Source organism: Felis catus, chromosome C1 (genome assembly GCF_018350175.1).
Source record: "Felis catus isolate Fca126 chromosome C1, F.catus_Fca126_mat1.0, whole genome shotgun sequence".
Taxonomy (NCBI): Eukaryota; Metazoa; Chordata; class Mammalia; order Carnivora; family Felidae; genus Felis; species Felis catus.
In genome coordinates, this window is record NC_058375.1 from 74,761,661 (window position 1) to 74,994,641 (window position 232,981).

The 232,981-nt window shown below is 38.4% G+C and overlaps 3 long non-coding RNA genes across 5 annotated transcripts; 2 read left to right on the forward strand and 1 right to left on the reverse strand.

The window, feature by feature from the left end:
- Window positions 1-40,025: 40,025 nt before the first annotated feature.
- LOC109502441 lies at window positions 40,026-157,952 on the reverse strand. Of its 3 annotated transcripts, XR_006584472.1 has the most exons (5): window positions 157,708-157,952; window positions 157,272-157,556; window positions 97,003-97,053; window positions 52,742-52,791; window positions 40,026-41,737 (listed from the first exon to the last, which is right to left on the reverse strand). It is a non-coding gene; the product is annotated as an uncharacterized LOC109502441 (long non-coding RNA). The 3 variants fall into 3 exon arrangements; XR_002161036.3 differs by lacking the exons at window positions 157,272-157,556; window positions 157,708-157,952 and adding an exon at window positions 102,589-102,693; XR_006584473.1 differs by lacking the exons at window positions 157,272-157,556; window positions 157,708-157,952 and adding an exon at window positions 102,272-102,503.
- On the forward strand, window positions 41,736-70,090 carry LOC123379681. The gene is made up of 3 exons (XR_006584474.1): window positions 41,736-41,914; window positions 57,064-57,206; window positions 69,850-70,090. It is a non-coding gene; the product is annotated as an uncharacterized LOC123379681 (long non-coding RNA).
- A 19,946-nt stretch (window positions 157,953-177,898) lies between the features above and the next one.
- On the forward strand, window positions 177,899-191,366 carry LOC109503108. Its single transcript, XR_002162009.3, has 4 exons — window positions 177,899-178,032; window positions 180,751-180,861; window positions 187,377-187,539; window positions 191,009-191,366. It is a non-coding gene; the product is annotated as an uncharacterized LOC109503108 (long non-coding RNA).
- Window positions 191,367-232,981: the final 41,615 nt, after the last annotated feature.

Consider the following 232,981-nt stretch of genomic DNA (forward strand, 5'->3'; position numbering starts at 1 on the left):
GATAATGCAGTTATTCCAATAAAGTGATATGTCAGTGAAAATGATCCAATAACCTCATCTTATCGATCTTCAGTTCCCATAAAAATGACTTTTAAAAAAATCCACCATATGTAATTACAGAGTACAGCACACCAAAGGAAAGAAGAGGAACTGGGTAGGCCACAGTGAAAACTCTTATATTTCTGCCAGAAGCTCATGTGCACACATTTGTGAACTCATGGTCAAGACAGGATGAGAATGGGGTAGAAATATTTGATTCGATTTTATTTTTTTTTCAACGTTTATTTATTTTTGGGACAGAGAGAGACAGAGCATGAACGGGGGAGGGGCAGAGAGAGAGGGAGACACAGCTGATTCGATTTTAAATGAAAACTCAGATGGCCACTTGATTTTGCATAAGAGCTTCAATGGCAAGGTTTACAAACTTGGTGGTCAGTTACTAATTTAATAGTACATAATAGGTGCATGTGTAAGATTAGAGATTAGAGACCTCCAGGCCATTTTAAATAAAATGTAACATATTTGTACATATTATAGGAAAAGTGATAATAGTGAGTGACCTGTGATTTGAGGAATGCATTGAAAAATACAAGGTCAACTAAATATTGAATATAGATCCTTTAAACAGTGTTAAGAACAAGTTCAAATATAATATATCTTATACTTGGGGTACAGTGAGAAAAAATAGAAGAAAAGATTTTATGACTAGTTACTTCTAGACAACAAAAATGTATAAATATGTTCTGCAATTCCATTTTATTTCTGCACCAAGATATAATATGGGAATTTAATAATAAACTGCATTTGAGATCAACAAAAAAGTTCAGCTGATAACTATACACTAGACATTAACAAATGTAATTAATATGAGTGTCACAGCACAAGTATTTTAAATATGATAATGTATCATATATTCTCACAAAGATCACTCTCAAAATAACTCTTGGGGCACCTGAGTGGCTCAATCGGTTAAGCATCTGCCTTCAGATCGGGTCAAAATCTCATGGTTTGTGGGTTTGAACCCCGCGTCAGGCTCTGTGCTGACAGCTCAGAGCCTGGAGCCTGCTTCAGATTCCGTGTCTTCCTCCCTCTCTGCCCATCCCCCATTCTCACTCTCTCTCTCTCTCTCTCTCTCTCTCTCTCTGCCCATCTCCCCCATCTCTCTCAAAAATAAGTAAACATTAAAAACAAAAACAGACTCTCAATGATCCTTGCAACAGAATTTCCTCACTCTGCTTCCAGTATGAGTAGGTAGGAAATCCAAAGGCCTTTTTTATTTTTAATTTTTGAAGTTTATTCATTTATTTTGAGAGAGACAGAGAGTGCAAGCTGGGGAAGGCAGAGAGAGAGAGGGAGAGAGAGAATCCCAAGCAGGCTCCATGCTGTCCGTGCAGAGCCCAACACAAGGTTTAATCTCACAATCATGAGATCATGACCTGAGCCAAAATCAAGCCTGGGTGGCTTAACCGACTGAGCCACTCAGGTGACCTTAAAGGCCTTTTTTAATTTGAATTTCCTCCATTCCTTTTAGATCCAGTTGGCAGTGCTTCCATTAGTACAATTCTCTTAAAACTTCTGTGGGTCTTCTACAAATCTTATTAAGGTTCACTCTGCTAGACAAAAGCCACACCCACAGACCTTGTTTCAATATGTCCTTGTCTACTGCAAGTTTCCTACAATTCTGCAGCAGAAAACCACCCTAAATATTCTTAGAGGCTCTGTTGTTCAGTGGAAAGGTTTTGTGAGAATGCTTTTCAAATATGTACAGGAATTTTTTTTTTTCTGTTATAGGCACTACCTTAAATCTTTCTGGGTTTTCTCACAGAGAATTTTATAGTCAAACACATTGGTTTCACCATGTTTTCCTGACAGTGCCTGGATTTGATATTTGCCCAGAAGTCTTTTCTTATTTTTAGCATTGTTTGCTCTCTGGAGAGCCTAGGCATGAGAAACAATTTTTTGTTTTAACTCAGCTTCTTCGTATTTAACCGAACTTCTTTGAACTTATCTTGTTCCTCTTGCATTTTACTCTAAACAAAAGAAAAGACCAGGTAGCAAAGTCAACACTCGGCCTGGAAATATCTTCACCAAGATCATCCAGCTTATTAAGTACGTTTTCCACTTTCTGTGTTATCACAAGTGACAGCGCTGAAACTTCCATAAAGATGTAACAATGATCCCCTTTTCTCCAGCTTACAATAGCATGTTTCTCACTTTCTTTCCAGAATAGCCTCCTGAAGGGCTCCACTAACAGTCTCTTCAAGTCTCTTCCAACTTCCACTCACCACCCAGTCCCAAAGAAACTTCCACATTTTGGGGGGTTTTGTTTTAGCAACACCCCACTTCTGGTACTAAAATCTGTATCGGTTATTATGGTTCTGTGACAAATTTCCACAAACACAGTGACTTACCACCATAATAATCATTTATTACCTCTTGCGATTTCTTTGGATCATGAATTCAGAAAGGTGTCAGCTGGGAAGTTATCATTTGGGGTGTCTGATGTGATTTCAGTCAGATGTCTGCTGTAGATTCAGTCAATGGGAGTCCATTTTTTATTGAAAAGGAAGGAGAATTCAGAGGGTAGAACCAAGAGCCCAGAGGCCAAAGGGAATCATTTCCAGGCTTTAGAACCGAACTTTAATCCAGGGACTGGCAATGTGTGCCTGACCGGGCTTCAGAATCCTTTGGAGCAGTGACTTGTGTACCTCTCATTTTTCCCAGTCTGAAACAGGAGAATTGATAGAGGCAATCCTTGGCTGAAACATCATTGTATTTGGTTGGATGGAGAATCACATAACATATTGCTTTAGTTCAAAGACCTTCAAATAAACAACCATACTCAATGAGTGTTAGTTAAGTAGCCTTATTCACATCTGGGCCCAAGTTAGATGATGAGAACCTGGTCCTAGAGCTTGCACTGAGGCTGTAACAGCTGGGACTTTTTGGAGGCCTGAGAGGGAGAGGTTTATTCTGCATTTGAGCTTGATGTGAATTATTATGGAGGGGACTGTGGTTACTGGCCCCCAAGAGCCTTATCTCCTCATGTTAATTCCCACATCCCACATTGAATTAAGGCTGGCCTATATGATAAATAGAATATGACAGAAGTGATGGTATTTGACTTCCAAGTTTAGGTCATAAAAGGTATTTCAGTTTTTGCCTTAGCCTCAGGATCTCTCACTCTTGAGGCAGTCAGTCGCCATCTCATGAGGACACCCCAGCAGCCCTGAGGGGAGCCCCATATGCAGAAAACTAACACTCATGACCAATTGTCAGCAGTGGTGAGGGAACCACCCTGAAAGTGGATCCCCTACCTCTAGTCAAGCCTTCAGATGACTGCACCCCTGGCCAACATTTCACTGCAAATGCATGAAAGACCCCAAGAGATGCCCACCTGAGGTCTTTCCAAAGATTGAGCACACAGAAAACATGAGAGGTGACAAATTATTGTTGTTATTTGAGCAACTAAGTTTTGAAATAATTTGTTACACAGCATAGTAGCTTATACAGAAATACCAGATGAATAAATATTCAAAAGCAAAAATACAGTAAAGAAAACATAAATTATGTTTTGTAGCAGAGAAGGTACATTGAGAAAAAAAAGAAAATGTAACAGGAGTAAAGATATTTTGACTCAAGAGAAGAAATTTTATGTGTGTTTTGCAGTGCATTTTATTTCAGTAGTAAGATCTAATGTGGGACATCAGTAAGACACTATATAAGAGATCAACCAAAAACCACATGTGATAATTATATACTAGACATTAGCAGGTGCAATTAACCTGGAATTTCATTGTACAAGCATTATAAATATGTTAATGTCATACATATTAACAAAGTGCACTGAATAACTTTTAAAAAAAACTGTAAGGGTCTAAACTTCATACTTCACAAATGGAGACCATGTTGTATACTTTCAGAATGTACGCAAAGTTAATCTTTTTATTTTTATCATTTAAAAAATATATTGTCAAAATTTCTTTTAAATGAATTTCTTTAAATAAACATGGAACCAAAAGTTTGTTTACTCTGATTTGCCTGCAATAGGCAATATGTATTAACCTATCAACTTTACATATAAACTAATTGTAATTATTACAATCCATATAATTTAGCAGGTTTTTTTTTCAAAAATTACACCCAAGCAACACCTTTCCATATGGCCAATTAGTAGAGTTGTAAAATGCAGCAAATATATGATGCTGTATTGAACATCTGTGTTGGTTATCCTATGGGAATTTTTAATAAAGGACCAAGCAGCATATTGATGTTAATTCTACGTTACCGGGACTTTAAATAAAAAACTAAAATAAATAGCATCCATTAAACTGATCATACTGTTGTAACTCAAATTGTGTTTATTATGCTAATGGAACATGAAATTAAGAAAAAGACCTTTATGCCAGTGGAATTAATTAATGAGCTTTATGAAGGCATTGGGATGTAATTTATTTCTAGATAAGTAAGTCTAATTTGCAGTTCCACGGGTCTCTGCAATGCTGATTGTAATAGTTATTCCTGCAGATGTGCTGCTCACAGCATGTCTTTCCATTAGAACTGAACACCTCATTATATAAACTGTACCTAATTAAACATAATACAGTGGCGACTTGTTAAACTGGCCTTTTTAAGTCAGCAGCTGCCTAAGCTAATAATACTGTACACAAGATTTATATCATCTTCCCTATAACACTGATATTAAAATAGACTGCCCAAGGGATTGATAACTAATTTACCAGTATGTAACAGGTACATTTCTGATTCTGTGATAAGAGATTAAAGACCAGCAGCCCATAAAAATAAAATGAATTCAAGTCCATTTGGAACTCAAGAGTACTTGGGGAACTTTATTAAAACTACATACCTTTTTAAAAAATCAGTGAAATAGTCATGAAAAGAAAGTGAACACTAAAAGTAAAAAATATAAATAAATAAATGTGAAAGATTGAGAGGTCCTTCAGGTCTTTTTCAAGTGCATACAAATTTTTTTCAGAGTCAACATGCTGCAGTTACAATCGTCACTTAAAGTCACATCTAGATATGAAATATGGCACCTTTCCACTAGAGATAAGGAAAGTACTTAGAATGCCAGACCTTGCTCTGCTTAAATTGGGTTTTGAACTGATATCCTTAACAGAAACTATAATCATCTTCCTTTTTTTGACTGTTAGCCAGTAAGGTGAAAATAATAGTTGTGAAGCTTGAACTCCATAACACAAAGTATAGCATACACAGAGATATCTATGCAAATTCATGTTCTCCTCCAACCCCACACTCACCTGGTTATACCATTCATCCTTCAACACTCAGCTCAGGCCTGAAATGCTCTGAAAAGCTATTCTTGACTCACCCAATCTATCTTAGCTATTTCTTGTTGTATTTCCTAAATATCAGTGCTTCTATGTAATTATTGCAGGTATAACGCTGTGCTAAAGATGTCCAGGATGTCTCTCCTCCCCACCAATGAATTATAGGACAATGGCTAGCTAACATCTATCACCGCAACCTAACTCCTAACTCGATCACAGTGCTGCTTAATAAATATCAGTTTATTGGATGATTCAAACAATCCTCGGCATGTGATTTTTCTGTTAATTCTTTCTGCATTCAACTCCAATAACTTTACAGGGATATAGCGGGTCACTGGGTAAATATTTGCCACTTTAATCCATTGATAGACACTGTTAAAACCAAAGTCCGTTTAACTTGTGTACTAAATACTAATTTCACATCAGACTTAGGGATGCCACACTTCACCCAACTTTGTATTTCTAAGTCATCTCTTTCTGGTCTCCAATAGCTACTTCCCCTTCCACTTATTCACAGGGAATACATTCTAAGACCCCCTAGGGGATGCCTGAAACCATAGATAATAGCAAATCCTAAATATACTATGTTTTTTCCTGTACATACACACTTATGATAAAGTTTAATTTATAAATTAGGCACAGTAAGAGATTAACTATAACAATATACTGTAATAAAAAGTACATGAATACGGTCTCTTTTAAAATGCCTTATTATACTATATTGACCCTTCTCGTGATGATGCAAGATGATTAAATACCTATGTGATGAGATGCAGTGAGGTAAAGGACACAGGCATTTTGACATAGTATTAGGCTGCTATGGACCTTCTGACCATACGTCAGAAAAAGCATCTTCTGCTTCTGGGCTGCATTGACCATAGGTAACTAAAATAGGAAAGCGAAACCCCAGACAAGGGGGCGAGTTCTGTATATATTATTTGAGTCATGAAAGACTCTTCTCTCAACAGTTCCAAATATCACCTATTAGAAATATTATGAAGTTTCCATATGACCACTTTGAAACATTTAAACATAAGGCATAGTAGGTTCTGATACTTACAAATTGGTATTTATTTGTGGCAAATAGTAGAGCCAGTATAATCCCTGCTGTCAGCTCCTCCTAAAATGTTTATAAACCCTGTTATTCTCATTCTAGGTTAGCAAATGGCATCAACCCCAGGTTAAAAAAAAAATCCATAGACTAGCCAAGAACCAATGGCCAACATGGGCTGAAAAAATAAACTAGGCAAATCAGATTTCATTTTGGAGAAGATTAGAAAAAAAAAAACATGATTAGTTAGAAATAAAGCTGCATGTGAATGAGCTGCATTCATGAGACCGGTAAGATCCATGGCAGGCCAAAGCCATATAGAAGCTAATGACGTGAAAGCACAGAAGAGACACAGTTATCAGGTGAGAAGGGTTGGTCAGAAAAGAGCAGCACGATTGCTCCGTTGGAAGTAGAGATGCTACCAGAGAAACAACTAGAGCTTTCCTGTTGTGATTCCATTCCACATAGGGAAAAGTCTTTTTCTTCAGTCAGCCTAAGTACGTATCTGGTTTTTTATAGCCAAAAGAACCAAAATCAAATGCATCATTAAAAGGGAGGCATATAAATTGGTATAATGCTGGTTGCTATAATAAATAAACCCCAAAACTTCAGTAGCTGTTCTGTTAAAAGTAGGCTGACGCATGCATTCAAAGGCCAAAGAAACCACTGCTTCCAAACCATTTGCAATGATTACACCAGAAGTGTGGGTTTGAAGATCTAATGAAGATACCAAGTCTACCAAGGAGAACTAATAACTCCAACAAAGACGAGAGAGGGAGAGAGAGTTTTAATTCTATTTGTTTCTCTTTTTTTAAGTTTATTTATTTTGAGACAGAGACAGTGTAAATGGGGGAGGGGCAGAGAGAGAGGGAGAGAGAGAATCCCAAGCAGGCTCCATACTGCCCGCTCAGAGCCCAGCACAGGGCTCAAACTCACAAAACCGTGAGCTCATGACCTGAGCTGAAATCAAGAGTTGGACACTTAACCAACTGAGCCACATAGGTGCCCCTCTATTTATTTCTTAATACAATTCTTTCAAAGCATGGAGAATATCAGAACCATATCTGAAAGGGTCATTTTCTGCACTCTTCTATCACTGTCGATCTACCTTAAAGAGGAAGCAACAGGGAATAATGGAAGGAGTCAGAGACCTGATGGAATCCTGTCTTTATAGTTGTGTAACTTTTAGCAAGACTTTTTACTATTTCTGACCTTCGGTTACCACATCTGAAAATGACATAACACCTACTTTGCAGCTGTTGTGTAAACTAAAAGGACAATATGTAAAAGTTCCTATTTTCTGCTACAGCTTTGAAAAGTACCCTGAGTGTGGTACTATTCTTTTGATAACATGATACATCTAGATTCCTTAGAGGATCAGAATTTCTCTTTTCTGCTTTCCCAAACGACTGAGTTCTCAAACTGTGGATATACAACAACCTCTGAATTTCAGAACACAACTCCTCAAATATCCAGGTGATCTTAGCTGTATGTTAGGCATCTAACTAGCAGTGCAAATTATTCTCCAAATCTGCACCAGCCATGATCCATTCAGTAGAATCTTAGACCCTTTGTTCTGAATGAGAAGAGACAGGATGTAACAATTGTAATTTAAAGTGTCCCCCAACCCTCTCCAAACTGCTGATAACAATGAGGTTACCCAAACCCAAATTTCACTGTCACCTCCAATCAGAGACCTCCAATCAGTCTTCTCAAGCTATCTCAGGGAGTTCTAGGGGCTGTCCCACACATTCCTACAAATACCACATCTTGTACTGACAGTGTGCCTCAACCCTCCACCCCCTGCCTCTAGGTTTCTCCTGCTTGGGAAGTCACTTGAGGGAAATTTTCACCAACATTGCTACCAGTGCCATCATTAAAAACAAAGATTCTCTGCATGGGATGCTGTCTCCTATTCATAATTTTTTTTAAGTTTATTTATTTATCACAAGAGAGAAAGAAAGCATGAGCAAGGGAGGGACAGAGAGAGAGAGAAAGAGAGAGAATCCCAAGCAGGTTCTGCACTGACAGCACAGATGTGGAGTTCGAACTCATGAACTGAAATCAAGGGTTGACGCTTAACCAACTGAGCCACCCAGGCACCCCAATGCTGTCTCCTATTTAAATTCATATATACAAAACTCCAAAGGCCACAGGGCTAAAGCAAGACTATGTTATCTCCAAACCTCACTACACTGAAGCTTCCCTAGGCTTTCACAGAAATGGACAGGATGCACACCTTTATCATTCTATCATCTGGGCCTCAAACAAAACTATTTCTGTCTTCAAGGTTTAGGGTCTTTGCAGAAAGCTAATCTACTCCTTTCCTCTAAGAACTGCATGCCCTCCTCCCCTGTTCCCTCACTCCTCTTACCCCAGTCCACTTCTAACAGAAGTAGCTTGTAAATCTCTGTCCTTCATGCAAATCAACACTAAGGGCCATAGGCTCTACCAATGTTTCACTCAAGCCCAGGCATGGGAGAAAGCCAATGAGGGTACAACCAGAGCCTTGGATATAATAAAATATATAGAAATTCACATATGAGGAAAAACCCAATCAAAATACCTCTAGACTAGAAAAAACTGTCTTGTCCTGTAAGTTCCACGTGCTCAATTATAAATAACACCAGACCCAAACTACACCAGCTCACAACTAAGCTGGTAATTGGTCTCTTTAAAGATTTGTCATACAGAGGTTGCATCACTGGTTGACCAAAGAAAACCAAAACTACTAGATGTAGAAGTGTAGCAATCAACGTACAGAGCCAAACCTTCCTAAGTCCCTTAACATCAGAAGCCAAGCTGTGCTTCCTGTAACCGCTGTAAGTGAAATATACCCAGAGTTTGAAATCCATGTTTTTTGAGTTTATTTATTTTTGAGAGAGAGAGAGAGAGAGAGAGAGTGCAAGCAGGGGAGGGGCAGAGAAAGAGGGGGACAGAGGATCCTGAAGCAGGTTTTGCACACACAGCAAAGAGCCCAATGTGGGGCTTAAACTCACTGTGAGATCATGACCTGAGCTGAAGGCACGTAACCAACTGAGCCACCCAGGCGCCCCTGAAATCCATGTTCTTACCTACATCCTGAAGTGTCTGAAATAATTCCTTTGGAGAAGATTCTATTTGATTCTTGTAGAATTAGCCTTTAGAGTCTCTAAAATGGGAATACTTTATACGTGCCCTTAGAAACAAGAGCAGAAAAGTGAATGTTGTAACATCAAAACAAAAACACCATTAATTGAAGATAATGAGATCACATTTCAGTGCTTGAAGGTGGATTATTGCTATCTTGAATCTATCCATTTAGCTCCAATTTCACAACCTCCATTTTTGTCTAAGGCACCCTCATTTCCCATCTGAACTACCACAACAGCTTCCCACTTGCTCTCTTGCAACCTCACCTGTATTCCTGTTTTCTCTTCACCCAGCAGATTCCCATGCATTCTTCAAGATGCAGTGTAAATGTCAATTCCTCAAAAAAAAAAAAAAAAAAAAAAAAAAAGAAGTATAAAAGAAATTCCCTGACCATTCTTGTCACAGAGAGATTAAGATCATGTGATAGGCAGAATACTGTCCCCTTCCCAGTGATGTCCTAATTTCCGGAAAATGGGAATATGTTACATTACATGACAAAGGGAGAAAGAAGAGTTTAGGTGGAATTAATATTGCTAATAAGCTTAACTAAGATAGGGAGATTGTCCTGGATTTTCCAGGCGGCTTCAATGCAATCACAAGGGTCCTGAAATGTGGAAGGAGAGGAGGAGATCAGAGGAAACATGAAAAGAACTTAACCTGGGCACCATGGTGACTCAGGCGGTTTAGCATCCAACTCTTGATTTTGGCTCAGGTCATGATCTCACAGGTCATGAGTTCGAGCCCCATGTCATGCTCCACGCTGACAGTACAAAGCCTGCTTGGGATTCTCTCCCACTCTCTGCCCCTCCCTGACTCATGTGCACACACGTTCTCTGTTTCTCTCAAAAATAAATTAAAAAAAAAAAGACTCAACCTGCATAGCTTTGAAGATGGAGAAAGGAAAGGTAGCCACATGCCAAGGAATGCAGGTGGCCTCTTGAAGCTAGAATGAGCAGGAAAACAGATTCCAGCCTAGAGAATCTAGACACCTTGATAATAGCCCAGTGAGATCCATTCTAGACTTCTGACTTCCAGAATTGTAAGATCATATATCTGTATCAACCCAGAATCAGTGAACACCACTAGAGCCCAGACTCTAGCCTCAACATACCATTTCCCTTTAAATGAAACTAAGACTGTTTAGAAAAATGGCTAACTTGGGCTCAAGGATGGTAAATGTACAAAGTTGTCTTGGAACACGTATATACCATGTCACGAGAAAATTATCAGACTAGCAGGTGATATGTATCTATATAACTCAAGAGACAACTTGAGGGGAGAAGCCAATGATCCAAAGATAGGAAAAAATGAGCTTCATTTAAGGAGGATAAGATTACAATGGGTTGAAATCTATAAACTATGCTTAAATCCATGAATTCAGAAAAATTTTATTAACAGAAAAACTGAATCATCTTTGGCAAGTGACAAGAAATCAATTCATCGTCTTGAATACCAAACAAATAAAAGGAAAATACCAAGAATTAATCCTGGCTTTTCTATGTGATCTGTATCAATAGATTGTAGACAATGGATAAGGAAAAGTATCTCGTTATAAAATTATTATAAACTCATAAATAAAAACAACTTGATAGAATATCACCATTTTACAAACCTCATTGAATTAATGAAGTCAGGTGTTGAGTTGTCAATGGCAGTTAAAAACAACAAAAAAGCAAAAACCAGGTAACATGTGCGTCCTGATGAAAAGAAATATAAGCACACCTGTAATATTGCCAAATGATTAAAAGTGAATCCTCCAGCCTCTGGATCCAGCTGCCAATATTCAGGAAAAGAAGAGAACAGGGGAACGTGTACAAGTGCTCCATCAGTATACAATCAGAAAAATACAGACTGTGGGAGCCTTAGCAAAAGCCCAGTTTCTTTAATAGATAAATTGTAAATCAAAGAAAAGTAAATTGTCAAATTTTGATTGTGTATTAAAAGAGACTCAAAAGACATCAATTTTTTTTAATATGCAAGACTAACCTATAGTGTCTGGGGAAGTCAGCAAACCATGAAGAAAGTTCAAATAAGTGATGATTATAGAAGTCAGAAGTACTACTTTCGAAAGGAGAGGCTGTAAAGAGGCCCTGGGGTGACCAGAAAGTTCTATTTTTATCTCAGATGGTGGTCACAATGGTTTTCACTTTATAACAATTTACTAGCTACATATTTTGGTGTTTTGGTGTTTGGCGATTCTTGTCCTTGCATTTTATTTTATAATAAAATGTTTTAAAAAATATGAATGCAGTTTCTAAGAACATAGACCACAGAGAAACAAAGAAGCAACTTCTTACCCCCTGATTTGGTTGTAGATACAGATAGAAATGAATGCTGAGGAGATTCAGAGTAATACAGTTATCAGTGGTATTAATTTCTTACAGATTTTTTTTTTAATTCTTAGGAAAATGTACTTAAAGAATGAAAGTAAAGTCAGATTCACCTAAATTGTAGAACCCTTGAGAGCCTAATCATCTTTTCCCCCATAACTTTTTGCATGATTATTGTGGTTGGGAGAGGAGATAATCATTTGTGACTGACAAAATTACAAACAGCTACAAATCTTCCAATAACATTTTCGTCTACACCATGGGAAATTTAAGAATTGGGCCTTTCTTTTCTCCTTAATATTGTCATCCCCTAGGTTTAGCTGAGACTAGAGGTAAAAATAACAAATCAACTGCTTGAACTGAACCCCAACCTATTTAATTAAACAACACAGTTGACCCTTTTCAGCATAATTATTAATACTTTTAGATGTTTGCTTGAAATTTTTTTTACTTTCATAAACATCAGAATTCCACTCAAAACTAAATTTCCAAAACATAATGGGATCAATATAATCGATAATGAACCACAGAATATAATGTTTAGACCCAATTTCTATGAAGTGAAATAAAATTGGATATTTCCCTGAAAATATATTAAAGTTAGTAGAGACAGAAAGTGGATTAGTGGTTACCCGGATCCGGGAGAAGGAGGGAATGGACAGTGACCTCTAATGGTTATATGATAAAAATGCCCTAAAATTAGTGTGATTCTTGCACAACTGTGAGTAGACTAAAAGCCATTGCATTGTGCACTTTTAAAGGGTGAATTTTATGGTATGTGAATTATATCTTAATAAAGCCATTTTACACACACACACACACTCATTAATGAGCACCCTGGTGCTTTCTCTCTCCCTCGCTCACTCTTGCTCTTACCCAGTCTTTTCCTACTTTCCCTTGTCCCTTGACCTGAAAGGTAAACAAATTAATTCTTTAAAAAGTCTGTTATGTGTGCTTTCTCTAAATATCAGGGCACGCATACAGTTATAAGAAGTTTGCATCCTTTTATTTTACTTACTTCAAATTAGAGCTTTGGGAATTAGTCATGCAAATTTATGCAGAATAGGAATAGGAGTGTGGTCCTAATTCAATTCAGAGACGGGAGCACTATCCCTTTAAAAACCAGAACAAACCCTACCTCACTGTTATTGTGATCTTTCTGATTTCAAGAAATAGCAACTCTTTCTGATTAAAGTGCCTCCTCACTATTATATGTATTTCTAATAGACATTAATAGCACATTACACATATTACATCCATTAAGTGAAACACATATCAGCAAATTTGTGTGCTGCATGCATCGAATGGAGCAGAAATGATAGCATACTTGATTAAAATACTGGGTAAAAGTGTTTCTATCCAGAAGTCTCTAGGAGACATATAATTTAGTTTATGTATGTATAAATTATATTAACTGCCTTGGATTCTAAGTGTTTAAGTGTGATGCTACAGTGATTTTCAGCAACATATACCTCTCCTACATTTCTCATGCCACTACAGATTAGATATGTCTTCAAAATATAACTGCAACACCAGAATTTTATCTTATCTTTTCATGACTTCTATCTATAAACCAAATACTTCAATAACGTTTTCTAAGTTCAAACAAGACTTGTATGGTTTTTGCATCCGCAATGTTAAAGACGTAACTGGGTTTTAATTGAATTCCATCTCCACATTGTCCCTGATTATTTGAAAGGCATAGCAAATTGTACTTATAGCAAATGCTTAAAGCTTAAACATTTTATTTGCGTTTGTTTCAAGGCCAGAGATTTATTGAAACAATATCAAAAAAAACATTTTTTAAACTTTAGTAAATACAGTGTCTCATTTTATAAAGCAAAATACTCAAAATTTGTGCCAGTTTTCCTGTGGTTTGTAAAATCTGGTGTACAGTATGTTTGCTGAGTGAAGCCAAATCATCGGGATAGAAAATACGGTCCCAAGTTAATACATCACTTTACCATCTAGCATTTATCAAACATGTAGAGGAAAGTAGGAAAACAGGGCTAAACATGTTTTACATTTTAAGGTAGCAAAGACATTGGAACATTTCCTTCAAATTAGATCTCTTTCCCTAAAACAAACTAGTTCTCACTCTGAAGACACATTTTTTTAAAGGATTTTTTTTTTTTTTTTGAAAATAACAAAACAAATTAAAAGACAGGTCTTTCTGTCCATGATGATTTCTTTTTTCCTTGTTAGGGAAAATAGAACACATTCACAGTGTCATTGTCCCTTTTATGTCCCTATGTGATTTTAGTCACAGAGATATTTAAAAAGTAGAATTGGAGGGGCGCCTGGGTGGCTCAGTCGGTTAAGCGGCCGACTTCGGCTCAGGTCATGATCTCGTGGTCCATGAGTTCAAGCCCCGCATCGGGCTCTGTGCTGACAGCTCAGAGCCTGGAGCCTGTTTCAGATTCTATGTCTCCCTCCTTCTCTGCCCCTCCCCTGTTCATGCTCTCTCTCTCTCTGTCTCAAAAATAAATAAATGTTAAAAAAATTTTTTTTTAAATAAAAAAATAAAAAATAAAAAGTAGAATTGGAAACACTTAGTTAAGCCAGACAACATTAGACTAAAACCACGGCATTCTTATACCCTGATTTCTTCTCATGCTGGAGTCCTATTTATGATAAATGGTTTGACCCAGTTACAGGCAGTTCTGATCGGTAGCACTAGGAGGTTGTAAAGTTCATGAATCCCTTCTCTCTTTTTCTCTAAGACACTTTCTGTTTATTTCCTTTTCATGCCCCAAAATTGCCTTTTTGCCAAAGCCTAAAATTTCCCATCGATTCTGTATATTTTTAACTAAAATTGCACACCTAATGCACCAAATAACTTGTAACACTGAAAAGCATGTTATAAAGCCACTAAACATGTATGAAACCTGTTTCTAGTATGACTTGTCATTTCCTGACAACCTTATATTAAACTCAAGGCATAATCTAATTTATCACACTAGTTTTTATACATTTGTATAACTCAGACTTGACAATGAATCTCTCTGCTTAGCAAAACAATGATTAAATTAAAAATGATATCGTACGTGATAAGGGATATGCCAAAGTATTAAATATTTGCTGTTTTATATTACTAGGAATGATTCTTCAGCAAAATGAGCATGGTAGAATGTACTCCTTCTGCGAGCAGAACCTTTGTTTCATTCACCATTTAATCCCCAGAACCTAAAACAGAATCTGGCACATATCATAGGTTCACCACAAACACACTAACTAAACAGAAGTCTTAGTAGTAAATTAATAATAAAATGAAATTCAGGATGATTGATAACTATCTAAAATGCTTCATGTAGATACCTGAAATTTGAATGTGCAGAGGGAGCATAAAACAATTGTGAATTTAATATATAATTTTTTTTCATATCCAGTGTTAGTAAAAATGTAGAAAAATAAAAAAGGAATCATCTACTGCTGATACAAATGTAAATCGGTACATTTTTGGATGATAACTTACAATATACATTATAAGCCTGAATCCAAAAACTCTATTTCTACCAATTGATTCTATGAAGATAATCAGAGATGGGCACAAATGTTTATTGACAAAGATAATAGAGTTGTTTATAATACTAAAAAATTGAAATGCTTTATGTATCCAAAAGTAATAGAGTGATTAATTAAATTATGGAACAATCATAAAATGAAACACTATGCAGCTATTAAAAATTGTCAAAAATGTATTCAATAACATGAAAAAGCAGTTCTGAAAATACTGTCAATTAAAAAGAAAATCACAAAACAGCATGATCCCTTTAAAAAAAGTGTATTATGCATATTCACAAGAAAGAATGGAAAATACTTCAAAATACAAATGGCAGTCTTGGGTGCCTGGATGGCTCCGTCAGTTAAGTGTCCTACTTCAGCTCAGGTCATGATCTCATAGTTCGTGGGCTCAAGCCCCGCGTTGGGCTCTGTGCCCACCACCCAGAGCCTGGAGTGTGCTTCAGATTCTGTGTCTCCCCTGCTCGCGCTCTGTCTCTCACTCTCAATGATAAACATACATTAAAATTGTTTTCAATACTAATGGCGGTCATTTCTTGCTGGTGGGACTGCAAGTGATATGTATTTTCAATATTTTGTTATTGCCATTTTTCAATATTTTTCCAAATCTTCTACAATAAAAAGACATTGCTCTTGAGGTCAGGTGATTTTAATGATATTCATTTAAAAGCTAAATACAAAAAAATATATATTGAAACCAGACTAAGCAGGGTTTGAAACTAAGTTCAAACACAATTTTCTTATCCTGTCTCTTTATGTATATAAGACCATCGGCATTGCAGGGTTCGGCATAGGGCCTTGCACATAGTAGATGTTCAATAAATGATACCTAATTATGATGCCTAACTACATCCAGTTAATGCTACACACAGGTATCTACAGATGAAAGTTAAGAAACATATTTTTGGAAATTTTTCCATTTTAGCATCTTTATCCCCATCTAAAACATATTTCATTGCCTATTACACAGGTCAGATAAAAAAATAATAATTGCATATGGAAGGACCATGGAAATTACAGCCAAAGCAATTGCTACTGGAGTTCACCAATGTATTTTTGAGCATATTGCTCAAACGCTTAAAATGTAACTTAAAAAAAAAATCTATCTAAAACATTTTATAACTGGCCAGCTTCTATGACAATTTAAATTTTTCCATATGGCCAACAGCTGACAGTATTATGCCAGCTTTAGAGTTCCTCTCTTTTTTTATATAAATACGCACTTTCAAAAACAGATCTCAATTATTGAGAAGAGAACGATGAATTTTTATAGAGTTCATGTTGATATAGGGCTTTGTAATACTTAACTAAACCTTTGTAGTATATCTTCTATATCGTTTTTCTCCATAGCACTCATGGAGTTTTAACTTCATGAAAATCTGGAAGAGGTGGGTTTAAGGCCCCGTTGACACTATTGATTCCATCATACCAATTTTGCACTAATAGCTTAGCTCAGTCTGAGATTTGGCTACTGAAGGAGATCCAGACTTAGATTTCAAAGATCTACAGTTGAGTCCTAGCCCCCTCACTTCTAACTTAGGTTCCTTGCTTCTAACATGGAGATAAAAAAAATGTTTGTATCACATGGATAGTAAGAATCAAGTAAATTTAGATATAAGCAAAACTTTGTCAAAGCTAAAACCACTGTATGAGTCTCCCAAATAATGTTTCCATAAATTGGCCCCAGCTCTGCATAAAAATGGGGTTCTGAGCTTGCATGAGTTTGGGAAACCTTTTCCATGTTGGAGAATCACTGGCACATTAATGCACTAACACTGTGATTTTCAAGATTGAAGAGGAGACTGGTGGAGAGGGGTAGAAACATTTCAAAATCACCTGGAGAGAATTATCAAAATGAACATACAATCCCACACCTCCACCCCCACATACCCAGCAACCAGATCCAGACTCATCCTGGAGAAGAGCACATACTTGTTGAGGTGAAGACAATAAATCTGTTTTTTAGAAGTATCGAAGGGTTTCTGATGTATGGTTATGTCAGAGGATTTAAAACTACTCTATTAAAGGTGATAATTTCTACATTAACATATGGGTTTAACTTTTAATCCCATTATTTCACATGTTGTTTTGAGTAATATCAATTAATAACCCACACAACTAGCATTCTTCGGAACACATCTTAGAAAACACTCTGCAATGTAAGTTAGCATTATTGCAATTACCATTCACCACAATGGCTTGAGAAAACCACATGGGTAGATAGACTGAGGTCACTCACAGACCCAGCCCCTGCATGGGACTCTTAAGGTTCTCTATGAAGTCTTGGAAAGTTGCTAGGTAAGGTTTACTCTGAAACCAGGCAGGTACGCAATCAAAATACTCAACTAAGGGAAAATATAGAAGAAAACGTCTATTACCTGAGGACAGGAAAGGTTTGTTTTGTTTTTTTTTTAGAAATTCACGTACATACTTAAACATAAGGCACAAGATAAATGAGTACTCCTACACAACAGGCAAGTCTAGTTTTCACAATTGTATTGTCCAAAAAAAAGTAAATCCTTACGTCTAAGTGTGCCACTTATTCTTGCCTTTGTTTATTCATTCACAAAATATTTATTGCATATCTACTATGTAACAGCTTTAGTAGTGATTTTTTTCAGAGGCTTGTGTACCAGTTACCATTTTTTTCGCAGAGAATTTCCTGCAGTGATCATATTCTGTAGCAAGACTTTTTAGTCACGACAGCTGGGCAAAATTTGAAATGGTGACCTCTCTCAATTCTGTTCTTTATACCCACTTTCTCCTTCACAACATGAGACTTCTAGTACAAAACACCACCAGTATTCACTTCCTGACCTAGCAAAACAGATTTCCCCAAAAACAACAGACTGAACATTCAGGCGAGAGCAATCGTAATGCCTTGCACATAATAGGAGCTATACAATAATTTAATTTGATGTTTTTTTTAAGGTAGATCCTTTTGTTTAAAAAGTCATTTAAAAACATTTGTGTACATGTGATCAACACAGATTACGTACTATTTAACAACTGGAGAGTAGGGGATAACACAATTCAGAAATTTGCCTGTGAAGCATTTAGTATTTCCGGTGTATGAAGTCTCTGAAGGATATTGTACATGTGCTCATGTGCTTCTGCAAGCTTATGAGCACTGAAGCAATCTGCTCATTGAGGTTGCCTCCTCTGATGTGTCTTGGTGTGTATTTCTTTGGATTTATACTGTTTGAGATTAACTCAGCTTCTTAAATCTGTAGGTTTCCTTTGCCACACTTAAAATTTTTTCCACCATTATATCTTTGAATACGTACTGAGCCCCACGAGTTTCCTCTGTTCCTTCTGGGACCCAGCTGATAGAATTGTCAGATCTTTTGTTATAGTTCCATAGATTCCTGAGGCTCTGTTAATTATTTTTCAATCTATTTTCTCTCTTTTGTTCAGACTGAGTTATTTCTAGTGTTCTATTTTCAAGTTTGTTGATTCTTTCTTCTGTCCTCTTCCTTCCAATGTTGAGCCTATCCAATAAGATTTAGTTTTGGTTATGGTATTTTTCAGTTCTTGCACTCCCATTTGGTTCTTCCTCATATCTCCCATTTCTTTGCTGACACTTTCCATTTCTTCCTTTGTTTCAAGTGTACTCATGGAACTACATGCTCATGGAAGCATTTTATGATGGCTGCTTTCAAATCTTTGTCAGATAATTCCAACACTTATGTCATCCTTGTGTTAGCCTCTGTTGTCTTTTCTTGTTCAAGGTAATATTTTCCTGGTTATCGATATGACACATGATTTTGTTGTTGTTGTATTCTGCACACTGTGTGTATTATGAGACTTTGGATCTTAGTTAAGTCTTCTGTTTTGGCAGATCTCCTCTGATGTAGCAGTGGCTGGGGGAGGGGAGCTGCCTCATTTCTGCTGGCTGGGAGTCCAAGTTCAGGCTCCCTACTAGGCTTCCACTGACATCACCCTGGCTGGGAGAGAGAGAGGTGCTCCATCACTGCCCCACACATGGCCTCCACTGACACCACTGTTGAAGGGACTCACAAACTCTGGGAGTAGGTGCATGTCCCAGATTCCCCCATTCAGCCTCTCTGACACAACCTCAGTGAGGAGTGAGAGAGATGTCTCATTACTTCCAGGTGAGGGTACATGTCCGGGTTCCACATTCAGCCTTTGTTGACAAGAGAGGGAATCAGGCCACCATTTTTTTTTCCCACTGTCTTTGGCTGGAGTACGGAGTGGGTATCTTCTAAAAGTTTTTTGTCTTGTAAGGCTGACCCTCCATGCTCCTTTGGCTGGAGATCAAATCATTCATTTACTGGGGCTTTCTATGTGTTTGTTTGCAATTTTAGCATATCCAGGTTTCTGGCTTCTCCAGCACCCAGTCTGGGGTGTAAGTGGCAAAAATAAAACCCAGGGAACTCATTGCCATGTTGTTCCTCAGATCCCAAGGCCCCTAACTAATCCGCCTTCTTCTGTCCATCTTTCAGAATTTTCTCATGTTTGTTTTATACGTAATATCCAGAGTTTTTAACAGTATTTAGCAAGAAGAAGGGGAAGAAGTGTGTGTGTCCTGTCTTTTCCAGAATCAGAAGTCAACATATTTGATTTTAACATTCTCTATGTTATATGTATGTTATTTCTCCTAAGATTTTTGTGGCCTGACACTCTAGTGACTTCATTCATTTGGAGGCTTGCTTAGAAATGTTTTTCATGACTACTATATCTTTGCATATTTCTCTGAAAGATTTTCATTTCACCGTTAAAATTTTCTTAATCTGCAACATGCACCCAATTGCGTTTTTGCTGCAAACCCACATTTCTTGGAAGGTATCACATCCAGAGCCACAAAACCCAATTTCAATGAAAGTACAAAGGTAGTATACGATTATTCCACATGGGCGAAGGATGAGATGCTACTCATCATATCTTTCATAGACTTTTTCCAAATGCACACGACCAGAGTCTGATTATTCTCTTAATTTCAGCCTCACCTGAACAGATGTTCCTAGTTGATTTTCTTCTACTTGTGCACTGATAGTCTCATTTATTCTGATTATCATTTTGTGTTTTTATTGAGCATGATCTTCTATTTGCTCATTTTCATTCCCCATTCCTGTTTGAGCACCTCCATCATCTTTCACACAGTTTGCTTTTGATGTCTGAAAGAGCCAATAATACCCACAAATCTGCTGTGGCTCAGATGCTCACTACAAAAGTCTTTTCCTATTCAGTCCATCTCCTGAAGATATTTTCCTGGCAGGCAATAAAACAACTTTGGAGAAATAATGTCTCATTTACTTCTCTCCACTTAATTTGCTTTTTTAATTTTTTCTCATCTTGGGAATTTGCATGAGGGAAAAACTCCATTGTTTTTTGAGCCCGTTTCATGGACTCAACATAACCTTTGACAATATTTCAGTGATACGATGCTCATTTGAAAATTTTACTAAAAATGTAAAACCTGTTTGGTGTAGCATGCCATGCTAACTATTGTTATTTCCACATCTGCACTATTTTGAAACAAAGGATTGTAAAAATCCAAGTCATCTTGTCCCAGACCATTCTGTTGCTTAACAAAGGGGTTTCACGAAACTCAATAGGTGGGTAACAAATTCGCACAAGTAACACTAATTTGTAAGCTGATTTGAAGTCTCTGTACCATCTACTCTCTTATTTTCTTTCCAATCACCCAATACAGGGTAGGAAAAAAGTAAAGAAAACAGGATTAAAAAATTATAGAAACATTGAGCCCACTGCTTTGTTTTTTCCCTCTTTGTGGCATGAATAGAATTGCTACTGAAATCCTCTTGGCTCTTATGATGTCATTAGAGAAATGCCCTCTCGCAAATCCTTTCCATTTGTCTCCTTCACTGCCTGCTCTGTAGTTGAAACAATTCTTTTCAAAATAATTTATAAGTTGTTTTGTATGACACCAGTGACATTTGTTACAGACATCAAGTTCAGCAAAAGATGCCAAATTATTTCTATTTAATTCATTATCAAATGCTAAAGGCTATGGCAAGAATTTAGAGGGCATGTCACTTAGTATCTTACAGTGAGGAGGATGGTTTTGTTCCCCGTAGGATGAGCTAACTGGGAAAGCATTGGTCAACAGGAAATCTTTTATTTTTTTTTTTAATTTTTTTTTTCAACGTTTATTTATTTTTGGGACAGAGAGAGACAGAGCATGAACGGGGGAGAGCCAGAGAGAGAGGGAGACACAGAATCGGAAACAGGCTCCAGGCTCTGAGCCATCAGACCAGAGCCTGACACGGGGCTCGAACTCACGGACCGCAAGATCGTGACCTGGCTGAAGTCGGACGCTTAACCGACTGCGCCACCCAGGCGCCCCATGGAAATCTTTTAGAGAAGAAGCAACGGTGGCATTGAACAGAGAGGCTTGAGACAGAGGCCAAGATTTAACCACTACAAACAGCTGACTTGATTTGCTGTCATTCTTTTCTTTTATAAAGTGGCTATTTTCTACTATTTCTTTAAAACTGTTTTACTTGTTTTTTCAAATTGTCATATCACATGAGTAAAAGTGATTCTTTAGATAAATCTGACTCTTTAACCTTAATTATTATCGAATTTTATACCAGCCCTATACGCACAATGGGATTCTATTTGAAACATAGGTAGAAACCATGTTCAATTTCCCTCCCTGTACTGTGCGCTCTGTAGTTTTCATGCAATGCAAATATTTCCCCAAACTCTTTCTCTCCATTGAAATTTTACTTGAAGAATTTATCATCACAGCATGGGGTTTATAGGACTCTGCATCTGTCTTTTGGACAAGAGAATGCCTTTTCATCCATCTCTGCCCCTAGTCTTTTGACAGTGTGTTCAAAACCACAGGGATCAGTGTCTGCTTTGGCTTCATTGACTCCACCCAACGTTAGAAAATAAGAATTGTCGGATAAAACTATTGCACCACTCTCTTATTAACTTCTATTCTTTCTATGTTTATAACTCTAGCTGTACAGCTGTCCACGATGGTGTTTAACATGTAGTGATGCTCAACCCCAAAGAAGAAAATATTCCTAGATTTATACTGAATGACGTCTTCACTTGAACTATTTTTTTAAACAGAACCATTTTAACACATGTTTCACTGTTGGTTATTAATGTATTGTGGGTATTATGAGTTCACACACACAAAAACATCTGGGTGGGAATGAAGCTCTTCACTAGTCCTTACAAATGAGAAAAGATTCTGCAACTGATAAGCAGAAAACTTCTCGATGTTGAGGCATGTGCGAGATGCCACTTAGAATTGTAATAAAGACCACTAAGGAGTAAAGATTCTTACCAAAGTCAGCTGAACAGCCTTGTTCAAATGGATCCCCAACATACCTAACGAGAGGACAGCAATCACACCATTGAGTTGTCATGTAAATTGGCCTTTGACTATTACTAGGAATCCCCTGCTGTTCTAGCCTCACACTGGCACCTGCGCCCTAGAACCTTCCCTTCTTGTAGGATGGGAAAGGAGGGATCATTCATTCCGGGATGTTTAATGCATCCATGTTAAATTCTTGATATACTATTCAAACATTTGCATGTTGATAGCACCTTGAGGTCTTTGAAGTTTATTTTTGCGCATTTTCTTATCTCTTGGCCCACATATTCCCTTTCCTTCATCCATCTGCCTTTATTTCTCCCACCATATCTATCTATATCTTGCAAAGAAATGAGACTCTAACATTTTCCCTTGCAGTACTTCTTCCCTAGAGTCCATGCCAACAAATTGCAACCATTGATGGGCCCTGGTGTGCTAGTACGCTTCTGTGCATCGCCACTAGAAACGGTAAGAGACAATAGCAAGCGCAGATCGAGCATCTAGTGTGGATATACAGCTAACATCCACCACTTGGCAAGCCGTGTTCAGGGAGGCTTACTTAGCTCTCATTCCGGGATTATTATAAAAATAAATCTTTTAACATTTGTTTGGGATTAAAAGTGAGGGAATCTAGACTCACATTTTAAAATGCACATCCTGATGAATAATAAATACACTTAGTAAATATACATTAAGAGAGAATTATATTTTCTGCAGCTTGTTGTGTTCACTGAAGGCATTCTGCACATAACAATGAATTAACAGAACCCAAATACCAAATCGAGATTGGAGGAGTTGAGTGTATAATTTGTACCATCTCCTAGAGATGAAAGAGGCTGAAAGAGAATGAAAGGGTTCTGTGTGAGTGTAAAGAGAAGCACCCTGCAGGACAACCCAGGGCAGTAAAAGGGAGGCTACCAGGGGGGTGCTGGAGAGAGGCCTGGCCTCAGAGCCAACAACGTGGGTTCTACTCTTCCCTTGGCCAGCAATCCTCTGCTTCTTGGGTTCCTCGGCTGCACTGGAAACTCAAATGCCTTTGAGGATCACGGGATCTCATGGCCGCAGCACTACATGCAAGCCATGTAGCTGACAAACATGAAAGAAGGGCAGAAGTCCTGCATTTTCAGGATCTAAGAGACAGCTAAGAAAAATGATTCCGTCAAATGGGCCACAAGCAAATCTGTGAAATGGACTTTCTGCCTCCTTAGCTCCTCCTCTTTTTCCATGTTCATTTCCACAAGTCCTTCCCTTCCAAGCCCCCAGCAGTGATCAGGAGCTCATGACATCTACCTTCCCTCTAATTAGTGTTCGCTTTTTATGCGCACTCCCTCATCTGCTGGACAACACCCTCCCGGGCCCACCACGTCAAAGTTTAACCCCATACTCTGTTTTTTCTGGACGTCATTCTCTGTTGACACCAAGTCAGAAGAAACTCGGGCTCAGCAATCAGATGGTCTAGGTAAAAACCTAGCTCCTCTGCTTGCCGACTCTAAGACTTGTCAAATAACTTAACCCTCATGTGTCTTTGTCTCCTCATCTGCAACCTGAAGAGAGTAATAGTACCAGCTTCCTAGCATTCTTGTGAGGGTAAATAGTAAGGACAAAATCTCTGGCATAGTGCCTGGCTCGTAAATAAGCACTCAGTAAATGTAAGTATTATTTGATCTAAAATGTTAATGATGTCAGTCTAATGTCACTCCTCTAAAGCAACTCCTGATTTCACCAGCCGCCTTAACATAAAGGAGAATAGAAGTGTGTGATTTTTAAACACCATGACAAGGTGCTGAGGGAGATACTTTAGGGCAGGGGGCGGAGGGACCCTTGGGACAGGCTATTCCAACCTTTACTATAGGATATTCCAACACACCGGACCAGCCCTACTTGCTGGGATTCTAAGAGCATGTTCATCCACACATCCCCTCGTTCATTGGTGTAACAACAGAAAATGCAGAGGCCTGAACCGGAAGACAGGAGGGAATATCCATCTATCTGGACATTGTTTACTCTGGGGCCATGTCACATGATCTGCTTTTTATCCAGAACTGGGTAAACAGAAATACTTTTGCAGAAACAAGTAAACACTGTACTGTGCAGTGATTTCACAAACAACTATTTAATAGCCCATTACCTGCTTTTCCACACAAACGATCACCAAACCTCCTTTTTTTGTGGAATGGGTGTTCATCTCTTTGTTGATGGCTTGAGGGACGGTGGGGAGGCAGAAGGGACAGGGAGGTGACACTAAAATTACTTGTCCCTCTTTGAAGCCTTCCAGGTAAGCTGTGCCCAGATTCAAGGACAATGTGTTAAGACTGACTCCTGTGTCGCCCCTGAACAGCCCTGGGAATTTTAATTGAAATTACTTTTCAGCACTGGCATGCTGCCTTATTTGCAATTTGTATCATGAAGGACGATTTTAAATAAGAAGGGCAACTTTTTCTGAAATACAGGCGCCAAAATTGTGTGTCGGCAACCCTCCCCTCCCCACCTAAGAAATACACACAAGATTTTTTTTTTTCATTAAAGGACAGTAAACATCTTTGGATATCGATATTCAAAAGCCAACTAAAACAAGCACACAAGCTGTAGTGGGAGAAGGTCCCCGAAGTAGAAAGCTATTCATGGAAATGGAAACAAGCAGAAGAACAAACAGAAAAATCTCCATGTTTTCAGCCTACATTTCAAAGCTGCACTGAAGTCACCCAGTTCCCCCGCCCCTTGCCAGGCATTTCCTAAAAATTCATGAAACTCCATAAAACAGACTTTTCTTTTCCTTTTTCAGTATTATTTTCCCTTCTCCATTCTGCTTTAGCTTACTTACTAATGTAACAGAATATTTCTAAGGAAAAAACTAAAAACTGGTAACTCTCCATAAATGCCCTTCCTGCAAAGGCCCCCACCCCCAGCTCTCACTTTTATAGTGTTCTGAGCTGCTGGCACACTGCTTTCCTGTGACTTAAGAACACTTTTCCCCAGGAGGAAATACCACAGTAAGCACGATTTACTTTTTCCAAAATGCGACCAAGTTGCAGAAAATGATGCTCAGCTAATTCTGAGATATGATGGCATCTTGGAGAGGGAGGGGGAATCAAATCCTGTTCCTGAAAGGAGGCAATCTCAAAAAACCTGCAAGTTCTTAAAATGTAAGAACACGAAGAGCCTTTTCTCGGGGCCCAGATATGTGCCAGAGATAATGCTCCAAGAGAATAATTATTTCCCCGTGACAGGCTACTATGATTATCTAGCCCATTATGAGTCGAGCCTTTGAAAATCCAAAGGTAAGCAGCAGTTAAACAGCTATAAACAGTGGTTAATGAGAATTTTGAGGGAGGATGATGAGGTGACAACACTGTGAAACCCACCACAGAAATGAATCCTGAGTATGAAAAGAATACGTTTCCCAAACGGCAGACTCCATACACTGCCCCCGTTTTTCTTCGATGATCCTCTCCTTTGTCCCCCCATCTCTCCCTTTCCTTCTTTCTCCTGTCCTGTGTTCATTTTCTCCAGTTTATTTTTCTCTCTCGACTTCCTCTGCCTCTCCCCCACACCCCTGCTTTGTCTCTTCCGTCGCCCTTTTTCTCTCATTTCCACACATATCCTATGACGTCCCTCCTCCAGTGCTGTGTCACAATATTGCATGGAAGTTTACTGTAAGCATATTTGGGTTCCCTGTTGTTATTTTTTTAATCAAAGTTAACTCTTTTATATCACTCTTTCTGGGTACGAAAGGAAGTCAAGTTACAATGCTTTTTATCTTCATGTGATGTGCCTGTTTATTTGAAAGCCATTTGCCAAAGATAGGGAGCAAGGAGGTAAGGAATAAAATACGTGATCCTTACCCTCAAAAAAATGCCAAAGCTCTAAGAACCTCTTCCAACTAGACTCCTTTTATTCCATCTGCCTTGTTCCCTAAATCTTTTATTTTTTTTTTAATATTTATTCATCATAAATTTACTGAGTGCTTAATGTTTGCCAGGAAGTGAAAACATACAAACAATTGGTTGCCAGAAGGAGGGATTGTAAGCAACGTTTTTCTACTTTTTACTCTCCAATTTATTCCTTATTTTTCTTTGGGAGGATGCTAGTGCAGAAAGAAACAAAAGAGCAGGGATAACCCCCTACACACACACACACACACACACACACACACACACACACACACCACAGAGTGGCCTAAAGTATTGGAACGTCTGCTTTCCTCCTGTCCCCAGTCCTTGCCTCTATGTAGACGTCACCTGAGACTTGGCCTTTCTTCTAGGCACACTGAAGAAAAAGAACTAGGCAATGGGGGTGGGGAGGGGAGACGGTATCCAGAGGCCGAATTCTTCCCCTCCCAGGTCTAAAGATCTAAAAAAACACCAGGAAAGGAGTGCAGCCGTACCCTGATGCCTACAGGTGAGCACCTGCCCTGCAAGCTGGATATTCTCAATCCCAATGGCTGAGTTTCAGAGAGGCGAAATCGCTGGCTCAGCAGGTACATAGCAGATTCTAACCCGGTCACCTGGTACCAAGACCCCTGCGCTTCCTGCTCTACTCCATGGTTGCCCTCCACGCCTTGACAAGCTCCAACAGACTCCTTAGCACTCTGGTTAAGTTTCCTTCCTACTTAAGTGATCCTTCAACCTCTTTCCTCAGAGCCCTGTCTCTGTCTCCATTATAACATTTATTACATTGATGACAATTATTTGCTTCTCCATTACCTCAACCCCTCACATATGAACGGCTTAAGGACAGAGTAAGCATCCCACTCACCTTTGTAACTCCTGAGATGTTTCATATAATGCCTCATACAGAGGGGTTCAACAAATGGTTGCACTGAAGTAAGATGAACACCAAAATATGGTAAATTAGAAAATCTATCTTGTTCTAAAAGAATAAATGGCAAAGCAGCTAGGTTATCACAGGAAGAAAAGAGACACTAAATCCAAAAAAATTACTTATGCTGCTTCAGATTGAGGTCAAGAGAAACAAGTTTTCAAGAGGGACCTATGAGAGACACAAGGACAAAAGAACCCAGTGGGTTGATCTGGAATTGTAAAGTTGATAAATGAGGCAGAAAATGTGTATTGGCCAACCCTGACAAGGCAACAGCTAAATTCCTCAGGAGAAAGGTAGAGAAGAAACAACATCTATCAGTTGGGGTTCTAACATTATAAACAATTAACTGGCCATCTAAAAAGCCTATAATCTTGCACTCAGACATGCCTTAGACAGACGTAGAACTTTTCGTGACCAGTATTTTTTTCAGCTTTATATAATTGTACAATTGTGCAATTTGTATAATTGACACATAATATTGTAAGATATTTAGAGTGTACATCAAAGTGAGTTAATATACACATACACTGTGAAAGGATTCCCCATTATCTAATTAATTAACACATCCAATCATCTTATTTACTTATTGGGTGCATTTAAGTTATAGTCAGCAAATTTGAATTATACAATAATGTTATTAACTATAGTCACCATGTTTTACACTAGCTCCTCAGACTTTATTTGATAACTGAAAGTTTGTATCCTTATACCAGCCTCTCCCCATTTCCCCCCACCCCCAGGTAACCACTTTGCCACTCTCTGTTTTTATGAGTTTGACTTTTTTTTTTTTTTTTAAGATTCTACAGTAAGTGATCCCATATAGTATTGTCTTTCTCTGGTTTATCTTGCTTGGCATAATGTCCTCAAGGTCCATCCATGTTGTTGCAAAGGGCAGGATTTCCTTCCTTCTTTTTTTTTTAATTTATTCTCATTATTCATTTTTGAGAGAGAGAGAGAGAGAGAGAGAGAGACAGAGTGTGAGTGGGGGAAGGTCAGAGAAAGAGGGAGACACAGAATCTGAAGCAGGCTCCAGGTCCTGAGCTGTCATCACAGAGCCCAACACGGGACTCAAACTCACAGACTGCGAGATCATGACCTGAGCAGAAGTCGGACACTTAACTGACTGAGCCACCCACGTGCCCCAGGATTTCCTTCTCTTTTAAAGCTGAATAATAGTCCTTTCTCAATAGAGATAGAAATAGAGATAGAGATAGAGATAGAGATAGAGATAGAGATAGAGATAGAGATAGAGATAGATATAAACATCTGATAGAGATATAAACATCTTTTTATCCATTCATCCTTTAATGGACACTTAGTTCATTTCCATAACTTGACGATCGTGAATGATTTTAGCCAGTATTTTAATTAAGCTTAAGTTGAGAGGTATACAACAAAATCCCCACCCTTTCCACACTAAACTGAAGTTTGAGCAGATCTTCAAATAAAGCTCTCTTTGAACTGAATCAACTGTAGATGAAAAATGCAACCTTCACTATAGGGTAACATCACTTCTCTTTACAGCTTTTGTTCAGATTTCTACTGCTTTAAAATTATTTTTCAAAAATTTTTTCAACACATAGTGATAAACTCTTATTGAAATTACATAATTCTGCTGGAGGATTTTTTTCTTTTAATTTGGAAGAAAATGTTATTGATTTTATCTGAAATGCTTTTGTATATGATATGCTTATATTTATGTTACTTTTCTCACATAGAGTATTGAAAACCCAATTTTATAGATCTGCAAATAAAATGGATTTAGTAAGGTAATTTATTTAGAATGGTGGAAAAATATGGTATTCTGGTTAACTCAATGTTTTCATTAATTGAACTACCCCCTACTCACCATAAGTTGGAAACTGAGCCTCAGAAACTTGGTACAATACTCTAATGAGACTTAATAAGATTTTATCTGTTTTAATTTTATTGGGTGTTGACTTCTTAGAAAATCATCACTCCAGACATTACAACTCATCATTGCAAATTCTCATTATACAGTTTACCAAGAGAGAAGTAAAATTCTAGCCATCGTCTATGAAATAGAAGATGCACAGGTGATTTTTAAAGGCCCAAGGACTGATGTTGACCTGGGTCCTGGGCAAAGATGTGAATACACAGTTCATTTTAAGTGCCTCCTTCCACCTGCCCCCCCATCAATGTCTCCATTTCTTTCTTCTTTCTTCCACCCATTTCCTGTCCCCTTTCCATCCTCCAAATTCCTCTAATCTGCTTTTTGTTACAGCTCATCACTGTTGAAGTAATAGCTAAGACATTATTAGTTCATAAGAGACACAGATGAGATTACCGCAGTTCCAGGAATATTTGTACTCCCGCAGAAGCTGCACAAACAGTTGCCTTCCAGACTAAAGGAAGAAATGATTTGTCCTCAATACAAAAAGCACTTACTAGCCTTAACCCTGGCTTTGTAGTTCAATCTCCCAGCATGTCCTCACACAAGCCTATAGCTTTCATTCCATCCCATACCTCCCTTCCATGCCACCTGCTTTTCCTTCTACCTGGTAGACTCCCACCCTTGCCCCCACCCCTCCAACCCATACCACCAAAACCTCTCCACCTTGGTGACTTGCCCTTGGATGTAGGGCCCAAGAGAACACTGCATGGAAAAGCCTTCCCAGGCCTCCCATTCTGCATTAGATGTGCCCCAGTGCTCCGTGCACGTTAGAACACTTACTATTTCATACAATAATTATTGGCTCCTTTATGTTTTCCCCACTAGCTAAACTGTAACTTCCTACAGGCTTATCATTCTTCTATTTTCAACATCTAGCAAATTGCCCGGTACTCACAGCTCATTAAGGTTGAACAAATGAAACATTGCAATGAAATGAAGGAGGTCTGAGATAGCACCACTTCATGGGGGATGGAATAAGTAAATGGTGGAAATACTAATTGAAAATGTTGTCACCCCCACTGTCGAATATAGGACTTAATGTGCGCGGAGCCCAGGGTACTATAAAGCTTCCTGTTTTTTTGTTTTAAAAAATCCCTGATACTACCTTATTAACTTTTCATTTGTTCCCTTCCCACTAAAGTACAGCACAAAGCAATCCCGTTATTTAGGCTTCCCAATTGTCTAAGTTCCAGATAAATAGGCTTACCGAGTTTGTGTGTGCTTTTATGCACTTTAATCAATATATTTCCCAGTTTGAACAAGACAATAAATTAATTCCTGTCTTTTTTAAACTAGTTTCCACTTACTCAAAGATGTCACTACACAACTTGGAAGCAGACTTGAATAGTGAAAAAAAGAGTTTCTTTGGCCCCAAAGTTAGTTAAACCTGCAAGTTTCAGTCCTGGCTCTGCCTCTGGCCTTGACTCTGTGGCCTTGGGAAATTTACATAACATTTATGCGCCTCAGTTTCCTCATCTATAAAACATAGGAGTTGGACCAGGTGATTTTTAAGCACCCTGTTGGTTTAAAATTCTATTATTATATAAATCTTTAATTTGAACGTAGAGCAGGTGGACCCTGAAAAGTACTGGAAATGACGTACTGCACTGTCACACAAAGAAGATAATCTCCATCACGGGCAATTCAATTTAAAATTCACGGCAAAGTCAAATTTGCACGCACCATGTCTGAGTGGCCAAGAGTAATAAAACGCGCACATGGAAGGAGCAGGAAGCAGAGGGGAGGGGACCCACACACTCTGTGAAACAGTACACAGCCTAAATGTATTTTCTCACACTGATGTATTTTAAATTTGTGACTATGAATATACCACAGTGAACAGCTTGAAGTTCTTTGGAACAAACATCGTCTCTTCTAAGGTCACTCCTGAAGGAACTGCAATAATAACATTTGGCATATGTAGATAGAGTGCTTTGCAGACTGGAGCATGGAGAATTATGCTCTGCATGTTCCAGAAAAGATGATCCATGATTCAGATGGAAAAAAATGTCAGGTACATTTTTGACAGTGGCAGCAAACCCAAACAGTAGAACCATGCAATCAATATGGACGCCCTCATTAAAATCCCCAAGTAGCTGTGAGTTTGATTTTCAGCAGGGTCTGGACAGGAATAATGGATTTGGTGGCCTGAAGGAACATTAGAGGTTTTAATAAAAGGAACTTAAAATTACCAGTGTTGGCCCTGGTTCCTAGGAAGCCTGGCTCCGAGTCCGCAGCAACACAGGATGAACCTAATTCCTTGCTTCTCCGATCCGTGCTATTCAGTTTAAAATGACATTTTATATACAGCCTGATAATTCCTCCTCAAAATAAACTCATAAAAATTGCTTTAAAATTCCTGATCAATGTTTCCAGTTCACATAGATACTAAACCGAATTTCCTAAAGCCTGAAAAGCTAATTATGCATTCAATTAGAGTTTCTTAATAAAGATTAAAACTCTGAAGTCTATTACAAGCCCATATTTAATTCAACTGCCATTTTATCCATGCCATGGAAGTGTAAGTGGTAACAATGAATATAAATTATAATACATGCCATAGAAAGAATGCTATTTGTCCAAGTACGTTACTATAAAGAATTAAATTTTGCTATCAGTTCCATGATCTAGTTAAAATTGGTATTCTTTATTTGGTCTTTCAATGTAGTCCAATTTCCTACTTTGAAAAACAAATTCTAGGGAATAAAGAAAAGAGATTAATTTATCATTAAGACTCTGCTTAATTGAAGTCAATTCCGAACAAACTTGAATTCAATTTCTGCTCATTAAATTGAATGTGCTCCGCGTTCCTCTCTGCATTGCTTTGAGCAAGCAGCTGAGAACAAGGGACTAACATCAAAATTATTAAATTGAGGAGATTTTATTTGGTCTTCACATGCCAGAGCCGCTTTGATGAGGAGCTGTTTTGGCACTGAAAGGAAAGAAGAGCAGCTGGAGGAAAAATCAAATGAAACTAAGCCTTGGAAAATTGAAGAAAACGCAAGCTTAATAATATTTAATAATTAAATTTCCACAAACAATAGCGGCAAATGAAGTAATCTGCAAAGTCTGTGAACTCATTTGCATAATTGATGCCGGTCCCCTGTAAATGAATAATGAAGATAATAAAAGATGTTGCTAAAAATGGGCACAATAACAGCAAATTTCATCAAGCCGCGCTCTCTGATTAATCTGCTCTTGCAAATCAGCAGCGAGAGGGGAGCGCGTGATTAACCGCGCCGAGGACGGCAGCAGGCGGCGGCGCTGCCCTTTCTCTGCGTGTCTCTGGGCGCGTCCCGCCCGCTCCCCGCGCCGCCCGCGCTCCTCTCGCCGCAGCTGCCGCTGGGGCTGCCGCGGGCGCCGCTCAGCCGGAGCGCGCCTCCGCCCGGCCCGCCCGCACCCCGCAGCCGCGTGCGCTGCTCCGCCACCTCGCCGCTGCCTTTTGTCGCGGCTGCCCGGCCCCCGGGTCTGCCCTTCCCCCACCCCCAACCCCCTCTCCTTCCGATCGCCAGCCCTGGGGGCTTCCCGCCTGGCCTCCGCGAGGGCGCCCCGGCCCACCGCCTAGACGCGGAATAAATGAATAAAACGTTCGCAATCCGCGTGGGGAAGGGAGTGGGTGACTCCAGTGCCAGTCGGCCGCGTGCCCCCCCCCACCGCCGGCGCTGGGATGGGGATTCCGGGCAGTTGGGAATTTATGTTTGGGAACGAAGGTGAGAGGTGTCGGGTCCGCCCACGAGGGCAACAGCCTCTCTCTGGGAACCCTGGAATGGCTGAGTAAACGTGCAGGCGCTCAGCTTCCTCTCTCCCCGTCGTCACGCACAAAAAGAATGGGCCTTGAAAAGGATGAGTTTATTATGCCACTTTTAAATGACTATTCAGAAAAGATCAGGAGGCACAATAAAAAAATGCTTCCCACCCTGCCAATTCCCTTCCCTTAGAGAAGGAAAAAGGAAAAAAAGAGAGAAAGAGAAAGCAACCCACAAAGGTAGGCTGGACATTTCAGGTTTTTTTTTTTTTAATCAAAATAGCATTTTCCAGTTTGCGACTTACATTTTCGAGTGTATTCTTCTCAGGGCCAACCCAAGGGGCTAATAAAACCTCTGAGAGCTGTTATGCCCAAATACATTGCGTGCGGGAGTTTGTGAAAGCAACTTTGCAGAGTGCAAACCTTAGAAGATGAAAATACTCTGAAAATCACACAATCCTCTTCCAACCGAGGCGCCGCACTTTTCCAGCCCTCTAGGATAAAGTTGTCTCAGGAAAATAAAACTGTTGATAAACCATGGTTCCAGACTGTTACTTATTTTACAACCCTGGGTTTGCAATCGATCATAGCTTGGGCCTAACAGGACTGACTGGGGCTTTTCATTTGTTTATAGTGTGTGCAGTGTTTTATCCCTCAAATGTACCATGTCAGCTACGTAAAATAATGTATTATTTCTGTCCACATCCTGGATCCACCTCCACAGTGGTTTTTGTTTAAAATAAAGGCCTTGGTTATTTTCCATTATTACAGAGTGGAAACTACAATACTAGACATCTGAGAACACATCTTTAAAATCCAGTACTGAGTTGGGAAAAACAGAGAGGAGCTCTTGTTTACTTCATTTGCAGAGCGCAATTGACTCTATCTTACTTGACCAGTTTTAACCCAGTTTGACAAACCATGAGCTTGCTTTTCCTTCAGAAAAGCCAATATGCCACCCTGAGTCCCAAACTCCATCTTTCCCAGTGTCATGTCACCAAATAAACCTGTGAACTCCCTTTTTTTGCTAAGCAAGTGGTTCATACATTGCAATTAATTTTTCTGGTGCAAAGACTACACTGTAATTTTCCCTGACTCCTCTCTAAAAGTACAAAGAAATGCTAGCATCAAACAATGTTGAGCCAGAGGAAACTTCCTTGATTCACATGAGAGGAAACGGAGCCCGAGAGAAGTGAAGTGACTGCCCACTCTCACACAGGCCCTACGGCGAGCTCCAGGTCTCTGTGCTCCAGGACCATTGGTCTCTCACCACCTCCAGCCTCTCATGGAAGGAAGGAAACTGAAAAGGGACTCAAGAGCAATATTTCAAGAAACACAGGGAAACCAAGGGAAGGCGGTAAAGAATTAATGGGATGTGGGAAAGGTTAGGAATGATAAATCCAGGTGATAAAATGAGTGTCAAAGAATCAGGAGCCAGATGGTGGTAGAGGAACCAGGGAAGGGCAGAGATGGTGTAAAAACTAATCTGGCAAAATAAGGACCGTGGAGAGGAAGTAAGTGGTTTTTAAGATGTCTCAAACATGGGGTCGAAGCTAGGTCAAGAGAAGAACAGAAAAGTCCACAGGAATGTTTGTAGACTGGCAGGAGGAGAGGATAAGTGCACTGGTGTCCAAAAGATTCTTTCTGTGCAGTGCTTCTGAGGAAGAAACGGTGACAAACTGCCTCATGAGAATGAACTAGTAGAGGATCGGAGACACACAAGGAATGGCTGCAGTCAAGGTGAATTGTAGGCAGTTGTTTGAGTTTCATCCCAAGAGCATGATGAGAATGTCAGGGCCTGACCCACAGCAAGGGTGCTTCATCTGCTCAGAGACAGAGTATCCTAAAACCATCAGCCCTCGGATGAAAAGCAGGCTGTCCTCGGATGAAAAGCAGGTGTCACCTAGCAGCCCAATGCCAGGCAGAGAGAATTTAGGCTTCCGGATCCCCATCTGTGCCTGCCGGTGGAGGACACCACTCTCCCGGTTAAGACCTGGAATTGTGCCTTCGGGAAGGGCCCTGAACAGAGGCCCTCAGGGTTCTTTGTGGTTTCCTGTTCCAAATCACCCTAGTGTATAAAATAAGAATGTGTTCTACGGTGTTCCTCGGCTTATCAGTTCTCGTGTAAGAAATGAACAATCCTCATGGTCACTCGAAGACATCCACACTTTGGAAACGCCTAGGCTACCAGAACGTGACAATAAAATTCATTTCAATCTGCCAGTCTTAAAAGTTAATCGGACAGGTATGCTTTAGTCTATTCCTGGCTAACATTGAAGCTATGAAAAATTAGGTAATGTTTTTAACCAACTCCTTGGGTTTTTTCTCTCAGACTTCTCTTTTTCTTTCTTTTTTTTCTCTTTTTATTTATTTATTTATTTATTAGTTACTTATTTTTTTTTAAAGACTGACGAGTTTGGGCAAGGGCCTAACACTCTAAGCAAATGAACTTGGCAGCAGTGTTTCTGAAACCCTGGGTTCTGGAATACTTTATGGCTCTTCATCACCTTCGAGAGCTGTCCTTATGAGGCCAGGAATCTAGCTGAGTTCCATGTGGGTAGAAAATGTAATGCTCTGGTTGCCTAGATACTCTGGTTAACCGATGGTGACCACATGCATTAGAAACCAGCGTCTGATTCGTAGAAACTTTGAAGGAGATGCCAGCTCTCCTGATATGCAGCAATAGGCAGAAATTGTTGGTAATCTGGCAAATTAAAATATTCATACTGTGTGATGTTTACTGTCTGTTTATATCCCAAAATTTGCACACAGTCCAGAGTTATTATTTCCTCCAAATAATTTATCTCTAGTGAATAATGATGTTTTTTGTTGTGAGCCCCTGGTCCAAATAGCAAGTCTTTCCAGTCACGATTATCCACAACTATTAAATGTTTTCCCATTCAATTAAACTTTTCTTACAGAAAGTTTTATTAAAATTGTCAGAAATTATTTAAAAATTAGCATATAAACTAAAGAAAGCAATATTTAAGTAGGATGCCCATAAGCCATTTAAAGCATAATTTATGGATATATAGACATTTTAAACAATTAGGGATTTTTCCCCACTGGTTATTAATTCTTTTTGATGATAGTTTTTCTGTCTACCCTCCTCCCGAGCTAAAAAGCACAAGTTATTTATAATTCCTGGTTTGTGAAGAATTTTTGAGGCTTTATTTACAACCCCCTGAAAACAAGTGTCAAAGGCTGTGCATCTGCCCTATTTCTATTTACTCTAACCTCTGTCAAAAGCTCTGCATCTGCCCTATTTCTATTTACTCTACCCTTCTCTCTAGCAGGAAAGCCAAGAGAAAAGAGAAATAAAGGAGAAGGCTGCAATTCTAAATTCCTTAACTCCTACTCTTTTCCTATCTCACCATATTGGATTTAATCAGCTTGTGCTGAGCATGTGACAGACACTGGGGTGAATAAATAGAACCCCCGTCCTCCAGGAGCTTAAAGACACCTGGGGAATACCTACACGGACACAGATTATAATGTTTACATAATGCAGCAAGTGCAGAAGCTCTTAGTCCAGCCCCGAAACTCTGGCATGTGTTCATAAAATGAAAAAAAATGGGGGAAATGGTATGACCATGATCTCCTTGCCAACTTTTTGATGGTCTTTTTACAACCATAGACATCATCTTGCAATTCCCCATCTCCACCAGGTATTAAAAAGGATCACTTATTTATAGTTCTAGTACGCTATTGGCAAGCACAGCTCTGATTCTAAATGTTCCCATAGAATGCACCTTTCCAAAAAACTTAGGTTAAAAAAAAAAATATGCCAAGCATACCTTGTTCAATATTGACCTGTATGGCATCGATTTCTTAGAGTGTTGTAAATATGAGATTCATTTTAAATACGTGTATGAGTATACCTGAATATATACATGTTTCCTTCTGGATATGAAACTTCAACTCTTATGGTGATTTGAGATGCCGTTAAGAGATTGGTCTAAAAAACCAAATATAAAAATTATCAGGCAATTAGGAATTGGTGGAAGTTCTTAAACTTTATGCATAGTATTACAAACATTGTAGCCTGACAGCGTTGACCAACAAGTCTGACTACTGGTTGAAAGAAACCATGGCTGGAGTACGTCATGATATACTTCGGGAAATGTGAAGAAAACATAGGAGTGACGGCCTAAGTAGAGTACTAGGAGCCTATATTCTCAGAAACCATACTCTAACAAACGTGTTGTATCTCGCTCTATCGTTCACCTGTCTGTAACAGGAACTCTACTTCACTGGCTTCACCAAATAGGAATTTTTCATTTAGGGGGAGGCAGGTGGGGGCTAGTTCAATGGCCCTGAATTTCATCAGAGACTCAATTTCCCCTGTCTTTCCTATCATCCTCAGCGTGTATGTTTTCCCCTTATGGTCACAAGATGGTCCCTTTACCTCCAGGCATTGTGTCTGCATCCCAAGTGAAAAGAAGGAATGGCAAAAGGTATGTAGCAGCTGAGTTTGTCCCTTTTAATAGGAAAACAATTGGTTGCCAAGAGCCTCCACTGGTAGAGTTTGCTCACGTATCATTGAACAGAACTAGTCACATGACCTTAGCTGTAAAAGAATCTGGGGAGGTGGGAAATTTTAACTGGCACATAGCCCAGTCTCAAACCAATCCAAGTTATCTTGATAAGGAAAAAAGAAGACACAGATATTGTAGAGAACTGGTGCCAATGCATTCAGCCTTTCCAATTCTATAAGGTGTAGCTCTACAGCCCAATGCAATGCAACTTCCCTATATTTATATAAAATGTAGCCCTGTCATAAAATAAACGTATCAAATAATTTCCATGTCTCCTTTTCTCAGTACATTTTCCTTGGGTAAACAGGAAGTATTTTCTAAATGTGTCAAGTGGCCTGACCATTTTTAAAGACACCCAATATTTCTATAACTAAAGATATATACTCCATTCTGGATCTTAACCTCACACGATGCTATATTTTTAAAGGCTTTGTGTCCTTACTGCTGGAAGTTTATTTGCTGGCTTATAATAAATGCATGCATAACATTAAGTAATGCTTTAATACACAAGGCAGGTACGAAGGTTTCTGAGCAACCCCAGGAATTGTGATCTAGGTCAGTGATAAAAGAAGAGACAGGATGATATATTTTTATCATCATATATCACTCTCATTAAAAAGCATTTGTTAAACACCCACATGCATGTATCATAGTTGTCAAAATAAAACAAAGAGATGTTTTACTCTAACCAACTCTTGATTTTATTAATCCTGTTACCTATTTTCTGTAAACCCTTTCTCCACTCAGCAGTACCTCAACAAGAACAGAGTGGGGAAGGGGGCAGAATGATAAAACTCAAACCAGTCAACATAATTTTGTTATTAGCTATAGTGAAAGGTTTGCTGAGGGAGAGATTGACGCCATTTGTAACATGAGATTTGTTTGTCTGTGGATTTCAATTATCCATGCTATTTCCCTATTTCCAGGGTTAATCAAGAGTTGGATAAATCTGAAACTATTGCTTTGGAGCAAGATTTGGTTGCTATCTGTCAGAAATCATAATTAAGATCAAAAAGCATTTATTCCACCCTACTTTTGTGCAAGGCATTGTACTAGCTGGTAGCAGTTAGGGACATTTGGAAAAAGGAATGTTATAGCAGCCCTCTCACCACATGCACATTTTCTTAGAAAAAGCAAGTAATGAGTACATAAGTGTATAACCTTCAACATGACGGGAGGAAAGAGTACAAGTAGTTTTTTCCTCAATAATTAGATTCAGATTCTTAGGAGTCTGGCTGAAGGCATCAGCCGACATGTATCATCTCATCCAGTTATCCCAAAAGGGAAGTTTGAATGTTCAATTTACACAAATGTGTTGACTTAGGTTTTGCAAATTAAAGACTTTTTTTTTTTTAATGTTTCACGCTATGTCCCACATCAGACCCTGTCTCAATCTTCCTTTGACTGAAGTACAAAGAGACGGCTCTGCCGATTTCGATGTGACCTTAGGAAAATCACTCACTTAACCTTTCTGGGCTTCCTTTCCTTCATCTTTAAAATGGGGGCAACACTGTCTACTATGTGAAGCCACTGTAAAGTGTAATGTGTTACAGTAATATAAGGTATTGTTTCATTAATCCAAATATACTGTTGAGGAATCTTTCTTTAATATACCCAAAGCTTTATAAAAATACAATCAAACAATAAATACTGTTTGTAACAACTTTCCAAACATCAGCAAATGGAGATCTATGTCATAATAAGCTATCTTATTGTACCATATCTTTGAACATGGTATTCGAACCATATTCAATTTCATGAGTGGACTCCCCTAGATTGATGTTTCCTCTACAGATTCTTACCAGTTCATAAGTGGCATTTTCTATCTTTTTCTTTTTTTCTAATTATATAGGTTTCAGGTGTACAGCTTTATAATTCAACATCTGTATACACTACAAACTCATTGCCACCCCAAGTCTAGTTAATACCACTATACAGTTAACCCCTTCATCTATTTGGCCCACCTCCAAACCCATTCCTCTCTGGTAACCACTAGTCTGTTCTCTGTATCGATGAGTTTGCTTTTGTCTTATTTTATTCACTCGTTTGTTTTCATAGGGTTTTTTTAGATCCCACCTATGAGTGAAGGCATACAGTATTTGTCTCTCTCCATCTGGCTTATTTTGTTTACCATAATACCCTCAAGGTCCATCCAGGCTGTCACAAATGGCAAGACTTCACTCTTTCTATGGCTGAGTAATAGTCCATTGTGTATATATACCACATATTCTTTATCCATTCATCTCATCTACTGATGGACACTTGGGCTGCTTCCATAACTTGGCTATTGTAAGTAATGCTGCAATGAACATAGGGGTGCATATATCTTTTCAAATCAGTGTTTTCATATTCTTCAGATAAATACCCAGAAGTCAAACAGCTGGACCATATGGTGTTTCTACTCTTAATTTTTTTTTTTTTTTTGAGGAATCTCCATACTGTTTTCCATAGTAGCTACATCAATCACAATCCCACCCACAGTGTTCACAGGTTCCCTTTGCTTCCACATCTTCTCCAACACTTGTTATTTCCTACCTTTTTGATAATAGTCATTCTGGCAGATGTGAACAATATCTTATTGTGGTTTCGATCTGCATTTTCCTAATAATTAGTGATGTTAAGAATCTTTATCTAATGTTGGAGTCATTGAGCATTTGAGTGACTTTGAGCTTTGAATAATTTTGCTGAAGTATCACATGGTCTCAAAGACCAGACAGCATTAACAAGCTAATTGGGGATTCTCTGGTTTTTTAAGTGAGTGCCAAGGTAGTATACAATGGACTTCTGCTTCAGAAATTTTGTTTAGGGTAATCCTACTGTGGAAATGGAAACTACTTTCCAAGTTTGCTGAGATAAATGGTCCTTAGCCTTCAGAAAGGACAGGTGGGCAAGTAGATATGGCCATCACTTATTTATTTAGTGTCGAGTACTATTAATACCTATGAAATGTATCCAAAGAAACCTTCACATTTGTATGTGCATTTTCTCCTTTAAGGAATGCACTAACTAAAATTAAGAAGACATTGCTGAAATGGGTGTGTTAGTCCTCACAAATTGCTACCATCAAAAATCTGGTTATTGTTTTCTCCTTTGTAACCTAAGTTCCAGCTTTGCCCAACACAAAGGACACTCAACAATGAAAATACCATGTAATTCTCACTTAATATTCTGCATTAAATTACCTATGGTTGTTCAACTCTTTAGTCCTTGATATCATTATAAATCTTTTTTTGGGAGACTAATTTGTATAGGAAAACATGTGTGTGTGTGTGTGTGTGTGTGTGTGTGTACACATATTTCAAAAACATTTGATGGAAGAGTTTTTTTATTATTATTTCTTTCTAAACTTCTGCTCATTTCTTCTGGTGATTTGTAATGATAGGTTCATGCAAAATAACATCAGGTATTGCACTATACTATTTATAAGGCATGCTTCCAAATATTTGTGGGTAATTTCTGAAATGGGTTCTGAGCAGAGGATCTTAGAGAGGAAAAAGTATCATTAGTATCCCTCCTCGGCTAATTTAGCCAAGTACATTCCAGAACTCTCCCAATCAGTATATTAAGCAGATGTGGTCTTTGTCCACCTAGTATGTTGTGTTAGACCTTTCAACACTCTGCAGTCTTTTTATCACTCAGCTGCCAAGTTCCCTAGGGTAATCATAGACAGCTTGTCAATTTAATTGCAAAGAAACAGGCTTTCTTGTGACCATTCCAATTTTAGCTGCTACTTTAAATTGTACATGATAGTTCTTCCATGCTGTCTGCCCTTTAAACAGTGTGGATCTCTGCAAGCCTCTTAATGGTGATGGAAAGAAGAGGCAGGGATGAAAATTTGGCTTGCTGATAGAGCCTACAACATGCACTTTATTAAGTTGCTGCTTTAGGAAAGGAAGCTTTTCCTTGAGCCCTGTATGTCGCCATTACATTGCCAACACTAAATTATTTTTTTTCTTTTCAGTGTTCCACTTTCATGCATATTTTCCTCCTTTCTGGGTGATAGAGGATTCATAGGCCATCTGGATTCTGAAACATCTGGACACTGAATTTCTGCAGAGGAGAATCAGAGGAAAGAGACGATCAGTGGTACTGGGTGTCTCCGGAGAGATTTAAATCAACGATGATATTTTGGTTGCTCCCTTTGGAACATTAACACAAAAAGTGAAAGGAAAAAACAACACATCACAGGAACCCAGTGTTCTAAGAACACCAAGAGTGTATAAGAAGGTAGGACTTTTAATATGAATTTAAGTCAATAACTGGATACATCTCTATATGTGATGTCATTTCTAAAACTTCCCCCTATTTTTTCCATTGTTATGCATTTTGGATTTAATGTAGTTAGATATACTTTTAACACTGCTGGGTGTAGATGGCGCATCCTTTGAACCCATTTTACCTTAAGCCATGTATAATTCAATTCAATAAACCCTTATTTATCAAGTTTTATATGTAAAGTCACAAAACTACCATACTAAAAATGCTGAGATGTTCAGCTTGGTAGAAAGACTAGTCGTGAGCACCTCTTGGGTAAATCAAGAAGAGTTACATTTCTAAGATACACAGAAGAAGATTAGAACAAAGAGATAAACAATGTTTCCTAGGATGGTGGGAGCTGTAAACTTCTGGAGCCAAAAATCAAGAACCAAGGTGATAATATATGAATGAGATAGGGTCTCAGACCTTTAGAACGTTCAAATGGTCTCTTACAAGCTCAGCTTTAGGTATGCATGTGTATACGTGTGTGTGTAAGGATCTGCAACAGGCTTAGAGGCTGCTCTGGAAATGCTCAGGGGACCACCTATTCTAGGCCATCAATCTTGGTGTTATACCATACATAACATGAGTGCACGGTTTCCATACAGTCTAGCCAACCCCAAGCAAGTGCTTACCTATCACCCTCAGGCTTTCCCCACTAATGTAGCCGGGGCCACTGCCTTCCCTGAACTTGAGCTTCAGAACCAGAACAAGGGCCAGTTGCTCAGACTGCTCAGCGAATCTCAGGAAGCGCCCTTAGACCAGTAGTAAAGCTTCTCCTTTGTGCAAAGGCACTAGATTCAGCTGTCAGGAAGTATGCGGAGATGTATAGATCCTGTGATTTATTCCCCACACTGTTAAAAAATTTTTTTCTTCTACTATATTTTCTCTGGTAAATATGTGGGTTCTTAACTGATAGATTTTCTTTGCTGAAAAAACTGAAATTGCTACAAAGCACTCTTAAAAGGACATGAGTTTGAAGCAACTAATCTTCCACAACTTCAGGCAGATTTCCTGAACTATGTGATGCTTTGCCATACTTAAAAAAAAAAAAAAAAAACCTGTTTTAAGACATGCCAGTTTAAGTTGATTTCTAGGAATCCAGAACAGTTCAAAAGAAAAAGAATTCAGGGTGGGAGGGAGGAGAGGGTGGGTGATGGGTATTGAGGAGGGCATCTTTTGGGATGAGCACTGGGTGTTGTATGGAAACCAATTTGTCAATAAATTTCATATAAAAAAATGCCAGCAAAAAAAAAAAGGAAAGAAAAAGAATTCAACAGCAAAATTTTAGTAACTATTTTTTTAATTAGGCATATCTACATTTAAATATAATAACTCTCTGAAATAAGGGACTACAGACATATTCTCTGTTCTCTGCAAGTCCATTGTGCCCTCAATTTCCTCTAACTACATCTTTGGTGAGCCCCACAATGAAGTACAATATTAGATGTTCACTTGTATGATATCAACCTTGTATGAAGAGAATGAATAAAAAATGAAGTTCTTAGCTGTGATCTATTTCAGATTAGCCATTTTCATTTATAAAACTGTTTATTTTACTTTGTCAGCTTGAAGGTCAATCCAACTTCAAATTGCACCTTGTAGAATTTCAACAAAGATATGAGGCCCATCTCTGCTTCCTTTAAGACTAAAGGGGAAAAGCTGAGTCTTAACACGGGTATTAGGCAGAGCTTTATGAAATGGACCAGATCAACACTGATAGAAAACTCGCAAAGACACTCTACTTTGAAGTCGAAACATCAGGGCCTGGACAAGGTGGCAGATGGCATCAGGATTAACAAGCATTAATTGTGGACATTAACCCACAGCAAGCTGTAAGCACAAGTGCAAAGGAACACTTGTCACGCACTAAGGGAGGAATAAACCACAAAAAATTATAACAGCTATCATTATACGTACAGTGTATCAGGGACTATTCTGTGCATTTAAAATTTTTTTTAGTGTTTACTTTTGAGAGAGAGAGAGAGAGAGAGAGAATCCAATGCAGAGAATCCACGCTGTCAGTGCAGAGCCTACATGGGGCTTGAACCCACAAACCCTGAGATCATGACCGAGCCAAAATCAAGAGTCAGACACTCAATGAACTGAGCCACCCAGGTGCCCCTATTCTGTGCATTTTTAAAATTTTTTTAACGTTTTTATTTTTGAGAGAGACACACACAGAGTATGAGGGGGGTGGGCAGAGAGAGAGAGAGAGAGAGAGACGCAGAATGTGAAGCAGACTCCAGGCTCTGAGCTGTCAGCACAGAGCCGGATGCCGGGCTTGAACCCACGAGCCGAGCCGTGAGATCATTAACTGAGCCGAAGCTAGACGCTTAACTGACTGAGTCACCCAAGCACCCCATTCTGTGCATTTTAGAACGATCATCTCACATCTCCACACTAACTCTTTCAGGTAGGTACTGCTGTTATCCCATTGTACAGATGACGAAGCTGAGGGACATGGAGGTTAAGAACCTTGACCAAGATCACACAAGCCACGTACATGAAGAAACAAGGACTCAAAAACCCAGGCAGAAAGACTCCGATACTCGTATTCTGAATGAGAATGGTATGTGTATATGCAGTGTGAAGAACACTATGAATGACACAACCCAGTATGCTCAGATACTGATGTACATGAAAGCAGGCCCAGTCCCTCCTACATAGTACCATAAACTCTTACATCATCACACTTTACTATAATGATGCATTTCACGCCTGCCCCACATGATTGTAAGCTTCACTTAGAGACCATGTCCGTTTTCTTCACATTATAAGGTCAGTGCCTAGCATATCACCTTGTCACACTGTAGCCGTTTGATTAATATTTGTAGACTAAATATTCAATAATTAGATCTATTGAATATTTATTGAAATGTGATTTCTTGTGAGTCACTGTCCATTCCTTAAAGAGGCTATAAATAAGGCCACAGAAGGGTGCCTGTGTTGCTCAATAGTTTAAGCATCTGACTTCAGCTCAGGTCATGATCTCACAGTCCAAGGGTTCGAGCCCCGCATCGGACTCTGTGCTGACAGCTCAGAGCCTGGAGCCTGCTTCGGATTCTGTGTCTCCCTCTCTCTCTCTGCCCCTCCCCCTCCCAAAAGTAAATAAACATTAAAAAAATTTTAATAAGGCCACAGAGTCCAGTAAAAAGAACATGAAATTCAGACACAAATAACTTAGGTTCTGATCTGAACACCACAACATCCGCAGTGCTGTGGTCTTGGACAAACCACTAAACCTCTGAAATCTCAATTTTATCATCTGACCAGGAAGCACAGTAAAAATACGTTTCTTAAGCAAGTTTGGGGTGTCCTACAAACTATCATTATGATAACGACAGGTTCTTCTATTTGGTGATGAAATATCTAAAAAGCCAAATATTTTTTATGGATTCTGGAAACAGGAACACAGAACAGGAAGTCATAAATACCAAATGCTCACTTCACTGAAAAGACCCTGTATCCTCAAACTTAACCTGAATAGGCCTGGCTGCTTCTCTTGTAATATATCCCATCTTGGAACTTGTGCTATAGGAAACAGCAGCCTGGGTATGCCTCTGGGATTAAAGCATTTCTTAAGTGATTCAGATCATCAGAACTTCTGCCCCTTAAAATGGGCTGGCTTTTTTAAAAAAAGTTTTAAGTACCTTGAATTCTTTATCCAGAGCTTAACTCCCCAGAGGCATGTTAGGGCTTTTACTCAAGTAGATCTTCTCAATATTCCAACCATTCTTCCTGAAGATACTGCTTCCTCTTAGGTTGGCTTTTTTTGGGAAGCAGTCTTTTGTCTTCAGTAAGGAAAATAGTTTTGCTTTTTGCTTACATATTTTCCTTTTCCGAAAGGACCAAGCTCAGAAACTACTGTGAGATAAAATCATAGATGCACTATTTCATATGGCCTGAACCCAGATTTATTTTTTTCTTTGATGGGAATTTTAGCAATGCCCATAAAATATATGGCTTTCCTAAATCAGTCAGTCACAAAAAGGAAGTATGCCTGTATTTGGCAAGTGAATTTAAAAGTGGATCCTCATGTTGTAATAATCCCTTTAAATTTTTTTTAATGTTTATTTATTTTGGAGAGAGAGAGACAGAGTGTGAGTGGGGGAGGGCAGAGAGGGAGGAAGACACAGAATCTGAAGCAGGCTCCAGGCTCTGAGCTGTCAGCACAGAGCCCAACACGGGGCTTGAACTCACAAACTGCTAGATCATGACCTGAGCCAAAGCCGAACACTTAACCGACTGAGCCACCCAGGTGCCCCTGTAAAATCTCTTTATAAATGGAGTTAGTTATTAAAGTAATTTTACTACTTTAACCTTACTTACACCGGTTTTAGCCCCAGCTGAAAACCACAACTTTTAAAATATTCTTTAAAACCAAATTCCACTATAACAAAAACTATGAATAAGTCTGTTATTAAGTATAATAAAAGCTGACATATTTTTTATGATTATAAGCATTACTAATATAAAAACAGATTTTAAAATTGCAAACACATCTCAAAAAGTGACCTATCCAGGGGTTCTTGACTGTGGTCCATTCATAAAAGTAAGAAAGTCTTTGAATTTGGATAAAAACAAAAATTTCACTTTTATTTCCAGGTCTGATTAAAATGTTACATTTCCTTTCATTACAGATGTTAGGAACCAACCACAATAGTATTAGTAGTACCTGTGATTTTGTCACCAATAAAAAACACAAACATTTTCCAATTATATTATAGTTACTGCAAATATTTCAAAATATCATTTTTATCCATTACTAGAGCATGTTAACTAATTGTTAATAAAAAAGAACCATATTTCTAGATCACAGCATTTTAATATTTTCTAACTGCATTTCCGTATAATTAGATTCCTTTGTAACCCTATATAATTTACTTCATGCATTTAAACACTTTGTTCTGAGAGGGAGTCCATACACAGGCTTTACCAAACTGCCAAAGGGCTCTTTGGCACCAAAAGAAGTTATGAACCCCAATTTTAAAAGCCCCATATTTAAATAATTTAGTGTATACTATGGACTGAATTGTGTCCCCCCAAAATTCACATGCTGAAACCCTAACCTCCAATGTGACTGTATTTGGAGATGGGGCCTTTACGGAAGTAATTGAGGTTAAATGAGGTCATAAGAGTAGAGCCTTGGTTCAATAACATTAATATCCTTATAACAAGAGATACCAGGGCTCACTCCTTCTCCCTGCTAGTGAGGACACAGCAAGATGGTAGCCATCTGCAAACCAGAAAGAGAGCTCTTACCAGAACGTCTCATGCTGGCAGCCTAACCTTGGACTTCCAGCCTAGAGAACTGTGAGAAAACAAATTTCTGTCAAGCCACCCAATCTGTAATATTTTGTCATGGCAGCCTGAGCTGACTGATACAGAGTAACATTAGCTATATCCTTTTTGAAGGCTTCCTTACCACTTTCTGTGGTTGCAAACTTGGGTGTTACTGGGGAATTCACCGTACTCCATCAAGACGCAAGCCTCAGAGCCATTTTTAAGGGAAAAGTCCTAGAAGTTATTTAAATAGATATCCTAAAAAGGAGCCAATCTATTAGACAATAATACATAACATTTTTAGATACAGCCCTGATTTGTCTCAGAAGTAAATGGCAATTGCTACAACCGCTATCAGATTCCAGATTCTACTTCCATTGGCAACATTATTTTCCCAAGTCCCCTGTGCTCCAACTCCCTTCTGAGACACTCCACTGCTCCTTGGCAGGCCCCCACCTGCCCCACAGGAAACCCCACAATTCACCCAATTAGGCAGCTGGATGTCCCGACTGCAGGTGGCTAATTGTGAAAAGGATTTTTGTTAAGGACCCGTCTTCCTACATCAGCACTACAACCAACTTCAGAAAACACACCATACCATTTCTGGTTAACCTTAAAACAATCACGTGAAAATAAAGAGGACTGTCAGTAGAGCAATTTTATAAATAGCTAAAATTAAACAGAGCAAGACTGGCAGTGCTAATGCATAAGCAAAGAACTGACTTCCTGCATTTCATTGAGAATTCCTGATAGCAAACTGCAGTATGTTTATTGTACATTAATTCAACACAGCATTCAAAATGAATTTATGCCCTGGCTGAAGGGTGCGATATTGAAACTAAATATTATTTATTATCTTAATATTAGTAACCATACTAAAAAAAAATGTGTTAACAATTCAGAGTGTTTAAAAAGCTAAGGATACCATAGCTCTACTTACCAACCAACAGCTCTTGCCTTAATTTATGCAAGTGTAGCCCTATAGCTAAAAGCTTTGTATATTTGTTTCCCCATGGTATTAGTGCTCAAAAATAGGACACTCTTTCAAGGGCACCTTATAAACACAGAACTATAATTTATTTGGCAAATTAAAGCTCATATAAAATGTGCACACAGAGGTACAGATTAACATATTTAATTTCAATATTACCTGCAAACCTATTTTTTCCCATACACTGTTCTAATTAGTCATATAAAATCGAGTCTGTGTATTATAAGCAATTATTTTAGTGGAAATAGAACTGGATCTGAATTAAATATACTGTAAAAAGATAACACTTTTATGGAAATTAATATATCCATTTGTATCTAGAAAAATGTGTTCTAGTTAAATGGCAAGACAATGTTGAGCATTCCAAACCTGATTGCGATAAAAGTTGAGTTTTTTTATGATTTAATAATACAGAATAATATGCAATCTTGGCATTATACCAATATTTATATTTTGATGATACTTCCAAGTTTCCAAATCCCCAGTAACCATTAGATTCATTTTTGTAGTGGAATTTTTCCTATTAGCAATATTAACTCCCCCTACAGTTGAACATGCAAATTGTTTGCGAACATTTTATTTAGTAATCGAGTCTTTTCCTATTTAAGCCTGTCCTGGGAACTACAGTGTTGTAGGTACCAAGCTTCCATTGCATTAACATAGTTGAAAATAGATGTTAATAAAGAATTATGCCCGTAGGTAAATGGAAGCTATAACTTTAGTGGCAGAGGCGTTAAGCTTTCTAAAAGTTGTCATAAACGGACATAAAGGCTTCACCACATAAGGAGATTTTTGAAAAGGACAAATTAAATTGAAGACACCTTGACCTAACACCGGGCATGTGAGTGGAGATGATCTAATGTTCCAGACTATCAGCGGCTCAGATAACCTCCCCAGAGAAAACTTCCCTAAACACCTGATCTCAGAGGGCTCTCCTGCCCTAGCCACACCCATTACTTACCTCCCCATCTGGTGTGTTACTTTCATAGGACAAATCAAAGTTGTTCATTTCCTTGTTTACTATTTGTTTTCCCCATTAAAAGAGACTCTGTAAGGATAAAGGCCAATCAAGCATTTAGTGCTTCTCCTGGCACAAAGAGGAGCTTGATTACCATTTTTTGAATGAATGAATAAGTGAATGAATGAATGAACAAATGAGTGAGCTAATGAGATATTTCTTTAAAATATTTCTGTAAGATTATCTAGTATTTGACTGTCAAGTAATCTCATAGTTCTTAAAAGGTCTTTAAGCTATTCCCTTTGATTCAGGATTAGCTGCCCATTGTATTCACAAAAACAGGGGCTAGAATTGTGTCCTTCCCCCTTTGAGTACCTTCCCAAGCAGATGAGAATCTGCCTTGCAAATTTGCAAATTACAATGCATCTTGTGTGAGGAGAACCCACAGAACTCCCTGAATGATACATGATTGTTTTTCAGCTACCCATCCTGGCCTCAAGTAACTCTTCCTGCAAAACACCAAGTCCCTCTCCTGTCTCTCTATGCTAGCTAAGTCTCATCACTCTCACCTTGTGAATGGTTTCCTGGTTAGGGGCAGTTAAAACTAAGAAGTCCAACTAGCAAAGCACCCTAAGATTCACCATAGTTAACTAATTTTGAACATTGTCACCCTTTGGTCTGCCCAGCTTCTAAAGACTTTCAGAAAAGGCAAGCCCACAACATTTATTATCATGTGTTGTCAAAACATTCTTCCTCCGATATCCCTCAATCCTTAGTAGAGGCTTTTCTTTTTCTTTTTGGATTTTCATTGTAGACGGACTATAGCTTGTCACCACTCGTTAGCCATGCCCTGTTCTAACATTACAGCAAAGGACAAACAGGTCTGGCCACCTGGTCTCTTCTGTAGCATTCATTATTTTACATGCCCAGTTCCATTCTTCTTTCCAACTTAAAAAAAAGGCTTCTGCAACTCTCAGTCTGGGTATGACACCGCCAGCCATACCATACCTGGTTTCTATTATTCCTCTCTAGCTTTTATGAGGTTTTTATCTTTTTTTTAAATAAAATGACTGAAAAATTAAATATTACTCACAATCCCACCTTATTTTGGTCTCAGTCATTGTACCTCAAGAGCCTGTTTTGCAATTCTGCCATTCATTCATCCTGCTTTCTCCCCTGTATTTAATACACATTTTAAGCAGAAACTTCCATTACCCTGTCCTTGAAGCCCTTCATTATTCACTTCTTTCCAGCTAAAAGATTTTAATTCATTGTTTTATAGTATTTTTCTTCTTAGCATTTTGAATGGCTTCCCACTGCTCATGAGTTCAAAATCCTCACGAGGCCCCTTACGCAATCTGGCTCCTACCTTCCCTTCAACTGCATTTCACATCACCCTCCCATGGCACACCATGTTCTTGCCCCACTTGCCCGTGCTCTGTTCAGTGTGCACCCGCTCCTGGCCGCCCCAGGTTGCCTGCTCAGACAATTGCTCTGTCTTAGTTGGCTGACTCCTTCCTACTTCTCCTTCAGGTCTCCTTGAAAGCACCACTTTCTGGGGCATCTGGGTGGCTAGTCGGTTGAGTGTTCGACTCGGGTCACGATCCCAGGGTGGTGGGATCAAGCTCTCACTTTGGGCTTGACACTGAGCCCCTGCTTAGGATTCTCTCTCTCTCTCTCTCTCTCTCCCTCTGCCCCCCTCCCCCACTGGTACTTGTGCTCTCTGAATGAATGAATAAATGAATGAATGAATGAATGAATGAATGAATTAGTGCCACTTTCTGTGGGAGGCTCACCCTGAGCTGACCGTCTTCCACCAGAGCCCCATGAGGTTTTCCTTCATAGAACTTTCTCATTATTGCAATTACATCTTTAGCTCATTAAGTATGTGTTTAATGCCTGAAGCATGAAGACAGCCTGGTCCCTGGTCCTCTTGTCTCTCTCCAGCCTCACAACTTTGGCAGTCTCATCCACCTCAGGGTTTTAAACACCATCACCATACTGACAATTCCCAAAACCAGATGCAGGCATACATCCACTCCAGAGTCCTTTCCCAAACTCCGGACTCTCGAATCTAATTTCCTACTTGGCAGCTGGCCTACATATACTTAAAGACAGTATCAAACTTCACACATCTACCTCTGAATTCCAGCCTTCCGCCGAAAACCTGTTCTACCTGCAGCCTTCCCCCATACCCATTGATGGCAACTCCACCCTTCCAGGCGCTCAGGTCAGAGAACCTTGGAGTCCTTCTTCACATGCCCTTCTCTTTTACCTTCATCCAATCGCGGGAAATCCTGTCAGCTATTCCTTCAAAATATGTTCAAATTGTATCCATTTCTCACTACTTCCCCTGGACCTTCCTGGGTCTGAGCCACCTCACCACTCTCCTGAATTAGTGTGTGAGCCTCCTGGCTGGTCTGCCTGAGAACCTTGTCATCCACACTCTGTTTCAACACAACAGCTGCGTGGAACTTTTTTTTTTTTATTTTTTTTTTTATTTTTTTTTCAACGTTTATTTATTTTTGGGACAGAGAGAGACAGAGCATGAACGGGGGAGGGGCAGAGAGAGAGGGAGACACAGAATCGGAAACAGGCTCCAGGCTCTGAGCCATCAGCCCAGAGCCTGACGCGGGGCTCGAACTCCCGGACCGCGAGATCGTGACCTGGCTGAAGTCGGACGCTTAACCGACTGCGCCACCCAGGCGCCCCCAGCTGCGTGGAACTTCTAAAATTCACGTGAGATTGTGTCACTCTGTTGCTCAAACTCTTGCAATAGCTCCCTATTTCCCTTTAAGGAAGAACCAAAGACATTACAGTGGTCTGTATTGTCTGTCTGACTTTATTTCTTCATTACTCTGCTTCAACCACACGAGCCATTTTGCATTTCCTCAGAGGGACAGGCACATTCCTCCTAAGGATCTCACACTGACTGGGCTCTCATCTGGGAATGCCCTTCACCCAGATATACCCATGGATAAGCCCTCACCTCCTTCCAAATTTATTTTTCTTCTTCTATACTAATTATCACCCTCTAACATCCTATTTAATCTACTTGTTTTTTTACATCTGTTATTTTTTATCAACAAGAGTATCAAACAAGGGTTTTGGTTCTGAAGTCACGGGCTTTGTTGACTGATACATCGCAAGCAGCTGAAACACAGTAGGTTCTCAACTGTTTGTGAGATGAATAGAGAGGAACTTCCTATACAAACTGGACTTACACGTGTTTCAAGGATAAGAGAAACAGTGTGTGAGAGAGTGCTTTGTGGGCCCAGTCCTCTTCGATGAAGACCTCAATCTTTGTTCCTTCTACAGAAGTCCGCACCATTGTCAATGGTATATTTTTTCCTACATAATCTATTTACATATACCTGTAACAAATACCCTATTGTTTCATGTGAGTTTTTAAATAATGAACAGCATCATACAACTGAAAAACAAAAACCCTTTGCAACAAGTAAGGTTCTAAGTGTGTGTGAGATTATTGTTACTTGGGGGTGGGGAATAAGGGACTCTCAAAACAAGTGATGAAATACAGATTTTTGCAGTAACCCTGTACCTTAACTCCAGCATGACCCTTGAATATTCCTCTTCTGAAAATGGAGTGCCCTATGAAAATAGAAATAAATGCAATTTCCTTAAGGTTAAGGCAAAGATTGAGGAAAATAAAATTCACTTTTCTAAGAGATGGTCTATTTGGTTTGTTATTCTCTGTGTGTTCTAAAGGATTCTGGTGGGATTTATATTCAATTTCTGAAAAAAAGTGCCGAGAGTTCTGGACTTAAACACATCACAAAGGATATTTTCTCAGTCTTCTAAACATTTGATGCTTAAGTCTACTTCTAATTCCTGACCTCAAAGTTGATGTAACTTATAATTTACATAATATAAATTATATACAATATATATAATTATAATCTAGCATTTACTTGTTTCCGGAACATTTGACTATTTTTAGACTAACTTACTGCATTATTCATCTTTATTATCCACATATAATAATCAGATAACACTACCTTCAATGGTCTCTTGAATGAAAACCATTAATTGGTTCCTTTGAACTGCTTTTCCCCTACTGAAAGCTACTTATTTACCTTAAAAGTAGATTATGCCACTTTCTCTTTTAAAGACCTTCTCCCATTATTAGTTTTTGTAACTTTGCCAATTTTTGTATAATTTTTGCGGTCTCCGTCAATATTTTTAAATTAATTATGATTTCTAAACAAGTTAAAATAGGCCTAGAATAGGTTCATTGTCGTTTAACCCAATAAATCTAGCAAGTAAAATTGAAAGCCGGAGTCAATGAAGCCACGTCGGGGTATCATTGCCAATTTAGCTATCAAAAGTAATCCATGATGATAGAGTTTATTACAAAGTACATTTAACACATTAATTATTAATCTACAGTGCAAAGCTTTTAACAAAAGTCTGTCCTTGATTGCTTTGTTTTCCCAAGTAGTTAGAGTCTACAGTTTTGTAATCTAAGACTAGTATTTGGCGCCTTGATCAAATTCCCAAAGTTCTGTAATGTCTCTTTTTATTGCCAGTAAATCCAGATGGAAGTGGCTTTTAGTGTTGTGATTGAGTGTGCGTTTATTAATGTTATCTATTAAGCACACACTGCACATTGCCCATGTAAGAACTTTCGGAATCATACTTGATAAATGTATTAAGCAAGTCCAAAAGGTTTCAGAACAAAATGAAGACTTTAGTATGTAAATTAAAACACTTTGTTGGCACTTAAAAAGCATCTTGGACATAAAGTTCTGACTCATTAATTATATATTAGAGCAAAGCCTCTCATCAATAAAGTTTTTTAAACTATAGGCACAAGTTCCCAAAATGGACTTTAGCTGAAATTCAAGGAGAAGGAGAGAAAGGAAGCCAATCAGAAAAATAGTAGCTCCTCACAGGGGAGGAAGATTGGGAGGTCAGGGGACAGATGTAAACTGAGCTGTGGGCATCATCTACTATTTTGGAACATTTCTGCGTGAAACGACTAACAGAGAATTGATAGCGTCAACTCCCACAGAGCTGTCAAAAAAATAACTTTTACAGAGGCAGGTATATATTCTCCAACTGTTGATCCTCCCATTAAAGACCCAGAAAAAGTCTCCCTGTTCCCACTTCCAAAACTTAACACAGATTTTTTAAAAAAAGGAAATCATCAGTAGATGGAGTATTTAAAATGTTTTACATCCTCCAACCTTTCCTAATATTCTTTCCTTGAATAATTTTCCTTTAAAAATCAAGTTGTTGGGGCACCTGGGTGGCTCAGTCAGGTAAGCATCTGACGCTTGATTTTGGCTCAGGTCATGATCTCACAGTCGTGAGATCGAGCCCCACATCAAGCTTCATGCTGGGCGTGGAGCCTGCTTAAGATTCTCTCTCTCCCTCTCTCTCTTTCTGCCTCTCTTTCTCCCAAAAATAAAAATAAAATTAAAATCGAGTTGTTCACTTAAAAAAACTAAAAAAAGATACAGGCCATTATTGTTGCTGAGGTCCCAGAACAGAGGCCCGAGATGTGCATTTGTTGCAAAATCAAACCCATCTGGGGCTCTGTCTGATAGGCAGTGGGACTGGAGATCACCTTCCTCACCCCTTCATCCCCCAGCGTGTAGATGAGCTCAGAGGAGAACAGGACAGTGTAGATGGAAGGTCAAGGAGGCACAGGGGTCAAGCTAAGTTCCAGCCTTAGGGCAGGGGCTAGAAAAGAGTGTGGCTTTAGAACAACACAGTGAAGAGCAACAGGATGGTCCTCAACCTGCACCCCATCCTTTCCCCTTGGGTCAAAGCCAAAATCACAGATAGAAGAATCTTGTATGTGAAAAGCAATATAGAACAAAGCCCTGTATTACTCAGGTCTCTGTAAGCATACAGCACACATAACCGAATGTGCTTGGTGGCCTAACACCGGGGCTGACACAGGTGAGAAGAAGGTATGCCTCCACGCTGACAGGGGCCAAGGATCCCCAGCTAGGAGCAGTAAGAGATCATGTCGTAACATTGGAGTGCAGGAGATGCTCTTTCTTTACCTCTACCCCCGCCCAAAGACTTCCTGCAGTAATCAGAAAGGATTTGGGTCAGGAGGTAGAGATTAAACCAAAATTTACTTTTTGACTCCTCTTGGGACCCTATCACACAGACTTGACTGTGACACCATCTCTCCTTCCCCTCTGGAACCTGTCACGGCCTTGAACACCACCTAAGTGAGCGTTCAAATCGAAATGTGGAGTCCAAACAGAATCCCCATAGCCAAACCAACTAGCTCCCTCCAGAAATTCCGTGCTCAGACAGTGAGAAAAACACAGGTGAATGCACTTCTTACCTGCCTCTGTGAAGCACTGCTGAGCTTGGCACCTACAGCAAGTCATTTGCTTACAGTACACTTATAGTAAAAGGTTGGGGTGACCAGTTGTTACATCTCTCCCCATCCTCTGCCGCTCAGTGTTTGAGTCTTTGCTACTAATTGACAGTTTCTAGGTGAGGGATCATTCATGTAAAAGAGTAAAGATTTGTTACTTTACTTGCACTTTGTCAGCAGGACTCACTGCCAAAGTTTTAGGTCAGAAGAGCTCTGGGCAGCTGGAGGTGACCGCTCCAGCCATCCCAGGAGTACAACTGGGGCCTCTTTTTTTTTTTATTATTATTGTAAAAGAGCACAGGATATGACAGTTGAACCAGTGCGTCACCACAAAGTGCAAGTGGAGTGACAGACAGAGTGACAGACAAATTAAAGAGTAAGTTCTGTCTAGCAATTTTGGGTGACAGCACTTAAAATTTTTAGCTCTAGGATTGTTTAGGAATGACAGTATGCAGCTGAGAAAGGCAGCCTACCCACTATAAAAAGGAATTTGTGTGCGAACTTAGAAAACGCAGCCCTCCAAACTGAAGAAAAAAAAAGTCTTTACGTATGTTTTTAAATAGTAACCCATTAACCTTTTACACAGTCTTCAAATCATCTAAGGCCACATGTCCTCATTAGCCCAATGTTTGGATCAAGGCTTTCAGACAGATTTTGTTTCACCACCCCTGTAGAAACCCCTAGAAAACGGATTTCGCATACATGCGTTGTTGTCATTGTTCTGACCAATGAACGGACTGTGCTATCACAAACATCAGCTTCTGACCAGAAAAAGGCATCATGGTAAAATGTCTTCTTGGTAAGGCGTTCACTGCACGAGATGACAAATCACACCAAAATTTGCAATGATCTCCTTGGGAGTAGCACTAAATAGGGATAAGTACTCGTCACTCACTGAGTACTTACCATCCACGGGAAAACTGTGCTAAGTACTTTGTACTCATCCATCTCTGACATATCTAATGGACACTTAAGAAGTGTATATTGGCGAGGGGCGCCTGGGTGGCTCAGTTGGCTGAGCATCTGATTTCGGCTCAGGTCATGATCTCACTGTTTGTGGGTTCCAGCCCCACATCAGGCTCTTTGCTGACAGCTCGGAGCCTGGAAGCCTGCTTCAGATTCTGTGTCTCCCTCTCTCTCTGCCCCTCCCCCACTCACACTCTGTCTCTTTCTCTCTCAAAGATAAATAAACATTAAAAAAAAATTTAAGAAGTGTGTGTTGGCAGGAACGAGGAAAGGAAGAGAGTTTTGGTGTAATTTAAAACTTTTACTGAGCATTTACTCTTTTGTCAGTCATTTTAAGAACCCGAAAAGCAAGCTGTTAAGCAGACAGCATTATTCCTTTTTTCCACTGGAATTTATTGAAGCAGGTCCCACACCCAGCCAGAAACATGCCTAAATTGCCTTTTGAATATTTGCACTTGTGGCCTTCAATCACAGGTAACCCGGCTGCCGACAACTAAGACTAATAGCTCAGAAGTTAAAGGAAATGACCCCGACTTTTCCTCACTTCACAGAAACTCTGAAACGGCTCCAGATACCATGAGCTCCTTACTTCTCCTTTGCTTTTTTCACTCTGAGGATTTGAAGGCAAGCAGCACCCACCCCACCCCCCAGGTGTGAACAACAGGAGATTACTCATAGATGGTATAAACAGAAGGTGAGTGCAAAGGTCCAGGCCGGGCCTCAGTTGTCATCTAAACAGACACATCAGCTACAAAGCTTGTCCAAACATTCATCACAAACAGGTTTCAGAATGCTTTATATGGATCGGAGCCAGGTTTTTACCTTGTCGGTATCCCAGAAAGATGACCTATCTCAGTGCAATGAACTTTCAAATAATAAAAATTATTTGATTAGAAGAAAGAACGGGGCGGGAGGGTGAGCCTCCTGTGACTCACACAGAGCCTGAGGAAGGCGGGAAGAGCTGGCCCCCTACAGAATCCATACCACACTGCAGATTGAATTCAACAAGCTATTCAGGATGATTTTGTGACTAAGCATGAAATTGAAATTACACCATCTCCTGGGTCAGAGTGTTGTAAACACTTTTTCCTTCATTATTTCAGAATTTTTTTTAAATACTGGTGCTTTGTTAGAGCTCACAAAATAACTAGTTTGTAAACTACAAGAAGAAATGTATGTCTTCTTATTTCCATTGTGTTGGAAGGACTTGGTAAGGAATGTTATTGTTAACTATCACTTACCATGTTGTCACTATTATTATTAATTATTATTAGCAACCTAAAGCTCGTCCTCCACAACCACACACTTTGCACCTGCAAAACAATATAGACAAACAGCCATTCAAATATAATTTGTGTTTCTTCCTTTGTTGCCAACCCAGTCTGATTCCAAATGGTTTCTTTTTTTTTTTAATATGAAATTTATTGTCAAATTGGTTTCCATATAGCACCCAGTGATCATCCCAACAGGTGCCCTCCTCAATGCCCATCACCCACTTTCCCCTCCCTCTCCCCGCCCATCAACCCTCAGTTTATTCTCAGTTTTTAAGAGTCTCTTATGGTTTGCCTCCCTCCCTCTCTAACTTTTTTCCCCTTCCCCTCCCCCATGGTCTTCTGTTAAGTTTCTCAGGATCCACATAAGAGTGAAAACATATGGTGTCTGTCTTTCTCTGTATGACTTATTTCACTTAGCATAACACTCTCCAGTTCCATCCACGTTGCTACAAAAGGCCAGATTTCATTCTTTCTCATTGCCAAGTAGTATTCCACTGTATATATAAACCACAACTTCTTTATCCATTAATCAGTTGATGGACATTTAGGCTCTTTCCATAATTTGGCTATTGTTGAAAGTGCTGCTATAAACACTAGGGTACAAGTGCCCCTATGCATCAGCACTCCTGTAGCCCTTGGGTAAATTCCAACTGGTTTCTATTCACCTCCTGACTCATAGCCCAGACTTTCATTTGCTGCTGATTCCTATCCTTTCAGGCTTGATATTAAAGGGGGGGTGGAGGGTGAAACATAATTCTCTTAAAAAATGCATTTAAAAAGTATTTAATACTTATTCAAAGGTTAATTTTAAAACCCTGTGAAAATTATGGCTAGAAATAAACTTTCTTAACCTGAGTAATGACATCATTGTAAAGCTAGAGCAATCCTAATATTTAATGATAAAATTATAGAATAACTCCCATTTAAATCACAAACAAAACAAGATGCCCACCATCCTATTATCACTGCTTCTATACAATATTATCATGGGTGTTTTACAATAATAAGGTAAGAAGGTAAAATAAAATGTATAAAAATTAGGAAAGATAAAACTGCTGTTTCCATCCAACATGACTATCTATAGAGTATATTCAAAATTATCTACAAACTTTTTAAACCAGTAACAGAGTTCAGCAAAGTGATCAGACAGATAAAAGTAATTTAACCAGCTAACACATATTATATTCTTATTGTGGGCCAAACACAGTTCTAGGTACTTTCCATATATTATTAACTAACCCATTAGCTAATCTAATACAACAGCCCTCTGACAATAATATAATTACTATTTCCAAAGAAAACTGATGTACAGAAAGATTAAGTAACTTACTGTTAGAGGTTGAATTGTGTTCCCCAGAAGACACGGTGAAGCCCTAACCCCTGGTACTTGTGAATATGACCCTATTGAAAATCAGATCTTTGCAGATGTAATCGATTTAAGATGATACCGTTAGGGTGGGTTCTAATCCAACATGATTGATGCCCTTTTAAGAATAGGGAATTGGGGCACAGACACGCACAGGGAGATCATTATGTGACAACAAAGTCAGAGAGCGGAGGCATGCAGTTGCAAACCAAGGAATGCCAAAGATGATTCACAACCATCAGAAGCTAGGAAGAGGAAAGGAAGGAGTCCGCTGCAGTTTTCAGGGGGAACGTGACCCTGCCAACAGTTTGATTTCAGACTTTTAGCCTCCAGAACTGTGAGATAATAAATTTCTGTTGTTCTGAGCCACACAGATTGTGGTACTTTGTTAGGGCTGCTCTACCAACCTAATAAACTTGCCAAGAATCACACAACTAGTAAAATGACAAAGCTGGGACATAAGATCAGCATACCAAAATCAATACACTCAACACCAGTAAAAACAAGTTAGAAAATGTAATGTAAAAACAGATACTATTTACAATTACATAAAATACAAGGTGCCTTAAAATAAATATAATAAAAAATGTTTAGGCTACAGTCGATTCTCATTATTCGTGGTAATTATGTTCTATAAAGTTGCCACATACACTAAAGTAGCAAATACTGAACCATTGCTCCTAGGGGAAATACAGGGAAGGGTTCCTGCAAGTTTCTGGTCACATTTTCACTGACTGATCAATATATAACTTTGTTTCATGTGTGTTTCTGTTTTAAAAGACCTTGGTTACTATATATTGTTGATTCATTAACACTAAACTCACAGCCAACAGCACTATAACTCATCCCTGAACAAAGCTTACATAACACATGTATTTTCTCTGAAAGGCACATCCCAGCCTTCTTGCCCTTAGGAGCACTAGATAACACTTCAGCACTATGCTTGAGGGGGATTTTAAACAGTTAAATCACCGGAAAAGGGCAGAATAATATGAAAAATATGGCACTAAATAAACTGCAGAAAGGACACTCATGTTTACAATATGAGAACTAAAACAAGAAAACAAAACATTGCTTTGCTGGAACTCAGCTGGGAACATGGGTGTATGTGAGTCAACTCAAATTTTTTGCTACTCCGCACGTGTTTGCCAATGACCGTGAATGCACGGTGAGTATTGATGTGGAAGGTCACAAATAAATTTTAGGAAGTAGACAAATTCACAAATATGAAATCCACAAATAATGAGGACCAACTGTATTTATGGATAAAATTATAAAACCTTATAAGGGGACCAAAGGAAAAAAAAAAGACCTAAGTAAATGGAGATAGAATATGGTCATGAATAGGGAGACTCAGAATTATAAAGATATTAATTTTACTACAAATTAATTCCATCAAAATCCCAAGGAGTATTTTTAAAGAACATGACAAGCTGATCCTAAAATTCAAAGAGAAAAGGAAAGAACCAAGAATCACTAACATAATTTTGAAAACTAAGGTGTAGAGACTTATTCTATAATATATTAGAATAGTTATATTAATCAAGATATACAGGTCTAGACAGATAGAACAGGAGAGCAGAAAAAAGAGACCAGAACCAACAAACACTTACTTAGAAATGTTGTTTGTGTCTGAGATGGTATTACAAATCAATGAAGAAGGATTAATTATTCAGAAAACATGATCAAGACCAATAAGTTATCCAAGTAGGAAAAAAGATAGCTTCCTACCTCACATCATATCAAAAATGAATTGGAAAAAAAAATGAAAGATCCAAATGTAAAAAGTAAATAGTCAAAACATTTGGAGGGGCACCTGGGTGACTCAGTCAGTTAAGTGTCAACTCTTGATTTCAGTTCAGGTCATGATCTCACGGTAGTAAGTTGAGCCCACAGCAGGCCCCTTGCTAGGTATGGAGCCTGCTTAAGATTCTCTCTCTCCCTCTGCCCCTCTCCCACTCACAGGCATTCTCATTCTCTCCCTCCCTCTCTCTCACTTTCTCTCTGTCTCTCTCAATAAATAAATAATGAATAAATAAATAATCAATCATTGGGGAAAAAATAGAGAAGATAATTAATGATTTCCAGGAAGGAACAGATCCATTTAGTAGGACAGAAAAGAAGCATAAACCATAAAGGAAAAGATAAATAAATTTGACATTAAATTTTTAAAACTTCTATTCAAAAAAAGACACCAAAGTTAAAATGCAATCTATGAAGCTGAGAGAAAGTATTTGCAATGCACATAATGAATAAAAAGTTAATATGCAAGATTTGTATACAAATCCTATAAATGAATAGGAAAAGGACAAAAATCGATTAGAGAAATAGACAAAGAACATGAATGTACAAAAAATACTCAACAGCATTAGTAATCAAAGAAATGCAGAACTTATTTTTTTTTATTTTTTTAATGTTTATTTTTGAGAGAGAGCATGAGCGGGGAAGGGGCAGAGAGAGGGAGACACAGAATCCAAAGCAGGCTCCAGGCTCCGAGCTGTCAGCACAGAGCCTGATGAGGGGCTCGAACTCACGGATCATGAGATCATGACCTGAGCCAAAATCAAGAGTCGGACTCTAAACTGACTGAGCTACCAAAGTGCCCCAAAATGCAAAACTTTTAAAATTGCATTTCATACTCATTCGATTGGCAAAAATTATCATACTTCCTAGTCTGATAATCCCACACTTTGGTAAGAATTTGAAGGAACAAGAACTTCCAACAATTCTGATGGAAACTGAATTGTAAGAAACACATTAAAAAAAAAAAACAATTTGTCAATACCTACTAAAGTCAAAGTTGTGTGCATCCTTATACTCTGCAATTCATCCTCCAGGTAGAACCTTGGAGACACTTCTTCACGTGTGCATAAGATGACATGTACAAGAACGTGCAGTAGAGCATGATCTGTAACAGCAAAAATCTGATTCTACCTACATGTTCGTCAACAGCAGATTTGATTAAGTATGGTTACAGTCACATAATAAAGTATATAGGCACTAAAATGGATATATCAAAAAACTAAGACGCAGAAGGATGTATAAGAATTTCATTTGTAACAGTTTAAAACAGGGGCACGTGGGTGGCTCAGTCAGTTAGGTGTGTGACTCTTGATTTCAGCTCAGGTCAGGATCTCACGGTTCATGGGATGTAACCCCATATCAGCCTCCATGCTGTTGGTGTAGAGCCTGCCTGGGATTCTGTTTCTCTCCTCTCTCGGCTCCTTCTCCCGGTCTCACTGTCTCGCTCTCTCAAACTAAATAAATACACATTTTTTTAAGTTTAAAACAAAGCAATATTATATATTATTTATTGATATATACATATATCATAATTGTATGAAACATTCATGGGAAAGATTTAGAACAGTAATTTTTTCTGGGGGAGGGAACAGTATCACAGAGGTCTAGTCAATGGTATCTACAATTCATTATTATCTTTTTAATCTATAGAAGGTTAAAAGTTGATACAAGACAGACTAGGTGAGTGTTTGTTGTCATGTCTTATATAATTTTTTGGGTGCTGGCAATATTTAATTTAAACAGAAAATGTTAAAGCCTGTTGAGGTTGGAAGAACTTGGTGTCAGGTTAAGTCCTAAATTCAGCACTTGCTGTTGAAATTTAGAGCCTGCCATCAAGTTCTATAAATAAGATAATAGAATGTAGGAATTACACTTAATCCTCTAATTACTCTCAGCTTTAATCAAGCCTTTATTAACATAATGTGTCTAGCTCGGGGTCTTAAAACCTGAGAGGGGATTTAGGGAAGAGTAATCAAAACAATGAAAAATAAGTAGGTGATATAAGGAAAGGCAAAGAGAACTGGGATGATTTAGACCAGTGAAAGAAAGCAAAGGGGGAAATATACTGAGGAAGATGCACAGTTTGCTCCTTTTACACTGTCTGTGCCTCAATTAAGGCTGAATAAAATTAGCTGTTTTGGTTATCTACTGCTATGTAGCAAATCACTCTAAAACATAGTGTTTTAAGCAATGATAATTCATTATTTTGCTCCCGAATCTCTAATTTGACCAGGACTTCAGTGAAGATGGTTCTTTGTGGCTCAGTGTGGCATCAGCTGTAACAGCTCACCCCAGGTGATCCATTTGCACAATGCTCCACTCGCATGCTGGCAAGTTGGTGCCGGCTATTGGCTGGAGCTACACTGGGACCACTGGCAATGATCTTCAGTTCTTCTCCTTTGTGGACCTCTCTATGGGTTTCTTGGATTTCCTCACACCATGATGTCTGGATTCCAAGAGCGAGATTCCTATGGGGGCAGGGCACGGCGTTTTTCTATCCTGTCCTAAGAAGTCACATAGTCACTTTCACCAAACTCTATTAGTCCAAAAAGTCATAGAGACTCACCTAGTTTCAAAGGTTAGGGGTGGGGAACTAGCGAAGAGGAATGTGCACTCCACCTCTCGATGGGGGCATGGCATGATTATAGAAGAAGTCTGGGTGGGAAGATATTGTTGTTTCCATGTTTGTAAAATACAATGGGCCACGCTGACGTACTTGCTCAAATCTCTCTCTGGCTCAGTCTCTTATTCTCACTGCTCCCGTTGAGATCTTATCGTGCCATTCTCTTGTTCAGCAATAAGGGACATTGTTCTCCACTCTTCACACACCAGATTTGTTCTGTGGAGCTGCAAGGCTTCATGGAGTCTTGCAACGTGTAATATTTTATGTAATAATTCACATGATATGTATGGAATAATTTATGGAGGGACCGTGAAACATTCACTTCTGTGACCAAAACTTAGGAAAGGCTGACCAAAAATATTGATGCTTCAGATGCTTTTCTACTTGAGGTTAGCTAAGATAACATGACAGGACATTCATATTTCATGTAACCTGGTGTCAAGCCCATGTGCAGACGTATCAGCAACCCCGGTGAATTTGGAGGAATTTGCACAGCAGTATTTCTGCCACACTCAAGACATTCAAGCAGAATGTAACTCATCAATCAAATCAGATTTTAAAATATTTTTTAGCCTAAAGAAAGACAAGATAGGCCTTGGAAAGTTTTTCTTTAAAGTACTCTAAGGTGTTTGACCTGGGTTTTTTCAGCACAACAGTCAAAAGCGGTATTTGTCAATTCAAAGATCTGATAGTTGGTCACACCATTAGGCTTCCATTTTCACTCATCCACCAAATGAATACATTGTTTTCTTGTTTTTTTGCTAAACTCAGAAAATTACCTACCACTTTACACCAGAAGTCCTACCACTCCTTTCTTATGAAACTGTTAAATATGCTCCCTGAATGGATATCAGCTAGACCTGGCTGACATGTGAAACTAGTTTGCCCTAGGGACAGATAGGACTGAGAGGGTTCTTGGACTCTGCCTCTATTAGGTTGGACATAATAAGTTGCTGAGAATCAACCAGTTTTGTCCAACAAAAAAAAATGGGAATTTCAAATGGCTGTATATATGTGCATTGTTCAGAGTGAAAAATTTCGTTGCAAAACCCAAGTCAGGGATTTGATTCAAGGCCAGTCTAGAATGAGCCCTAACTAAAGATTCAAATGGTTTTTCCATGTACATAATGTTTTTATGTAAAATCACAGGAAAGTAGTATCACTAACTGTTAAGTGAGTCAACCACTTCAGTTCTTCAGCAAACAACTAAGAAACGCTGTTGATCTGGGCTGTCTTTTAGCTGCTATGCAAATTAGTCAATAACATTTAAATAGGACAGTCTTTAAGAAGACATGTGATATAACTGGATAAAGCTGTTGTGGATTTTTTAATGGACCAAATTTCACTGGAACGGTTGAAGATTTTTGTTTTCTAAACTGTGAAGTGGACAAACTAATCTCAATTTACCCCAGAAGTTAGAAGTAATGAGAAGAATCCTTAAGCAGTACTTAATAAGTACTTAGTACTATAATTATGATCCATAAAATAGATATCCACAAAAACATGACCAAAACGATTGGGAATTACGATCAGCATAACATAATAATAATAAGGCTGTGGCAGAGTTTACAAGGTAACCACCTATTTGAATTGTCACCAAAAACCCCCACCATATGCTAAGAAAGTTAAAATCAAAGAGACATATAATTTAAAAGCACATTAACTTCATTTGAAAATCTTTGGGAATAAACATAGGCTTGGGAGACCTTTGTAAGTGTTTCTGGGGAGTACGAAGCATACTGCAATGGTTAAATATTTCTGATTGCTTTTGAATTTCTCCTGTCTTTATAAAGCCTCAACTGTACTAGGTGTGCTCCAAGTTGTGGGTTTAACAATGAAAGGATAAAATTGTGCATTGCACTACCCTGAGCTTCTCTTCTGAGTATAGTCAGTAGCTGACCGCATGCAGTCTGGATATGTGAAAAAGACGAGCCATTTTCTACACCCAGCCATGCAGTTCCATCCCAAAATTCTTCTCTCCAAGCACAACCCTTGGTCCGGAGACAGAAATATGAGGACAAATTCAAAACTTCATATTTTTTTCACATGTAGTGACAAGAACCCCACGATCACTGTCCCACCACATTTGAATCTGTACTGTTCATATTTCTTTGAATTCCTCAAAACTTAGATAAAGGATGCCTTACATGATCTTTAAGTAACACATTTAGCAGCATTTCTGAAAATATGTTCCATAGAGGTCTAGCTCTACATGTTAATAAAATGATTATGACATAAAAGAGTTTCATGTCAATGCTGGGTTAAGCAAATTTATTTATTTATGGTAATTCCTATCAGAATTTTTTATATGCCAACATATATTATAAATCTTCCAGGGTATATATAGCATGTTGTATATAGCATTCCAAACTTGTTTCAGTCATGGAGACCATTTTGCAAAAATATCTCAACAACCAAAACAATATCTTGTGAAACTTGGATCTAAGCCATTTCTTACAATATTTTTTTGATACCAATGTTAACTATAGGTTCCTTACTGATAAAATTCCTTTCCAGGCTTCTTATTTATCTCCTTCTGAATCTACTAACGTCTAAATATTTGTTTGGGAGTTTATTTATTCAATGAATACGTATTAAATGCCTACTATATTCAAACCACTATTATGGGCTTTGGAGACACAGAAATGAGAAATTTTTTGAGAGTACAAGTGGGGGACAGGCAGAGAGAGGGGGACAGAGGATCTGAAGTGGACTCTGAGTAGACAGGCTGACAGCAGCAAGCCCAATGTGGGGTTCAAACTCACGAACTGCAAGATCATGACCTGAGCCTAAGTTGGATGCTCAACGAACTTAGCCACCCAAGTGTCCCAGAAATGAGCAATTTGTAAAATTTCCCTTTCCTTATAGAACTTAAATTCTAAAGGAGATGTCAATTTACACATAAATAAAATTTCAAGATTGCAGATATGGATAACTGCTAATGAAAAAAAATAAAAACAAGATAATGAACTAGAGAGTTTCTTGGTAGTAACTAGAGTGTTTGTGGCATTTCATAAAAGCAATCAGCATGATTTCTTTGAGAAGGTAGCATTAGAACTAAAGGAATATAAAATGAGCCTTTCCCTTTACTAATCTTTCATCCTCTGTATTACTTTTAATCAAAATAATACTTGTACATGGTAAAAAAAAATAAAAATATAATGAACAGTTTATAATAAGAAACAACTGCTGCTCTGACACTCTGCATCTTAGCTCTAATTCCAGAAACATCCCCTTTTAATAGTTTATTATGTGAGATTTTCTCGCGATCACCATTACATGGAACCCATAGGTGGAGTTTGACAGAGCAACAAGATGGAAAGATCATGGGTTTCTCAATAATCTTGAGACTATTGTATCAGCCCTAAAGTTCCTTCTTCCATGCAAGAGAGAAATAAATCTATCTTCCTTAAACCTCTGATATTTATCTATTACTTGTAACCAAACCCCATATGATACAGGATCCAGTATTATCCCAGGCAACTCAAGGGAAAACATTCATAACACGCAAGTCAAATGCATTACATTCTTCTATTTCTACAGAGATAGAATCATGCTACATTTTAGTGTGCTTCCTATTTGGGTTGTGACTTTCCTGGTTTTTGTTTGTTGGTTGGTTGGTTTCCCCTTTTCTAATTCTCTTTTCTGTTTTCTTAAAAGAGAAGAGATGTGCCTCCTTCACCTGGTCATTCATGACATCAGCTCTTAACCCATTCTAATCTTTAAAATGTGTCTCTTCTACTTGAGTCATGCTTCCAGGGCAATTCAGAAGCTTCCAGCCAAACTGTCATGCTGCAATGTCTTTTCCTTAGACTCTTGGTTTAATGCCACAGTTTCTTTTATGACCATTTTCTCTTTCATGGATATTTACTCTCATTTTTCTAGAGTACACCATAATTTTCTAAGCAAGAAGAGTGCCTGGAAGTAAATGTTCCAGGCCCCTAGATGTTTGAAGAAGTCTGTTTTCTCTTCATACTTTGATTGGTTCTAATTTTTTTTCTCAGAACATTGCAGGCTTTGTATTGCTCTATTGTCTTCAAGACCCCATACATTTGGGATTGCCACCTGTCAGCCTTATCCCTCTTCCTTTGTTTTTGACCTATATTTTCTTTCTGGAAGCTTCTCAGACATACTGGTTATTTCTGATATCTGAAGTGTCATGATGCTATGTTTAGACAGGTAGTTCTTTTTGCAATCATCTCAACATTGGGTGGGATTTTTCTTTTCTTTTTTTTTTTTTAGGGCAGAGAGAGAAAGAGAAAATTCCAATCAGTCTCCACGCTGTCAGCATAGAGCCTGAGGTGGGGCTAAAACTCAAGAACCACGAGATCATGACCTGAGCTGAGATCAAGGGCCAGACGCTTAGCCACTGAGCCACCCAGGTGCCCCTGGGTGGGATTCTTCAAGACCAAATATTCAGCTCTGGATATTTTTCTTCTAATGTTTGGTTAATTTCCTTCCCTCTGTTCTGTCTTTCAAAAACACCCATTAGTTAAGGTTAAATAACTAGACAGATGCACTGTATTTGCTAACTCTGAACTGAAGTTCCTTTAGAGTTTTTCCTGGCAAGTCAGTTCTTTCCATTGTCACAGTCCCTGCTTAAATGTCCTGGGTTGGTATTTTCTCAATTAAAAAAAGAAAAAGGGGTACCTGGATGGCTCAACCAGTTAAGCCAACTCCTGATTTCTGCTCAGGTCATATTGCCAGAGTTGTGGGATTGAGCCCTGTGTCGGGCTCTGCACTGGGCATGGCGCCTGCTTAAGATTCTCTCTCTCCCTCTCTCCCTCTCTCTCTGCTCCTCTCTCTCTCAAAAAGAAAAAAGGAAAAGAAAAAAAAAGCCATCAACAGCCTTCTATTCTCCTTTCATCTTTTAGCAATTTGTTGAAATAACTCATCTACAGATGGCATCCCTCCTTTTCTTTTGGTTTATTCTTTTGTGTTTACTATATTTTATTTTCAGACCTGTGTGTTCAGTCTGCCATCTTGCTAGAAAACTTGAAGTTTACCTTGGGTAACACAGTTGAAATTAAACTGCTGCACCATACTCTCAGCAGTACTATTTTTAAATATAAGAATATGTTGTACAACGTAAGTAACACCAAAGCACAAGTTTAAGTATTCAAGTATTTTATCACTATAAAACAGGATACAAAGGGCAAAATACACCCAGGTTTTCTTTTCTTTGAAAAAAAACTGAACAGAGTGCTATTCTTCTTCTTCTGTTGTTATTTTTCATTTTCATGTAGAATGCAGCTCTTGATATATAGCTTTAAAAACATTTTTTTTTCATTTAGGTGATATCATAAAAGCTTCTCTGTACAAAAACTTAAATGATTTTCAGTAGCAATTTTCCCTGTGTCCTTGGACCAATTTCTGATTCTTTTAAGACATGTTACCCACTGCGATATTAACGTATTACTATAAGAGTTGCAACAGCAGGAGACAGCTTTTTTCTTCCTCAGGAGACATAGAAGGGATGTGTGCCTACACTTTGTATGAGAATTTTCTTGACATCTAACTTATACTTTTGGCAGCATAAGTGCTCTATAGTAACACTTCTCCACTTTAGCAAGCTTCTTCTGATGAACTCAAGGATATGTAGGCAAAACATATTTCTCTATAACTCTCATAACTAGTTGTTTATAGATAACTGAAATATATTTATTCAATAAATATTAGAGCTGAACACCACATTTTGTCCAGGGATACCACAGTAAGTAAGACATCATGCCCTTCAGGAACTATTGTGTTTAATGAAGAAATACAATTAAGTAAACAGTAAATTAAAAAAAAAAAAGTCACCATTGCTATTGTAGAGTAACCATAAGATGCCATTAAAGCATATAAATGGAACAGTGAACCCCATGGAGGCGGAGGGGGAATCTAGGTGATAGATAGCTTCCTGAGGAGGTGACTCCTGAACTGAGTGATCCTCAAAGGACCAGCACAAATTAGCAAAGGGAAGCAAGTTGAGATAGATGGGATAAAAGGAACATTCCAGGTGTTCAGAACAATGCGTGTGAAGGCCAGGAGGCAGAAGCAGTCATGAGCAACAAGCAAAGATGGTAAGAAATGGAACTGGAGAAGGAAGCAAAGACTAGATTCAAAACTATTTCCAGTATTCCATATCTAAGAATGTGGACTTCCTTCTGAAACAAGCATTAAAAAAAAACTATGCTCAGTATAGAAGCAAATCTTTCATACTCGCTTTGAGCAAGTTCTGATTTTTTTTTCATAGGTGAAATAATAATGTCACAAACTTCCATTACAGGTTCACTGCGTGCAAGATACTGTACTTGGCCGGTAGGAGGTAATAGCATTCAGCCTCAGGAATCAGTGTGAAAACAGAGCAGAATATTTGGAACTGCTGTGTATCCTGGTAAGAAGGGAACCTGGGTAGCAGGAGTGCTGGGTGGCAGAAGATAAAACTGAAAAGTTACAGGGGCACCTCTGAGGCTCAGTAGGGTAAGTGTCTGACTCTTGATTTCAGCTCGGGTCACGATCTCACTGTTCGTGGGATGGAGCCCTGGCATTGGGCTCTGTGCTGACAGCATCAAGACTGCTTGGGATTCACTCTCTCCCTCTGTCTCTGCCCTTACCCTGCTCATGTGCTTGCTCTCTCTCTCAAATAAATAAAATTAAAAAAAAACTGAAAAGTTATGTTACAGCTTATATCATAGTAAGGACTTGGACTTTAAATAATAAATATGCTATCCAAGTTTTCTGAACAAGAAAATGGACTCTGTGTGCGTTTTACCCAAAATGTGTATTCCTCCTCTTTATTACAGTGCACAAGTCGGGAAATATATCACTTGGCTTGAAGCAATTTAAACTCTACTTCTCTTTTAGTTAATTAAGGACCTAGGCTACCTAAACGAGCCACAATGGCTTGTTTTAAATATTGATGCTGGACACCACTCCTCCAAATACAAATGGAACATTCATTTCAACTTGCCCTCAAGGAGCTCGTAGTCCAAAGTTACGACCCAAAGCAGTTTTCATAAGCCCCCATGATATTTTTCTCTACTGTTCAATGACAGTGAAATGGAATAGCCATCAAATTTCATGGTAATCCCATGGCTGTACATCTCTCCATCCTTTCCTCTGGGCTTCTTATTTAATGAACAAGTTAAGTTAAAGACAGTGGGTTAAGTTGACCCGCATTCCTTCTCCCAGGGAAACTACTGAGACATCACGATCTTCTAAAAACCAGAAACTCTTTCTACCTCCTTCTTACAAACAGGAGCTGATTCAGTTTGTTTGGACGTGAACTTCATTCATTTGGGAGGGGAAAGGGACTCTTTAAGAAAATAGAATACAAAATTATATACAGATTCCTAGCTTTCCTCCTTGTAAGAAGTTGGAAGGGATCCTCACAAATAAAGGGCCAAGCTTTATTAGCTTCGTGGCAAATTCTCCTCTCAGGAAGGACAAATATATAAACATGCAATGTACTTTAAGAGTTATTAACCAAATGTGCGCCTACATTGGGTGTAAGAAATCTATCAGAAGCATGAAAACTCCATTAAAATCCCCTGCTTTCTGCTATCATCATCCACATTTGCCAAAACCTTGACTTATCACAGGGAGCAGTTTTCACCTGAATATTGAATCAACAGGGAAATTTTTGTGCACAGCCTGTCCTTTCTCTCTCTCTCTCTCCCCCCACCTCGTATTTTAACAATTTTACTGATTCTAGATTCCACACCTTGACACTTTAGCAATGAACGTTTGCCTCATATATGCCCTTTCAATAAGTTCCATCCAGAGAGCTAGGCCATTTTCAAATGCTGGCACCCATATAGCTAGGATAATAAGGTAGACGAGATGTGTTTTATCAGGTAGAAAAAAACAACAGGGGGAAAAAAAGCTGCTTTGGGGCAGTGTCCTTAAAAGTCAGGTTCTGAAGCCAATGTTGGCTGCTACATTTAGCTGCTTAGTTCCGTGGAAACCAGTTGTATGACTCTGCAGATAAAAGGCTGTAGACCTCTGGAATACAGGCAAGTAGCACCTCATTATACAAATAGAAGCAACTCAACTATGCATGCCCTCAAACTGAGCTCAGTGTTCTGCTGCATTTCAAAAATATCCATCTGTTCCAAGAGAAGAAACAGGAAGTTTTGTTAATTATCTCTCACAACCCACTAGTTAGTTTCCAGAAAAATCACTAAAGCCATCTTTCCTGAATAAATTTAACAAGTAAGTTACAAGATGCAGCACAGTAGATAAACCTTCCATTACTCCTTTTAAATGAACCAAATCTATCAGTTGGCCAATTGCACACTCACTGCCTCTAAATCCCTTCCCGTGTCCTCGGCGCTCAACAGCCATAATTATTTCCTGGACATAACTTTTTTTCATGTGGCAATGTTGATTAATAAAGCAATATCACACTAGATATATGCAAAACACTAGATATAACACAAGCATTCAAGAGATATTTTCTGACTGATTTGCTTTAAGCACAGTTCAGGGTCAGGATTCCATTAAAATATCTCACAAATTTTCACACTATTAGACAAAATAAACTCATGGGCAATATCTTCTTCTTGGTTATTAGCTAATTTAAATAGGTGTCTCTAAAACTTCGTCCCCAGTCCAGTTACGTCGTGTTGAATAAGATCCATGCCAGAGTGCTATAATGGTATTAAGGATACACATGCCCATTTGGACTCCTGCCATCATTCTATAAATCATTGCCAATTATGCCAATAAAGCAGCCTGGGCAATGATTGATTTCTTAGTTATGCAGTCAGCTGCTCTTCAACACTTTGTTTTCCTTCAAATGTCTCAACCATGGCCTTGTTTCCTGAAATCATGATGGCTTACGTACCCCCAAAAAAGAGACAACTGTACACATCTGTTGGTGAGAAAAAGTTTAGAAAGTCAGTGAAGCCTCAATAATTCCATCTAAGCGTTGGGAAAGATAATGCAAATTTGGGAAAACTCTGGACTGTGAAAGATTTCTTTAAAAACAAAGTACTTGTTTTTCCTACTATTATATATCTACAACAATTCAAATTAGCCTAACAAAGAATCACTTTTTGAAGTGCTCCAAGTCAGTGAAATATCTGGTAAGTCTATAAAAATATAACAAATATTTAGCATTAGCATGACAGTTGACTGTTAACTGGGGTCACTTATTCACTGGCAAAGAGAAGCACAATATTATGGAATCTTTGAAGCAATCCGCTTTTATTTTTAGTAGAATCAATTATTTGCCAAAACTTAAATGTGTTTTTAATCAAATATCTTGCATCAAGCCTGGATATTTGCTATTTATTCAGATATTAAACACTAGGCCCAGCTGGAAAACAACGTGCTAGAGTGGGAAGTGGATAGACCCTGAAGCCAAACAGATTTGGATTCAAATCCAGCTTCATCCTTCACTAGGTCTACAGGATTTATCTGTTAATTCAGCCAACAAATATGTATCATACAGCTACCCTGGGCTGCAGATACGGTGGTGGCAATGAGACCAAAGTCCCTATTTTGTGAAGGCTAACTTCTCTAGGTTAAATTCCCTCTAGTGGAGAGAAGAAAATAACCAAATAAAGGAAGAAAATAATTTCAAATAACCTTAAGTCCACAGAGAGTGAGTGGAGGGAGGCTGGAGTGGGAAATATGTTTAGGTGGTTAGTGAAGACCTCAAAGGGCAGACGATGCCCCAGGTGAGACCTGAATGACACGGAGGGCCAGGCATGTAAAGGCTGGGAGGGAGCAGATTATTCAAAGCAAAGAGAACAGCACAGTGGTCCTCAGTTGAAACCAGTTTGGTGTGTTTAAAGAAAATAAATAAAGCCGCGGCGTTTTTCTCTGAGTGACAACTGTCTTCAGATGTGAGATGAAAATAGCAATAATGCCAATTTTGCAGAATTATCATTGGGGATTTCATTTGCAAATGCCCTCAGGAGTCCCTAACACATCTTAAGACACTCAAAAACAAAAGTAAATGTTATTGTCATTACCATTAATGTTTGGGGGCACTGAAATCTTGTAACTACTTCAATATCTATAAAACCAAAAGAGGTTCATCCACTCAGAGTTATGGATAATTTCCAAATAATGCTAGTGAGCTGTGTTTATCTAAACCACCAGAACTGAGCTTTGCTTTATCTCCTCATAGAAACAGACATTCATGTTTAATTTTAAATGCTCATGAATATATCTTTTCATCTTAAATATCCTTGAATATATGTCTGCCATGTGCAAAACATTTTATTAAAAACCAGCATTGCAGGGTGTTCCACAAATCTTGTGCATGTGTGAAAACCGATATTGATAAAGTGGCAATGAGTCCACCTGGGTCACTTATAAATATGCATATCTTCTGCATTATCAATACACAAATGTTCAAGCACATGGACTGTGTCAGAACTGTAGCACTACTGTGACTAGAATTACGTGTTCATAATACACTTTCTAAAGTAGCTGCTGAAACCAGTTAATTGTACTAAGCATAATCAAATTCATAAGCATCCCTCTTAACATTTAACTTTAAGTCACCCCTGGGTGATAACTGACTCAATCATACTACTTCATAATTATTACCCTAATATTTACTAAAGCCTAAGCTACTTAATTCTTCCAAACAATAAAAATGTCTGCACACCAAGAAAGCTACTTTCAAATACAATTCAAATCAAACAGGCCAAACCTTGGAGCTATACAGAGAAAATACAAATAGTTCCTAATTCAGTAAGAAATATTATCAATTAAAGGAAGCTATCTTCTTTATTTAAAAATGCTGGTTGTCTAGGGAGCCTGGGTGGCTTGGTTGGTTGAACATCCAACTCTTGATTTTGGCTCAGGTCATGATCCCAGGGTCTAGCGATCTAGCCCTGTGTTGGGCTCTGCACTGAACATGGAGCCTGCTTAAGGTTCCCTCTCTCTCTCCCTTTGCTCTCCCCTGCTGCTCACATGCTCTCTCTAAAAAAAAACAAAAACAAAAACAAAAACTCACCAATATGCATTACTTCCTTCTCTATCTTTATCTAAGTTCTTTGAGACCCATAAGTCACACAGAAAACAAATCATCTTGGTTCCACTTAAATATCTTTGTCTTAAAATCAAAAAAGAAAATGAATTTGGGCAACAAAATAAATGACGTAACACTAGATTATAATCCAAAATGTAAAACAGATATCCATGGGTCTGTATTGATATAAATAAATGATTAAATAAATGAGAGAGAAGAGACAAATCTCCTATGCAGAAACTTCCCAAACAAATTGTGTAGATATCCTGTCCACAAGGAGATGAAGCCTAACTCTGCACATCTTAAGTTGTGGGGTATACATAGTAACTTCCTTCCAAAGAGTACAGTTTGGAAAGTGGGCAAAAAAAGAATAACATGACAGTGGAAAAAGCTGACAAACACTCCCTCAGCTAGGTGATCAAGGTCAATATCAATAGTGATGAGTCATATGGATAGTATACATCTTTGAGATGATGCTCTGAGAGATGATGTGTTGAGAATGGTACTTTACCTTGATAATCTTCTCTCCCAAAACCTGTAACCCCAATCGATTTATAAGACAAACATGAGACAAATCTCAATTGACGGCTGGTCTACAAAAGGCTTGAGTACTCCAAACTCAAAGTCATCCAAAACAAGATAAGTCTGAGAAACTGTCACAGCCAAGAAGAGCCTAAGGAGACATAATGACTAAATGTAATATGATATCCTGGATGGGATCCTAGAACACAAAAAAGACACAGGCTATAAACTAAGGAAGTCTGATTAAAATATGGATTTCAGCTTAAAGAAAGAAAACAATGTACATTCACAAGTCTCTGGAATCCTTTGAAATGAGCCTAAGTGAATCAGGAGTAAAATACACTATTTTCATTTATTGATTTTCCTTTTTCTAGCACAGGTTACTGGTTAACTCAACATAAAAACACCATCAATAACTAAGAGGTAGCATTTTAGGAAAATATCAAAGTTATCAACCCCCATCCTCAAAAGGTGTTATAAAAGTTTACTGATTTAAATAACAATGGTAACATTTGTAAGTGATTTGGAAAAGCAAGGAAAAAAGCTCAAGAGTCTCAGCTACCTCCTAGAAATTGCTCTCCTGTGGAACTCTTCCCAGTGTGAACACTTATAGAAAAATAACGGCCTAATTATTGGCAGACTTTTCCTTATCACTTACTATGTATGAAGAACCTCTATAAGCCTTTTATATTGTCATATAAGTCTCATATCATCGTCATTATTATCCATCGTGCTAATAAGGAAATTGAGACACTGAGAGGTTAAGAAACTTGCCCATTAACCAGACTAGTAAGTCACAGAGCCAGTTTTTGTTTTGTTTTGTTTTGTTTTTAATGTTTATTTATTTTTTGAGAGAGAGAGCAAGGGAGGGACAGAGACAGTGGGGGACAGAGAATCAGAAGTAGACTCTGCCCTGATAGCAGAGAGCCTGATGCAGGGCTCAATCTCACGAACTGTGAGATACTGAACTGAGCTAAAGTTGAGCTTAATTGACTGAGTCACCCAACTCAGTTTTTTAACCAAGGTAGTGTGGTTCCAGGGCATGTACATTTTCTGAATGGGCTACATATCATCCCCACTTCTCTTTCTCCTGAGGGCTCTTCCAGAGCTGCTCCAAGTCTGCCCTGAGTGCCTCCTTTGCCCCACTGCTAAGTGTCCCCTTTGTCAGCCACCACCACCACCATCAGAAAAACTCCAGGATTTCCGGTGGGGCAAATCAGTTTCTTGTCCACAGTAGTTTAGTTGTCCCAGAAGCACATTCTGAGATAGAGTTTAGCATGCAGGATGTTGACTACAGAGTTCCCCATGGTACCAATACCTGTAGAAGTGAGATGGCAAGTATAAACAGGCAGGGAGAAGGCAAGCTGTCACGCAGGCCCAACCAACCTCGGCAGACTCACAGAGAGTCTGGGTCTAAAATAGACCCCAAAGCCATCTCCAGGTGGGCCAAGACAGCCAGGCTTCCATTAATTGCATGATAAATTACATAATCACCCTGCCTAAAACCTGCCATAATCAGCACAGAAAAAACAAACTCTTCAGTCCCCTCTGTGGTCATGCCCATTCCAAAGCATATGCTGGGTTCCCTGTGGGTAGCTTTGCCCAAGCAGGGCCCATTTGGAGTAGGTAGTAATCAAAGTGATCTAATCTGACAGGTATCTCCCTTTCTAGCGAAGTGTCAGGTATGAAGTTTGAAAATCCGCCATTAGAAATTCATTCTTTTTTCTACTTTGAAGTTTTTTGTCATGAAAACACTTTCACCAAATTGCAAAAAAAGTCCTCCAATACAAACCATTTTCAGCTAATCCTGGTGGAACTTAATTGATTGTAGCTGTAAGCAAAGAAGAGAACACTTTGAAAGAGAAATGGGGCACTAAAAGAAGAAGTAAGAGGATGCCAAAATTAAATACTACCTTAATTCACAGGTTTACTGACAGTCAACTCTGCACCCTAGTACAAAGAAGTTACTCCCTTCTCTTTACCTTCATGTCATTTCAGTGCCCTCAGGACTCTAGAAAATAATAAAGACATTTCATGGGACATCATATGTTTCATAATTGCATTATAGTGCATAAAATAGAGTCTGATTATTTCTCCGAAACTGATCTCTTCCCAAATGGACAATGTTTACTGCTACTTGGACCTTCTTGATTTCTGTTGCATAATACCGGGAGAAATATGCCTAGAGATACCCTTAACACAAACTATAGTCCTAGCAGATCATGTGTAAGTTCCCACAAATACAACCAAGGATTTAATATGTGCCCTTATATTTATGGATGTCAATGCAAGATGAAGAAGATGTGAAAATTACTAGAAACCAATTTACAGCAGCTGAAGCAAATTAGGGCTTTAGGGCTCATTGAAAAAAAAAAAAAAGAAAGAAAGAAAGAAAAGTAATGAAACAACCAGCTCTAGGCAAACCATATGTCCCATCCAAATTCTTTATTAATGGAAGTATAGCTACATGTTAAAGAGGATTTAGTTCCTACAGCAAAGATGCCAATAGTGATATGAATAGATTGTAATTTTTTATTCTCAAGGTGAGGGACCAAAAAATTGTGCAGTTATTTAGAGGCAGTTTCTACAGTGACCTTACACTCACATGTGTGAAAGACCTCTACATTATTCTCAACAGTGCCCAAAACTCAGTGTACTCTTTGAAATTTGGGGAAATGATACATCTTGATTTTGCCAAGATTAGAAAACTTCATTCTCTACCAAGAATCTTCAAAGTAGTTGGCCTATATCTCTTGACTACAGCTGAGATTTTTAACAATTACCACAAAGTTACCAAAGCTTGAAACATTGGTAGTAGGTCAAAAGCTACCTTCTAATAGTAGTAATAATCTATATGGGGTCACAATTTCCATATATGTTAAAAAAAAAGTGGACAGAGAATGTGGCATCTCTGAGCAAAAATTAACATCCAAAGGAATTTTCTGCTCAGATGACATCAAAAATCACCCTTCAAATGAGCAAATCATCTACCAGCTTTTATCAGCATATAACAGAGACAAAAAAGTTTATATACAGGACATGCCACAAAAATCGACTTGATCTCACTAAGTTGTAGTGAACCTTTCTCTGAAAGGCTCTCCATCCCCAAATACTTACATTTTGCAAAATTGGTTCAGTGTAAAATCAAAAACTTGGAAACATCATTGTGAACAAGAATTGGGTCAAAAGTCAATGTGTCTTAGGCTCATTAGTACAATTTTCTTCTGATTCTCAACCCACACACATGTTTAATTTCCTCTGGTTGAACTTTTTAGCTCTCCAAATTGCCAAGTGTCTCTTAAACTTACCTAACCATTGATTAATCTTACATTTCAAAAACTTTATTATCAATTATAGTACACTATCATCTTGAATTAAAAAATCATTAAAATATATACAATGGAATACTATTTGGCAATGAGAAAGAATGAAATCATGCCATTTGCAGCAACATGGATAGAACTGAAAGGTACTATGCTGAGTGAAATAAGTCAGTCATAGAAGGACAGATATCATATGTTTTCATTCATACGTGGATCTTGAGAAACTTAACACAAGACCATGGGGGAAGAGAAGGGGGAAAAAATAGGTACAAAGAGAGAGGGAGGGAGGCAGACCATAATAGACTCTTAAATACAGAGAACAAACTGAGGGTGGATGGGGGGGTGGGGGAGAGGAGGAAATGGGTGATGGGCATTGAGGAGAGTATTTGTTGGGATAAGCACTGGGTGTTGTATGTAAGTGATGAATCACGGGAATCTACCCCAAAAACCAAGAGCACACTTAACACACTGTATGTTAGCTAATTTGGCAATACATTATATTTAAAAAAAGAATAAATTAAGAATAAAAAAAAACATTGAAAAAGATCCAATTACCCAATTATCCCCATTTTTTATAAACTACCATTATGAGTAATAATTACATTATAATTCCTAATGCCCTAATATTATTAGTATTATTAGTACTAGTCTGTGTTTTTACCTACAATATTTGAAGTGTGCTTGTTGATATTCCTTATCATTACCTATGATTTAGAGTGAAATATTATCAGAGTTTGACCGTATAATTTGTTTTCTTAAGAGGAATCAGCTACTCTTTGATTCCTCTAACTGCTAGTGATCAAGGTTGCTCTTTAATATTTGAAAATACCGGAACAAAATCCACCAATCACTAATCATCCATATACATGCCTCTCTGGAACACTCCATTACCAGAGCAATAAAAAATGATGGCGCTTTTGAGTACAGCATCAGTATTTATATACTGTAGATAGTTTTACAGTTGAACATGTTATTATGTTTATGCCTAGCAGTTATAGCCATGTTCCCTGTTTAGTGATGACATACTATGAAAGTACTCATAGTAAACTAACTAGAAATAATTTATACACTATCATCATGAGATGGACAGCCTGACACTAAAAGTCCTATTAACTATAACATTAAATGATCCTTTGAATATTACTTTCTCCAGGATGAAGATACTTTGAGGTCAGCTAATTCAAATATTAGACTGCCTCACAATTATGCTAGCCCCTTTTTTCTATTTAATATGTTGAATTTCAAAGTGTGGTTTTAATTATTTTGCATTCTTAAATGCTTAACGTGTACTCTGTGTAAATTATGAAGCCACAGAAGTTTTGATCCATGAGGTATATTGATCACATAATTGCATGGTCATGTAATTCCCTTAGTAGGTCTCTCAGAAAGTTCACTCAATTTTTTCATTTCTTTCAATGTGTGTGATACCAGAATTCTTTCAACACATGGTATGCACCTATCAGAAGTTTCACTACCCTGTTTTATTAAAAGCATGGAGGGTGTGATTTCCAATCCTTTATAATTTCTGGATTTACTAATTAAATTGCTTCAATCGTGTCAAAGGCACTTTTTATCACTTAGAATATTAAAATCAGCCCTTTTTGGAGAACAAAGTCAATCAGAAAAACTCTAAAAGCATGAAAAAGTGTTTCCTGTGTTCAAATGACTTAAAAGGAGCTCAAAGGAAATTCACCAAATTTAAATAAAAATTCATTATCCTAAAGAAAATAAGCCTGCAAATTAAAGCCACAGCAGCCAGCACCCTGAAAACAAGGCTAGGTAAAAGGCAGCCCCACCTACAAAGGACACACTCTCCTACTATTCTTATTATGATCTTTCATCCATGCCTCTAATCTGTTTAGATGTATAGCAAATTCTTCATCTGATGTGGTCAGTAAACGAGGTGTTTTGATTAATGTGTTGGTCAAGGGAGACAGGAATTAAACATTTTCAAACACCTATATGTGGCAACTACACTCCATTGTATTCCATATCATAGTTCTCATGATGTCCTGCAAGGTAGGTATCGTTAGGCCCATTTTTCAGATGCAAAGACCGAGGGTGAGTGATGTTACAGAACTCTTGTGAACTCACCGGGCTAGCAAATGAAGAGGCATGATATAAATCAAATTGTTCGATTCCAAAGCCCCTACCCCTACTTTTGCATTTACCATGTTGAATATGTATACCATGCCATATACAAATGACTACTTTCCGGGGAACTCGAATATGATAAAAATAAATTTGGGCCATGAGAAATATAATTTATTCTCTTTGAAGATTCAAAAAGCATTTAAGAATTTTGTCATGCCTCAGGGTCATCATTAGAAACATCAGTCATGCTTTCATTATCAATATATCAGAAGTGCCTATTAACAGAGATTTATGGTTAATGGAATGACAAGGAATATATCTGTACATGTGTCTGCTTTCTACATGAACATGACAAATTTCAGACTTCCAAGACTATCTAAGTAACCATTTCATGATTATACATGAAAATATGATTTCTCATTAAGCATGATTGTACAGGCTGTTTGCACACTGCCCTCACATGAAGCCTTTTGAAATTACTCAGTGCACAGAGCATGATATGCCCATCATCATACTTGCCCTTTAAACTCCGTGGCACATTAAGTCCAGGCTTAACATCCAAATCCCCAGAGACCTACTGCTTTTAATCCCTAATTAGGAAATGACCTCAAGTAGCCCCTAACATCATCCAAAGGCAAGGACTGTTTCATTTGTTTTTCCAATTTGTCAGACTAATGATAACCCCAAATAAAGTCACTTTCATCACATTACCACCATGGGGCCAAATACTGCTCAGCTCCTCTGAGCATATTCTGGATTTTTAAAGAAATTTTTAATGATTGAAAGTTTTCCTGACCCAAAACATAAATTCTCCACCAACAGCCTTTCTAACCCTGGCTTGTGGGTTGAGGAGAGATCTGGAAAACAAAGGCCTCCCCTGGCCTCCTTAGCTCTTCATAGCCTTTGGATGCTGCCTACTCTACCACATTGACCTTGATTCCCCCCACCCCAAACTTGAATCTTAGCAGACACCAGATCCCATGCCAAATACAAAGTTTTAGTCATCTGTTTCAGTATCTTTGTATTTCTTCATTGCCATGGAATGCTAGAATGGGCAAGCCTGTAAGACAGAAAAATAATAATGTGCAACCTATGCATGTGCACAGTCTAAATGAATCTAATCTATTAGTGTTCTCTCCACAAGTTCCATTTTATTTATTTTAAAATGTATTTATTTATTTTGAGAAGGAGAGAGAGCAGGAGCAGAAGAGGGGCAGAGAGAGAGGGAGAGAGAGAATCTCAAGCAGCCTCTGAGCTATCAGTGCAGAGCACAACGCAGGCTCGATCCCACAAAACAGATCATTACCTGAACTGAAATCAACAGTCAGATGCTTAACCAACTGAGCCACTCAAGGGCCCCTCCCCAAGTTCCATTTTAAATTATACAGCTACATGTCATAGATTTAAAATTTTCCTCTTCAGATGGCTTAACTAAAACTATGATAAACAAATCCTTTCTGATTTACAGGAACTTCCTAAAAGATCTCCTATTTGATATGTTATAAAAACTAGGAAATATGCAACTGTTAATATCAGAGAAGGAGGTAGTCTGGGAAAAAAATCATAGGGTCAGATTTATTAATGGTCTAGAAGATGCAAGAAAAGCAAACAAACTTGAAAATTTGCATAAATGTGAAGCTTAGAATATATTTCAAACTTTCAAGGGCTAGTGATATTTGGAAAGGAAGAGTAAAAATTTAGAAAATGTATTAGTTTGCTAAGGTTACTATAAACACAGATTTGGTGCCTTAAACGACAGAAATGTATTTTCCCACAGACCTAGAGGCTGGAAGTCTGAGATCAAGATGTTGCAGAGTTGGTTTCTTCTGAGGCCTGTCTCCTTAGCTTGGAGATGGCCATCTTCAACCTGTGTCTCCAACATGGCTTTCATCTGCGCATATCTCTGTCTGAATGTCCTCTTCTTATAAGGATACTAGTCATATTGGATTAGGGCCCACCCTAATGACTTCATTTTAATACCTCTTTAACAACCCCTGTCTCCAAAACAGGATTTGTACATATAGATTTGGTGGGAACACAACTCAGCCCATAACAAAAAGGACATGAAAAATATAATCCCATTCCAAGACTGCCTGTGTCCTCAGATGATTTCTGTTATGAATGATGCAGAGCAAAGTGACCCATTGTGGAATGAGAGATCAGGACCTGAAGTATAGATACCAAAGATGTTGCTATGGTTACATGAACAAAGGCAATATTAAAAGCAGCCTGAGTAGATGGGGCAATAATTTAATCATAAAAACTTGTAATAAAAATTGTGAGGTTTGATATAAATTTTATAGATTTTTAAAGAAAAAAAAAGCACATATGATCTTCTATTCAAAATTTGGTTCTTATGTTCAAATATACATTACAGATACTTTCATTCATTCATTTTATTCTGTCCATGTTTATTACTGGCAGCCTACTATGTGCTGTGTTATATAACCAAAGCCCAAATAATAGACAGTGTTTTGTTTTCTGGTGAACAATACCAACTTAAAAGTGAGCCTTTTGGCAAGTCAGTGTTAAATCAGCTTGCCTTTCATTTTAATTGTTTATTTCTTTTAGTTTTTATCAAGAGTAGGCAACATAAATTTTAGCTAGTTGTCAAATGAAACATATGTAGAAAATAATTACAGGGGCGCCTGGGTGGCGCAGTCGGTTAAGCGTCCGACTTCAGCCAGGTCACGATCTCGCGGTCCGGGAGTTCGAGCCCCACGTCAGGCTCTGGGCTGATGGCTCAGAGCCTGGAGCCTGTTTCCGATTCTGTGTCTCCCTCTCTCTCTGCCCCTCCCCTGTTCATGCTCTGTCTCTCTCTGTCCCAAAAATAAATTAACGTTGAAAAAAAAAATTAAAAAAAAAAAAAGAAAATAATTACAGATACATATGTATGCCATTGTTGTTTGTATTCAAACACACCATGGCTAAAGCAAAGGTTTTCCTGGTACTTCCATGTGTTTAGAATAGTAATTATTAATGGGTGCTCTTTCTTCAGTGGCAATATTTGAATTAAGAACAGTCACTATCAAGATCTGGAGCCCTCACTGGTGCCATGAAATTTGCACTCAGATTGTGCCACTTAATGACTCTGAAGATTCATATCTGACTTCCCTTAGCTCTAGATTTGAATAGCACTTCTAAGGAAATAACAAAAAGGATGTCTGTAAATCAAGAGATCCTCATGAAGAAGCTTATCTTTATCCTAAAAAGAGTGATAAACAGATAGTCATGACTAAATAAGACCCTTCCAGGATACCAAATGGCTGCTGGCAATTCCATGTCACAGGTTTTCAGGTAGTTAAATACAATTTTCAAAATGTCACCTTCAAACACCAAAGCTTGGTAGGAAAATTGCAAAACCCACAAAGGGAGAAATCACTATAATACAGGATGTCTCTGTTCATTCTTAATGGACTCCTATTACTCGAACAGACCATGTGACTTTAGAAAGTCTTTGTCTGCATTAAATTGCAGAATGGTTTGAACATACTACAGATGCCATGGAAAGCAAAGATGGACAATTTGTTTTCAAGCTGAAAACATGTAATGGTTGCCTAGTACAGAGATAAAAAATTGGCAGATGAAGTAACCCAAATTGACTTGTAAAACACTTGAAAACAAACAACTTTTCATTACACATCTCATTTCTCATCTTTAAGCTTTGGCAGTGAGCATTCTTTGGAGAGCTGGTCTGATGAAGAAAGCTTTTACAGCTCCATTTCATGAAAACCATTGTTTGTGTTTCTGAGTTCAATCGAAGTCAAAATTAGCAAGAGAGCAGGAAGAGTTAAAATGCCAGTTCCAAAGATCCTCTAGAGATTATTAATCAGCATTGCCTGTTCTCCATGGAATCTTTTTCTTATAAGTGAAGCAAGTCTGGCATTGCCAGCAAATGTCAATGCCATGCAGAGAGAATAGATAAATTTAGAACAAATGATTTCCCAGTTAAATAGGGACCAACAGTGAGTTTATAATAAAACAATTTGCACACAGTTTGCAATATGACAATGGTAATTGTTCTTACGTTGAAAACAAATCTCTACTGATGTGTGCCTGTGGCAGAGCAGAGCATGTCCTGATATAGCCCTTCCCACATCTACATACAGTACCAGGAAGGCCATTCAGTATTTGTTAATACTTGCCCAGCTTAGACAAGATCGTAACACATTGGGAGGCATAACTACACACAAGAGTTTTCAAATCCTTATTTTGAGCTAGAAATACAATATTCAATAGCAGATATTTGAAAGCAGAGAAAGAATAGAATGCCCTTTCATCTTCAGCTGGTGGTTCATATTCCTGTGATAGGGAACTTCTGAAAATGTTTTAATCCTGCCAGAGCACTGACTCTCAACCTGGATGTACAATGAAACCAACTGAGGAGCTTTAATAAACTGATGTCTGGAATCCACCCCAGAGACTCTGATTTAAGTGATTTGGGGTGTGGCCAGGCAGTGGAATTTTTAAAAGCTCCCCAGGTGATTCGGAAGAGCAGACATGGTTCAGGAAGACTGTTGGGGGAAAAAAATGAAATAATCAGATGACATTTTGCCATTTAAAGCTATAAAAGTTAGACCTACATAAAGAGTTCATATCCCATTTTTACTACCATCACATCAATCATCCAAATCATCATAGAAGATATGAATAATACAATGTTTGAACTAGAAGGAACCCAAAAGATCATTTAGTCCATAGATTTTCCAACCAGGGGTTCTTGGGTTTCTGGAAGTCCTTCAGGTAGTGTGTCAACCTCTCAAAATTGCAGCTATGTATATTTTTTTTTTTTTTGAGAAGAGTGCCCATAGATTCCATCAGCTTCTAAAAGGAGGAGTTGGCCCCCAAAAGTTAAGAACCATTTATGTAGTCTAAATCCCTCAATTTGCAGACAATGAAACTGAAGACCAACATGAAAACAGCAAAGAATATATTCCTCACCAGTCCCTCTAAGACATCTCAGAACTAAGCCATGATGGCCCATATGTTTTTACACAAACTGATTAAAATCCCAAACAAACCAAAAAAAGGAGCCCCAAACAGCCCACATTCTGACTGAGTGAAGATTTCAACCAGATAATTGAAGTATCCAGAACTGCAGAAATGGTAATATTTTTGAAGACTTTCTTAGACTTCACAGAGTAGAGTTCCACCAAATGGGGCCCCTGGCTAGGACCATTCCCCTCAAGGATTTCTCTGATTAAATATGAAATCAGGAAGTGAGCAAATGTTAGCCAAGCCCAGGCAGAGATCATGTAGTGCTCCCAATGTAGTGTTGTAACCTCAGTTCAATTTCTCCACAGTTTGTATCATGTTTGACTTATACCACCATTCCATAACCTTAGTAAAGTGCGGTTCCTATATATACTCATCAACGATGGCCTCATTGTGAGTCCACAGCCATTCATGAGAAAAAGATTCTCTAAGAGAGGTTACTGGTATGTCTACATATCACTCACATAACACATTACAACTCTACGTGGCAAAAACTAGAGGCTTTTTCTGCAACCAAGACCCAACTCTAGACAGAGTCACCATAGAAGGTAGAACTTTATAAGACATGTTTTGTCTTTAAGTTGTTGCTGAGACTATTGGGAATTATTCTAATATCTAATTTTCTTCAACTTTCTAATTCTGGCATATGCTAGCAGAATATTTTTGGAGTTCCCTCTGGGAAGATACACATAATATTAAAACTATTCTTCATTCAGTGTCAATATACAGAGAAATCTATCCAGTTAAACAGGTATAAGTTAGTAAGTTTGAAGGTTGGAGTCAAACCTGTGCCTACCTAACTCCCACAGATATTTTGATATAGTTATGACTAGGATAGAGTACAATGAGCATGGGTTTCAGGATCACACTTTTGTTTAAATCTCAGTCCTGCTCTTTATTAGCTATGTGACCCTAGGCAAAGTACTGAGTCTCTGAGACTCAATTTTACTTCTGTAAAATAGAATTAATTGCCCCTCCATCAGAGGGTTGATATTAGGTGGAGGCACTACCTAACACAGTGCCTTGAATATTAAAGATACTCAGATGCGATTCACCTTCTGCCAGTACCTTCTAAAGCTCATGTTCTTTCCACCAAGCCAAGTGACTTTTCAGAAATATTCCTATCCCTCTTCCTCACCTCAGCATCAATGAAAACTGAGGGGTTTTTTTTCATCCCTAAATCTTGGCAGCCTCACTTAAATGGTCTTTGATTTCTTGATTGTCTTTTAGATAGACTTTACATTTATTCACTGAAGCTTTTCAAATATAAAGCAGAAAACATTGCATTAATGAACAAAAGATGTTGAATACTATTATTCCCCTGTGCTTTGTATTCTTACTCCAGTTGCGATAATAGAGTAAAAGCTAATACCAGGAATTGAAAAAAGGAAAGGAGAAAAGAAAAAAAGAGCCAAGTCGAAGGGGAAAAGTAGGAGAAATTTAGGAGAGGAGGAGGCATTCTGGCACCTAGTCATTCATAATTCTGGACTGAGATTTATTTACAAAATGGTACCCAGTTTATTACTCATTCACTAAATATTCTCTGAAGAAAGCAAGTGTTTAATGGAAGACTAAAGGATCAGAAGATGTCAATCCATGAAGCAAAGGTAGGAAAAGGTTCTATGAAAATGAGATAACATCATAGGGTTGAGATTTGCTCAAGGGGCATTAAAGAAATTAATGTCTACCAGATAGTATTTTGGAGTCCTAAGAGATACAGCAGTAAAAGGACCTCAGTGTCATGACCATGTCATGTAGCCCTTGGACATTCTCTAAGCTTAGTAAGCAAATCTAGTGACATAGGAAGAAATAATAATAGAAATAAAATATTTCAGAAGTTCCCTAAGAACCTAAAGAAAATCTAAAAGAAAAACACCTAAAAGAGGCCCATTTTAGGTTTTCCTCTGCTTTTTCACATGTAGGCATTTCCCAATAATTTGCAAAATGCTTTAGAATTTTAAACAAACATCAGACTATACATAAAAAGAAGAAACAAGCCTATGTTTCAGATTGGTGATTTCAGGCTTGATGTATAATTACTGCTCAGCATTCAACTGTTAAAGTCACTTGGATGTATTTCTCTCATCTTTTAATTTATCCACCATTTTTAAGGCAGCAGCCTCAAAACTGTTTGCCAGGGCACACAGGAATTTTTTTTCTAATTTTACATTGTTCCACTTGGCAAAAAAAAGAAACTGATTATCAACTACATTGTCCATAGTTCTTAAAAACTGGTCATACATTGCCAGGGATTCCCAACCTTGAATTTCCTACGTGAGTAATTCTCCAGGCTGGAGACATGGCTGTCAGACCTCAGAATACTGTCAGTGCCCGGAATACCGTTCAGAGCTCATTTAAATTCAGATGATAAGACTTCACATGGATGATTTTGTGTTTGCAAAGAAAGAGGGACGAAAAGTCATTTTCCTCTCCACCTCAAGCTTAGGGTTAGCCACCAAGGGAAACTACCCCTCCTCAGTTTCCCCCTGAAACTCTATGTAAACAGCTTGAAGCCAAGGGAAATCAACTAACCTTAGCTAGTAAGATCAAGGGTTATGTCCCTCCTCTGGGACAGCTCTGGTTCTGATCCAACACAGAGGGAAAGGTCCAATGTTATTATGTGCATGCCTACTTCCTCCTTGTAGGTAGCAAAAATCAGAGGAACAGGAACAACAACAACAACAACAACAACTAGATAAATAAATAAATAAATAAGCCAAAAACAAAGCTAAATACGAAGGAACGGGAGCTAGCTCGAAGAAGGGAGAATAAGAGATGAAAATCGCATGCTAATAGAAACGGAGCGGATGGATGTTTGAGATAGAGATAATGATGCCTCCAGCAGTGTCAAGCACTGCTTTTTTCTCCTCCTGAAACTACCACAGGCACCTTTACAAAAGTTGCTATCTCTTTCCAAAGTTGGATATAATTTATCTTAAAGGCATCTTACTGGTTAATACATCTTTACAATAAACCCTCTACAAAGTGTAAAGAACTGAAGAAATAAATTGAAGTGGCTTTTAGTGGTGGCTGGGGGTACCAGATTGACAGCTTTGGAAATAGATGGCTTCTTTTCCTCCGAAGACTAGATACAGGCTGATAAGCAGAAGTGTGAGACTTCCCCAACTGCTTCCCCACTGTGCCTTCACCCTGACAAAGTAATGCTGGCTTCGTGAAAGAAAGGACAAGTCACCTTACCCAGGCAGTTCTCTGCTGACACTACTCAAGAACTGCCATTTAGCACCAAGGCGTTAGGAGCATTTTCCTCACTACCAGCAAAACAGAGGCACCACTCTTATTTCACTTAGAACAGTGAACAGTCAAATCAGATAGTTAATGACTTTTGACTACCCTCAACTCCACTGGATTCAAAGCGCTGAACTTAAAAGTGAAAACTAACTTGAGTTTCCCATTACAATTTTCCACAGCCATCTAGTCCTCTAACAGTCCCCAGCACTAAATCAGGTAATGCAGTATAGTGTAGCTATTTTATCTGGTTCTCCCAAAGATATTTGAAATGAGTACTCCGCCATCCATGAAATCAAATGAATCTCGGGGACATTTCTATTTATGCAGTGTGAGGGGGATCTTTCAACAGAGAAAGGAAAAGCATAAAAAAGGATGGAATGCTTCCAAGAGAACAAGTAATGTACATTTTCCTTTCTGAAAGAAAAGCAGCAAATACGTATGAAAAATTGAGGGGCATGAGTTAAAGTGGAGTCTTAACATCATTTATTTATATACTGAACATAAGAACCACTAAAGTCATCTTCATCACATAACCTTAAAATGAGCAGAGACCAATTTAACACGACTATCAGATTACAGTCAGTAGAAGTTAGAAAACATACGCTTTGTTTATCTTACACTTTCCTAAACAATCATGCACAGCTTTCCTTTGTTCCAGGAGTCATTCAAGCATATAATAAAGAGTTCCAGCAAGTTGAAACCTCTTGTATCTGGTTATTTTCAGGGAGTTGTAAACTTGCTGCCGCCAAGTCAGTAGTTTTCTTATGTTGTCAGCAAGGATTTTGAAAAATGCCATCATCCCAATTCTTGTTAGCAAAGAGCTTCTCTATGTTCAGTCCTTTCCATTAACCCTCATTAACACTTTGCTCGCTCTTTTAAAATAATTTGAAACATCTCTGCTGCTTTCAAGGTAGAAAGCTCTCGTGTTGCAGTGATCGGTCCTCACTTACTGTTCCCTCAGCTGTTACATCTTTCTCACCCTGACTTTTTGCTCCTGTATCTCAGAGCAAATCCCCTACCTTCAGCCTTATGGGTCCTCAACTGGTTTTCCCATACATTTCAAATTTTGTCTTGTCTTTGCTCATCTATTAGTTCATTCATTCCTTCCTTCATAGAACAGACATTTATGTAATATCTCCTTGTGTCTTCACTTGTCCCATATACATGTTGGATCGAATTCAAGATAAAATATTATGCAGTTGTAAAGGCACTAGAATAGAAATCCTGGATCCCTTGTGTCAACTCTGTCATCCATCAAGTATGTGATCTTGAAAGACTCACTTTCCCTATATACACCTCTCTTAATAGGGCTATGTCATATCTAAAATCACTTACAGCTCTGAAATTCTACAATATCATTGTAACCTCAGGAATTCAGTGCAAACAGATAAATCCACACCACGATGTTAGTAGCTCTGAGATACCAGTTTCAAGATACTTACATTTTCAGTGGTTGAATACAGGGGCCCTCCTAAAGGAAAGTAGGGAAATGCTGACTTTCATACATTGGGCATTAATGAGCAAGCGGAGGAGTACTTGAGTCCAAAGTGCTCAGGTTCCATTTAGACTAGTCTTGACTATTAGGCTATTTACTGCCTGCAAGTCATCTCCTGCCATTCTCCCTTTACGCACTCCAAGCAGGCCTTCACCTCCACACGTCCAACGACTGCCCTCATGAATGTTACCAAATGACTTCCACAGAGTTTGGTCCACTAGTCAACTGTTACTTCTCATCTTACTTTACTCCTCATCAGCATTTGACATATTTTATCATTCCCTCCTTAATACACTTTATTATTTGGGCCTCTATGACTCACCCACCTCTCTCCCTAACTCACTGGTTACTCCTCATTTTTCTTTGCTGGTTTCTCTTCTGTACCTCAAGCCCCTAATGTTGGAGTGCTCTCAGCACTGACTTATTGGTCTTATATTTTGTGTGCACCCACTCCCTTGGTGGTCTTATCCAATCCCTTGATTTTAAATTCTATATATACGCCAAAAAACCCCACAAATTTATATCTTTACCCAAGACCTCTTTCCTGAACTCCAGATTGATATATCCAGATGGCTAACAGGCTTCTAAAAAGAGAATTCCTGATGTTCTTGCCCAAACCTAATCCAGACAGTCCAGTTGATGGAAGCTCCATCTTTCCAGATGCTCTGTCAAAAAAAAAGTCTTCGGGGGCATTTTAGTCCCTTTATTTCTTTCATACCCTACATCTAATCCATTAGGATATTGACTCTAGTTTTAAAAATGTATCAGAATGGAATTACTTCTTACCTCTCTCTCCTAGAGCTGCAATAGCTTCTTAATAGGCTTTCCAGCTTCTATACTTGCCCCTCAGAAACTTCTCTCAACACAGAAGTCAGAGTGGTCTTTGAAACACTATGTCAAGCACTCCATTGGATCACCAACGTTTTCACAATGGCCTACTGGTGCTACATCATAGAGGCCTTCCATAACCCCTCTGATTTCACCTCCTACTACTGCCTCCCTTGCTCACTTTACTGCACTCACATAGCCCTTCTTGCCTCAAACACAACAGGCATAGCCTTGGTGTCAGCTCTTCTGCCTCACACACATCTGCACAGCAAATTTCCTCACCTCCTGCAAGCCTTTGCTCACCTCATGCCTTTGCAATGAACCTTGACCATCCTACCTTGATCAGGCACTCCTCATCTTTCTTATCTGAATCTACCTTTCCCTTTTCCATAGCATTTATCACCTTCTCATGTTCTATATAATTTACTTATTACAATTTTTGCTCATTTTCTGCCCTCCCATGCCAGAATGTAAGCCATGGGATAGCAGGAATCCTTTCCTATTTGTTCATCGATGTATCTCAAGTATCTTCGGTACCTCATGTTTTATATTCGTTAACAAATGATGAATCAATAGATCACTGAGTGATGGGTGAATAGGGAAGACTGGTTTTATAGCTATCAGATAATAGCCAACATCACACGAAGCTACATGTGAAATAATAAGCTTAATACAACTTCATTCTAATTATACAATCAACGCCCAATCCTGCTGTCCCTTCTTGATCATTTGATATCTGTGATCGATAGAGAGTCTTCGGAGTTCATGTCTCCTCACTGTGGAGACCCTTGCCCTTCATCCATCAGAACTCACAGAAAAAAATTGTAATCTTGGGCTGAAGAGACATGGAGAGTTCTGTACTCATCCTGGCAGACATAGAATAATGCCTATAAGATAGCTACCTTATATTTCTGCTATAAAAAGTATAAAAAAGAAGAGCAGTAATTAACAGTTATTGAGACCTAACCCTGTGACAGACATTATTCTGAGGTTTCACAAGTATAAACTCATTTCTTCCTTGCAATAACCTCCACCCCCTGACCTCACACTTCTCTCCCCATTATTGGATGTGATCCATCTAGACAACAATCAGAAAGTAACAAAAGTGCAAGTGGGTCAGAAGGGAAGATACAAAACTGAAGAAACAGACCATGGCCTTTAACATGTCTAAAGAAAAATGTTATCTCTGTTAAGCACAGCTGCCATATCTCCATGAAGCCAGGTTGAGAAAATGTTTATGTTGACACATTGAAGGTCAAATATTCCAGGGTAATTAGATTTCTCCAAGGTGAATTATGGAGACATTCTAGTTAGAAGCAGATACAGAACTTTTGCTGTCCAGCCATAAAGCAGCACTGACTTGACAAATACACGTAGGCACATTTCTAAGCATTTTTGCTTGTAGCTTAATCAATTGTTTTACATATTTTCTGTTACTAATCTTTTACAAATTTCATTAGGATCATAAAAATTTACTAACTTACCCATCCAGAATTCAGTATCATTTCGAGTAGCTTTTTATTACCCTATATTTTCATCTCCATAAATACAAGAAAAAATGCAATTTCAACTTCTTTGAAGTCACCCTCTGCCTGCTTTCAATCATGTTAACCTTCTCAAAGTTGAAGACCATCACTTGCCCAGATATTTTCATCAACTCATTCAGCATACATTTATTGAGTTGCAATTACAGTGCTAAGCCCAAAGAATCATAATCCACAGTCCCTCAATCAGAGAATTCAGCGTCTAATAGTAAAGGAGAAACAAATACATTGAAATAGCTTCCTGTAAGAACCTCAATGTCCATAAAAAGAGAATTAGATAAAGGAGACATTTATTCCCATGAAATTGAATACTACAATTTAAATGAATAAATTAGATTTAAATGCATCAATATGGCTACTTTTTAAAATATATTGAGTGAAAAAAGCAAATTTTCAAAAGATGTATGCAATAATTGCACTATGTTCTCTACAACAACAAAAAAGATTATAATATGACATTACGTATTGCTTACAAATATACAATGTGTAACAAAAATTAAAACCACAGATTGAGAGGTTAGGTACCAAAATCAGATTAGTGGTTACTTCTGGAGAGAAAGAAGATGAATGGGATTGGAAAATGTGTAATGTGAAATTCAACTTGATTGGTAAGGTGCTATTTCTTTATTTAAAGAAAAATATTTGAAGCCAGGAATTTTAAATGGTAAATTTTGTTAATCTGGGGTGGTAGGATATATGGCATTTTTCTATATTTTAATGGTTTTTCCCCCCTAATGTCTTCCAAATGTATAAATGGGAGAGAGGAGAGTGAGGACAGGTGTTGCACTGAAAACACCATTCACAATAAATGGGAAGTGCCAAAGCTACAGAGAATGTACCAGAGATAAAAGCAGATGTCCAGAGCAGCAGTAGCAAGAGCTGTGAGGTTAAAATGGGGAGGAACCAGTGGATGGGAGCGTTCCTAGAAACCTTCCTAAAAATGCAGATGAAGTCAGGCGTGAAGAATGACCAAAAGTCATACACGCTGAGATGAGCAAGAAGGACATTCCAAGCAGGAATGGCAGAAGGAAGGACAAATCTGCAGAAAAGAGTATGGAGCATTCAGCAGAGACAGAGCCTCGGGAGACAGTCTCAAGTTTGAAACTTAACTCTGCTACTTATTAGTGACCTTGGGAAAGTCACTTAAACTCTTCAAAACTGATTCTTCAGCTTGGACATGGGATAATAATATCTTCCTGGTTGCACGATTGCACAGGCCAAAGAAAATATATTCCAAGATGCCTGACATATAGTGATACAGTAATGCACACAAATGAAGATTACGATTAATGATTATTAAATGGGACTAAGACTCAGGTCTCCTGATTCCTGAGTCAGTGATCTTTTCATAACACTGCATTGCTGATTTTGTAATTTAGCATTATCTTATATTCATGTGGCCAAACTTTCACAGTAATAAAGCAAGTGACCTCGATGGAGTCCTGGACAACTCACTGAATCTTAATTATAAAATATGCCTCTTTAAAACAGTATGGAAGTTCCTCAAAAAATTAAAAATAAAACTACCATATGATCCAGGAATTCCACTTCTGGGTATTTATCCAAAGAAACCAAAATCACTAACTCAGAAAGATACATGCACCTTAATGTGCACTGCAGCATTATTTACAATAACCAAGACATAGAAACAACCTAAGTGTCCATCAATGGATAAGTAGATAAAGAAACTGTGGTATATATATAGTTGACCCTTAAACAACACAGGTTTGAACTGATCAGGCCCACTTATATGCAGATTTTTTTCAATAAATACAGTACAGAACTGTAAATGTATTTTCTCTTCCTTATGATTTTCTTCATAACATTTTCTTTTCTGTAACTCACTTTAGTGTAAGAATACAGTGTGTAATAATTTAACATACAAAATATGTGTTAATTGACTATTTATGTTATCAGTAAGGCTTCCAGTCAACAGTAGGCTATTAGTGGTTAAATTTTTAAGAAATTAAAAGTTATACATGAATTTTGAACTGCATCGGGGGGGGGGGGGCAGTGCCCCTAACCCCCACATTGTTCAATGGTCAACTATCCATAGTAGAATATTATTCAGCCATACAAAATAACGAAATCTTCCCACTGCAACACAGGTGGACCTTGAAGTCATTAAGCTAAGCAAAGTAAGTCAAAGAAAGACAAATACCATATAATCTCACGCATAGTAGAATCTAAAAGAACAACAATAACAAAAGAAAACAAAAAACCAATCTTGTAGATACAGAGAAAACATGGTTGGTTTTCTCTGGTGGTTGCCAGAGGCAGGAGTGTGGTGTGGAGGGGGGCCAAAATTGGTGAAGGGAGTCAAAAGGTACAGACTTCTGGTAGTAAAATAAATAAATCTCATACAGCATGGTGACTCCAGATTAATAATACTGTTTTGCATATTTGAAGGCTACTAAGAAAGTAAATCTTAAAAGTTCTCATCACAAGAAAAAATTCTGTAACTATGTAAGGTTACAGATGTTAACTAGACTTACTGTGGTGATCATTTTGCAATATATACAAATACTGGATAATTATATTGTACACCTGAGACTAATATAATGCTGTATGTCAGTTATATTAAAAAATATCTCTTTTTGGTGTGCAAAGCAGCTCCAGACTCTGCCTCTCACTCCATATTGTTGATGGTTTTCTAAAACATTTCTAATTATTTTGTCTGTCCTATATATGACCCTGAAACAGTCAAAGGCAGAACTTTTGGGCAATTGGCTTCCCAGTTGTTGAGTCAGCTGCTGGCTAAAATTTGGAATGCCAAATTTGTCTCAGCCAGGATTTAAAGTAGGAAGTTACATGTTTAATGCCTTTATGTGCCTGGTCTTCAATATTTACAAAAAAAAAAAAAAAAAAAAAAACAAGTGCATAGGACTTTGGTCACATTGCTGTTATTGATAAAGCATTCACAGATTTCTTCAATAGATTCTAATATATTTTTCATTTTATTTAGGTTGTTATGCTTGTTTAGGTTGAAAGAAAGTTTAAAAAGCATTAAAAACGACAACAACAACTTCATAAGACTTACACGATGCTGGGTTATGTGAATGGTATACGTTACTCTGAAAGTCCCCAGGCCTCTTTTATCATAGTCAGTATCAGTTAAAGAGAGGCTCCATCCACATGATTCCCAAGCACACCTCATTCCAAAGCAGATCAATGGTACCTTGCCACTCTCCTCAGCCAGCTGCAGCATGAGCTCAGCCCAAATTTGGGCAATTGAATTATTTTTCTCAGTGAGGTTTTAGCAACCATTATTACTATCCCAGGAAGTTGTCCTTTCTTGGAGATAAACTGTCATGACAAACTCTGTTTTCTATTTAGCACATATTTCCAAATTCCATTGCTCTGCATGGAAGAGAAGAAGCATATGTTGCTTCTCAACACCACTCACTTCAAACGACTGAGAAACTCAGGGTTGTTTAGGCCACAGGAGCAATGGACATACACCATCCAGAAATCTCCTATTGTCTGACAAAAATGCCACAAGCTTGCATTGATAACATGCTATTTTTGTTCACCATTAACCCATTACCGCTGCCAGCAACCCTTTAAAAAAAAATCAGAGCTCTCAAAAAGACTCAACCATCTCCATACCTTTTCTTTCATCTCCCAAAGAACAAAGAAACAATTCTGTGATTTTATCAGGGTTAGTTAACGATATTAATTAAAGGCACTAACTGTATCACATTGTGTTTGGTTGCAGTAGTGCTGTCACAGAGGGGATTTAAAATGTTCCAAAAATGACATCTCAGCCCTTGAGAAAAAACCCCACACAAAACCACAGCCAGGATTGGTTCTAGTGGTTGACATTTGGATCTATGTTCGAGACAAGGAAGCCAGAAAGAAAATAGGCCAAGAATCAGCAATCCTTTTAATCCAATGTCCTTTCAAAGTAATGGGGAGCAAAATATGCCACCCTACAAAGTGCCTCTTTAGCACAGGATTACTTTGAACTGAAGGCAACTAAGAAGAAACACTTCTCTGCTGCCCCCATTGTCCTAAAAGCATTGTCCTAAAAGCAGGATACAGATTTGTAAAGGGGTCCACTCTTCCCTCTACCAGGAAGGACAGACATTACTGAAGATAATTCTGGACACTTTTCAGCCCTGAGGGGGCACCAGAGGAATCTAGATAATAAACTCCATTAACTAGAACTTATCTGCCATTAGTTTCCCCATATATTAACCTTACCACAATTTGCCACCCTAGAAATTCAAAGTCTTTTTCCTTAGTCTTGTCCCTTCACTAAAAATGTATAGCATATTGTTCTTTTCTTAAGCGCTAAATGCCCAAGTTCTAACCACCCCTTTGAGTTATTCATTACTGAGTACTCCCATGTGTATATAAGACGCACTTGGTAATAAACCCATTTGTTTTTTACCTGTTAATCTGTCTTCTGTCAGTCTAATTTGCAAGGCACCAACCAATGCACCTAAGATGGGTAGAGGGAAAGAGAGTTACAGTAAAACCTTGGATTGCAAGTAACTTGTTCTGTGAGTGTTCTGCAAGATAAGCAAACATTTCTTTTTTTTTTATTTTTTTTAATGCTTACTTTTGTTTTTGAGACAGAGAGAGACAGAGAGAGACAGAGAGAGACAGCATGAGCAGGGGAGAGGCAGAGAGAGAGGGAGACACAGAATCTGAAGCAGGCTCCAGGCTCTGAGCTCTCAGCACAGAACCCCGCTCAGGGCTCGAACTCGTCAACTGCATGATCATGATCTGAGCCGAAGTAGGACGCTCAACCAACTGAGTCACTCAGGTGCCCTGATGAGCAAACATTTCTAATAAATTTTAACTTGATAAAGGAATGATGTCTTGCAATACGAGGAGTACCTGATGCCAAATGTCACATGATCACAACTGAGCCAATGGCTCTTAAAATTCGCTTTGATATACAAGTGCTTTGGATTTACAAGCATGTTTCCAGAACAAATTATGCTTGCCAACCAAGGTTTTATGGTGTTTTCCTCCCCTACAAGAGCATACTAGAGGACAGGATGGGGCTGATAAACTGCCTTTTTCTATCTTCTCTAAAGAGATTACCCATCTCTGAGATTATTGGTCTAGTGTCTTCTATGATCATAAAACCTCCCAGTAATTGTGGGTAAGGGATAAATGAAGATAGGAAAAGCCATGATTTTCTTTCCATTTCTAATTTTGGGAACTTCTGAAATTAAAGGAAAATTTTCTCTTTTTTAAAAGAAGCAGAGGCCAGTAGGCACAGTACATCTGATGATGTTTTAAAGGTAACGTTTTGGAGTTCATCCCCACGGATAGGCTAGGCAACAGCAGAGAAATCTATGGAACTTCGATTAGCCATCACAGTTTTTCATTTTATTTTTTGATTAACTTTTCTCATGCATAGCTGAAAAACACTAAACAGAATGAAAGGCAAGTTTTGTAATTAGACTAGATTGCCCAGGGCGAGAGAAAAAGAGACACAAGCAAATCCTGTAATTCAGCTCCTAAGTAACATCCTCCACATGATAGAGTTCCTTCATACATTTTTTAATCAGGTTTTAAAGTTTTGCATGTATACACTGAAATGAGTGTTTCTTTTGGGAAAATGTATTTGTTTGCATCAAGGCTTTCATTTTCTCTTAAATACAACTTTGCCCCTGTACTTTATAACATATAGTACATAAAGGTATGTGGAGGCAGAAAGGAAAGGAAAAATATCATGAGAGACAAGTACATGATGAAGCTTACATAAGTGACTATAGCTCTTTCAAAAACACTATTCACTTGGAGATAAAATTGGGATGTGGACCAAATCATACCCTCTGGGATAGCAAATAAAAAACTAAGTGTAGTATCCTTATTATGTGGAAAACTGCAGAACTCCTCATATAGAAAAATATCTGATTTAAGATAAAATACACTTTCATTCGACAAAATCTTCCATGTTATCTTTATGGCCAAAACAGAAAACTGTGGATGATGTGATAGAATAGTTGAAGGAGTGTACCCAAAACAGTATTGATGGTTCAATGTCATCCTGCAGCAAGGTTTCTCTTTGCCTTGGGACCAAGAGCATTTTTCATCAATAAGTTATATAAAAGAATAAGCCCAGCATATTAGTAACAAGTATACAAACTGAAAGGATTAGTGAAGATGGTAAAATAAGTATGTTAAGATTCCAGAAGGACTCAAGAAGTATAGGCCAGAACTAACAAGATACCTTTAGTAAGGATAATTCAGGAAGGTATAGTTCTACATTGGGATCAAAAACTTGGGTGCAAATTTAGAAAATGATGGAGAACTAGGAGCTAGGGTCTGTATTAGAAAAAGTCCTAGGGGCACCTGTGTGGCTTAGTCGGTTAAGCATCTGACTTTGGCTCAGGTCATGATCTCTTCATTCCTGAGTTCAAGCCCCGAGTTGAGCTCTGTGCTGACAGGTCAGAGCCTAGAGCCTGCTTCGGATTCTCTCTCTCTCTCTCTCTCTCTCTGCCCCTTGCCCCCCCAAAAATAAATAAACATTAAAAAATATTTTTTTTGAAGAAAAAGTCCTGAATATGGAATTAGAGAACACCAGTGATTTAAATCAATTTAACTTGCTTATTTCCATCTATTTTCTCATGTAAAAACTGGGTATAACAGTATCTACCTCTCGGGACTGTTAGGCCATTTAAATGAGATGACATGTGAGACCAAATCTTATAGCAGTCTATGTGGACTGAGGTCTTATGAGCCCCCACACAATGTCAGGATCAGTTCAAGCAGTATCATGCCTCTACCATGGTTAGCACTAGTCAAACCAGAGAATAACACTGTGATGAGGTATAGGGGCCTTGATTTTAGAGGAAGGGAAGAGAGTTAGAAAGTGTTTATTGGACATCCATTTGTGAGTCAAATAGCAGGTTCTGGGGATATTCATTAGAAGCCATGGTCACTATCCTTAAGGAGCTCTTACTCTAGAAACAAAGGATGAGAACGTCCATCTAGAAGTTGGCCAGTGTCTTACCAGCTCTGTAAGCAAAATCAATGAGAAACGGTTGTCCAAGTCACCTACTCCATCTAACCCAGTGTTTGTATCTACACAATAAACATTTTTTGAAAAATGAGTGATATAAGTTTTGCTTGGAAAGAAGATAAAGGGAGAACAAGAAAACTCTCTTTAATATTTTGCAATTCTAATTTCAGAGGGAAGAGATCTATATTTGTAGCTCTAGAGAGCAGAACTGAGGCAAAAGGGTGAGAGGACAGGAGGCAGATCTGAGTTTTCTACAGAAAAACTTTACACTAATGAGAGCTGCTGAAACAGAGAGGACTCGCCTAAGAACTGGTAAGTGCCCCATCACCGAAAGTGTCCAATAAGGGGCTACCCGGGATGGTCAGGATGTTCTAAGGAAACTCCTACACGGAGCGGTTGGAAGCCGAACTATATGGGAAAAAAATTACTTTCCATTTTAGAGGTGCTCGTGGAAGAATTACAAGGCTGTAGTTCTAAAATCCAGTGCCTGTGTGCAAAGCCTGTCACACTAAGGGCTGGGAAATTAAACTGGGCAATAGCATTTGGTTCAAACAGAAAAATCAAGAGGGAAGATGACAACTTAAAAATTATCTCAATTTATAATGAGGACTCCACTAACTGTGTGGCATCTGGTATTGGTATGTATAGATGTACAGTCAGTCTTCAAGCTCCATGGCAGAAAGTTTTCCTGGAGTCCTTGGCTCTGACATGGGAGTCTGAATTAGAACAGCTATTCCATAACTGGTCAAGTGCATAAAGGAATTTCTCTCAGCGTGCTTGCAGAGGAGAGTCATTGCTTCAGATGTAATAGTTTATGTAACAATTCCCAGATGCAGACTCATGTCCCCCAAGACAGTCACTTCCCTATGCCTACCTAGAATAAAATGAAGCAAGTGGAGTTAACCCCAGACCGGAATGAAAGGTGCACCCATGTCCTCATTAGGGGCCACCCTCTAAGCCCTAATACCTGAACACCTCATGCTGAATCACCCTCAAGAAAAATACTAATGATAGCACTGCTGGTACTCAGTCATGGTAGACACCATGAAGATGCTCATGAACGTCCTCTATTTGATAAACATTGTTCTATAACAGCACAAATACTTATTATTGTAAGATCAATTATCATATTTTATCTGAGCCTGAGAATCCTAAAGCTTGGCCTTCTTTGTGTGTCTCTATTCAAAGAGCACAAGCTATGGTGTCTTTTTGTGAGATATTTGCCTTCATAACTAAGACATACTGTCTGAGACCTTAAAGTAAGATTTGGATAGCAGACCGAAATTATCCCTTCAGGATATTTGTGTACTTGTACTCCTCTAAAAGTTATATGTCTTTGCTTTAAAAAAAACCAAATCTGGGGCACCTGGGTGGCTCAGTAGGTTAAGTGTCTGACTCTTGATTTCTGCTCAGGTCATGATCTCACATTTGTGGGATCAAGCCCTGTGCCAGGCTCTGCGCTGAGTGTAGAGCCTGCTTAAGATTCTTTCTCTCTCTCTCTCTCTCTCTCTCTCTCTCTCTCTCTCTCTCTTTCTCTCAAAGAAAAAAATCTACTTAAGATACAAGAAGAAAAGAAAGAAAGAGAGAAAGAGAGGAGGAAGGAAGGAAGGAAGGAAGGAAGGAAGGAAGGAAGGAAGGAAGGAAGGAAGGAAGGAAAGGAGGGAGGGAAAGAGGGAAGGAAAGGGGGAGGGAGACAGGCAGGCTGGATCTTTCTCTTTCCAGGCCTCTTAATTGAGATCCAGGGTTTGTGAATCTCTGGCAATACAGGACCCTTTGCCTGGTACCCTGCTCTTTTATGTTCGATACCACATCAGGGACACTGATTATACTTAAAAGCTAATATATTTATTTATGGTTCTTAATGGCTCTTTCCATTGCTGCTTTACCTCTGGTCCTATTAATTAGAATCAAGGTTTAAAAAAAAAAAAAAATCCCAAATTTTCTAGCCAGAGTTGCATGTAGAAGCAAAACCAAAGGCTTAACACAAAAGGGAAGAAAAACCGTGAAAAGTCCATTTCCAAAATTAACAAATAGAGAAAGCCTGAAAACCACACACCCCAGGGCTCCATTTTGTCTTCAAGAAAAATCAGGATCTAACTTTTCACTCAGAAGTTTCCATCTCAGGCCACTTCAGCAGCACAACATTTCAATTCTATTATTTAAGAAATGGTTTGAAATATTCCCCAATTCCGCTTAACACATCCCAGAGCACATTTCCACGGTGTGTAAGTGCACTGCCAAACAGCCAGCTCGCTGCGAACACAGGTGGGAGAGCTCGGCCAGCAGGAGAGGTTACATTTGTTTGGCAACTTCCTTCGGGCTGTTAGAGCTGAGACCACGAGAAGCTAAATTGAGAAGTGCTTCTTGACGTCTGTTGTAAACTAAGCTGAAGAGCAAAGGGCACTGCCCGAGGCCTGGAACAAAGGACAGAGCAGGAGCGGTGATGAGCCACCTGAATGATCCTGTTCCTCAGCAGGGTCACAAACCAAAGTGCTTTCCGAGGCCCATGGCTGCCATTTGGAACCTCTGGCCCTTCTGCATGAACGCCAGACCCCAGACCAGCAAGTCAGAGACAGTACTTCAATCCACCTCTCCAGCCTATATTTAATTTTTTCAGCAAACACGGTAAAAAATAAATGAGGTTGTACTTAACCTGTCAAAGGCCTCACCACCTTACCTCACCAGAGGACTTCTGACTAGTTGGTTCTACCTTTAGTGCTACCTCCATTGGCCACAAGTTGTTATGTTAAACTCAGCCTCAAAAACGCTTAGGCTGTAATCCACAATCCGTTTTTCATTTAACGTCTAAACGTTAAGACAAACAGAAACCTCATCAGTAAACAGTGTGACAGTTATCTTTTTAACTGTCATTTCTGTAAGCTGATACACATCCCCTCCTAAATCAAGCTCAGATGTATCAGTTGTTCAAATACAAACATATTTAGCAGATTTCTGTCATTTCCTCATATGTATATTAATTTGCGAATGACTCACTTCATACATCTTGATAAACCTGAAAAACTATCTGTTGAGTTATTCACAGATGCCGGTGCTGATGCTGGCAGGGCGGAAAGCTGACAATGTATGCAGGGTCAGCGATGGGGGGGGAGGGGGGGCGGGAAGTAGCTGAATGTCATGGCCCTGGGATCATTTTAATCTGTCTTGGGGTGCAAGAAGTGTCACAGAGGTTCGCCTGAAATAAAAGTGTCCCTTTCCCTTAGCTTGTTTTGTACCACCTAATCCTCTAACTCTTTATTAAACATTATCTTTTCCATCTGCTCTAGTGAGTGTTCAGCACGTTGTGGACCAACTCCAGGCTGATTGGTTTTTATGGGCAACATGATCTCAGTTTTATGCACATACTTAGGATTATCTCAAGGACAAAGAGGATGAACAATCCATTAACTCTAATAAGCAACTACACATCTCAAGATAGTTACAGCATATATTTGATTTCAAAAGAAAAGGCTGGATTAAAACATGTCCAAAAACATCTAACCTCCAACATATAGAAATAGAATTTTCTGTTCTCCATGCTCTGGCGAGCGCTCCTACTAGAAATCACGTCTCAGTCCCACTCAATCAGACTTTCCAGCCCTTAAATCTTATTTTAAGATCTGACACTACAGCAAGAAAAAGATCCTCTTGAAAGCCCTCCTCGTGATGATCTGTGGGCAAAGCGTGCAGAAAGTACACGTGCACGCTCACACACACACGCGCGCGTGCACTTTTTTAAAGGAAAATGCATTGTTATTGCTTTATGTAGAAAACTTATTTCTTCAGTAACTTTATAATTACATGGTTTCCATGGTTTAAAATTATAAAACCTCAGTCATGAAAATTTAGTCAAATACACACAGTCACCTGAGAAAGCCAATTTATATTCTTAGCCAGTGTTACTGACAAGTATTGGAAAACCATTGCTAGTGTTTATTTCAAAATTTAGTCCAATGCAAAGTAATCTACTAGGACCTCATTTGCCCACATTATTGTTAAAAGTTTCTGCTTACTTGATTTTCATAAGAATTCCTTTTAAATACTCATCTCTCTTTGCACCACTGTTTTATTGATGAGCTCAGTCTGTTTCTTTGGCTGACCTTTCAAACAAAGATGCTTGCTTTTTCTGTTACTTTAAATCTTTATGATCCTGTAATAATAACAATTATGATGGCATCTGATCACACTGTATATATTAATGACAAGACATATCTGGCCACTTGTCTTCACAGCTTACTGATCTCATTGATGAGAGCTGTCAGGCTGCCTCCTTGCAACTTGTAATTCAAGGTAATTAAAAACTAGCTTTTTTAGCAGCTTGAACTTTGTTTTGCAGTGAATTGGAAATATCGCATGCTGCAGAAATAGAGAATGTACTAGTCACCTGCTCGGCCTTATGCCAAGAGAAGGTGTGAAAAACAGGTACAGGAGTTAATCACCTATCCAGAGTGAGGACTTTCAAGCCCTTGTATGTGTGTTTTTATTCATTGTTTTGCTCAAGGGAAGAATGCTAAAGTGCAGAGCCGAGTATCATCTTCTCATTGCAGTTTAGGACCTTATTTAACAGGTCAAAGCCAAGGTAAAGCCAAGGTGAAGAACGAGGCAGGCATGCATAAATGGGCCCAGGCTGTCCAGAAGAATGCACCAGCCAGCAGTGCCGGCCTCTGGGGATGGAAGAAGAGGGCTGGGGTGGCAGGAAGAATTACTTTTCACTGGGTTCTATTTTGTTCCATTTGAACATTTTACCTGATGTTCATATTACTTTAAAAACAAACAAATGTAGTGATAGCTAAATAGCGTTTGCCCTCCCAGCACCGTGACAAGCAATCCCAAAGGTCAGCACCAGCAAAATGGCGCAGGAGCCAAGGCTGCCACCGGGAGGCCCAGCTCCTCACTTGTTTTCCTCTTGACCGCAGCCAGTGTCCTTAGACTCTCACCCTGTTAAAGCAAGTGCCCAAGAAACTACCTGACTACTGAATACAAATGAAGGATGACAGTCATGCTTTCATGCATACACATTCAAAAGCAATGTCCAACTGAAAGGAACGACACAAATCTTCATCGTCAAGACCGTTGGAAACCAATTTTCCTAGATTACACAATTGGTTGGGGAGGATGCCTGTGTGTGTTCCAGTTTGGAGGGAAGAGGAATATCTGTGCAGGGAAGAGGAGGGCTGTGATCATGAGCAGAAGATGGAGTCCTGGACTGGAGGACACCCCACCAGGGGCATAGGCGGGCCTGACCATGCACACCTCTGCACAGGATGCTGGGTAAACCGGGTCCTTACTCCCAGCCCCTCCCAATGGGGCTGGTGTCTGTGCGAGCCCTGAGCACAATGATACCCATAAAACACTGTCACTGCATCCCTTCAATGTGGTAGAGCAATTGCACCTGGCAGAACCCTGGGCTAGTGAAAGTATTTCTGCAGGGTTCTTAGACAGCTCTCCATGAGGCTGCTCTAGCCTTCCTTAGCTGCTTGACTTTCCCCCTTTCTGCCTTTCAATGCCCCCTTGTGATACTGCTTCAAACCCAAATTTTCTTTTTCTAGACACATATGCATGCATTAGAACACAGACAAAAACTTACCTACTTGAGAATTAAATTTTTCACCTCTAGGCAAGTTAGTAAGGCCCAACTCATTCATCTTCTCCTATTTGCTGTTTTCGGCAATATAATTACATGGCACTGACCAGTGAAAATGCTGGTAAAAGGCTTGTGTTATGACTCTGTGCCTGCCCTGCATGCCCATGTTATTCTGCATAGAAGTTAGCATGGGAACACCAGCTCCTGTTACTGAATAATCCATGTGAGATCTACTTGACGACATCTGCTTTTGTGTCCATATGAGAAATTATTACATTAAGATTATGCAGCATTGACCTTTTTTTTCAAAATGGAAACACCTTCTTTGCCTTTGCTTCTTAAAGTAATAAATGCCTGCTTTCCAGAAACCTAACACCAGAGAAATACAAAGTTGTAAATAAGAGGTCTCTTCATAATTTTCTCTGACTAGGATATCCACTGTTACCAGTCTGGTATATATTTTTAGAGATACCTGTTATGCACAATCACTAATGAGTGTATATTGTACATCCTCTGCCAGAACTCTGTTCCAAGAGACAAAATCTAATGCATGCTATCTTAAGCACAAAAAAAAAGTCTCACATCACTTAAAGAATCCTGGTAGTTTCAGGCATAGCTTGATCCAGGGACTCAAATGATATTACCAGGACTTGGTTTCTATTTGTCTCTCACCTTTGCCATTCTTCATGTTGGTAGTGTTCTTGGGGTCCATATCATGTCCACAAACAGCTCCAGGCTTACCTGTCCTCAGATTAAATTCTAGCAACAAAAGGTGGAAAATCCATTCTTACTATTTCTTACACAAGTCTTATGATCTGTATGGATCAACATAGCTCAAACGATCACCTCAAACCAATCAATATACCCAGGAAAATGAAATGCTCTAATTGACCAAGATTGAGTATCACACAAACCCCTGGAGCCAATTGTGAAGTCAACTCCTTCCTGTTCACATGGACAGAGAGTGGATGCCTCCAGAAAATCATGGGCTGTTGACAGAAAAGTAAATAAGTGCTAATAAACAAAAGCAACAAACACCCCCAATACATTCGCTTCTTTCACCAAAGGCATCAGAGCAAGCTACAAAATTTGTGGGATTCAGTTCGCCATGAAAATATGGGATACATATTCAAAAAATCCTAAAAAGAAAAAAGTGGCATTAATGGTACTAAAATATAACACTGTTTTTGCTCTTCTACCTTCTTCCTGTCAACTGATCATGGTGTTTGTTTTTTACTATCTGATGTTGTTTTAAGTAAAGAAAAATTAAAAATTCAATTTATTAGCATGGATATAACTATTCATATTTATATTTTCTGTATCAGTTTTGAATGCAGATATAAAGCTCTTAACTCCTGTATGGATTACCAAAATTGTACAACTGGAATTTTGCAGCTCCTACCTACATACAGATTTCATTCTTAGGCAGAACAGTGGAAACAAACTCAATTGCTTTAATTTCACCTCTTGATAGGTGCACCTTCTACAACACTGTCTACGTGCAGCTTACGGATGAGTTAGGAAAGACTTAAAGGAAATGTAATTATGTGTTTCTCTCTTCTCCCTGTACTTCTATGCCATCATTTTTGGCACAAGTGGTTGGCAAATACACAGACGTAAGACAAGCATGAAAGGATATGGTAGGGTCTCTCAGTCATTCACGGTTCTCAGAACACCATTACTTCTTTCTGCATTCAAAGCAAGTTTTGGTTTGCATGGAACACATGGCCTCTTGGAGCCATCAGGGCCCCCATCTGCTCACCTGGAGATGGAAATCCCTTACCTTATACTCACTTGAATCTCCTTAAACTCCCACACATGATGAATTAATTAGAATTCTATGTGCAGGGGCATTGGGAATGCTATGTGTAAATGGTAAAGGGTGGGAAAAATGGGAAGTGGGAAAGGATGCCAGGCACACTTACTGCATTTGTCTTTTCTGCTCATGCACATGCTCCATTCTCTTATCAAATCTCACGTATAAAACACAAATTCAAAAATAAAATTCTTGGGGTGCCTGGATGGCTCAGTCAGTTGAGCATCTGACTTCAACTCGGGTCATGACCTCACAGTTCTTGAGTTTGAGCCCCACGTCGGGCTGTCTGCTGTCAGCGTGGAGCCTGCTTCAGATCCTCTGTCTCCCACTTTCTCTACCCCAACCCACTTGCTCTCTCTCTCTCTCTCTCTCTCTCTCTCAAAAATAAATAAGCCTTTAAAAAATAACTAAATAAAATTCTTAAGATTTCCAAGACAGCTACAGTCAAGTATTAAACCAAGTTCAGGAACTTCTGAGTGTCAGGCTTATATGACTGCAGAGGTCACAGGCCCAAGAAGTTGGCCTTCGGTCTCAACAAACAGAACGTGGTTAAGGAAACCCACTGCTCAGAAAGAAAGGAGGTTCCACATAGAGTAGTGGTAACAGCTATGGCAAAAAAAAATAGAAGCATTTCAAATATCTGCCCTGCAAGTTATGAGTACTCAATCAAACCTATTGCATGTAAAATTCATTCATTCTTAATGGTTACATAGTATCCCATTGTATGATTGCACCATAATTTATTTTAACAGTCCCATATTAACATTTCAGTTCTCTCCAATTTTTCAATAAGGCTTTTATGAATATTCTTGAAAATTCATGTGATTATTTCCCTAAGATAAATGTTTAGTGGTAGAATTGCTGAGTCAAACAAGATGCATGTTTTAAATTTTTTATATACCTTACCAGACTGCCTGTCAGAATGGTATACCAGTTTATACCAGTGGTAGTATATAATAAAGCCTGTTTCCCCATACCAAACGTAGGATATTACCATTTGTTTTTGTCTTTGACAATCTGAATGATGAAAAATGGTATCATTGTACTTTTTTTGAATCATGGCTGAGGATGAGCATCTTTTTATGCTTATTGTTAAATTTCATCTTTCACATTTCTGAACATACAAATTCTCTTTGGGGCCCCCGTCTCGCATTCAATGAGAGATGAAGAAAAGGGAATGAATTGAAACAATATGCTATTATTATTTCCTACCAAAATGAGGGACAATAATTACAGCCACCATTTAAATGAAGTGCTTACTACACCTCATGCACATTATACACATCATCTCTTCAAATCTTCACAGTCTTCTTGAATCTTAGAAATCAAGACTAGTGTTACCCCCCATTTTATAGAGGAGAAAACAGAGGCTTGGAAAGTTTAAGTAACAGTTAGGTGGTAAAAAAAGGACTCTGTTGGAACATGGGTCTGTCTAAAACCAAAGTCCTTAAAAACCTCCCTAAAACCCTGGTATCCAACTATATGTTCCTAAACTCCACCTAATGTTTCTCATTTTCATATTAATATGGCACCTGTTCTGCATCTGGTTGGATTTGAGCATAAAATAATCCTTAACCACAGAATGGCATTGTCTAATAGCTAGAAAGCCCTGAGGATGTTAACCAAAAGGCAGAATGTTACCTAAACTCTATCTGTCTGGCCAGAAGCTGAAAGGCAACTGGGAAAGCTGAGTGTGCATCACTCATCTTGAAGCCTCGTAAAAGAAGGGAAATTGTATTTGCAAGTCCAATTTCTGAATGTTTGAGGAAGCCTCGCAGGAACACTGCAGTGAGGAGTTAAAATGAGGACCCAGAGAGGGGATGTGGATAATATAGTGTGTGGGGCTCTCCACTGCAGGGTATGTAAATACTTTATACACTAATTCAATTACATTTTCAGATTATGCAGGAAGACTGATTTAAGCAACAGCCTGCACTGCTGTCCCATCACCCATGCATACATGCAGGAGAACAGAGTTAAGAGAGCTGGGTCGACCTTAACTCTGGATTTCTTGACTTTTATGGGCTTAAGTTGGAACTTTAATGTTTTATTAATGTCGAGTTTTTGGAGTTGGTATTCAAAATGTTTCAAGCAGAGATAAGATGGGTCTCAAAGACCTGGAATCTGTTCACATTGGCAGGTAGTAAAAAAAAAAAAAGTAATAATAATAATAATCCACTATTTTAGACAAATTATCAACCACTCAAAAAAATCAGTGGGATTATTTTTGCATAAATTATTAATGCTGCGTAAAGTGAAAATAATTAACATGCCATTCTTGGTAAAAGCATGGATAGTGTACATAATTATGAGTTTTGGAAGTCCTGTTCTAATATATAACTAAATACATTCTTAAATTGATCATCTTCAGAGAAAGGGCAAAAAGAAACCATAAATAAAGAGATTTGCTCAAAGCACAAAAGAAATGAGCTAACCCTTGTAAGTGCCTCAAAGAGTCAAAAAATTCTAGGTTATCTTTCACATTATTTATATCTTATATTGATTTATGCAAGAAGTCCCTTCCAAAACCTTAAGGCCCTGGTTCTATGTGTGATTTTCTAGAAAGAAATTCAAAGATGACCCAAGGTTGCAATTTGTAGTAATAAAAACTTTTCTATCAGCCTAGTTCTCTTCTTTCTCAAAAGATTTGGCCTTTGGAAAAAAGTGAGATTTATGTAATATATTTCTGAGTGAGAAGGAAAGAGCTGTATTATGTGTTAATTTCAGGGTTGGTTTTTTTTGCATCTGAATAAATATATTTGATGGTCTATATTTTCCTTGAAAATGACAGATTAGCCTTTTGAGAGACCAAGGATCAATGTGCTATAAACATTTTAATCAGATTGCTACCATTAATGAATGTTAGCACTTTTCCCCAGTGTTGCTTCTGTTTCTGCCACCATCTATGTGACTTGCTTTGCCTCATTTCCTGTTCATTTGCAATACTCACAGGTTTATCAGACAGATTTTTATTTTTCGGGAAACTGAAGATTTTGAGTCACATGTTTTCATATTCATAAATGTCTTGACTGAAGAACAAAGTGAAAAGAGATTTAAACTGTGCAAAAGCACTGCTTATGAAACAAGTCACTCAGAATCATCTGAATAATCATCTCAACTAAAGCGACTGTTTGTGCAAAGACAAAAGGGGCCAAATTCTGTCCTTGGATGTGCACACACAGCTCCTATTAGCTTTTGAAAACAGCTATGTGAGTGTAGCCAAGGACAGTAGTTAGCTCAATTTGGTCTAATTTATCCAGACCACCACAGCCATGAAAGATAAAGACGGCTTATGAGACATTTTGCATGTCAGGACAGTAGCAAGCTTGGTGTTTTTCCAGTCCCCAGGGTTTCCTTCATCAGGCCAAATGTCAGTGATCACATCTGAGAAGTTTGAAAAGTACAGAGATCAAATTGACTTGCAATGCCGCTTACCCTACTTGGCAGCCCTACCTCAGAGAGTGCCATTCTTTCTGGGTTGGGGGCCAAACTCTAGCAAACTGAATTTACCAAAAGGAAACAGACTTAGTCATATGTAAATGAAATTAAACGCGAAGATAAAAATAAAAGGACATTGATTTGAAACAGTTTTTTTTAAGACTGATCAAGAGATATTGAATTAATATGTTTTAGACAGTCTTACTGCCCTAGTTTAAAAGAAATATTCCAAGAAGAGTGTTTTTAATAGTTTGCTAAAGTAAGTTGCCCTCAGAAATATTTATACCTATATACATGGCAGCCTGCAATAGCTCTTTACTCCAGAATGGGACCATAAGTCACAGGACTGGCTTTGTGTAAGCCAATGCTTAGAAGGTTGGTCAAAAAATGTCGTATCTTCTGCCAAAGTGCTGCCTCTATCTTGAATATCAGATGGCCCATCCTCATCATACAATATTACACAATCATCCAATAATGGGACTACCAGCCCCCTCTTTTGTCTTTCACTGACATCTTCTTATATGGAAGAAAAATAGTTTGGCAATCTATTTTACACATCCATGTCAAACTCACACTGCCAAATGCACTGTTTATTGCAGCTAATGGGCACCCAGAGATGTTTGCTTTCTTGGTGGGCACTTGACACCTCTTGATTCTTGGGCACTTTTGGAATGCTTCCTGTCTGCTGCACATGTCCAAGAGCCTGAGTCAGGGCATTTTACATGAGTTAAAAGTCCTACTGATGTCAACAGAATGTTTGACATGAGTGTAAGATGTATGACTAAGGCCATCTCAAAACTTTTCAGGGCATTGCAAGTACAGATTAAGAAGACAACACCTGGTGGGGCGCCTGGGTGGCGCAGTCGGTTAAGCGTCCGACTTCAGCCAGGTCACGATCTCGCGGTCTGTGAGTTCGAGCCCCGCGTCAGGCTCTGGGCTGATGGCTCAGAGCCTGGAGCCTGTTTCCGATTCTGTGTCTCCCTCTCTCTCTGCCCCTCTCCCGTTCATGCTCTGTCTCTCTCTGTCCCAAAAATAAATAAACGTTGAAAAAAAAAATTAAGAAGACAACACCTGGCATTTTCTCACCTGTGTGTCTTAGGATCAATGTTTTGCATATTTTGCCCAATTTCTCAATCTGTGCATTGAAGTTAATAATAAATGTACCAAAGCATTTTAAGCTTTTGGGGGAGAGTTTGAGAAGTACATAGAAATGCTATTCTATACAAAAGCAATAATAATAGCAATAATAGCTTCCATTTATGATATGGAATAAGCATTTGACACCTGATTTCATATGTGTAACAATTCTAAAAAATGGGTTTTATTATTTTTTGTCATATTTTTTTTAATTAAGGGTTCAAAGAGCATAAGAAACTTGCCTAAGTTCATATAGTAAATGATTCAAGGCTGAAGTGGCAAGTTGTTCTTCGTGCTTATCAGATCTGGGGGTAATACGGACCCAGGGTCAGATCCTCATCACGAAGCATGTCATGTTTTATTTCTATGTCTGCCCTTTCCTACAGTCATCAGAAAGATTCCTGGTTTCAAAAATATGAATTTATCTGTTGCCTTTTCTCAGTATCTTCATGGCTACAAATGTTTTCTCCTCCTTATAACAGTAGGTGTTGTGGATTTCTTTGTTTTTGTGTTTGTTTTTCTTAAAAAAAAAATGAAGAAGAAGAAATGGAGAAACACTCACAACATGTTTATATCTGCAAATAAAGCTAAATTGAATTGGTAATAAATGGCCTCTCAAGCATTATTTTCATTTGCTAGTGCTGCACCTAATGACTGACAATTTCCTCATCTTTATTCTCAAACAAGCTCAATGGCATTGGGCATTCTTTGCTTTGTGTCAAAGAAAGACAAAGTCGGGAATTTGCTTTATTTGATTGTCAAACTGATTTTTCAAGATTGGCAATTTGTATTCACACCTTGATATTGTTTGGGAACTCATCAGGGGCCTTAGTTACACCAAACAGGGTGAGAACACAAAAGCAAAGAACTATTAACTGTTTGTGTCACCAGTCATGTTCCCAATATGTCATGTAACAAACTGGATCTTTGCCAGCTAAATATTTAAAGTCATCCTTGAAACTTTCTCCTTAGACTATTGTTTGTGATTTTCCCCTTTCTTTTTGCCAAACCTTTTGAAAAATAAAAAGTCACTAGTGTTTAAGTAGAGTAATTTTCCAACCCTATCCACCTCTGGAGGCCTATAACCCTGATGAGTGAAACTGGTAAATGCTAACCCTTCTTTGGAATCTCTCCTTGAGCCCACCAGAATTAAAGGCTGCTTTTTGAAGAAAGGAAAATCAGTATGGAAAGCTCTCTGAGCACGGTGATCCATATGAAAAGAGATGACCACACCCTTTCTCTCCTTCTTTTGCCATTTTACTCCTTTGTTCTCAAAGTACAGCTAGAAAATGAATAAGGTCTGAGGGTCTAATATATAACATGGCGACTATGGCTGATAACACTGTATTGTATAATAGAAATGTGCATGTGCACATGAGAATAGAACCGAGATATTCTCACCAAAAAAAAAAAAGTGATATAATCGATGTGTATTAACTCAATGGGGGGAATTATTTCACAACCTATACATTTATTTTTATATAATATATACAAATATAAAATTATGTATATAATATATACAAATACAAAATTATATAAAAATATAAAATATACAAAAATATAAAATGAATTAAAAATTAAAATGTACAGGGGCGCCTGGGTGGCTGAGTTGGTTAAACGTCTGACTTTGGCTCAGGTCATGATCTCTCGGTTTGTGAGTTCAGGCCCCACATGGGGCTCTGTGCTGATAGCTCAAAGCCTGGAGCCTGCGTCGGTTTCTGTGTCTACCTTTCTCACTGCCTCTCTCTCTCTCTCTCTCTCTCCCTCTCTAAAATGAATAAACATTTAAAAATAATACCAATAAAATAAAAATGTAGAAAATATTAAATATTGAAATATAGTGAAATATTAAAATATATATCAATATATATTAATAGGTACATAAAATCATCAAAGTGTAAACATCTTATCATTTTATTTGTCAATTATACCTCAATAAAACTGGGAAAAAAATAAAAAAGAAAGACCTGATTGACCATTGCTGGCATTGCCAGTTTGAAGATGGAAGGGCCATAAAAAAAGGAATGGAGGGTGGCTGTCAGCAACCATAGCAGCCCCTGCTGACAGCCAGCAAGGAAACCAAGACCTCAGTCCTACAACTGCAAGGAACTGAAATTGGCCAACAACCCAAAGAGCTTGGAAGTGAAATTCTTCCAGAGTTTCCACATAGAAGTCCAGCTTAGCTGAAATCTTTATTTCAGCTTTGTAATACCCAGATCATAAAACCCAGTTGAGCCTATCTGGACTTCTAATGTACAGAGATAAAAAAAATTGTGTGGTTTTGCATCTCTGTGTTTGTGGCAATTTTAACATCCACAATAGAAAGCAAATAAAAGGACAACAGAGTATTTGCCTTCACATTATTAAAAATAAACATTTATAAAGAGTGTAAATGTAAAAGAAAGTTTGATTTGCAACTTTTTAAACTTAGATAAAGCAGTCTCCTCTATTGTTTGTATAATGTGTGGGAGAGGGGCAGGGGTAGGGGTGAAAGTCTGGCAGAGATGTATCCTAGAAATTAACATTGAACATTACCCAGGGAAGTTGAGTCACTCAACCAGCGTTTGAGTCACTCAACCTGCTATACACAAGGAATCATGCATTGCAAAGGAGATTGAGATTAATCAGACAGAGTCCTAGTAATAGATCCAGTAAGTAATAGAAAAATAAAATTAAAAGTGAGAAATGCTATAGTTTCTATAGGTAAAAGTGCCATGGTGAGATAGCAAGGAACTGAAGACAATTAGGATAATTTAATCAATTGTCAAGCCTTTTCCATTATTTCTCCTTAATACCACTTGAATCCATCACAGTTTTTACCTTTTGCTGTCCAAATTACCACTTCCCGGCATCAGTCCAGGGCCATCTGGGGCTAGATTTCTGCCACAGCCTGTAAACCAGCTTCCTGCCATCCCTCCACCATCACTCAACTCATTATCTACTCAGAGACTAGAGTGTTACTTCTAAAGTGTGACTCAGATCATGTCACTCTTCTCTGTACTATTTTTCAATAGCCTCTCATTGTCTTTACATAATTTCCAAACTCTTTAAAATGGCTCACATGGCCTTCCATGACCTGGCACCTGCCCTGTCCAGCTCTATTTCTTACAACACAGTCACCAAACCTTCTGCTCCAATGACACCAAACATTGAAGTTATCTGAACATTCATGTTCTCTCTTCTTTGGAACTTGGGACTCTTATCCTTGGCCCCATCCTACCTAGGTGGCTTCTGCCATTCCTCAAGCCTCAGTTCAGGCTTGAAGTCCTCTTCAGCCCTTCAGGCCCAGAAATGAGTACACTTTCATGCACAGACTTTCCTTCCTGATTTGTACTTGCCTGTTTACTTGTCTTTCTTCTCCTCTACAGTGTAATATCCTTGGGGCCAGAGACCACATATTACTCCCCTTTATATCTCAAAAATTAGAGCAGTAGGCATTCAGTAAAGATAGGTATACTGATAGACATTCTGGAAGCCAATGCAAGTGTCAAGAAGTCAAAAGAGTCAACAGTGTTAAAAGCTGAGAAAATGTTGGGGATGGTGGCTGGTTCAGTCAAAAGAAAAAGCGACTCTTGATCTCAGGGTTGTGAGTTTGAGCCCCATGTTGGGCTAGAAATTACCTAAAAAATTAATAAATAAACAAACAAAAACAAACAAACAAACCGAGAAAGTGTTGAAAATTGGAAACAGGCGTTAGATTTAGCAATAGGGAAGTCATCAATAATCTTAGCAAGATCAGGTGGTTCAATGGGATGAGAAGAGAGTGGGGGCTGAGGAAGTAGAGACAGTGTTATCAAAGTGCTTCAGAGTTCAGGAGAATGTCTGAGACCCCCTTCTGTGGTAAAAAAAAAAAAAAAAAAAAAAAAAAAAAGGCCAAACTTCGGCCCACCAGATATGATTAGGACCCAGGTACATGGGAGCTACAACCAGGGAAACACAGAAGATTAAAATTTGAGGACACAGAAACAGTTCTCTAAAGGCAGGGTTAAAAACAAGGAAATAGCAGACAGGGATGATGAGCTAGGAAGGGAGAACAAGTGGGCAAGAGCTCCCAGGTGATTACCTGAGATAGGTGTGGCCTTTGCACCTAATCCCCAGTGTCCAGTGAATTCAGAGGGGGGGCTGCAGGTGGAAAAGAGAGTTGGCTGCACACAAAGGGCCAAGTGTGGACAAGACAAGAAGGGAGGTGGGGGAGGTTAAGGTAGTAGTAGATGGTGATCGTGTCGATAGGCTGAAGAGAGGGAACCAGGGGAGAGGGAAAGAAAGAGGCTGACATGTAGAGGAGAGGCCAGAGAAGATGGAATCGAATGCATCTGAAAGGTTAGTATCGAAGGAAGGTAAAACCCTCTTCACTCAAGACTGAGGGAGAAATGGCTAAAATACGTGTGCTTCTGTAGGTGAGTCTGCAGGTAGAAGCATGGAAATTCCAAGGAGACTGCTTAGAAACTGCTACATTCTCTGTAAATTATGAAGCAGGGCTAAAGGCTGTGAATGAGAAGAATAACACAAGTTTAAAGGTTGAGAACAGCTGCCTCATGAGGAATACTAGAGGAAGCCAACCAGGGACAAGTAAGAGGATTGCTAAGTTGCATTGAGAGCCCAGCTGAAGTCAGATAATTAAAGAATAATTATATTTTTCTGATTTTAATTTCCATACACATACAGAAAATGCTGTCCGGCCTATGTATGTTCCCACTTCCATGAGAGAAAGAAACTGAGTTTAAAAAAAAGAAAACCTGATTGAACTATCTTTTATCTGTTTCTGAATTAAAATAGTTTTGAAGTTATCTGTGATTGATTTCCAAATACTGGAAGATCGAGAATTTTTGTCAGTCACAACCCTATCTATTTTCTGCTTGTGTGTGTGCTTCTACCTTTTCACATTTGGTTAAAAAAAATTACAGGTGGGGGGAAAAACATCAGCCAACAGGGTTTTGCGGATCACACAGCCCCATGCAATTAAGGCACCATTGTTAATTTTCAAATTGTCATAATCCATTTGAGAATTTAAGACAATTCAAAAAACAATTATGACTGAATGAAAAGTGAATTGGGCAATCAACTGAGATGAAATTCAGCCCAGAGAAACAAAATGTTGAGAAAAAAAACCTAGAATAAAGGAAGAAGGAGAGGCATATGGAAGTGACTGATTGGGTAGGGATGGTCTGTAAAGACCAAGGTTACTTGACAAAAAGATGGTAGGGGTTTGTTTTACACTGAATGAAATTTAGTTATTTTGCTAAGTGCAGCAGATCTGGCTTTTTAATGTTTAAGTTGCATAGTAAATATGTTGAAGCCTACCCAGATGCACATGGCTATAACCATATATTGTTTACCTAAGACTATCGTACAGCAGCAAATAAACAAAGCCAGTCCCCAACAGACATTATGGAGCAGTTTGCAGAGAATCAGAATTTCAACTTCTTATTCTGATTCTATGAAGGGATTAATTTGTGAGGCATGTAAATGAAAAATTTTGCCCTAAATCAACAAGTTTAAATCATCACATCTTGTGTCTTTTGTTTCTGAATTTGAAATAAATGTAGGTGGCAGGATTATCTTCATCAACAAACAACATAAAAGCACCCTGGAAATTCTGTCTGGATGACTGCATTAATGTGTCCCGAATGACTTTTTATTTTTAAGTTTTTATCTCTGAAATCTTACATTCCACCCAAGCAAATAGGCCCATGTAAGAAGAGTCCAATATTATTGCATTATGGCTCCTGTCATTGTAAATTCCTCCTAAACCTTTATTCTCCACCAAGCTATTTCCTACTATTCCAATCTTTAGTCTATGCCTTTTTTAAAGGTATTAGCCAAGATTCATCTCCAGTCCCATGCCTTCCCTGATAAATCACATCCCATCATGATCCTTCTCATGCTTTGAATTCCCTCTGAAATCATTCATTTATTCACTCACTCATTCATACATCATTATGCATTTACCATATGAGACCCCGATAGCATCAAGTTCAGTGTTCTCCATGCAATCAAAGTGTATCTATTCTATGCTTCCTTTGGGGCCCTGAACCTATGCTAGGCACCATAAAGTTTACAGAAAGAAGAATATGTAATTATCTATTTTTTTTTCAAAAAGATTTAAAGCAACTGGCTGTTTAAAACACATTAGAATACAGTAACATAGTCCACAAAATAAAAGAAAAAATTGAGTAATAAAGAAATAAAGAAAATTATATTAGAACTTTCCCCTGAGTTTCTGGCAGCTAAAAAAAGGGAAATTAAATGGATCATAAAGCTCTCATTCTCTAATAAAAGAAATGCTACTACTAAAAAAAGATTCTAAGTTGAGCAAGGATGACAAAAACATGGCAGTGTTGGTTCGATACTGACACAAACTCAGAATCCCTCTTTACATAGCATTCCCGTGAGCAACTACTCATTCATCAGAGTGGCCATTCAAAATAAATCCTTATACCATTTTTTATACAAATGATGTTCTTTTCCTTCAAGAAATTTGCCATTTAAAAAATAATCATAAAGCATGGTAAAAATTGAAGAACATTTTAGACCTAAACTGTGTGATGCTAACTTATTAAGTCTTCTCCGTCTTTGTACCCCCAGTAGCACCAGGTCTAGTCCTCGCCCAGAATGAGGGTAGAAAAGCCTGCACCTGATTGACTTAGAATGCAGTATAAATTCAAAGAAGGAAGACCCTGGTAGTGAGAAATCTGCCTTGAAGAGTGACAACTGAAGCCAAGCCTTAAAGATGAGTGTTTGCTGAATGAGCAAACTAAAATTTTGAGTCGGTTAACATTTTGAATAGATTTTCTTTAAAATCATAGGCAACTTATTGAATCTCTACTCTTATTTAGTGACTTCTCCATTGAAAGTGCATTTTCCAGTAATCCTTTGTTCATCTCATACTGCCCCCTGCATTCTTCTCCTTTCAGGCTTTAATACATCAAAAATCCATGGGGAACAAGTCAGTTTATTAGCCTCTATTAATCACCAACCCACGAAGTTAAATGGGCACTTTGTTGATGTCCTCAACTTTATCTTCTTGAGATCCCAACAGGTTTTGTGTCATCTAAAAAAGGAGAGGTTCCTTGTAAGGTTACGAGTTCAAGGAGCAGAAAGACCATTTTAGTTGCATCAGTAATCCAGTCAACAGCACCTATTAGGTTTGTCTGCTAAATCATCCTTTCGTATTTTAACCACAAAAATGAATTCATTCTCATTTCCTCCTGTTGCTGGTAGTTAGAGGTTGCAATATGCAAAAGCCTATATGCCGTAGACCCCCTCAAATCAGTAAGTACTCAAAATTGTGTGCAAAATATGAATAAAATATTGATTTCATTAAAAATGTTAAGGACTACTTAATTCAAAAACATTTTATATGTTTGCATATTTATTTCTGAATTTGCATATTTGTTTGCATATAACTTGTAAAGATGAATGTTAATTATACTTTAAAATCATTTATAAATTGTAACTAAGAATGTTGTATGAATTTTTAAAACTGCCAAATTCTCAAGTACCACTAATTATAAAGTGTCATGTAAAGTACACTGGAGCAGACCTCATATTGAAAAAATATTGAGATCTTGACAAATAGAAAAGCAGAATTATTAACTGTGCTTGCTGATTAAATGATACCTGAGGCAAGCGAAACTTAAGTGACACTCTGTGCTTTTCCAAAGCATCCATTTACCTTCACTGAATTATGATGAGAAACTCATGTTCCTACCCAGACAAATATTTTACCTAACGCCTCCATATCATCCCACATTTAAATGTGAGCTTCTGAGAACTATTCCACAGTCTAGCTGCACATTTCTAAAAAACGACAAAGAAAGGAAATAAATAAGGATCACAATAAGCAGTAAGGCTACTTTGGCAGTACTCTGTGTCAAATGAGGTGAGCTGAGAAGATCTGACTGTGCACTAATTGGATTTGTAAAATGTTTCAGAGCCATTTAAAAAACACTTACACAAGGTCAGATCTGAACTGGTTTCCAAAAAGAACCACAGAGAAGAATGAAATGTCCAAGTAATTACACTGGACATGTAGATCTCACACTCTCTCTATTAAATTGGGCATGAAATTGGACCTTTTAAGAGTACAGTAGGTCTTGCATGATTTTCTACATTTTCAATAAAATGTTTAATTATCCTAAGCACAGATATGCCATAGATAGCAGTGGCTGCTCATGTATTGTTTCTCCTAAATTAGCAACTACTGTGAGTCAATTTCTTTTGAAAAAGTTTGAAAGAGTCGCAGCATATTGAAAACTGATGAGTCGACTTCAGCTTATTACGTCATCTATAGTCTTGCCAACAGAAAGAGACATTGCTACCAGTTCGTCCTCCTCCACCGCCACCATGCCCCTGTCTCTATTAGTTTAGGGTTGATTTCTAAACGTCTTAATACAGAAAATAATTATGCTAAATTATTCCATGTTGTTATATTATCAGTGTCCTATCTGAATCCATACTAATATAATTAGAGATAAAGTCGACATTGAAATAACAAGTAGCTCTTAAAGTTCCATGCATCTTAAGTAGCATTTACTGTGCTGGCAGAACAGAACTTAGATCTCGAAAATAATTTGATATTAAAAGACAAAAGTAAACAAATTAGATTGTAAGTTTGTTTTTTCCCCCGGGTATTAATCAGCCCTAGTAAACCTTGTATTGTACTCTCCAAATCTGTGTTAATCAGAATTTAGGTTTTGAAACGCAAAAGGAAAAAAATTGTCTCCCTCTGGTGGGGAATATAACAAGTTTTTCTTTATTTCCTTTTTGTTGTTGTTGTTCATTTTTTTCCCCCTACAGTCAATGTCAGATAAGTTTCCCGATGCTCTAAAAGAGTACTCTTGAAAAACAAGATTTTATCATCTTTTGAACATGGCCAACACTCAGAAAATCCATATTCAAAGATGATCTTTACTTCTTTCACTTTTTCTCTGAAGAAAATAAAAGGATAAAAGAAGGAAAATATAAAACCAGCAGCAAGAAGCAGGAAAGCTTCATATTTATATGAAATATCCAGCTCCTGATTGGATTGGGTTGCAAAATATCACTTTAGAACCTGTAGTTTTGAATTAATGCTACTGAATAAGTAGTTTCAGAAAAGGAAAAATCATAGAAAGCCCCCTTCCCCCTCCACCAGATCATCTGCCAAGAGTTCACTGGCCTTTTTCCTCTGTCTGTGACCCTGAAACACTTTCTCATTACATCACCTGTGATTTTGTTCATATGTTAGTCTCTTCAGTAAGACTATGGGTCCCTCAGGGTAGCACTACACTTTATGTATCTCCAGGTCACCAGTGTTCAGCTTGGTATTTCACAACAAGTAAAATTTACCACTGTCCAGGCAGCGTCCAAAGCTTTGGGCATAAACCATGGGCAAGATCCACCTGGTCCCTGCTTTGATGAAATTACAATATAATGGAAAATAATGGATTGATCTAAAGCACACTTTACCATAGAAGCTATATATTAAATAGTAGTCACCAGCCACAAAAGCCTACTTAATTTCTATTGTAGCTGAAATGAATTAAAATTCCCCTTTAAGTAGATTCATGCCTAAAAGTTCTATAGGGTTATTCTCATTATAATGTGTAGAAAGATTTTTGAGGGGCACCTGAGTGGCTCAGTCAGTAAGCATTCAACTTCAGCTCAGGCCATGATCTTACCGTTCATGGGTTGGAGCCCCATGTCAGGCTCTTTGCTGACAGCTGGGAGTCTAGAGCCTGTTTCAGATTCTGTATCTCCCTCTCTTTCTCTCCCTCCCACACTCACAGTCTGTCTCTCTGTCTCTCTCAAAATTAAATAAACATAGAAAGAAAGAAAGAAAGAAAGAAAGAAAGAAAGAAAGAAAGAAAGAAAGACAGAAAGAAAGAAAGAAAGAAAGAAAAAATTTGAGCTAGAAGTTTTGTACACCTGGATCTATTCATTCAACAAACATTTATCAAGTACCTTCTATGTGTCAGACACTGTGCCAAGCCATGGAAACACATTCTGATCAAGAAGGCCAGATTATAAAGAAATTAAACAAACAAACAAACAATAAGTTGAAGGTAGCTTGTCATTTGTGCTATGAGGGGAAAAAATAAGCCAACAGAGGAGGGGTATAGTAATCAGGGCTCAAGCAGGAAATCAATTTTATACTCAATGGGGAAGCTCAAGAGAGTTTAATAAAGGTACTGTTTAAATGGTGTGGGGAGTATAAGATAAGCCAATAAGGAACAGTGAAGTACCTTGGGACTAATAAAAAGTGGCCTCCATTCAGCCTAGGCCTGAATGGACAAAGGAATGGAGCAGTTACCAGAACCCAAAGAGAAAGCTATAACTGAAGGAGGGTCTCCCAATAGGAACTGTGGCTTTTAGTAGTGAACACAGCCACCAATGGCTTATAGTCATATTGCCAGGCCACCATGATAATAAATGCACTGACCTCAATTTCCTCCTGCCTACCAACACCGTGCCAAGTCTCCCATTGGCCAAACCCAACCCAGAAGTCAGGGGGCAATGGAACCTACTGATATTGTCCTTAAAGGTCGACTCACTGGAGCAGGTGCAAAGATGCTCTAGAAGGGCAAATGGAAAATATGTTTATAGGAAGTCATTAGGTTTATCGAACATTAGAAGAGGTGACATTGGAGCTAAAACCTGGATACATTGTGGGGGATTGTTTTGTTGTTTTTTTTAATGGAGACCACTGCCAAGTAGAGGTTTTGAGGCAAGAAAAATCTTGATGATCTAACTCTAGAACTAACTGGATATGTGACCTTGTACCAGTCACTTCGTATTTAGGACTATATCTGTAAGGTGGACAGGATGGACTATGATAATCTCTAAACTTGTTTTCCACTTGAACCATTTGGGATTCTCTGATTTTCACGATTCTGCTTCCTCTTATTATCTCTCCCATGATGTTTCGATAGCATGAGCATAAATTGAAAGTTTATAAATTAGGACCTACTCATATTTTCTAAGAGTTGACAGTCCCAGAGGTGAGGGAAAAGAGAAACTTAGGAATTGCCTGTACTGGTTTTACTCATAGAGTTTGGAGTAAAATCTCTGGCCCATGTATGAAAGCTGATTAGGAGACCTGGCTCACGTCACAGCCAAATCTGACACCTCTTCATAGAAAATATTTTAATTAAAATTATCCTGAGTACATGTTTTATTCCCTTTGAAGAATTCAATAAAGAGTATTTCCATTTTTAGTCAAAAGCCTTTATAATTCATATTTTAAAATTAGTGAAGGAAAATTCAAATGACATGGATCTTTTTCTTACAACTAACATACGTCAAGGTTTTATTGTGACAGTCACAAATGAGGTGCACTACATTAAATTATTATTCCCATCTCAACTGAATCCTTGGATGGGAATAAGATCATACGTGGGCTGATCCGTATGACTAGATCACATGACTGCATCACATTAATTAGCATAATATTTATGTACCAACTGACTGAAAACTGAAAGCTTCTTTCTTTTTATTTTTTCTTATTTTCAGGGAACCTAAACCTGGAGTTCTATGTAACATGTCAGAATTCAGAAGTAGAAAGGTAGACATTTGTCATCCCAACTTTACTCATTCATTCCCGTATTCATTCAGTCAGTATTGACTTACTAAATGCCATGCACCAATGTCTATGTGTTTAATAGTAAAGAAGGGCCAGGACCAGTCTTCATGGAGTCAAGTCATCTAGTAGGAGCTGCCACCACCAGGTGTCACTAACTCCACCCCTCACCATTCACAGCATTGGTGAGTATGGAAATGTCTTTCTAACACTGAAAAGCTTCATATTCACTTACATTTATTCAAAAATAGGTATATTTTATATGTTAGGTGAAAAAATATATACTGACACAAGTTGCTATGAATGTAGCAATTCTTTCAATAAACTTGTATTCATCCATTGAAATAGTTTCTACACATATTTGAAGGGACGTACTGCATCCATTTGGGAGACATACCAGTTTGCCCATCAACAAAATATCACGTGCACATGGAATTGTGGTCCTCTTGCCATACAGCTTAACATTTTGCCCAGAAATCTACAGACTTCACGGACAAATATTCTCTGCTAGAGCCCGTGATGAACTCAAGCTAGACTGTGGTCTCCACAGTTCTGATGCACTTGCTGTATAATGCCCAAAGATTAGTACGATATGCATATAGTGTTACTCTGTATGTCACTCTCTAGCGAGGCTACTTTCTTGTCCCAAACATCTCACAGATAGTTTGTATGAAAACAGTCTCAGATGTTTTAGTTACAGCCTCTTCCATGTCCCACCACCTTCTGACTCAGGCACAACTGGATGGGAGCACAAGGAAGTCTGGAATCATCAAGGAAACCCATCCTCCTACCACAAAGGTGATATGTTTTGGACAAAGTATGTGTTTCTGATTCTCTGTTTTCCCAACCTTATCCCTGCCACCCAAAGAGACTTCTCCATTCCTCAGGTGAGTGGACTACCAACAAGTCCACTTTGCTAGTATGGCAGATATGCTCAGAGATGTCCAAATCCCAAAGGAACACACAGCTTGATCTGCCATCAGGATACTCCACGTTGCTAGACAGTAGGTAACAAGTACCAAAGAGATATATGACCAATGTGCTGGCAGAAAAAGAGAGAAGGTAGTACTAACTGTGATGGGGGAAGAGTTTCCAGAAAGTGAATTTGATTTGGACCCAAAAGAGTAAGTATACCTTCAACTCTCACTGGAAAGAGAAAGAGGATCATCCAGGCTGGGAGAAAAGGAGAAGAGATCTGGAATACAGCAAGTGGCCTAAGGACTAGTGTTTTTTAGTATGCAACAATTATTGATTTAAGCAGGTTGTAAAGTCTGTGTTGACCATTGCTTGTAGAAAAAGAGGGCATACCAGCTGGGGAAAACAGCATCCCCAATAAAGCAGATGGAAGAAAAAAGAGAAAAAAAGGCATGATGAGGACTGAACCTCAGGCAGAAGTGGTCTTTTCCTCATCCAGACCCTTTGGTGTGTTTCATTCTGCTCAAATGATATTTATCACAGACTACTTTGCCATCAGTCTTTTATGTTCTTGTCTCTTCTCTTCTGTTAGACTGTAATTAAATTCACACAGGAGCAGCAACACGACAGAGCAGAAATAGCAAAGGATTTGTAACCAAACACGTATGTTCAAAATCTACCACTTACGTGCATGTGACTTCAGACAAGTCTCACAGCCTCTCTTAGCATTATGGATAGCAATACTTATATCTAAGGCTTGTTTTAAAGATTGAATGAACAATGAAGCAATGAAGCATGTGACGGTCTTACACACATTAGACACATAAGAAATAAGGTTCTTGTCCAATCTCACTTCCATGTTATGTCCTTAATGCTAACCTTCATTTCTTTCTTTCACATAGTTGGTGCTCATTAAGGGCTAAGTACAAAGCAGTTGCACTGCATTCCAGATCACCCCAGATTATACTGCTTTGAATAATCTGGTTTGGTTTACAGTCTTCATAAAATTTATCCAAAACTCATTTCTCAATCACCTTCAATGTCTGGCACTGCTAAGGTCTAGGACCATAACTGTATGTGTATTATGGGCCCTGCTCTCAAGGAGTTCAAGATTAGTGTGTTGTTTCCTTTGACGGCTCATCCCTATAGCAGTACCTTTAAGGAAATAAGCCAAGGGTACACTAAATGAAGCCATTAAACCTGAGTAATCCAAGAATATATTTTTAGAGCCAAGTAACTCTTTCATGAGAATGTTTTGTTAATGTCATGAGGGCTTTAGACAAAAATAATACCACAGTTAAAATCAAGACTCTTAACAGAGAAAAACTCTGAGGAAAAAAGGTTTTATTCTATGCTCATCAAATCATGTTTGATCTTATTAGTGAATCGGTCCTTTAGGTATGATATTGATGAACAGATTTAAAACTGGTTCCAGGGCATACCAAAATTTCTGGTTACATACTTTTGTATAATAGCAGTTAATAAATGGCAACTCCAGGTTGTGATCCAAGACAAGTTAACTTTATTTAAGGTAGCACCAGGCCAACCAGAAGCTTAAAGGAAAGAGGCCCAGTGACACACAGCATAGTCAGTGGCCACAGTTATCTCTCAGGGACAGAATTTTCCACTATCCTAGAGAAAGCAGTACTAAGTGAGGTATAATTATGGATAAAAACTACAACCTAAAGGTGCAGAATAGCAGGAAAAGATATAAAAACTCCAGCATGCCTTAGATAATCAAGACTAAGAGACTGTTCCATCAGAACTGAACTAGAGGGGCTCAAAGAGAAATTGTAAATGAAATCAGGGGGAAATACTCTCCCTTACACTGTCACTAAGTCCCAGTCTCTCTCCTTGGCTTCACTCTCCAAGATCCCAAACCATTCTTTTACCTTTCTCTATATCTACATGGAAAGAGTATTTCCAGAATCCCTCTTATTGGCCAGGTACCATTCAAAATGTTTCACACAAAGTGTATATTTCACTCTATAGTTACTCTAGGAATTAAGTGCTATTGTTAGCTCCATTTTACAGATGAGGAAATCAAGACCTAGGAAAAGTCTTCAGGTTCACACACAACTCACTGTAAGAGCTGGGACATGAACTCACGTCTATCGGATGACAGAGTCTGTGCTTCTCAGATTATTCAAGTTAACCCCCCTCAAACAGGTTCTTAAATTTTAGAAATTCATTAAGTGTTTCTTCAACTTTCATTCATTAGATGCTCTTGAAAATGAAAATTCCTTTTAGACCCGAGGGAATGCATCTCTGATGGTAAGATTTCCACTCAGGTCCAGTGATAACCAGAGGCCAGAGAGGCAACGTGTACAATAGAAAACCAGCCTAGGTGAACACAAATCATACCCCATAAGTGGCTAATAGGCCAAGTCATAGGGCTACATGTGAGTAAGAAAGAAAATGTTTATGAACTTGCAACAGAGCCTCAAGGTGGTATGGTTGAAGGAGAATGATAAGGTCAGAAAAAACTGTCTTAACTTCAAGAAAGGGAAATAAGATGGGGATACACTTTTGAATGGGACGAGAACTGGTTGTAGTGGTGACAGGTTTTCCTCCTCCCTAAAATATAGTCCCACGACTATACTATTCATGAGTATAAATGTTGTCTAGGTTATTCCCAGTTTAAGAAAAAAAGCAATTGACCATATCCTTTTCACCATTTTAATGTTGAGCTATTATAATCTCACATTCCAGTGGCCTTCTAACTGCATGGTTATAGTCTCCTTACACTTACTCTGAAATTGTTTTTCCATTGTTATCTTACATTATAGTCGCATCGTAATGTCATGTTTAAAGGTTCCCCATACACTTGTAATGAAATCGTTTTGCAGTTCAGAATGGCATCATATTGGCACTTTAAGCAGGGTATCCATCACCCTGTATTGATAGTTTTCACAACAAAACACCCTATTTTAGTGACTGTGAAAGTAAATAGCTGTTGCCAGTGATCTGTTCTTCCATTTCAAACTTAAATGGTCTCATCTGTTTTATTTTACCTTGCAATTTTCACACCCACTGTGGTATGGGCCAAATTTATACTGTTTGCTTTCAAATGAGGACTGTCATTCCATCGGCTCATAAATGTGTGTATGACGAGCCACTTATCTGTTTTGGTTTGGCCTTTGTGCTGTAGATAATTCCTTACAGTCTGATAATCAATATAGTTTGGCCACCCCATCTGCAAGGCTAATGCAGATAAGTCTTCCGCTAATTGAAATCTACAGGGAAATTATTTGGTGAATGTTTTCGAATCAAACTAACTGAACATCCAAAAGTTAAGTAGGTAATTACTTCATTCCACAATAACACCAAAAAAAGAACTCTATTTCCAAACAGCCGCACACGAAAAATGTGAGTAGTGTTTTAAGGCAAAGGCTCAAGGACAGAAAATTTGAGAAGAACACATGCGGTATCGTTATAATTATTACCAAGAATCGGGCATCTTTATGTAATTTTTTTAAAGTGCCATCATCACCTGTGGGTGGTTAAACTTTGAGAGGTTAACAATTTGATTTAAATCTCCACTTCAGAAATTAAATGTTACCCAACCCAAGTCTAATCCAAACTAACTCTCACTTGGAAGTCGGCCAGGGTGGGCGCAAGTCTCCTGACAATAGGCTTCACTTTTGAGATCTTTCTATTCCCTGCTGTTAAAAGAGCCATTACTGCCTCCTACACAACTCTTCCACAGCTGTTTTCACGTTTCTTCACGTGTCCAGCCAGAAGTCGGAGGAGCAAAAAGAGAATAAAAGCGATACATGTTGACAAGAAAAGATTTCTGCCAGCATTTTCATACTCAAAGAAATTTGGCATTCAGTTGGAGCTGGGAGCAAAGCTTCAGATAAGCCTTTATTTTATACAAAACTGCTTCTCAAGTCTTTAGGAGTTAGCACAGATAATGAGGATGACGCAGCCAGCAGATCAGTGGGGCCCAAGTGTTAAACACTGTAAATCCACTTGTTTCAGGCTTTTGTGCCTGAGCTAATGCTTGAATACATTTTCTGTCAGGAAGGAAGCAGAGACAGCCACAGCCATGATTTTGGTTCTTGGATGATCCAAGGTGCCCAAGAAGTGACAGTAGATTCTTTAACATATCTCCCCCCAAATGTGAATTTGCTTTATGTAAAAAAAAACAAATATATGTGCTCTCGTTCCAAGAGAATGTGGCTTGAATTGGAAAACCAAACAAAATATGAGATAGGGTTAAGGATCACTCCACAGTGTCCAGACCAAATGCCACCATCTCAGTATGAAGCCCTCCTGATTCTCATTTCGATGCATTCAGAATGAACCCAAAGAGGACCATGCATATTCGAATGACCACACATGAAAAACCTGAATGCAGTTTTAAGATATAAACTTAATTATAGGCAGCTGAGCACTGCCTGAGAAAAGCTCCTATAACCTTGCAGAAGGGCATCACTACACGTATTCACGGTCTCTGAATTTCTCTGCCTTCAGGCTCTGATAAGCATTTTATCACCTTATAATCAGCTCCTTCTCTTCCTCCTGAATGTAACTGCGAATTCCAGACCTTCTCCAGTCTCCCTAGAGGCTCAGCCCTGTGCCTCTCACTCACAGCAGTCCACATTGCCTCCCTCCTCATTGGGAAAATGGAACCCACAGGCATGAGCTCACCCTCTGGCTTTCCACGCCACTATGGCCACCACAGCCAAGTGTGTCAGTGGCCACACACATTGACACTTTCCCTCAGTCTCAGAGAATGAGATGACTTTACCTTTAAGACTCATCTCTCTTCTTTGAGACCTCATTTAATGAGTGAAACTCTCACTTATATCTCAAATTAAGCTCCTCTCTCTCCTCTTTTGCCTACACACTCCCATTATTTGAAAAAGAAAATCTACCTCGATTCTATATCTCTCTCATCCCCATATCTCCCTCAGCTACGGCCCAGCCTCTTGCCCCTCCCCACCGTATTTCCAGCTGAACGTGTCAAAACAGCAGTATCCATTCATTTCTGGTCAGGGCTCCACTGCAATGTCTTCCAAACCCTCCTTCCCACCAGAACTTCCCTCGTTTCAGTAGTCTTCTTTCTGTATTTCATTGCCACAGCAAATTATGTTGATCATTACTTCCTTCTTAATGGAACTCTATCCTCTCTTGACAGCAATTCCACCATCCTCTCCTTTCTTCATTCCACTCTGACTATCCCTTCTCTCCTTCTGATGTGGGCTCCCCTTCCTCTGCCTACCCTTTCCATGGTGTTTCTTCACCTTCTGAATGCTATTCCTCCCCTGCCCTTCCATATCCTCTTCCATCCTTGTGACTCCAACTACCTCATAAAAGGGATGTGTTCTCTGTCCCCAGCACTGACTTCTTCCCTGATTTCATATTATACATATAACTACCTCTTAAACAACCCTACCTGGATGTCCCATAGACATCATAAACAGCATGTCCAAAATAGTGTGTACCATCTTCTCTCAAATCCATCTCATCCTCCTGTATTCTCTTTCTACATTGGTATCACCCCAATCCCTGGAGACACCCAAACTAGAAATTTAGGAACCACCCTTGACTGACCCCTTCATTCTCTACATTAACCAAGTATTTCTGACCTAATTAAAATTCTGTTGAATACCATATCCTCCTCTCCATTCCTACTGCCACTTCCTTATTTAAAGCCCTGGTAATCAGAAGCCCATCCACTTAGTACTTCCCCCATCTGTCTCCCGTTAGTTAGCCTTGTCACCTTCAAATGATCTTCCACAGAACAACCTTTTTTCTCTACCTAAAAAAAATCTAATCATATCATTTCCCTTCTTAGAAATTCTTAAATGACTCCCTCAGCCATAAGATGTTTTGCAAGCTCCTTCACATTTCCTACTTTGTCTTAAAGAGCTTGCCCCTGCTGACCTCCCCAGCTTCATCTCTCACTTCTCCCTGACTCACATTTTATGGCCCAGGAACACCAAACCTTTCACAGTTTCTTCAAATACCGCACTGCTTCACACATCCATGACTTTACTTGCACTCTAGGGAAAATCCCTAGGGTCCTCTCTCTAAGTTGACTTTGATCTATAGATCAAGCAACGTATTTATTGAGCTTTTTGGAAGATACACTCAAATTACCTCAGTGAAAGGGCCTTTATTGTAACATAACTGGAGAAGTAAGCGACCAGAAACCCTCTAAAGGCAGCATAGAACCAGGTTTGTGGGAGAACTGAAATACCATTCCAAGTACAGCCACAACTCGAGTAGGATTACTCCTAGAACACTCCACTATCCTCACAGTTTCTCCTCCAGAAGATGCATCTATTGCTTATGGCTCAATTGTTCCACCATTTCAGTGACCCAGTTTTTTGCTTCAGTGCTTCTGCCGTGACTGATTTGTTTACTATCACTATATTATGGCTTCTCTCTACTCTTCTTTTTAGCCCATAGGGGCTTACTGCCTTCTCATCTGTACGTCTTTCTGCTTTTACCACTCTCCTGCCTTACCATTTTCTATATGATTAGGATGTAAACTTCTCATAGAGAGGCTCAGATTGGTTGGCCAGATGCCATCTGTATAGGTACCATAGATACTTCTTTGGGCAGCACTGTCCCCTTTGCCTATTTTATAGGTGTAAAGTGTCTTTTCCTGGGTGTGAGAGTCACATAGAGAAATTACGAAGATTTCTGAAGAAGTTACCACCAAGAAGATTGTAGATATTAGTGTACCCTGAGACCTCTCAGAAGGAGATAATATGATTGGCAGGAACTCTCTTTTTAAATCCTTATAATTACACCATCACAATAATTCCACTTGTTAAGCAACTACTATGTGACAAATACTTTACAGACGTTATTTTTCATTCTTACCAAAAGGCTGGAAGACAGCCGCTGTTAACACTTCGTTGAGTATCAACAGGTATAGTGAGCATGCTCAAGACTGCACAAATGACCTAATAAATGATAACATAATTCAAATCCCAAAATGCCCCTCTCCAAGGGGAATGCTATTTCCTCTGAACATGACTATATCTAGACTACATTCCTCAAGATTCATGTCTTTAATTTATTACACTCCACTCTATAATACTAACCACTTTAAGGCTTTTCTTATTCCTCAGCCATGTCTTTGTACAAGAATGAAGTTGCATCTTTTGACGCATGATAACTCAGTCTTACTATCTAATACATATGAGAATTTCTTCTCCAAATTTCTGTCTATATCATGCTCAGTCAAAAACTGATCAAAGTTTAAAATTGACAGTACGATGTCCTCATTAGTCCAGTTCTTCTCTCATTGAGAAGAGGCCTTCAGTATAGAAATAGCCAGCAGCATTTTTTCCTTAGAATGTGGCTATACATTAAATATACAAATATGCTGACATCTAAGTCATTTTAAAAAGAGAAATGAATGTGGAGTTTTAACTTCTGTTGGTTCAGTAAGAAGGATGGAAGAGTTCATACTTTTAATAAATGTATATAAAATAGACATGCGCATAGACAGTAGCAAAAATTTATATGATGGTGGGAATACAAATATTCCCTCTTTTTTTTCCATGTGGAGTTTTTAAAACTGAAAAACTAAAGACCATGAACAACTACACACACCCCAGCTCAGCCCATTTCAAAAACCACTCAGAGGAGCTGAGCTGAGAGGAATCCATCCTGAGATCAAGGCGTTATACAACTAAATGTGATTTCCAACATTTTGTTTCCACCTTTCTTTTCAAACTGCACTTACTCCCACAACTGCTCTCTTCTATTAAAGGTAAGGGCAATAACATTTCTTCTTTTAAAGCAGCAATGATATTACAAAAGAAAAACAGTCAAAATTTGCAAATTTCTTTTGGAGTTCTCAATGGAAATGGAAACCAATCTCTATTTAACTTGTCCTATAACTGGCCTCCCCCAAATCACTACCTGGGAATAACGGCTTACAAATTTTAACATTCAATAAATGTAAAGCATTAGAGCTGATGCAAAGTACCATTATTGTGACATAGTCTAATTTGAAAAGGGTAAGTCAATTTAAGCCATTTTTGTTTAAAATCAGCTCCGTAGGCTGTATACTCATAGTAGTTGCCAAGTTTCAACCCAAAGTGAATGTTAAGGTCTATGTTATTAACCCTTGAAAAATGAGCTCTATCATGGAAACAATGACAGACCTGGGGACTACCAGGTGCAGCTGCTGAAGCTGACAGTCAGTCAAGTAAGAGTAATGCCTGGTTTCTTCATATGCAAATCACATAATATGTGCTTACCTTTAAAGGGCAATGTCAGATTATTGTAAAAGTGTTTAGATATAAATACCTTTTTTTAAGAAACCAAATTCATTTATACTGAACTCTCTATGGCTGACATTCCATGATAAATCACCTCATTACACACGAAGGTACAAATATGGCTATTGAAGATGAGTGTGATTGTAAATGAGTCTGCTGGAATTCTTCTGTGGCTCGCAATGACCCTCAATAAAGAGATACCTGTAGATCATGGCAATAGTTTCCCTTGGAACTATCTGGAAAGAGTGAATCGCTAGTACCCACACTTACAATGCTATCCAAATAAGTTTTCGAGGGCTTGAATTTTGCTGCTTTTTTTTAACGCTTTTTATTTATTTTTGAGAGAGAGAGAGAGAGAGAGAGAGAGAGAGAGAGAGAAAGGGAGTGAGAGCTTGAGTAGGAGAGAAGCAGAGAGAGGGAGAGAGAGAAGCCCAAGCAGGCTCCACGCTGTCAGTACAGAGCCCCACGCAGGGTTCGATCTCACAAATCCTGAGATCATGACCTGAGCCTAAATCAAGAGTTGGATGCTTAACCACCTGAGCCACCCAGGAGCCTCTTGAATTTTGCTTCTTAAAATGAAGCTATGGGGTATATTTTTCTTAGCGATACTATAAGCCTTCCTTTAAACACGTTGCAAGAGATTAAGAAATATACACCGGTGGATTTATATGCTGGGAAGAGTCACACTGTAGCCTCTGGGTGCTGATCATACTCTAAATCTTTACCTGATAGTCATTACAAGGAGTGTGTGTGTGTAATTATAGAGCTGCACACTTAAGAGTTGTATGCTTTATTCTCTATACATTATATTTTGCAACTTTTTTTAAAAAGTTAAAACGCAAAGCAGAAAAAAAAAAAACATTCTGACATCACTACGTAATTTTTCAGGTGACAGCCTAGGACAGGGGCTGTTAATGCGAACTTTAAGTATCACTTCCCAAAATGGAGATCCATGCTGTGCTCTCTGGCCCTTGCCTCCTGAGTCCTTTCACATTCTTCCCGTGGAAAGATGTCAAGGTAGAATTTTCCCGGTGTGCATTTACTCTTCAAATCCAGAATCATGCATGCTAAAGTGAGATTTCCAAAAAAGACTACAGTGTTTTTATAGAGAAGAAATAAGATGAGAAGTTGTCTGGACAACTGGCAGGGGGAAAAAAAAAGGCAGGGGGGATGGTGGTACAGAGGAAAGGGGAAAAATAAAATGTTCTGAAGGATATACAGAGATAGAGATCAAAGATCCCTGGTTTTTCTATCCTCAGGAGGCCCCACAGGCTTCTTGATCCTCTGTTCACCCTTCCTACCACTATTCATAATCTTATAACCTGTACCTCTCACATCTACCTCACCCCCCCCCCCTCACTGGCTCAATCACCAAGTATAGGACAAAAGGAACTGAGAAGTCCCCAGCTGTGCTGTCTGCCCGAGACAATGGGTGCTATAACAATAGCTCAGCCTCATGTTTAAAAATCAAATCGTCCATTTGATTTTCAATTTATTTTCAAGTTAGGAACTTTTCTGGCTCTTGGTAAAGAAAACCCAAAGCATATTCAATATCTGTGTTTATGCTGTATGCAGACACTTGAGTATATGGTAAATGTAGTTTCAGTAGCACACATCGTGCCTTATTTAATTCATCGAGCCTGACAGAGTTGGTAAGAATGAATGCAACAATAGTAATATTTCATTTAGATCCACTGGCATTTCTCATGATGTACATTAAAAAGATGTAATATATATTATAAATGTGAGAGCAGGTAGATACACAAGCATGCATTTTACTCTAAGGTACATTAATAGAATGATAAATTCCGTGTAGTCAATCTACAAAAACCAAATACTCTGAGTGAAGACATCTATACAGAATTAGGTGCCAAATGAAATGTCACAATCAAATAAAACATCCCTTTATGATCCTATATCATAGGATTTTTTTTTAGAGCTAGAAGGAACCTTTGAAATCATCGAGTAAGATTTGCTCCTTGGCAGATATCTAGCCTGTGCTTGAGAAAGATTAAATGACTTATATAAGGTCACACCTAGTTAGTGGAAAAGCTGTGGCTAGAAACTTCCTTCTCCAGGTGAAATGTTCCTCCACTACACCACTGCAGCAACTGCTTGTGAAGCAAAAATATGCACGGGCTCACCGTAACATCCTCATGTGTTCATTTCAGCATGTGCACGGGTGCTCTTTGTTACATATGCTTACAACTCGGCCAAATTCTTCTTTTGAAGACTGAGTCTGGAACCAAACTGGGTTCCAGACCTTTGAGTACATAATTCAAATCCACAGGCCCTGTGAACGCTCAAATGGTTAGTGATGGAGCCAAATATTGGCCATTTATATTCTATATGGATATCCACACGGAGCCAACTTCTCCAAACTAGCAAGATTAAAATTATATTTACTTAATTTAGTACCTCCATCCTAACCAGACCAACCTTAATATAAACCCTGAAATTAAGAAAAGTATTACAACTCAGAACGTTTCCACACAGAGCTCAGAACCAACGTACACAGATGCGAGGGCAGTAGGGAGTGGGAGAGAAGTGACTGTCTCAAGTTTCCAGTCCCAGAGCACACTGAGTGAATCCCCATCAAGTCATGTCCATAAAAAGGGCTCCAAATAGAATCACAGCTTTAAAAGTTCCTTGAGGCGTGGTCTAATCTCTGAAAAGAATATGGATGGTGAGGGGCACCTGGCTGGCCCAGTCAGTACAGCATGCGGCTTCTGATCTCTGGGTCATGAGTTCAAGCCCCACGTTGGGTGTAGAGCTCACAAAAATACTAATACTAATACTAAAATTATAAAAATATAAAATAAATTAAAATAATATGGATACTGAAACTACAATACCTCATCAAATAAATATCTGACATGAGACTACCAAAGACGCAAGCTGAAGGCCAGAGAGACCCTTAAAACAAACATCCAGCATTGCTCCTGCCCAGTTTGCCTTTGAGAAATTACATCCGAGTAACACACACCTCAGTTGACCTTCTGTACAGTAGCATAAAAGTCAGAACCTATGCTTGTATCTCAGCGGAAATGTTGCATGAACCAAGCACATGGGATCAGATTCCAGCTTAGACAATATATTCTCAAAACAACCCTCACCATAAGGACGGTGAAATACCACAGTAGGAGCAGGTTGCTAACTAAGACAAATGATTACAAGAGTCAGTATAAATAATTGAATTTAGGAAATTACCAAGGAAGTAAAAAGACCAAAAAGCAAGGCTAACCCAGGACAGGTTGTCTTTTGTTCCTTTGTAGAAATGTGTAGCCAGAAACCACTAGCTGCACTGCCTTGGACACTAGTAAAATTCCTGTAGAGTGTTTTATAAAGGTAATGAACTTGTGTGCCTCACTGAACAGGCCTGCTATTAAATCTTCCCTAAAAAATGGGATGAGATTGCTGGGGTGTTTTGTGAGCAGTGTGAGCTTTGCCTGTAGCATAGTCAGGAATTTTAATCGCTGGCCCCAAAATTATGATTTTCACTAAGTAAAATAAAATTGAAAACAACCCGGTACACACTCCATATCATCAATTTTTAATCTGCCTTATTTTTAAGATTTCCCTTGTTAGGAGTAGATTTGGGGGAAAGGAGTAAAGAAGAAATCTCAGATGACAAATGTCCAGCCCTGACAACGCAATCACAAACAAATTAAATGTCCATCTCTGTCACAGCTGGCAACCCCAGCCTGGCCTGGGGGAAATCCTCTATGTGGTTCAGAACAAATGTATTGGAGGCTAATCAAAATCTAATGAATCCCTCAGGAAAATAGCTTCCTTAGTCCACATCTATGAGAATTATACTCAGTTTGGGGGAGGTGTCTACCAGTTGTTTTCCGATACAGCAATTGTTTTGTGAATAACACAACTAGACACCCCCAGAAAGACATTTCAGCTAAGTCTATTATTCAAATCTATGCTTCACTCACCGACGTGTCAAGGTGATGCATTTGTTGATCTGTCTCACAATACATTTTATTACTGACATGTACAGAGTAAAAGACCAGAGGAGGAAAGTCGGGCAGGGCAAAAGAAGAGAAGCAATTTTTGACTTCCAAACAAAGCCCGCCTGTAACTATGGGGTCTGACTAGCTCTGCCGGTTTCTTTGTCTAAAGGAATGAAAAGGAAAAAACAAAAGAGAGGGGCGGATAGGGTGAGTTGGGAACATTAAGTTAACCTGCAGAGAGCCAGGGACAGGAGAAGGGCAAAGAAACAAGAAAAACGCATCAAAAGAGGTATCATCAACATGAATCAGATTTGTCCTGCATCCTGATTCTTTTCTGACCTCACACTGCTGGAAGACAAACTCTTTCCATACAAAATAAAATCTATCGTAACTATGTCAGATATTTCTCACACACCTGCTAAGTACCAGGCACTTTACACACATTATCTTGGAATCTCACCATCACCTGGCAAGGAAGTAGTTATTACTCCCATTTTATAGATGAGAAAACCGAGCTTCAGAGAGGTTCAAACCTTGCTGAAGGCCCACTGCAGACCTAGTATGCGGCAGACCGAAATTCAGACCCAGAGCCTGAGCCATTGCCATAAGTGAATCCCTTCCTCTCTCTCTCTCTCTCTCTCTCTCTCTCTCTCTCTCTCTCTCTCTGGGCTTCTCAAGAGTTCTCTCTCAGGAGGCTTCCATTTAAGACATAGTTCCACATTTAAGTCCCTTATAGCTCCACATTTAAGACAAATTCAAAGCTGCCTCATACCAAAGCATCCCTACTACAAGCAATGTCATCAGTAAGCTAGGGAAAAATCACTTGCTTTCCTACTTGGCAGATTATATAATTAGTCAAAGCAAAGTGGGGCAAAGGCATGTAGAAGGAAAGAGCGGTTTAGGGCTACACTTCTCTTATGTATATGCAGCTTTTGCACAAAGACTTATTGTTCTCACCTTTTTTGGCAGATGGAAAAGTGTTGGGTTCCAACATCACTTTAAGGTTTACAGTCCCTGGAAGGCTCAGATGAAAATGAGGCAATATCCATATGGTTCCAGGGTTCTTTTTTTTTTTTTTTTTTTTGTTTCTTTAACAAAGAACATACCTCTAATTAAAGTATATACATTAGCATTGGAAATGGTAATTAAAGGATTTATACACATCTAGAGTCCTCTGACAACACATTCATTCATGTTACTATCTAAATGGTCGATTTGTTCCCATGGGAATTTACAATTTAAATGCCATTTTATGGTCCATTCCAAAGACATGTTTTGAAGGGAGTGGAGACATCTCTGGAAAAAAAAAAAAAACCTAGAAATTTAATTTTGGGTTAGAATGATTAATTTCTCTTTTAATTGCCTATAATCGTTCTTTCTTTTTTAATATGAAATTTATTGTCAAATTGGTTTCCTCCTGCAATCTTTCTAAGAACTATATCAGTAATCTTTGCTAAGAGCCATTTTGGCATCCACATGTTAGCCCCTAAAGGGACAATGTGATATCACTGAGTGTCAGAGCAGCATGGGAGCAGATCTTGGGAACTAGAATGAGAAATACAACAGCCTCGGGGCACCTGGGTGGCACAGTCGGTTAAGCTTCCGACTTCGGCTCAAGTCATGATCTCGTGGTTTGTGAGTTCGAGCCCTGTGTCGGGCTCTGTGCTGACAGCTCAGAGCCTGGAGCCTGCTTTGGATTCTATGTCTCCCTCTCTCTCTGCCCCTCTACTGCTCACTCTCTCTCTCTCTCTCATGAATCAACATTAAAAAAAATTAAAAAGGGGCGCCTGGGTGGCTCAGTCGATTGAGTGTCCAAGTTCGGCTCAGGTCATGATCTCACAGTCTGTGAGTTTGAGCCCCACATCAGACTCTGTGCTGACAGTTCAAAGCCTGGAACCTGCTTCAAATTCTGTGTCTCCCTCTCTGTCTGCCCCTCCCCTGCTCACGTTCTGTCTCTCTCTCTCTCAAAAAATAAATAAACATTAAACAATTTTTAAAAATAAATTAAAAAAAATAAATATAATGGCCTCAAATTCTAGCTGGCTGTTGACTTAGGGTACATTATTTAAATCCTCTGAGTCTCAATTTCCTCCTGTGTAAAGTGAGATCAATATGTTTCACAGGGTGGTTTTGAAGTTTGAATAAGGTAAAGTATATAAAGCCCAACAGAATGCCTTGACACATAGTAGGGTCAAAAGCTGTTCCACTCTGTTTTTGTTTTTGTTTTTTTCCAGATTCTAGCAATGTTCATGCAGTCAGTATTCAACAAATGCTTTTGCACTTCTAGGTAACAAGGCACAAGTCTAAGATTCTTAGCACGAAAATGAGTTACTGTCTTTTTTTTTTAATTTATTTTGAGAGAGAGTGTGTGCATGCATGCACACAGTGGAGAAGGGGCAGAGAAAGAGGGAGAGAGAATCTCAAGCACTGAAAGTGCAGAGTCCCATGTGGGGCTCAAACTCACACACTGTGATACCATGACCTGAGGCAAAACCAAGAGCTGGTAGCTTAACCAACTGAGTCACCCAGGTGCCCCAATTACTGTCTTTTTTTATTCTTAAAGAGCTAATGGGCTAGTGAAGGACTTATTTATATACTACTTATACATATATAGAAATGTTTCTCTTAGACAATGTGATAAGTAAAACTAATTGCTAATATTTATTGAACACTTTCACTGTGGTGAACACGGTGCTTTACACTATTTGGTTTAATGTGTACTACCTTAATGTTATGGAAAACATAAGTAAAATGTGATGAAAACCCAGAGAAAAGTTATTCATACTAAGAAAAGAAATAATGAAGTCTCTTCCAAAATATTTGTGATACTTAAATCAGGTTTTAAAAGATGACTCGGACTTTAACAGCCTGACGTGTTTAATAGCCCAAGAAGGGAGGCCGGCTCCAGGTGGAGGGAACAGCAACAGCAAATGTGAAGATCATAAAAGAACTCGGAAAAGCACAAGTATCCCGGAGTGAGTGGCCAATGGACAAGGAGATGAGGCTGGAAAGACAGACTGTAGAAAGCACAGAGGCCATGCTAAGGACATTAGATCATTCCCCATGGGAGAACCTAACTGGGCCTAACTTTTAAGAAACCTTGGCAGTGGATAAGGTAGATGAGAGAAAGAACCAACTGGACGTAGGAAGCCCCATTCTGGGCCTAGAAATGAGGGTCAAAAGAGTGCGTACATTCACTGTTATCCTTGCCAACAAGTGGGGGTAAATGCAATTCCTTCCAGTGGTATTGGTGTGGAGAGGGGGAAATAAATGATTCGAAATAAATTTGTAGTGGTCACTATCTTCCAGGAAGATCAGAGTGCTAGGAGCCTAAACTTTGGATTTCAAAAACCTCCAATAGGCAAAGAAAAGGTTGTTTAATAGAACTTAAGGACCAGAGAGCAGCGATGAGTCAAGTCTAGACCTTAGGAAGAGTCATACTAGGATTTCTAAACTTATCTGAAGTTTTATTAGCTACGTATCCCACTAGTAAAAAGCCAATCACTGCAAAGCATCACCTCCTAAAGGCTTTGTGGCTTTTTCATTTTTTTCTTGTTTGCAGTGGGTAGAAGCGTAGTTGGTATCATTTACATATTGAATACCCCTGAGCTCCTCAAGAAAAGGTTCTTCTGTTTATTCCCATCCTTATTCCCCCAGCCCCCACAGTACACATGGGACATGGAGAATGCTGAGTAACTCAACAAATGTTTAATTATTTAACCAATCAATTCAAGACAGGAGACAGTAAGAAGCTAGACTAGACTCTGGTTAGTTCTAGCAACATGGGAACCACTCGTTTAGCATTTCAGACCAGGGGACTCAGGAAGGTCCATTTCTAGGCTCTCCCTGCATCTCTGAAAAAAGAGTTCCCAGGAGAAAGCTATTTTCTTCTCTCCAAGGCCTGTACAAAATGCAACAGAACCCTTATTCCTAAATATTAGCTAGTTATTCCACTCCTCTCTACCTTCTAAGTATTGGCATTTGTGCACTGGTCTCCCCTAAACAAGAAAATACCTGACATACAGTAATATATATAATTTATATATCTTTTTAGATAGACAGGTCTATACATGAAGTCTAGAAGTTGTTGCAAAACTCATTTTCCTCCTTGAATCTCCTGTCTATAATTGAGTCTCTCCTCTGTGATGTCCCTCTGTCTTACCTTCCATTTATGCCTCACTCTTCTTCTACACAGTGTCCTGGCTTTTTCCTCTTGGCCTTGGACATGGGCTTTTAGTCAAATGGTCCCATCCAGTTTTCTCTCCACTAGAGCTGTGTATGGCTCTAGCAGTTCCAGGAGAATTGAGAAGATGAAGGGGAATAACCACTCCTAGTCTAAGCTCAGAATTAAACATGTAAAAGACAAGTCTCCCTTGTGGTTGATTGCATATTAAAGCAGAACTCCATTGTTATGCTTATAGAGTCTTTTTGATTTGTTTATTTTTCCAAAGAATATCTTCTGTCATCATTAATAGGTATGTGCCAGGGCTCCAGAAAGTATGATTAGAACCCCAGCCCAAAAGAGTTGGAGGCGAAAATTTTGTCTTGATGCAATAATATAAAGATATAAAGTAGCAAAAGTAATATGTTTTATGACTTTATGATGGGATTTCTCATGTTTTAATATTAAACATCTATCTAACAAATACTACTCAGTGGCGCTATCTTGAAACTCAGCTTACCTGGCTGGCATATGTCGTAAGCAGTACTGACATGCTTCAGTTAAACACAGGGGCTCGGACATGGTCTTAATTTCTATGAAAGGACAAAAAAAAAAAAAAAAATGCTGGGGCACAGAGGACCTTGGTAAAATTATGTTCCATGGAACATAGCATTACTTTTAATTTTGCCCTCCCTGGGCACTTTACAGACCAATTTTGTTTTTAACAAAGGATGATTGCTGACTTATCTCCATATTTAAAAGAATAAAACCAGAGAAAGTAGAGCTAAATTTCAACTGAAAAGATTTAGGTTAAGCATAAAGCAAAGTTTCATGGTTGAATTTGAGGGTTCTTTAAAGTTTAAGTGGAAGAAAGGAGTCACACAGAGATAAGACTTCAAGTCTTGTAAACACTCAAATCTTGTTGTAGGACACAGGAAAAGATTAACCATAGAAAACAATGCAAGGAAGGCAGTTTCTTGAGCACTCCAGGCTTCTGCACATTCTATTCCCACTACTTAAAATGCTTTTCCCATTTGGCAAACTACTATTAATCCCTCAAAACCCAGATCAGATGTCGCCTTCTTTAAGAAGCTGTCCTTATGCCTCATCACAGTTATAGTTAATCATTCCTTTCCCTGTACTGAGGACATAGTTCTGTTATGGCACTTCTTCTACCAAGTTGTATTCATTTGTCCATATGTCGACTTCTCTACCAGAAATATTAATTCCTCGAAAGCAGGCCAATGCCTTATTGATCTTTGAGGAAGTAAAATATTGGAGACGTAACAGGTATGTTTTTCACATTGTGGCATTGAAGAAGCAAGAACTAAATATGCAAAACTGCCAAGCAGTTCTTAGAACGCACTCTGCACAGCCTGAGAAGTCACACAAGATTCGGTCTTCAGCACCCTTAGTCTCCTTTCAGTTCTTTGATTTCAGCTGTTTTTCTTCTGATTACCACATCTACTCCAGCCCTGAACTTTTCTCCAAGTTCTAGACTTGCATCCCCAGCAGCCAGCTGAACATTTATTTCCACATGAATAGCCCATGAATACCTTGAATTTCAATATACCCCCCCCCAAAAACCTTTTAATTCCTTTTCCACAAATTTACCCTTCCTGCTGTGTCCTCTGCTTGGATTCGTCACCACCACCACCACCACCACCCACTGCCCCATATGACAAGCTAAACACCTAGAGTCAGCTTTCTTCCCCACTCTATTATTTACCCTGTTTATTCGGTTGCCAAGTCCTTTCAATCTGCCCATCCACACACTCTCTCTCTCTCTCTCTCTCTCTCTCTCTCTCACTTGGGTCTTCTCTTTTCCATTTCTACTGAATTACTTCAAGCTCTCAATATATTTCTCCTAACCAATGCAATAAGCTACTAAAAGGCTTCCTGCTTCCAGCATTTTTAACCCAATTCCCACTATGCTGCAAATTACTTTCCTAAAACAAAAATATATTCCTATCAGTCCCCTGCTTAAAACAACACTGATGGCTCCCCACTGATCCAACTCCTCAGCCTGATACCCCAAGCCCCTCACTATCTCTCCTTTTCCTGTCATCCATCGTTTTTTCATTTTATCCCACATGGTGCATGCACCCCCCCCCCCCCACACACACACACACGTAGCCATACCTACCTACTCTTCAAATCCCCTCCATGCCCTGTCCCTAAAGTCTTTGCTCAAGTTGTTCTACCTGGAAAGTCCTCCCTCTCTCACTTCTCTCCTCTCTCTCCATGTCCTGGTCAATGTCTTACTCATATTTCTAAGCCAGCATTTCTTAACCTGTACTCCAGATCCTTAAAAGGCCAGTGATCAAATAAGGGGATTTGTGAACTTGAATTAAAGAAAAATTACATCTTGACTCTCACTAATTCCTAACTGAAATGTAGCATTTCCTTCTATCATGAATTTAGGGAACAAACTATAGAACCATTAGAAGTACATGTGACTCTGTAAAATAGAAATCAGACCTATCCACATCACATTATGGTTGCTCCAAATATCTTGAATTACCACGTATGCTCATCACTACTTCAAAATTACAATAGTTATTAGATATGCAATTGGAATTTTTTTTATTTAAAATTTTTTTTTTTCAGAGAGAGAGAAAGATGAGGGGAGGGGGCAGAGGGAGAGACGATCTTAAGCAGGCTCCACACTCAGTGCAGAGCCCAACACGTGGCTCAATCCCACAACCCTGGGATCGTGACCTGAGCCAAAATCTAGAGTCAAGCAGTCAACTGACTGAGCCACCCAGATGCCTCTATTTAATACCTTTATAAAGAAGTACACCTATTACGATTTCACAATTGTTTTTGATATTTCAACAACCATATTTCAACAAAATCGGTTTCTATTGTAATCTTTTGTGTCTTATTTAATATGTTTCAAAACATTATTCTGAGAATGGATCAATATGGATAAGAAAAGGCTAAGGATGCCTCTTTAAGTTTATCCCAAATTCTACCTCCACTAAGAAGTTTTCCCAGATCACTCCACCCCTACCACATATGGTTTAAATTAATAACTCCTTCCAGCTTAAACCCAACAACGATTAGTTGAAACTCCCTCTGAAGGCACTCATCACCCTGCCAATCCTTGTAGTTATTTATTAGTCATTTACCAGGTTTTAAGGTCCTGAGGATAGGAACATGTAGTTCCCATTTTTTTAGTCTCTCCTAGTGTTTGTGTTCATGATAGGTGATGAACTTAAATTGCACTGAACATGTTCCTTTTTCAGGGAACGTTTTAGGTTGAAGGAATTCAAATTGAGAAAATAGATATGTTGCTGATGCATTTCTGTGGCTGAAGTGAGCTTGCCAGCTTGTAACTCGAACTGAATAGCTCTGTCCTCCCACCTGATTTCTGCATCTCAGAACAAAAGGGGGGAACATGGGCAAGGACAGAAAAGGTGACTCTAGAAATTTTCTTTTAATAATCCAGACACATGGCAATGAATGATTTTATATATATATATATATATATATATATATATATATATATATATATGGTTTTATTTATAGCGCCATCATGCAACTAACAGCTTAAATGAGTTGAATTTGAACACTCACAAGATAACAAGAAAACATTTGGAATACTGACCATTCAAAGATCATCTATGCTTCAGGGTCAAAAAAAGTATTTTTGGAACAATGATTTTTATTGTTACTTGCTACTGCATGGCATAAGGTCTTTGTGCAAGGATATAAAACAGTTCCTCCCCAATGAAGGTGTTTTATGTTCAGTGATACCCAAATCCATAACCTTAATAGTGTGGTTTAAAGAAATAATGTACCATAACACAGGCATGGGACACTCATCTCTGAATAATTAAATGAGACTGATAAAAATCAACACCAGATAAACACCCTTTGGACAATAGGTCTCATATATGATGCTTGAGAGAAACAGAAGTTGAGAATAATAAAGAAGACCTAAAAGAAAATACTGTGAAAGATTTCAATGTAACACAGAGATAAATATTACAACTATGTGTTTAACCAAATAATCAGGAATTTGGTCATCCTTTTATTTTATCACTAGTACAGAGCTTAACACATAACAAATGGCCTCGAAACCATCTGCCAGGAATATACATTTGCATGCTGATATTTTATGATTCACAGTTTGTAGTTACTTCTGCAAACTCCCAGCTCATTTTCTTCTTCCAGTTTTATCTATTATAGCGCTCCCCAACATACTCCTGCTTCTTCTGATGACTGGCAAAGGAACTACTAATTCTGCTAGTAGTAATAATGATAATAATAATAATAAATACCCGATGTCTACATAATGTTTTAGAGCTGTCAATGTTTTAGCTGCTAATGTTTCAGCTTCACTCTCATAAGAAACTGTGAAGACAGGATTATTATATTGAATATATGTATAAAAGGACCAAAACTCATGGAAGTCAAGCTGTTTTCCCCAGTTCCCACAACTTGTGAATAACACAGTCAAAGCATGTAACCAGGTTTAATGAGTCCAAAGTCACTTTCCTTTCCATGTTTTCATTCTAACTCAGGGAAGAGTTGAAAATCAAATAACTCTATTTGGATGATTTCTGAATCTAATTTCAGCTCTCCACCAATCATTGTGGTTAGGGGCATGACAGACCACAGGTATGCAGCAGGCACTTAATCATTTGTTCATCTATTTATGCAACAAACAATTCTTTAGTACCTCATATTTGCCAAGCATATAAAACCATTTGGCAGGTCCAATTGTCCTTAAATACTTAGGGTATTTACATCACAAGGAAAGGAAAGGAGAGGAGAGGAGAGGAGAGGAGAGGAGAGGAGAGGAGAGGAGAGGAGAGGAGAGGAGAGGAGAGGAGAGGAAAGGAAAGGAAAGGAAAGGAAGGGAAAGGAAAGGTCCAACTCAGAAGATCTACTGAGTTCACGGACCCACCAAAAGGTCCTCTAATTGTAAGAAACTTTCTTGGTAGTTGGTGCAACCCCAACATTGGTTTCTTGGCCAGACAAAATAGTAAACCAAAATAGACTTCAACGTTACATCCTGAGGGAACTGGCGGAAGTTGGTGCCACCCTTAAAGACCTAAAAGACTTAAGGTGGGGGGGGGGGGGGGGAGGTTCCCTACCATATCTCTATTTAATTTGCAAGTCTGGTCCCTGCAAAAGCAGATAGATCCCAGAGGATCAAACAGTAGACTACCACAAACTGAACCAAGCAATCTCAATTGTAGTTACTGTGCCAGATATGTATCTTTGCTAGAGCACATTAGCACAGCCTCAGGTACAAGGTATGCAGCCACTGATCTGGCTTATGCATTCTTTCCATCTCTGTCAGGAACGGTTCTGGGGCACGTGGGTGGCTCAGTTCATTAAGCACCCAACTTCAGCTCAGGTTGTGATCTCACAGTTCATGGGTCCAAGCCCCGCCATCCGGCTCTGTGCTGACAGGCAGAGCTTAGAGCCTGCTCCGGATTCTGTGTCTCCCTTTCTCTCTGCCCCTTCCCTGCTTGTGCTTTTTCTCTGTCTCTCAAAAATAAATAAATGTTAAGAAAGAAAGAAAGAAAGAAAGAAAGAAAGAAAGAAAGAAAGAAAGAAAGAAAGAAAGAAAGAAAGAAAGAAAGAAAGAAAGAAAGAAAGAAAGAAAGAAAGAAAGAAAGAAAGAAAGAAAGAAAGAAAGAAAGAAAGAAAGAAAGAAAGAAAGACAAAAAGAAAGCGTTCTCACAACAATGAACATTCACAGTCATGCCCCAGGGCTATGCTAACTCTCTCACCCTAATCATAAAGTGATCTAAAGGGACCCAGATCACCTGGGCACAGCCGTAAAACATCGCATTTGGTCCACCATATCAGTGATAAGTAAATCGGACTGGATGTTGAGAATCAGCAGTGTGTTGGAAGCTTTAGTAATAAACAAAACCTTCAGGTGAGTAAAGATAAGAAAGGCAAAATGCCCAGAAGGTGTATTTGAAGGCCTGAAAAGCATAATCCACTCTTGCACTATTGTTCTGACCCCTATGCCAGGAAACATGAAAGGTTGCCAGCTTTGAGTGCATCCCAGAGCTGCGAAAGGCTGTGCCGCAGATCTAGGTCATGGTACAAGCAGTCTTACCACTGAGGCCAGAGGACACAACAGACCTTGTGGGTTTACAGGTATCTGGGAGAGTGAGGGAGATGCTCTGTGGAGTCTATGAGAAACTCCAGTATGAGGGTCCTAGGATTCTCAAAGCAAAGCCACCCTATCAGGAGTGAAAAATTAGACATCTTTCCAAAAAACAAACAAAACAAACAAACAATAACAATAGCAACAACACCAAAAAAAACAGCTCTTAGCATAAAAACAGCTCTTAGCGTGCTACGGGGCCTTGGTAGAAATGGAATGCCTGACTATAGGGCAATAGTAACCTTGCTGTCAGGACTGCCCACCATGAACTGGCCCTTGTCCAGCTGCAACAGTGGGAGCTGTGGTTCATCCTACTTTCTTCTTCAAAGTATCCACCCACGAAGAAAGGCCCACCAAAACCCTGAAAATGCTATCTCTAGAACTTACACAAGGCAAATAGACCTGAGTGGCACAAGGATTGGACTTCAGCTTGGGTTCACTGACTAATCAAAGAAGGTATAAAGTCCCATCCCCTTTGTTTACAGCCATTTGAGATCCAGAACTCCTGTAGAGTCAGCTGCAGTCTGTTTTCGACATCAGAGCTTTCATTTTCCCTCTTCCCCTCCTGCATTCTTCACTCCCCTACAGGTGTTAACCCAAGAATACTCCCCAGTAAACTTTCGGCATGCTGATCTCAGAATTTTCTTTCCAGGGAATCTGACTTTAAACAGTTATAATCAGAGTGGCAATCTTTCCTTGATATACTCCTTTAACAAGAAAATCTTTTTTATAATATGGGATTAAAGGAGAGTTTTGAATATCAAATCTCACATAGCTACCCTTAATGGTCAATCCCCAATTCAAGAATTTAACCTAACTGTCTTTTAAAAACTAAAGTTACAATTAAAAAGTACCTATACTTCATGTTTTTGTAGCTCTTTATTCAGCTATTTCATTATTTTATAAACATATTTCCCCACTCTATGGAATCAACATCATGGCTACATTTTCATACCTTTCTTCCTTCATAAAAATATAAAAACCAATGCCATTTATTTCATTTATCCCTTAAGTCTTTCTACTGAGAAATAATTACAAATTCCCAAAACTCCAGTTGCCAATGTTACCAATCCACTAGAGCCTAATGGTGAAAGTAGACATTAAACAAATGACATAAATGATCATTTAGGTAATGATTGTGATAACTGGGCTAAAAACAAAACAAAACAAAACAAAACAAAAAGCCAAGGTGGTATATGCATACACAACAGAAGGCCCTAACATAGCCTGAGGTACCTGGGTTTCCTTGAGGCTAAGATATCTAAGTCTATCCAAAGAATGGATGAGCTTAGCAAGATGGGAGAGGGGGAAAAAAAGATGTACGGCACAGACAAGAGAATAAGATATAATAGAATTTCAAGATGGATGGAGGAGATGAATATCTTCCTTGGTGTTTCTCTCTTAGCCCTTCACAGTATGTTCAAAATACTAAGCACTTAGGTTTCAGAGGCCTGATATAGCTAGTAAAAGAGTATTCTTTGGTCTTTGGCCCCATGTGCAAAATGATATGAGTCACCATTTCCAGTTGAAACACAGGAGATGTCCCCATCTTCTTGGGTTTTTAGAATATCACTGCCACAGACCAATGTGACCATGTCACATTTTTGCAACCACAAGTTTTAATTGCTTAATAGAAGAGCCTATCGTCTATAATCTAGTAGTTTAAACACCAAGGAACAAAGAACATATATTATACAGATGCGGAGATGTTCCACCACTTTTGCCTCTCTGCATAAAAGCCAAATTCCATCCCAACCCCACTACATTTCTTGAGGACAAGACTCACATAAAAGTCAGGTCTTACCCATCTCTGTATCCCCAGCACTTAGCACAAAACCTGATACACAGTAGATGCTACATTTAATGAATTAATTAAATCAAAGTTTTAATAACAGTCATTTTTTTTATTTTTTTTTTATTTTTTTTCTTAACGTTTTATTTATTTTTGAGACAGAGAGAGACAGAGCATGAACAGGGGAGGGTCAGAGAGAGGGAGACACAGAATCTGAAACAGGCTCCAGGCTCTGAGCTGTCAGCACAGAGCCCGACGCGGGGCTCGAACTCACAGACTGCGAGATCATGACCTGAGCCAAAGTCGGCCGCTCAACCGACTGAGCCACCCAGGCACCCCAATAACAATCATTTCTATTAAATCATACATTAAAACAATATCTGACTGAACATGGCAGGAATATTTTATCAACTCCAAAATTTAAAGAATCTTTAAACCATTTTTAAACAGCTGAGCTTAATTTACAATTAAAAAAAACCTTCCATATAATAATTTGTGGTTAACTATTGCCTTTGTGTATAAGTAGTAACAGATACAAGAAATAGACAATGCTTCTTCCTAAAATCAATCTCTTGAAATGAATCCAAGCAAGAATAATCCATCCTGTTGATTCCTTAGCAGAGATTTCAATAAAGAACTCCTGGGAAGCATTCAGGAACTCGTATAATTTCAGCACCAAGTTATGCTAGCAGAGGCCTAGAATATCTGGATGATATTTCAACTCCTCACTAGCCTGTCTGTCACTCCACTGTCTGATGACAGGTGCATGTCTTCTGAAAGTGCCACCACACCTTTAAACCAGCTCTTTCTCATTTTTGTTAAAGTATGAAAACAACTGCTACATGATTTCAATCATTGTCCTGTCATCACATTCTCAACAAGTTATTGGGGGGCACAAGTGGCATTTTGTACTACCATATACATTTCAGCAATGTGTAATTCTCCTTTTTAGTGGCTGCATAATATAAAAATGGCATCACAGAAGATATCACTATGACATTATGATAAAAGGAGTTTTTATTTTAAGAGAAAAGAGAGAAATCACAGCAACTGTGAGTACAAACCTTCTTGAGAACAAAACAAAAAGTAATTATGACAATGAAAGCATGGCGTATTGAAGATGACCTCATGCAGGACAATTCCACAGAGAAAATAAAAATCCTACATCAAATATTAACTCTAAATGTGTGTGTCCTTCAAGTTAACTATTAACTAGTGATCTAGTAAGCGAGCAATGTCAAGTTAGTGCTCTCATGCTCTTGATGATAGACTGTGAAAAAAAATCTTAAAACTCACATGATGTTTTAGACCATAATTCCATGAATGTGTACTAGCATTAAAATCATGGATGGAAAAAATGCAAGCATAGAAGTTACCATGGATGCCTGTGCCCTACTTAACAAAACAACTAATAAACAATATTTCTCTCACTCAACTATATAATTATATTTAGTAATATGTGTAATATGTATAATATATTGCACATATGTGTGAAATATTCACATACTGATTTAATAACAAATGCACAACTTGAAAACATTAGAAATTGATTTAAGGTGTTCTGTTTTAAAGCTTTAATATAACATACTTTCAAGATTGGGGAACTTACTGTCACACAGGAACACTTATTGAAACACACATTTTTAACACCAGGCCAGAGCAGACAGCTTCGATTAGGAAACCTAGAGGATATTTCATTTGATTGCACCAAAAGATGAAAAGGCAAGAAAGAAAAAGGATGAAACAATTTCAGATGCTTTCAATGCATTTATCAAATCAGAATGAACTGCTTTTGACTGTGGGTGTAATAAGTCAGAAGGTATTCACTAAACCAAAAGGCAAGAACTTCTGTTCCACTGTGACTAATTCAACTTAATGAAATTATTAAAAAAAAAAAACTATACATATGAGATATAAGAAGAAAAGGGAAGATGATAGAAAAGCAAGCAGCAGCTAGTATATTTCATGAGAAGACAATGGCCACAATTTTGAACCGATTAATGTTAGAATTTCTGCCTGACCTTGAATTTGACAAAACTCAACATAAAGGCCAAGCTTATAAAAGGACTTCAATTATAAGAGGTTATCTAAAAAGTGCTTAAACCGGTTTTCAAGATGAAATACTAACTGAAGTTTGTATTTATTTCGTAAACAACCATGTTAACCTTGCTATTTGCACTGCCAATGACATCTTCCCAAGACTATAGAATCCCTACACTATAAATCTTTATAGATAAGCAGCTCATTCCTTGTTTGTCAAAGTGTGGTAGGAAGTTGTACCAAGAAAATAATATAGAAATGAATCAAATGCAATACTGTATATTACAAAAACAAAAAATATTATAGCACATGCCATGTGCTTCGTAATACTTCTTTATTCTCTAGAAACAAAATTGACATCACAGTAACCAACACTTATACCTCCAAGAATGGTCTTAAGAGCTAATAAAAAAAAAGAGCTAATAAAAGATTACAGTATTAATAATCCTTGGCATATGTTTATTGCTTTATGGTTTGCAAACCCCTTTGGCCAGTGTTCTATGAGTTGATTTTTACAATGGCCCTGTGAGACAGGTGACTTAGAGAGGTGACTTGATTTGTCCAAGGTCATATGGCTAGTAAGAGGCAATCTTAGAATTCAAACACAGTCTAGTTTTCTCCAGGACAATTGAACTATATCTCTGAAGTTATTATGTCTCTTCAGGGATAGGAGATATGCAAAAAGAGAATATTGCAATGTCAACACTCATAAGATTTTATTTGACCTATTATAAAGAAACACAAGGCCACAATTCTTTTAGCATTTAATATTTCTTCAAATTATCTTCTGCAGATTTAAGGTTTCAATTGAGTAATATTGCATAGAATTCCTTCTACAGTAGGAGCCTTCTTATCAAATGTAATCAGGGCCAGTATTAAGTTGTTAATTGAAGAAATCAGTGCAAGTATGAAATCATTAAAAGATAATAAATACTTTGAATATTTTATTTTGTTAAAACATATAAATGTTTTATATGTTTTATATAAAACATGATATAAAATATTTATTCACCCATTTATTAAAATGTAGAACCAAAGACTTTTGTTTGAGAATGGGCCCAGTGATTGCCATCCTAAATGTCTGTCTTATAACAACCCCATCTATAATTTATCATATACAATTTTCAGTTTCAATTTATTCAATTTGAAGCAAGAACTTAATTAGTTGAGGAGAAACTAGATTTGCCTGGCCTCAAAGTATCTTACCTAAGACAGATATTAGCTAGAAAGAGAAAGATAGAAACTTTATAGAAACCCAAAAGACACCACCTTAACCAAGCGATGACATCACCAGCAATAATATATCAACATCATGAACCACTTGATAAGATGCACCGAGAATGGCAGAACATCACTTTTGCGGTATTTTTGCCCAAAATGCATAACCTCATTCCATCTTTTTTTTTTAATGCTTATTTATTTTTGTGTGAGAGAGAAAGCGCAAGAACAAGCGGGGGAGGTGCAGAGAGAGAGGGGGACAGAGGATCTAAAGCAGCTTCATGCTGACAGCAGAGAGCCCGATGTGGGGCTCCACCTTGTGAACCAGGAGATCATGACTTGAGCCAAAGTAGGACCTTAACCAAATGAGCCACCCAGGTGCCCCTAACCTCATTCCATCTTGAGGAGTACGTGTGACAAACCCAAATTGAGGGACATTCTACGAAATAACTGATCAGTTCTCTAAAAGTATCATGGTTATGAAAAACAAAGAAAGATTGTGGAACAGTTACAGATTGGAGAAGATTAAGGAGAAATGTCAGCTAAATGCAATGTGGGATCCTGGACTGCATGCTGGAACAGAAAAAGGAAATTAGTGGAAAAACTGATGAAACTCAAAGTCTGTAGTTTAGTTTATAGTGTTGTGCCAACGTTAACTTCCTGCTTTTGTAGATTGTACTATGGTTATATAAAATTAACATATTAGAGGAAACCAGTAAAGGGTATACAGGAACACTTTGTGCCATTTTTATAAATTTGTAAGTCCAAAATTAGCTCAAAATAAAAAGTTGAAAACAACCAACACACAAAAACACAGGCAAAGCAATCTGATGGTGTACCAGTAAGAAGGCAGCCCCCAATAGAAAAAAAACAAGCTGAGTAGGAAGAGAAAAGGAAACAGCCAGCAGTAAACATCAGGAAAAGAGGTTCTAACACAGAAATTAATCAAAGAAATGCAACTTAAAACAAGGAAATATTTTTGTCTTCATATTGGCACATTAGTTTTATGCATAAAATTCAGTGTTCTATGTGTAACTGTTCAGTATGTGAAGGTATGGCAAGAAAGAGATTCATAACACTACAGGTGAGAATGTAAACTGGTAAAAACTTTTTGAGAGAAAATTTTAAAATTTACATGTGTAGATCTTAAAGGCCAGCATTTCCATTTCTTAAGAATTTATTTTGAAGAAATAAACGTCAAGAATACAAAAGATGTTCATTGTCGTGTTATTTATAATCATGAGAATGTTTAAACAACCTAAATGTTCATCAATATGAAAAGGTTAAATTATTATAATGTACCATATAATAGAATATTATGCAATAAATTTTAAGCATCTAGATTTATAGTCTAGAATTATTATGTGAAATATGGTTATAAAAGAACGTTTATTGCAATTACTAATTATAGTACAATTTACACTATAAAACATTTATAGTATATATGAATGCACAGAAAATGTGAGCATACACACACACACACACACACACGGTTTCTTTTTATTTTTCTTTTGTAATTGTATATCTTATGTTTTCTATAATCAACATGTACTACTTTTGCAATAATTTTGTTTTTAATTCATGGCCCACCCAAGCTTCATTTACTTTTTAAGGATCTCAGTTTGTGTGAGGAGGGCCATTATCTCCATTCGGGGAAGGGATCGAAAACCATCTATGGGATGTACCTGCACTTTCAGGAACTGTCACTAGGTGTTACAGTGTTTCTCTAGCAGATATTCAAGACTTTTTTTTTTTTTAAGATTGTGTGTGTGTGTGTGTGTGTGTGTGTGTGTGTGTGTGTGTTTTAAAGCAATCTCAACACCCAACCTGGGGCTTGAACCTACAACCCCAAGGTCAAGAGTTGCATGCTCCACCAACCAAGCCAGCTGGGCACCCCCAAGACATTTTAATTTAAGGTTGCTATACATACTTCGTGCTGTCACCCCCAGAGACAATAACCCAGTATCATATTTTTTCTTTCATTTAAAATTCTTTTACTTCTCCCAAATTACAATTAATTTAATAGTCAATTAAATTGCCTTACAGTAGGCACTCAAGAATTTATTGTTGGGAAAATAAGACATAACTAAAAATAGAAAGGACAGATACATCAAAAATTGAACAGTGTCTTCACATCATTTTGTCATCTTCTAAACAAAGTTGAAGTGGTTTCATGGGGGCTTCAATATGATACTCTGCACTGTGAATCTAAGGAGAGGATCAGCATTTCCCAAATGTATTTCTATTCCTTTTTTTATAAAGCATCTTTGAAGGAATGACATTCCAAGGAATACAATTTGGGAAATCCTGTCCTCAACACTTGTCTGTCTTGTTTAATGTAATCACCCTAGTGTCAACCCAGCTGAAGTTTCAATCTTCCTCACTCCTTTTTGTGGACTTCTTCTTGGCTGCATTCATATCCCCCACAGCTATCAACTCCCATATTGGCATTGGCTGTTATGTCACCAGCCAGGTGCTGAAATCTGTCAAATACAAACTCTCTGTATTTAAAGCACTTCTCTCTGTCACTAGGGTCCTCGCAGGTACTGATTAAGTAGATCCTTTTCCTATTCATATCTGATTTCCAGTCTAAACTAAACTCAATTTAAAGGCAAAAGCATGCCTACACCTCAGCTTCCAGTTCATGTGAGATAATAAAATCTCATTTCTCTAGAATGCCTGTGAAATAGAGCTAAGTAAGTTGATTTACCACTGATCAAGATACACTTTGAAAATGTCCTTATTATCTAAAGAGAAGAAAAAGTCAACGGGAAAATAAGCATCCTGTATTATAGCTAGTAGTGATAGTCTTATCACTACTAGTAATGGGTTACAGAAGCAATAATTATTGCCTAACTACCTGTTTGCCTCTTCCACTAGACTGTGAGCTTGCTGGAAATAGGAAATATGGGTAACTCATCTCAGTTCTGCCAACAACCTGCATGGCATCTAGAACATGGTAGGCCTTATTAGATATTTGAAGAGTGAATCCATTAATAAATGAGTAAATGAGTGCATAAAGTGATATGTTTGTTAATGAATGTTAGAAGGAAGCTTACTTTTAATAATACAAACATTAAAAATCGGTATAAATACATGCTAACACTAAAATGGCTTTCTCATTCATTTATTCACTCATTCACTCATTCATTCAAAAAATGCTTATTAGGTTCATACTGTATTTCAGACACTGGGCTAAGGATACAAAGATGAATAATAAATAGTTCTGCCCTCAAGAAGTACACAGTGTCATGGACAGAAATAACTTACATTTATCAAATGCTTTTTCAAATACTTCATGTTTAATATTCATAATAATCCAATGAGATTATTATCTTCCCTATCTGCATTTTAAATCTTTTCAAAGTCATATGTAGGTACAAAAGAATCCTTATAAAAATGTGTAAGGCAAAAGAAATAATGATATACAAAGCTTCTTTGTAGACACCACCCAATTTAAGAACAAGAATGTTTAGGTCTTCTATGTCCCCTTTCATTTCCCCTAAGAGGAAATGCAATCCTAAATTTTCTCTTCATCTTTGCCTTACTTTATTTATACTTAACCATATTTATATTATTAAGAAATATATTATGTGGTTTTGCATGGTTTTGTGCGTTGCTCAAATGGAAACACATTGGAAACTTACTATTTCTGCTCAACTTTATACATTTTGCCTTGTACGTATAAGTCTTAACCCACGTAGATTTGATTTTTTTATATGTGGTATGAGATAGGGTTCCAATTTCATCTTTTCACATTAGATAACCAATTGTTCCAGTGCCATATATTGAAAAGTATATATTTTTCTAATCAATTTTCAGTGTCATTTCAGTCATAAATAAAATTTCCATTTTTGTGTTGGTCTGTTTCTGGGCTCTTTTTGCTATTTCATTGGTCAACCTATGTAGCTTTGCACCTAATCCCAGACCATCTGAAGAAATAGAATTTTATAAAAAATGTTTAATTTCTGATAAGGAAATTCTTCCACCCTGTACTTCTTTAGGAATGTCTTGTTTATTTTAATCATTTGCTTTTGCATATAAACTTAAAATTCAGTTTGTCCTATCTCCTTTTATATGTAATTCAACTGAACCTCAAAGTAGCTCACAGTGAATTGTGGTGAAGCCAAAGTTTGAACCAACTCCAGGGTGCCTTCCATGTAATATCCAACATTTCAGAGAACTCTTAAATATCCCTATCAAAAAATAAACTCATAAAGCTACTTCAGATTGTATCATGCAACTAACTCATCAGAAGACCCATCAAAATGCAGTATTCTTTAACATAACCATGGTTCCATGGGACCCTTCTGAGGTTTTTTTAATGGATAGTATGGCAAGACTGCTAGATATTTATCAAACGTCCATTAATTCTCCCATTGTTCCTTACTGACAGAATATTTATTTTATTGGACAACGAGGGCAAAGTGCCCAGCTAATAAAAACTAAATTTCCCAGATTCCATTGCAGATATTGTATACGTGGACAGAGGTATCCATATGTCAAGGTTCTGGTCAAGGAGATATAAGTAGGTGTTTGAAGGCAGAAAAGAAAAAAAAAAACATAAAAAAGGAAGAGACAGACTCAGCTGGAATGCCTTTTTTGCCCTTTGTGCTCTTTTTAATTTCCCCTTCATGCATCTTCAAGCGCAGGCATGATGGCAGGTGCCACAGCAGCCACTTGCATTTGACCACAAAGGAAACATTATGAGGAACCGCAAGAATCTTAGAAACTTGATATCCTTGAGCTTCTGTATCATCCCTACCTTCCTCCAGATCTTTTGTTTTATGAAAGAAAAATAAACTATTGTCTGACTTAAGCCACTATTGTTTGGGGTTTCTATTATACATAGCCAAATGTAATTCCTACTTGATGAAAGAGTAATCAAATTGTACATTTACTCAAAACTATATCTGCTTAAAGTTATCTCTTCCTGGGGCGCCTGGGTGGCGCAGTCGGTTAAGCGTCCGACTTCAGCCAGGTCAGGATCTCGCGGTCCGTGAGTTCGAGCCCCGCGTCGGGCTCTGGGCTGATGGCTCGGAGCCTGGAGCCTGTTTCAGATTCTGTGTCTCCCTCTCTCTCTGCCCCTCCCCTGTTCATGCTCTGTCTCTCTCTGTCCCAAAAATAAAATAAAATAAAATAAAATAAAATAAAATAAAATAAAATAAAATAAAATAAAATGAAATGTTATCTCTTCCGTAGTATACAGTACAGAGCTTTCAGGCTTATCTGTCCATTAAGTCAAAGCTCTTTTCCAGAACACAAAGGAGGCTCCACCTACAGGCTCTCCAGCTCAATGCTCATGGTCAGATGGGTAGCCACCTACTGAAGCGAGAACATATGCCATGTAAACTTCCATTGTTATTCCCTTTCAATTTCTCTTATGCTGGGGTTTGACATGTATAACTTTTTTAGTAAGCACATATCAACACTCCAAGTACTTTTCCAAAAATTTGTAGACTCTTAGAGGTAGCCAGGATGGTAGAATGCATTTAGTGTAACCTCCCTTGCCATGCATGGAAGCAAGATATCCGTCACTCTACAGACATTGACCATCTGGCAAGGCATCATGCTAAAGGATGTAAGGGACTCAGATGTTAAGATACAGCTTCTGTTCTGAAAGACTTTGTAATAACTGTAATAAAGAAAACAGACTTACTTGATGATTCAGCCATCTGGGGTTAGAACTCAAATACTTGGAATAAGAGCTTGCGTGCCAGAGGGATCCAACATGGCGGAGAAGTAGGGGGATATGAAGGTCCCTCCTCTTGCAAACACAGCAGCGTTGAGGCCAAAGGAACTTTGAACTCCAAGAGTCCAGGCAGCAAAGTGACAGAGACGCCTCCAGGGACCCACTGGGACAAACTGGTGGGCCATAGGTTCATGACTGAGAACTGGGAGAGAGAAAACCGGCAGTGGAGGAATGGAGAGGCGGGATCCCCTTCTGCAGAGAGACAAAAGGAAGAGAAAGAGAGGCTGGAGGAGCGTAGGACTGTATCTGGACAAGAGGAAAACTACCAACCGGGACAGAGAAAGATCCAATCTCTAACTGTGGGGCTTTCTCCCGGCTGGGGCCGGCTGCCCTGTTTGCGCACCTGGGGAGGAGGGGAGCCAGTCCCAGGCTCAGTAACTAGTTCAGAGGCACAGTTTGCAGTGGGAGAAAGTAATCCTCTCCCTGGAGTTCTGGGGGATGAAGGTGTATATCCGTTCAAAGGGCAAAGGCTGCCTGCGCCCTCCAGCCAGAGACCATATAACCGCAGGGTGGAGCGGCACTTCCCGGAACCGCGCGCACAGAGAGGGACCCTTTAAGACACAGGGGTTTACGTTCCAGCTGAGCGCCAGGGAGGTGCGGGAGTCAGCTGACCGCGCGTGCGCTGCACAGTGAGGCGGCGCAGAGCTGCTCTTCCCCGGAATCGCCCGGAATGGGACTTTTTAAGACATCTTGGTTTAAATCCTAGCCAAGTGCCAAGGCGGTGTGGGCGTAGGCGGAGCGGGACAAACCACCTCATTAGCACCTGCAGCACAGGGAGGACTGCCTGAACCGAGTGGTTTGGAACACCTGGAACGTGGAGGAAAGACTGGGGTGTTGCCATTTTTCTCCCCATCACAAACAAGGTGGGCCTTCAGGGAAGGGGCAGTGGGGCCCACAGTGAAGGTGGGACCCGCGTACACCAAGCCACACCCCTCTGTGCCTGGTAACTGCCTGTCTACACGAGCGGGATTGATGCTGACAAACCAGCCAGCCCCTCCTCCCGATCAGCGCTGTTGCGTTGCCTCATTTAATTCTCAGGCAATCCTTATTATAAATGTATATATTCTTCCTTTTCTCCTTCTTATCTCTTCCCTCCTCTAGTCTGGTTATTCTGGTTGCTGGTTTGTTTAAGCAGACATATTTAATCTATTCTCTTTATACATGTTCTACACCTCCTTTATTTTCCTTTCTCTTTCATTGGACTAAGCCATATAGTCTCATTCTCTGGTCAATTTTCCTTTCTTTTCTTTTTCCCCACTCCTGTCATTTTTCTCTTTGTATGGGACAAGGACTATTCCATCAGCACCACCTCCACCCTGTTGTTTACTTGTAGCTGGTGTTCTGATTTTTTTGTTTTTGGATTTTTGTGTGTGTGCTTGTTTTTGTTTTTTGTTTGTTTTCCTTTCCAGAATTACTTCAACAAACAAAGCAAAGCACACCTGGTGGAGGGTTCAAAACATCACTATGAGTAGGGAGATAAAGTAACCAAAGTCACAACAACAGATAGCAGGTAACACACTCCCAAAAAACACCTCCTGAAGGGCCAGGCCCAGGACAGTGTATGACCCCTCTTTAATATAGTAGTGCTCACAGGTGCAGGACACATAATAAGCTTTTAAAACACGTAAAGGACAGAAAACTAGCCAAAATGATGAAATGGAAGAATTCTCCTCAAAAGAAAGTCCAGGAAGAAATGACAGCTAAAGAATTGCTCAAATCAGATATAAACAATATATCTGATCAAGAATTTAAAGTAATAGTCATAAGATTAATTGCGGGGCTTGAAAAAAGCATAGAAGACAGCAGGGAATCTGTTGCTGCAGAGATTTGCTGCAGAGATCAAGGAACTAAAAAATAATCATGACAAATTAAGAAATGCTGTAAATGAAGTACAAAATAAACTAGATGTGGTGACAGTGAGGATTGAAGAGGCAGAGGGGAGAATAAGTGAAATAGAAGATAAAATTGTGGAAAAAGATGAAGCTGAGCAAAAGAAAGATTTAAAAAAATTCTGGACCACAAGAGGAGAATTAAAAAACTAAGTAATTCAATGAAACAGAATAATATCCATATCATAGGAGTTACAAAAGAAGAAGAGAGAGACAAAGAGGCTGAAGGAGTACTTGAACAAATCATAGCTGAGAACTTCCCCAATCTGGGGAAGGAAACAGACATTGAAATCCAGCAGGCACAGAGAACTCCCTTCAGACATAACTTGAATTGATCTTCTGCATGACATATCATAGTGAAACTGGCAAAATACAAAGATAAAGAGAATTCTGAAAGCAGCTAGAGACAAACAGGCCTTAACCTATAAAAGTAAACACATAAGGGTAGTAGCAGAACCTATCTACTGAAACTTGGCAGGCCAGAAAGGAGTGGCAGGAAATTTTCAATGTGTTGAATAGGAAACATATACAGCCAAGAATCCTTTATCCAGCAAGCCTGTCATTCAGAATAAAAGGAGAGATAAAGGTTTTTCTGGACAAAAACTGAAGGAATTCAGCACCACTAAACCAGCCCCACAAGATATCCTAAGGGGAACTCTGTGAGTGAAATGTTGCAAAGACCACAAAGGGCCAGAGACATCACTACAAGCATGAAACCAACAGATAATACAATCTATATCTTTCAATCTATATCTTTCAATAATTACACTGAATGTAAATGGACTAAATGCTCCAATTGAAAGACATGGGGTATCAGAATGGATAAAAAAACAAGACCCATCTATTTGCTTTCTACAAGAGACCCATTTTAGACCCAAGGACATCTTCAGATTTAAAGTGAGGGATGGATAACCATCTATCATGCTACTGGAAGTCAAAGAAATCTGGAGTAACCATACTTAGACAAAGTATATTTTAAACTAAAGGCTGCAACAAGAGATGAAGAAGGACATTATATCATAATTACAGGGCCTATCCATCAAGAAGACCTAACAATTATAAATGTTTATGCACCGAATTCGGAAATACCCAAATATATAAAACAATCACAAACATAAGCAGCCTTATTGGAAAGAAGGTGGTCATTGCAGGGGACTTCAATACTCCACTTACAACAATGGACAGATCATCTAGAAGGAAAATGAATAAAGAAACAATGGCCCTGATGATACACTGGACCAGATGGACTTGACAGATATGTATACTCAGAACTTTTCATCCTAAAGCAGCAGAATACACATTCTCCTCGAGTGCACGTGCAACATTCTCCAAGATAGATCACAAACTGAGTCACAAAACAGCCCTTAATAAATATAGAAGAATTGAAATCATACCATGCACACTTGCAGATCACAATGCTGTGAAACTTGAAATCAACCACAGGCAAAAGTTTGGAAAACCTCCAAATGCATGGAGGTTAAAGAACATCCTACTAAAGAATGAATGTGTCAACCAGGCAATTAAAGAAGAAATTTTAAAGTATATGGAAACAAATGAAAATGAAAACATGACAGTCCAAACCCTTTGGGATGCAACAAAGGCAGTCCTAAGAGGGAAATACATTGCAATCCAAGCCTATCTCAAGAAACAAGAAAAATCCCAACTACAAAATCTAACAGCACACTTAAAGGAACTAGAAGCAGAACAACAAAGAAACCCCAAGGCCAGCAAAAGAAGAGAAATAGTAAAGATCAAAGCAGAAATAAACAATATAGAATCCAGAAAAAAACAAAAACAAAAACAAAAAACAGTAGAACAGATCAATGAAACTAAGAGCTGGCTTTTTGAAAAAATAAACAAAATAGATAAACCCCTAGCCAGACTCTCAAAAAAAAAAAAAAAGAGAGAGAGAGAGAGAGAAGAGAGAGGGGACCCAAATAGATAAAATCACAAATGACAACCAATCGCTCAGAAATATAAACAATTATCAGAGAATACTATGAAAAATGATATGCCAACAAACTGGACAACCTGGAAGAAATGGATAAATTCCTAGACACCCACAAACTGCCAAAACTCAAATGGGAAGAAATAGAAAATTTGAACAGACCCATCACTAGTGAAGAAATTGAATCAGTTATGAAAAATCTCCCAGCAAATTAGAATCCTGGACCAGATAGCTTCCCAGGGGAATTCTACCAGACATTTAAAGCGAGTTAAGGGGGCGCCTGGGTGGCGCAGTCGGTTAAGCGTCCGACTTCAGCCAGGTCACGATCTCGCGGTCCGTGAGTTCGAGCCCCGCGTCAGGCTCTGGGCTGATGGCTCGGAGCCTGAAGCCTGTTTCCGATTCTGTGTCTCCCTCTCTCTCTGCCCCTCCCCCGTTCATGCTCTGTCTCTCTCTGTCCCAAAAATAAATAAAAACGTTGGAAAAAATAAAGCGAGTTAATACCTATCCTTCTCAAGCTATTCCAAAAAAAAGAACTGGAAGGAAAACTTCTGGACTCATTCTATGAAGCCAGCATGACCTCGATTCCTAAACTAGACAGAGACCCCACAAAAAAGGAGAATTACAGGCCAATATCCCTGATGAACATGGATGCAAAAATTCTCAACAAGATACCAGCAAATCGAATCCAACAGCATATAAAAAGAATTATTCACCGTGATCAAGTGGGATTCATTCCTGGACTGCAGGGATGGTTCAGTATTCACAAATCAATGTGATATATCACATTAATAAAAGGAAAGATAAGAACCATATGATCCTGTCAGTAAGTGCAGAAAAAAGCATATGGCAAAATACAGCATCCTTTCATAATAAAAACCCTCAAGAAAGTCGGGATGGAAGGAACAGACCTAAACATCATAAAAGCCATATATGAAAAGCCCACAGCTAATATCATCCTCAACGGGAAAGACTTAGGGCTTTCCCCCTGAGATCAGGAACACGACAGGGATGTCCACTCTCACCACTGTTGTTTAACATAGTGTTGGAAGTCCTAGCATCAGCAATCATATAACAAAGCGAAATAAAAGGCATCAAAATTGGCAAAGAAGAAGTCAAACTTTCACTTTTCACAGATAACATGATACTCTACAAGGAAAACCCAAAAGACTCCACCAAAAGATGGCTAGAACTGATACATGAATTCAGCAAATTTGCAGGGTAAAAAATCAATGCACAGAAATTGATTGCATTTCTATACACCAATAATGAAGCAATGGAAAGAGAAATCAAGAAACTGATCCCATTTACAATTGCACCAAGAACCATAAAATACCTAGGAAGAAACCTAACCAAAGAGGTAAAAGATCTGTATGCTGAAAACTATAGAAAGCTTATGAAGGAAATTGAAGAAGACACAAAGAAATGGAAAAACATTCCATGCTCATGGATTGGAAGAATAAATATTATTAAAATGTCAATACTACCCAAAGCAGTGTACACATTCAATGCAATCCCAATAAAAATTGCACGGGCATTCTTCTCAAAACTAGAACAAACACTCCTAAAATTCATATGGAACCACAAAACACCCCGAATAGCCAAAGTAATATTGAAGAAGAAAACCAAAGCAGGAGGCATCACAATTCCAGACTTTAGCCTCAACTACAAAGCTGTAATCATCAAGACAGTATGGTATTGGCACAAAAACAGACACATAGACCAATGGAATAGACTAAAGAACCCATAATTGGACCCACAAATGTATGGCCAGCTAATCTTTGACAAAGCAGGAAAGAGTATCCAAGGGAGAAAAGACAGTCTCTTTAGCAAATGGTGCTGGGAGAACTGGACAGCAACATGCAGAAAAGTGAAACTAGACCACTTTCTTACACCATATACAAAAATAAATTCAAAATGGGTGAAAGGCCTAAATGTGAGACAGGAAACCATCAAAACTCTAGAGGAGAAAGCAGGCAACAACCTCTTTGACCTCAGCCACAGCAACTTCTTGCTCAACACGTCTCCAAAGGCAAGGGAATTAAAAGCAAAAACAAGCTATTGGGACCTCATCAACATGAAACATTTCTGTACAGAAAAGGAAACAATCAGCAAAACTGAAAGTTAAACTATGGAATGAGAGAAGATATTTGCAAATAAATGGGGGGATGGGCATTGAGGAGGGCACTTGCTGGGATGAGCACTGGGTGTTGTATGTAAGCAGTGAATCACAGGAATCTATCCCAAAAACCAAGAGCTCACTTTACACACTGTATGTTACCCAGTTTGACAATACAGGAGTGCTGATGCATAGCGGCACTTGTACCCCAATGTTTATAGCAGCACTTTCAACAATAGCCAAATTATGGAAAGAACCTAAATGTCCATCAACTGATGAATGGATAAAGAAATTGTGGTTTATATATACAATGGAATACTACTTGGCAATGAGAAAGAATGAAATATGGCCTTTTGTAGCAACGTGGATGGACCTGGAGAGTGTTATGCTAAGTGAAATAAGTCATACAGAGAAAGACAGATACCAGATGTTTTCACTGTTATGTGGATCCTGAGAAACGTAACAGAAGATCATAGGGGAGGGGAAGGGGGAAAAAAAAATTAGGGAGAGAGCCAAACCATAAGAGACTCTTAAAAACTGAGAACAAACTGAGGGTTGATGGGGGGTGGGAGGGCGGAGAGGGTGGGTGATGGGCATTGAGGAGGGCACCTGTTGGGATGAGCACTGGGTGTTGTATGGAAACCAATTTGACAATAAGTTTCATATTAAAAATAAATAAATAAATAATAGATTAATTAATTTTAAAAAAAACAGAGATTGAGTGCCAAGGTCAATGCAAACCTGTTTGCTTCTACCAGCTGCTCTGGGCCTAGAAAAAAAAAAAAAAGAACTGTGGCAACATTTTGCTTATCTCAGATTAAGAGACTACTATTTCCTTAACTTTATATACAAGATCTCTGTTCTCTTTTATCCCTATTTGCCTTATGTTGCATAAGTACTACGCCCATTTAACCTGAAAGTCCTTTTGAAAAAAGAGTATAAACTAATTTATGTGGCATAGTAGAAAGACCATTTGTTTTTGAATCACAAATATTGGTTTCAAGACTCATTCAAAATATCAAGAGATCTTTAGCAAGTCATTTAACCTCTCTGAGCTCCATGTTTTCCCCCACAGCCTAGGTTAAGGCTCTTACCATCAGTGTTCTAATGAGGGTCAAATGATAAAAATGTGATTTCAACAAAAAACAATTCATTTCAAGTCTATTATTAACAAGCACTATTCAAAATACAGTGAACAATGACAAAAAAAAAAAAGACAGTCTCTACCCACATGTAATTAGAATATAGTGGGTGAAAAGGATGTATGTAATAGTGTAAACCGTAAAAGTGTTCATTAAAAAAAAAGTACCGTGTGTAATTACCATTTTTTCTTGCATTTTATTACTTACGTATTTAGTTTTATTTTATTTAAATCCAGGTTAGTTAACATACAGTATAATAATGGTTTCATGAGTAGAATTTAGTGATTTATCACTTACATATAACACCCAGTGCTCATCCGAATAAGTGCCCTCCTTAATGCCCATCACCCATTTACCAGCCCACCCCCCAACACCCATCCAGCAACCTTTATTTTGTTCTCTGTATTAAGACTCTGTATAAGAGTCTCTTATGGTTTGCCTCCCTCTCTGTTTGTATCTTATTTTTCCTTCCTTTCCCCTATGTTCATCTGTTTTGTTTTTAAAATTCCACATATGAGTGAAATCATATGATTTTTATCTTTCTCTGACTGACTTATTTTGCTTAGCATAGTACAATCTAGTTCCATCCACGTTGTTGCAAATGGCAAGATTTCATTCCTTTTGATTGCTGGGTAATATTCCACTACATATATATACCATATCTTCTTTTTTCTAATTTTTTAATGTTTATTTATTTTTGAGAGAGAGAAAGAGACACCCAGTACATGTGGGCAGAGAAAGGGAGACATGGAATCTGAAGCAGTCTACAGGCTCTGAGCTGTCAGCACAGAGCCTGATGTGGGACTCGAACCCACAAACTGCAAGATCATTACCTGAGCCGAAGTCAGTGCTTAACTGACTAAGCCACCTAGGCACCCCTATATACCACATCTTCTTTATCCATTTGTCAGTTTTTATCCATTTTTGTCAGCCCAAATATCCATTTGGGCTCTTTCCATAATTTTACTATTGTTGATAGTGCTTCTATAAACATTGGGGCACATGTGCCCCTTCAAATCATCACTCCTTTATCCTTTAGACAGATTCCTACTAGTGCTATTGCTGGTCATAAGGTAATTCTATTTTTAAGTTTTTGAGGAACCTCCACACTGTTTTCAAGAGTGGCTGAACCAGTTTGCATTCCCACCGAGGGTGCAAGAGGGTTCCCCTTTCTCCACCTCCTCTTCAACATCTGTTGTTTCCTGAGTTGTTAATTTCAGCCACTCTGACCAGTGTGAGGTGGTATCTCATTGTGGTTTTGATTTGTATTTTCCTGATGATAAGTGATGTTGAGCATCTTTTCATATGTCTATTCACCATCTGGATGTCTTCTTTGGAAAAGTGTCAATTCATGTCTTTTGTCCTTTTCTTCACTGGACATTCACCATTTCTTCAGGTGTTGAGTTTGGTAAGTTCTTTATAGATTTTGGGTACTAACCCTTTATTTGATATGTCATTTGCATATCTAATTCCATCAGTTCCATTTTAGTTTTGCTGATTGTTTCCTTTGCTGTGCAGAAGCTTTTTATCTTGATGAGGTCCATTAGTGCATTTTTGCTTTTGTTCCCTTGCCTCAGGAATAAGTGTCTAGTAAGAAGTTGCTGTGGCCAAGGTCAAAGAGGTTGTTTCCTGCTTTCTCCTCTACAGTTTTGGTTTCCTGTCTCACGTTTAGGTCTTTAATTGATTTCAAGTTTAATTTTGTGTATGGTGTTAGAAAGTGGTCCAGGTTCATTCTTCTGTGTGTGCTGTATAGTTTTCCCAATACCTTGCTGAAAAGACTGTCTTTTTTCCATTGGATACTCTTTCCTGCTTTTTCAGTGATTAGTTGGCCATACATTTGTGGGTCCATTTCTGGGTTCTCTGTTCCATTGGTCTATGTGTCTGCTTTTGTGCTAGTACCAGATGCCTTGATGATTATATAGCTTTGTAATACAGCTTGAAGTCTGGAATTGTGATGCTTCCCCCCTTGGTTTTCTTTTTCAAGATTGCTTTGGCTATTGGGAGTCTTTTCTGGTTCCATACAAATTTTAGAATTGCCTGTTCTAGCTCTGTGAAGAATAATTATCATTATAATTGAAGATAGGGCATTAGAAGGTCAGACAGTACCTTTTTCAATAGGCTCAACAGAGAGGAGCATCATGTGAGCAAAGTCCTGAATGAACTGAGGGAGTGATATGCAGATATCTGCAGGAAAACAACTTCAAACAGAGACCAAAAAAAGCAAAGGCCGAGAGGCTGGAATGTGTTTGGTCTGTCAAGTACCTAGTAGGTATCCAGAACATAAGGATTCCTTTGCATCAGTGAGATTTCCACCTACTCTTCATTCTTTATTCTTGATTCTGTGGAGTGTGTCACAAGCTCTCTCTCTTTCTCCTAGATTCCCGTAACACACTCTCTTTCCTTCTCTTACTTTTAGCCCAAGCCTAGATTCTCCCCACAGATACTTAAAGTGTGCCCTTTAAAAAAAAAAAATTAATGTTTAATTAGTTTTGAGACAAAGAAAGACAGAGCATGAACGGGGGAGGGTCAGAGAGATAAGGAGACACAGAATCCGAAGCAGGCTCCAGGCTCTGAGCTGTCAGCACAGAGCCCCACGCGGGGCTCAAACTCACGGACCGTGAGATCATGACATGAGCCGAAGTCAGATGCTTAACCAACTGAGCCACCCAGGCACCCCTAAAGTGTGCTCTTCTTAAGTTAACATATACTGAGAGCTAAATATGTGTCAAGCACTTAGCTAAATAGTTTGTGTATCTAATTTGATTCTCACAGAAATCTTACCATATAGTTATTATTGTGCTTCAAATGTGGAAACAACTTCGAAAGGTTAATATGGTCAAGTTCACATGGCTAATGAGAGGCTGAGATGGAACTGGAACTCAAGCCATCTTATATTATGACTAACACCATCCTGTGTCCCTTCCTTCTCTGTTAATTGAAGGACCCCACAAGCCTATAGATGAAGGTTCAATAGAGTCTCTTTCAGGGAAAATCAACTTTCTGAAAGGAATGATTCCCAACCCCAGCCTTCCAGAACTTCTAGGTGTTCATATTCATTCATTCATTCATTCAACATTTGTTGAGCACCAATTATGTACAAGGACTCTGCTAGGTTCTAGGTATACAGAAAGTTGCTTTTAAAAAAAAAGGCCTCTGTCCTAATAAGTTAAAGGGATGTCAAGACCCTGAAAATGAAATTTACTGGCTCCTCTTTAAGAGCGCGTGATGTCATACAAATAGAATAACAGTTATAAATAAATCTTTACTACCAGGATATCTCAATTGCAAAGACAGGTTGAAAATCAACTCTGTGAAAAAAAAGGAAAGTCTAAAGTAGTCTGCCTCGGTCATAATCAGGTCCCATTTACTATCCCCATGAGAGTTCTCTCTACAATAGATTACCAGGTATCCCATCCTAAGAAATAAGGGACATTAGGTCCAAATGTGTTATTTATTGAAGGTTTCCATCTATGTGCATTTTTACTACTTGGTGTTTGAGAGCCTACAAACTAAATTTCTAAAACCATGAAGACTTAAAATGCTATTAACTTATGAGAATTTATGTTTTCATTTCCTGCCTCCTTAACCCTTATTGGAGTTTTACCTTTCCTCTTTCCTCTGTGCATACTGGGCTCTGTGTGCCTATGTGAGTGACTGGCTAGCAACCAAGACTATATATTGATACATTCTTATGCTCCACAGAAGATTAAGTCCTGTCTTTCATCTACAGAGTGCAGGCTAGCAAAGCCAAGGAGCATTCAGAATATCATACTCTATAAGGCAGCAATGAATTTTATGAAGTTTAAATGATCTCTAAAGACTTTGGGGAAGAAAATCCCAGGTAACACAATCAGCATTGTAGAATATAATTTTCTGGGATTATAGAAACATTCTAGGGGCACCTGGGTGGCTCAGTCGGTTAAACATCCGACTTCCGCACGGGTCATAATCTTACAGTTCATGAGTTCAAGCCCCGCGTCGGGCTCTATGCTGACAGCTCAGAGCCTGAAGCCTCCTTCAGATTCTGTGTCTCCCTCTCTCTCTACCTCTCCCTCACTCATGCTATCTCTATCTCTCATAAATAAATAAACTTAAGAAAAAAATTTTTTTAAATAAACATTCTATGTCTATACTGTTCAATACGGTAGCCCCTAACAATGATGTGATAGAGCGTTTGAAATGTGGCTAGTGTGACTGAGGAACTGAATTTTTAATTTCATTTAATTTTAAGTAATTTAAATTTTAAAGCCTACATTTGGCTGGTAGTTAACATATTGGTCAGCACAAACACATCAGAGAAAGATTTTTCATTATTTTTAAATATACTTAATGGCATTAAGACTGCTAAAATTTCTAAACTGATTTTTTTCATAAACCAGTAATTTCATAATCCCATCTTAGGGCTCCTACTGTTAATAAGAGGGTGGCAGTAATTTGATTTACTGTAAAATTACATTTTCTTCTTGACTGGCAATTGCAGATTTTATAGCTTGTCCATTGATACAACAGAGTTAAGTACTCTACTTTAAAGTGTTGACATTTGCCAGTGCAAGATTTGGGGAACATGCATAATTTGGTATTCAAGATGAGACTCCTCCTAAAAAGCAGAAAAAAAGCATTTCTGTCCATCAATGAATAAATGGATAAACAAAATTCAGGCTATATATACAATAGAATACTATTCATCCTTAAAAAAGAAGGACATTCTGACACAGGCTACAATGTGGACGAACCTTGAAGACATTATACTGAGATTAATAAGCCAGTCACAAAAGGACCGTATGATTCCACATCTACGAGGTCCCTAGACTCATAAAGACAGGAAGTCAAATGGTGGTTACCAAGGTCTAGACTGAAGGGGATAATGGGTTATTATCATTACATGTGTACAGAGTTTCCACTAGGGAAGATGAAAAACTCTGGAGATGGATGGTGGTGATGATTGAGCAACCGTGTGAATGTATTTAATGTACACCTAAAATGGTTAAAGTAATAAATCTTATCATATGTATATTTTTAATAATTCTAAAAAAATAAAAAGCAGTTCAGATGATGAGATCTTACAGAGCAAATCACACATGATGAGGTAGTTCCCCTTCAGTCTGACCTAAGCTCTTGGAGAAAAAGAACAACTCAGATTCAACAAATACTAGACAATCCAAGATTCCTTAGAGCATGTTTGGAGGTTCTAGCAGGGGAGCACAGCTACTCATATACCCTTGACTGAAGAACGGTCCTCCTCCATCAGAGAAGGTCATCCTCTTTGACCTAGCGTGCAGCTTCACAGCTTCGGGAGAGACGCACATGGGGCAGTGAGTGAAGAAGGGGACACCTGCCTAGCCAGCCAGATCAGCTTAATCAACCCTGGCAATCAATGGGGTGACAGATGTAGCAGTCAGATCACCCTCACACCTGACAATCCAAGACTCCTGATAACTGAAGCATTCTGCTTAACTCGAGAATATATGGCTGAATAATTTTACTGACCTACACAAATATTGAACTGGCTGGGTACACACCAATGGCAGCAAATGGTAGCAGAGAGATACTGTCTAACTTAAGAACTTCCAATGAAAGAATGTACAATGTATGCAATTCACAAATTGATACTGTGGAGGAGGAGGGAACTGTCACCATAGCACCTATTAAATCATGTAAATAAGGATCATGTCAGAGGTGCTCACAGTTTCAGCTCTAAGACCCAGAACACACTTTTATGTAGTAGACATTAAATAAATGATTGAATAAATTGATTCAATTACTTGTTGAATAAATTGTTGAATAAATGAGTGAAAATTATGAATGATTGAAATGTATGACTGAATCAATAAATAGCAAAGGATTACAGTTTGAATCTAAACTGGATCTCCACATGTTTGGGCTGGTCAGGAAAACTTATGGGATAGTATACATGAAATATATTTACATATGAAACTGAGAAATAATTCTGGGAAATAATTCTGCTAGGTGTTAAGCAAATAAGAGATTCAATAACAATGTTTCAATCATCAAAATGGAATAATGATTGTAAGAACGTCAAGATTTGTGTTAACTCAGAATTGTCTTCCATTCCATCCCAACACTCACAATCTTTCTGTGAGACCTAAGGACAGAATAAGCAATGTTGAAGGCTAGATTTACTAAAATGTCTATAACATATTGGAAGCCCTCATCAGTACATCATCAAGACCAAAGACGGGGGGTGGGGAGAGATTTATGATGTAGTGGGATGGCTGATAGCCTTTGTTGACACCAATGGCTTTAGCAGTAATGGCAGGCATAAGGGTGCACCAACAGCTTCAGAGTGGAAGCTTTGAGAGTGATTAAAATTGCATTTGACACTGACTTCATTGCCCTCAAAATGGACATCAGTGGAAATATTATTTGTAGGACACCTGCATACCATTTCATGGATTTCAAATTTCCCATTGTCAAAGTCCAGAAGAATGTTCACAATTGTGAAATGTATCCTAAAGAGTTTCAGAAATATTTTGGAAAATTTTTGTGAATTTATAGAAATGTGTAAAGGCAAAGGTTCAAAAATTATTTCCATTATCATATTTTGCCCCTCAATTGATGTTAACAGGGAATGACATACTTATATTTGAACACTGATAGAGAATACTGGTGGTCCCATTTTTGATGGCACATAGCCACCAAGGAAAAAAGAAACGGGCCACACCTCCCAGTCTCTTGGAGCTATGAATGACCATACAACTCAATTCTACACAAAGAATATGAGCAGAAGTAAAATATGCCCCCCTAGGGAGTTATTTGGCAAATCTAGAATTATTTTGGTTGTCACAGCTAGTGGAAAAGAAGATGCTACTGGCATCTGGTGGATAAAGGTCAAGGAATGCTGCTAAACATCCTACAATGTGCAAGACATCCTCCCTTCCAACAAAGAATTATCTGGCCCAAAATGTCTATGGTGCCAATGTTGAAAAACTCTGAATTAAATGCAAGAGACATAGCCTCCCCTTCTTTACCCTTGTCAAGTCGGATTAGGACATAGTAGTGATCCATGTTTGATCACAGAGATTGAAACAACACCCTGGAGATGACACAGCAAGGCAGGACTCTGATTCTTCAAAGTTTGAGAATACAAAGCCCCCATACCATCTCAGACTTTAACTAAGAGTGAAGTGGGACACCTGGGTGGCTCAGTCGGTTAAGCATCCAACTTCAGCCCAGGTCATGATCTCATGGTTTGTGGGTTCAAGCCCCATATTGGGCTCTGTGCTGATAGCTCATAGCCTGGAGCCTGCTTCAGATTCTGTGTCTCCCTCTCTCTGCCCCTCCCCCACTCACACTCTGTCTCTCTGCCTCTCAAAAATAAATAAAAACATTAAAATTTTTTTTAAATAAGAGTGAAGTAACATTCATTCCTTAATATACTGTTATTTTGAGTCCCCATTTCACACACCTAAAGCTATATTGTAACCAATACAGAAGCTAAACTTTACTGAGAGTCCCTCCAGGTGGAATTTCAAAAAAAAAAAAAAAAAAGAAGAAGAAAAAAATCAATGGTAGCAAATATCTTTTCTTTGCTATTTAGCATCCATTCCCCCATTTATCTAGTAGTAGAATTCTCTTTGGGTAAATCCTCCCATCTACATTCTCTGCTGACTCATTTGGGTGGAAATGATCCCACTGCTCACCTTCATGGAGGACCTTGACTAACTTAAGCAAAACCTCACAACCCTAGGTCCTGGGCCATGGTGATTGTCTCTGAGAAAGACAAGCTTTCACTGTTCCACCGAATTTTGTAGATGCAAATACACAGCTCAGAGATGCTACCACCATCTCATCTTATTAAAGAAGCAACCTAGAGATGAAGCTCACACACAAAGGAAGGAAAGGTTGAGCAGTGATGAGAAAACCATCATTTGATCCCCCAGATCAAACCACATCTATGACAAGTCCTACCTCTGGCCCTTTCAAATGTATAAACTAATAAATGTGTTTTTTACACCAGTTTGAGTTAGGTATTCTGTTAACATGTAACTGAAATTTCCTAAAAGATACAGAAAGTTTTATGGTAAGAAATTTCTGGTAAAAAGAAGTTTCAATTTTAGGGTCTTTTGATTTCACTCAAGGGTTAGGACATCATCTGCAACATTTCCTGTGGCAGGAAAACAATTACAACAAAAGTTTTGCTGCTGCTTGATGTATATTTACTAGGGGAAGTGTGTGTGAAGAGATTTGAATCATTAATGTTTCTTGGTGTGATATGTACATCCCTTAGACTTTTGAAATATTACTGCTACCTTCACACATGACATATCTTCTTCTCTTCACCACACCTAACTACACAGGTATTCAAATTTTTCTTTTCTCTGTCATTCTTGTGATTGTTGGTCAAGACTGGAGATGTTTAGTAATTATTCTGATTATGTTTACTCAATTTCCCTAGGAATCATAAACTGTCAGCCCTAAGTAAAGAGAAGCTTGCATGGGGGTTTCTTAAATTTCCACTTCATTTGCCTTTTTCTTATTCTGAAGCTCCAGGTTTCCATCCATTGTCTAGGACCCTATCTTGTGCTCAACTAGCTATCAACTTCAAAGGAATGCTTGGAGACAACTCATGTTTTCAAGACTCAACTACTCTAATAATAGGATGTTAGGAAGGACCATGGCAGGTATTATTGGAAAAGTTTTCAGACTAGAAGACTTTACCCACCAAAAGAGACAAAGAACATGCTTTTGTCCATGATAAGAGTTTGAGTAGCCTTGTTATTCTGTATTGTTAAAGGTAGTAGGTAGCCTGTGTGGTTGTTCTCGTTCTTCACGTACTCCAGTGGTCATGTTGCTCCTAAGTCTAATATGTGGAGGTCACTGTTACTCCAAGTCTAGCCTTTATTTAACAGCTGCGATTCAATAGCTGTGGAACCTAGAGAAAAGTATCTAGCCTCTCTGCAACCCAGTTTCCTCCTCTTTAAAATGAGAAGAGATGGGAATTTTTTTATTGAGTACTCTGACAATTGCAGTGTTTCAATTTAAAGTGCCATGTCTTAAAAACCAAAAGCTTTGGTCTTAGCAATCTACTTTTCAAAGGTTGGTTAAAAAAAAGGACAAAGAGAGCTGCCAGGGGTAGCACAATTCAATCTAGAACTTCAGGACAAAGAACAGCTGCAAATGAGTAAACCACACACCTTTCACACATCAGATATTCTATAGAACTAGCTACTATACCATTCATAAATAATTCAAATGAACATTTCTCACCTGGCAGAGCAGCTACCTTGAGAATTTTGCTGAACTGTACTCACACTTGCCTCAGGGCCTTTGCACATTGTGTTCTTTCTATTTGGAACATTCTATCATCTCTCTTTGTCCTGATATTACCCATACTTCCCATGACACATAACACATTTCCCATATTTTCTATGAGCTTTCAGCTCTCACTGTACACATCATTTCTGTGGAAAACCTTCCCTAACCACAACCCTACTTGATCCAACCATCCCAGTTTCCTTCTCAGTTATAGCTTTTCCAATGTGAACTTAAGTAGTCTATGTACCATTTACACAAGAGTGTAAGTTCCATAAGGGACAGGGATCATGTCCCTTATATGCAAATGTTAAGTACTCAATTAAATACTTGTTGAAAGAAGGAAGAGTAAGACAGATAGATGGATAGTTGAATAGTAGGAAGGATGAATAGATTGGTACAGTGAATCTCTTCATTCTTGCCCTTTGCAAATTTATTTTTTTATTCTCAACTTAGCTAGCATACAGTGTCTTGGCTTCAGTAGATTCCCGTGATTCATCACTTACATACAACAACTAGTGCTCATCCCAACAAGTACCCTACTCATGCCCATCACCCACTTTCCCCGCCACCCCAAACACCCTCATCCCCATCAACCCTCAATTTGTTCTCTGTATTTAAGAGTCTTTTATGGTTTGCCTCTCTCTCTGTTTTTATCTTATTTTTCCTTCCCTTCCCCTATGCTTATCTGTTAAATTTCTCACATTGCACATATGAGTGATATCATATGATACCTGTCTTTCTCTGACTGACTTATTTCCCTTAGCATAATACCCTCCAATTCCATCCACATTATTGAAAATGGCAAGATTTCATTCCCTTTCGTTGCCAAGTAGTATTCAATTGTGTGTGTGTATATATACACCAGATATATTTTTTTAGTTTTTTAAAATATTTATTTATTTTTGAAAGAGACACAGAGTTAAGAGTGGGAAAGGGGAAAAAAGAGAAGGAGACATAGAATCTGAACAAGGATTCAGGCTCTGAGCTGTCAGCTCAGAGCCCTATGTGGGGCTCAAACTCACGAATTGTGAGGTCATGACCTGCGAGTTGGATGCTTAACCGACTGAGCCACCCAGGTGCCCCTATATACCACATCTTCTTTATCAATTTGTCAGTTGATGGACATTTGTTCTCTTTCCATAATTTGGCTATTGTTGACAGTACTTCTATAAAGATTGGGGTGCATGTGCCCCTTCAAATCGGCACTCCTTTGTCCTTTGGATAAATTCCTACTAGTGCTATTGCTGGTGGTAGGGGAATTCTATTTTTAATTTTTTGAAGAACCTCCAGGGTGGCAGCACCAGTTTGCATTCCCACCAAGGGTGCTAGAGGGTTCCCCTTTCTCTACTCTCTGTTGTCTCATCAACATCTGTTGTTTCCTTAGTTGTTAATTTTAGCCATTCTGATCAGTGTGAGGTGATTTCTCATTGTGGTTTTGATTTGTATTTCCCTAATGACGAGCGATGTTGAGCATTTTTTCATGTGTCTGCCATCTGGATGTCTTCTTTGGAAAAGTGTCTATTCATGTCTTTTGCCCATTTCTCCACTGGACTATTTGTTTTTTGGATGTTGAGTTTGGTAAGTTCTTTATAGATTTTGGATACTAACCCTTTATTTGATGTCATTTGCAAATATCTTCTCCCATTCCATAGTTTAACTTTTAGTTTTGCTGATTGTTTCCTTTGCTGTACAGAAATGTTTTATCTTGATAAGGTCCCAATAGTTCATTTTTGCTTTTATTTCCCTTGCCTTCAGAGATACATCTAGTAAGAAGTTGCTGTGGTGAGGCCAAAGAGGTTGTTGCCTCTTTTCTCCTGTAGGTTTTTTGATGGTTTCCTGTCTCACATTTAGGTCTTTCATCCATTTTGAGTTTATTTTTGTGTATGGTACAAGAAGGTGGTTCAGGTTCATTCTTCTGCATGTTGCTGTCCAGTTCTCCCAGCACCATTTGCTAAAGAGACGGTCTTTTTTTCATTGGATACTCTTTCCTGCTTTGTCAGATTAGTTGGCCATATATTTGTGGGTCCAGTTCTGGGTTCTCTATTCGATTCCATTGGTCTATGTGTCTGTTTTTGTGCTAATACCATACTGTCTTGATGATTACAGCTTTGTAGTACAGGCTGAAGACCGAGACGTGACACTTCCAGCTTTGGTTTTCTTATTCAACATTACTTTGGCTATTCGGGGTCTTTTGTGGTTCCATACGAATTTTAGGATTGTTTGTTATAGCTCTGTGAAGAATGTTGGTGCTATTTTGATTGGGATTGCATTGAATGTGTAGATTGCTTTGGGTAGACATTTTAATAATATTCTTTCTTCCAATCCAAGAGCATGGAATATTTTTCCATTTCTTTGTGTCTTCTTCAATTTCCTTCATAAGCTTTCTATAGTTTTCAGCATACAGATCTTTTACTTCTTTGGTTAGGTTTCTTCCTAGGTATTTTATGGTTCTTGGTGCAATTGTTAAGTGGGATCTATTCCTTGATATCTCTTTCTGTTGCTACATTATTGGTGTATAGAAATGCAACTGATTTCTGTACATTGATTTTATATCCTGCAACTTTGCAAAATTCATGTATCAGCTCTAGCAGTTTTTTGGTGGAGTCTTATGGGTTTTCCATGTAGAGTATCATGTCATCTGTGAAGAGTGAAATTATGACCTCTTCTTTGCCAATTTGGATACCTTTTATTTTGTTTGTTGTCTGGTGGCTGAGGCTAGGATTTCCAACACTATGTTAAGCAACAGTGGTGAGAATGAACATCCCTGTTGTGTTCCTGATCTCAGGGGGAAAGCTCTCAGTTTTTCCCCATTGAGGATGATTTATCTGTGGGATTTTCATATGTGGCTTTTATGATGTTTAGGTCTGTTCCTTCTATCCCAACTTTCTTGAGAGTTTTTATCATGAAAGGATGCTGTATTTTGTCAAATGTTTTTTTTCTGCATCTATTGACAGGATCATATGGTTCTTATCCTTTCTTTTATTAATGTGATGTATCACATTGATTTGTGAATATTGAACCATCCCTGCAGCCCAGGAATGAATCCCACTTGATCATGGTGAATAATTCTTTTTATATGCTGTTGAATTCGATTTGCTGGTATCTTGTTGAGCACTTTTGGATCCATGTTCATCAGGGATATTGGCCTGTAATTCCCCTTTTCAGTGGGGTTTTTGCCTGGTTTGGGAATCAAGGTAATGCTGGCTTCATAGAATGAGTCTGGAAGCTTTCTTTCCATTTCCATTTTTTGGAACAGTTTGAGAGGAATAGGTATTAACTCTCCTTTAAATGTCTGGTAGAATTCCCCTGGGAAGCCATCTGGCCAAGGACTCGTATTTGCTGGAGATTTTTGATAACCAATTCAATTTCTTCACTGGTTATGGGTCTGTTCAATTTTCCTATTTCTTCCCATTTGAGTTTTGGTAGTGTGTGTCTAGGAATTTATCCATTTCTTCCAGGTTGTCCAGTTTGTTGGCATATAATTTTTCATAGTATTCTCTAATAATTATTTGTATTTCTGTGGAGCTGATTGTGATTTATCCTCTTTCATTTGTGATTTTTATCTATTTAGGTCCTCTCTCTTTTCTTTTTGAGAAGTCTGGCTAGGGGTTTATCTAATTTGTTTATTTTTTTCAAAAAACCAGCTCTTAGATTCATTGATCTGTTCTACTATTTTGTTGTTGTTGTTGTTTTGGATTCTATATGGTTTATTTCTGCTCTACTCTTTATTATTTCTCTTCCTCTGTTGACTTTGGGATTTCTTTGCTGTTCTGCTTCTAGTTCCTTTAGGTGCGCAGTTAGGTTGTGTGTTTGCAACCCTTGTTGCTTCTTGAGATAGGCCTGGATTGCAATGTGTTTTCCTCTTACAACTGCCTTTGCTGCATCCCAAAGGGTTTGGATTGTCATGTTTTCATTTTCACTTACTTCCATATATTTTTTAATTTCTTCCTGAATTTCCTAGTTGATCCATTCATTCTTTAGTAGGATGTTCTTTAACCTCCATGTATTTAGGTACTTTCCAAATATTTTCTTGTGGTTGATTTCAAGTAACATAGTATTGTGATCTGAAAATATGCATGGTATGATCTCAGTCCCTTTATATTTGTTGAGGGCTGCTTTGTGACCCAATAAGTGACCTATTTTGGAGAACATTCCATATGCATTCAAGAAGAATGTGTATTCTGCTGCTTTTGGATGAAAAGTTCTGAATATATCTGTTAAGTCCATCTGGTTCAATGTGTTATTCAGAGCTGTTGTTTCCTTATTGGTTTTCTGCCTAGATGATCTGTCCATTGTTGTAAGTGGAGTATTAAAGTCCCCTGTAATCATGGTATTATTATTTATACATTTATTATACATGGTATTATTATTTATACATTTATGTTTGTGATTAATTGACTTATGTATTTGGGTGCCATCACATTGGGGTCATAAACATTTACAATCGTTAGTTCTTCTTGATGGATAGACTGCTTAATTATGATGCAATGCTCTTCTTCATTTCTTGTTATAGTCTTTGTTTTAAAATCTAGTTTGTCTGGTGTAAGTATGGCTACTCCAGCTTTCCTTTGACATCTAGTAGTATGAGAGATGGTTCTCCATCCCCTCACTTTTAATCTGCAAGTGTCCTCATGTCTAAAATGAGTCTCTTGTAGTCAGCATATAGATGGATCTTGGTTTTTTTTATCCATTCTGATACTCTATGTCTTTTGGCTGGGGAATTTAGTCCATTTACATTCAGAGTTATTATTGACAAATATGGATGCAGTGTCATTGTGTTATCTGTAGGTTTCATGATTGTGGTGATGTCTTTAGTCCTTTGTAGTCTTTGCTGTTTTCCACTCACAGAGTCCCCCTTAGGATCTCTTGCATGGCTGGTTTAGTGGTCATGAACTCCTTTAGTTTTTGTTTGTCTTGAAAAGTTTTTATCTTCCCTTCTATTCTGAATGACAAGTTTGCTGGATAAAGGATTCTTGGCTGCATATTTTTCTTATTCAGCACATTGAATATTTCCTGCCACTCCCTTGTGGACTGCCAAGTTTCAGTGAGCAGGTCTGTTACTACCCTTATGTGTCTACCCTTGTGGGCTAAGGCCTGTTTGTCCCTAGCTGCTTTCAGAATTCTCTTTTTATCTTTGTATTTTTCCAGTTTGACTATATGTTGTGGTGTTGACCTGTTTTTGTTGATTTTGAAGGGAGTTCTCTGTGCCTCATAGACTTGGATGCCTGTTTGCTTCTCCAGATTAGGGAAGTTTTCACCTATAATTTGTTCAAATAAACCTTCTTCCCCTTTTTCTCTCTCTCTCTTCTTCTTCTGGGACTCCTATGGTACAGATATTACTTCATTTCATTGAATCACTTAGGCTTCTAATTCTCTCCTCATGGTCTAATAATTTCCTTTCCCTCTTTTTTTCAGCTTCATCATTTTCCATAATTTTCTCTTCTATTTCACCTATTCTCTCCTCTGCTTCTTCCATCCTCACTTCCACTGTATCTAGTTTATTTTACATCTCATTTATAGCATTTCTTAATTCATCATGATGGCTTTTTAGGTCTTTGATCGCTGCAGCAATAGATTCTCTGCTGTCTTCTATGCTTTTTTTAACAGACTAATAGCCTAGCTATTAGTCTTTTGACTTTTATTCTAAATTCTTATTCAGATATATTATTTATATCTGTTTTGAGAAATTCTCCATCTGTCCTTCTTTCCTGAATTTTCTTTTGAAGGGAATTCTTCCATTTCATCACTTTGGCTAGGTTTCTGTCTTTTATGTGTTTTGATAGCTTGTTATGTGTCCTGCACCTTTCAAGTGCTACTATGTTAGAAAGGGGACATACACTGTCCAGGTCCTGGCACTTCAGGAAGTGCCTTTTGCAAATTTAAAAGATGACAGGCCCATCTACGATTGGAAAGCTTTTTTTTGTTTCCAAATTATTTTCATATCTATTACTTTATGTTGCCTTTCTAAGGGAGAAAGAAACAAGGGAAGATTTCTCTCTTAAAATGCGGATGTAGGGGCACCTGATGGCTCAATTGGTTAAGCACCCAACTTTGGCTCAGGTCATGATCTCATGGTTCATGAGTTCAAGCCCCGCATCGGGCTCTCTGCTGTCAGTGCGAGCCTGCTTTGGATCCTCTGTTCCCTCCCCTACTCATGTGCCTGCACTCTGTCTCTCTCTCTCTGTCTCTCTCTCTCTCTCTCAAAATAAACATTTTTATAAAATGTGAGTATGAAGACTGTTTGAAAGACAAGAGAGTGCAGAGACTTCAAAATGACTTAAGAAGATATAGCTGTATGTATGGAAGTCTGGGTTTGCAAGCTCTAAGTCTGTATTTGTTTTGTTAATCCACACTCCTCTCAGGTCTTTGAAACTCAAGGGTTCTAGAACTAAGGAAGGCCACTGAGAAACCCAAGTAGTGTGACCCTCATATGCAACATGAATCTATTCTACTATCATCTTAAAATATTCAATCATTTGCATTAGTAAAAATGAAGATATATTCAAAGATGTTATCAAGAAAATAAACTAAGTTAATTGAATATAACCTACCTATAAACATACATGGTTGCCTGGACTGCACACAATGGCCGTGTGTTTTGCATATTGTTGTTTTCTAAGGGATTGTGGATTGCAGTTTTGATTAATTGTACTAATTCTCAGACTCAAACTAAAAACTATATAATTCTTAGGTCCTTTTTATGTCCTTTATAAGCCTTCTTTGGAAGTCTTGAAAATGACTTTCAGAAACTGAAATTAGTTTTCTTTCTAATCCCCTAGAGACCAATGCAGTGAATTTCATCATGCCATGATGATTAAAAATGCTAAAATGAGTCATGATATAATTAGGAATTTCTTTGTCCAAATCAAGCCCCATGAACTACATCTAACACCAGTTCCATTTACAAAAGCAGTCCATCTTTCTTGATGCTGAAGACAAATTTTGGCAAGGGACATAAAAATATTATAATTTTAGGTATATTAGTCAGGCAAATTTTTCTTTCTCTTTTTTTAAGGTATATGGTGGTAAAGTGTCCCAGGTGGATTGACAGCTTATACAAAGATATAGTAGGAGAAAACAAGAAAATTATGAGAACTACAGGGAAGCCAGCAAGACTGGAATTCAGGTAACAAAAGGAAGAAACTTTTACTCCCTTAGTAGCTGGTAGAACAATTACCCTAGGAGTGTAACACAATATTTTTCAAGAAATATTTTAACAAGCTACTTGGGATGAGAGGTGAGACCCCAAGGGACATATCTAAGCTAAAAATGATGGTGTTAAGCAAGAATGGGATCTTGAAATAGAAGGACACTTTCTTTTGCTGAACTCTTGTATGGAGCTGGAAAGGTACATTTATAAACAGGAGCTGGAGCAAGACAAATCACTCAGGATAATAAAGAGATGAGTGCAAAGAGCTTGGTGTGAGGGTGCAGGAAGTGGGGGAGTAGATCCAGGAAGACTGTATACGTTGGAGGAAAAGTGGAGACAAAGAAAAAAAATCCTAGGAGCGCCACAGCTGAGAAGGAACTTTGGAGAAAAAAAAAATGTCAACTAGTGAATTAAGGGGTTGTTGCTATGACAGAATATCCTTTTCATCTTCTCTGTGAATTCTGTGTTTCCTACCAAGACTTTTGTAGAAGTGGGCTTAGGATAGAGAATGTAAAGATATGCAAAAGTTCTATGTCCATGTGAGTGAAAAATTTAATTTTAAAAAGGCTGCTTTTGTAGAGGAGACAGCTGACATCTGGGCTTATATACAGTGTAAGAGGACAGTGATAAGGGATGAGCCTGGAAAAATAAGTAGGATGATTTTATGAGAGGTCATGTGAGCCATCTTAAAAAATATGCCCCTTACCTTTTTTTTTTAAACTGAGTTGAATCCTCAGCAGCTTTTTTTTTTTTTAAGTTTATTTATTTTTGAGACAGAAAGAGACAGAGCATGAACGGGGGAGGGGCAGAGAGAGGGAGACACAGAATCGGAAGCAGGCTCCAGGCTCTGAGCCATCAGCCCAGAGCCCGACGCAGGGCTGGAACTCACGGACCACAAGATCGTGACCTGAGCTGAAGTCGGACGCTTAACCAACTGAGCCACCCAAGCACCCCAATATGCCCCTTATCTTAGGGCAAGTAAAAAAAGGCTACAAAGATTTAAGGAGAAAAATGACACAATCGTGGTTATAGTTTAGAAAGATGACTCTAGCAGCAATTCAGAGAACAGGTTGGAGGAAGCAAAGAAGAAATGTCCAATAGACAGTTAGATCCTTTTAAGAATCTGGTACTTGAAAGACAAAGTTAGATCTAAATATAGTTTGGACGTTAGTGGCACATAGATGGCACTTGAAGCTACGTGAATAAGTCAGACTTCCTAGGGATGGTTTATACCAGAGAAAAGAAGAGAAGAGAAGAGGTGAGAAAGAGAGGGGAATAATGGAAAGGGAGAGGAAGAAAGGGGAGGGAACGGAGGATAGAACCATAGGAAACACCAATATTGACAAGATATGTAACGGTGACTAAGATGGAACAGCTACGATGGCAAGATAAAAGCTAAGAGTGCATTGCCTAGAATTCAGGGCGAGACAATGTTAGACAGACTTGAGGTCAGTGTCAAGTGCTGCACACAGATCAAATAAGATAAAGGCTGAAAATTATCCTTTGGGTTTAACAACATGGTCAATATTGATCTTGGTGAAAGCAGTTTTAAGAGAAATGGGAGAGGGAAGCTATACTGAAGAATGAATGGCAGATAAGAAAACAGAGATTAAGAGTAGAAAAAAAAAAACAAAAAAACTCTTTCAAAAAGTTTCCAGGGCACCTGGCTGGCTCAGTTGGTTGAGCGTCAGGCTTTGGCTCTGGTCATGATCTCACGGTTCATGAGTTCAAGCCCTGCATCAGGCTCTGTGCTGACTGCTCAGAGCCTGAAGCCTACTTCGGATTCTGTGTCTCCCTCTCTCTCTGCCCCGCCTACTTGCACTCTGTCCCTCTCTCTCAAAATAAATAAACATTAGAAAAAAATTTTTAATAAAAAAAAATGTTTTTTAAGTTTCCAAGGAAGAGAGATATAAAAGGAATAGATGAAAGGAGACATGACATTAAGGAAAATGTTTTTATAATGGGTACCTTAGCCCAGGTCTTCTAGGAAACACACCAGAAGTAAGGATTAAAACACCAGTCTTCATTTGTGAGATGCAAGCCCAGGGTAACAAGGGTAAGGAAAGGAGGAATAAAGCAAGGAAATGCAAACCAATGCGAAGAGCTGCTCTAAAGCACTGACTGCCACTTCATAATGATCCACCAAGAAGCACACTAGGCAGGGCGCTTCGGTGGCTCAGTCAGTTAGGGTCCGACTTCAGCTCAGGTTATGATCTTGCGGTTTGTGAGTTCAAACCCCACATCAGGCTCTGCACTGGTGGTGCGGAGCCTGCTTGGGATTCTCTCTCTCTCTCCCTCTCTCTCTCTGCCCCTTCCTCACTTGTGCGCACCTTCAAAATAAATAAACAAACTTAAAAAGAATAGAAAGATACACAATAGGTTGCTCAGCAGGTATATCTGCAGGCCTTTTTGAAGGGCTATAAGAAGGAAGCACACCTGAGAGTAGTCTGCAAGGGGTGGGCAAGAGCCTTGGGAATTTACTTTTTACTTTGCTACTCTAGATTCTCATTGGTCAGGATTCATCCTATGACAGACTTACTCCTCCACACGTCCAGGCTATATCATCCAGCCCCCTGGCAGTCATCCAGAAGTTCAGTTCCAGGTCCTAAGTGTAGTTAGTAATCCAATCTGAATGAAACATTAAAGACACCGTGGAACAAAGGGCTCAGTGTGTGGGCCACCAGGGTCATGTAGGTTCAAGGCACCAACTGAGACTGCAGCGAAGATGCAGCGATGGCAGTGGTGACAAACAGCACAGTCCAGGGTCAAGCAGTGTCTTTATTTAAAAAAGTAATCAGAGGGGCGCCTGGGTGGCGCAGTCGGTTAAGCGTCCGACTTCAGCCAGGTCACGATCTCGCCGTTGGTGAGTTCGAGCCCCGCGTCGGGCTCTGGGCTGATGGCTCAGAGCCTGGAGCCTGTTTCCGATTCTGTGTCTCCCTCTCTCTCTGCCCCTCCCCCGTTCATGCTCTGTCTCTCTCTGTCCCAAAAATAAATAAACGTTAAAAAAAAATAAAATAAAAAAATAAAAAAGTAATCAGAGGGGCTCCTGGGTGGCTCAGTCAGTTGAGCATCTAACTTCAGCTCAGGTCATGATATCGCTATTTGTGGGTTCCAGCCCCATGTCAGGCTCTGTGCTGACAGCTCAGAACCTGGAGCTAGCTTTGGATTCTGTGTCTCCCTCTCTCTCTCTGCCCCTCCCCCACTTGTGCTCCCTGTCTCTCAAAAATAAATAGACAAACATTTAAAACAATAAATTTAAAAAATTTTTAAAGTAATCAGGAGAGTCTAAGAAGATGCCCAAAATCAGTGTTCAAATTAGTGGGAAAGACTTAACACATTTAAATGTCACTGGAATGGAATCAATAGAAAAGTTGAAGGTACAGGAGAAAAGGGATCTCTTTGACGGGAAGGTTTGGGTATTAAGAAAAAAATAGGTAGAGGTACAAGTAATTTCATAGGAGAGGTGAAAAGAAGTTGTAAATTCCTTGTATAAACTCTTTTACATTCCCTCCGTCCTGGAACATATGTATTTCATGCTCACATCCCTGATACTACATGGGCTGGGCACCAAGAGAAAATCCACACTGCAGTCCACTAACCTTGATCTAGCCTTCCTCTGCCTTTAGAAGTCATATTCAAGTTAAAGCCCTGTGCTCTTTGGGGGCAAAGACCGAGCTATAAAGTGGAATCAGCTAAAATAATCAAATGTTATCAGTTGAATCACTACATTGTGCACCTGAAACTAATGTAACATTGTGTGTCAACTATACTGAAATTAAAAAGTTTTTTTTAATAAAAATAAAAACCCTGGTCCAGAACAGATGGAACTCTTAAAGCTTTGGCAACAGAAAACTTGAAACTGTTCATAGGAATCTTCCAGGACCAAGGACTCCCTTGAAAACCAACACAGGAAGAAGCAGTCCACATTGGGGAAAAAAACAAAAACAGAATTTTCACCCTTAAGAACTAGAAAAAAAGAAAACTCTGGAAAAAAGTGAAAATAAACATATTGAAATGTTCAAAATAATGAAAGAAGAACATAATAGGGAAATTTAAACAACTATGTTTTTAAAAACATAATAATGCGGGGTGTCTGAGTGGCTCACTTGGTTGAGCATCCAACTTCAGCTCAGGTCATGATCTCACGGTTCATGAGTTTGAGCCCTGAGTCAGGCTCTATGCTGATGCAGAGCCTGGAGCCTGCTTCGGATTCTGTGTCTCCCTCTCTCTCTGCCCCCCTCCCACTCATGCTCTGTCTCTCTCTCTCAAAAATAAATAAAACATTTTTTAAAACAACAAAAACATAATAATACAGAATTTAAGGAAATGAAAAATACAATCATTAAAATTAAATGCATAATGGATGGGTTGAACTGTAGACACCACTGAAGAGAAAACTGATTAATTAAAAGATGGAAACTAGAAAATCAGTCAAAATACAGCTTAGAGAAAAAAGCAAATAGAACACATAAAAGCAGAGTTAAAAGAAATCATGGATAGAATAACAAATTCCAACAGACAGTTACTATGGATTTCAAGACATCAAGAATCATAAAGATCTAATATTTGAAGATATAATGGCAGGGAATGTTCTAGAATTGAAGAAAGATCCATGTATGAAGCATGTCTCATATACCATGTTAGCGTGTATTTCAGTCTTAGCTATCTGTCTTACCTGTCTCTTGTTTGAGCTAGTGCTACAATGATCAACTGTTTGCCAAGCACAACCTTATTATATCTTATCTCATGCCCGTGCTACACATGTCTCACTCATTGCCCTGAGGCTTCTATATTGATATCAGGGCACAGATGCTACAGTATCCATATAAGAAAACCCCATAAGTGAAAAGGGAGTTAACCCTCTATGGGGTGAATCTTTGACATCATTTTGCCTCCACCATCCACATACTTTCAGTGCCAGGTGTCAACCAATAGTCTCATAGCGATAGACCTCCAGGCAGGGGTGTTCAGTCACATTATCAGATAATCTGGTACAGTGGACAGGGGACTAAAGCTGGAAGCCATTTCCACATGAGGCTAGCTTACTGTTCCCAGAAGTGACTGCTAACTACACAAATATACTCAGCTAAATGATTCCCCAATTAAATGCCCTCCCAATCCCCAAAATACTTCCAATAATCAGCCAACTCAAGGGCAAATATGAAAGAAGGATATTAGTCAGGGTGCTCCAGAGAAACAGAACCAAAAGGATATATATCCATTTAGAGATTTATTTTGAGGAATTGGCTCACAGCATTGTGGAGGTGATCTCAAGATCTGCGGTCAGCAAACTAGAGAGTCAGCAGTGGTGGTGTAGTTCCAGTCCGAAAGCCAGCAGGCTGAAGACCCAAGAGGAGCCAGTGTTTCAGTTCAAGTCTGAAGGCAGCAAAAGAGTGAAGTCTTAGCTCATCAGTCAAGCAGGAGATGTTCCCTCTTACTTGTGGGAGAGTGAGTGATCAGCCTTCAACCGATTGGATGAGGGCTACCTACATGGGGGTGGGGGGCAATCTGTTTACTGAGTCTACCAACTCAAATGTTAATCTCATCCCCAAACACTCTCACAGACACCCAGAATAACATTTGAACAAATATCTGAGCACTTCATGGCTTAGTCAAGCTTACACATAAGTGATTTTAACAAATTGCAGTTAAAGTATTCCACTTTTTCAAACTTCACAAAAGCATATGACCAAATGAGCATTTTGAAAGGCCCATGCAACTGGGGCGCCTGGGTGGCGCCGTCGGTTAAGTGTTCGACTTCAGCCAGGTCACAATCTCCCGGACTCGTGAGTTTGAGCCCTGCGTCAGGCTCTGGGCTGATGGCTCAGAGCCTGCAGCCTGTTTCCGATTCTGTGTTGCCCTCTCTCTCTGCCCCTCCCCCGTTCATGCTCTGTCCCTCTCTGTCCCAAAAATAAATAAAAAACATTGAAAAAAAAATTTTTTTTGAAAGGCCCATGCAAGTGAGGGGCCCTGAGGCTAAGCTTCATTAGTTTCAAGCATTGTTGAGTGACTTAGGTAGTGAACTCACATAAATATACCCAAAATTCACAGTGTCAAAAGAAAGTACCACTAACACCACTAGACAGCAGTTTTTCTTCTAAAATTTAGGTTTTGTCTAGAATTTTCAATACATAGGATACTCCATCCCGGGGTCCCCACCGCAGAGCCTAGGGCTGCCATACGCCAGCTGATCATGTGAATAAACATTGAACTATTCCAACTCTTTTTCATTTTGTTTCATTCATCACAATAATTGCTGCAAACCCTTCCATTCCACTTGAAACAAGTAGCACGTCTTGAGTTTGGGGACAATAGTAGATTCCTGATCTTTATCAGAAAAAAAGACACCCTCAATGTCATTTGAAATTGTAACTGGTTGAAGGATTTTATGCTACACTATAGGATGCAATGCAGTCCTTCCAGCTTTTTAGTTAAACCTGATTTTATTCTTAAAGGAAAAATCATTTATAATTTTATATTTTCTTTTTTAGGAAATGAGTCTATACTAATTCCACAAGGTCAACTGTCAAGATAGCTCTGATGCCCAGGATACAAAGTCTCATGTGAATCAGCACCAAGTAAAGCACTGAGCTAGGAAAGTCACTTTCTGAAGGTGTCCGGGGCCCTAACTTTGCAAGTCACTTCAAGGAGAAGGTAGGGGAAAGGATATATTTACTCTTTCTATACCTTAAGAACGACTTCTTCTTTTCCTTCTCCTCCTCCTCCTCCTCTTCCTCCTCCTCCTCTCAATTCTACCAGATGGAGATGTTGGTGATCTGTTAATCCCAGAAGCTATCAAGCCAAAAACTCTGAATTGCACCCCATCATATTCCTAGTGGAAAGTGTAACCTGGGGAAAAAAAAGGGTTACAAGTCAAAATCTAATGAGGAGATTCTAAACCAAGACATAAAACCATCCTTCTTTTAATCCTCTACAATCTGAGTAACAAGAAGAGCTTCTCTCTTTCTCAAGGATGTCCTCATCCCAGAAGAGGCTCCTATCTAGGCCACTGAAATATTTCTGCCCAATTCCTCCCCTTATGCTCTAGAATCTCAAAGAAATTAAAAAATAAAGTGAATATGAGGGAGACAGAAAGATATGAATGGAAGTTAGTATATCAAAGGTGGTATATTAAATTTATATAGGGACACCAAAAACTGAACTTTTATTTTCTGGTGAAAGACTCAAAACTAAATTCCAGGGTTCCCCCCCCCCTTTCCCTAAACTCTCTTAATTGGCATACCAGATTAATTTGTTCTCTACCCCATCCTAAATTATAAGTCTTATGTCCACGTACACAAAGCATTCCTGGTTAGTATCCTATCTTCTATTACACCTATACCTTCTCTTCCCATCAGCCAAGTTGCATGCTTATACAAAATCAGTTTGTGATGTGTTTTTATTATTCTAATTTCTTTATTGAGTTAAAACTTTTATAAGCTGGGGACTTTTATAAGCTCAGTCAGTTAAGTATCAGGCCCTTGATCTCAGCTCAGGTCTTGATCTCGGTTCAGGTCCTGAGTTCAACCCTCACATTGGGCTCCACACTGGACATGAAGGCTACTTAAAAAAAGTGTTTTTTTTTTCTATAAACTGATGAAATATGTGTGAGAAAAGAGGGAGATGTAGATTTTTATGAAACTTAAACTGAATGTTTTGGTAAAAATTAGATAAAGGCAGTTCCAAAAAAAAAAACAACATGAAATTAAGTGTGAGTGAGATAAAAAGATTGGTGAAAAAACTTAAAATCTCAAAGAATGTTACACTAAGACTGCTTTGAAAATATCTCTAAACTTTTGTTCAGCTTTCAAGCAACTAAAACTGGAAAGTCATAAACAATGACTTATGACTATGATTAAAACAAAAATAAAAACAACTTAGAACAATGAGTGGATTCACATTCAAAAAATAAAATAAGGCCTTATCCCAATATCAAAATATTTGTGTATGTATGTATATCTTGGGGTTTAATATAAAATAAAATGTCAATGTGTGTCTCATCTTGAATGATTCCCCACTTTGAGTCATTAAACTGATTACCATTCTTAGGGGCGCCTGGGTGGCTCAGTTTGTTAAGCATTTGACTTCAACCCAAGTCGTGATCTTGTAGTCTGTGAGTTTGAGCCCCATGCAGGGCTCTATGCTGACAGCTCAGAGCCTGGAGCCTGCTTCACATTCTGTGTCCCTCTCTCTCTCTCTCTGAGTCTTCTCTGAGTTTTGTGCTCTGTCTCTCTCTCTCTCAAAAAAAGAAAAAAATTAAAAAAAATTTTAACTGATTACCATTCTCTACAGCCTTCCACTGTGCACTGTGCAACATGTCCATGCTTATCTTCCACATGCTGTGTTCATTTGTTTCCCGATGCCTGCCCAACAAACTAAACTCTGCGGTCTTAGCAAATTCTACATAATTTTACCTAACTTAATTTTCTAATTTTATTTTCTAGTCATATATTTTATTGGGAGCCCAACAGGACTTACAATTCTCTGAATACATGTTCTAATTTTAAGCTCATGCCAGTCTCTTTAATTGGAAGAAAGAGAGAAAGGGAGAGAGGGAGGGAAGAAGAAAGGAGGGCAGGAAAGGAGGGGAGGATGGGGAGGCTCCAGTGACAGGTGAGAGGCAGTGATGATTTCATCGCGTCACAGATGCGCTCAGGGCATTTGTCCTCCCAGTCGGCTCCAGCTACCCCACTTATTACATATGATCAAAATCTATGGATTCGCAGTGATGTGCTCAAGTGCTGTTAAATGTGGCAAGTATGGGGAATACATTAACACACGAAAGAGTATAAATGATATCAATCATGTGGAAGAGAGCAGAATTCAAAATTCCTATAAGCAGAATGTAGGTACCTAAACTTAAAAAGGACAATGTAAATTTTAAGTGATGGAGAAAGCTGATGTTCATTTGACTATTTTATTTTATAAATGTGCTTAAGTTCACAATAAAAAGAAATTTATTAACATATAGAAAACACATAGAAAATGTTCTACAAGCTGAAGAAATCAGTTATAACACGATTCGGGAGAAACTAAAGTACTCTGGGTTAGGATGGAGTAGACAGGACTATTAGTTAGCAACCAGTTGAGCCCAAACCTGGGTTTTTGAACAACCAATAGATCATGTGATTTCAAAACAATTTCTAAAATAGCACATATTGAATCTTTTTAGTCTCTTTATTTCTTCCTCATTCTTGAACCAAGGGGGAATTAATAATTTGATTATTTTTTTATTCTTTTGCATTACTTTTCTGCCTGTAATTTTTTCATTGGTTCAATAGTTTTCCTTAAAAGTGACAGATTTATAAAAACTCTAAGCTAGAAAAGAGCTTGAGCAATTATCTTCCATTTCCCTACTTTTAGACAGCATCACAATAATGCTATCCCAGGCAGATGATGAGCTATGTTATTTTTTTAAACCTCGAGAGGAGAAGATTCTACAATCTCACAACGTTAACTACTCTCACTGTCAGGAAATTCTTCCATATATAATCTCAGTCTCTCATACTGCTGTTCAAATCAGTTTCCACTTGGCAGAGCTAAGTTGATATTGAGAACAGCTGGTCTTCGGCCTCCATGTAGCAATTCCTCATTTGCTACCTCTGTAATGTAATGAGAGTGAATTTTCTGCATAGTTTTGATTTAGTCCTTAACTTATATCCTTCTCCAAGCTGATTAACCCCAGTTCCCCAACCCACCCAGGGAGTTCATTCATACTCTTACCTATACTCCCACATCGCTTTGTACTATCTCTACCAGAACATTATCACAGTGTAGTGTGATTATATGTTTGCATGACTGTCTCCCCACATCTCCTTATGTCTTATTTGTGTACTTTTCTCTGTTTGACATATAATAGGTCCTCAATAAATGACTAATGAATCCATGAGTTGATAGAATGGCATCCAGATAAACCATTTTCTTCTAACCATTCAGCCATGGTTGTGGCTGTCTTCTGCTAAGATTCTTTTGATTACAAGTAACAGAAACCACTCTAATAGTTTGAGCAAAAACAGGGAATTGATTGTAAGAACAGTGGAATATCTTACCAGATCTAAGGAAGAATTAAACCAAGGTTCAGAAAGGGTAGGAACTAGTGCAATTCCATGTATTTCTTCTGCAGGAGGTGGTGGGCCTTCCTTCCAGAGAAACAACTTCCAAGAGCATGGTGGCTCTTCTGGCAACATTTCTAGTTCATGACAGCAGTAAACTGATGGGCTTACTTAGGTCAAATGACAGGCCTAGTCCAGGCAGCCATGGTCCAGAAGACTCTTTCCTAACTTTGAGATGTCTGTCAGAGTGGGGGCAAGGAGAGCACATATCTGTGCAGGCAGCAGCCCCTTAGTAAAGGGGAACCTGTGATGTGAAGCCACCACAAGAGGTGCCTCCTACAAATACTCACTGATCCTTCAAGCCCATTGTCACTGTTGAGATCTTGTGAGGATGTCAGAGAGCTGAATAAACAAGGTAATTCGACCTCACTTTTTTTGGCTTATTTTTCTTTCAGCTTCTGGTACCATGATTTAAGAAGATAAAAACCTGTCCTGCTCAGTTGAAGCATAAATTTCCTTTGAACCGGGGATCAGTGCTTGAGCTAATGACAAATATTATCACAAGATTTACGGCACACACACAAAATCTTTCTTTCTGAAATTCAGTGCACTTTGTATGTCACTGAATTGGTAGCAGACTCCTCCATGAGATACTGAATAAATAGGTAGTGGCCAAGACCCCTAACACCATTTCGGTTGGCTCAGCACGGTTTTAGAAGCCTGTGTTGAGCTTTCTTATGAGGATATCTGCCCCAAAAAAGACCCCAGAGAAGGAGGGAAGGAACATCGGGTCAGCCACATAATAATAACACTTCACAATAATTTAGCAGTTTTCAATCCAAGTCAGAGTCTTCCGTATCTTTTATCTCATTTTGCAATTGAATTAAACACCTACAATAGATGAAAAATAGCCACAGGTTCTTTCTAGTTCCTCCCACAAAGTGAAGTCAATTGTCCCACCCCTTGAATATGGGCTGGCCTTGAGATTTGGTTCGAATGAATGAAGACAAAGTGACATTGTTTGTATTCAAAGCCTAGGCTTCAAGAGACCTTGTGAACACGCCACACAAGCTGACAAGAAACCACGTGGAAACTTTTAACTTTGGGGGTGTTTTCTGCATAGAAATATATAATGTATACATCACCAAAACACACAGGTAATTCAGACTATAAGAAAAGAACGGGGGTGGGGGGGGTGGAGAGAAAAGAACAGGGACCCAATAAAGCATTTACCATAAATATATATTTCAAAGTACCTCTTGCCTTTGATTCGGTGTGGCATAACACACACACACACACACACACACACACACACACACGCACTCACATAGATCTATATATGTATTCTTTTTAACCCATCAAATTTATAAGCAAGTTAATCTTGGTTTCCTAACATTTTGAAATAGTGTTCATACTTAGAATTTGGCTAATCCAGGATCGCTCTTCTCTAGGTTTTTTAAGACATTCAGGCAGTCTATAAAATCTTCTTCAAAATGTAAGACCATTTTCAAAATCCTTGCTACTCTTTTTGCATCATTTACTGAGAGAATTAAACTTATGTTTTATATGTTTCCAGTTCTGTTCTCCTGAGTGAGTTATCTGAAAGTTAACTGGGTAGTTGAAATCTATGGACCATCTCCCTGGTTGTGGAGATTTGCCTTTGTTCCACTTCATCTTCCCTGACTTCTTGATTTGGAGATCTGTCACAGGCCCCTGCTGTGAGATCTTCTTTATTCTGTTTTCCTTTTATCCTTACCCAGAGACTTTCAAGAATTCTGCTTTGTTCTTCCTATTTCCATAGTTACTTTGGTATTTGAATATCTTCCTATGTCTCATCCTGCTAGATAGAGAAGTTCATGGATGCTTAGTTTGAATATGGAATGAGAGCTGGGATACTTAATAATTAGCACAGAAGCCAGCCTAGAAATTCCCACAGCTGGCCATATCATATACCCTTCTGTACTCATTATTTTACTATGTTTTTGATAATATTCTGCTTCTCAAAGACTAAACAAGTCACAATTTCTTGCCTTAAAAAATCATATTCATTGTCTGTGGCTCCACCTTTTATTCATTTTTTTAATATTTATTTTATTTTTGAGAGAGCACAAGTTGGGGAGGGGCAGAGAGAGGGGAACAGAGGATCCAAAGTGGGCTCTGCACTGACAGGCTGACATTTCTGAGCCTGATGCGGAGCTCGAATTCACAAACCACGAGATCAGGACCTGAGCCGAAGTCAGACACTCAACTGACTGAGCCACCCAGGTCCCCCCACCTTATATTCATTTTTAAACAAATACCTTTATTGTCTTACTTCAGTTGCCAGTTTCTGATTTTCTTTTCTCCCATGATGATCATTTGGATTTCATTCCTCACTTGTTCCGCTCCCCTTCCTCTAAGTCTAGTATCTCCTTTTACCTCAGAAAAGAGATTGTAACCACCCTGATAAATAGTAGACAAAAAATTAAATTCTGTGGAGCAAGAATTAGAACATTATTTTAGGAGACTTCTTCAAATCCTACTATTCCTCCAGGCACTAGTATACCATAGAACCAGAGGCTTGTATTCACAGTCACAACTTGCCCTTCTAAAAAAAAAATAACGCTCTTCTGGAAGGTGAGGTGGAAGGATGCGCCATGAGAAGATTGAGACACTATTGATGAAAAACATCAAAAAGAAATTCTTCCAATTCTTTTGATATGGTATTTAGATTAGAGGGGAGGGGAAAGAAAGACAAGCATTTGATCCCATTCTTCAAACAGCACTACTGAGCATCTTGGTAATACAGTTAACATCCACATGCCTCAGTTTCCAACATGCTTTGCAGAAATTATCTCATGTGAGGTGGGTAGGCAGATAATAAATAAACTTTATACATGAAAAACCAATTTTAATACATTATACTAATGTAAGAAAAAATTCTTTCCATTTTACACAAAAGTAAAAAAGGGTCTTAAGGTTGAAGACCTGCCTAATGTGATACACCCAGTCTCCTGACTGGCAAGGCAAGGATATATGGAAATCTCTGACTTGAAAGAGTTTACAAATCAGTTATGAAAGAATGTAGTACACATAAAAGAGCAAATAACATCACCGCCATCGTCGTCATCATTATTTAGTGCTTACCTTATGCCACACGTTGCTTTACATGCAATGATTCATTTAATCCTCTCTGCAGTCTTGTCAGACAGGCATTATTTTATCTTCAGTGTAAGGTAGAAGTCACTATAGCACAGACGGGTCTAGTAACTTGACTCAGGTCACCAGAAAGGTAAGTGGTAGCACCAGGCTTTGAAGTCAGTTGCCTAGCTCCAGAGTCTATATTGGACTACTATAGTCTACTGCCTTTCTACAAAACGGTATAGGAAATGCATTATACTGAGGGAAAGAAATAAAGAGAAGAAGGAAGGAAGGAAGGAAGGAAGGAAGGAAGGAAGGAAGGAAGGAAGGAAGGGAAGAAAGAAAGAAAGAAAGAAAGAAAGAAAGAAAGAAAGAAAGAAAGAAAGAAAGAAAGAAAAGGAAGGACTGAAAGAAAGGCAAACATTTGTCTCACCAAAAACAAAAACAAAAAGCTAGTATAGAACAGGAATCTGGGATAAGATTTATTTAACTGGAAGAAGCTAAGAAAAGATCATAAGCAGAAAAGAAAAAGAAAGTCTGTGCTTGGCATTTTCAGGAACTGCTAGTGGAACCATTCTGACAAAAGCAGAGGATTTGCGTAAAGGTATAAGAATGGAGTGTTAGGTGTGAATATATTCTGGCTGGTCTACAATGAAACGTTAAGTCTGGACTCAGTAATTAACAGTGGAAAACCATAAAGCCTTTTTAATAAGGAGCTAACAACTTCAAAAATTTGTTTTGCTCTGATAAACAGAAGGAGAGGAAGACACAAGACCTACAGAGAGGACTTACGCAACTCTTGCAACAGTCTCAGTGGTTTGGGGTAACAAGGACTTGAACTAGAGTGATATGGGAGGAGGGGAGGATGGAGAATACATAACCAACATTATTCACAGCAAATTCACAGGTCCTGGTGACAGGATGGGGGAAACTGGATTTTCAAGACACGACCCATACCCTCACACAACAAACGCTGTTCTCTGAGTGCCTCCTATGGTATTTGAATTTGCAGCCTCTCAAATGTGTGGCTCTGGGGGAGTTCGGCAAAACCATTTACCTGCAGGAGATGGAAGACCAGAGAACTGTGGCCCCACCCTAAACCAACATAGTAGAAGGAATAAAACATGAAGATGTCCAGTAACCAATAGAGGATTTTTTCATGAGAAAGGGGCTTTAGCCACTAACACTGTCACTTTGGACAAGCAATTTATATTTTCTAAAACTCTGCTTCCCAATTTGTAAAATGAAACTAATAGGATTTACACCTCTAAAATTGTTGATGCCATTTAATGAGTCATGCTATCTAAAACCCTTAGTATAGTGCCTAGCATTGATAGCTACTAAGTAAAGGACAATAATTATAATTATAGGTATACTTTTCTAAGGCAATCACAAACCTGAGGTGCAAATGCAAGCTAGTGTTTCTATATATTTTATCCATGCATCTTTATTGGGCAACTATGAGCTCTGTGCAAAGCATCAGAAACATATAAAGAATAAACATAGTTTATGTCCTTGAGAAATTCCTTGGTAAGAAGTAAAAAGGTGAGAGTAAAATGTCTTCACAGGAGAAAAGAGTTTCTGAAGTGGACACTACCATTGAAGAAGAAAAATTGTAAAGAAAAGACTGGGAAAAGACAAAATTCAAGACCAGAGTCAGGAAGAGAATATATAGAAAATGTCATAAAGGGTGAAAGTGAAAGAATAACTCTTAGATTATGCTGAATTTGGAATCTCTAGAAATATACAACAGTTTATTCTCCACAGAATAAGGAATATCCACTAATAACAACTCTGCAACAACTAACCCTTACGTATCACTTACCACATACCATGCATTATTCTAAGTGCTTTATACATATTAGTTCATTTAATTTGCAGAACAACTTTTGAAATAGCTTCTATGTTTTCCCCTGTACCTTATAATGAATAAACAAAGGCCCACAGAAGTCAATAATTTCTCCAAGGTTATTCTACCACTAAATGGTGGAGCTAAGAGTTAAAACTCCACACCTCCAGCTCCATATCCCATGCTCTTAGAAGCATCTACAATTAGACACTGGAAGAAGGGAGGTATTTCATGACAGACAACTTTCTAAGGGTAAAAGAAAATGTACTCTAATACTGTCAACGCAGTGTGCTATTTTCCTAGAATATGTATGCAATTAGCTTCATGGAATCTGTCCTTCCACTTTTTGTGAGGAAAGTTTGCTCTCAGGAAAGACTAAAGCTAAACCATGACTTTGAAGTCCTGAGGAGAAAATGAACAAACTGTGGGCATGCTCAGGAGCAAGCATGCCATCTCTACTTTCCAGGTGAGTGCTGAAATTCTGGGAGGCAAAGCTGAATTTGGGAAGTGAGAGACTGACCATATAAATAATGTTGGAGAATGGGATATGGGTTGCTGTTACAGTTAAGATATTGCAGTGAAGACTCCCTCCCAGAGTGAGAACAACTCCACTGAGTCAGGGAAATCAGAGGTTCCAAATGGCTTACCAAATGGACACCTGATTACTTGACACAATTCAATTACACACAAAACCAACACCACGAAATCTGTGAATACACAACACAAAGTTAATAATAACATCAGGAAAATGGGGGTGCCTGGGTGGCTCAGTTGGTTGGGCGTCCAACTTCTGCTCAGGTCATGATCTCATGGTTTATGAGTTCAAGCCCCACACTGAGCTCTGTGCTGACAGCTCGGAGCCTGGAACCTGCTTCGGATTCTGTGTCCCCGTCTCTTTCTGCCCCTCCCCCGCTCATGCTCTGTTTGTCTCTCTCAAAAATAAGTAAGCATTTAAAAACTAATAATAATAGGGGTGCCTGTGTGGCTCAGTTGGTTAAGTATCTGACTCTTGACTTCAGCCCAGGTCATGATCTCACAGTTCATGCCCCACATCAGGCTCTGCGCTGACAGTGCAGAACCTGCTTGGCATCCTCTCTCTCTCTCTCTGTCTCGCTCTCTCTCTCTTTCTCTCTCATTCTCTCAAAAAAATAAACTTAAAATTTTTTTTAAAAAATAATATCATGAAAATGTTATTGAGCACTTATTCTGCATCAGATATAGTTCCAAGTGTTTTCCATGCAGTATCTAGTTTAACCTCACAATTCTATGTGAGGGGTAGCATTATTTTCATTTTATAGACAATGAAACTGAGGTACAAAGGCCACACAGCTAATAAGTGCTAGTGTCAGAATTGGAATCCAAGTAGTCTGACCTAGAGCCCCTGTTAACGGGAACAATTCATTACATTCAGGTAGACATGCAATCTTTATTTTTTGTTTATTTTACAACTGGAAGTTTGTGCCTCTTAATCCCCTTCACCTATTGACTGGACTGATATTTTTCACACAATTCAGAGCACTTTTCGGGCCTTATTAAGGCCTAGGTCAACAACTCATGCTATTAACTGCAAAAGAGCTCCTCTCTCTATCAGCGTTTCTCTCCACCAATCTAGATTAGGCCTAAATTGTCTTATATTTTCAGGATGATATACAGATTAAAAATGCAGTAATAGGTACAGATAGCACTATTGATGCAAGGTCCTAGACTGAGAAAGGAACCATGATTTGAAATTTGAGTTGGTTAGTAAATATGTCTTTAAGTCTATTCAGATTCATTAAGCAGTGATCTTTTCTTTTTATGTGGAGCAATTTTCTGTTCATTTTAGTGGGTCAATAAGACTGGGAATCTATTAAACATTTTTTTTCTACCTACTAGTTGGAATAAAACGTCCACTGTGAAAAACTAAAAGCTCTTCACTAAAGTCATACAACGGTTCACCACTAGATGGAGCAACTAAATTTGGAATTTTTCACTCCCGGCAAACGTTAAGCTTGTTTTGAATTGAGTCTCAATTTTAAGTCATTTATTTCTTATCTGCTCCCTTTTCTTTTTTCCTCATCAGATGTTTGGACATTTATTATAATCTCTGGCCAAGAAAACTTAATAAAAACATCTTGCTATTAGTGTATTTAAAGCTCTGTGTGAAAAGATGGGCCATAGGCAAATAAAAATTCAGAATTTCAAGCAAAATGAATTAGAAATTCAACTTCCACAGACTTTAACATGCTTAACAACTACATCAGCTACTCTCCTATCTGTAATCTGCTGGTGAACAATGTGACCCATCCCGTTGAGCCAAGCAAAAAATACCTCTGACCCACCAGAACAAGTGTCACATAGTTTGTGTATAGATGTCCTCATGTATAGATGGCTTTGTGTACACATTAAACAGCACAAGTATGGCTTGTGTATGCATTAAACAATACGGGCCTGGCCGGAAGAACCAGGGTGATGTTTGATAGTGTGGCAAAGAAAATGACAACAGTTTAAGGTCAACATTTTCTGCACACTTGGGGGAGTTTTTCTAGATGATGTTCATTATTCTCTTTCAGTGAAAGCCAGAGCAATCATCCATTCATTTAATAAATATTTAGTAAGAGACTCCAAAAGGGTACCTGGCTGGCTCAGTTGGTAGAGCTGAGGTGACTCTTGATCTGGGGGTTGTGAGTTCAAGCCCCACATTGGGTGTAGAGATTACTTAAAAATAAAATCTTTTGCGGGGGTGGGGGGGGGGGAGTGAGAGAGAGACTACTGTCTGCTGAGCATCATGGTCTGTGCTCACTTTCATCTCCGGGACAAAGCCTTGTCTCAGAATCAGGCCGAAGCTGACTGTGCACTGGAAATGTCAACGTTACATGGGCCTGTCCCGGAAAAGGCAAAAAAGAAGGAAAGCTAGAATGAGTGAAACAGTTTCTGAAACTCATGATAACCAGGGTGATGAAAGAAGGGGATCGAAACTGAATGGCGACAGACGCTTTTCCTTTATCCACTGCTGACTATAGGTGCCAACAATCCCAGAGATAGAATACTAGAGATCCACGTCAGAACGCGGAACATTAAAGTTTGTTCTGAGCATCATTATGTTTAATGTAGCAACTTGTAAGTTATATGCTTATGTTTCAGGCCGAACCATTTTCACGTAATTTTTTTTTTTTGCCATTCTAAAAGATTTGGAATAAAGAATACTTTTACCACTGTGGAAAACAAGTATGGAGGTTCCCAAAAAGTTAAAACTAGAACTAGCCGATGATCCAGCGATTGCACTACTAGGTATTTACCCAAAGGAGACAAAAATATGAATTCAAAGGAACACATGCACCCCAATGTTTATAGCAGCACTATCTGCAGTAGCCAAATTATGGAAACAGACCATGTGTCCATCGACTGATGAATGGATAAAGAAGATGTGGTGTATACATACAATGGAATGTTACTCAAACACAAAAAGGGAATATCTTGCTATTTGCAATGACATGGATGGAAGTAGAGAGTATAATGCTAAGTGAAATAAGTCAGTCAGAGAAAGACAAATACCCTACGACTTCACTCATATGTGGAATTTAAGAAACAAATGAGCAAAGGATAAAAAGACAGACAAACCAAGAAGCAGACTCTTAACTATAGAGAACAAACTGATGGTTACCAGAGGAGAGATGAGTAAGGGGACGGGTTAAATAGGTGATGGGGATTAAGGAGTGCCCTTGTCGTCATGAGCACCAGATGATTTATGGAAGTGTTGAATCACTATATTGCACACCTGAAATTAATATAACACTGTATATTAACTAACTGGAATTAAAATAAAAACTTATTTAATTAAAAAAAATTTTTAAGTGAAGAATACTTTTGCATAACATTAAAATACTCTGTCTAAACCAATAACAGGAGTCACGATTCTGTTGATCAGAAGAAACAAGTCAGGTAAGCAGCCGTCTTGACAGCATGATACCTCATTAAAGCTTTTTCTGCCTGAATGGGACAGCTGCACTAATGTTCACTTTCCTCATGGGCTAGTTGGGTAGGCATTCATTCAAAGACTATTTAATTTTATCTTGTTTAGAGTTTTAATAACCCTGATTATCTGGTGTGTTAGTCCTTAGCAGATTTGAGATAACAAATGAGAAAGAGAATGACAATAACAAATATTTATTGAGCACCCATTATTTTCCAGGCATTATTCTGAGTAGTTTTATTTCACTTAAACCTCATGACAACCCCATGAGCTAGGTGCTGTTATTATCCACCATTTCACACATGAAAAACTGGAGAGCAGAAAGGCTAAGTAACATGCCCAGGGTTACATGTGACAGATCTGAGGTGTCCACCCAAGCAGCTGGGCTCCAGACTTACTTTTAAGACCACTAGCTACTGTGAAGAAGTGCTGATAACTTGCCAGCCTATAGACAGCAGCAAGAAATAACCATAAGTAATCTGACAGCAAGAGAAGAAAGAATGTGTGAAGGGCAGCTGAGCAAATTTAAAATGCATGATAATCTGGGGTCATTTAAAACACTGGCAAACTTCTCTTTAATTATATACTTCTGGACACTCCAGATTTTAAGCATTTATTTTCATAACCTCATAGAGATGCTCAATATTTTCACAATGTTTTCCCTAATTTTCAACCCAGAAAATAGTTACCCAGATACACCTAAAACTTACTCAGCATTGACTACAGTTTAGCAATGATTATGATGTAGCTCAGAGGTCATGAGAGTCAATGGCTGAGTGTGCCTGTGTCCTGGGAGGAAATGCCAAGTTCTGTGAGAGTCATGTGTGCTCTAGAGACCAGGGGCCATGAAGTAGGGGCCAGGATTTCTTCTGGAGTCTGAAGAGCATATGCAGATGGCCTCTGCTAAGGGGAAAGCTAAGAGAGAAGCCACTATAAATCTCATTAGGATGGCAGGGCATGTGCCCCACCCCCAGGAGAGCTAGAGTCACTGGTTGTATGGGGTTGCTTACTAAGGAACCAGCTCTCACAGTAAGTCTTGTGGCTCAGCCCAGATCAAACATATATTGCAGATGAGGAAAGAGGAAAGCTGCAATAATATACACCCTCACCCCCGCTTGTAAGCCAAATGAACACAGGAGAACACGGGCGTACCGCTGTCAGGCTCCACCGGCATCAACATCCTGAGCCAACTTTTCAGGTTAAGTCTCCCTTTCTACCAAGAAAGGAAGAACTAGAAAGTTTTTGGGGAGCTCTGTCAACTTCCTACAGGAAGACAAAATCAGTATAAAAAATTTCAGTGTACAATGATTCTGAGAGAATGAGATGGGTACCAGAGTAGGTCCAGGTTGTTTTGTTTTTTTTTTTAATTTTTATTTATTTCTGAGACAGAGACAGAGCATGAGTTGGGGAGGGGCAGAGAGAGAGGGAAACACAGAATTCCAAGCAGGCTCCAGGCTCTAAGCTGTCAGCACAGAACCCGACATGGGGCTTGAACTCACAAACCGTGAGATCATGACCTGAGCCGAAGTCGGTCGCTCAACTGACTGAGCCACCCAGGCACTCCAGGTCCAGGTTTTACGTTACCCAATGCTAATATGATTTGGGAGTGCCTTTTAAGAAAAAGAATCCAAAATTATGAATATAAAACACTTAAGTTCAAAAATGAGTATTCATGTAGAATAAGAAAAAGAACAATAAGAGATTACAAATTTTGCAAAGCTGACAAACACCACAAACACTGCCAAATCCAGAAAAATAACATATTTCACTAGTTACTTTTACGAAATAATCTATCATCTTTCTTCCTATATTTTTTGGCTGCATATTCTCTGATAACATCTTTAAACCATAGTGATTTTATAATATTATCTATAGAGGAAATTGAAAGATAATTCATCTTTCCTCCAGAACAGCTGATCAAGGTTTTTCTCATTACTGATAGATTAGAAAAGTTTCTTCCAAGTTCACTGCTCGCCATTCCCAATATCATTGTTAGGACTGTGGCCCAAACTTGGAAAATATCAAGTTTTTATCATAAACCAACTGTAAGATTGCGGGGCAATTCAAGTTTTCTTGGCAGGGACACACTAAGGTGCTCTTTGGATTCATGACACTCATCTACTGCTGGGGCCTTGGAAGTAGCCCAGACAGTAACTCCACTTCTGTGTGAGCAGATAATTTCCAATTCAGATTTGAGAAGCCGTAGAATGCCCAGTAGAAAGTATGTGTGTGGCGGCAACAGCAGCTAGCCACCCATAGAGAGAACCCTCCCACAAGTAGCATGTGAAGACTTTGGGAATCACTTGCAGCCTCTGTAACTAAACCACACAGCATCAATAACTCGGAAGCTTCATCTGGGGGATAAATCTCTGCACACAAAGAGTGCATCCTAATATGTGGTTTTCAAAAATCACTGCTTCACTTCATTTAGAGGAGACCCAAGAAACATGGTGTTGTAATAGAGGGTGTTTGGAAATCCCGCCTGATAAAACAGTGGATGCACTTTGGAACCAAAGGGACTTAGAATCCGATCTCATCACCCAGTTTCATAATTTATTAACTCATGCTGGCCTTGTTTCGTGTATACCCCCAACCCACACTCAATCCCCTTCACCTCCAAGAAATTTTTAAAACGAATTCCAGAAATCATAACTGTTCATTGGTCAATTTTCTAGAAGGAACCTCTGAAAGAAAGAACTTGCCTTAATCAGCTTGGCTGTTGTAACAAAATACCATAAACTGAGTAGCTTACAAGCAACAGAAATTTATTTCTCACAGTTCTGGAGGCCAGAAGTCTGTAGTTAGGGTGCTGGTGCAGTGAGGTTCTGGTGGGAGCCCTCCTCCAGGTTGTAGACTGCTGACTGCCAGTTAAGTCCTCACATGGCAGAAAGCAGAGAAAGGCAGGGAGCTCTCTCCTGCTGTTATGAGGGCATCAGCCCCATCCAGGAGGGCTCCACCCTTGTGTCCTCATCTTGATTATCTCCTAAAATCCCCACATCTTAATAGCATCCCCTGGGTAGGGGAGGTTTCAACATATAAATCTTGGGGGATACAAACATTCAGCCCATAACATGGCTTGTTAAAAAAATAGTAACAACCATAATATCACTATAATACTTTTGAAATTAACAGTAATTCTGTAACATCAAGAAGCACGTAGGGGTGCCTGACTGGCTCGGTAGGTAGAGCACACAACTCTTGATCTCCAGGTTGTGAGTTTGAGCCCTACACTGGATGTAGAGATTACTTAAAAATATTTAAAAAAAAAAAAAGAAAGAAAAATATCTAGTCAGCCATTGCCTCTACAGATTCCAAAAAAAAAAAAAAAAGGAAAAGGAAAGAAATTAAAAACAAAAAAGCAAAACAAAACCCCCAATGAATGAACAGTAAAAAAGATTATGTTTAAATCTTGTTTTACCCAGGCGATGACCATGATAAATTCTGGCCTTTTATTTACCTCTCCTGAAATGAAGAAAATGTCCTGCCAACTTAATTCTCATTCTCTCATCTTTGTTACAAAGAGCAAGTTACTTAACTTTTCTGAGCTTTAACATCTCATGTATAAAATGGGAATAATAATAACCACATTGTGATATTGTTATGAATATCTGGGGCGCCTGGGTGGCTCAGTTGGTTGAGCATCTGACTTTTGCTTTTGGCTCAGGTCATGATCTCATGATTCGTGGGTTCAAGCCCCACATCAGGCTCTGCACTGACAGCATGGGGCCTGTTTGGGATTCTCTCTCTCCCTCCCTCTCTGCCCCTCCCCAACTTGTGCACTCTTTCTCTCTCTCAAAATAAATGAACTTAAAAAAAATATTGTTATGAATATTGAAAACAAAACAGATGAAGTACTTGACACATGACCATCACTCCAAAAAAATTATATTACTTCTCATTACTTCTCTTTCTCTTTTGAATCCCAAATTCAACTTAAAACAACACTGCTACATTTAATAGCATACAATGCAAACTTTGGTTTCCTCTCTCATGTATTCACAACAACCTGGAAAAGTAAATAGCTGAGGTTATGTCTGATCTAAGGCATGGAGAGATAGATGGACTTACCCAAGTGCACAGGTGTTACATGGCAGAACCAGGATTTGATTAGAAAAAGGTCCTTCCTCCCCTTTGTTCTTTTTAACCTGTGACATCAAGTAAAAGTTAAGTTTTATTCTGAATTTTCTGCTCACAAACGTAGGAGAACATACAACAGTCCAAGGAAAATGTCCATCTAAAAACGTTACATATTTCAAGTTGTTAGAACTATTAGGGAAATTTAAGCTATCTCAAAAACTCATTGCTTTAAGTGTTCCAGACACCAAAGGTTTCAATGAAAAAGAGTGACATGAACACTTTAAAAAATTAACTACATTAAGGCTCAAATGTCCAATTTATTACATATTTAAGGTAATTTTCTAAACCTAATGGTTACTGCCCTTAAATAATTAATCACATTTAAAAATCTATCAATGAAAGTTCATAATGTTTCTTTTTAATTTCTAGAGAAAAATGCCTATGTTTTCTCATAAAGTAAAACAGAAATCATTGCCTACAAGAAATATTGCAACCTGACCAAATGCTCATTGTAATTAGTGTTCCTATCGTAATTTGGGTTGCAGGTGACACAGTACCCTGCAAGTGTCCTTGACTTTGTCTATTCAGAAGTAAAAAGCACAGTGTTAGGGTTCACCACCTGTCCCCTAGGAATGCAAGCATTCAGTCACTTCACTAGCTCACCATAATGCCTTTGGGAGAATGCTAAGTCCTTCTCAGCTACAACACACCTGTGCAAAAAATGATTTTATAGCTCAGTAGTTTTGCATGTTTGTTTATATGAGTCTTCCGTGTTTCTTCTTAAGTTGGCTTCTAGGTATTTCATGTAGTTAGTTGCTGTTTTGGGTGAAACTCCCCCCTTTAGATTTTCTCACTGATACCTGCTGATATATTAAGTAAACTGTTGTGAGCCTAGGGTAGACTTGGATGAGAGGATAAAAGCTATGCTCTCAACTATCTCAGGCAATGGATAACCATTACCCACAAGGCTGCACCAGAATTCAAAATGACCTTGGATAATTGGAGAAGAGTTAGAAACAAGAAATGAAGTACTGAGTAGGGGCAGGGACAACACAAACAACAAGGACAAATTAACTATCAAAAAGGAAAGTCAGAAAGAGACTGTGGCTGTACAGATGCATGTTAGTGAAACATGTAGGGTCAAAGTGAATAACTAGCTGACCATGAAAGAGCAATGAAGCACTGCATTTTTTTCTGATCTGTACACTGGAATCTGGTATACAAGGACCATCAGGTCGGCTTCCTTGTGTGTTCAGTGCTAGTGAATCCTCTACCATGACACCTGCTAATTCTGACAGCCACCACTTTTTTTCTCAGAGAGCTTTTAGTCCATTGTATTTCCAAATAAACAGTGATTGATGCCACAGCATAGTAATTTAGCAACCTTCCAAATATTTTAACTATGAAGGGCAAGGCACATTTTATCCAAGTCCCTCTTCCTACTCAGTACATTGAGGAGCTACACCTAAATCTCTAAGTTTGTTTACTATACTAGATACTCAGGGGAAATAACAAACAAACTAACAAACAAACAAACAACAGCAACAACAAATATCCCGGGAAAGAACATTTGTGCCTTCTCTTTGCGCCTGGACCTTGTTGGTGAATGACCTTCCTCTCTAACCATGACCTCCATTGTTGAAAAACCTCCCCGTCCACACTTAGTATCCTGTGTTAGCTGCTGCAGTTCCGTTCCTGGCTCCAATTAACCGGTTAATTCCCTTGAAGGTATTCTCCTTACCATGAAAAACTTCTTATACAAATATTTTCTGAAGTTTATGAGGCATTTGTCTGCACACTGGCAGGCACCATATTTATTGGTTGACACATTAGCTATGTATCACTTTTTTTCACCCAAAGACATTATACACACACACACACACACACACACACACATACATATATATATATTCTAATTCCATATAATTAACAGAGTGTTATATTAATTTCGGTGTACAATATGGTGATTCAACAATTCTACACATTACTCAATACTCACCACGATAAGTGTACTCTTAATCCTCTTCACCTATTTCACACATCCCTCCACCCAACCTTTCTTCTGCAACCACCAGTTTGTTCTCTATAGTCAAGTCTTTGTGTGTGTGTGTGTGTGTGTGTGTGTGTGTGTGCGTGTGTGTGTGGTTTTTTGGACAGCCACCACTTTAAGAACAAGGTAAAGATCTTAGAACCTAAGGTGACATGAGAACTATAAAGAAACATATACAGTTAAAAAAAAGATTAGAAAATGGAATTACAGACAAGATAAAGGAAAGGCTCTATAACAACAGGACAGTGGCCAAGAGTGGCCATGTACACTGATGACAAAACAAGATAAAACAGGCTTAACCTGTAACTTGAAGTCATGCCATAAATGGCAATGTTTTAGACAGCAGATTTATTAATCATTAAAATGGATTAACACAGGAGGTTGTCAAATTTCCTGTTCTGAAAGTATAATTTATTAAATTTTTCTACTGTGCTGCTTGATTCTAAGAATACTGCTGACTTCAGTGATCTTGGACTGTTTTTGAAGATACTAGTGGCTAAGCTTTCCACAGTTGAGAAGCAAATAATTCACTTTACTCCTGAATACAAACAAAAGAACATTATAGTCCAGATAGTGAGTGGCTGGAAACAGTGTTTATCTTACAGTGTTTAGTGAAAGAGGGACACAGGGTGTTTATTATACCCAGTAACCATCCAGGTCCAGTCAGTGGTGTCTGCTGTGTTTCATAAGGGAAGACAAAGAGAAGCAACTTGGAAATAAGGTAGGATCTTGTTGGATCAAATTCAAACCTACCTCTTAACCAGCTCTGAAAACAGTTACCGAAGAGATTCCCAGCATCTAAAACACAAGTCTTTATGATTTTCAAACCGATGCCAATAGAGAGGGACAAACTCACTTGAGATTTGAGATTAGGTACATGAGTTTAAGGTTAGTATAACCTCTTAGAGAAAACATTAAGAAAGGGTGGGAAAGACAATAGTAGTGCTAAAGATGACAGTAAAGCCTAAAGAGTTATTCCATGCTCCATTTAAAAATAAAAAAGAATATAGCTATTCTTTAATGGTGTATTCAGGATTAGTTGAGCTGTGGCCTCATGAACTGTCCTTGGTCAGTATGACATTTTTATTCTCCCCCTTCTAGACTCCATTGATGACAATTACCCCGTTTTTTTTGTACTTACCAGTATATTTTTCCTTTCTTATAATCCTATTTGTTCTTTCATTTGTAATTCGCTTTTTCTTACTTAAGACTTTTTTCAATTTATTACACTTATGTTAATGACTGCTTCCTATTGTCTTAAAGTGAACTAATCTTATGAAAGTGTGCATACAGATTTGTAATGCAAACTGTGTTTTCCTAATTGGCTGTCTTATTCTTTTCCCACTTTACTTATATCATTTCTTGACCTGTAAGATCACTACACTAGCTGTACAGAGCACTGACACTAAGAAAGGCTGCATGCAAAATTGGAAATAGATATGAAAGGGTTAGTTGAATAATTACAGTAGAAATACCTGGAATGCCTACAATACAGGGGCTCGAGTTGGTATGGGTTTGAACAAAACTCGTGCTCCCCTTGAACACAGGGGAGTAATATTTTCTTCCTTCAGTTTTCTTTTTTTAACTTTTCAGGAGCTGTGCTTAGAGTATCAGGTTCATCCTGACCTGACCCAGTCTCTACTGGAAGACTAAAGTCTTCCAGTTTTCACATACTGATGAGAACGCATCTTTACATATAGATAAATTATAGGATAAAGCAACATATCTTATCTGCATAGAAACAGGGGCACAATTTTGCTCATGTTCACGGGGAGTCCTTGGTTTGGTTATGCATTAATAGTTTTCAAAATGTTTTATGAAAGCCCCAAATTTTACAGTTAATAAACACTAACAGGATATTATTTTTAGGGCCATCTTCAAATGATGAAAATAATGCAATATTTGATAGTTCAATGAAATCTAACACTATTAGATTTGAATCAGAAGCTCTGGCAGGAAGAGCAAAGGACTATTACTCTGGAAAGTTAAACATGATATAAAGGGCCTTATATGTCATACAAATGGATTGGACTTTATCTGGGAGGTAATAGGGAGCAGATTTAGGAATACCAAAATCTGATTTGCATTTTGGAAATGTATCTCCAATGGCAGTGTGAAAGATGGATTACGGGGAAAAATGAGAGTAGAGACCTTTTAGGAAGTCTTTTCTAAAGCCCAGAAGAGAGGACAAGCATCTAAGGGAGGACCCTAAAGCAATGGCAATGAGAATTACGCAAAGAAAACTGATCTGAGACATGTTCGAAAGGTAGGTTCAACACAGACTAGGTGACGAGTTAGATGACAGTTAAAACACAGATGTGAGGACAAATCTGAGTGTTCTGGCTTCATCAGTTACGTGGATTCTGGTGTCACTAACTGAAGTGGATAATATAAAAAGAAAAGCAGATTTGGGAAAAATGATAAAAATGAGCTTTAAGATATGTAGGGTTTGAGGTAGAAATGTTTGGTTGGTTGTTAGAAATCTTGTGTTGATTGGGACAAAGATTTGAGCAGGACATATGCATAGGTAATAACCTTAAAAATGAGCATTGATGAATTGCACCACATGTGGAACACTGGTTCCTGACCATTTCCAGCCCAACACACCTGCACAATACATCGCAGCCCCAATGGTAACTGTGACAATATGGTGATTTTTTTAGGGATGTGCGCTCAGCACTCTCCCCTTTGAGTGTTGAGAAACAGACTCAGGGACAGAATCCCTGAGGATGGCAATATTTAAGTCACTACTGCTTAAACTTCAGTGTGTATAAGAACACCCAGCAAGGTTGCTAGAATGAAGATGCCTGGGACCCACCCCCAGAAGGTGGGTGGATCCAGTGTGTGGTGTGGGGATTCAGCAATCTGCATGTTGAAAAAGTAACCCCTGATGTTTCTTGTACACACTGAAGTTTGAGAAGTTCTTTTGGAAGACACGATAAAAAGGAAGAAGAGAAAAGCAGTCAGAACTTTCCATGTGTGAAGTTTGCCTTAAAAACAACCATGTGTTTCTACCAAAACTGAAACAGGAAGAAATAGAAAATTTGAACAGACCCATAACCAGTAAGGAAATAGAATTAGTAATCAAAAATCTCCCAAAACACAAGATTCCAGGGCCAGATGGCTTTTCAGGGGAATTCTACCAAATATTTATTTATTTATTTTTCCTACCAAATATTTTTTTTTAATTTTTTTTAACGCTTATTTATTTTTGAGACAGAGAGAGACAGAGCATGAACGGGGGAGGGTCAGAGAGAGGGAGACACAGAATCTGAAACAGGCTCCGGGCTCTGAGCTGTCAGCACAGAGCCCAACGTGGGGCTCAAACTCACGGACCATGAGATCGTGACCTGAGCTGAAGTTGGCCGCTTAACCAACTGAGCCACCCAGGCGCCCCTCCTACCAAATATTTAAAAAAGAGTTAACACCTATTCTCTTGAAACTGTTCCAAAAAATAGAAATGGAAGGAAAACTTCCAAACTCTTTCTATGAAGCCAGCACTACCTTGATTCCAAAACCAGACAGAGACCACACTAAAAAGGAGAACTATAGACCAACCCCCTGATGAACATGGACGCAAAAATCCTCAACAAGATATTAGCCAACCGGACCCAACAATACATTAAAAAAACTCTTCACGACAACCAAGTGGGGTTTATACCTGGGATGCAGGGCTGGTTCAATATCACAAAACAACATGACTCATCACATCAATAAAAGAAAGGACAAGAACCATATGATTCTCTCAATAGATGCAGAGAAAGCATTTGACAAAATACAGCATCCTTTCTTGATAAAAACACTCAAGAAAGTAGGGATAGAAGGAGCATACCTCGAGATCATAAAAGCCATATATGAACGACCCAATGCTAAGATCATCCTCAATGGGGAAAAACTGAGAGCTTTCCCCCTAAGGTCAGGAACAAGACAGGGATGTCCACTCTCGCCACTGTTATTCAACATAGTATTGGAAGTCTTAGCCTCTGCAATCAGACAACACAAAGAAATAAAAGGCATCCAAATCAGCCAGGAGGAGGTCAAACTTTCACTCTTCGCAGATGACATGACCATCTATATGGAAAACCCTAAAGATTCCACCAAAAAACTGCTAAAATTGATTCATGAAGTCAGCAAAGTTGCAGGATATAAAATCAACACACAGAAATCAGTTGCATTCCTATACACCAACAATGAAGCAACAGAAAGAGAAATCAAGGAATCAATCCCATTTACAGTTGCACAAAAAAACCTAAAATACCTAGGAATAAATCTAACCAAAGAGGTGAAAAATCTATACACTGAAAACTATAGAAAGCTTTTCAAAGAAATTGAAGAAGACACACAAAAAAAATGGAAACAGATTCCATGCTCCTGGATAGGAAGAACAAATATTGTTAAAATGTCGATACTACCCAAGGCAATCTGCATATTCAATGCAATCCTTATCAAAGTAACACCAGCATTCCTCACAGAGCTAGAACAAATAATTCTAAAATTTGTATAGAACCAGAAAAGACCCCAAATAGCCAAAGCAACCTTGAAAAAGAAAACCAAAGCAGGAGGCATCACAATCCTGGACTTCAAGATGTATTACAAAGCTGTAATCAAGACAGTATGGTACTGGCACAAGAACAGACACTCAGATCAATGGAACAGAATAGAGAACCCAGAAATGGACCCACAAACGTATGGCCACCTAATCTTTGACAAAGCGGGAAAGAATATCCAATGGAATAAAGGCAGTCTTTTCAGCAAGTGGTGCAGGGAAAACTGGACAGCAACATGCAGAAGAATGAACCTGGACCACTTTCTTACACCATACACAAAAATAAACTCAAAGTTGATGAAAGACCTCAATGTAAGACAGGAAGCCATCAAAATCCTCAAGGAGAAAGCAGGCAAAAACCTCTTTGATCTTGGCCACAGCAACTTCTTACTCAACACGTCTCTGGAGACAAGGGAAACAAAAGCAAAAATGAACTACTGGGACCTCATCAAAATAAAAAGCTTCTGCGCAGCGAAGGAAACAATCAGCAAAACTAAAAGGCAACCGACAGAATGGGAGAAGATATTTGCAAATGAAATATCATATAAAGGGTTAGTATCCAAAATCTATAAAGAACTTCCCAAACTCAACACCCAAAAGACAAATAATCCAGTGAAGAAATGGGAAAAACATATGAATAGACACTTCTCCAAGGAAGACTTCCAGATGGCCAACCAACACATGAAAAAATGCTCAACATCACTCATCATCAGGGAAATACAAATCAAAACCACAATGAGATATCATATTACACCTGTCAGAATGGCTAACGTTAACAACTCAGGCAACAACAGATGTTGGTGAGGATGCAGAGAAAGAGGATCTCTTTTGCATTGTTGGTGGCAATGCAAGCTGGTGCAGCCACTCTGGAAAACAGTATGGAGGTTCCTCAAAAAACTAAAAATAGACCTACCCTACAACCCAGAAATTGTACTACTAGGCATTTATCCAAGGAATACAGGTGTGCTGTTTCGAAGGGACACATGCACCCCATGTTTATAGCAGCACTATCAACAATAGCCAAAGTATGGAAAGAGCCCAAATGTCCATCGATGGATGAATGGATTAAGAATATGTGACACACACACACACACACACACACACACACACACACACACACACAATGGAGTATTACTCGGCAATCAAAAAGAATGAAGTCTTGCCATTTGCAACTATGTGGATGGAACTGGAGGGTATTATGCTAACTGAAATTAGCCAGAGAAAGACAAAAATCATATGACTTCACTCATATGAGGACTTTAAGAGACAAAACAGATGAATATAAGGGAAGGGAAACAAAAATAATATAAAAACAGGGAGGGGGACAAACCACAAGAGACTTATAAATATGAAGAACAAACAGAGAGTTGCTGGAGGGGCTATGGGAGGGTGGATGGGCTAAATGGGTAAGGGGCATTAAGGAATCTACTCCTGAAATCATTGTTCCACTATATGCTAACTAATTTGGATGTAAATTTTTTAAAAAATTAAATTAAAGTCAAATAAATAAATAAATAAATAAATAAATAAATAAATAAATAAATAACAAAAAATAATAAAAAAAACAACCATGTGTTTAACTTGAATCAAATTATTTCTTCTGGTTTTAAAGTTCATGGTTTTAGTCAAAGCCTAGAGATGAGTTTTCCTGGAAAAGTTTATAGCACATAAATTTGCCTGCTTTGAGTCACAACAGCATATTTCCCTAGGCTTAAGAGGGGAGAAATACAAAGTTAAAAACAAAACCCAAAAAAAGTGAGAAACAACTGGTTTACACAATTGGGAAATGACTAATTTAAAATTGTGAGTCATTATGCTTAATGGAATGGGCCCTGAACTGAAATGCAGAATATTTGCATTATTTGGCATTACTACTAACCTTGAGAACAAGTCCTTTGAAATTTCTAGGCCCTCATGTTCCCATTTATCACAAGAAAAGAGTTGAGCTGGAAACATAAGATTCCGGATAAGATTGATGTGTGGTCTTTTAACTTGCAAATTAGGTTGAGCCAAACGACAATGATATTAAACCAAAGATGGCAATTTCATATGGTTTAACATATCTAGGGTGGAGCTGACCCATTAGGCATGACCAGTCCAGGGGCTTTATCCCACTCCATCTCACAGTCAGCTTGCTTCATTTTTCCCAACTACAACTAGACTTTCTTTCTCCAGGGCCAAAGCAGACCCACCTTCACATTGTTCAGGCTCTATGATTTCAAATGGCAATAATTCCTTTCACCTCTAAATTTAAAAAAAGCCTGGAGAAGAACTCAGGTTGACATAGCTTGGATAATACCCTCACTTCAGCCAAACAATTCCATCAGAGTACTATTACTGGCTGGAAATGGATCATTTTGCTACCCCACTGACCAGAGGGATACAATAATGTGAATGACAACCGTTAGTTCCCTAAAGTGTGGTACTGAACATACAAAAACTAGATACACATACATGTCTGTATATCTCTGCGTGTGTTGTGATTTTAAATATATTTCATTTGTAGGGCGCCTGGGTGGCTCAGTCAGTTAAGTGTTTGACTTTGGCTCAGATCATCTGGCAGCTCATCTCTCACTCTCAGTGCAGAGCCAGCTTCAGATCATTTGTCTCCCTCTCTTTCTGTTCCTCCCCTGCACGTGCACTCTCTCTCTCTCTCTCTCTCTCTCAAAAATAAATAAACATTTAAAAAATAAAATAATAAAATAAAATATATAATTCATTGATGAGGTGCCTGGGTGGCTCAGCTGGTTATGTGTCTGACTCTTGGTTTTAGCTCAGGTCATGATTTCATGATTCATGGGTTTGAGCCCTGCTCCCCGCGTTGACAGCATGGAACCTGCTTGGGATTCTCTCTCTCCCTCTCTTTCTGCCTCTCTGTCTCAAAAATTATATATATATATATATATACATATATATATATATATACATATATATATACACACACACACATATATATGTATATATACATATGTATATACACATATACATATATATGTATATATACATATGTACGTATATATATATACATATACATATACACATGTATGTATACATATACACATACATATATACATATATGTATATATACATACAAATATACATATATACATATATGTATATATGTATATATATGTATATTTATGTGTATATATGTATACATACATATATACATATATACATATATATATACTTCATTCATTGAAAGAAGACATCATGACTAAACTAATCCAGAAGAGGGGCGCCTGGGTGGCTTGGTCGGTTAATCGTCCGACTTCGGCTCAGGTCATGATCTCACGGTCTGTGAGTTCGAGCCCGTGTCGGGCTCTGTGCTGACAGCTCAGAGCCTGGAGCCTGTTTCAGATTCTGTGTCTCCCTCTCTCTCTGCTCCTCCCCTGTTCATGCTCTGTCTCTGTCTGTCTCAAAAATAAATAAACGTTAAAAAAATTTTTTTTAATAAATAGATAAACTAAACCAGAAGATAGATTTGGATTCAAAACCTTTGTGACTCAGGAAGTTATTTTCTTAATTTGAATCTATTTTCTCACCCCAAAAAAATCTATTATAAATACCTCAAATGGCTATTATGGGATTTTATGAAATCATTCATGTGAAACTTCTTTGAAAATGTAAAGCAGTGCAGAAGTTAAGAAATCTTTCATTCAATGAAAATGTATTAAAGGTCTACTGTGGGTTGTGAACTTTATCAGGTGCTAAGAATACTAAGACAAATACAATATGATACTGTTACCCTTAATAACATCACATAAGATCAGGAGAACATCTGGTGTGTAAATAAGCTCAGAGCATCTTTACTTTTTAAATATGTAACATAAACCAAACATCTGACAACTGAGTCAGAGTGTAGTAGTTTAACAAATGCAGGGATAGTTTATACACTATAGAAGAGAAATATTACTCAAAATTTGAGTGTAAAATAAATTTCTTTAAACTTTATTTTTTTAGTAATTGCTACTCCCCAATGTGGGGCTTGAACTCATGACTCTGAGATCAAGAGTCACATGCTCTTCTGACTGAGCCAGCCAGGCACTCCTAAAGTGAATTTCTTTAAAGCATACCTGTCACTTGTTTTACTTCTACCCTTTCCACAGCACTATGTCAGGTTCTGCTCACCTTTCCTTTCCTTTTTTTTTTTTTTAAGTTTATTTATTTTGAGAGAGACAGAGACTTTGCTAGTGGGGGAGGGACAGAGAGAGTAGGAAGGAGAGAGAATCCCAAGCAGGCTCCATTCTGCCAGCACAGAGCCTGACACGGGGCTTGATCCCACGAACCTGAAGATCATGACATGAGCTGAAACTAAGAGTCGGATGCTTAACCGACTGAGTCACCGACATGCCCCGGGTCCTGCTTACCTTTTCAACAAGTGATTTATTCCCCAAGTTTAACATTGATTGCCTCAAAACTAGCCTTTTTCAAAACTGATCCTGTGGCTAGTACTCTAATGCATGTGTCTTGTCTCTATATACACTTAAACCTGAATACAGCAATTCTTACCCCACAGCCTCCCTCACACACTATCCTCAAACTCTTTCCAAACAAGTCAATTTTGAACTTGATTCATGTTAGTTTTTATTTTTATCTTTTCTTGGCACAATTCTCCTGTTAAATTATGCTGTCCCACCCAGGCTCGTGCTTGGAAAAGGGTTGATAAAACTGAGACTTGTCTGTGAAATGATCTCACAGTTCTCCAGCCATTTTGAATTTAAATTACCTGTTATCATTTGGGGCAGTCAAACTGATTTCTCATAATGATTTACCTTCCCTTCATCCTGAAATATGTTCTGAAGTATGGCTTTTTGGAAATTTTAACAAGATTAGTTGTTGTTACAAATTATGAGATACTTTTCAGGAACTTCCTGCTAAAAAATATTTGCTTGGTGTGTACACAAGTTTGCATGCTAATCACATGTTTATTCAACATGAACTGGCCACATTTCAGTAAGTTCCCGCCTCCACCACAACTGTATAAAATTCCCAAACCTAACCCTGGCTTAGTGTTGTAATGCCACTGCTCAATGCTGGTAGGTTATACCTATTGCTCAGAGTTTTGTTGTGAGTTCTCAAAATTCTTTGACTGGCTTTGGTTATTCATTTCTTTTGTCAGCAAATATTTACTGAAGGTTTACTATATGCCATGTGCTGTTTTTGGCTAGGTGGATACAAAATTAATAAGGTACAGTTGTTGCCTTCGAGGCCCTTACAAAGTAAAGGAGACAGAACTAAAAATACAGTGACAATAGAGGAGATGCAATGGACGATGGGAACTACCATCTGTCCAGCCTCCTCCTAGTTCCTTCAGGCAATTCCTCCCCCACCTCCTTGTTCTGAAAGGACCAATCACAGTGGTTCAGGGATGGACGTGTAACTGTCCTAGACCAATCAAAGGCCTCCTCAGAACTTTTCTGCTGGAGTTAGGAGGGGAGGAATGTCCCAATGTTACTTCTGGATCATAAAATCCAAGCATGGAGACTGAAGCCTGCTAATGATTTTGCTTCCCATGTAAGTGCCAAATGAGAAGCTGCTGATGCCATTTCCCCACCATGTGGAAAGAACCAATCTAGAAGATGCCAAACCTGACACAGAGAAGGAGAGAAAAGCAAGACTTGAGAGATGAGGAAAGTCTTGCTGATCCCTGGGTCTGGTATTCCCAAGGCTGTCACTTCCCTGGACTTAGCAGCTAGGTGTGGCGGTAGGAAGTCCTGGATTGGTATGGTGGCTCCATGATCATCAGGGATCCAGGTTCCTTCCATCTTTTTTGCTCTGCAGTCCTTAACAATGACTTCCATCCTTGTGTAGCAACTACATTTTTTTTTAATTTTAATTTTTTTTTACATTTTATTTATTTTTGAGAAACAGAGTAAGACAAAGCATGAGTGGGGGAGGGGCAGAGAGAGAAGAAGACACAGAATCTGAAGCAGTCTCCAGGCTCTGAGCAAGCAGTCAGCACAGAGCCGGACGCGGGGCTTGAACCCACAAACTGTAAGATCATGACCTGAGCCGAAGTCGGACGCTCAACCGACTGAGCCACCCAGGCACCCCAACAACTACATTTTTTAGATGGGCAGAAGACTCTACCATTTTTTATAGTCCCCATCACTCCTTAATATCTCCCAGGCTGTGTTCTGTGTGTGGTGTCATTTATCCTCAAGCTCACAGCATTGTTTTCCTACTTCACTCATATACATAACCCCCCTATCCCCCATAGGTTTTGAGACTATGGTCCCTGATCAAAAGATAAAGGGATCTCTTCACTTAAATACATCCCTACTGAGCTTAAGCATGAGGTCTAACCAATTCTTTCTTGTAAAGCTTGTGGAGAAAAAGAAAAATAGCTGACCCACTAATGGCAATGTTGTCTACATCAAGGTCATGGGACAATGGTGTATCTATCTATTGTAAAGGATATGTGGTATATCCCAAGTAATTTCTATTTTTTTAAATATATTTTACTGTTTATTTGTTTTTGAGAGAGAGAGAGAACATGAATGGTAAGGGGCAGAGAGAGACACATACACACACAGAATCTGAAGTAGGCTCCAGGCTCCATGCTGTCAAAATAGAGCTGGATGTGGGGCTCAAACTCATGAACCAGAAGATCATGACGTGAGCCAAAGTCAGATGCTTAACCAATTGAGACACCAGGTGCCCCCCCCCAAGTAATTTCTTCCTAGATATAGATGTGCTTCTAAAGTGTGCTAATAGTGCTCTTTCTTTTTTTTAGAGAAGATTTAGGATCATTCCTATGATAGCATTCTCTTGAATACTTGCATGCTTTATAAAATTAGAAGAAAAAGGGCCAGAATTACTGGTTAATTCACATAATTTGAAGCTATTTCTGAATATATATTCTTACATTTATGAACGTGCCACATATTTGAACTTCATCTTTTATGTGTAGCAGCAGCAGAATGTTGATAGTGTAACCCCAAAGCAGATAGACATTATGGTAAAGCTCTGAATGGGATAGGGAATAGAAACCAACTGTCATCACTAAACATGCAAGCGATCTCACTATTTATGTTAAGTGCCAACTGAGGTTAGTGTGTTGGCCAACTGGGCCCCCGTGAACTTTAGTATATGTCAGTAGTCTCTTGGGAAAGTAAGTCCCACTTTTTGATTAGGAAGAGAAGATTGAACTTGGGTTTGGAGACAAGGGGCTTACAGGTGAAGAGAGAGAGAGAGAGTAATCTATCTTTGACACCATGGCTCACTCCTCCAGTAATTTGAAAGGAGAAAACTGTAAACACAAGGGATCTAAGGCTAGATGAGAATCCCAAATGAGAGATGGTATTGCCAGAGATGTGGGCTCTGTTAGAAGATTTAATGAATAGAAAAACAGAAAGAATCTGGGCATTCAGGTATAGCAGCTAGCCCTAACAATGGAAAAAAAGAAAACCAACCAAGAAAAAAAGTGCTGGGGAAATCCCAGAGAATTTAATGCTCATGTTGTCAATAGTAAGCAGACCCCAGAAGAAGAAAATTGCAGCCGATTTTGTAGAAATAGCTGATCTAAATATCCTGTGATTTAGGAGGATAGTTAATATGAGATATTATGAGTCTATGAGATATATTGGGGATCTTGACAAAGAAAGCAGCAATAGAAAAATAAGCGATGGATGTAAGAAACACTAATGAAGTAAGTAACAGACAAAACTTGGTAATGGACAATGAGTGAGGTGGAAGGGAGTGGAGAGATAGGAGTCAAACGTCACTTAAGTATTTTAGGCTTGGATAACCAGAAGAATGAAGACAATCTTCATAGAAGAAAAGAAAACCTGAAAGGGAGACTAATTTAAGGGGATAGGTGATGTTCTCAGCTCTAGATAATTTGAGTTTGAGGTGAACGTGAAATATTCAAGAGATATACTCAGAATATTCAGTAAGATATAGGAGGTTTGAGGCTGAAGTTAATGAGAGAGTTCAGTCTAGAATTCTATATTGGGAGTTATCTCTCCATGATGTTACTAGAAGCTGGAAAAGTAGATAAAATCACTGAGGTAGCTGCTAAGGGTCAAAGATACTGTGCTAACCATAAATAGGTAGAATGAAGATAAATTATTGCCTCAAACTGGTGATCATTTATTGCCTATAGTATGAGACACAAAACACCAGGGAGCCTTGGTTTGAATTTGAATTTCAAAATTAGATTAATTCAGTAAAGAAATTTAAATATACAGAGTAAGAATATTTGAATACTAGAAAGATGATCCTAACTAGTCTTATAAACTAAATCTAGTGTCAGCTACATTAAAATTCAAGATCTCCAGCCAATACTGAATGAATAGGTGGTCTTCACATAACATTTTTCCCTAAATCTATTTTCAATATATTTTTAAAGAAGTCCTTTCAAGATTATTGCTGAATTTTCTTAATTTTATAGTTTTAAGTGAGACAAGTAAAATATGCCCTTTCAAGTATAAAGTTTAAAGAGTTTCCTGCAGTGTATAATCCAAAATACCTGTGCTAATGTTTAATTGTATAAAAAACATTATGCAAATGCTTAACTGAATAAGGAAGTAAGATGTCATTATTAATAATGACTTGTGAATATAATTAGAAATGAGTAATTAGGAAAAATATCACAGTAATAGAGAGTATATTTCAAAAGTAGTACATTGGGGATATGAAAATAAGCCCTTCATATGTCCTTCACGTGCTAGTAGAATGTACAGATGGTGTTCCTGCCTCTGAAAGTGGTTTGAAATGAAAAGGTAGGGATAAAAGGGTCACAATGATCCCCTAACTCCTTTGAGTAATTTTACTGTAAAATACTACATTCTATCTAGTACACAGATTTGAATAGACTAGGAATAGAATAAAATATATCTCCAGAGGAAGCTTTATCCCATGTAAAACAGGTTGTAATCTTTATCCCCCAAAATCGTCTATAAAAAGGAGTTTTGCTGCATGTTATCAGAGAGGAAGATTTTATTACTATAGAGGAATATGTGGTCAATAAATATTAGGTGAGTCTTCAAAGTATGGCCTCGTTTGTCTGAAACCTAGCTCTGAGAACGGACCACTGGGTCCGAGGTCAAAAAGTAAGGTTCTTGACTTACTCCTTATTTGTTGTCTTCTAGCTCTGAAAGGTGCCAGGCCTTCCTAGACGATGAATCAGCATAAATATTTTGAATGACTACTATGAGTGGGTGTAACAGAGAAAAAGAATAACCTGAGGAAGTATTCAATGTGGTGTCCACTTCAGTTGAGGACATGACAGAAAACCTAGAATTAATATAATGATGTCCCAAATCCTATTTTCCTAGGAATTGCCTCACTCTTCTTGTTTGGTTTCTGTACATGTCTTCTGCCTCAACCCATTAGTAAATGTATTTTTGTGTTCATAGCTGCATCAGTCCATGCTAGGGTTGAGAGAGCATAGGCTCTGGAGCCAGGCAGCTGTGAATCCTAGTTCTGTCTCTTACAACATTGAAGCCTTGGGTATTTCATTTAACTCCTCTGAGTTTGTTTCCTCGCCTATAAAATGTAAGCACTAGTAGTACTTTATAGGGTTGTTGGGGGGATAAAATATAAAGCATTTAGAATAGTACTTGGCATAAATGTTTACTGTTGTAACAATAATATTATCATTACTATTGACATAAAAATGTATTTGACCCATGCAAATACACACACATACAAATTATGTTTTTGTCAAATGAGATGGTTGGGTCCAGTAAGTATTCTGGTCAAGGCAAACAGGTAGGCAGAAAGAGAATCTTCACTTCAGTCTTAGGGAGTAAAAGTTAGAGCTACTATAGGTTCCCTAGAGGGAGGTAAAATTGAGTATGTGTTCTATTTAACTCCTATGTTCTACTGTTGTTTCATCCTTTTTACTTCTTTGGTCTTTACTATTTTACTATTTGTGGCTCAGTTAAACAGATGCCAATATGGCCAGACTGAGAACTACAAAATAGTGCAACACAGTCAGGTAAATGCAACAACAGTAAAATTGTAGGGCAATTTGAACTAAAACTAGAGCTCAAGTCTTCAACTCTGCCTGTTGGAAGTGGAAATGAACTTTTTTTACTGTACCTTGGCTCATCATATTGATCAGATCCATAAGATAACTCAGATGAAGAGGCAAATGGGGTCCTAAAGCATTCCCTTGATATTTAAGAAAATTAAATTTGGATCACAATGTAAACATTGACAATTGCTGGACAGAGCTGAATAAATCATCCAGTTAATCTAATTCTAATATATACATATATGAAAATTATTTCTCTTAATTTCAATTATTAAATGTAAAAATCAGATGGCTATTCTATTTTTGTTTATTTTTTAAAGTTTATTTATTTGTTTTGAGAGAGAGAGAAAGGGAGGATCAGAGAGAGAGGGAGAGAAAGAGAATTCCAAGCAGGTTCTGCACTGTCAGTGCAGAGCCCGATGTGAGCTGAAACTTATGAACTGTGAGATCATGACCTGAGCTGAAACCAAGAGCTGGATGCCCAACCAACTGAGCCACCCAGGCGCCCGTGTTCTATTTTTAAAGTTGAGTTGGAAAACTGACAAATTTGACTGAAAAAAATGTATAGATTTGAGACAAGGAAGATTTTTAAGAGGGAAAATCTAAAAATCTAAAAAGATTTTAGAGGGAAAATATGGATATTTTTTCTTTTGAAAATTTTAAGGTGAGGATTGTTTTCTTGGGATGGGTTAGGTACAAATCACCTCAGTTATAGGCTTTTTTTTTAAACAAGTATATATATATATGTATAATTATCATTATATATATGTATGTATATGTATGTATATATGTATATATATATGTATGTATAATGTATCATTAATATATATGTATATATAAATATATGTGTATATACACACTTGAGAAAATAAATCCAAACCCTCAAATGAATAGAAGCTGTAGCTGTGGGATATTACCCATATTCTACATGTCTTACTTAACCAATCCATTTCAAGTTATTTCTAACCATATGGGGTAAATAAAGAAGGAGGTGAGTAGGGGAGGGCAGGGGGCCTAAGTCAGGGGAAAAAATGATGGTATATTGAAAAACATGTTCTGCCACTTCAAGATTTAACTTCTATTTGTCTACACGCTATGTCCATCAAAGAGACCACATCAATATCACAGCAAGTGTAGAGGGAATGAATATGTAGACAATCCTGACTATCACATATCATATCTTTCCCAGGAATGTCCTACCTTTAATCCATTAACACTGCCTTAGGCAAAGGCTGTCCTGCATACAGATTACAAACCAAAACTTTAACACCCTGAGTCAGCTTTGCTTTTCATATAAGTCATTATAGCTTCTGGACTCATTTACTTTTCAAGGAAAAACAAGTTAGTTGAGTGTATTATTATAGCTAAGGAATTTAAATTCTCAGAACATTTAAGTGATAGAAGGTCCAAACTGAAATCACCTTTCACTTGGTATCTGGGGCAAGTAAACAGGTGCTAATGAAAAATGACTCATTCAGAGTTGCCATTAACTAGAATAGCTAGTCTATATTAGGAACTGTTGAGAGGAGAAAACTATGTTAGGGTAATGGTTTTAGAAAGACAGTTCAAAAGTAAAAATTTGAGATAATGTGAAAGCTGTTAAGTGATCAACAGACTGTAAGAAATTATTTGCTTTATTATTCTGTTAACTCTATTCACATAATGCAAAACCAAGAAGTTGAAAATGAGAAAATTTAGCTTATCTACTTGTTATTGTAAGCACATATAACTGAATTTTAACATTATATACTTATACTTGAATAACATCTACACAGTGAGCTTTGACACAATCACAGTATAAATATCTTTAAAAATCTTTTAAAATAACTGACCTTGGGGCGCCTGGGTGGCTCAGTCGGTTGAGCGTCCGACTTCAGCTCAGGTCATGATCTCACGGTCTGTGAGTTCGAGCCCCACGTCGGGCTCTGGGCTGACGGCTCAGAGCCTGGAGCCTGCTTCCGATTCTGTGTCTCCCTCTCTCTCTGCCCCTCCCCCGTTCATGCTCTGTCTCTCTCTGTCTCAAAAATAAATAAACGTTAAAAAAAAAAAATTATAAAATAACTGACCTAAAGGGGCACCTGGGAGGCTCAGTTGGTTAAGCATCCAACTTCGGCTCAGGTCATGACCTCCCAGTTTGTGAGTTTAAACCCTGCATCGGGCTCTGTGCCGACACCTTAAAGCCTGGAGCCTGCTTCAGATTCTGTGTATCCCTCTCTCTGCCCATCCCCCACTCATGCTCTGTCTCTCTTTCTCTCTCAAAAATAAATATTTTTAAAAAATTTTTAAAAACTGACCAAAAACATCTTAAATGAGCATTTAATTTTCCTTTATTTGATAACTGTCTGTGTCTGTACTGCTTTGTCTTTATTTACATATTGATGAATATATTATACACAGTGAATTTCAAATTTTAATATGGTTTGCTCAATATCAAAGTTTATAGTATAGTTCATTAATGTAACATATTTTATTAACTATCTCAGTCAAAGAATTACTTTTAAGATGTTTTTCAAATCAGGAAGGCATGCATTTCTTAGGTGAATAATTATTTACTCCAAATACAGACTTTATCAACATAAGAAAACAGTGAAGAAAAAAAGGATGCTGATAATATAGGAAGCCACTGACCAAAATCCATGAAGAATTTATACTAAGATAAATATAACCCAGAACAAATTTAAAAGCACATCATATTCTTTTGAGCAAAAGCCCTTAAAATCTGTTGATACTTAAAATAGGTGGAATAATATCATTATACCTACAATCTTATATGGCCTTTAATAAAAATTATTTTGTAAGGTCAATCATTTTCATTCTTTGTTTTATTATAGTTTTGAGCTTTCCATTCTTAGCATGTAAAAAATAGGAAGCATTTTTCCATGCAGAAAATGAACTCATGAGAAACTCTTGAATATCTTCTCGCAGCCCCGATTTCAAGTCAATAGATTAAGTGTCCACATTGTTTGCAACTAAGTCACAGCTGTCTAAATTGCTTCAGAAATGTTTAGCAGATTGCTTTATAGCAGGATAACACAGTGTGAACCATAGTTTCTTGAATACATCTTGCTGAGAGTTTATCTCATTCAAATGATGAAGGCAGCTGAAGCATGGTATTTGAATCATCCACATTTTGCTCTAATAAAGAAGAACTTTTGGAAGCTCTCGTCGTGATAGGCAGCACACTAAAGCAATTGAAATGTGGATCTTATATTTTACACCATTCAAAGTGCTTGCGTATATGTGTGTAGTGATAAGATACTTTAAAAATAAAATTTCATTTGGTGAGAGGCTTACAGTTAAACTGTAAAAGTAATACACAGATCATGTGAACTACCAGCATATAAAAATAAATATGCAAATGACTGTAATACTCTTTTCCAAAATAGCATCTTTAATAGGCAACCCTTCATAAGAATCATTATAAAGTGACATATTTTAAAGCCATCTTTATATTTTATAAGTACTTATAACTAGCAGTTCTTATTTTTAATTAGAAAATACACGTGTTTTCAGGCAAGCCTAAATAAACTGAATACCTGAATAAAATGTGAACACAAAGAATGGGAACATATTTATACGCTTACTATAAATTTAAAAAAAATTATCAATCAAATTCTCACCAAGTACTTTCTACCTATAATGAGTTTTACATTTACTAAATGCTGTGGAAATTATAGAAGTCTGACATATTATTTTTATCACTCAAGAAGCTTAAAATCTACTTGGGAAACATAAGAGTGATTATAACTGGGTCCTAAGGCTTATAGATATAACCCCAGTAAACTACAGGTATTCCATAAATATTGTCAAATGAGTGAATAAATTAGAAAAGCTAAACTTTCTTTTAATTGATTTGTTTGGAGAATTTCAATTAAATATTTCAAAAAAATCTATTAGTGACAAGTTTTGGAAAGGGGCTTATCTAAATATCTAGCTTGGAATGTGTGTTCCAATTTATGTTGCCGTGTATATCTATTGTTCCCCCTGCCTCTAAAACAAACAAACCATTTTATTATGCCCACAAATTTGGTTTGAGAATTTAGACAGGGCATAGCAGGAATTGTTTGTTTCCCTCCATGATATCTGTGGCCTCAAAGAGGATGATTCCAACATCTGGTGACTTGAACAAATGGGGGCTAGAATGTCTGAGAAGGGAAGGTCTGTTACCAAGATAACTTCTTCACTCACCTGTCTGGTGCCTGGGCTGGGATGATTTGAAACCTAGGCTCAGCTGGGACTCTTGAGCAGAACACCGACACATGCCCTCACTATGATGCTTTGGCTTCTCAGAGAGTGGCGGTTGTGTTCTAAGAAACTTTACAGGGAATAGTCTAAGACAGCAATCAATTAAACATAGGAACGCTTGCTATGAGTGTTAAAAAAAAAAACAACAACAACCCATGGTCCTTTTTTTTTTTTTTTAACAGATACAATGAATATTATTTACTCTAAGACCCAGAGAATCTGATATAGATTTGGAGCTTTCATATTCAAATTTGAGAAGTAGAACACTTTGCTGATTGCAAAACTCATTGGCTAAAAAGTCTATGTGATGGATACTGTGAATTGTCCATCAATGTCCACCTTGCCTCTCTTGTTCAGTAAATGAGTTGTTTTGGGGTCCATGACTAGTTAGAAAGCACATTTCTCAACCTCGCTTAAAGCTAGATGTGGTCAAATGAGGACATTTTTACAACAGAATGGGAGCAGAAATGATGTGTACTAATTTTGAGCCTGGGCTTGAAGACATAGGACATTAGATCCCCTGTGCTCTCTTTTCTTTCATAAAGGTAGACCATGGAGTTCCTTGACCCATCTTCAACCAGGCAGTTGAGAATAATGCCAAAGCAGATAGTACAACAGTAAGATAGAAGGAACCTGGATCCTTGGATGGCCTCATGGAGCAGAGCCAGTCTGATGACTTGGATTGCTTACCTTGTGTAATTCTCATGTGTGATAGAATAATAAATCTCAGTGTTCTCTGTACCATGTGTTTGGAGGCTCTTCGCTACAAAAGTTGAGCTTTACCCTAAATCAGATATTAGATACACATTATTAACAGCTGGGTGCTTAAGAAATGACTGTAGGAAAAGATACCTCCCTGTCATCCATCAGGGACAAACCCTTTAAAATGTATGGTATGACTGATGTACAACTTCTTTGTACCTATTAATTTTTATCACTATTCACAGTTGTAGAAGAGTTTTCCTTTAAAGGAAGCACTACTAGTAAACAGTCAGGTTTTACATAAATTTTTTCACGCCTATGGTTTTTTTTTTTTTCTATTTTTATAAGGACAACCGAAATGTCTCCTGTGCCACACCAATGTGTCAAATGAAAGTCCAAAAGCTTGTGATTATTTTGGCATGATAGTAGATCTTAAACTCTGGAAGCACAGGCATCACATTCCTATATTCACATGTAGCGAAGCTTTACTAATCCAGAATCATCACAGGCAGCCTTCAAAATTAGAACAGCAGATCTCCAAGTGTGGTTCAGGGGATCTGCAAAGTCAAATTTATTTTCACCATACTAAGATGTTACTTGCCTTTTCACTCTTATTATCCCAAGGTACAAGGAAGAGTTTTTCAGAAGTTGTATGATGTGGGATAAGGTCCTCACAATGAAATATGAGCTTGTATATTCTGTGTTTTAAAAATTCTTCACTTTTGGGGTGCCTGGGCAGCTCAGTCAGTTAAGCTCTGACTTCAGTTCAGGTCATGATCTCACAGTTTGTGAGTTTGAGCCCTGTGCTGGGTAACAGCTTGGAGCTTGGAACCTGCTTCAGCTCTCTCTCTCTGTCTCTGTCTCTGTCTCTCTCTCTCTCTCTCTTTCTCTCTCCCTCCCCTTCTTGCACTCTCTCAAAAATAAACATTAAAAAGAAATCCTTCACTCAACTTCTAGTACAGTAAACATCAGAAGACATAACCCATAAAAACCTTTTTGGAGTCTGATAATTTTTTTAGCATTATTTTTGAGAGAGAGCACGAGCAGGGTAGGAGCAGAGAGAGAAGGAGACACAGAATCTGAAGCAGGCTCCAGGCTCTGAGCTGTCAGCACAGAACCTGACATGGGACTCAAACCCACAAACTGTGAGATCATGACCTGAGCTGAAGTCAGACACTTAACTAACTGATTGAGCCACCCAGGCGCCCCTGGAGTCTGATGATTTTTAAGAGTATAAATGGATCCTGATGGTTAACATAAAAAGTTTAACTTCTCAATGACTGTTAAAAGCTTACTTTCTTGTTCTTTCTTCAAATACATAAAACCTAAAATGCTACCATTCATTTGGTGATTAGGTACCACGCTAAGAAAATGGTATTTTCTGATATCTCTTTGAGGAGAACATGCATATTTTGGGGAGAACTTTGCAATTTTTTTTCTAATGTTGTATTTATTTACTTATTTATTGAGAGAGAAAACACACACATGTGCACACATAAGCAGGGGAAGGGCAAAGAGAGAGGGAGACAGAGGATCCAAAGCAGGCTCTGTGCTGACAAGAGAGCCCGACACGGGGCTCGAAACCACCAACCTTGAGGTCTTGACCTGAGCCGCCATCAGACACTTAACCAACTGAGCCATCCAGGTACCCCAAACAATCTTATTTGTAATAACAGTTAAGAATCAGAAGAACCTGAGTATAGTCAAACCATTAACAGCCTAGAAAAGGAACAGAATTTTCTTGTTAACCTGTTGAGGGTGGAAAAAGGGAGGTAGGCTCAGATTCAAAGTGAAAGGCATTACATCCCACAGTGTGACTGCTCTTAAATTTTTGGTGCAAGTTACTGAGTTCACAGATGCTTGATGACAGTTGGTATTGGGTAACTGGTAATGGGTTGAGCATCAGGTCCATATCAATATAGGCATAACCAAGGGACATAAGCAGTGGGGGGAGTGCTGTGGGAGTATGTTATAGGGAGAGAGAAGCAGGCAAGCATGTGTAAATAACCAGTCACAGTTCCAAAAATTGAATTGGGGAAACGAGGCTCAACTTTAGAGGCTATAAAACAAGGTTACCTAATTTTCTGAGGGACAGGGGAGTCCCTAGCTGATGGTTATACTAAAATATTTCTGGAAAACATACAGAAACACACACACTATCCACTCACAAGATATACTATTATAGGCCATATAAGAAATATGGATGTTTTCTAGTAGCTTTAAGTCTAGCAGGAGAACAAGGTTGTATACAAATCTTCACAACGAAATATAGGTGCCCAAATAGATGTATCAGGAAAGTGTTGTGGGAAGGTTCGTATCAGGTTTAATATATACTTGATGTTTATAATTTGTACATTTGCTGGTGTCAGGGTCTTTGGGGGAATGATAAGTACACTGCGTAGAGAAGGAATCGTTGGAAGAGGAGACAACACAAGTTAAACTGTTCCTACTTCCTTCTACAGTATAGCCAGGGTATATCACTTTACCACTTTTCACTGATGGTTCTCACCTTGGCTCAATGGCTTATTTAGGGCTGTTGGCTTGAACACATGCACACACACACACACACACACACACACACACACACACACACACTAGTTTAAACAAAGAGGAAGACTCATTAGGAGAGTCCAGAAAACACGAGAACAAACAGAGATGAGTAGCTGGACTTCCCAGAATGCAGGAGCCAGAAAATGGTAAGACCTCAGAAACCAATTCAGCTACATTTCTTCCACCATCCTGGGATTACATAGTCTCTCACCACTGCTTCTCTTTGCACATCATTAGATCCTCCTATCTTATACATTTATTGGGTTCTCCCCATTTTCAGTGCCATGATCCTATTATAAAGTACTATCCTTTTTTGCCTGGAAAACTGAAATGACCTCCCAATTTTTCTCTCCAAAACCACTCTCGCCCATTTCTACTCTGTTGTTCTCATTACAGCCAGAGAGATTTTTTTTTAATGGAAAATGTATTCAATGGTTTTCTATTGCTCCTAGGACAAACATCAAAATCTTCAGCATGGTATGGAATTGGATTACTCTTCGCCCACATTCAGTGCCTCTGGTTATTATGTCCCTCACTTTCAGAGGATTATATAACCCTGCCCCTTGCTACTCTCAGGAATGGCAAAGGTTTTGCTGATGAACAGGGAAAGTGAAATGTGAGCACACACTTTAAGAACTCGTGGGAGGGGAGGCGCCTGGGTGGCTCGGTTGGTTGAGCGTCCGACTTCGGCTCACGTCATGATCTCACGGTTCGTGAGTTCAAGCCCCGCGTCGGGCTCTGTGCTGACAGCTCAAAGCCTGGAGTCTGCTTTGGATTCTGTGTCTCCCTCTCTCTCTGCCCCTCCCCTGTTCATGCTCTGTCTCTCTCTGTCTCAAAAATAAATAAACGTTAAAAAATTAAAAAAAAAAAAAAGAACTCGTGGGGGATTTATCACTTTTCTTTTCCTTCTGCCAAGGCCATGACAATGTTCCACATAGAGACCACTCTCAGCCTGAGTTCAGAGAGAAGATGACATGGAGCACAGCCATGGTGGCATGTAGCATGAGAGATAAATAAACCATATTGCGAATTTTTGAGGCTGAGATTTTCGGAATCATTCATTACTCAGCATAACCTACATGGTAGGTTAGCCTTTCAGTGCTTACACAAGTTGCTCTCACCTGCCTTAGAACTTTATCTATGTTCTTCTGTCTCCTTGGAAGGTTCTTTATACCCTTTTTTGCCCAGTTAACATTTACTCACCAGTGAGATCTCAGCTTAAATGTGAAATACTCAGGAAAGGACTGCCTGATCTATGTTCAAAGTACCCTGAATTCACCTTCTTTCTCATTATGTTTCTTTAAATTATAAGTTTAACTTATATAATAATATAACATATATTACGTTTATATATCATGTATATTATATATATTAATAACTTGTGTAAGTTTAACTTATAATAAGTTAATTATAAGTTTAGCTAAATTTTCTATAAATTGTAAGACAAAGACCAGATATGCCTTAGTAACTATTATATTTCCAGTGACAGGAAGAAAGAACTTCTTTTCTCTTTCCAAAGAGCAGATTTTTCTGCATCTTTGAACATATGACAGAAAATGGCCCTTCTAGGGTGCCTGCATGGCTTAGTCTGTTGAGGGCCTGACTCTTGATTTGGGCTCAGGTCATGATCCAAGGGTTGTGGGATCAAGCTCTGTGTCAGGCTTTGCACTGAGCATGGAGCCTGCTTAAGATTCTGTTCCTCTGCCCCTCTCCCCTGCTCATGCACTCTCTCACTAAGAAAAGAAAAGAAAAAAAAAAAAAGGTCACTCTAGTTCTTGAACCACCACACCTCCCACTCCAGGGCCACCAGTTGATCAGTATTCCAATATTTTTTATTTCCAAATTCGTGGAGTGCGAATCTTGCTGGCTAAAGTTAGACACGTTCTATTGAGGTCCATCCATGGTTTACTGAAAGATCCAGGTCAAGCCCAATCAACATGGCTACAGAGACTTCTTCTCAGGGGATAGGGAAATTTCCAGGAAAGAAGCTAAACAGATATTCCAAAAGTATCTGCTACAGTCACTACAGCTGACTCTGTTGTGGCCTTGACTTTAACCATCTTGTTCTCAAAATTATCCTCATCCATACAAGGAACATCCCTATAGGGGGCTCCTTAAGAAAAGCTTGGTGACCAAGTAGTTCTGACTCTGTCTCCCTGACTTTTGTCTCTCCTTTGGGAGTCTGGTACTTTGATTACCACTGCTACTTCACTTTGATCCCTTGGAGGTAGGGGGTTACTCTCTTTTCTATCAACACTAACATTGAAAAACGATAACAAAACAAAAACAAAAACAAAAAACCCTTTCCTTGATTCTCCATAAGGTTCTCGGGATAAGCTAGAATTTTCAAAAACATTTTAATAAAAGTTAAGGAAGAGCCAAAGGGAAATGAAAAACACAAGACAATAAAAACACTGTGGCTCACAAAGTAAAGGTTTCTAACTCTTTCCCTGGGTATACAGTTCTTATCTCATTTCATTTGGGATCTAAGGGAAAAGAGGAGCCTTATCATCTGAATATCTGAATGTCTGTTTTTCACCAAGAGAACAAAAATAACAACAAAATAAAGTTCAGCTCTACTAGGATGTTTTCTGTAACATTTTTTCTCACTTAAAAAGTAAAACATAAAATAACATTTTCTAATTATTATTAATTGAAACTTTCTATATGTTCAGTCATTTCCACTTTTTTTTTTTAAATAAGATTTTTTAAGTAATTTCTACCCCCAACATGGGGCTTGGATCCACAACCCTGAGATCAAGAGGCGTGTGGTCTACCAGCTGAGCCACCCAGGCACCTTGGACACTTTAACCTCTTAAAGACCTTTCGATACCTATGAAAAACTTTTAAAAGCACCCACATAGCCAGTGATACAATCCAGATATTTTTTGGTCTTTAACTTCTCACATGGACATTTGTTAAAAACAACAACAACAAAGCTTTCCTCTTTATTGTTAATATAAATTAGAACATAACTGGAGCTAACATATGTAGGATTCCTGAAAACCATTTGCAAATAGAGACTAAATACAACATATGTAATCAACATGATATGAGTTTCCATTAAAACTTTTTCAAGTGTGCTTCATTCTGGTAAGTATGTCCCATGCCCTATTACATTTTTTTTTCCTAAACAGAGACTATGAGCTGGGTAGTAGTTTTTAGCTTAAACTAATTTATTGTTTAAACCATCAGATTTTCCAGATTTTCAAGCAGTTTTGATATTGTATTGGCCTCCCTTTTGTATGCACTATTTTCCTCAGCATACCTAATCAGAATTCCTATAAGTTTAAAAACTTTTTGTATTTGTTACTTATATTTACATGTGATATATAAAAATTATTATCAATACTCTACCCCTAGAAATATGTACAGTTTGAAGTCTTTTTCTGTGGCAAAAAAAAATGAGGGACTATAATGCTTTGTGTTCAGTATAACTGAGGATTCTATTTTAAAGTACTTATAGTAGCATGGTGTAGGTTAAAAGAAGTCTAGGACTGGCAATTATATTTAGGTTCTGGTCTTCATCTCTGCCACTAAGTAAAATAATGTTGCCATGCTCCCTATTAGTTAAGTCAATTATGGCTTATTTTCATTCACATATATTAAGAGTCAGGCTAGACATTTTAATTTTTTTTATTTAAAAATTTTTTTAATGTTTATTTATTTTTGAGAGACAGAGAGACAGACTGCGAGCGGAAGAGGGGCAGAGAGAAAGGGAGACACAGAATCCAAAGCAGCCTCTAGGCTCTGAGCTGTCAGCACAGAGCCTGATATGGGGCTTGAACTAACAAACTGTGAGATCATGACCTGAGCCGAAGTCGGGTGCTTAACCGAATGATCACCCAGGCACCCCAAGAGTTAGGCTAGACATTTTAAGTCTCTTCTAATTCTAAAATTTCAGAGTGCTAAAATTGAACACTCTCTCTCATATTTAAATTTATTTTTAAAAGAATGTTCATTGACTGTGTTTCTAAGTCCTTACACAGGTTTATTTATTTATTTATTTATTCATTCATTCATTCATTCATTCATTCAGTAGGTTTCACGCCCAGGGCAGAGCCCAATGCCGGACTTGAACTCACAACCCTGAGATCAACAGTCTGCTGCTTAACCGAATGAGCAACCCAGGTGCCCAATAGGTAACTTTTTTTTTTTAAGATTTTATTTTTAAGTAATCTCTACACCCAACCTGGGGTTCAAATTTACAATCCTGAGAGTTGCATGCTCTACCACTAAGCCAGCCAGGCACTCTCTTACATAGGTAATTTTTAATTCCACCATTAAGCACCAACTATGTGCATGTCGGCCATGTCAAATCCATTCAAGAGTAAGACAACGCAAAAATAAGCAAAATATATCTGCATGCATTTAATGCCACTGAGTCGTACATTTAACACTGTTCAAATGGTAAATTTTATGTTATGTATATTTTAACACGCTAACATTATATATGTGTATACATATCTGAATACAGTGCTCCCCTAACATGTTGTGCCTACCATTTAAAACTGCCTCATATTTATTTGGACACAAGTCTTTCTCCAAAGAATTTAATCACTCCAGGAACAAGGCCTGTCTTAATCTTAGCTGTAACTCCAGGGCCTGTAACACTGGCTCTTAGTTACAAGGAAAGGCAATTATCTCTTTGCTTTTCCAAGTGTTGCTATTGCATATATTTTAATTATCATTTCAACCAAAGAAATGCATTAAACACATAAGATGTTGTAAAATTTTAAAATACGCACTAGAAAAAAATTTCTTATCACATATTATGAGTTGGAGTTCAGAAACTCATAGTGGTCATTAAACTCTATCTTCAACAAATGTTTGTCAAATTAATGCAGGAGACTTGAGAAGACAAAAAGATAAACACAAGTCCTAGCATTAGCCCAGCAGAGCTCACATGGAGTGTAAGATAAATACATAATATTCTACTTCCTAAGAAGTATGCCTATTATGCGT